The following is a 234,747-nucleotide window of genomic DNA, read 5'->3' as shown; positions in this document are numbered from 1 at the left end:
GCTGGCTGGCTGGTTGGCTAGCTGGCTGGCTGATTGTCTGGCTGGTTGGCTATCTGGCTGGCTGGCTGTCCGACTGGCTGTCCGGCCGGCTGGCTGGCTGGCTAGTTGGCTGGCTGGCTGGTTGTCTAGCTGGCTGGCTGGTTGTCGAGTTGGCTGGCTGGTTGTCTAGCTGGCTGACTGGTTGTCTAGTTGGCTGGCTGGCTGTCTAGCTGGCTGGCTGGTTGACTAGCTGGCTGGCTGGTTGACTATGGGTCTTTCCGTGTATATGTTATGCACTTGTGTGTCTGTATATGTCTGCATATTTATCTATGCACATGCATGCGTCATGTGTGTGTATTCATCACTTCCTCAATGAAGAGAGTTGTGGGTCATAGAGAGGTGATCACAAAGAGACATGCCAAGAGAAGGGGCTGATGGGTAATCCTATTCTTGGCAATGAGTTGGTCTATCACATGCTGAGTCTCATGGAAGGACACTACTTAGATATTCCCTTTGACCGAGAGAGAGAGAGAGAGAGAGAGAGAGAGAGAGAGAGAGAGAGAGAGAGAGAGAGAGAGAGAGAGAGAGAGAGAGAGAGAGAGAGAGAGAGAGAGAGAGAGAGAGAGAGAGAGAGAGAGAGAGAGAGAGAGAGAGAGAGAGAGAGAGAGAGAGAGAGAGAGAGAGAGAGAGAGAGAGGAGAGAGAGAGAGAGAGAGAGAGAGAGAGAGAGAGAGAGAGAGAGAGAGAGAGAGAGAGAGAGAGAGAGAGAGAGAGAGAGAGAGAGAGAGAGAGAGAGAGAGATGAGGATGTGACATCCTCCAGACAGACAGACAGACAGACAGACAGACAGACAGACAGACAGACGACAGACAGACAGACAGACAGACAGACAGACAGACAGACAGACAGACAGACAGACAGACAGACAGACAGACAGACAGACAGACAGACAGACAGACAGACAGACAGACAGACAGACAGACAGACAGACAGACAGACAGACAGACAGAGACAGACAGGACTACTTCCTTATCAACTTTGAGTGATTTTGTCTTTGTCTGTGGTGATTTAAAAAATATTTGGCTTCACTGTAATATGTGGCCACAGTCTGGTGGCATTATCATCATTCCACACACACACACGCACACACACATACTGATATAAATCTCACAAAAGGCTTATCAGGTTCAAAAGCTGACAGCAAAGACAAATAACGATCCCTTCCACACTCGCGACTACAGCTTAATCAATAGGTTCACTTCGCCTTCAAACAGCTGAAGGTAAAGCATCTGATCTCTGCTGCTCTCTCGCAGGGAAGAGGACTCTGAGGCTGTGTCCCAAATGGAAGCCTATTCTCTAAATAGTGCTTTACTTTTGACCAGTGCCCATAGGGAATAGAATGCCATTTGGGACTCAGCCTGAGACAAGTCGCTCTAAGGAACACTTTCTTAATCCTCCCACTCTGCTCCCTTGTTAAAACCACGTCTCTCAGCATTATCCAATCCATATCCTAGATTGGAGTTTTCCAGATTCAGTCTTGCTATAAGGGCAGCTCTGCGTCAATGGCAAACAATGCTTGTGATTGGTTAAGTTTAGGCAAGTAATGTGATTGGTTAAGTTTAGGCAAGGAATTTCCAATGGTTGAGGTTAGGGTTAAGGGTGGGTTTAGTATTTAGTATTTTATTAGGATCCCCATCCCCACAGCTACTCTTCCTCGGGCCCAACCTGGAGTAAAGTTTGATTAAGAAATTTGGTTAGGTTTAAAGTTAAGGGGAAACTCCACTGTGCTCTCTTCTTCTGCGTGTCGTTCATGGCCTTCCAAGCCTGTCCGAGGTCCAAAACTAATTTGAAGAATCTGTCATTGTTAAATGGTGGTAGCCTAATTAGGATTCTTCCATTTCCCTCAATGGCCATATGTTCATGTTTTCAGGCTCATTTACATTATTTTTTATTTCTCTCACACAGAGTCATGTTCTTCCCAGACCTAGGTTCAAATGCTATTTGAAATCTTTCAAATACTTTGAATGTTTGCTTTGCCTCCCTGGAATGCCATATGGGCGGGGTTTACACGTTTGGGACTTTTCTATTGGTTCCTTTGTTGCTGGCAACCTCAATCAACCACAGAAAATGTGTTTAAAATTATTTCAAGTAGTATTTGAGCCCAGGTCTGCTTCTTCGTCCAAATATATTTTTCTTACCCTTGTTTCACCATCTGGTTGCTCGAGCTGCCCTGAAGCATCAACAGAAATAAATACCCTTTCCACATAGCATCAGCTCATCAGAAACCAACCGTATGCAAGATCGCTCAAAGCATATGGTACTATACATTTCACTACAAGACTGACTGCCATAGCTATAAAGAGCCAATCACACAGCATTCACAACTGCCACTCAAAACACACACTGTAATAGCCATAGTGACACTTTAGGTGTTGTGTTGAATGCAGGCCCGGTGGAACAGTGCCCAGCCAGAATGAATGTGGTGGCCTTGCCGCTGTTGACAGCCCACTAATCCAGACAGAGAGCCGCTACTTGGGGCCCCCACCTGTACTGATTGGTTGCCCTTGGCAACAATCAATTCTTTGGGTGGAATAGGAGCAATTCAGCAGGGTTTTATTTACTTGCCAGCTTATTGGTTCGGCAGACGCCATCACCCATGGCGACTGATGTAGACGACTCTGGTTTCATTAGGACTCTCATGGGGATGTAGAGTATTTCGCTGCGCTGAGATGGAGTCAGCCATAGAATTAGAATACTAGAATGGGCATGACCCTTCTTATGATGGAATAAAGGTGAGCCATTTTGGTTTGCCAGTACTGTGATAAGATATTGTTTAAAATAATGAATTTGAAGAATTTATCTGCGCTGTATGTTTGTTAGCTAGCTACCCAGACAGATTTAGAGGAATGATTCAATTTGTTTTTCAAACAAACTGCCAATATGCCAACATTCCATCCAAACATTAGAGTTAATCATTCCATAGTCACACACTGGCTCAAATCAGTTGAGGATTTCACAAGTTGTAAATGCAATAAGCACTGATATTTTATCACAGCTTTCAAAGAAAACAAAAATGTAGACATTTATATTTTAGAGGCTATTTATACAGAAAATGTGTATAAAGTGTGTATAAACTGTATTTATGATTATGTGAAAATATTTTAGGTTGACAATAATTCCATTACACCACTTCTGATACATCACATGCCTTACCTTTAATTTCCTGCATAAGTAAAAGGATTATGTCTCTTACTGCCATTCATTCCAGTTAGACTGGGTTTGGTTTCTCCCTGAACAATATGGCTGCCATTTTCACACCATTCTGGAACTTTGAGGGTTTATGACATAGCCCCCCCCTCCCCCCTCTAGTAATTTAATAGGATCTCTATGAGACAGCAACCTTCTGGTTTGAACAGGTTTTCTTCCGTTTGCAACATTTTGCAGCCAGTGAGCAATGTGCACTGCCACTTTAGTCTGGCTATTGTGACTGTTTTCTGACTGTATCATATCCCCACTGCAAGCTTTCACCTTATCTCCAGCATTAGGAGGATTTATAAGGAAACATGTATTTGTTTTCCGACTGTTGTGACATTTTAATGAGTAAATTGTATCTCTTCGCTGCTATTGATTCTAAATAATGCTCCCAATTATAAAAGTAAAACCATTCTCTCTCTTCCCAGTAATGAAGTAAAAGATTGCTACTGTATAACGTGTGAAACTGCAACAATGCCCCTATAAGTGCATAAGTTTGTTTATATTTGATAGTCTGGTTTGGGTTTAGGTCAAGTTACTGTGGTAGGAAATACCATACTATAGTAAATGAAAATGCCCCGAAAACCACATTCCAAAGGCATTTCCCAGCTAGCAAATAATGTTCTGAGAACCATATGTTTCTTAGAGCTTGGTGAGAGCGTGGTTGTCCTATGGTTATTTTGCATATAACCTTCCCACAACATTCTGGGAATGGTGCAGGATACCCAGCTAGCACACAACGTTTTGAGAACCATGTTTCTTAGGTAGGAATTTCACTACATCAGCATAACATTTTTCTGCAGGTTTCCTCATGGTTCCATTTAAAGTCATGTTCTCAGAACTTTAAGAAAACTTTCCTTTAAAACAGCAAGAAAACATGTTCAGAGAATAGAATCATGGAGCAAAGAAACCACAGCCAGTTGAAAGTGGCGAGAGCCAGTTTCAGAATCTGTCAGGAGAATCATTACATTGGAGTCTCATGTGATGGGTACGTCCAGTATTGTGGCAGTGGAGTCCTAGGGGACAAGTGTCTTTCAATTGGGGGCAGGACAACAGCACTTTGGACGACTGGCTACAAAACAAGAGAGGGCATCTGGCAAGTCATGTTCTTCTAAAATCAATGGCTGTAATGTTATTTTGTAACGAATAGCCTAGGGCTTGTTACACCGCATGCTCTCACTAATTTAGACCCAAGCCAAGGTGGGGGAGCTCGGCTCCTGCCCAGCTTTTAATCCTGTGTACACAACAGGCGAACACAACACATTTCCCTATCTCTTAGACAGGTAATGTATGCTAGCTAATGAACTTTCAGGATGGCTTTCACTCTACCCTTCTTGTTTATAGTCGATTACATTGTTGAACTTGAGGTAGCTAACGTTAGTACGCTCCTTCGCTCGGGAGACCTGTACAGGTCGTGAGCAAAGAGGCTAACGGTACCACAGATAGCATTACTTCTAGCTGCAGTTGACTGAAAGCATATGAAAAAAGCTGGATAGCTCTCCTTGTTATACACAAAAACACAAATGAACAGTACAACACACATCTACACCCAGTCTAATGTAAACAATAATAATTTACCACACAGGTAGGTGTGTGACGAAGCCAGGTCCCTCAGGCATCCTCACGTCTGATGGACTGGAGCCACAGCAGTCGTCTGAGAGGCTCTTTTTGGGGATTTGGTACAGCGAAAAACTTGATGTCTGGGTTTTTCCTTTTGGGCATTTTTGCGTTATTTGAAAGCTTCAAAGGGACCACTGAAAAAAGGCAACTTTGAATGGAGGTCTATGAGATTAACCGGGACGCGCCCTGTCAAATGAGGGGCGTGGCTTTGCGTGTTCTAATTTATAACATGAAGCTGAGTATTAGGATGATAACATCCAAAGACTTTCAAATAATTTTGATAACAAAATGTGTTTTTTTTGTTAAAGAAAATATTATTGGAATCTTCTCCTAAAATTCACAAAAACGTTGTATGCACCATCTATAACAACCACCACAGAACGTTCCCCTACGGTAATTATTAGGTTCCCAGGTAATGTAATAACAACATTTGTTCTGGGAAACATTCTTGCAACATCAGGTGAATGTTTTATACAAACATTGTATAAATGTTGGGATCCCGAGTGGCACAGCGGTTTAAGACACTGCATCTTAGTGCTAGAGGCATCACTACAGACACCCTGGTTTGATTGCAGGCTGTATTCCAACCGGCCGTGATAGGGCGTCGCACAAATGACCCAGCGTTGTCTGGGTTTGGCCGGTGTAGGCCGTCACTGTAAATAAGAATTTGTTCTTCACTGACTTGCCAAGTTAAATAAAGGTTAAATAAAAAAAATAAAAAAATCATCATCATCAGCATAACTGGACAGTTTTCGTGTTTTTGCAAAACAGGAAGTTCTACACACATCTAGTTCATTTTAATTCCTTCACTAGTACTTATATTTTATTGACATGTAACACTATTTGCAGATGTAAATGTTACGTGTATGGCTTTCAACCAAAAACATTAAAGTTTGTGAAAGTTCATTTCTCACTTCACTCACTGTGTCTTTGCTCCAACAACAGCATTACAGCCATTCCGGAAAAGTGGGTATTGCTTCATTCTTGTCATAATTGTTTAATACGAGGCCTCTTGATACAATAAAAAGACAGCTAAAGCAATCACACTACTTCTATTTCAAATTCACAAGCAATCCATAAAAACAGTATTTTCAATCAAATGTGTTTATTTCTTATTGAAAACCAGGTTTCTTCTCAGGATGGAAGCCCTTCCATCTTGACGGATGACTGGCTAGCAGAGACGTTCGGCGCAGACAAAGGCGTGACTGTAATTGCAACCTTGATCATTCCACCTTTGGTCAAAATGGTTAGTTATTACACAGTTTTGATTCCGTCCGCCATCAGGCTGGGATGGATGCCAGGGTATGAAGTCCACTTTGGACCCGTCAGACCACATCCACCTCCCCTCCACGTGGATGTCAGACAGACCCATCCAGGTTCCTCTCTCCGCAGGGTCGAATCTCTGGATCAGGATTTTGATGAACTGGTGTTCTGCCTCACTGTGCACAGAGACCAGGTTCCCTCCCTGAGTCAAACAGTAGGACTCAGCATCAGGCCAGTTCAGTGGTGTAGCAACATACCTATAGCAGCGTCCGTTAAAATCGTACCAGCCCATTGGGCAGTAGTTTTGGGATAGCTCTTCTCCCTGGTAAAGCACAGGAGCACCCAGAACAAGGCTGTGGAGAAAGGCAATGCAGAGGAACAGGAACATGGTGCAGAGTGTTGGGCTGGCAGGCACTATAGGTGAGCTGTGCAGCAGTGGGTCCTGTCCTTTTATTTAATTCAGAGAGGGCAGGGAGGCCGGTAGGCTTGACATCATTGGTGGATCACCCCACCGATCCATATACGTGCACATTCTCTGTCTTGGAGTGAATTTTATATACAGTAAATGTACTATTAACCTCTGCCTTTACTAAACTGTTTGATTTTTAGATTTCACTCCAGATCCTAACAAAAAACCTAACTCCAAAAGTTTAAAAAGAAAACAATAACAGAATTAAGGAAATCAAAAATGATAAGAAAGTTATTTCTCACTAAGGGCTTGTGTGAATAAGCTATGCTGCAAAGGCAGGACAACTGCCAGATAAGGGGGTATTGCCACGTAAACCAAGTGGTCATATCAACTCTGCAGCTGTGTTCTTCTCATAATTTCTGTGCCAAGTTTTGGTACAGAGCTATTTGACACTAACAAAGCACACCTAGAAAGTATGTTTTACATCTTTGACTTTTAAGGTAAAATCTGTCATTTCAAGTTTCAAGCTTTTTGCAAGCATTAACCCCAACAATTCAGTAATAAATAATAACTTAAGGTAGAACAAAATCACAAAATATATACAAATAAGAAATAAGAAATAAGAAAAACACGATAAATTACTGTAAGTTAGCATATACAGGGTCAGTTCCAGTACCATCATAACCCAAAATATAAGGATGGTTTACATCATTGTTTAGGTTTTGTTGTAATTTGAGTCCTTGTCAACAAACAATGTAGCCCATAGCTTCAAGTTGCTGTCAGGTCTTGCATCCATAGATTTATCTAGAAATTTGAAAGTGCTTACATTTCTCTGGCCCTTTTCCTCAGCTTAGCAAATCAAGTGTCAAGAGGTGCCGTTTGCTGACACACAAATTCAGGGTTGTGGCTTCAGCACCAGTCATGTTTTTCTACATGAAAGCTTTTCAGATTGACAAAATAACAGCATATTTTGGAACCATCTTAGACAGTGAGACATAAGACAGTCCGAGAGAGGAAGTGAGATGAAGAACTATTCTAGTTTAACCTCCCCACAAAAGTGGGTGGCCTGCTTGACATAGTGAGGCACAACTGACGAGGATAAAGAGTAGCAGTGTGTGTGTTCTCTATAATTCAGAGCTTTTCACACTCGTCTGCATGTCGTGCGGTGCACACGTCTGTGTTCCTCCCTCTTCCGCCTGTTAGTCTGTCGACCCCTCTTCTTGTTTGCGTTTGTCTCTCTTAGTAATGCGCCTCTAGTTGGTCGAGTGCTTTTGCCCCGATAGGTTGGTCATTCCTTGCATCTCACCTTTGTTGCTACTTACTCAGTGCTTGTCATTTTCAGAGTCATCAGGAGACTGACAAATATCTGATTCTGGATCAGTGGTAGGGGAAACTACTTCCATTTCATCAGGATCTTTACTGACAGTGAATTGTGATGGTGATAGAATATAGTACACTGCCACCTATTGGTGACACACACTCAGAGAATGCTTTGTAATTTTGAAGTGCCCCGAATAATAAATAAATTAATATTGCATGAATGAATGAATGAACGAATGGACAAACCAAATGGTGTCTCCTCTGCATCCTCTGACCATATTATTCCATTCACCCTGTCTGGTTTCCTGCCAGCTGTTGAACAGCTCCGCTGAGTTGATTAGAATCCCATTCTAGCATAGAGGACAGCACAAGGAGAAATTACAGTTTGCCAGAGTTAAGTGGCAGAAAGGAGGTCTATATGCATCAATCAGGATCCCTCAGATGAAGAGGAATAGCCTCTTCATCTGAGGTTTAGTTTCTCAATTTAGGTAGGCCTACTATTTATTTATATTTTTGCCAATTCCATATAAATATTTCTGTTCTATAACAAAAAGGTATGTATTTCAGATAATATTTATATTATTTTCTTCCTTAGACTAATGCATGTTGCATCTCGTTTGTAACATAGCTTACTGAAGGGACAAAATAGGCCCAGATAAAATAGTTTAACTTTTTGATTTTTTTAAATGCAATAGAACATTTTTATTATGTATTAAATGTATGAAAACCTTATTTTGGTGGCACAAAATGAAAAGGGGTGTCCCCTACTGGGTTCCCCCGAACTTCATTCCCTGTCTGATCACTGAACTATGGTAGTGTAGCGTACGGATCAGCAGCTCAGACATCTTTAAAAAAGCTTGATGTAATCCAGGCACAAGACCTAGAATATGTTGTGGAGCAGTCAGGACCTCCCCGGTGGCAACGCTGCACGTAGAGTTGGGAGAGATACCATTAAAGTTGCGAAGACAACAACTAACCATGACATATTGGGTAAATCTTCAAGGATATAAGGTTACACATCCCACAGATAAGGTGCTCCTAGAGTGCTGGGAGCGTGAACGAGATCTGAATACAAGTTCTGGCTGGATAGGTAAGAAATGGGATTGGGATTGTTTGGGAAGGAGTTCAGCCTCTTCCTGCTATTCCACCTTGGTTGCTCCCTCGGCCAATGATATACCTAGGGTTGCCTGAGAGGGTAAGAGACGTTGAGGAAGGAGTAGATTCAGTTGTAAGTGAACATTTAAGAACACAGTACTACGCTTTCTTGAATATATTCACTAATGGATCTAAGGACCCTAAAACAGGGAGGACAGGAGCAGCTTTTAGTGTTCCTGAGTTTAAGGTGGCGCTGACAAAAACAACAATGGATCATTTATCTTTATACATCATTGAGTTGCTGCCCATACTGCACCTTAAAGTGGCAATCAGCAATTGAAACAAAAACAAAGCGAACTCCCCACCCCTGTTTCGGTAAAAAGCTGAGGGATAGGGCTAGAGGAATGTAACCACTCTCAAATTCATAGACAGAGCTATGGATGCAAGGACTGACTATCCATGATATCAAAATTGTAGTTTAACCACGTTTTGAGCCTATATTTACTTTTTTTTACTAACTATGGAGTAAAAAAAGCTTATATTTTAGGTTCTGATGATGTACGACAGTTGAATTAAGCTCCTGAGGCATGCATGCTGATTGCCCCTTTAAAGTTGGTTGCCAATCTCCATATAAAATCCACAGAAATAATTTTTAGGAACTAAGTGTAATGAATTCATACTACAGAATAGTAGGCCGCCAATAAAGAAGGTGGCGGCTTGCACCTATAACATTTGTTTGCGGACCGCCATAATACCAAATGAGAAGAAGAATTTTAAGATTTCAGCATTTCCACAGTTATAATCTGTAAGGTTCAAGTCTCAAATGAAGTCTAAGGAATTGGACATTATTGTGGCTGCGGAAGAAATGTTTTTGAGACTTAAGGATTTTACATCTGAAGACTTGCAAGGGGTACTAGCGCAGGAGGACGCCCCGCCCTCCAGGCTCCCCTTGAGCCTGTGTAGGGATCAGATCGGTTTATTTTTTACCAGTGAAGTTGTTTGATTTATTTAATTCTTTATGTTTGGTGGTTTTGTTTTTTAATGTTTTATTTGTTTAATTTTGTGTTGGTATTTTATTTAAATATACATACACTGAGCAAAAATATAAATACAACATGAAACTATTTCAAAGATTTACTGAGTTACAGTTCATATAAGGAAATCAGTCAATTGAAAGAAATGAATTAAGCTCTAATCTATGGATTTCACATGACTGGGCAGGGGAGTAACCATGGGTGAGTGTTTCTTTATTTCAGACAGAAATACTCCTCAGCCTCCCCCCCTGCAACTGGATTCTGGACTTCCAGACGGGCCGCCCCCAGGTGGTAAGGGCAGGCAACAACACATCTGACATGCTGATCCTCAACACTGGGGCCCCTCAGGGGTGCGTGCTTAGTCCCCTCCTGTACTCCCTGTTCACCCACGACTGCGTGGCCAAGCACAACTCCAACACCATCATTAAGTTTGCTGACGACACAACAGTGGTAGGCCTGATCACCGACAACGATGAGACCGCCTTTAGGGAGGAGGTCAGGACTTCAACCTCTCCCTCAATGTGAGCAAGACAAAGGAGCTGATCGTGGACTACAGGAAAAGGAGGGTGGAACAGGCCGCCATTAACATCAACGGGGCTGTAGTGGAGCGGGTCAAAAATGTCAAGTGGTGTCCACATCATCACAGTGGTGTCCTTGGTGTCCACATCATCAACAAACTATCATGGCCCAAACACACCAAGAGAGTAGTGAAGAGGCAACGACAACACCTTTTCCCCCTCAGGAGACTGAAAAGATTTGGCATGGGTCCCCAGATCCTCAAAAGTTCTGCAGCTGCACCATCGAGAGCATCCTGACCGGTTGCATCACCGCCTGGTAAGGCAACTGCTCTGCATCCGACCATAAGGCGCTACAGAGGGTAGTGCGTACGGCCCAGTACATCACTGGGGCCAAACTTCCTGCCATCCAGGACCTATATACTATGCGGTGTCAGAGGAAGGCACGAAACATTGTCAAAGACTCCAGTCACCCAAGTCATAGACTGTTCTCTCTGCTACTGCACGGCAAGCGGTACCGGAGCGCCAAGTCTAGGTCCAAAAGGCTCCTTCACAGCTTCTACCCCCAAGTCATAAGACTGCTGAACAATTGATCAAATGGCCACCCGGACTATGTACATTTACCCCTACATCTACAAATAACCTTGACTAACCTGTACCCCCGCACATTGACTTGGTACTGGTAGCCCCTGTATATAGCCTCGTTATTGTTATTTATTGTGTTACTTTCTTTTTTTAAATTACTTTTGTTTATTTAGTAATTATTTTCTTAACTCTATTTCTTTAATTGCATTGTTGGTTAAGGGCTTGTTGTATTGATCATACTGTTTAATCAGCTTCTTGATATGAAATTGCTAAAATATACTTATGTATCAAAAGTAAAATCAGTCAATTGAAAGAAATGAATTAAGCCCTAATCTATGGATTTCACATGACTGGGCAGGGATGTAACCATGGATGGGCCTGGGAGGGTCTTGGCAGCCAGGCCCACTCACTGAGTTTTTCCCCACAAAAGTGCTTTATTACAGACATAAATACTCCTCAGCAAACCCCCCTGCAACTGGATGCTGGACTTAAGTATCAAAAGTAAAAGTACAAACAATTTCAAATTCCTTATATTAAGCAAAGCAGAAGGCACAATTTTCTAGATTTTTTTATTAACAGATAGCCAGGGTCACACTCCAACACTCATAATTGACAAACAAAGCATTTGTGTTTAGTGAGTCCGCCAGACCAGAGGCAGTAGGGATGACCAGGGATGTTCTCTTGAGAAGTGTGTGAATTGGACCATTGTCTGTCCTGCTAAGCATTCTAAATGTAACAAGTACTTTTGCGCGTTAGGGAAAATGTATGGAGTAAAAAGTACATCATTTTCTTTAGAAATGTAGTGAAGTAAAAGTAAAAGTTGTCAAAAATCAAAATAGTAAAGCACAGATACCCCAAAAAACTACTTAAGTAGTACTTTTAAAGTATTTTTACTTAAGTACTTTACACCACTGATCATGGCCCAGAGGTCATGGCATGTCCTGTAAGGGTGAAGGAGGTTGAGGTGGCATTTAGGCGCTGCATCGGATCTCCTATGCGGAAGCGATCAAAAGATTTGAGAGAACAAGTGATGTTGAAGAAATGGTAGTGAATGGACAACAGCCCATAGTGAATAGGCCTATTTGTCAATCAAGAGAACTGGACATGCTGTAGGTAAAGGAAGTGGATTTAATGGTGTTCATTGCAACTGTGGCTCAAGTAGCAAGGAAATCAAAGAAATTGGACATTGTGGCTTCAGCAGACTTCACAGTGGAAGATTTCCAAGGGTTTTTGGCGTCTGAAGATGACGCCTTCCCAGGCCTGTGGAGGGACTATACATGATTATTGTTTTTAACAGATGAAGTAGGGAGCGTTTTGAGGAGTGAGTTTGGGTAGTTAATTAGTATTTTTATCCATATTTATTTGTTTTTTGTAATCTTTTATTTTCATTTCGCACAGTTGGTGGCGGCAATACAACTTTTAGGATGTAGTCCACCTTAAACCCAGAAGAAGAAGAATTTGATTTCATGTCTGACCGGAAGAACGAGAATGGACGCCTCAACGGAAATGGAGTCCTTAGAGAAAGCAAGAACAAGATGGTTGTCAGGAGTAGTGCAGTATTATCATAAAGAGACGTATACTTGGAAAACGGAGGAGGGATGGAGGGAAAAAGAGAGGGAGAGGAGGTCTAAGAGAGAGAGGGAAGAAGAGGGTGAGCTTGAGTCAGATAAAAATGGTGGAAAAGGGGAGATGGTTTGTTAAAGAAGAACGTTAGAAAGTGTAAGCAGAGGGAGCTGAAGACAGGAGGAGAAATGGAAGTGAATGAGGGTGAAGTATCGGAGGTGGCAGGTGCGGTGAAGTTATCAGAGACCGAGGTATGCACCGAGGATCAGGAAAAAGATGAGTCTGTGACAGTAGGAGTGAAGTTTATGGAAAAAGTGGACTCTTGCCTTTTGGCTGATCCATTTGTGGTTTCACGTGGGTGATAAAATTGTTGGGTAATGTGATCTAGTGATAATTGTTTGTGTTTCTGTTGGTCAGAGGGAGAATGAGCTCGGAATAAAATGAATGTGAGCAAGAAAAGTGAATTGTTTTGTTCTCAAGAAAAGGGCACCAATGAAAGGAGTGATAACTGGGGTAGCAGTAGATATAACGTTGACCAGCTGAGGGGAAAGATTCCCGGTGTATGTGATTCTCGTCATTTGATGCGACGCAGACAGGGTGGCGAGAGTGGGGAACAGAACATTGTCTGTTCTTTTGAGTTTTGAAGTAGAGTCTTTGCCTGACAAAGTGAAGTTAGGATACGACCGTATGTGCCGAATACATTAAGATGTTACAGGTGTCAAGCTTATGGACATGTGGCAGCAGTGTGTAGGAGCGAGGGTCCAAGGTGTGAGAAATGTGCAGAAGGGGATGAAACAAAGGAATGTGTAGCATTGGGGAAAGTAGTGGAATGTGTTAATTGTAGGGGTGCCCATGGAGCTGGGGATCAAAAATGTCCCGTGCGAGAGAGGCAGGTTGAAGTTTCCAGGGTTAGAGTAGTGCAGAAGTTGTCATATGCTGAGGCAGTGAAGAAAGTAGAGGAAGATGGGTTAAGGGGGAGGAGTGGTGAGAGTAGTAGAAATATACCAGTACAGAGGGATAGACTAAAGAGTGATAAGTTTCAGTAACATTTGATTTTTAGCATTTATAACAATGGTTATCAACTGTACTGCAGGGATGGAATGGAAGTCGCAGAAAATTGAGGTTGTGGTGGCAGCTGCAGAGAGGTATTTGGGTGTGCGAGACTTGACAGCAGAAGAGTTACAGTGTGTGATAGCATGAGGTAGGAATAAATACACATAATCAGTGGAGTAGGGTGGTGTTAATTTTATTTTATATCATTTTGAAATTAGTGAGTGTAGTGTTAGATGGTAGGGTATTTATTTAGTACATTTTTATTTTCGAAGCAAATTATAAGGGAGTTGTACTCCAGTCTTGTAGGTGGCGGTAATGCAACAAATTGGATGCCAACCGCCGTTAAATATCATAAAAGAAGAAGACCAGAGAACCCTTTGTTTATTATTTTCAAGATGGCGGCGGGAATGTATTTAGAACATTACCTTGACAGTAAGATAGTTTTCCTTTTTTCTGTTTTATTCAAGAAATAATGTAGAATCCTACAAAAATATTGTGTAATGGAATTTGTTTGTGTATTTTTGTTTTACATGCATGCATAGCTACTCCCAGAACCAGTACCAGGGCTTGAGGAGACAAGAAGCCCAGTTACTGGTTCAGCTAACTTTACTACATAAAAAAGCCCAGAGCAAGGGACAAAGAGCACGCGAGAAAGCTAACTTACGTTAGCTAAGTTAGCGCGCCTGCAACCCAAGTTAGCTAGATGGCCAGCTAACAAAGTGGTGCATAATTATACCGTTCTTGGTCGATTCTAAATGACTTTGTTGTATCGTAGGGTTCTGTTCAGTGCTATCCTCACGTTTACGTAATAACAGTTATACATATTTATAGACCAGCATTGACAGTTTTAGTAACGTTACCTAACACACACAAGAAGCTAGCAATGTTGCAGCCCACTGACACTGATGATACTGGTGTATTTGATTTGGAACCGGTGTATAACGTGATACACTGTACAACCTTGTTTTTCTAGGTATAGAAAATCTGCCGTTTGAGCTACAGAGGAATTTCACTCTTATGAGAGACCTGGACACACGGACAGAGGGTGAGACTCTCACACAGATCTGATATTATGATTGTTGCTGTTATCATAACAGGTAAATAGAAAACACTTATCCAGAGTGTCTAGGCTAAAGTCAGAAGTCAGTGTGCATGTAGCCCATGTGATGGTTGTACCCACAATTTACTATAAATGAATGAATCTCTTTCTCTCAGATCTGAAAGGGCAGATAGACTCTTTGGCTCGTGAGTACACATCAAACACACACACCCTCTCCTCTGAGCAGAAGCTTTCCCTGCTCCGGCAGATCCAGCAGTCATATGGCAAGTGTAAAGAGTTTGGAGATGATAAGGTCCAACTGGCCATGCAGACCTATGAGATGGTGAGTAGGACCTTAAGATGGATACAGTAGAATGGGAATAGAAGCACTGCTTGGGGTCCATACAAGTAATGAGGAAAGGAAAGTTGCTCTTTGGAGAGAGGGTTACCTCAGGTTGCAGGTAAGCCTTACATAGTGAAATGTGTGTTGTATTCTCAATTAGCATGTTTGATGCAGCTGGAAATGGAAATGTTGACTACTTTCTGCTTCGACTGTGAATAGTTAGCCTAGGCAAGTTGAGATGTCCGTCATTTCTACATGTAATGTCTCAGTCAGTGTCCTGTTATTCATTGTGACCCTCAGGTGGACAAACACATTCGCAGGCTGGACACAGACCTGGCCCGCTTCGAGGCAGACCTGAAGGAGAAAAAGATTGAGAGCACAGACTATGACTCAACCTCCAGTAAGGGAATCAAGAGTAAGTTCTGTTCAGACACTTTGTGCTCATTTTCATTCAATTTTGTCCCTTCAACCCAAATGTGACTTTTTAGTGTTGTCTAATTGACATTAAACCCTATAGATAGCTGTGAATTGGGCCATGTTCATTATGGCATGCAATGGAAAACATTTTAGCAAAAACAAACTTTTGCTCATTCTTAAGTCCAGGGAGTCCCTCCTTATTTATTTTATTAGTCTATTTTCTTCTGTTTGGTGCTTAATAAACAACCCAGGAAAGCTCCAAATGTTTCCATAGCCTAAAGACTTTTGTCTTTTTTCAGGTGAGCTCAGGGGGCCAAAAGAGAAGAAGGTGGCTCGCACAAGGTTAAAGGTGAAGTCAGACGACGACTGCAGCCCCAAAAGCGGACAGAAGAAAGTCAAACTAACACAAGCGTATGTACACTTAAAACATACGTTTCATAGGCTGATGCTTTGTACAAGGGATGCACGATACATCGGTGAACATATTGGAATCGAACGGTATTAGCTAAAAATGCCAACATCGGTATGGGCCCGATGTTAATAACCGATGTCAAAGCTACCGTGCATGCCTATATAACGTAGGTACATGATGTAATAACGCCACGTAAAATGTAGCGCTACACGACACAGCATTCCTAACCTAGCCCACACAATGTCTGCTGTGTGGATCGAGCGGTCATTTGAAAGAGTAACAAAATTTCAGCGAGACAACTCAAAGGCGAAATCCATTAAAGCCAAGATAATGGAATTCATTGTCCTTGACAATCAACCGTTCTCTGTCGTGGTTGATGTTGGCTTTCGCCGACTGGTCGAGCACCGGTACACACTACCAAGTGCGCTATTTTTCAGATGTTGCCCTACCGGAGTTACACAGTAATGGCGTCACTGCAATTAGCTTCACGACATACATACTATGGAATGCCGTTTGGGTCTTTTTGTGTCATAAAAGATACAGTAGCACTGTCAAAGCTGGACAAAAAAGTCTGCAAACACCGGCCACAAACGATGTGTTTACAATACCGCGTTGGTAATAAAGCATTATTTGCTCGAGCGCAACTTCTGGGGTAGTTAGCTTTAGCTTGGTACATAACTAGCACCAATAAAACCAGCCTGAAATCAATGACCAGTAGAAACTGCAGTCATTTTCATTATTCTTAGCAATGATTTAGGAATCCTTGTGACTAAGTATGTTTGTTTGCCTATTGAACTTCAGTTCCATGAAAATAAATAGCTAGCCAGCTACTTAACCCTGTTGCCCAAAGCTAACGTTATAAGCAGCCAGCTAGCTTCATCTGGCTAGTGAGGCTCGACCAGACCGGGTTATGTGTTGTGATGCTAGCCACAATAGGGATTAGGCACAATAGTGAAATTTGCGGTTTGCCTTCAAAATAAAATTATGTTGTTGACAGTGATGCAAATGAATACAAATAGTAGAATTATGCCATACTTAGCTAGCCGCAAAGTCCAATTTGCACACTTTGTTGACACTTGACGTATATCTTTTTTGACACGCAAAGACCCAAACGGCGTTCCATAGAAATCCTGGTAGAGAATGAAATGACTGAACAAATGAACAACAAAACATGGGCGGCATGTAGCCTAGTGGTTAGAGCGTTGGACTTGTTACCGAAAGGTTGGAAGATCGAATCCCCGAGCTGACAAGGTAAAAATCTGTCGCTGTGTTAACTAACTGTTCCTAGGCCGTCATTGAAAATAAGAATTTGTTCTTAACTGACTTGCCTAGTTAAATAAAGGAAAAATAGATTTAAAAAATAAATAGGTTTTGATTATGTTTTACATTTACAGACGTAAATGCCAACAAAATAACTTTTTGGTCAGTGTGGTGTGTAACCTTTATTTAACTGGGCAAGTCAGTTAAGAACAAATTTTAATGACAATGACGGCCTGGACGACGCTGTACTAGAATGCTTAAAAGGCCGCTAAAATTTTAAATATCGGTTATCGGTATCGGGCCAAAAATGTCATATCAGTGCATCACTACTTTGTACCAGATATAATCATCTCCACTCAAATAACTCCCTTGAACCTAACTGAAATGTGCTGTTCTGGTCTTCTCTCACTCTGTGTCTTGCAGCAGCTTCTGATGCAGTACATCTCTTCCTCTCAGTATTCATCCCCATTGTCCTCCCTTGTTGTCCTTAGGCCTGAGTTCACAGCCCCTACAGTGAACTTTGGTAACGTCCACCCTTCGGACGTGCTGGACATGCCCGTGGACCCCAACGAGCCCACCTACTGCCTGTGTCACCAAGTGTCCTACGGAGAGATGATCGGCTGTGACAACACAGACGTGAGTCCACAGCTTTCTGCCAGTGACGATCTAGTGGTACATGAGCACTAGGTCCAGAGTTGAGGTCAGTTCTTTCAATTCAGGAAGGAAACTGACATTCCAATTCCCTTTTTTTCTCATAGAGAGAAGCAATGACATCACGTCCTGAGATGACGGAATTGAAATGAACCCCAACCCTGATTGGGTCAACTATTCACTATGATCCAAATCCTAACCTGATATCTGGGCACTAGAATGTTCCTACAAAAAATACCACATTGACATGAATGTGTGATTTTACCTAAAAGTCTGATTTATAAAATAGTGTTTAGAAATGAGCGATGGCTTTGGAATTTTTGGAACTTCAATCAAAGATGAATTAAGTAAAACCTAAATAAAGACTAGTTCCTTTTGGCCCACTAGAGGGCAGTAAAGCATTATAAAAGTCTCTCCCGGCACTAATGGAATACTAAGCAGAATGTATTGTGTTGGACTCATTGCAGTGCTCCATTGAGTGGTTCCACTTCGCCTGCGTGGGGCTGACAACAAAACCCAGAGGAAAATGGTAAGTCAAGGAAGAGATGGAAATCAGGAATTTAGGATTGGAAAATATGGATTTTTCACCTATAACATGGAAGAGATCAAGACCCTGAACATACCACCATTTATCTCTCACCCTTTCTTTTCTCTTTTCCTCTCTATTATTTCTTACGCCCAGGTACTGTCCAAGGTGTACTCAGGAGAGGAAGAAAAAATGAACCCAGAGACAATCATAACCAACGATCCTAACGCTAGAGTTTACAAAGGAGGGTTCAGTGTTTGTATTGGAACATGGGGAAACCCTCCATAAATCCTAACATGGACTCCGCAGGGTCATGTTTAATAGGTCACACCATCGAAAATAGTTTTCAAATTGTTTCCCCCCCAGTATTAGGGTCCTTCCGGTCTGTTATCCTGTATAATTCTCTTTGTTAAACAGAAAGAAGCAATGAAGGACATTTTACAGACGTCCCCCAATCATGACTATTATGTTGCATTTTATTTTGGAACTTTTTTTGGGGTTGCTTTAATATGCAGAGTAATACAGGGACGTATACCCTTACTTTACAGCCGGTGGTTCTATATGGCTCTCAGCCACTCGGTTGCTTCATGACAGACTGTAACAGCGACTCCTACTGGATGCTTTTATACTGAACACTATTCAGCCCTGATACACGCAGATCACATGTGTTAACTCTTTTATTTTCCATCTGTTCTCTTAATTCACCCCTGGTTATTTCCATAACAGACTTTTGGGGGACAGAACATTTGTTGATTAAACAGAGTCATTGATTTAGTTGATAGATTTGACTCAATGAGAATATACAGATCTAGATGTCCTAGTTCAGAATGCAGTCGGAAGCAAACTGGACAGAATTTCTCTCGCACATTCACTTAAACAGCAATGACCTGAATTGCAGGTTGTTTGCACAAAATGAGTGCGCTGGAAATGGAATTGCTTAAAGGAATCTAAATGCTAACACTTTGAAATATATATGGACATTTTGATAGGTCCCAACTCACATCATTCAACAATGTCCTGTATATTTCTATTATGGAGAGGCATATCTTTGAGTGGCAGTGTTTATAAAGAGCCTTATTGATCATTACTGTAAGAATAACAATTTAAATGTGCTTAAAAGTATCAGAGTTACTTGATACTTTGCTCAGTAGGTTTTGACTAGTGCCTCAAGAATATTATTTCAAGTTAAACTAATGAAAATGTATTTTGTTGACATTTACTTTTTGTATTCAAAGTGTAATTGAATACTTTACTGAAACATTGGGTGCTGTTTGGTGTTTTTCCATTAAGCAATAAAGCTTTAAAAAAAATAGTATAATGACATTTGTTTCTAGAAGTTGCTCTATTCTCATTAGCTTAGCATGTGTATTCCTGCTGTATTTCCTGCCTGTAATATTTTTTGGGCCCAATGTGCGAGATGTCTAAGAAAGATAGACACATCTTTGCATGGATAGTATTGACAGAATATCAATCTGAAGTCCTCGAATAGTTTATCACTCTAAGATGTTCTTTCCTTCTACCCACTGTTATTTTGATAGACATCAAATAACTTCATAATTCCAACATTGTACACAGCTGGCCCATTCCCTAAGTGTAAAATACCCGTACTATTTCAAACCCCATCACCCCCACTCCAGTGCAGTGTTCAATCCGGCTAAAAGTCTCATCACTGCTCTATCGTGTCCTGTGCTTTCCAAAATTCCAGAAGGTGTCTGTCTTCCCTTTTTCATATGACACTAGTGAATCATATAAAATACATGTGCCAAAATAAAGGAAACACGAGTGAATGAGGGATACGAAGTATATTGAAAGCAGGTGCTTCCACACAAGTGTTTCTGAGAAATTCCTAAGCAAGTAACATTCCATCAGGCTTAGGGTCATGTATAAAAATGCTGGGCAGGCCCAGTTGCCCATTATTTTGGCTACAATGGCTATACCACCATCCACTAGGCACGAGTGGATTAAATTATTCAATTTCTCGTGGAAGAATTTTGGAAGGATGCGACACCAGAGTTCCAGACACTAATGCGTAGGTACATTGAAGCTTTTCTTGTGCGGCAGGTAGCCTAGTGGTTAGAGCGTTGGGCCAGTAACTGAAAAGTTTCTAGTTCGAATGCCCGAGCTGATACGTTCCTCCCCTGAACAAGTCAGGTAACCCACTGTTCCAAGGCCGTCATTGTAAATAAGAATTGTTCTTAACTGACTTCCCTAGTTAAATACAAATATTGGTGTTTCTTTTATTTTGGCAGTTAGCTGTATGTGGAAGGTGTTTAAGGGTGGAGATTATTAAGAATGTTTTGTTTATTATATATACAGTACCATTCAAAAGTTTGGACACCTACTTATTTAAGGGTTTTTCTTTATTTTTTACTATTTTCTACATTGTAGCATAATAGTAAAGACATCAAAACTATGACATAACACATGGAATCATGTAGTAACCAAAAAAGTGTTAAACAAGTCAAAATATTTTTTTTCTTTTAGATTCTTCAAAGTAGCCACCCTTTGCCTTGACATCTTTGCACACACTTGGCATTCTCTCAACCAGCTTCACCTGGAATGGCTTTCCAACAGTCTTGAAGGAGTACACACATATGCTGAGCACTTTTTGGCTGCTTTTCCTTCACTCTGTGGTCCAACTCATCCCAAACCATCTCAATTGGTTTGAGGTCGGGTGATTGCAGAGGCCAAGTCATCTGATGCAGCACTCCATCACTCTCCTTCTTGGTGAAATAGCCCTTACACAGCCTGGCGGTGTGTTGGGTCATTGTCCTGTTGAAAAACAAATGATAGTCTCACTAAGCGCAAACCAGATGGGATGGCGTATTGCTGTGGTAGCCATGCTGGTTAAGTGCGCTTTGAATTCTAAATAAATCACAGAAAGTGTCACCAGCCAAGCACCCCCACACCACCTCCTCCATGCTTCACGGTGGGAACTACACATGCGGAGATCATCTGTTCACCTACTCTGCGTCTCACAAAGACACAGCGGTTTGAACAATCTCAAATTTGCACTCATCAGACCAAAGGACAGATTTCCACCGGTCTAATGTCCTTTGCACGTGTTTCTTGGCCCAAGCAAGTCTCTTCTTATTATTGGTATCCTTTAGTAGTGTTTTCTTTGCAGCAATTCAACCATGGAGGTCTGATTCACGCAGTCTCCTCTGAACAATTGATGTTGAGATGTGTCTGTTACTTGAACTCTGTGAAGCATTTATCTTGGCTGCAATTTCTAAGGCTGGTTATTCTAATGAACTTATCCTCTGCAGCAGAGGTAACTCTGGGTCTTCCTGTCCTGTGATGGTCCCCATATGAGCCAGTTTCATCATAGTGTAACGGATGTGAAATGGCTAGCTAGTTAGCGGTGGTGCGCACTAATAGCCTTTCAGTCGGTGACGTCACTTGCTCTGAGACCTTGAAGTAGTGGTTCCCCTTGCTCCGCGGCTTTTGTGGAGTGATGGGTAACGATGCTTCGTGGGTGACTATTGTTGATGTGTGCAGAGGGTCCCTGGTTCGCGCCCGGTACGGGGCGAGGGGACGGACTAAAGTTATACTGTTAGATTGGTGCCGTGACCCGGATCGGGCGCGAACCAGGGACCCTCTGCACACATCAACAACAGTCACCCACGAAGCATCGTTACCCATCGCTCCACAAAAGCCGCGGCCCTTGCAGAGCAAGGGGAACCACTACTTCAAGGTCTCAGAGCAAGTGACGTCACCGACTAAAAGGCTATTAGCGCGCACCACCGCTAACTAGCTAGCCATTTCACATCCGTTACTCACCCCCCTTTCCCGCAGCAACCAGTGATCCGGGTCAACAGCATCAATGTAACAGTATAACTTTAGTCCGTCCCCTCGCCCCGAACCGGGCGCGAACCAGGGACCCTCTGCACAAAGTAGCCACCCTTTGACGTGATGACAGATCAAGCTGATCTTAACTGTTATAGGACTATTTCTATTTTGCCGTGTTTATCTAAAGTGTTGGAAAAATTGTCAGTAATCAACTGACTGGCTTTCTTGATGTCGATAGTATTCTCTCGGGTATGCAATCTGGTTTCAGCTCAGGTTATGGATGTGTCACTGCAACCTTAAAGGTTCTCAATGATGTCACCATTGATTCTAAGCAATATTGTGCTGCTATTTTTATTGACTTGGCCGAAGCTTTTGATACGGTAGACCATTCCATTCTTGTGGTCCGGCTAAGGAGTATTGGTGTCTCTGAGGGGTCTTTGGCCTGGTTTGCTAACTACCTCTCTCAAAGAGTGCAATGTATAAAGTCAGAAAATCTGCTGTCTCAGCCACTGCCTGTCACCAAGGGAGTACCCCAAGGCTCGATCCTAGACCCCACACTCTTCTCAATTTACATCAACAACATAGCTCAGGCAGTAGGAAGCTCTCTCATCCATTTATATGCAGATGATACAGTCTTATACTTAGCTGGCCCCTCCCCAGATGTTGTGTTAAATGCTCTACGACAAATCTTTCTTCGTGTCCAACGAGCTTTCTCTACCCTTAAACTTGTTCTGAACACCTCCAAATCAAAGGTCATGTGTTTTGGTAAGAAGAATGCCCCTCTTCTCACAGGTGTTATTACTACCGCTGAGGGTTTAGAGCTTGAGATAGTCACCTCATACAAGTACTTGGGAGTATGGCTAGATGGTGCATTGTCCTTCTCTCAGCACATATCAGAGCTACAGGCTAAAGTTAAACCTAAACTAAACCTTTCCTCTATCGTAATTGCTCCTCTTTCACCCCAGCTGACAAACTAACTCTGATTCAGATGACCATCCTACCCCTGCTAGATTACGGAGAGATCCTTTATAGATCGGCAGGTAAGGGTGTTCTCGAGCGGCTAGATGTTCGGCCATCAGATTTGCCACCAACGCTCCTTATAGGACACATCACTGCACTCTATACTCCTCTGTAAACTGGTCATCTCTGTATACCCGTTGCAAGACCCACTGGTTGATGCTTATATATAAAACCCTCTTAGGCCATACTCCCCCCTATCTGAGATATCTACTGCAGCCCTCATCCGACACTTACAACACCCGTTCTGCCAGTCACATTCTGTTAAAGGTCCCTAAAGCACACACATCCCTGGGTCGCTCCTCTTTTCAGTTCGCTGGAGCTAGCGACTGGATCGAGCTGCAACAAACACTCAAACTGGACAGTTTTATCTCAATATCTTCATTCAAAGACTCAATCACGGACACTCTTACTGACAGTTGTGGCTGATTTGTGTGATGTATTGTTGTCTCTACCTTCTTGCCCTTTGTGCTGTTGTCTGTGCCCAATCATGTTTGTACCATTTTTTGTGCTGCTACCATGTTGCTGTTATGTTGTGTTGCTACCATGCTGTGTTGTCATGTGTTTCTGCCTTGCTATGTTGTTGTCTTAGGTCTCTCTTTATTTAGTGTTGTGTTGTCTCTCTTGTTGTGATGTGTGTTTTGTCCTATATTTATATTGTATTTATATTTTATTTTTAATCCCAGGCCCCCGTCCCCGCAGGAGGCCTTTTGCCTTTTGGTAGGCCGTCATTGTAAATAAGAATTTGTTCTTAACTGACTTGCCTAGTTAAATAAATAAAATAGACCACTCCTTAAGGACACCAATAAGAAGAAGAGACTTGCTTGGGCCAAGAAACACAAGCAATGGACATTAGACCAGTGGAAATTTGTCCTTCGGTCTGGAGTCCAAATTGGAGTATTTGGTTCCAACTGCCGTGTCTTTGTGAGACGTGGTGTGAACGGATGATCTCCGCATGTGTGGTTCCCACCATGAAGAACAGGGGAGGAGGTGTTATGGTGTGGGGGTGCTTTGCTGCTGACACAGTCTGTGACTTATTTAGAATTCTTGGCACACTTAACCAGCATGGCTACTACAGCATTCTGCAGCGATACACCATCCCATCTACATTTACATTTACATTTTAGTCATTTAGCAGACGCTCTTATCCAGAGCGACTTACAGTAGAGTGCATACATTTTATTACATTTTTTTTTTTTTTTTTACATTTCATTACATTTTACATACTGAGACAAGGATATCCCTACCGGCCAAACCCTCCCTAACCCAGGCGACGCTATGCCAATTGTGCGTCGCCCCACGGACCTCCCGGTTGCGGCCGGCTGCGAAAGAGCCTGGGCGCAAACCCAGAGACCCTGGTGGCGCAGCTAGCACTGCGATGCAGTGCCCTAGACCACTGCGCCACCCGGGAGGCCATCTGGCTTAGACTTAGTGGGACTATCATTTGTTTTTCAACAGGACAATGACCCAACACAACTCCAGGCTGTGTAAGAGCTATTTTATCAAGAAGGAGAGTGATGGAGTGCTGCATCAGATGACCTGACCTCCACAATCCCCCGACCTAAACCAAATTGAGAAGGTTTGAGATGTTGAAAAAGCATTCCAGGTGAAGCTGGTTGAGAGAATGCCAAGCGTGTCCAAAGCTGTCATCAAGGCAAAGGGTGGTTATTGGAAGAATCTCAAATATAAAATATTTTTTGATTTATTTAACACTTTTTTGGTTACTACATGATTCCATGCGTTATTTCATAGTTTTGATGTCTTCACTATTATTCTACAATGTAAACCCTTGAAGGAGTAGGTGTTCTAAAACTTTTGACCGGTAGTGTATGTAATGGGGAATTGATAAAAGACAAAACAAATTCATAGGGCAACCAATTCACACAATGAAACAATGAATGTACAATAATTGGTGGGAGAGCTGAACACATTCTGGAGAGCTGAGTGCCTGCATTCTGGAGAGAGACACACCATATGTTTTCCACACACCCCTCCCCTTCTTGTTGTAACATTTCAAATCAAATTTTACATTATACTGAAGGCATTGTCTTCACAGATATTTTAGATGCTTATCACTGACAAATTTTCATGTCTCCTCCCTAACAATGGAAGTCTTTGTCCCAAAGGCCGGAGGGCAGTCGACAAGCTTAGGTCTGCATATTACGCCCATAGAAACGCATTGGGATTATCCTGGATAGCTTTTGGTGAGAGTGAGCCATCTTATTTTGTCTCTTCCTCTCTGCTGAAACTATGTCACTGGAGAAAGCATCCGAGCAAGAGAAACAGTGCCCCTCTATATGTAGCCCATGTATCTTATGCTTTCTGCCAGTAATAGTATGACATTCCATACTCTTTTGGTCCAAAAAGCAGGGGTGCAACTTTGGTTTTAGATGTGGGGGGGACATAACTGTTTGAATTTTTTATCTAGTCGGATAAACACTCCAAACAGCCTTCCTGACCGCTCGGAGGCGTCCGCATGGTCCTAAAGCACACCGTTGCCACGTTTTGTATCACATTCTAATTATTAAACTGGGAGGGACAAAAATGCAATTTCAGAAAGTGGGGGGACATGTCAAAAAGCATTTCATTCCTGCCAAAAAGCATCAGATACATGGTCTACACATACTTAGACAGAGGGGCACTGTTTTGCTCGCTCGGATACGTTAACTAAGATTGATGCGTTTTCTGTCGGCACGTGTCTTGGTCAAATAAATGATCAATATTTCAATATTTTATTTGGACAAGCAAGGAGGTTCGGTAGGGCGGGCCCAGAAACGACAGACCTGCCTACAGGCATTGTAAGATCTGGCAGGCATGCCTCTGGTAACTTCATTTGGCTGAGTCTACCTTTTAAAGGCTCTGCATGGTCAATCCAATATCTGCAGTGGCCGAACATTATTTACGTCAATTTGGCCTCTGCAGAAGTCAGGGCATTCATTCTTCTTGCGCTTTGTGTAGCAGAGCAAAGCTGTTGTGAAGGAAGTTGTCAAAGAAGTGAGTTTGTGTTTATACAGGACCTCCCTCCCCCACCTAACATCAATTGGCTCTGTGTTCGGTCACTCATGGGGACACAGCGTCACCGCAAAATCTACGGGTAGAGCTTGAAAATTCAAGCCTCTTGGGTGCTGCCACAGAGTTACATTAGAAGTGCCATCCAAGAAGGCTCAAGGTCATTGGCCACAGATAAAATGACGTCAAATCACGTTATATCTACAGTAGCTTGGATTTGACTGATCATGTCAATGTCATACTTTCAAAATCTTAGCTAGCAAGCTAGCAAACTACATCATGAATCAAGTTGACAATCTACTGGCAAATCCTTTTCAATCCTTGTCATGTGAAGAGAAATAATGAAGAGAAATTATAGATAAAATGTATCGGCGCTCATCGACCATTGGACATAAACTTTACACAACAAGTTGGAAATCGCTAATTCAACAATGAGTGGTTTGGAAGGAATCAGTGGCTAACTGCAAGCATTGCAAAGCAATCACTAGCCTGCTATTCAGTGGAGTGGGCGTGTGGTCCAAGTCTAGGGTTAAGGGTCTCTTTTCCAAGCTAAAAAGAATACACATTCAACATTGACCATGCTGTCATTCACGCATGACTTCTGCCACGCTCAAAACAACTGGAAACTCAGAAATGGGAAATCTCAGACTTCAGTGAGATCAAGACAACTGGGAACTCGGGAAAAAAACGATCTCAGACTGAGAAAATATGTTTTGAACGGTCATCCAACTCGGAATGGCAAGTTGGGAACTTGGGCCTCTTTCTACATCTCTGACCTGAAGATCACTGACGTCATCATGATTCAACCTTGTTTTTTTAAGAGTTCCCATTTGTCTTGAAAGCACCACAAATCCAGAGAATGCCAGACTTTGATGACAAAGATTGATGACAAAATTTTCCCACGAAGAACCGCCGCGCCACCTTCCTGTTCAAGTGAGCACAGCACAACAATAAATGATGCAATATTCCAGGGAGATATGTATACTGTAGCCAAGAAAGTAATACTAAGTGTATGTTGTGTAGTAGGCTGTTAGTAGCCCATGTGCTTCACCCTAATAATTTGGTCCCTTTTCCCTTCAGAATTCAGCCTACTGTTCTGACTTGGTGGTGCACATGTAGCCTATAGCATGTTTTTGAGAAATTGAATCATTGGATATTGTAAGAGCTTCCTTTGTCTGCTAAAATGCCCCCTTTATTTATCCTACGGTTCTGACTTGGTGTACAGGGAGAATACTGTACGGCCCATGTTCTGAATTATGTCGCTGTACATTTCAAAAGTACTGAACAAATTGTTTTATTGACTACGTCAATTAATGTCATTTTGATAAATGTGGCGTTGTCCGAGAGAGATTTACATGGTTATCAAAATGTTACGCTAGGGCAAGCCTACACAAAACACAGCCCTTATTTTAAGTGTTTCTAATATTCCCTATGGGGAAAATGAATGGTGGAAAAACAATTGGAACCATTTCCCTGTTTGAATGCTAGGTTTTATGGGTATTATGACACCTCCACCTTGGGACTCTATTGTGTCACACCCTCCAGAAATGTATTGCCAGATCAATAATACATTGGCTTTTAGTCCATGTGTATTAAATATTGACAAATTAGTTAATCAATCCATCCAAACCCACTATTTTAATTGATTAGTAAATTAATTTAAATATAAAATTAGACTGAAAATTATTTAAAACATGATTTTGCCAAGATGCACCCACCGTCCAAATTAATGGTGTAGGTTTTTAGTTCTGTACTTCCTTGTCGATTGATAAGCGACAACGACCTTGCCATTCTGACAGGGCGTGCGGACGCGGAGGCGTGTCCAAGGACTCAATGGGAAGATAAAATGCGAGCGCACCTTTGCTCGTCCCCGCTTCCCCTTGCAAACAAGTCGACAGACAGAGGCTATACAAGAACGGTACTTTAAAACTTTGTTATTCCTTAAAAAATAACTTTAATTGACAGTTTCATATGTGTTTATTGTATGTGATTTACGCACTACTCATTGTAGGCCTAGGCTTATCTGGCGTTTTTAATTGCTTTCTATGACTTTGAGCATCGTTTTTTAAATGTTTTCTTTGGCATGCATATTTAGTCACTTCATTTTTCTTTCAACGTTTTCCAAGACTGTTTGGTCAACTGTCTACATTAATAAATGACTCACTGCCACAGACTAGATTCTCATGGCAATTTGAATATTTTCTTTTTTCTATGACTCTTATTCAGTGTCTTGATTGACGTACACCGTCTCCCAAACTCAGTCCTGGGGACCCCAATTAGTGAACGTTTTTGTTGCTTTCACGACACAGCGAATCATAATAGCCTAATCAACTTGATGAGTTGATCATTTGAATCAGCTGTCTACTATTAGGGTGAAAGACAAAACTAGTTTGAGTAACACTGACATGGATGCTAATTCAAATTTTGCATTATGCTCATATTACTTGTGATACAAAGTTTACTACTTTCTACTTTCAGCGGACTAGACCATATCAGGCGAAATGGTGAAGATTGGGATCAATGGGTAAGTTGCATTTGTTATATTTAGCTTAAATAGTCTTGAATATTTTAACACTGGCTGAATTTGACTTGGGTCAAAGCTAGATAACCAAGTTGTAAAAGGTCACGAGACCTTGGCTTGCATTGCACAAATCCCTTGATACAGTTTGTGTACTTTGGAACCAAGGTGGTGGACAGCCATACTGTAGCTACTAGTTCATACGCCAAGTCTGGACACTTCCCCTGTCCATTCTCTACTTATTTATAGTTTGGGTGTCACACCGCCTCTGCAACACTCCTGTAGAAATCCTCTCCTCAGCTGTCATGTCTTTATTCTATCTAATAATACCCTGTTAAAGTTCAGTTCAGATTGTTTGGAGGAGCTTTTAGACAATCCTATCCTTATAACCTTTATTTGGCAAATAGATGGCTATAAGTTAATATATTATTTAAATGTAACCTTTTATTTAACTAGCCAAGTCAGTTGATAACAGATTCTTGTTTAGAATGACGGGCAAACCCGGGCCAATTGAGTGCCGCCCTATGGGACTCCCGATCACGGACGGATGTGATACAGCCTGGTTTTGAACCCGGGACTGAAGTGACACCTCCTGCACAGAGTGCCTTAGATGGCTGCGCCACTTGGGAGCCCAATGACTGAATATTTGAGCTGCACAAAGATTAAAGTTGGATATGATAGGCCCTTTCTCAAATAAACATGAAGTCCAAGACAACCTGTAACATTTTAAACCGGAAACACTGACATGAGATTGTATTGATTGACCTTTATATGGTGTGGAAACTAAATGTTCTTATCACGGCATGCAATAAATCCTCCTGACTGTTCAGTTCCCTCAACTGATGTCATGGACGTGTTTTGTGTCAATGACATCAATTGACTAGAACAGGACTTGTTCATGGGAATGGATAACAAGGGTTTTGCTCCAGAACACCAACTGTTTACCTCCTAATGTTACCAAATGGGCTACTTGTTTTTCACTGTTTTTACTCTGTTCTGACACACTGAGTCCTTTCTTGGTCAATACATTGACCCTTGTGAACAGGGCACCCTTGTAGTTGGGGGTGTGTCGGCTTGCGTCACTGGACAAAGTTCAAATGAGTTTAAACATAACGATAATCACAATTCATGACAGTGAATCCTCAAGAGTTTTAGTATACACGCTGTGAACTTGATTGTTCTATATATATCTATATACCACAAGACAGCTCTGCACTAATTGACTGCTGACATTATCTACAAGGAAGTTAATACTTCAGCTGCCCAGAACTGACATTATCTTTTTAAATTAAGACTGAAAACAATTCTAGACTACAATCCAGTTTACTTTGTGTCATCTAGATTCATATGCCTTATTATTGACCGTTAACATTTCTCAACCACTAACTGAAACTGAAGTCTCCTGCATTCAGTATTTGACTGTGGTTCTGTCAGTAATCCGCTTGAGTTACAGTAACCATCAGACTTAAGTTATTTCACCTATGTGGATTGTGCTAAACACTTCACTGACATTATGCTGAAACTAGACCTACACAACTGATGGCAATGTGTCTTAATCTAGTTTAAACACTACGATAACATTTATTTGCATTTGGTTGGTAATGTCACTAACTGCGCAGGCCAACCAAGCTTACATATCTGTCTTCTCTAACCTGATTCTACAATTTGTCCTCAACCCGCACTTTCTCGTCACGCTGCACCAACCCAACCATATTAGGCATAAACAAAGGCTCTGGGCTGCAAATGTCAGGTATTGTTATCAGTCAAGGTTGGCAGGCCTTGTAGAGCTGTCATTATAGGGCTGCTGCCACCTGTTGGTATGGTCATATGGATACATGGGGATTAATCGTAAAATGATCTGATTTCGCTTCTCAGATTTGGCCGTATTGGGCGCCTGGTTACCCGTGCTGCTGCCAAGAGTGGAAAAGTTGAGGTTGTCGCCATAAATGACCCCTTCATCGACCTTGACTACATGGTGAGAACTTCATACTGCATTAAGTGCAGTACACTTGAAAAAAATGTCAACTAAACCTCAGGTTTACTGTACCATGACTGACTGTACCTGCCCCTGTTCTGTAGGTCTACATGTTCAAGTATGACTCCACCCACGGTGTTTGGAAACACAGTGAAGTGAAGCAGGAGGGGGGAAAGCTTATCATTGGGAACCTCCACATCACAGTTTTCCATGAGTGAGTTTTCCTTATTCTTTTAAGTACATTGGTTCAAATTACACATTTGGATGCTTTCCGGCACCCATATTAAGCTTAGAGGTCGACTAAAAAGCATTTACAATGGAAATTTCTCCCTGGTTCTGGGAAACTGCCCCATTGACTCTTGGGCGTGCCAAGGCTGACGCTTGGGAGTGCTTGATCGGTCTAGATCACTTATGTTAGGATGCCTATGGGTTTCACACCAATTGGAACCATTCAATATCTTTAATTGAATGCTAGGTTTGTGGCTCTCAATCCCAACTTCTATCTTCAGGAGGGACCCCACTGCCATCAAATGGGGCGAGGCTGGAGCTGACTATGTTGTTGAGTCTACTGGTGTGTTCACCACCATCGACAAAGCTTCTGTAAGAACATCCGTTTACTAGCAGTAGAAAGGCCATGGTCACATTTTTGTAGTTTGGGATATTGGCGATCAGTCATAATTTTGGTAGGCATGTTTTGCCGTGACCCCACTTCACATTAACACCATTTGTTTACCTCTAGACTACTGCTTTTTAACATAGCTGGGTTTTTTAACTCTGTGCCTAAAGGTTGTCTGTCCCGGTTCATTCACTGGCTTTGCTATTCCACAATGTCCTTTGCCCTCTAACCCCAACTGCCACAACAGGCTCACCTGCAGGGAGGTGCCAAGAGGGTCATCATCTCCGCCCCCAGCGCAGATGCCCCCATGTTTGTGATGGGCGTCAACCACGAGAAGTACGACAACTCCCTGAAGGTCGTCAGGTAAGCCCCCCCCCTTCGTTGCATCTTAAAAGAGCAGTGGTAATTCCCTATGGCCAAAAGATTATGTGTACATGGAATGGCTGAAACCATCTTGGTGTGCTCTATTTAGACTCCTACCCTCAGTCCTGAGGTAATACTATTTCAATTTAAATAAACCGTGCATTTAAGCTGAGTTTAATGCATTTGTTGCAAAATGTTTATTTAACATTTGTGCTGGTATGAGAGTAATTATGTAATGTCCTCACAGCAATGCCTCCTGCACAACTAACTGCCTGGCTCCCATCGCTAAGGTTATCAACGACAACTTTGGCATTGTTGAGGGTCTCATGGTAAGAACAGATTTTCCTTCAGTGTTTTGACTTTGTAGAAGTGCAGTACTTACTGGAATGTCAACTCAGCAAAAAAGAAATGTCTTACTGTCAACTGAGTTTATTTTCAGCAAACTTAACATGTGTAAATATTTGTATGAATGTAACAAGATTCAACAACTGACATAAACTGAACAAGTTCCACAGACATGTGACTAACAAATATTTAATGTGTCCCTGAACAAAGGGAGGGTCAAAATCAAAATTAAGTCTATCTGGTGTGGCCACCAGCTGCATTAAGTACTGCAGTGCATGTCCCCATGGACTGCACCAGATTTGCCAGTTCTTGCGGTGAGATGTTACCCCACTCTTCCTCCAAGACACCTGCAAGTTCCCGACATTTCTGCAGGGGAATAGCCCTCACCCTCCGATCCAACAGGTCGCAGACGTGCTCAATGCGATTGAAATCCGGGCTCTTCGCTGGCCATGGCAGAATATTGACATTTCTGGCTTGCAGGAAATCTAGCACAGAACGAGCAGTATAGCTGGTGGCATTGTCATGCTGGAGGGTCATGTCAGGATGAGCCTGCAGGAAGGGTACCACATGAGGGAGGAGGATGTCTTCCCTGTAACGCACAGCGTTGAGATTGCTTGCAATGACGACAAGCTCAGTCCGAAGATTCTGTGACACACCTCCCCAGACAATGACGGACCCTCCACCTCCAAATCAATCCCTGTCCAGATTACAGGCCTCGGTGTAACGCTCATTCCTTCGATGATAAATGCAAATCTGACCATCACCCCTAGTGACAAAATTGTGACTTGTCAGTGAAGAGCACTTTGTGCCAGTCCTGTCTGGTCCAGCGACGGTGGGTTTGTGCCCATAGGTGACGTTGTTGCCGGTAATGTCTGGTGAGGACCTGCCTTACAACAGGCCTTCAAGCCCTCAGTCCAGCCTCTCAGGCTATTGTGGACAGTCTGAGCGCTGATGGAGGGATTGTGCGTTCCTGGTGTAACTCGGGCAGTTGTTGCCATCCTGTACCTGTCCCGCAGGTGTGATGTTCGGATGTACTGATCCTGTGCAGGTGTTACACGGGGTTTGCCACTGCGAGCACGAACAGCTGATCGTCCTGTCTCCCTGTAGTGCTGTCTTAGGCATCTCACAGTACGGACATTGAAATGTATTGCCCTGGCCACATCTGCAGTCCTCATTCCTACTTGCAGCATGCCTAAGGCAGGGACTATGGGCATCTTTCTTTTGGTGTTTTTCAGAGTCAGTAGAAAGGCCTCTTTAGTGTCCTGAGTTGTCATAACTGACCTTAATTGCCTACCATCTGTAAGCTGTTGTCTTAATGACCGTTCCACAGGTGCATGTTTAATTGTTAATGGTTCATTGAACAAGCAGGGGAAAAAGTGTTTAAACCCTTTACAATGAAGATCTGAAGTTATTTGGATTTTTACAAATGATCTTTGAGAGACGGGGTCCTGAAAAATGAACTTTTTTTGTTCAGTATTAAAGTGTGTACTTAGCATTTACATTATCAATGTGAACATTAAAGGTCATTACTGCCCAAAATCAAATTTTCAAATTAGTTTATCAATCTATCCAAACCCTCCTGGTTCATTTATTAGGAGATCAATGAATGATCAATTTCTCTGAAATTCAGATCATAAAAGTATTGAGATGAGTAATGGGCATCTCTATTTACTATTTTTGAGGTATGAACATTTCCAAATTGTAGATTCTGTAATGTCATATCCATTTAATTTTGGTGCCCTCCATAAACCATGCCTAGACTAACATCCCTACCACTGGTTCCCCCAGAGCACAGTTCATGCCGTCACAGCTACACAGAAGACAGTTGACGGGCCCTCCGGTAAGCTGTGGAGAGATGGCCGTGGTGCCAGCCAGAACATTATCCCTGCCTCCACCGGTGCCGCCAAGGCCGTGGGAAAGGTTATCCCCGAGCTGAACGGGTATGAACCAATCAGGATCACTAATGACGGTTTTGACAATGGTGATAACGGCTGGGATTTATATGGCCCTAGTTCTTTTTACTAGTGGCAAGTTGTTTTTTAATATTTGAATTGTGTAATGGTGTGGCTCCTGAACCTTGGTCTTTCTAACCCACAGCAAGCTGACGGGCATGGCCTTCCGTGTCCCCACTCCCAATGTGTCTGTGGTTGACCTGACTGTCCGTCTTGAGAAGGCTGTAAGTCTCCAACCACTTTAAAAATATATATATACTTTTGCTTGTCTACTAGGGTTAAACTGGGAGTTTGGGATAAGTTACCGGCATTACAGCAACGGGCACTTCATACATGTATGGTCTACCTTTTTTAACATGTTCGTCTGCTTTAGGCACCTTATGACGAGATCAAGAAGGTCATCAAGGCTGCTGCTGAAGGACCCATGAAGGGAATTCTGGGATACACAGAGGACCAGGTAAATTTCCCCACTAACTCCGTCCCAATCTGTCTTTTTTTCTTAGTGTGCACTTGTATACTATTCCTTATGAGTAAAACAATTATTAGATTAGTCTAGATCCGTTCACTAAACTGACCTGGGGCCCCCCAATGCTTGTTTTTGCTTTGCACTACACAGCTGACTCGTATAACTAACTCATTATCAAGCTTTGATTATTTGAGTCGGCTGTCTAGTGCTAGGGCAAAAACCAAAACGTGCAGTTTGGATCAGTTTCCTCAAACTTAAGTCCCCAGCCATTTGTATTTGATGTATTCTAGAACTAGCCCATCTGATTTGAATGAGGGATTATTAGTTGACAATTTGACCACTGTGCTAGTTCTAGAATGCATCGACTGTGGATGTAGTGCACACTTAAAGAACAGGCAACATTTCCTAACTCTAATGCCCCGGGCCTCAGTCAGGCTGAAATGTCTAAGCTCCAAGTGCCCCCCCCCCCCCCCCCCTGCAGGTGGTGTCCACAGACTTCAACAGTGACTGCCGGTCCTCAATCTTTGACGCCGGTGCAGGAATTGCACTCAACGACCACTTTGTCAAGCTGGTCTCATGGTATGTATGCAGGAACCTACACACCCTTACAATCGCTCACTAGGTGTCCACCGACTCAATGTTTCATTGAGATGTACAGCGGTGTATTGTTCGCATTGCAATGAATGTGCTGTTATAACCTTGCCAAGGTCAGTGTATATATAATGAGCAGAGCCTTGAGTAACATCAACTTCCCTTTAATTTGCGTTTCAACAAGTTGATGTCTTGTCAGGATCTAAACCAGGCCCCAAAAATTGTAAACACAATAGCTTATTAAATAAAATGTCCTGTTATTGTGGGATGGTGAAATGCAACAAGTGTGATTTGGGGGACAATTTTAACTTGTGGCAAACAATGCCTAGTGTAGCAGCTGGTGTTAAAAGGACAGGACTGCCTACCTTGAAAATGAATGACTTCTGTTGGACCACATTGTTGAATGCAGTTCATGGGTTCAAGTCGCTCACCCAGATACAATCAATGGTGTGCTGGCACAGAATTACAACAATCATTGAATTAGTATAGCCTTTTCTGTAATTTGTAGGGTTTTGTGTTTTCGCTAACTTCTCTTTTCCATAGGTACGACAATGAGTTTGGCTACAGCAACCGTGTCGTTGACCTGTGTCTGCACATGGCCTCCAAGGAGTGAAGCTTCCACAACTCCGAACCCCCACATCCTGTGAAATATTCCTTCTGAACGGACATCCCACCAATCCGCCGCCAGAGAAAAAGAGCCTATAGGCAACTCCAAGGCAACATTTTCATAAAATGTCACTAGTGTGATGACTGAGTGATTTTTGCTTGAAGAGGATATTTTTACTGCACTATGGCTGAATTTTGCACTGTCAGACAATAAAGGTCCTGTTTGTGAAAACTGTCCTCGTTCTTCCAGAGCACATTTTCATTACGGCGCTCAACGGCATTCTGATTATCTTTACTTTTTGCAACGGAAAATAAATCACTGTTATATTCCAGCTGCTGCCTAATAAACCACCCTGCATGGACTAACGTCCTTAGCCCACTGTTCACGTCGCCGTAGAACAGACGGGCACTCCAGTAAGCTGGAGAGAGGCGCCAGCTAGAACATCACTCCAGTCGCTAAGGCTGTGGTATGAATCAATCCAGGACCACTAATAGGTTATCACCTGTGATGGATAGGATTTGTGTACTGCTTTTCACTCGGGTGAAATCTCAATTCTAAATCAGTCATATGGAGATGCAGCGCTATGCAGCTGGTCTGAAGTAGTTGACGTACCCAACTGCTGTGACTTGTAAAAAGGGTTTAACTTAAGATAAACTACAGTATTTTACATATTCGTTTAAATTTAGGACATTTGTTTAGTGTGGTTCTAAATTAAACTTCAAGTGTCTGCTGCGCAATCCACGACGCCATCACACGACCTATGTCAAGGGGCTCTCTTGGTGTGTATGCAGGAACTTATCTTTGCAAAACCCCAATTGGCACCAGACATGAACTTCACAGCACAACTGCAAGAAAAATGCCAGGAACAACCATTTAGACCTTAAAAAGCCTTTGACTCTGAACTGCTTTGCCCTCTGGCTGATTCTGTCATTGGCTATCCTGACAAATGCAACTGATGCATGATGTCAGCTTCAGTGCTCAGTAATATTGAACAGCTGGCAGGACACTGGAAAAGAGAGGTCGACGTGGAGGAAAACTGTCCACGAGGAAGAAGCTCTCCGGCATGCTGCAGAAGACAAGTGGCAGCTTCGAAAGAAGGCCCAACCACCATCCAAACCCACCATCCACCCATGCCCACACCATCCACCCATGCCCACACCATCCACCCATGCCCACACTGCACATAGGTGCCAGAAAATTGCGGGGTGTGAATACTTTCTGAAGGCACTATATGCTCATCCATAACCTGTCAATGTTTTCATTTCATGTGAAATTAAGTGAACAGGGTCAAATGTGCTTGTCTAGTGTTTAAGTCACAATCACCAAACCAACTTAAACATTCAATTTATCAATTTTTACCTATAACTATTTGCATATAAGCTCCATAGGCTATAATTATCTATTTTGGATTCACCACTGCTCTGGAATCATTTAAGCTCCGAACGCCAAACCAACGTTGAAATGTGAAGTTGAATTGCTCGTCAAAAGCTTTTTGATACCATTTACACTTGGGAACTATAACCATTTTAAATAACATAAAAGCTACATTGATACTGTAACGTCTTCTCTAGACTGAAAATAATTGCTGTACTTTTCACTTAAGTATTCCCTGAGATCAAAGCTAACGCTGAGTTGGTTAAACTGAATTTTAAAAATGTAGCTATGCCTCAACTATGAACTGAGCATCCTTTCTCCAACAAACCACCTTCCTATTGGTTATAATTTGTAGTCCATGAAGAGGGCAGACCATGGCCCTATTGGTTATAACTTGTAGTTCATGAAGAGGGCAGACCATGGCCCTATTGGTTATAATTTGTAGTCCATGAAGAGGGCAGACCATGGCCCTATTGGTTATAACTTGTCATCCATGAAGAGGGCAGACCATGGCTCTATTGGTTATAACTTGTAGTCCATGAAGAGGGCAGACCATGGCCCTATTGGTTATAACTTGTAGTTTGGCTCTGTACTCAGCACTTTGGATTTCAAAAGATACAACGACTATGAGGTTAAAGTGCAGACTGTCCATATCGGGTGAACCATTTAGAAATTACAACCCTTTTTGTACATAGTCACCACATTTTAGGGGACCACAAGTATTGGGACAAATTCACTTATACAGTATATGTATTAAAGTAGTCAAACGTTTAGTATTTGGTCCCATATTCCTAGCACGCAATCACTACATCAAGCTTGTGACTACAAACTTGTTGGATGCATTTGCTGTTTGCATTGGTTGCGTTTCAGATTATTCTGTGCCCAATAGAAATGAATGGTAAATAATGTACTGTGTCATGTTGGAGACACTTATCGTACATAAAAATAGAATATGTTTCTAAACACTTCTACATTCATGTGGATGCTACCATGATTACAGATATTCCTGAATTATTCCTGAATAATGAGTGAGAAAGTTAAGAGACGCACAAATATCATACCCCCAAGACATGCTAACCTCTCACCATTCCAATAACAGGGGAGGTTAGCATTTTTTGGGGGGTATGATATTTGTGCGTCTTACTTTCTCACTCATCATTATTCACGATTCATTCAGGATTAACCATAGCGGTAGCAGTCTGCACTTTAACCCCATAGTCATTGAATCATTTAAAACCCAAAGTGCTGGAGTACAGAGCCAAAACAGCAAAAAATGTGTCACTGTCCCAATACTTTTGAAGCTCACTGTAGGGTGCAAGTTGAACAAGCTACAGTCGAATCACTCATCTCCATTCAGTGAGTGATAATATCCGCAGGGACACTGACTATGCAGCAAATGTCGTATTGTTACTCATCAATTTATCAAATTTAATACCCCAAAATCTCCCAAGTTCAGTCTAGTCGAGACATGATGTTGAAAGCTCAAATAACATCCTAAAAGTGGTGTGTCGTTAAACGGAAATGTGGGTTTTATCGAACGAATCAAACCTTTTGAAGAAGGGTCCAGATGCAATGACTAAGCTATGTGGTTGCAAGTCGCTCTGCATAAGAGCATCTGCTACATAACTAAATTGTCAAATGCGTCATGAGTGATGGTATGAAGAGTGGTGCTGGAGGAATTGCCAACATCTGACCCTGAAGGAACGGAGTTGAAAGGCTTTACTGTAAAGGATGCCAGAGGTATTTCAGCCAAATAGCCCGTATACAAATCACTATGTAAACATTTGCCTTTGGCTTTAATTGAGACATATTATGACTTGGACGGAAACCTTAGACGATTCCAACTGTGGAGTCTTGTCCGGCACCAGCAGTGGTTGCCAAAGCCCTCCCCAGATCTTTGCCTGGCCCTGGTCCAACCTCCAGCAGCAATTCTGGATCCACCGTAGATTCCTCTGCTGGGTGATATGACTGTGGTAAGAAACCATCCTCCTGACACAGAAGTAGGATTATATGCATGAATGTAATGAATACAACAGGAAGAATAAGTATGAAATGGAAGTGCAGATGAAATTGAATAATAAACACACTATCAATAGCACAGTAGAGAAACAACCACGTTAAGATAACAAAGGACTGTATAAAGGTAGCAATACAAACTCGACCCAATGAATAAGAATAGGAACAGCAATGCCGAACTTACAGTTGAATATGCACTCAACTTTATGAGAGCCGCTCAGAAGATAGGGTGCCAGGTGTTGAGACTCAGAACTGCTGCCGGGAAACCGTGGCTAGCGGGCGAGGTGAGGAGATTTTCTGGGCAGGCTGTAATGGGACCGATGGGATGCCTGGTCAGTCAGGTCACAGACAGTTACAGAGAGTTACAGGTGGCTGACATGCTCCGTTCCTCCAAAGACAAACTGCTTCAACTCCCTTCCTCATCTCATATTTCTGTTTTTGTACGCTACAGTATGTTTGAATTTGCTTTTTGTTTCGAGTTTTAAGCACTTTGAGATACTGTACGTGTCAGTGTATTATTATTAATAATAATATATTATTGTTATATCTAGAAACCTAGAAGTCTGGGCACAGTGGGAAGCTTACCATCCCCCTGTTTTATGTCTCTGCTATCTTCTGCAGCAAGGCTTAGTCTCGGGGAGCTTGATAAAGAGCTGAAGTGGGTGTCAGAGCTTACCAGCATAGCTCTAAACTGTTTTTAATTTTTTAAATAATTATTTTATTTTACCCCCTTTTCCTAACCAATTTCGGGATATCCACTTGCAATCCAATTATGATCTTGTCTCATTGCTGCAACTCCCCAACGAGCTCGGGAGAGGCGAAAGGTCCTCCGAAACACCCACACTTCGTAACACCCGCCCGCTTAACACAGAAGCCAGCTGCACCAATGTGCTGGAGGAAACACTGACCACCACAAGGAGTCGCTAGAGCGCAATGAGCCAAGTAAAGCACCCCCGGCCAAACCCTAACCCGGACGACACTGGACCAATTGTGCGCCGCCCTATGGGACTCCCGTTCACGGCCGGTTGTGACACAGCCTGGGATCGAACCAGGGTCTGTAGTGATGCCTCAAGCACACCGCTACGTCATTCGGGGGCCTAAACAGGTTTTCTTAACGGACAGTAGAACAGGAGGAAGAGTGTGAGGAACGAGGGTGTGAGGCATAGCGACTCAAGAGACTCACCATCCAAGTCACGTCCGCTATCCTCGATCCCACTGACCCACTGGAATTGTGATACAGTGAATTATAAGTGAAATAATCTGTATGTAAACGATTGTTGGAAAAAATTACTTGTGTCATGCACAAAGTAGATGTCCTAACCGACTTGCCAAAACTATAGTTTGTTAACAAGAAATTTGTGGAGTGGTTGAAAAACGAGTTTCAATGACTCCAACCGAAGTGTATGTAAACTTCCGACTTCAACTGTAGTTAATTGTAGCTCTTGCGTTGCATACTTACGTAGGCTATAAATTAGGCTTGAATGCTGCATGCATAGTAGCCTATTGTATTGGGGGGGGGGGGGTAAATGTCAACCACCAGTGACTCTTGTTTTTGTTTTTTTTCCTCATTTTCCTCTTTTTTGCAAAGATGCATCCAGTTCATTACATATGCAATGTTGCCATGACGACCACATCAGTAGTGGGGGGGGGGGTGTCATCCAAATGAATGTCCTGTTCTGTAATTAAAATTAAAGGCGATTGGGACAACGACCAGTTGGCTCTGCTGTCCATCTGTGACTTGACATTCTGAAGGGGCGTGCGCATATGAGTTTGTGTTCACGCGGGGGCGTGTCCATGTACCCTATAGGAGCATAAATTGCGAGCACACCTTGCCAACATTGTGGACAGAGCAACGCACAAACTGTATTTTTTTTATTTTGTTATTTTTAGCTCGTTATGCCTTCGTAGCCAACTTGACATTTAATTATACAGTTAAATGTCAACCATCAGTGACTCTTGGTTTTTTTCTCTCTCTCTCTCTGTCTCTCTGTCTCTCTGTCTCTCTCTCCAGGTTTCTTTTGGTCCTGAGCCATTGACATCGGGGAGGGGAAGGGGGGTTTAGAGGGTCTTGTAAATGTCAACCACCAGTGACTCCTCTTATTTTTTCTTACATGGACTCACACACTTCCTGCTCTCTCTATATATATCTCTCTCTCATTCTATCTCTCTCTCTCTCCAGGTTTGTTTTGGTCCTGAGAACATTGATGCCTAGGTTCTTAAGTAATACAGAACCCCCAACACTTTAGTTCCCTTTGCATCCAAATTCGCAGAATATAGAATAACGTTAATTTATATTGCTGCATTAGGCATCCTAAACCTCATGAAGGATATCAAATAGCAAAGTGCACCAGATCATCACATGCCCCTTCATTTCTCAAAGTCAGTGCTTGAGTTGGACTGAAATTGGTTAGGGAACTCATTTTGGGTGCTGGTACTGTTTATATTTAGGTGCAGGAGCTCCACAATACTTTTGAGCTAATATTCTGTAAGAGGAACAGGAGCTTGAGCAGTAGAGAATTTGAGGTGCAGATACTCAGCTCCGGTGAGCTCCTGCCCAAGTCAAGCACTGCTCAAAGTGTCATACTCTGAACTTGAGAAGAGCGCCCTTGACTGTAAACTAGTCCTAGTGTACTGGTGGTCTTACCTTTGCAAAAGGCCAACTGATAGACACACTGTTATCATTGGGCTTCATCCCATGTTCTTTCAACTGCCTTTAATTGCAGCCGAACACACCCAATGCCCTGAAAAAATATTATTAAATGTTTTTTCCCCCGAAGATTATAAATGTTTTTTTCCCCGAAGATTATAGCCTTTAAATTAAGTTAAAGTTAAACAATTGGTTAATCTAATTATTATCCAACTATCAAATCAATCTAAATACAAATTGCCCATCTTCCTCTTTTTTGCAAAGATGAATCCAGTTCATTACATACGCAATGTTGCCATGACGACCACATCAGTAGTGGGGGGGGGGGGGGGGGGGGGGGGTGTCATCCAAATGAATGTCCTGTTCTGTAATTAAAATTAAAGTCGATTGGGACAACGACCAGTTGGCTCTGCTGTCCATCTGTGGCTTGACATTCTGAAGGGGCGTGCGCATATGAGTTTGTGTTCACGCGGGGGCGTGTCCATGTACCCTATAGGAGCATAAATTGCGAGCACACCTTGCCAACATTGTGGACAGAGCAACGCACAAACTGTATTTTTTTACATTTTGTTATTTTTAGCTCGTTGTGCCTTCGTAACCAACTTGACATTTAATTATACAATTATGCGTTGATTACATGTGGCAGTTTGCACTTCGGCAGGTGAAGTCCTACCTGGCGTTTTGAATAGCTGTCTTGTATGACTACAATTTGAAAAGATGTAGGCTACAATTGGTGTAGATGAGAGAATACATTACCTGGCATGCATAGTTGAATATTTTAGGGGAGCAAAACATTTTAAATGGGCTCTTTGAAGTGATTGTAATGTCTGCACTGTACAATTCTTGGGGATTCTATAGATGCCACAAAATAGATCCGTATCTATCACTGCTAGTTTCTTTCTATAGTGACTGTTAATCAGTGATGCTTAATGTAGTGATGTACCTAGAGGATTTTAGTTGCTTATTAAAATGTTGCCTCATACATAATATAACCAAGTACAGTTAAAGTAAAACAAGTTATTATATATATTCTTTCTTTTTTTAACTTTCCGAGGTCTAGACCATATCAGGAAAAATGGTGAAGTTTCTTTTTTGTGTGCAAATTTACCTTTAAAATTATATATTTTCAAAAGAACAGAAGGACAGACTTGACAGGATCGAATGACAAGATAAAACCCTGGGTTGCATTGCACTTCTGTGCTGTACGTTCCATAGGTGCTTGCTCTCAAGTTCACAAGCCTGACCAAACTGCTGGGCCGTACATTGACCCTTGTGTGTAGGACTCCTTTTTTAGTTGAGGGTGTGTCTGCTTCTTTCACTGGGCAAATTTTTTTTATATGGCATATTTAAAATTGCATTTTTAAAATTGCATATCTTAAAGAGAACATAAGGAATGGCTGTTGACAGGATCGGGTCACAGGACAGATCCTGGATTGTGTTGTACTTCTGTACTGTACATACCATAGGTACTTGCTCTTAAATTCACAAGCCTGGGTTGTACAGTTTTCACTAGAAACGAAACGGAAGCAAACAGGACGAAATGAGAAGGGATTACCTGAACTTGTCCAATAAGATGCTGCTTTTCATTTTCCATTGCAAATATTTTTGCCACCTTGTGCCCTAATGAATAAGACCCTGGTCTGGCCAATACCATTCTCTACTTCTTTCCAACCGCCTCTCTGCAACACTCTTGTATCTCTCCTCAGCTGTCACATTCCTTTATGCTATCCATCTAATAATATCCTGCTAACCTTCTCAGCTAAAGTTCAGAGGTCACACTGAGACTTGTTTGGAGGAGCTGTTAGACCAATCATATCCCTCTAACCTTTATTTGACCAATCTGCAGCTGTCACTGAGCCACAGGAAGATGAACGTTTGTTTTGATAGGCCCTTTATCCAAATCAACCTGAATGTTTAACTGTACCTACTTGAAAGACCAAACACTGTGCCTTGCAGCTGGATATTTCACTCCTGCTGATCAACCTTAGTATGGTAACTAAATGATGTCTCGTAATGACTGACTAATTGATCATGCTGCCTGTTCACAGTTCCGGCAAGGCCAATCTTGTTGACCCATTGAAAAATGGTTCGCGGAGTATAGTTATGATTTAACTTTATTGACCTCGGCCAGGTTTCCCAAAAGCATCTTAGGGCTAAGTTAATCATAGAACCATAGGATCCTATGGTTCTATGGTTCTAACATTGAACTTAGCATCTTAAGGCTTTTGGGAAAGCGGGCGCAGAACAAAATGACTTTGACCAAACTGTCACCAAACACTTGTTTTTCGCCCTGTCTTGTTTCTGACCACAGGAGGTTGGTGGCATCTTAGTTGTGGAGAGCGGGCTCGTGGTAATGGCTGGGACAGAAGAGTTGGAATTGTATCAAATACCTGGTTTCACAGTTTTATTCCATTCGTCTCTGTTCCAACCATTATGAGCCGTCCTCCCCTCGGCAGCCTCCACTGTTTCTGACATACTGTACACTGACTCCTTTCTGACGTACTTTGACTATTTTGCTGGGCCATACATTGACCCTTGTGTGCAGGACTCATTTTAGTTGGGGGTTTGTCTGCTTGTGTCACTGGGCAACGTTCCAATATGTTCTATTAGAACAACGATCGTCACACCAACTCCTCAATCACAAAGATTTGATCTTCCACTGTCGGTGGACTTGATTGGTCTATCTAGCTCTCTCTATATCGTTTCACTAGCTGGCTACAAGAGTCTGCAATATGGCGAATAGTCTAATCTAGACATTTCTCAACCGCTTGTGAGTGGTGACAACTTAAGTCTCCAGCATTGACAGTGTTTGACTAATGTGGGCCTATCAGTAGTCTGCTACTGATAGGTAGTTAAACAGTAAAGGGAACGGTGCATACCGTGCATACAGTATGTATTCCACTGAACTTGGAACCCAAGTTATGCTGCAACTGCTGCAACTGGGCATTTAAAGGGGAATTACACTCCATGTTGCTGAACTGTTTTCATACATAAGTGGTCTTCTGTTGAAGTCCGTGTTACACTGACCAGCCTTGTCCCTTCCCTGCTTCTACAATTTGTGTCCTCAACCCGCACTTGTCTGTTCTATGGGTCAGCACGCAGCACAAACCCAACCATATTGGGCAAAAACAAAGGCTCTGGGCTGCAAATGTCAAGTGTTGTTATCAGTCAAGGTTGGCAGGCCTTGTAGAGCTGTCAGTATAGGGCTGCTGCCACCTGCTGGTATGGTCATATGGATACATGGGGATTAATCATAAAACTATCTGATTTCGCTACTGCTTTATATACTGACAAATATACAATTTAAAGGGTACGGAAATTGAAATAAATTGAGAAATATAAACCTGTTTCACTGAAGTCAGACCTTGTTTCGGTTAAACAAGAAATATCTCAGGTGCACAGGTTTACTGTACACATATTCAACACCTCCCTAAAGATTGTATGTAATACCACTGACCAGCTCTCTACCCCTGCCACTGTTCCATAGGTCTACATGTTCAAATATCACTCCACCCACGGTGTTTGGAAGCACAGGGAAGTGAGGAAAGAGAATGACAAGCTGATCATTGGCAACCTCCACATCCCAGTTTTCCATGAGTAAGCGTTGTTCCTTTTCTTTACCTCTGTAATTCTAACACTAGTTTTATGGTATAATCCTAACTTCTATCTCTTTGCCATCTTCAGGAGGGACCCTTCCCAGATCAAGTGGGGCGAGGCTGGAGCTGACTATGTTGTGGAATCTACCGGTGTGTTCACCTCCATCGACAAGGCCTCTGTAAGTAGCTCTTCGCTAGCAGTAGGTCATATTGACAATGGTCTATACTTGAATTTGGTGGATATATATATATATATATAAGACTTCATGGCTATAAGGTTGTGGTTGAGCAGCAAGTGAGCACAATGCTGTATGTATTTTTATGCTGTAAATTGTTTACATTGATACCTTAATTTTTGCCTACAGACTGACGTTTTTCCATATCATCAGCTGTATGCGACTGAACAAAGCAAGGCAGCCTCGATGCTGTGTATTTGTTGTTACACAAACATACCCATTGACCTCTCACCCCACCCATCACCCCCACAGGCTCACCTGCAGGGAGGTGCCAAGAGAGTCATCATCTCCGCCCCCAGCGCCGATGCCCCCATGTTCGTGATGGGTGTCAACCACCATCATTACGATAACTGCCTGAAGGTTGTCAGGTAAGCCCCTCTCCCCTCCACCCATGACATTATTTTAAAGGAGCAGTGTGACATGTACAAACATTCCTGCCACAGGGTGACATGTCACATGTACAATCAATTGCTGAAACAGACGCACACAGTCACTCAGTTCCAGCAGGACAAAAATCATCCCTCAGTCTTACTGAGAATGCGAGTGTGAAACATGGCCTAAAAACATCCTACAATTGCTCACACACTTAAATTAATCTTTGGGACAATATCACTAAACAAGGTCCTGTGTTTGACAGATTTTGGAGCAGAACTGTTTTCAACAATGGTTTTGTAAAGAAAAATGTACTCTCATTCTATGCATTGTTTATTTTACATTGCTTTCCATAAGCCTTATATTCAAATTCTATGGCAGCTGCATAACTCCTCGAGGTAAGAAAACAATTCAGATTGGGTAACAGGGGAAACTATTTTACTTCGGAAAGGCAGGATTTAATGTGGGTCAAAGGTGGGTGGAGGCGTGATTTCGTGCTGCTGACGATACAGTTGAAATGATGTAGGGTTTTTCCTAGTGGGAGGATATAGATTATGTTGATAATGATGTCATGTCCTCACAGCAACGCCTCCTGCAAAACTAACTGCCTGGCTCCCATCGCCAAGGTTATCAATGACAACTTTGGCATTGTTGAGGGTCTCATGGTAAGAACAGATGATAATTGTGTTAAAAAGCACAATTATCACACGGACTGGGATGTAGTGATAAAAGTGGGTCAGCACTGATGCTAACATTGACATCTCGATTAATGTACATGCTAACAACGCTCATGTTTCTGCTCTGCACAAGTCCTGAGTCGTGTTAATCAGAGCACACAACAGAAAAAGAAAATGTGGTTCCTTTCAGATAGTAACTTCCTGTTTTCTTCCTTTTGGTGCCTAATAAACAAAACCCTGCTTAGACTAGCATCCATATCACTTGTTTCCTCCCCCAGAGCACAGTTCACTCCTTCACAGCCACTCAGAAGACTGTTGACGGGCCCTCCGGTAAGCTGTGGAGAGATGGACGTGGTGCCAGCCAGAACATTATCCCTGCCTCCACCGGCGCTGCTAAGGCGGTGAGCAAAGTTATTCCTGAGCTGAATGGGTATGAACCAATCCAGGACCATTGGTTTCGTAATGGAGGTTTTATGACCATAGTGAGAATGGATGGGATTTTTATAGTCCTTTTCACTAAGGGCGTGTCTCAATATTCGAAAGCATGAACATTTTTAACTGAACCTTTTGACCCACGGCAAGTTGACCGGCATGGCCTTCCGTGTTCCCACACCCCAACGTGTCCGTGGTTGACCTGACTGTCCGTCTTTAGAAGGCTGTAAGTCTTGTCACCTCTCCACACTTTTTGGGGTATTTTATTGAAATACAAGATGTTCTACACAAGTAGCGCTACTCTTTGATCCCAGGCTGTGTCACAGCCGGCCGTGACCGGGAGACCCACGAGGGTCCAGCGTCGCACAATTGGCCCAGCGTCGTCCGGGTTAGGGGAGGGTTTTGCCGGCCGGGATGTCCTTATCCCATCTCGCTCTAGCAACTCCTTGTGGCGGGCCGGGTGCCTGCAAGCTGACTTCAGTCGCCAGATGGATGGTGTTTCCTCTGACACATTGATGTGTCAGGCTTCCGAGTTAAGCGAGCAGTGTGTCAAGAAACTGTGCGGCTTGGCAGGGTCGTGTTTCGGGGGATGAATGGCTCTTGATCTCCGCCTCTCCCGAGTCCGTAGGGGAGTTGCAGCGATGGGACAAGACTGTAACTACCAATTTGATATCACGAAAAAGGGGTAAAAAAAACAGGAATTCAGAGTAGCTCTACTTAATTCCCCTTGACCACCCTCCCAACCCAACTACAAACTACCCTTGTTTTTGCACCTTTCCTTAAGTTACTGTAAACGTAACACACAACAGGCACTTAATACATAGTCATTTGTTTCCATTTAGGTACATTCTTGTTCTACATGTAATGTTTTCTCCTGTCTGCCTCAGGCCCCTTATGAAGAGATCAAGAGAGTCATCAAGGAGGCCTCCAAAGGACCCATGAAAGGAATTCTGGGATACACAGAGGACCAGGTAAATATTTTCCCATTCCAAGACTCTGCTTCAGTACTATCAAATGCATCATACCTTCCATACTTATAGAAATCACTGATCGAACATGATTTGATAGGTGTAAGCAAGGGTCTGTGTTGCAGTCCCTAATCATGTCAGTGAGTACCACAATGAAGGAAATAAGGAAGGATGCATTTTAAGACTACTTGAACAGGGCCCAAGCTTTCCCTGCTCTTATGCGCTGAACCTAAAGGTCATATGAACTAAAACATTTCTGTTTTTCACATAATGAGCCTGTTGACTTCAACGGTGACAAACGTTCCTCAATCTCCGACGCCGGCGCAGGCATTGCACTCAATGACCACTTTGTCAAACTGGTCTCATGGTATGTATCCAGACCTAAACAAACACACACACACACAATATATGTAGTAATTTTGAGTGTATATATACATTATAAAGATTCCTTCCTCTCGCTCCCTCTCCCATAGGTACGACAATGAGTATGGCGATAGCAACCGTGTTATTGACCTTTACTCCTTTACTCATTGAGTGCCATGTGCATAGGTCAAGGAGTAAAGTCTCCACAGCACACCACCAACATCCCATGACATCTTCCTTCTCCTGAACGGACATCCCACCAGTCCACCGCCAGAGAAAGAACCGGTAGCAAAGTACATGGCAACACGTTTAAAATAAGTGACATTTCTGTTCAGAAGATGGAGTCTTGTTTTTGCCTGCAAAATATTTCTGTCCTTAATTCACTCGGTCACACAATAAAAGTATTCTGTTTGTGAAGTGTTTGTCGTCTTCTGTTGTTGAAGTGTTCTCATGGTACATTCTAGCAGACTTGTCATGGTACATTTCATTAAAGCTGCACAGAGGCTGTGAAACAAAGCATTTGGACCATGAATGGCATGCCAAAATCTGCCAGTCATTTACTCCAGTCTGACAACAGGAACCTTCTTCCACCTATAGTAAACTCATTTAATTATCATGACAAGATAATGGTTCAACTATTTAGTTTCAAGAGCTAGCAGTGGAGGCTCCTCAGAGGAGGAAGGGGAGGACCATCCTCATTGAATTTCCCCAAAATTAAAATGGTAAAACATTTAAAGTGAACCTTTTTAGATCAAGCTATACTAAATATTGTCACATGTCACCAAATAGATTTAAAACACACTATTTTGCAAAGGTATACAGTAGCCTCAACAGCACTCTGTAGGGTATCACCATGGTGTTGAATGCTCTGGATTTTAAAACCTCTAATATAATCTTTAAGATCAAATGGATTACAAAACTATTAAAGAAGTAAGGATTGCATTTGGAATATAATCCCTCATTTAATATTCCAACAGATTGGTGGTCTAGAATTCTTATTCAAATGCAACTTCGATGTGGGTAAAATCCCTATTAATAAGCTGCAAACTTTCCTAAACAAGTACTTCTAACTTGGAACCTCATGTACAAACACAATTTCCCCCCTCATAGGTATACAATCTGGAATAATAAAGACATAAAATACAAAAACATGTCTTTATTTTTCCCAGAACTGGTTTGAAAACAACATTATCTGGGTTAAACAATTATTGAATAATGATGGACAACTATATGATTATCCAGAATTTATGAGAACACACAATGTTACATTCACTCCTGGGGAGTATCAAATAGTTCTTAGAGCTGTCCCAAAGATGTTCTTCTTCTTTTAGGAGAATATAACAGTACTCCAAGTAAAACTGTTGAGGATTTTGTAGCCTCAATACAACTAGAAGGAATTTACATTTTAAACTATAAACATAACATTTATATAAGGAAACTATGTCAATATGTTACTATTCCCTCTGCTAAAATGTACTGGAATGTAGTCCTAGGACAAGTGAACTGGAACAAAGTCTCGTTGTCTGGTAAATATTGTATATATAATAAGGTGAAAGAAGTCTCATACAAACTCGTTCATAGAATCTACCCTGTAAAGACCTTTATAATACACAGATTTAAAATAGCTATTGATAACAAATGTGTATTTTGTGGTTGTGACCCAGAAACTCTTGACCATTTATTTTGGGACTATTCTTATATCAGAAGATTTTATTTTAAAAGAAACGACTATTAATGTTAATCTGAGAGACTCTGATATGTTTATTTTGGGACTATTGTTATATCAGAATATTTTGGAGTGAGTTAGAAGATTTTATTTTAAAAGAAACAACTATTGATGTTCATTTTGATCCAAATGATATGGACCCTGATTTAACTTTCGTTGTTAGTTTGTTTATCTTTCATGGAAGATTCTTTATCCATCAAATGAAGTGGGCAGAGAACAAACCCCTCTTCACATTGTTGAAGATAGAATTTAAATATTATTTTGAAATGATCATTAAATGTAAAAACAAAATAGAAATACGCACCATTAAAGTTTTTGACAGATTGAAAATGTATCTCGATTTGTAATACCCCTGTCTGTCAGGTTTATTTACTCTTGTTTGTATATTTCTGTTTTTGAATGAGTCATCCGATATGCTGTAATAGAAATAAGGCCATTCTCGTGAAACGGTACTGACCGTCACTGACAGTTGCTGAGTCATTTTAACTGTCATCCAGAATCTCTTGTTCTTGAGATATCCCGTTTACACATGGGTGTAACTGTTTTTGTGAAGCAACCCTTCTGCTTAGTGCAACCATTCCCAGGGCAACAAGAAATGCACAGTGGTGTATTAACTTCTAAAGAAGAAGAATTAACTTGTTTTTGGTTCCTTGGAAGAGGAAAAACAGGTGACGTGAGCCAGACAACTCAAGAAGAGATCAGTGCATTCAAATCACAGACACATCACTGCTCTTTAAAAAACAGGACAGGAACAAGACAACAAGAAAAGAGATTATATGTTGTTCATGTAAGTATTTTAACTTTATTATACTTTATTCATGACTGTTGTTGTAAATGTACTATTGTTTTTTCCAAGACAGGGACAACTGGGGCACTTGGTTGAAGAAAATAGTTGTTCTATTTAAATCTACTTTTTGAATTGTATGTTTTAATGGCTTTGTTACTGGTTTCGGGGTAGTCCCTTATAGCTGATAGATAATAGTTCATCACTGATAATATTTCTGATCTCTCCCACTAGTATCCGATCTCTGCATCTGTGATATAGTTTATAAATATGGACAGTGATCAAGATGAAATCACCCAGGGTAAGTATGAGCTGAAATAGCTACTTCTTACCCCTTTTTCTCCCAATTGGTAGTTACAGTCTTGTCCCCATCGCTTCAACTCCCGTACGGACTCAAGGGAGGCGAAGGACGAGAGCCACGCGTCCTCCCGAAACACGACCCTGCCACTCTGCACTGCTTCTTGGCACACTGCTCGCTTTACCCAGAAGCCAGCTGCGTCAATGTGTCAGAGGAAACACCGTACAACTGGCAACCGAAGTCAGCGTGCAGGTGCCCGGCCCGCCATAAAGAGTCACTAGAGCGCAATTGGACGACGACAACTCAGCCAGTCCAAACCCTCCCCTAACCCGGACAACGCTGGGCCAATTGTGCGCTGCCTCATGGGCCTCCCAGTCACGGACGGCTGTGATGCAGCCTGGGATCAAACCCGGGTCAGTAGTGACCGCAGCCTTAGACCGCTGCGCCACTTGGGAGGCCATGAAATACCTACTTTTATTTACCTTTGGACAATTTGAGAGGGCACATTAGCCTTATAAAGGCACTACAAAATAATTTAAGTGAGGTGCAGTTTTGTGGCAATCCCAAACCAATATTTAAGGCTATAATATATACATATTTGCATTTCTTCAAAATATATATTTGTTGTAACTTGTTGTAACTTGTTAAAACGGTCCTCGCAATCTCTTATTTACCATTTGGTGAAGTCTTAAATATTAGGCTACATAAAATGGGTGAAAGTGTATTTGGAAGTGAGAGCAAGTACTTTTTCTTCATCTTGCTGCCAAAGTTACCGATTGTGGCTTTAAATTTGAAAGCTAAATGGGTTTCCCTGCCCCATCTCTCGCTCTACTTTTCTATCTTCCTCTGTCTCATAGAGGAGGATTATCATGTTGGGAAAACCTATTCCAGTCCGACTACAGTTGTTCCTACCAGTGCCACATTCACAAGTCAGTGTAAAGACAAAACCGTGGCATGTTGAGGAGAAAGATGTTGAGGAAAAAACACTTTCCTCCATTCCAGCTCTCTAACTGTCTCTGTCTACTTTACTAACACAGGTAGGTCAGATTGACATTGTCACTGTGGAAGATGAGTTCACCTTTAATTAATATACATACCTTTAACTACGACTTAAAGGGATAGCTTTCTGGGTTTTTACTGCAATCTTAATTGGTTTGTGTTCTAACTTATTTAAAATACAGACGACTTGTTTAAAATACAGGCTCTACAGAAAGCCCTATGAAGTAAACTATGTATGGCTTGGGAGTAAAAACACATACTAAAAATCTTTGGGAAAAGTTCTGTTCCATAAACGTAGATGAACACAGGTCTCCTGGAGGGATATTGTGGCAACAGAAGTCTGATTTAAGTATCGACAAGGTATTTTGGGATGTTTTTAGAGAAGCGTGACAAACGCATTCTATGCATTGTTTACTTCACAGGGCTTTCTGTAGAAAACGATCTCTTTAAGTTGTTTCTGTCCTTTCACTCGCTCAGGACAGGACCATGGTAACATAGCTACTATTGAGAAGAGACCAACTACATCTTGGATTTATGCCCTTCCCTATGCTACCAGAATGCAGAATACAACCCCTAAGATACCAACATCCATAAATTCAAGTCTGTTAGCCCTTCTCTCCACTGATCCAATTGACAACATTCAACTTTTTTTTGAGTATGTTCTCTATTGTTTTATGTATGTGTCAAAGGTTGTCAAAAAAAATCTAATGTATTTTACCATATTTCAGCCCTCCTCGATCAAACAACAGGAAATTGTCTAATGGAGCATGTGTAGCATACATTTCAACTAGGTGTAGGCCTACTTTTGCACATAGCACAGTCCAAAAGTTTCAGTAAGCCAGTAGCCCATAGCTTCTAGACAATATGAGCAGGGAACCTTACAGGCAACGTCAATATGGGCTCTCTCTGACGTCCACAAGGGATGCTGAGGGTGCCGTAAAACTCCTAAATCGTGAGCCATCATTGATTGAAATAATGGTGACAAAGTTAGACTTACAGACAATAATGCCATTGATATTACTCACGTGTAGGGTAAAATAAACACACAATGTGATATTAATGAAACGTGTCGAGAATTTACTCAAGCCAAGCAGTAGGTGATTGCGCGTTTACTCTCGTCATGGCGGTAGTTAAAACCCGCAGTAGCTTGTTTATTTCTGCCTGGCCATAGTCTTGACTGTACTGTTACTTCGGCAGACATCCATCCCTACGCCAAAGTTAGTAGTTGCGCTGCGGCCAGCCAGGTAGCCTTCACCGCTTGATTGCTGCGGCTTTTTCAGTCACTAACGGGTGTAATTTTAAGACGTGGAATATTCTACTTGTTCAATAGCCTATAAATTATTTTATTTTGCTCCGTTATCTTATTCTGTCTTGGTAGGACGCATAGGCTAAGTCTTCACAGGGCAAGGCTATTAGGGATAGAGCAAGTAAGGCTATTATTTGCATCAGGAGTTAGCTTTCAAGCTAAATTAAGAAGTCTGTTTTCATGCCGGATTTTGAACATTTCAGGTTTTCATACTCAAGCATGAATCCGTTATTGGGAGAGAACGCGTATCTGGTTCAGCAACAGCAGCATAACCAGATGGGCAGCAATTTGGATTCTTCCATGACAGGCCTAGACTCATACGGTGCACCTGACTCAGGCTTCATCTTGGGTGAGCACACTGGCTTTGGACAAGATGGGCTATCTGGCCTGGAATTTAGTGCGCTGCCACCTTCGGGACTCGCGTATCTGCACCTGAACAACATGCACCGTGCGCCGCCGCCCCCCGCAGCGATGGCCCTGCGTAACGACTTGGGCTCCAACATCAGTGTTCTCAAGACCTTGAATTTGCGCTTCCGTTGCTTTTTGGCTAAAGTTCATGAGCTGGAGCGTCGGAATAAAGCTTTAGAGAAACAGCTTCAGCAGGCTTTGGAAAATAACGAGGACAATTCAGGAGAAGGACACAGGAAAAAGCCATTGACTAAGGAAATGGGAGTCCAGACGGGTTTCGTAGGGCCCATCGCAGTTAGGCCTGGACATATCCCCCTCCAGAACGTCAATAATTCTGCATACCTGCCCGGAGGGCTTCTCTCTCCATCACTCAACAGACCTACAACTCCCGTCTTTGAGTCCAACAGCAAATCACTATTTAGGAACTCGACTCTGACGGACTCGAATTGCAACCTCAATTCCAACCAACTCACTCCACATATTTCCATCAGTCCTTTATTAACCCCTACTGATCCTTTCGAGACTATATCCAACATTAACGAGAAATATGTCCGTTTTGGGACTGGTATGTCTACTAACCCGCCTCCCCGGTTCCTTCCCGGCACCGTTTGGTCCTACAACCACGACCGCAGGTTTGGCGCGGGGAGGGAGTCGCGCGTTACAGACATGGGTGTGCCTTGTGCCCAAACGGACGGAGTAGGTGTACAAATCGACACCATCACCCCTGAGATACGGGCCCTGTACAACGTGTTGGGCAAGGTGAAACGAGAGAGGGATGAGTATAAACGCAGGTATGGATGAAGCGGTCTAACCATTATAGTTAAAGGCCTGGGGCTTTAAGCCTATGTTATTGTCAACTGTAGGCCTGATGTGTGATGTCATTTATTGTCTCTATATCCCACCATTATTAGGGCAACACCCCTACCCCAGGATTGACCAACCCTCCTCCTGGAGAGTGAAGGGGTGTGCAGGCTTTCCCCCCCAGCCCTGCTCTAATTACACACCCGATTCTACTAATCAGTGATCCTTTTTATAGTTACAAATACCATAACACCTGTGTCCTTCTGCCAAAGTCTTGTCAGAATAGGATTCTAAAAGTTGTCTTGTCATAGAAAACAATCAAAAACGTTGAGTTAGACATATTGTCTATTGAGGTTTGTATCAACTTACAGTGGGTTCTCCTGTTACAAATGTGGGGTGGAATGTATCTGAACTAACAGTAGCCTGATATGAGCCTAATCAACTGTAGTGTGTTTTTGCTTTCTTCATACCAAATTACACCCCCGGAACACAAGAAAATAACATTACATCATCATGCAAGGTCTACATGATTTGCGTACGCATCTTGAAATATAAGGCAGCGCTATATTACAGGGTTTATGGTTGTCCAGCTTATGATCATGCTGCCAAAATACTACTATCTTACAACTGAGTTGAAATGAGGCATCTGTTCTGTTGTTGTTTTTGTCATCATCATCATCATCATCATCCTCCATATGATGGCTTCCGGTTACTCTGGAAATCTTGAAGTGTTTCAGCCACTCTACTTTTTGTCTTCAAAATGCCCCTGTACTTCCCAAATTATATGCCGTTACAAGGCTTCGCTATAGGCTGGTTGGGGATCATAGTTCAAACATGGTTAATCACAGCGTTTAAAAGAACAGCACTGGCCAATCTCTTATCCAATAGGAGGATTATCTAGAGAGGGCTGAATTGGCTGGGGAGAACTCAACAGTAAACTGGGTTCTCTCTCTCTCACATGGCCTCTATCTCTCTCTCGCGCTCCCTCTCCCGCCCATCTGCGTTTCGTCTCACCACCTGCAATGCAGCACTGTACTGAAACCTGTGACCACTAGTGGTGCCGCTAGCGGCTGTTCACATTATTCTCTCTTTTTCTCGCTCCCACTTTCTCTTCCTCTCACACTCTATCACTCCCTCTCTCTCTTTTTTTCACTTGAACCCTCTCCCACTCTATTTCTCTCTTACACTCACTAACTCCCTGTTCCTCTCTCTTTCGCTCTCTCGCTCTCACCCCTCGCATACGAGCACTCGCCTTCTGCAGCATCTGCGAGAAGACGCTGACATCACTAAATGACACCAGTAACCTTTGCTAATGGCAACAAGGCAACGTTAACTCTCTGTTTAACAGCCTCAAGCCTTGCCAGCCGAAACACCTTCCTGTAGTTCTCTTTCATTGAGAAGATCAAATTGTTCAACATGGGAACATTTCCAATCATCTGCCTTAGATTACATGAAAAACAACTGTCTCATAACAATACTGTCAGTATCTCCCTAGGAGAGGTGGGTGTGGAGTCAGGCGCAGGAGAGCAAGAATTTTGAGAAGGGCGTTTTATTTACTGGTCCACCAACAAAACAGGTACAGGACCACAAAAGCAGCCACTAGAAAACAGGAATGCAGTCTAGTCGAAAACGGAGGAACACACTCCTCTACTAAACTAACGTGCGGGAAAAACAGTCCCGTGAAAATAAACCAGCTTAACTGGGAAAACCGCAAGCCAACGACAGTAACACAAACAATCCCGCACAAAACCTAGCGGGTAGAGCGAGATTAAATACCCCACTGATTAGCCTAAACTAGACACAGGTGAACACAAGACAGACAAAACCAAACGAAAAAGAAAAGAGATCGGTGGCAGCTAGTAGGCCGGCGACGAAGACCGCCGAGCGCCACCCGAACAGGGAGAGGAGCCACCTTCGGTGGAAGTCGTGACAAATACAATAACATACAATTAATGTTTGTGTAATAAGTCTCCAGGGGGCTGTGGGAAGCTAGAATAGAATGTAACCTCATTTTCCATTCAATTTATACAGTGTATACCTAAGGCAAAACCAAAAGTAGGGTTCAAGTTATCTTTATTGTCCCAATTGGGAAATTTGTTGTGCAGTCAGGGTTCAACAATAAAAAACAACATTAAAAACAGTGACAACCATATACAGTTGAAGTCGGAAGTTTACATACACTTAGGTTGGAGTCATTAAAACTCGTTTTTCAACCACTCCACACATTTCTTGTAAACAAACTATAGTTTTGACAAGTCGGTTAGGACATCTACTTCGTGCATGACACAAGTAATTTTTCCCAAAATTGTTTACAGACAGATTATTTCACTTATAATTGACTGTATCACAATTCCAGTGGGGCAGAAATGTACTTACACTGAGTTGACTGTGCCTTTTAAACATCTGGGAAAATACCAGAAAATGATGTCATGGCTTTAGAAGCTTCTGATAGGCTAATTGACAACATTTGAGTCAATTGGAGGTGTACCTGTGGATGTATTTTAAGGCCTACCTTCAAACTCAGTGCCTCTTTGCTTGACATCATGGGAAAATCCAAAGAAATCAGCCAAGACCTCAGAAAAAAAATTGTAGACCTCCACAAGTCTGGTTCATCCTTGGGAGCAATTTCCAAATGACCGAAGGTACCACGTTTATCTGTACAAACAATAGTACGCAAGTATAAACACCATGGGACCACGCAGCCGTCATACCGCTCAGGAAGGAGACGCGTTCTGTCTCCTAGAGATGAACGTACTTTGGTGCGAAAAGTGCAAATCAATCCCAGAACAACAGCAAAGGACCTTGTGAAGATGCTGGAGGAAACAGGTACAAAAGCATCTATATCCACAGTAAAAACGAGTCCTATATCGACATAACCGGAATGGCCTTTCAGCAAGGAAGAAGCCACTGCTCCAAAACCGCCATAAAAAAAGCCACACTACAGTTTGCAACTGCACTTGGGGACAAAGATCGTACTTTTTGGAGAAATGTCCTCTGGTCTGATGAATCAAAAAATAGAACTGTTTGGCCATAATGACCATCATTATGTTTGGAGGAAAAAGGGGGACGCTTGCAAGACAAAGAACACCATCCCAACCGTGAAGTATGGGAGTGGCAGCATCATGTTGTGGGGGTGCTTTGCTGCAGGAGGGACTGGTGCACTTCACAAAATAGATGGCATCATGAGGCAGGATAATTATGTGGATATATTGAAGCAACATCTCAAGACCTCAGTCAGGAAGTTAAAGCTTGGTCACAAATTGGTCTTCCAAATGGGCAATGACCCCAAGCATACTTCCAAAGTTGTGGAACAATGGCTTAAGGACAACAAAGTCAAGGTATTGGAGTGGCCATCACAAAGCCCTGACCTCAATCCTATAGAAAATGTGTGGGCAGAACTGCAAAAGCATGTGCGAGCAAGGCGGCCTACAAACCTGACTCAGTTACACCAGCTCTGTCAGGAGGAATGGGCCAAAATTCACCCAACTTATTGTGGGAAGCTTGTGGAAGGCTACCTGAAATGTTTGAGCCAAGTTAAACAATTTAAAGGCAATGCGATCAAATACTAATTGAGTGTATGTAAACTTCTGACCCACTGGGAATGTGATGAAAGAAATAAAAGCTGAAATAAATAATTCTCTCTACTATTATTTTGACATTTCACATTCTTAAAATAAAGTGGTGATCCTAACTGACAGGGAATTTTTACTAGGATTAAGTTCATTGTGTAAAAATGCAGCAATAAATATACATTATTTAATTTGATGTGCAGATTCAGGAAGTTTATGGCCTGTGGGATAAAAGAGTAGTTGGTCTGGGTGGATGGGTGGGCATATAATGCGATCGTCTATCCAAAGGTTAACATATATAATTTTTCAAATTCGTAACATATAGTACATATTGTAATTCGTCACATATTATACGAAATGAGTGATTGACATCCACAATGTAATACATGCCATACGAAACATAACATATCTGTCAGGGTTGTGTGCAGAGATGTAGCGGAGTCCCTCTGGCATTCATTTCTGTTCTGTCTGTGATTGTTTGTTTCGTTAGTGGTTGTTGTTAGTGCTTGTGTGTTTGTTATATTCCCACGCCTTGAGTCCATGATGGCTCTTACGATATACGCCGGGACCCCCTCGATGTCAAGATGGGGGCGGAGGAACCTCCCGCACCTCAGACTGCTGGAGCGGATCAGCCACCACCGGCCTGAGGAGAGACACATGGAACGAGGGGTTAATGTGATAATCAGGGGGGAGTTGTAACCTATAACAAACCTCGTTCAGTCTCCTCAGGACTTTGAATGGCCCCACAAACCGCGGACCCAGCTTCCGGCAGGGCAGGTGAAGGGGCAGGTTTCGGGTCGAGAGCCAGACCTCACTGCGGTGGCGGTCGGCACTCGCCTTTTGCCTCCTGATGGCCCGTTGTAGCCGCACATGGGTAGCGCTCCATGTCTCCTCTGAGTGCCAAAACCATTCATCCACCGCAGGAGCCTCAATCTGGCTCTGATGCCATGGTGCCAGGACCGGCTGATAACCCAGCACACACTGAAAAGGTGATAGGTTAGTAGAGGAGTGGCGGAGGGAGTTTTGGGCCATCTCCGCCCAGGGGATGTAAACCGCCCACTCCCCCGGCCGGTCCTGGCAATAAGACCTCAGAAACCTACCCACATCCTGGTTGACTCCACCTGCCCGTTTTTCTCGGCGTGGAAACCTGAGGTAATGCTGACCGAGAGCCCCAGGCGTTCCATAAACGCCCTCCAGACTCTAGACGTAAATTGGGGACCCCGATCAGAAACTATATCCTCAGGCACCCCATCCTCAGGCACTTCCCTCTGGGCAGATGTCTAGGTGCCTTGCACTGTGCGCATACCGAACAGGAGGAAACATAAACCCTCACGTCCTTAGCTAAAGTGGGCCACCAGTACTTCCCAGCAAGGCAGCGCACCGTCCGACCGATACCAGGATGACCAGAGGAGGGTGACGTATGAGCCCAACAGATCAAACGATCGCGGACATCAAACGGAACGTACAGACGCCCAGCTGGACAGTCAGGTGGAGTGGGTTCTGCACGTGACGCCCGTTCGATGTCCGCGTCCACCTCCCACACCACCGGTGCCAGCAGGTGAGAGGCTGGAATTATGGGAGTGGGATCTGTGGACCGCTCCTCTGTATCATACAGCCGGGACAGTGCGTCTGCCTTAACGTTCTGGGAACCTGGTTTGTAGGAAAGGGTGAAATCAAAACGGGTGAAAAACATGGCCCACCTTGCCTGGTGAGGGTTCATTCTCCTCGCCGCCTCGATGTACTCCAGATTGCGGTGGTCAGTCTAAATGAGAAAAGGGTGTCTAACCCCCTCAAGCCAATGTCTCCACGCTTTCATAGCCATGACAACAGCCAGCAACTCCCGGTCCCCCACATCATAGTTTCACTCCGCCGGGCTGAGCTTCTTCGAAAAGAATGCACAGGGGCGGAGCTTTAGTGGCGTACCCGAGCGCTGAGACAGCACAGCCCCTATCCCTGCCTCGGACGCGTCCACCTCAACTATGAATGCTAAGGAAGGATCAGGATGAGCCAGCACGGGAGCCGAGGTAAACAGAGCCTTCAGGTGACCAAAAGCCCTGTCCGCCCCAGCTGTCCACTGCAGTCGCACCGGTCCCCCCCTTCAGCAGTGATGTAATGGGAGCCGCTACCTGACCAAAACCCCGGATAAATCTCCGGTAGTAGTTGGCAAACCCTAAAAACCGCTGCACCTCCTTTGCCGTGGTTGGAGTCGGCCAATTACGCACGGCTGAAATGCGGTCATTCTCCATCTCTACCCCTGACGGTACCCTAGGAAGGAGATGGACTAGAATGAATGTCATCTATATACACCACTACACCCTGCCCGTGCAGGTCCCTGAAAATCTCATCTACAAAGGATTGGAAGACTGATGGATCATTCATTAACCCGTACGGCATGACGAGGTACTCATAATGCCCAGAAGTGGTGCTAAATGGTGCTAAATGCTGTCTTCCACTCATCTCCCCCCTTGATACGCACCAAGAGCTCCTGAGGTCCAATTTTGTGAAGAAGTGCGCCCCGTGTAATGACTCGGTCATACTGGCTATGAGTGGTAGCGGGTAACTGTATTTTACCGTGATCTTATTTAAACCTCGATAATCAATACAAGGGCGCAAACCTCCATCCTTCTTCACAAAAAAGAAACTCGAGGAAACAGGTGAGATGGAAGGCCGAATGTATCCCTGTCCCAGAGATTCGGTGACATATGTCTCCGTAGCCACCGTCTCCTCCTGTGACAGAGGATACACGTGACTCCTGGGAAGTGCAGCGTCTACCAAGAGATCTATCGCACAATCCCCCGGTCGATGGGGTGGTAATTGAGTCGCCTTCTTTTTACAGAAGACGAGTGCCAAATCGGCATATTCTGGGGCAATGTGCATGGTGGAAACCTGGTTTGGCCTTTCCACCGTAGTGGCACATAAGGAAACACCTACACACCTCCCTGAACACTGACAGGACCATCCCTTGAGAGCCCTCTGTTGCCACGAAATAATCGGATCATGAGAGGCCAACCAGGGAAGACCCAACACAACAGGAAACGCAGGAGAGTCGATCAGGAAGAGACTAATTCTCTCCTCGTGATCCCCCCGCGTTCTCATAGCGATGGGCGCTGTGACCTCCCCAACCAGCCCCGACACCAAAGGACGACTATCTAAGGCATGTACAGGGAAGGGAACATCAACAGGAACAATAGGGATCCCTAATCTATGTGCCAAAGAGCGGTCAATAAAGTTCCCAGGTGCGCCTGAATCTACTAGCGCCTTATGCTGGGGATGCGGGGAAAACTCAGGAAATTCTGTGGGTAACCACACGTGTGCAACAGAGGGCTCTGGGTGAGTTGTGTGCCTACTCACCTGGGATGACCCACCAGTGCTCTGCCTGCTACCTCGACTTCCAGGAGAAACACCCCAGCACCGACCAGCAGTGTGCCCTCTGCGGCCACAGTTGGTGCGGGGAATGGTCCCTCCTCCGGTCTCCCTCCTAGCAGCCCCTCCTAACTCCATAGGTGTTGGATCCAAGGTGCTGGGTAATGGAACGGGCGGACCCCGATCTAGACGTCCGCGGGAGGCTAACAGGTTATCCAGCCGGATAGATAAATCCACCAGCTGGTCCAGGTTGAGAGTGGTGTCCCTGCAGGCTAGCTCCCTACGAACATCCTCTCGTAAACTACACCTGTAGTGATCGATCAGGGCCCGCTCATTCCATCCCGCACCAGCTGCCAGAGTTCGGAAGTTCAGTGCGAATTCTTGAGTGCTCCTCATCCCCTGTCTCAGATGGAACAATCGCTCTCCCGCCGCTCTCCCTTCAGGTGGATGATCAAAGACTGCCCGGAAGCGGCGAGAAAAGTCCTCATAGTCATCCAGAGTTAGGCCTTCCCTTCCCCAGATGGCGTTGGCCCACTCCAGAGCTTTACCAGTCAGGCAGGAGATGAGGGCGCCCACCCTCTCACGTCCCGAAGGGGACGGATGAACAGCCGCCAGGTAGAGCTCCAGCTGTAGTAGGAACCCCTGGCACCCGGCTGCTGTTCCGTCATACGCTCCTGGGAGCGAGAGCCGAATCCCACTGGGTCCTGACGATGGAGGGGTGGACATCGGTGTAGGTTGAGGTGCGCGCGAAGGTGATGAGGTATGATTGACCGGGAGACCTCCTCTCTCCCATCTGTCCATTGTTTGCAGCACGCAATCCATGGCTGTCCCTAGACTGTGTAACATGGTCGCGTGCTGTTGGACGCGCTCCTCTACTGGGAGAGAAGGGCTGGCTGCACCTGCTGACTCCATTTGAACAGGTCCGTGATTCTGTCAGGGTTGTGTGCAGAGATGTAGCGGAGTCAAGCGCAGGACACAGGTGTTGAGCAAAACAACGGCGTTTACTCAAAATACAAGCAAAAATTCCTCATAGGGAATATAACAAACACACAAGCACCAACAACAACCACTAACGAAACAAACAATCACGGACAGAACAGAAATGAATGCCAGAGGGTTAAATAGGGAACATGATAGGGGAATTGAAACCAGGTGTGTGTAATACAGACAAAACAAAACGAAACTGAAAAATGGATCGGTGGTGACTAGAAAGCCGGTGACGTCGACCGCCGAACACCACCCGAACAAGGAGAAGGGCCGACTTCGGCGGAAGTCGTGACAATATCATACTAAATGGAGTGTCTCGGATTTACGTAGGGAATAATACAGAATGCTATGAGACCAGGTTGAACTTACAGCATAGGCTACCCAAGTATACTGTTAACAACAGGCTACTGTAGGCCTATACACTGCATCCACACTTGAGCAGACTGATAACAGTGTGTATAGGCAACGTGGACTATGGCACAATGCGCCCTCCTGGGTTGGGCCACTTCATCTTCAGTAAGTGTTGCAGCAGGTTGCTCTATATGCATACTGCGTGGTGTCCTGTTCCGTAACACAGCTGAGTAAGGGAGATTAGGCACACAACGTGGATATACAAACTCCATCAAACTTCAGAATGAACTGGGTGGTTCGAGCCCTGCATGCTGATTGGCTCACAGCTGTGGTATATCAGACCGTATACCATGGGTATGACAAAACATGTATTTTTACTGGTCTAATTATTTTGGTAATACAGGAGGTTGGTGGCAGCTTAATTGGGGAGAATGGGCTCGTGGTAATGACTGGAGCGGAATCAGTGGAAGGGTATTGAATACACCAAACACATGGTTTCCAGGTGTTTGATGCCATTCCATTTGTGCTGTTCCAGCCATTATTATGAGCCATTCTCCCCTCAGTAGCCTCCACTGGTTGGCAACTAGTTTATAATAGCAATAAGGCAACTCTGGGGTTTATGATATATGGCCAATATACCACGGCTAAGGGCTATGTTCAGGCACTCTGCAATGCATCGTGCAGAAGAACAGCCCTTAGCTGTGGTATATTGGCCATATACCACACACCCTCGGGCCTTATTGGTTAATTGAACCACATTAGCACAACACTGTAGCCTATAGGAAATGGTATTTGGCTATCTGCATGGTATCTATCTGTTATTCGTAACTTTTTTACATTTATTTTTTATTTAACAATTATTTAACTAGGCAAGTCAGTTAAGAACAAATTCTTATTTACAATGACGGCCTACCAGGGAACAGTGGGTTAACTGCCTTGTTCAGGGGCAGAACGACATATTTTTACCTTGTCAGCTTGGGGATGCGATTCAGTGTTACTATTATACTATTTGTGAGACATTTTGGCCTTTGACAACGTTATCTGCCCTCAGTCACAGATGGTCGGGAAAATTGAGGTGCTAGAATAGCCTAAATAGAAAATAATGGTGATTGTGGGATTGAACTGCTAAAATTGGGTGTGTAATTGGAAGTTGTGTCCCCAGAAGAGACAGTGATGATAGTGCGATGTTGTAGTGATGACTTGCTCATCCATCTCCATTCTCATCTATATGATCACTGTGTGTGTGTGTGTGTGTGTGTGTGTGTGTGTGTGTGTGTGTGTGTGTGTGTGTGTGTGTGTGTGTGTGTGTGTGTGTGTGTGTGTGTGTGTGTGTGTGTGTGTGTGTGTGTGTGTGTGTGTGTGTGTGTGTGTGTGTGTGTGTGTGTGCGTGCGTGTGTGTGTGTTTCAAAAGATGGGAGGAAGAGTATACATTCAGAGTGGACCTCCAGGAGAAAGTGGCTGAGCTGGAGGAGGTAAGCCCTTAGCTGTGTCAATGATAAAGGGCAATCTGCGATTGCTACATACATGTTTTAATCAATGATATATGGCCATTGATTCTTGAAAAACAAAACATATAGAAATGCCTCGTGAGCTTAATTCAACAGTCAAACCCCCTCAGAACCCAAAATAGAAGTGGGCGACTGCTTTGTTATTGTTTGAACTGCAGGTTACCCCTTTTAATATTTCACATCACACGAACATTATGATTCCACCTCAGATCAGCTGGGTTGATTGGAAAGCAATAGTAGAGAGGTAGAGAGTGTATTGTGTAACTTGAGCTGGAAAGAACTACAAATGATCTATTCAATGCACCACCCATTCTATTTATTATGCATACTTATAATTAGTTATGTTCTGTCATACATGTAAATGCAAATAAGGTGTGTGTGTGTGTGTGTGTGTGTGTGTGTGTGTGTGTGTGTGTGTGTGTGTGCGTGCGTGCGTGCGTGCGTGCGTGCGTGCGTGCGTGCAGGATCTCCAGGAGAGTGAGGTGTGTCAGGATGAGCTGGCCCTCAGGGTGAAACAGCTGAAAGCTGAGTTGGTCCTCTTCAAAGGCCTAATGAGCAACGTGAGTCCCTCATAGCAACGTTGGAATAGCTCACTCAAGTTGTTGAGATTTGTATACCTCAAAAGTAGTCCCATGAGAGATGGCTTAGAATAGGAATTTTGCCCAACTCACTTTTGAGTTATAAAATCGTCGAACATCTCTAATTGGTAACTCATTGGTGCGGTTTACTTCAAAAAGGTATTTTAAAATACAAATAAGATTTGGGAACACATATTTCCTTTGGCGGGGGTCACTCACTCTCCTCTGCTTCTCTCTCTCTATCAGAACCTGTCGGATCTGGACAGTAAGATCCAGGAGAAGGCCATGAAGGTGGACATGGACATCTGTAGACGCATCGACATCACGGCTCGCCTGTGTGATGTGGCCCAGCAGAGGAACTGTGAGGACATGATCCAGATCTTCCAGGTCAGGACTGCTTATAGGCAACTATACACCTAACTCTATGTTAGGTAGCCCCTAGAAACTGATATGAGATCAGTTTAGCATTTACCACCATAATGGGTAAGTGTAGGATTTTCCCAAGGTAAGCTGATTCTAGATCTGTTGGAGCAATCGTCGATTGGTATAATTACAGCATGACCGATTCTGTGGAAGCAAGTCCACTCATATCTTCTAGGGCAACTCATGTTAATTACACCTTTGTTACACTGCTATTACACTGTTATTCCACCTTTATCTAGCAGATGGCCACACCTCCTTCCACTCTGACTCGCCGGCCCCGAAAGCAGGCGGCCCAGTCGGTTAAAGGCGGTGATGGGGATGAACCAACCAGCATCTCTGAGAGCGAGAGGGGCAAGGATGAGGAGTCTTGTAGCACGTCAGCCAATCAGATCAACGAGGAGATGCAGAGGATGCTGAACCAGCTGTGAGTCCTAACTATGTGGAAATGGTCAGCAATCGAGGCCTGATAAAGTCTCAATCACCACAACTGGGGAGCCACTCTAAATTTTAGACCATGATTATTTGAATCAGGACTGTTAGAGTTGGTCTGGATAAAAAGCTTGCACACTGCTCATCACCAGGACTAGAGTCTGTCACTTGTAAGCAATGAGCGGACCAGAGTCAGCCAGTAAACTACACTGAACAAAAATGTAAATGCAACACGCAACAATTTCAAAGATTTGACTGAGTTACAGTTCATATAAGGAAATCAGTCAATTGAAATACATTAATTAGGCCCTAATCTATGGATTTCACATGACTGGGAATACAGATATGCATCTGTTGGTCACAGATGTCTTAAAAAAATAGGTAGGGGCGTGGTTCAGAAAACCAGTCAGTATCTGGTGTGACCACCATTTGCCTCATGCAGCGCAACACATCTCATTCGCATAAAGTTGATCAGGCTGTTGATTGTGGTCTGTGGCATGTTGTCCCACTCCTCTTCAATGGCTGTGTGAAGCTGCTCAATATTGGTGAAGCTGGAACATGCTGTCGTACACGTCGATCCAGAGCATCCCAAACATGGTCAATGGGTGACATCTGGTGAGTATGCAGGGCATGAAAGGAACTGGGACATTTTCAGCTTCCAGGAATTGTGTACAGATCCTTGCGACATGGGGCCGTGCATTATCATGCTGATACATGAGGTGATGGCGGCGGATGAATGGCACGACAATGGGCCTCAGGATCTCATAGCGGTATCTCTGTGCATTCAAATTGCCATCGATAAAATACAATTGCGTTCGTTGGCCATAGCTTATGCTTGCCAATACCATAACCCCACTGCCACCATGGGGCACTCTGTTGAAAACTTTGACATCAGCAAACCGCTCGCCTACACAGCGCCATACACCCTGTCTGCCATCTGCCCAGTACAGTGGATTTGGATTTTCTTGGCAAAGGAGAAATTCTCACTAGCAGGAAAGATCGGAGAAATAAGCTTTTTGTGCGTATGGAACATTTCTGGGATCTTTTATTTCAGCTCATGAAACATGGGACCAACACTTTACATGTTGCATTTATATTTTTGTTTAGTATATGAATCGATGTACAACTAGTAAGCCATACTATTGCAGGAGGGAGTGTGAGTTTGAGGACGACTGTGACAGCCTGGCCTGGGAGGAGACTGAGGAGACTCTGCTGCTGTGGGAGGATTTTCCAGGATACACTCTGGGAGCAGTGGAGACCCAGGGAGAGGTAAGCCACTATACCTGACACTAGTCACTGGCTGATCTAAGTTTTGTATTTACCACTGTAATGGTTAATGTTAGGAGCTGGCTAGGGTAAGCTGATCCCAGAACTGTGTTAAAGTGCGTGTTTCAACCGAAGCCACTGTACTTCCTGCTTGTTAATTATTCTTATGGTTGGGCTGCCTTGTCTGTGTGTCTCTCTCCTACTTTAAAGATTGCATGTATGACTGTGACATTGGCATGTCCTGATCCGTGGATCACAGTGTAAATTAGATAAGCTGGTAGCAAACACACACACACACACACACACACACACACACACACACACACACACACACACACACACACACGTTCACACACACAAACACACACACACACGTTCACACACACAAACACACACACACACACACACACACACACACACACACACACACACACACACACACACACACACACACACACACACACACACACACACACACACACACACACACAGAGAGAGAGAGAGAGGCAGGGCAATAGAGACACTTTGGAATTGAGCTGTACTTATCCAATGGATTGGCAGTATATTGCATTTCCATATACTGATTGACGTTCCTTTTATCTCATGTATATTAGGCAAATAAGCACAAAACAATGTGTTCTCTTTCTCTCTCTCTCACACACACGCACGCGCACACACACATACACACGCACACACACCACGCAGCAGGAGGAGTCCATAGAGAAGGTGATAAAGGACACAGAGTCCCTCTTCCAGACTAGAGAGAAGGAATATCAGGAGACAATCGACCAGATCGAGGTGAGACACACTCAAACATACAAAGCCCTTCTCTATAAGTACCACAGTTGTCCCCCTGCAGTTTGTACAATATTTATTTATTTATTTTTTATTTCACCTTTATTTAACCAGGTAGGCAAATTGAGAACACGTTCTCATTTACAATTGCGACCTGGCAATGAGGACATTGCTGCAGGATAAGGCTATTTATACGCCTGCAGAGATGTAAACAGAGCCATAAATACATAGACGTTTCCCGGGGATGATTAAATTATGGAAATAAACAAGTCAGCCATTCCATGTGCTTACATGAATCACTGTTGAAATGTGTCCCTATGTAGATGATAAGATAAATTGAAGTAACACATTGAAGGTAGTGCAGTCTTTCCAGAAGCTCTCTTGCTTCCTCATTTGCTAATTCCTCTGTTCCCCGTGGCAACGATAGGAAGTACAAATACAATCGACCTAAAAGAAGACACAAACTAGAAAAAAAGATTTATGCAAACGACTGCAGCCTTTTTGGTTTTGCAAAGATCCGGCCCCTCACCACTCCCACATTTTTGTGGTGACACTTTAAACCAGAAAGCAAACTTACTGTATGGATTGTCTTACGTTACGTCTCCACAGTTGGAGCTGGCCACGGCTAAGAGTGACATGAACAGACACCTGCACGAGTACATGGAGATGTGTTCCATGAAGCGAGGCCTGGACGTGCAGATGGAGACGTGCAGGAGACTCATCACCCAGAGTGGAGACAGGTATCAGACACCGCCGCATGGTGCTGAACACTCACCCTAAACGCTCAAAAAGATACCCTAGGTATGAGATACCTATATGAGATATCCAATCGGTCAAAGAGATGCCCTAAAGATACCTAGAGATACCCTAGAGATACCCTAGAGATACCCTAGAGATACCCTAGAGATACCTAGAGATACCCTAGAGATACCTAGAGATACCCCAGAGATACCCTAGAGATACCCTAGAGATACCTAGAGATACCCTGGTATTTGATACCAGAAAGAGGTAAAAGATAGCAAGATGTCAAATCAAAATCAAATCAAATGTTAATTTGTCACATGTGCCGAATACAACAGGTGTAGGCTTTACCGTGAAATGTTTACTTACAAGCCCTTAACCAACAATGCAGTTTTAAGAAAATAAGAGTTAAGAAAATATTTACTAAATAAACTAAAGTAAACAAAGTAACACAATAAAATAACAATAACGAAGCTGTATACAGGGGGTACCGGTATCAAATCAAATCTCATTTTATTGGTCACATACACATGGTTAGCAGATGTTATTGTGAGTGCAGCGAAATGCTTGTGCTTCTAGTTCCGACAGTGCAGCAATATCTAACAAGTTATCTAACAATTCCACAACAACTACCTAATACACACAGATCTAAGTAAAGGAATGGAATAAGAATATATACATATAAATATATGGATGAGTAATGACCAAGCGGCATAGGCAAGATGCAATAGACGGTATAAAATACAGTATAAACATATGCAATGAGTAATGCACGATATGTAAACATTATTAAAGTGGCATTATTAAAGTGACTAGTGATCCATTTATTAAAGTGGCCAATGATTTCAAGTCTCTATGTAGACAGCAGCCTCACTGTGTTAGTGACGGCTGTTTAACAGTCTGATGGCCTTGAGAAAAAAGCAATTTTTCAGTCTCTCGGTCCCTGCTTTGATGCACCTGTACTGACCTCGCCTTCTGGATGGTAGCGGGGTGAACAAGCAGTGGCTCGGGTGGTTGTTGTCCTTGATGATCTTTTTGGCCTCCTGTGACATTGGGTGCCGTAGGTGTCCAGGAGGGCAAGTAGTTTGTCCCCAGTGATGCATTGTGCAGACCTCACTACCCTCTGGAGAGCCCTGCGGTTATGGGCGGTGCAGTTGCCGTACCAGGCGATGATGCAACCCGGCAGGATGGGTGCCATAGGTATCCTGTAAAAGTTTGTGAGGGTTTTAGGTAACAAGCCAAATTTCTTCAGCCTCCTGAGGTTGAAGAGACGCTGTTGTGCCTTCTTCACCACACTGTCTGTGGTCACATTGGCACGGTACCGAGTCGGGGGTACAGGTTAGTCGAGGTAATATGTACATGTAGGTAGGGGTAAAGGAACAATGCATGGATAATAAACGGGGAGGGGGGGGGGGGGGGGGGTCAATACAAATAGTCCGGGTAGCCATTTGATTAATTGTTCAGCAGTCTTATGGCTTGGGGGTAGAAGCTAATGAGCCTTTTTGACCTATATTTGGCACTCAGGTTAACTCTTTAATTCTCCCAACTGTACTGATAGATTTCATACAGTATATTAAATAGACGTGGATGTAGGTCTGTCAATGCAATACTAGACAGACATAAATGCTTGTGACAGAAGCACAATATTCTATTTCACTATGCCAGAGGGATAAGTACATCATACAATGGCAGCGATAAACACACAAGATTGTAGACAGGTATACACAATGGAGAATACAGGTACTGTCATTAGCCACACTGTACCTCACTGTACTATCGTTACATTGACCCGTCTGTGAGTATGGTAGCCTGGTCCCAGATTAGTTTGTGCTGTTTTGTCATCTCCTATGGTCATTATTACTCCAATGACCATAGGAGTTGGCAAGACGGCTCAACAGATTTGGGACCAGGCTATGAATACGGACCGTTGAGTCATCTTGTCTCGAGGACATTCATTGCCTGTTGTATTGACTCCACCTTTCTGTCTCCCTTTCAGGAAATCTCCCCCTCTCGTTACTGCGGCAATGGAAGACTCTGATGACGGAGAGAAGGAGTGGAAAAAGACGTCCCCACCCGCAGACTCTGAAAGTGATGAACCCTACTGTGAAACACAGGTTAATAGTGGTACGGTCCCTCACTTACCATGGAGGAAGTCCTAACCCTTACTGATGATACCCTGTAGATGTACCATAGTCTGGATAGTGCTGTTGTTTACATTTTTCCCATCAATTATGTAAAACCGGCAGACTCTTTCCAGGGCCATATGTCACCACTGCCCTCTTGTGGTTCAGGTTATTAAAACACCTAATCTGAGGATAGGACTAAATGGCACTTAAAAACATTTCAATGAATTTCTTAACATTGTGCTATTTATATCTCTTCTTATATGATATGAACGATCAAAATATATACATTTTTGTTAAGTTTGCACATTGATCTTGCTGTTCGTAGCAAGGTCCAACCAAAAACTATTTGCACACAGTTTTTGTGGAATAAATGCCTTATGTTACATTGCAGTTACAGATTTGAAACCACAGCTGAATTTTTGAAGGCAAAAAAAAAAAAGCAAACTACTTGCACAGGATAAGTAATTATCTAGTAGTCTGTTGCAGTCAAACAAAATGAGCATTTGCAATTTGCTAAAGGGAAAGGACCTAGCTGTTGATAGCCATCTATGAAAATGTATTTTCTTTATAATTAATGTCCTTCTCATGATCGACTTTCCCTTTTTAAAAGTACCACTTCTAGGAAACCTGTAGAAAGATTGCTTAAAAAGGTTTTACATCCTTCAATCTCACAACATTTGTATATACACAATATGTTATTAACAAAAGTTCACAACATTGGTATTGATGTTGAATTTATTATTATTTACTTTATTTGATTACATATTCATACATACTTGATTCATTTATTTCAGCACTTTTTCAGTCGTCATTGAAATTCAGATAGCTATGTATTTATTTTATATTAAAATCACTATAAAGAAAGTATGATAGTTGATAGATTTTTTTTATATGAAATGCAGGGGATAATATTATGTAGTTTTGCAAAGATAATTCACAAAAGCCATTGCTATAAAGTTTAGAGTTAAAAGTAAAAAATTGGTACCGTTAGCTTTGCACTGTCATGCACATTGCTGTGATTCCAAACTATAAGCAAACATAGAAGCATACTGCATTAGACCCATGGATAGTGTTGATATCACAACCCACATAAACAAGTCCTACTAAAGCACACGCTCAATGCTAGCGTATCAAACCCCAGCCAGCAGTGACTTTATCTTGAACTTAAAAAAGCTCTCTGATCAATCAACGGCGAATCAGACTGCCATTTTGGTGCACTTTTCAAATGGACAGCCAAGAGGTATGAGTTTAAAGGCTGTGGACAAAGGGACAAGTAGGCTTCAGTAGATGTTGGTCCTGTTCAGGACAATCTAACATACTGCTAGCAGGTGAATAACTTCTTTAGGAGCTCATTCAAGGGCACTCAAACTGTGACATGTTACATGTAGCACGTGAGACCTTCATTATCTGAACACGGGCACACCACCTAGTGTGTTTAACTGTCTGCTTTGTGAGATCTGTGGTTTTGTGTCTGGATGTTGCCCAGTTTCATTGCACTTGAACATGCTCAGTGTTTACAGTTGGAGAAAACGTAAACAACGATCATATCTAGGGCTCGATTCAAATCAGTAGCGCAGAAGATCAGCGTTGACATTTAAAAGCAATGTTTCCCGCGTTCGCGGAGACTCCATTCACGGTAAACGCTGCATGTGTCGCCTCAATCAGAAATGACCTTTGCATTTCAATCACACTACAACACAGATTGTCCGCGCTCCAGATTGAATCGAGCCGCTCCTTTGTTTATTGATGTCTGAAAGCCTATTGTAAATACCCCCCCCCCCCTCTATATTGTACAGTTTGTACATCTCCACATATAAGTTGCACAAAAGGATCTATATTCAACAGTAATGGTAAACACTGTATAAAAAATGAAAACATATAACACCTGTACTAGCTGTTACTGAATGTAAATAACATGTCAATGTACACTGAGAAGACAAATCCATGTAAGAGAAGCCAGGAATGCATGTGAGATTTCAGAAAGCGATTTCAGACAGTTTGAATGAAACGGTGGCCATTGTACAGGGAGTGTCTTTGGGTGTTCTAAGACTAGCTTTGTTGGTGTGCATGTACCTCTGTCTAGTGCTGTCGGTCTTGTATTGCAAGAATGTTTCAGAGTTTACTTGTTCGCCTCTCTGGGGATTCAAAACATATCTGTCATATTATAAAACTTGAATGTCTGCCTAGTAAATTCTCTCATCTTTACCGCAAAAGAGAAAACACAGAAGAATGTACAGAAGAAAACAACAACACCAAAAGCAGTCTTAAAACTTGCATCGCCATAGCCATCAATAGACTACCATACCTCGTCATGCAACTGTGTACAGAAGCTCAGCAAGTAAACTTTTGAAAACATCAATGTTGAAATATGAATATTAGCAACAGCTGTGTAAGAATTATGATTATATATGGTGAAAGAGTTGAACATTACATTTCCAGTCTCAAATGATATACACGGAGTATACCAAACATTAGGAACAACTTCCTAATATTGAAACAGCCTCAATTCGTCGGGGAATGGACTCCACAAGGTGTCGAAAGCGTTCCACAGGGATTCTGGCCCATGTTGACTCCAATGCTTCCGACAGTTGTGTCAGGATGGCTGGATGTCCTTTGGGTGGTGGACCATTCTTGTTCATTGCAGTTCTTGACACAAAGCAGTGAGCCTGGCACCTACTACCATACCCCGTTCAAAGGCACTTAAATCTTTTGTCTTGCCCGTTCACCCTCTGAATGGCACACATACACAATCCATGTCGCAATTGTCTCAAGGCTTAAAAAGCCTTCTTTAACCTGTCACCTCCCCTTCATCTACACTGATTTGAAGTGGATTTAACAAGTGACATCAATAAGGGATCATAGCGTTCACGCAGGGCAACTCCAGTCCTCGGGGGCCTGATTGGTGTCACACTTTTTCTCCCTCCCTAGCAAACACAGCTGATTAATCAAATTGTATTCTAAACTGAAGATCATGATTATGTGATTATTGGAGTCAGGTGTGTTAGTTTTATCCCCAGCCCCATCTAACACACCTGACTCCAATAATCACATAATCATGATCTTCAGTTTAGAATACAATTTGATTAATCAGCTGTGTTTGCTAGGGAGGGAGAAAAAGTGTGACACCAATCAGGCCCCCGAGGACTGGAATTGCCCACCACTGACTGGTCAGTCTATGTAATGGAAAGAGCAGGTGTTCTTCATGTTTTGTATACTCAGTGTATATCGGTCAACATGATTGAAATGCAGGTGACTTACAAATATGAATTTGTCGAACAGCAGCATTGTATAGAGACGTTATAATGATTAAGTGGTTGCAAAAAAAAGACTTGTACTCCGTTGAGACCAATATAATTAATCTGGGACTGTGTATACAATGTATCTGTGTAACATCACAACCTCCAGGAATCTGGAAACAATAGGTAAACAATCTATGTATTAATGGAAGGGGTGTACAGAATAAAATATCTTGAAGGAGACTGTGGTCCCTGGAGTTTTATTTGTTTCCATTCATTTCTATGGCAGTCATTTGTTTTCCTTAGGCACACTCCCTAATGATTTCATAATTCGCTTTCCATTTAGACTTCCATTTAGACTTCCATTTCGACTTTCCTAAAAGAATGAAATGGTGTAAAAAGGAGGAAGCACCAAAGCAAATCAACGAGTGAGCACTAAAACAGCACTAAAATAGAGAACAAGCCCATTGCAAAAACATTCATTTACCAGTTCAGCGCATTTAAACACTGTACCAGTAACCCTTTGTGCCCTCTGGCTGAAAAGAAAACTGTTGTATTGTGAACTTTGAAGTCATTGTGGACTCCGAGGAGACATTACTCGAAAGCATGTCTGCTAAGTGGCCTCTGCAGCAGCTGAGCTCAACTTCATCATGATCTGATGCCTACACTGTATTTCTTGCTTCTGCATGTGCTTGAAGCGGCCAGTAGACCCACGAACACAGACACCCACAAACACTTTATGTTGAGCTCCATTTCTGTTTTGCAGTGGATTTACTTAGACACTGACATGGTTTACTTTCAAGTGTTTTTGATCTGAGAAAAACAAAACAAAGCAGTAGGCTATCCCTAGAGGTTCACAAAGGCAAGTCAGAGCAACTGTCGTCTTTTTTAATGGAATTATCATTTCTGAGAGAGAGACCGCACGTTTCTTCTGGCGACAAGCAAGTGATGGCTTCCATTTTCGTTCACTTTTTTTTTTGCAATAGTCGACAATATACTGTAGCTCCAAAACCTTGGTTCTAAAAAGTTTTGTTTTTTTAAATAATATATATAAAAAATATATGGTTGTAAAATATATACAGTAGTCAAAAGTCAATAGTTTGGACACACCTACTCATTCAAGGTTTTTTCTTTATTTTTACTATTTTCTACATTGTAGAATAATAGTGAAGACATCAAAACCATGAAGCTCCAAGGTGGCTTAGCAGTTCAGACGTCTTTTCCGTATTGTCTTGTCGTGTCCTGTATATATATATATATATACACCTTTTCTTCACATATCTTTTATTTATTTTATTATCCAAGAACTCAACTACAAAAGCTTTCCTGCAAAAGCTTTCCTGCAACCCGCTTCACCAATTACAATAAGTAATATTTACCTCAATCTGAAAATCCATCGTGGAAGATAGCCAGGGGCTAATTCAGAAGCTAGCCTGATAGCTAACCAGAAGCTACTCCGATAGCTAGCCAGAAGCTAATCTGTAGCTGCCCCGAAATTAGCCGGTTTGCTAGCTAGCGTTGGTGTTTCAGCTGCCCACGTTTTGCGGTCATCAGCTATTCCTTTAGCTCGATAATCTACCGGCACTTTTGTGCAACGCGACTCGGACCGGAGCATTCCGGGACTTTTTTTCTCCCAGTTTCCCCGGATTCCAACCGCAGGCTCTGGACACTTGCACCTTGATTTCGCAGCTAGCTAGCTGCATACCGTGTGACTATTGGCTTACGTCGACCCCGGAGCAAACTCAAATCATGCTGGAGCTAGCCAGCTGAGGAGTTCCATCACCATTCGGACCCGTTTCTTTTGTTGCTGCTGCAGATACGGAACCCCATCGGGCCTTCACGACTGACTGCCGACGTTATCTGCCCGAGGGATTTATCCAACCGGCAAATCCGTCCCGACGTTACCTGAACGCTCACCTGAGGCCCGCTAATCGTTAGCTGTCCTATCAGCTGCTATCTGAACAAAACCCCACTACACGGAACCTACCGACGGAAACGCACGAGGTATCTACAAACAGACCTCCATCCTATGCTGCTACCGATAGCCATATACCCGGCCAGCTGTCTGGATCGCCACGACCCCAACCAACCTCTACTCACTGGACCCTTACTGATCACTCGATTAAGCATGCCTCTCCTTAATGTAAATATGCCTTGTCCATTGCTGTTCTGGTTAGTGTTTATTGGCTTATTTCACTGTAGAGATTCTAGCCCTGCTCTCTATACCATATCCAACCTATCAGTTCCACCACCCACATATGCGATGACATCACCTGGTTTCAATGATGTTTCTAGAGACAAGATCTCTCTCATCATCACTCAATACCTAGGTTTACCTCCACTGTATTCACATCCTACCATATCTTTGTCTGTACATTATTCCTTTAAACTATTTTATCGCCCCCAGAAACTTCCTTTTACTCTCTGCTCTAGTAGCTCTAGGCGACCAATTCTCATAGCTTTTAGCCGTACCATTATCCTACTTCTCCTCTGTTCCTCTGGTGATGTAGAGGTGAATCCAGGCCCTGCAGTACCTGGCTCCACTCCTATTCCCCAGGCGCTCTCTTTTGATGACTTCTGTAACCGTAATAGCCTTGGCTTCATGCATGTTGACATTAGAAGCCTCCTCCCTAAGTTTGTTTTGTTCACTGCTTTAGCACACTCTACCAACCCGGATGTTTTAGCCGTGTCTGAATCCTGGCTTAGAAAGACCACCAAAAATTCAGACATTTTTATCCCCAATTACAATATTTTCAGACAAGATAGAACGGCCAAAGGGGGCGGTGTTGCAATCTACTGCAAAGACTGCCTGCAGAGTTCTGTTATACTATCCAGGTCTGTTCCCAAACAATTTGAACTTCTACTTTTAAAAATCCACCTCTCTAAAAACAAGTCTCTCACCGTTGCCGCCTGCTATAGACCACCCTCTGCCCCCAGCTGTGCTCTGGACACTATATGTGAACTGATTGCCCCCCATCTATCTTCAGAGCTCGTGCTGCTAGGCGACCTAAATTTGAACATGCTCAACACCCCAGCCACCCTACAATCTAAGCTTGATGCCCTCAATCTCACACAAATTATCAATGAACCTACCAGGTACCACCCCAATTCCGTAAACACGGGTACCCTCATAGATATCATCCTAACAAACTTGCCCTCCAAATACACCTCTGCTGTTTTCAACCAAGATCTCAGCGATCACTGCCTCATTGCCTGCATCCGTAATGGGTCAGCGGTCAAACGACCTCCACTCATCACTGTCAAACGCTCCCTGAAACACTTCAGCGAGCAGGCCTTCCTAATCGACCTGGCCGGGATATCCTGGAAGGATATTGATCTCATCCCGTCAGTAGAGGATGCCTGGTCATTTTTAAAAAATGCCTTCCTCACCATCTTGAATAAGCATGCCCCGTTCAAGAAATTTAGAACCAGGAACAGATATAGCCCTTGGTTCTCTCCTGACCTGACTGCCCTTAACCATCAGAAAAACATCCTATGGCGTTCTGCATTAGCATCGAACAGCCCCCGTGATATGCAACTTTTCAGGGAAGCCAGAAACCAATATACACAGGCAGTTAGAACAGCCAAGGCTAGCTTTTTCAAGCAGAAATTTGCTTCCTGCAACACAAATTCAAAAAAGTTCTGGGACACCGTAAAGTCCATGGAGAATAAGAACACCTCCTCCCAGCTTCCAACCGCTCTGAAGATAGGAAACACTGTCACCACCGACAAATCCACTATAATTGAGAATTTCAATAAGCATTTTTCTACGGCTGGCCATGCTTTCCACCTGGCTGCCCCTACCCCGGACAACAGCACTGCCCTCCCCTCTGCTACTCGCCCAAGCCTTCCCCATTTCTCTTTCTCCCAAATACAGTCAGCTGATGTTCTTAATGAGCTGCAAAATCTGGACCCTTACAAATCAGCCGGGCTAGATAATCTGGACCCTTTCTTTCTAAAACTATCTGCTGAAATTGTTGCCACCCCTATTACTAGCCTCTTCAACCTCTCTTTCGTGTCGTCTGAGATCCCCAAAGATTGGAAAGCAGCTGCGGTTATCCCCCTCTTCAAAGGGGGGGACACCCTTGACCCTAACTGCTACAGACCTATATCTATCCTACCCTGCCTTTCTAAGGTCTTCGAAAGCCAAGTCAACAAACAGATTACCGACCATTTCGAATCACACCACACCTTCTCCGCTATGCAATCTGGTTTCAGAGCTGGTCATGGGTGCACCTCAGCCACGCTCAAGGTCATAAACGATATCGTAACCGCCATCGATAGGAAACAATACTGTGCAGCCGTATTCATTGACCTGGCCAAGGCTTTTGACTCTGTCAATCACCACATCCTCATTGGCAGACTCGACAGCCTTGGTTTCTCTAATGATTGCCTCGCCTGGTTCACCAACTACTTCTCTGATAGAGTTCAGTGTGTCAAATCGGAGGGTCTGTTGTCCGGGCCTCTGGCAGTCTCTATGGGGGTGCCACAGGGTTCAATTCTTGGACCGACCCTCTTCTCTGCTTACATCAATGATGTCGCTCTTGCTGCTGGTGATTCTCTGATCCACCTCTACGCAGACGACACTATTCTGTATACTTCTGGCCCTTCTTTTGACACTGTGTTAACAACCCTCCAGGCGAGCTTCAATGCCATACAACTCTCCTTCCGTGGCCTCCAACTGCTCTTAAACACAAGTAAAACCAAATGCATGCTCTTCAACCGATCGCTGCCTGCTCCTGCCCGCCTGTCCAACATCACTACTTTGGACGGCTCTGACTTAGAATATGTGGACAACTACAAACACCTAGGTGTCTGGTTAGACTGTAAACTCTCCTTCCAGACCCACATCAAACATCTCCAATCCAAAGTCAAATCTAGAATTGGCTTCCTATTCCGCAACAAAGCATCCTTTACTAATGCTGCCAAACATACCCTTGTAAAACTGACCATCCTACCAATCCTCGACTTCGGTGATGTCATTTACAAAATAGCCTCCAAAACCCTACTCAATAAATTGGATGCAGTCTATCACAGTGCCATCCGTTTTGTCACCAAAGCCCCATATACTACCCACCACTGCGACCTGTACACTCTCGTTGGCTGGCCCTCGCTTCATACTCGTCGCCAAACCCACTGGTTCCAGGTCATCTACAAGACCCTGCTAGGTAAAGTCCCCCCTTATCTCAGCTCGCTGGTCACCATAGCAGCACCTACCTGTAGCACGCGCTCCAGCAGGTATATCTCTCTAGTCACCCCCAAAACCAATTCTTCCTTTGGACGCCTCTCCTTCCAGTTCTCTGCTGCCAATGACTGGAACGAACTACAAAAATCTCTGAAACTGGAAACACCTATCTCCCTCACTAGCTTTAAGCACCAGCTGTCAGAGCAGCTCATAGATTACTGCACCTGTACATAACCCATCTACAATTTAGCCCAAACAACTACCTCTTTACCTACTGTATTTATTTATTAATTTATTTTGCTCCTTTGCACCCCATTATTTCTGTCTCTACTTTGCACTTTCTTCCAATGCAAACCAACCATTCCAGTGTTTTTTAGTTTTTATTTTACTTGCTGTGTTGTACTCACTTCGCCTCCATGGCCTTTTTATATTTTATTTATTTATACATATATCTGTTTGCCTTCACCTCCCTTATCTCACCTCACTTGCTCACATTGTATATAGACTTATTTTTTTTTCACTGTATTATTGACTATATGTTTGTTTTTACTCCATGTGTAACTATGTGTTGTTGTATGTGTCGAACTGCTTTGCTTTATCTTGGCCAGGTCGCAATTGTAAATGAGAACGTGTTCTCAATTTGCCTACCTGGTTAAATAAAGGTTAAATAAAAAAAAATAAAAAAATGAAGTAACACATGGAATCATGTAGTAACCAAAAAAGTGTTAAACAAATCTAAATATATTTTATATTTGAGATTCTTCAAATAGATACCCTTTGCCTTGATGACAGCTTTGCACACTCTTGGCATTCTCTCAACCATTTTCATGAGGTAGTCACCTGGAATGCATTTCTATTAACAGGTGTGACTTCTTAAAAGTTAATTTGTGGAATTTATTTCCTTCTTAATGTGTTTGAGCCAATCAGTTGTGTTTTGACAAGGTAGGGTTGGTATACAGAAGATATCCCTATTTGATAAAAGACCAAGTCCATATTATGGCAAGGACAGCTCAAATAAGCAAAGAGAAAGGACAGTCCTTCATTACTTTAAGACATGAAGGTCAGTTTCAAGAACTTTCCGTACTGGGCACCGGCGCCGAGGAAGGCTCCGGCCATGGAGCTGAGTTGGCCGCCGTGCCTGGACTGGGCACCGGCGCAGAGGAAGGCTCCTGCCTTGGAGCGGGACTGGACGCCGTGCCTGGACTGGGCACCGGCGCAGAGGAAGGCTCCTACCATGGAGCGGGACTGGACGCCGTGCCTGGACTGGACATCGGCGCAGAGGAAGGCTCCTGCCATGGAGCGAGACTGGCCGCCGTGCCTGGGCTGGGCACGGGCGCAGAGGAAGGCTCCTGCCCTGGAGCTTCTGGACCGTGGACCGTCGCAGGAGTTTCCGGACCGTGGACCATCGCCGGAAGGTCTGGACTGGGGACCGTCGCCAGAAGCTCTGGACTGGGGATTGTCGCCGGAAGCCTGGTGCGTGGAGCCGGCACAGGTGGCACCGGACTGGTGACACGCACTTCAGGGCAAGTGCGAGGAGGAGACACAGGATGTACCGGACTGGGAAGGCGCACTTGAGGTCTAGTGTGTGGAGCCGGCACAAATTGTACCGGAACGATGACACACTCCGCACGGTGAGTGCGGGGAGCTAGCACAGGACGTACTGGGCTGTGGAGGCGCACTGGAGACCTGGTGCGTGGAGCTGGCACAGATGGTGCCGGGCTGAGAAGGCACTGTTCAGCGCGCCTGCGCTGCAGCATACTCCTTGCCTAAACCTCTCTCCGGTATCTCACATTACCTTCCTTTATCAACTCCCACACAGGCTCTGGCCCTCTCCGCTGCTCGTCCGCTAGCTCCGGCACCCACCCCGTGTTCCCCCCTAAAAAATTGAGCTGTGTTTTGGGCTTTCTCTGTGGTCACGAACCCCGGCATTGTCGCTGTCCTCCCTTCTCTCCTTACGTCTCCCGCCAAGGAAGGCGATCCTGTCCTGCCAGGATTTTCTCCCAAGTCCAGGATCCCTTCCCATCCAATATCTCCTCCCAAGTCCAGGAAACCCTCTCCTCCTGGGCACGCTGCTTGGTCCTGTTGTGGTGGGATCTTCTGTCACGAACGTCGTTGGAAGCATACTCGGACCAACATGCAGCGTGATCTGGGTTCCACATATTTTATTGAAGTGAACCACACAAAAAAACAATAAAGAATAAACGAAACGTGACGTTCTGGAGTGCTCACAGGCATCTACACAAAAACAAGATCCCACAAAACACAGTGGGGAAATGGCTGCCTAAATATGATCCCCAATCAGAGACAACGATAAACAGCTGCCTCTGATTGGGAACTATACTAGGCCAACATAGAAATAAAATAGGAACACCCCCCCCCCCCCTAGTCACACCCCGATCTAACCTAAATAGAGAATAAAAAGGCTCTCTATGGTCAGGGCGTGACACAAGCGCTATGATGAAACTGGCTCTTATGAGGACCACCACAGGAAAGGAAGACCCAGAGTTAGAGTTACCTCTGCTGCAAAGGATAAGTTCATTAGCGTTACCATCCTCAGAAATCGGCAATTAACTGTACCTCCCAAATAAATGCTTCACAGAGTTCAAGTAACAGATACATCTCAACATCAACTGTTCAGAGGAGACTGCGTGAATCAGGCCTTCATGGTCAAATTGCTGCAAAGAAAACACTACTAAAGGACACCAATAATAAGAAGAGACTTGCTTGGGCCAAGAAACACGAGCAATGGACATTAGACCTTTGGAAATCTGTCCTTTTGTCTGACGAGTCCAAATTAGAGATTTTTCGTTCCAACCGCCGTGTTTTTATGAGACACAGAGTAGGTGAACGGATGATCTCTGCATGTGTGGTTCCCACCGTGAAGCATGGAGGAGGAGGTAGGATGGTGTGGGGGTGCTTTGATGGTGACCCAAAACACACCTGCAGGCTGTGTAAGGGCTATTTGACCAAGAAGGAGAGTGATGGAGGGCTGCATCAGCTGACCTGTTCTCCACAATCACCCAACCTCAACCCAATTGAGATGAGGATGGACCGCAGAGTGAAGGAAAAGCAGCCAACAATATTTATATTTTGTTTAACGCTTTTTTGGTTACTACATGATTCCATATGTGTTATTTCATTCTTGTGATGTGGTCACTACTATTCTATAATGTAGAAAATAGTAAAAAATAAAGAAAAACCCTTGAATGAGTAAGTGTGTCCAAACTTTTGACTGGTACTGCATATGGTTGCAAAAAATAATATATATAAAAAATATACAGAATATTTTTTTGCAACCATCGATTGGGACCGTTACATCCATCGCTGTGTAGACTGCGAGTTGTGCGTCAAAGACGCGTCGACATTTTCCACAGGCGTCGGCTCGAAGAGAGTTTGTAAGAAATTGGACAAAAGTGACAGAAACCGGCTGGATTTCTACGGAGTATTGAAACAATCGTTCCCTTGCCTGTGGATAGTACTACTTTCTCAAATATACTGTAGCTATAGTGCATCTCTCTCTCTGTCTTTTTCGTGCCCCCACTCCATACTCCCCCTTGACCGCGGAATATCATAAAGCAGCTACCATCGACATGTGAGTAAACGGAATTGTATCCAGTTTTTTTAGTTCACCTAAATGTATATGATAATATGTGTCCGATAGAGATATAGACTACAGCGTTTTGAATATTTATTTAAGGATGTTAGAGTAATTGTATTGTTTTAGCGATGTCAACTAATTGCAATTATGGATTGTTTTACTGCTTTACTAAACATCTGTTGAAATAGTTAATTGCTCTTATATATTCATTTTAGGATTCGAATAGTTTACCCAAACGTAAAATATATCACAGAAAGTAGGCCTATTGCAAATTAATATTAGGCTACATGTCTCTCAGTCTCACCATATCAACAGTAGAATGAGTCCTTCACAATGACTCAGTCAATATTCATCATCCATCTTCTTTATGAAGCTAGCTGTTGTAATATTTAAAAAAAAAAATCTGTTTTATAGTTTTTTTGTTATCTACTCAATAATTAGGGTACAGCACCTTGCCTGGCTTGTTTATCTGGAGCAAAATGCATTCATCTTTGAAAAGAGCAGCCTTCACGGCTATTTCCCTCGAATCTCTCTCCATTTTGCTCGTGGAAATCAAGCCTGTCTAATACAGACTCTGTACCAAATCAAACCAGAGTGGTTGTTTGCTCAGGATGTGGCTCAGACGTGATGAGAGAACAGGCCTCTATGATTGGCTTTTGTAGTTTAAACATCCCATGTATCATTTTCTACCATAGCCGATATATTTCGTATTCATTCAGTCTGTGTGCTTATTAGTCCTTAGTGTTTGAAGAGGGCTACTTCAGCAGTTAAGTTATTCTTCACTTAGACACCATTGCTCGTATTGCCTACTTACTATACTGTATGGCTTAGCAAGATCAAATCAAAAATCAAATCAAAGCCTAGGCGGGTGCAGGGAAATGCTTATGTTACTAGCTCCTGACAATGCAATAACATTTCAAACAGATACACAGATAATACATAATACATACTTTTATCATAAATTTTCCTTACCAGTTTTGGTGGGGTTTTGGTAGTTGTTGTTGTTGTTAGTAAGTTAATGCCTCTCTCTACACAGGTCGACCACAGACGCAGGAACCCCGGGGGCCCCTGAGGGAGAAGGGGGCCCCCCAGCCCCCAACCTCACCAGTAACCGACGACTGCAGCAGACGCAGGCACAGGTGGACGAGGTAAGACTCAGAGAAGAGGACAGATTTTGAAGTGTTGTTCTTTTGATATGTCAGTGCGATTACTCATTTAGGCAGTCGCGTAAACAACCTTTATTTGTCAAAAATGTACAGAATGCGTATATGTGAAGTGAACAATTATAAAGACCGTGTGGAAGGTGGGGTGAAACGATAATGATGGGGATGAATAGAGGGATGAAAGGATAAAGCCAGGGGAAAGAAGAGAGGAAAGAATGAAGGGATAAACGATACTGCGTTTTCTTTACTGCTGTGTGACGAAAGAAGAAAATTGTTCCTGAGAGAATCAAAGTCAAGAACGATGGGAGGGCGGGGTCCTAAGTGGAGGAGATGGGCAAGGTGATGGGAGGCAGGAAGGGATTAAAGGATGAGTGGTCCGTAAAAGGAAGAATGATCGAAGAAAAGAGGGATGAGTCAGTGAACGTTTACAAGGGCCTAAACATTGATCCCAGAGAGAGACCCCCTGGAGTATTCTCTGGCCATCTGTATGAGGTTTACACATCCTTTCTAATCACTCATACTGAGGATGAAGAGGGCCCACGGAGGTAAACACTTTGCTAATGAAATACCGGATCATTCAACCAGCGTGTGATATGCAGGTATTCTTATTTTTCCTATGGCATTGTTTATACGCCGCACCTGTTTGTTGGATGTGGGTGCACTAGTTTTGAAATAACTCACTTCTTGACCGTTCATTCAGGAATGCTGACTATCCTCACCCACCTGTGGCATCAACAATTGTAGTGGAGGCTCACATCATTTCTACTCAGTCAATTGATTCCTTGACCATTGGGTAACTAATGCTGACTGTCCTCAACTCTCTGTGACATTGCTATTTACATTCTGAAAAGACGTGATTGATTACCTTCTCATTGGGCAATGCCGACTCTGTCCCTTCTCGCCGTCTACTGTACATTAGTGACATTGGCAGTTAAAAGTTCACATTATTTATATTCAGTAAGAATTGATTTCTCGACTGTTAGGGGCAATGCTAGCCTCCACTGCAGATGTTCTATAGGGAGCTGCCAAAATAATGGAAACACTTGAGTAAGTGAAGGATACAAAGTATTTTGAAAGCAGGTGCTTCCACACAGGTGTGGTTCCTGAGTTAATTAAGCAATTAAAATCCCATCATGCTTAGGGTCATACATAAAATTGCTGGGCAGGCTATTATTTTGGTTGCCTTGACTACGCCCCCACAGGATGACAATGCCCCCATCCACAGGGTATGAGTGGTCATTGAATGGTTTAATGAGCATGAAAACGATGTAAACCATATGCCATGGCCGTCTCAGTTATCAGTTCTCAACCCAATTGAACACTTAAGGGAGATTCTGGAGCGGCACCTGAGACAGTGTTTTCCATCAACAAAACACCAAATGATGGAATTTCTCGTGGGAAAATGGTGTCTCATTCTTCAAATAGAGCTCCAGACACTTGTAGAATGTATGATCAAGGTGCATTGAAGCTGTTCTGTCTCGTGGTGGCCCAACGCCCTATTAAAACACTTTATGTTGGTGTTTCCTTTATTTTGGCAATTACCTGTAGGTTTCTTCATGAACAAGAATACAATGTTGACTGTGCTCTCCTCTCCACTCCACCCCTGTCCCCTACAGGTAGTAGACATCATGCGTGTGAACGTGGACAAGGTGTTGGAGAGGGATCAGAGACTGTCGGAGCTGGACGACAGGGCCGATGCTTTGCAGGCCGGGGCCTCACAGTTCGAGAGCAGCGCTGCCAAGCTGAAGAACAAGTACTGGTGGAAAAACCTCAAGGTTTGTGTGTCTGTCTGTCTGTGTATGTAACCGAGTGGGTTCAAACCCGGTTCTCCTACACGCCACATGTCTGTGTTAACCCTCTTAGTAAAAGCCTAGGCTTTAGCTCACGGGGCTAACACAAGTCTTCAGGTCTCAGGCAACTCTTCACACAAGCAGGAGTCATTTTTAATACAACCTTCACACGGGTCACTCTAATTATAAAGTGAGTTTGCTGTTTTATGCTTAGGCTTCCATAGTGCAGGCCGCCACACCATGGCAGTCACACACTAGCTGTATATTATGACAAGGCGTTGGGGTATTTCCACAGTGCTCAGACAATTTATACAAATGATGTCCCTGTACATGGAGGAATAACTCTGCCAGTCTGTGACTCTTCGTACTTACAACTACCATTCTAGCCCTTTGTTTGCTCTGTTCTCCTGTGACCTCACTTAAGGCTCTATTCAATCTGGATCGCTGAAGCGTTACAGATTGCGCAATAGAAATGTGAAGGTAATTTCCGATTGGGCCGACAATTGCAACGTTTTTCATCGCGAATGCAGTCGCTAACGCAGGAACATTGCCTTTACATTTCAATCACACTGAACTTCCGCGATACGGATTGAATAGAGCCTTTACTATATACAAAATGTAGATCCTTCTATCCAACTTTCCTTCAATCCACCTTTCTCACAGCATGAATTTATAAACCTTCAACCAACCCCCAAACCCCCCTCTCCCCCTCCCGCCTCTGCTTTTGAGCACAGATGGCTGTCCCGTTGCCAGTCCATTCATGTGTGTCCGTTGAGGAGGGGGAGGGGTTAGAAATCCCAATCTGGATTACAGTGTGATGCAAGATTAAAAACCCAAAACCCAGCTGTGGCTCGACTCGTGATGTAACCCCTACAGCTCATCCCTCTCTTCCTCTCACTCTAATGCTTCCTCTATTCCTCTCTTCCTGTCATGCACTCTCCCACCCTTCCTCACTCCCTCCATCTCTCACTCTCGCTCCACTTGTTTCTCTCCTAATCTCAGTCATCTGATCTGCAGCCCCGTAGTTGATTTGTATTCCTTTCCCCTCTTATGCTCTACAGAGCCGGCTCTAATGTAATATTCATCACGGCTAACGTCTCTCTCTGAAATCAAATCATTCTTTGCCATACAGGCATAAACTACATCACCCAGGTGTGCCTGTTTAGGTCATTGGCTTGCAGTGGTGTCATAGTCATGCTTACACCCTCTTGGCACATAACCCATGTGACGTACTGCAGCAGTATCACATTAGTGCTATTTGTTGATACTATGGACGTGATTCCAAAGGGGTGTTATAGATCAGTATTTTTAAGGTAATTTACGCTTGAACCGACATGTGCATCTGTTTACTGGGTGCGAATATTGGTGAAATTGCCTTGAAAAAAGGTGCATTGTTGGCTTTCCTGTCACGTTGGTATGAATGGGAGACAGGCGCAGGAATGCGTAATATAGTTTTTTATTTCTTTACCCAAATTACAGCGTGCTGTGTACAGGCACGGGGATGAGGACCAAACAAACAAGTATACAACACACAGGGTTGAAACCCAAACAAAAGAGCGAGGAGTACCTCGAATAAATAACACAAGCACACCATGATTAACAAACGGGACGAGACCCGTAATCATCTGCGCAATCCACAAGGGCACAAAACCCAAAACACACAGTACAGGTACTCACACGCACCAACGGACAGAGTAACAATAATCGACAAGAGCATGGAAACCAAAGGGCACATATATACAAATACTAATCAGTGGGAATCGGGGACAGGTGTGGATTATGAACGTTCCAGAGGAATCCGTGACATTTCCAGTGGGCTGTTCTATAACGCGCGCCTTGGCTTGAATCCCAGCCTACGTGACGCATGACAGTTTGATCTGTTAATGATCGGTATCTATCGATCAATCAATGAAATCTATTTATAAAGCCCTTTTTTCATCTACTTACTGTACATTGTAAATAATGATGGGAGTGAGAGAAGCAACTGAGAGCAATATACACTGAACAAAAATATAAAAGCAACATGCAACAATTTCAAAGATTTTACTTAGTTACAGTTCATATAAGGAAATCAGTGAATTGAAATAAATTCATTAGGCCCTAATCTACAGATTTCACATGACTGGGAATACAGATATGCATCTGTTGGTCACGGATACCTTAAAAAAAAAGTAGGGGTGTGGATCAGAAAAGCAGTCAGTATCTGGTGTGACCACCATTTGACACATTTCCTTTGCATAGAGTTGATCAGGCTGTTGACTGTGCCCTGTGGAATGGGTGTGTGAAGTTGCAAAACACCAGTCTCAACGTCAACAGTGAAGAGGCGACTACGGGATGCTGGCCTTCTAGGCAGAGTTCCTCTGTCCAGTGTCTGTTTTTTTTTGCCCATCTTAATCGTTTATTTTTATTGGCCAGTCTGAGATATGGCTTTTTCTATGCAACTCTGCCTAGAAGGCCAGCATCCCGGAGTCGCCTCTTCACTGTTGACGTTGAGACGTGTTTTGCAGGTACTGTTTAATGAAGCTGCCAGTTGAGGACTTGTGAGGCGTCTGTTTCTCAAACTAGACACTGTAATGTACTTGTCCTCTTTCTCAGTTGTGCACCGGGGCCTCTCACTCCTCTTTCTATTCTGGTTAGAGACAGTTTGCACTGTTCTGTGACGGGAGTAGTACACAGCGTTGTACGAGATCTTCAGTTTCTCGGAAGGAATAGCCTTAATTTCTCAGAACAAGAATAGACTGACGAGTTTCAGAAGAAAGTTCTTTGTTTCTGGACATTTTGAGCCTGTAATCGAACACACAAATGCTGATGCTCCAGATACTCAACTAGTCTAAAGAAGGCCCGTTTTAATGCTTCTTTAATCAGAACAACAGTTTTCAGCTGTGCTAACATAATTGCAAAATGGTTTTCTAATGATCAATTAGCCTTTTAAAATGATAAACTTGGATTAGCTAGCCCAACATGCCATTGGAACACAGGAGTGATGGTTGCTGATAATGGGACTCTATACGCCTATATAGATATTCCATTAAAATCTGCACAATGTTTACACTGTATTTCGGATAAATTTTATGTTATTTTAATGGACAAAAAATGTGCTTCTCTTTCAAAAACAAGGACATTTCTAAGTGACCCCAAACTTTTGAACGGTAGTATATATGTAAAGAGCGAGGTTACAGCTGTCATGATGAGAGAGTAATGTTGAATGGATTTTAGATTCAGCTCTCTCCAAATTAAAAACAATAATAGATTAAGAATCAAATCAAATTTTATTTGTCACATACACATGGTTAGCAGATGTTAATGCGAGTGTAGCGAAATGCTTGCGCTTCTAGTTCCGACAATGCAGTAATAACCAACGAGTAATCTAACCTAACAATTTCACAACAACTACCTTATACACACAAGTATAAAGGAATGAATAATATGTACATAAAAGTATATGAATGAGTGATGGTACAGAACGGCATAGGCAAGATGCAGTAGATGGTATAGAGTACAGTACATACATACAGTACATACATATGAGATGAGTAATGTAAACATATAAAAGTGGCTAGTGATACATGTATTACATCAAGATGGCAAGATGCAGTAGATGGTATAGAGTACAGTATATACATTTGCTATTTGCTATTAAATGTGTTTAATATTGAAATGTGTTACAGAGAATATGGAAGTGGTTTTAGATATTTGAAGGTTGATATTTCAGTATATTTGAAGGCTTTATATTGTTTTTTCAGATGATGATTATAATGGCAATCTTAGGAGTCATATGCGTTGGAGTTGTCTTCTGTAAGTACCATATATATCTACATTTTCACTCACAGACGAAGTCTGCTTCACTCGATTCTCACACAAAACAACATATGGGAAAATGTTTTTAGACAGTTTTGTGAAATTGTGAAACACATGCGCATGTCATTTTGTTTTGCTGTAGCCTAGTAGTCTGATGTCCAAAGTAGGAAACAACTGTTTACTCTGTGATACTTACATGGTCTCTTTCTCATCTTCTCCCTGCAGTGTATTTCTATTATTGAGCTGGTCTCTTCAGGGACGGATAACAAGCGCAAGATGAGATACCAGAATGAAGCCAAATCCACCCTCAATTCCCTCAACACTTCCTCTTCTTCATCCCTCTCTTCTTACCGATGCCTTCCATCCAAAACCACCATGCTCTTGTAGACGTTGGCACAGTGCCTCTCCCTCTTCTTTCTTCACGTCGCTCTCTGCCGTTGTGTCCTTGAGCAAGGTACTTAACCCCTACAATTGCTCTGGCGGCGCTGATCTGTGGCTGACGCTGTGCTGCTCTGGACATTGTGGGTGTGTGTTGGTGTGTCAGGTTTGGTATTGTGACAGCAAATCGATAAATGTCTGATGTAAAATGGACAATAAAGTATCTATTCTATTCTGTTGTTTGCACTTTCTCCAACTCTCTTTTTTGTCTCTCTTCACCCCCCATTTGTAAGTGTGTTTTCCCTTCAAAGTCCAATGTATGTGCTATCCCAGAGGGCTTATGGACTGTATGGACTTCTCTAATACACTACCGGTCAAAAGTTTTAGAACACCTATTCATTCAAGCGTTTTTCTTTATTTTTTATATTTTCTACATTGTAGAATAATAGTGAAGACATCAAAACTATGAAATAACACATATGAAATCATGTAGAAACCAAAAAAGTGTTAAACGAATCAAAATATGTTTTAGATTCTTCAAATAGCCACCCTTTGCCTTGATGACAGCTTTGCACACTCTTGGCATTATCTCAATCAGCTTCACCTGGAATCCCTTTCTATAGTCTTGAAGGAGTTTACACATATGCTAAGCACTTGTTGGCTGCTTTTCTTTCAGTCTGCGGTCCGACTCAACCCAAACCATCTCAATTTGGTTGAGTTTGAGGGATTGTGGAGGCCAGGTCATCTGATGCAGCACTCCATCACTCTCTTTCTTGGTAAAATAGCCCTTACACAGCCTGGAGGTGTGTTGGGTCATTGTCCTGTTGAAAAACACATAATAGTCCCACTAACCACTAACCTCCTCCTCCATGCTTTACGGTGGGAAAAACACATGCGGAGCTCATCTGTTCACCCACACCGCATCTCACAAAGCGAGAGATTTGCTCAAACGTATTAAGGAAAGAAATTCCACAAATTAACTTTTAAGAAGGCACACCTGTTAATTGAAATGCATTCCAGGTGACTACCTTGAAGCTGGTTGAGAGAATGCAAAGCTGTCATCAAGGCAAAGGGTAGCTATTTTGAAGTATTTCAAATATAAAATATATTTTGATTTGTGTCATGAGAATTTTGTTCTCAATGTTCATAAACTGAACTTCAATTAAACTACTCTGTCTGTTACTAAGAATTTGTAAGGTTCTTATTGAAATGAAACAGACAGAGGCCAGTCTACAATAGTCAGCATGCTTATTTACGAGAGCTCTGCTTATCATTTCCTGTACATTGGTCTATATACCCCACATTTCATCATAAATGTCCCTCCTCTCAGAAACAATGACAATATAGTTCACAAGTCTTCTCCTTCTCATACATTGTCTGCCACCTGTTATACAATCTACTACAAGCCCAAGGTCTCTCCCATCCCTGGGTGGGGACAGAATGTCCTGTACGGAACACAGTAGTACAGCTTGTCTGTCGATAGCTCCTCTTATCATTTGTTTCACACTTGCACCCTGCTTACATACTAAAAAGGAACAAAAAGTCTTTGTTCTAATTCTGACTAAAACTACACACATCAGATTTAGATTTATGATTCTAATACATGTCATACAATAACAGTGTAGAATTCTGTTAGTTATAGTTCAATGTTAAATGTATACATCATTTAGTCATTATTCATAAAAATCATAACACTTTGTTTAACACTTTTTTGGTTACTACATGATTCCATATGTGTTATTTCATAGTTTTGATGTCTTCGCTTTTATTCTACAATGTAGAAAATAGTAAAAAAGAAAGAAAAACCCTTGAATAAACTTTTCACCGGTAGTGTATATTGAAGGGGGAAAGGGGGGGACTAAGGAGAAACAAAGAGGCAGAGGGTGCTACCACATGGAGAAAGGAATAAAGCTGGAACAAAGGGGGAAATTAATATTGTTACCAATGAGAACCCCTAGATTGGCCCTTGTTGAATGAATTTCCCTCCTATTTTCTCCAATCTTCTATGTTTTTCAAATGAATATGATAGGTCATTTTTTGTCATGTTAACCAACTTGTTTGGTATTATAGTTGTCTTTTGATATCCACATGTCCTTTGTCTTTTTCTCTCTGTTAAGACCTGTATACCTCCCCCAAATCTAATCTCACTGTAAAAAGGCAGAATAATAGTAAAGAAAGACATGATTGATTTCCAAATAAGGAGGATTAGAAATAATGCAAACAATTAAATTGATGGAATTAGAATACTAGAATGGTCATGAATCTTATGATGCTCCAAAGGTCAGCCATGTTGGTCAAGGAGTTGGTCAACCATGGTTTGCCAGTGCTGTGATAAGATATTGTGTAAAACAATGAATGTGAATAATTTATCTGCTCTGTATTATGTGTTAGCCAGCCAGTTAGTTTTGGCTATTATGGAGAGCAAAGGCACAACTCCAGAGAGAAATAGGTGGCGCAGCAGTGTCACATTTGGTAGCCTGCCTAAATCAATTGCAAAGCTTTTTAATCGCCTAGCCAACTTTGCTTGATAGGCATTCACCATTACGCCACTAGGTGGCACAAAAGGATCTCTCCCAGGACTGATCTATTTGAATGGCGGGAGCAGGCCCGCCATATCAGTTTGCAAACAATGTAAAAATATATATATCATTGAGTTAATAAAGCTGCATACAAACATGGTCTCTTTTTTGTTTTCTTGAGTAAGGCAGCTCCAAAATGCAGGTGTTTCAGCCTAGCGCAGTGCTTTCTGTGGTGGTGTGGCAAGCCAGTTGAAAATACAGAGCGTTGCGCCGTGATTGACTCAGTGTTCTGTCACTCATGGGGACACAGCGTCACCGCCAAGTCTAAGGGTAGAGCTAGAGAATTCAAGCCCCTTGGGTGCTGCCATAGAGTTAGATTAGAAGTGCCCATCCAAGAAGGCTCAAGGTCATTGGCCACAGATAAAATTATGTCAAATCACGTTATATCTACAGTAGCTTTGATTGGACTGATCATGTCAATATCATACTTTCAAAATCTTAGCTAGCAGTCATCATCATGAAGTCAAGTCGACAATCTACTGGAAAATCCTTTTAAATCCTTGTCATATGAAGAGAAATAATGAAGAGAAATTATTAATAAAACGTCATCGGCCATTGGACATAAACATTACACAACAAGTTGGAAATCGCAAATTCAACAATGAGTGGTTTGGAAGGAATCAGTGGCTAACTGCAAGCATTGCAAAGCAATTAGCATGCTATTCAGTGGAGTGGCTGTGTGGTCCCAAATCTAAGATTAAGGGTCTCCTTTCCTGGTTTAAAATGATAAACATTGGCTATGCTGTCAATGAAGCATGATATGTGCCACGCGCAAAACAACTTAACTCAGAACTGCAAAATCTGACTTTAGTGAGTTCAAGACAACTGGGAACTTGGGGAAAATGAGCTACGACTGGGAAAATACGTTTTGAACGTTCATCCAACTCGGAATTGTAAATTCAGAACTTGGGCCTGTTTCTTGAGCTACGACCTGAAGATCACTGACATCATCATGATTCAACCTTTTTTTCTCTCTCGAGTTCCCAGTTGTCTTGAACGCGCCATAAGTCCAGAGAATGACAGACTTTGTTGACAAAGTTTGATGACAAAATTTGCCCACGAAGCCCCGCCGCGCCACCTTCCTGTTCAAGTGAGTACAGCACAAGGTGAGTCCAAAAATGTCTTGTATGCTGCTGCATAAATTATGTAATATGCCAGGGAGATATGTATACTGTAGCTAAGAAAGTATCAACTAAGTGTATGTTGTGTAGTAAGCTGTTAGTAGCCCATGTGCCTCACCGTAATAATTTGGTCTATTTTTACCTTTTAATTTCGCCTACTGTTCTGACTTGGTGGTGCACATGTAGCCTATAACCTGTATTTGAGAAATGTAATCATTGAATTTTGTAAGAGCTTTCAATGTCTGCTTATATGCCCCCTTTACTTATATTACGGTTCTGACTTGGTGTACAGGGAGAACACTGTAAGAACGGCCCATGTTCTGAATTCTGTTGCTGTACATTTCAAAAGTGCTGAACAAATAATTATATCATTAATGTCTTAATCGAAATTACGGATTGCCACTTATCTGCTTGTTGTCCCCTTATGCCATAGCTTGTACATCTCTATTGTCAGCATGAACCACATTTGTTTAAGCAAGTCAGCCATGTTTTTTTTAAAGGCAGTAAATGAGTCAGAATGAACTGTTTCGCTGCCAGACAAAGCTCCGCTGATAGCCAGGTGTAGCAGTGGTAAGGTGTTGGGACAGCTTTATGTAGACCCTAACAGTTTGTGGGCACCGTTTGTCACCGCTATAGTGCAATTCGTGTATTGTTTAGTGTTGTGGCTTTGCTGGCATTCATCCCACTTTTTTTGTTGTCCCACCAAGATTGGCATGCTAAAACCGCCACAGCATCAACTAGTTGATACTTGTAAAAAATATTTAAAAAATACATTCTTTAATGCCTACCTCGTACCAATGTTTGTCCTGTGTAATGGCAATCTTTATTTTGTGTGCTGAAGTGCGTCGTTTTTGATAAAACTTCAACGGCATCATGAACTTCACCCAGTAACAGGTCATTTTAGCCTCTACCAGGATGCTGAAACTTGGCCACAAGTGGATCTTCCAGCAAGACAATAACCCCAAGCACACATCAAAATCCACAAATAAGCAGATCAGCTTTAATATTGCAGATAGATTGTGGGTTCTATCCTTAGAAATCATATTATATTACCAGAGAGCTGTCATAATCCATTAAAGTTCCATAATGGAAGTAATCTTGGTCAGGGAGAAATCCAAAACCAGTCTAAATAGAATGAATGGCATTAGAACAGGGTTTTACAAACTCGGTCCCCGGGACCCTAAGGGGTGCACGTTTTGGTTTTTGCCCTAGCACTACACAGCTGATTCAAATAATCAACTCATCATCAAGCTTTGATCATTTGAATCAGCTGTGGTGTTAAGGCAAAAACAAAAAAGTGCACCCCTTAGGGTCCAGAGGACCGAGTTCAGGAAACGCTGCAGTAGAGGCATAGGTGATGCATTTCCTGCTTTTACTGATGCAGGAAAATAAAAGGCATGTGATGTATCAGACACGTATTTAACGGAATTAAGGTCAACCTGAAATATTGTCATGATTATAAATACAGTTTATATGGCTTTTATACACATTTTCTGTGTAAATAGCCAACAAAAATATGAAAACAGACCATAAATGTCTCAGATTTTGTTTTCTTGGAAAGCTGAGTCTGCTATTATATAATACAATATTAGTACTTGTTGCATTTACAACTTGTCTAAGTACTATCATCAACTGATTTCAGCCAGTGTATGGCTGTGCATTGACTGAATAGTTTGAATATAATTTTGGCATATTGGCAGTTAAATAAATTAATGGAATCATTCCTCTAAAACTGATACAGTGCAGATAAATTCTTCACATCCATTGTTTTACACAATATCTTATCACAGCACTGGCAAACCATGGTTGACCAAGTCCCTGACCAAAATGGCTGACCTTTGGACCATCATAAGAATCGTTCCATTCAGTGGCAAAATGTTCTGTGTCGTTATCCTCACAAGGTAAGGCATTGAAAAGGAATTGAAAACAGGGGTGTTAATCATTTTGACCCCTACCTTTGAGAAAACATTTTTTACTTGTTAAACAAAATGGCTTTACCTGAGCAACTGTATTAGTATAAAATATAATTTTTCAACCAAACAATGTGCTCAGTGTTTAAATGATTTATTTCAATCAGTCGTTATTGCTCATCTTTATCAAAAGGCGTCAATTTCAGACCCCACTGTAGTTTGAATTGCTCCTGAGCCTTGATTATACTAGCTGTTTACCCTACGCTTACAGGATATAGGCTATGCATATAAACCATTTAATCATATTCCCCACCTCCCAATAACAAGAAGAATAATCCTTTATTACATTTTTATTTAGGTACCCAAAAAAGAAATGCAGGGTCAGTTCGATCACAGACAGGAAACCTTTCCAACACCTGGCACAGCGTGATTTATCTTGGAATAACAACAATGATGCTACCTTCAATAAAGACAAGACATTAATGCTATAAAAACATCAAGCTAATGCTCATCAAGGCCAGTGTTGGAGGTAACGTGTTACAGTAATATATTACTTCTGTGCGTAACGGAGTAATATAACGAGTTGTCTTCAAATATTGCAATAGTTACATTTTTCAAGTAACGAGTCCTTTACTTTCATCATATCTCACAGTGTGTTATACATTGAGTGTACAAAACATGTTCTTCCCATGAAATAGCATTCACCTGGTCAGTCTAGGATCCCTTATTGATGTCACTTGTTAAATCCACTTCAAATCAGTGTAGATAAAGAGGTGACAGGTTAAAGAAGGATTTTTAAGCCTTGAGACAATTGAGGCATGGATTGTGTATGTGTACCATTCAGAGGGTGAATGGGCAAGACAAAAGATTGAAGTGCCTTTGAAAGCCATTTTGCAATGGTCATCTTAGTCTCCGGACTTGAAAACCTGTGGTATGGCAGTAGGTGCCAGGCACACCGGCTTTTGTCAAGAACCGCAACGCTGCTAGGGTTTTCAAGCTCAACAGTTTCCCGTCAAGAATGGTCCACCACACAAAGGACATCCAGTCAATTTGACAACTGTGAGAAGCATTAGAGTCAGCATGGGCCAGGATCCCTGTGGAATGTTTTCGACACCTTGTACAGTTCATTCCCTTACAAATTAAAGGTGTTCCTAATGTTTGGTATACTCTGTATATAAACTCAGAGAGGCTGGACTGAGGGCTTGTAGGCCTGTTGGAAGGCAGGGCCTCACCAGACATCACCGGCAACGACGTCGCCTATGGGCACAAACCCACCGTCGTGGCAAAAAAGTGCTCTTCACTGATGAGTCGCGGTTTTGGCTCACCAGGGGTGATGGTCAGATTCTCTTTTATCGTCGAAGGAATGAGCATTACACCGAGGGCTGTACTCTGGAGCGGGATCGATTTGGAGGTGGAGGGTCCATCATGGTCTGGGGCGGTGTGTCACAGGATCATCGAACTGAGCTTGTCGTCATTGCAGGCAATCTCAATGCTGTGCGTCACAGGGAAGACATCCTCCTCCCTCATGTGGTACCCTTACTGCAGGCTCATCCTGACATGAGCCTCCAGGATGACAATGCCACCAGTCATACTGCTCGTTCTGTGCATGATTTCCTGCAAGACAGGAATGTCAGCGTTCTACCATGGCCAGCGAAGAGCCCGGATCTCAATCCCATTGAGGACGTCTGGGGCCTGTTGGATCGAAGGGTGAGGGCTAGGGCCATCCCCCCCCAGAAATGTCCGGGAACTTGCAGGTGCTTTGGTGGAAGAGTGGGGTAACATCTCACAGCAAGAACTCGCAAATCTGGTGCAGTCCATGAGATGCACTGCAGTACTTAATGCAGCTGGTGGCCACACCAGATACTGACTGTTACTTTTGATTTTGACCCCATTTGTTCAGGGACACATTATTCCATTTCTGTTAGTCACATGTCTGTAGAACTTGTTCAGTTTGTCTCAGTTCTTGAATCTTGTTATGTTCATACAAATATTTACACGTTACGTTTGCTGAAAATAAACGCAGTTGACAGTGAGAGGACGTTTCTTTTTTTGCTGTGATATATATAGATAGATGGCAGCTGTGTTGTTACCCTGCTTATCCTTTTCCTCGTGAAAATACTCCCATTACTTTTACTTAGTCGAAGAGAAAGAGGACAACGTTTTAGTCAAATGCAAACTCTGCACAGGCAGCAAGCATTGATCTCTTCGTCCAGAAACACCACATCAAATCTAAAATAGCATCTGGAGGTCATGCAGAAAGGCACAAAAGCTGGAAGCCTAAGTTCCAGAAATTCGTGAAAGAGGAGAAATCTATAGGCATTATGATAATAAACAAAAGATGCACATGCCTAAACAATATTTTGTTCTTACAAAATGTCCATATAAACAATCAAAATGATAAATCCAATGTTTGATCACAACAAAATTATATTTTAATATACAAAGGAATAGGCCTATTGGCCATAAACATTTAGGCAGCCTTACGAAACGAAATGTACATTAAAGCCACTAAATACAGGCTATCAAGTGACAACAAGGATGACTTCAAATAACCCGCCGCATTAACCTGCTGAAGGTGAATGCAAACCGTGTCATATAAACCCTACACAAAATGCATTGTAATAAAGTCATACCTCCTCTGTCCTTGACCTTTCCTAAATAAGTCTATTTAACACACTGACTGACGTTAGAATTTCGATATTACAATCAAGAGTGTGTTCTAAGCACTTTAAGGAAGATATGTATTTTCCCCCCACGCTGCCCTTCCTTCACCCGACAGTTGACTAACGGCCAATCAAAACTACACCTAAACTATATTGAACATAACTTCACACATAATAACAATAGATGCAGTCTAGAGACCAGATTAAATTCACAAGTCTGATGGGTGACAATCAGGCTATCAATTGTAATTGTGAATGAAGGATTCAGCACCTAGGATAGCACCTTAGGTGTGGCTTTGCTCATCTGATACAGGTAGGCCTATAGTGGAGCTTCATGGTATTGAATGGACAGCGGAAGAAAAGAAACACAATCACAACAAGTAATATGTAATATATTACTTTTCATGCAACAATATCGTAACTTGACAAGATTAATTTTCTTAAATGTAACAATAGATTACTTTTCTAAGTAATGAATCCCAACACTGATCACGCCACACAAATCCCCAAATATTACAATGATGTGTAATGTAGGGGAGTGTAATGTAGGGGACTTGTGTGGCTATATAAACACGACTTGTTTTTTTGGTGTACCCTCAAAAGTGCTTTACGGTTGAAAGCCATGCCACATGCTTGACATTTGAACGGCTTCTCTCCAGTATGTATGAGCATATGTCGTTTTCTATCTTTGCTGACATAAAAGCGTTTATCGCACACTGTGCATGGATACGGCCGCTCCCCTGTGTGCCTCCGCAGATGCTCCTGCAGCTCACTCTTCTGCCTACAACCTTTGCCACATTCTGGACACTTGAATGGCCGTTCTCCAGTGTGTGTCCGGGTGTGTATCCTCAATTCAGCCGTAGATTTGAAACCCTTTCCACAGAGGTCACAGAGGAACGGTCTCTCGCCAGTGTGCATTAACATATGCCTTCTTAACCATACCAACTGAAAAAACTTCTTCCCACAGTCTGGGCAGATGAAAGCAGCATCTGTGTGATGCAACATGTGTTGTTTCAATAGCTCTTTTCTCTGGAACCTTTTCCCACAAGTGGCGCAAGCGTGGGGTTTTCCCTCGACATGACTCTTAGAGTGCGATTGCAGTAGTTTTTCACTCCGGAAACCCTTTCCACACTCAGCGCAGAGGAATGGTTTCTCCCCTGTGTGAATTCGCTCGTGAATAGTCAGGGTGTACTGTGTTCGGAATAGTCGCTGGCACACTGAGCACTGGTAAGGAGTGGACTCATTTCTCTGATGTAAGCGCAGCTCAGTTAACGAAACAAAAGTCTTCTGACAAGAAGGACAGGGGAACGGTCCCGTAAATTGATGAGTACGACTGTAGTGGCTCTTCAGGTCCATGCCCTGAGAAAAAATCTCGTCACAAAATGTGCACTTCAAGACGTCAGGACACTTGTTGAGACTTTCCTTTTGGTGTGAAGCAATGTGCCTTACCATCGTAGCTTCAAATTTAAAAGTCTTATGGCATAGAGGACATGCTTTAGGAATTGTCTTTTTATTAGAGGACTGTGCTGTAGTGGTGGAGGCTTGAGAGATTGGTGGTTCCTGGGTTGCTGTACTGGAAGGCTGAGGAATGTCATTTTTATTTTCCCTTGGAGCCAGTGACCATGCTGGCTTAGTCCCATGTTTGTAAACTCTCTCTAACCGACAACCTCTTTTGCTCTGCTGGTGTCTCTTCCTTTGACTGTGGGATACAAAAGCCTTCAAAGCACTGGGACACTTAAAGCGGCTTTTGTCTGAGGCGTGATGGTGAAGAAAGTGGCTTTTCAAACTAGACGTTTGTGAAAACGTTGCATGGCATACAGGGCATGTTTTGGAATTATTTGCATTTAAGGAAAGTTCTGGAATGATGCGAGCAGAAGGGCTTTTTGATCGTTTTTTTTTGACGGCTTCACTTGTAGGACAACATCTTTTGTTACTCTGGTGTTTCTTCAAATCCCGGAGGAAGGCAAAACCCTTCAGACAAAGAGGACACTTAAAAAGTATTTTGCCTTTGTGAAATATGATAAGATGACTTCTCAACATATATTGAAATTCAAAAGTCTTATGGCATAGATGGCATGTTTTGGGATCACTACTTGCATTACTGGACTGTCCTGATATCCTGTCATTCTTTCCATGCTGGTGTTCATTGACCTCCTGTCGTTTCATCATCTCCTCACACTCCTGCTGCTGATGTTGTTGTAAGTCGTCCTGATGGTCAAAGCCTTCCCCACACTGGGTGCACTGGTGAGGGCTCTGCTCAGTGTGACTTCGCATGTGCGTTGTCAAATCCTTTGCGTCAACAAAACTCTTCCCACATAAGGAGCACGTTTTGGCACGCTTGCTTCTTTTAGGAGACTGCTCTGTGGTATGGGAAACAAGACCAGGAGCGCCAATTGGTGTTGGAAGAGAGAAGTACCATTGTTAGAAGGTTACAGATGTCACTCTCACCCCTAACTTGAGACTTGGAATACATTTTCTACACACACACACACACACACACACACACCACTAACTTAAATCTTGGAATTAATTATACACACCTTCCATACATGTCAAAAATATATAGTTTTTTAAATTTTTTATTATGTTTTACTCACCTGTCATATGACTGTTGTCATCAAGTTGGGTCAGCAGCACCACGGACTGAAGTTCTAAATCAGACACGTCTTCAACCACCTGTTGTTTTCTTCCACTATTCATTCTGCTGTCACTTTCATCCCCTTTTCTCTCGTCTGTTTGCTCTCCGGGGAGTGCCTTGACTTCCACTTTTCTAGACGCCCTTTTCTCATGTCGATGATCCAACTCCACAGAAGGCCCTTCATCCTGATCCGAAGACACGACTTCGCCATCTGAAACCTTGCCAGTTCCCTCGGAATCAGGCATATCAGGCATGTTGGCGAGAAATGTGTGCAGTTCAGAAAAGAACGGACAGGTCGCTCGGCCACTACTGCTTGGGTTCCTCAGTGCTTGTCTGTAGCTGTGCTTCATGTGCTTCATCTTGGATTGGCACTGCTTCCACGTCCTTTTGATGCCGATGTCCTTTAGCCGCTCTGAAACTTCACTGTACGCATGTTTCTTTCGGTAACTCTGCTCCATCATCTGAAGAACCTGTTTGTTTGACCACACGGAGATCAGTGCTTTCGTCCCCTCCAGGGTCCAGGTCCGTGTGTCATTGTCTGCCGATGTTGTAGAAGACATGTCTTCAACCATCTGTTTGCGACAATGTTTTTTGGGGGGGCTTTTCATCTTGATGTCACTCTGAGGGATGCAAAATGTTTCATCCTCATTTTTCTCTTTGGTTTGCTCTCCGGGGAGTGTCTTGCCTTTCACTTTTCTGGAAACCATTTCCTCACGTTGAGGCGCCAACTCGACAGCCACAGAAGGCCCTTCATCCCGATCCAAAGACATGACTTCTCCATCTGAAACCTTGCCAGTTTCCTTGGACCCAGGCATATCAGGCACCGCGGCAAGAAATTTGTGCAGTTTAGAAAAGAAAGGACACGGTCGGCTGCTTGGGTTCCTCAGTGTTTCTCTGTATCTCCACTTCAAGGCTTTTATCTTATTGTGGCACTGCTTGGTTGTCTTTCTGATACCAAGCTCCTTTAGACACTCCGATATCTCACTGTAAACATGTCTTTTTCTATAGCTCTGCTCCATCTTATGAAGAATCTGTTCATCCGACCATACAGAGATGAGCGACTTTGTCTCCTCAGGTGTCCAGCAGGTCCACCCGACGTCGTCTGCTGTCAACGATGATGTCGAGGACATGTCTTCTCCATCTACAATCTCTACCTTTAAAACATCATAAGCCAAGTCATGTCGCAGTCTCTCCTCATAGTCGTTCTCTCCCCATTCCTCTGTTCTTCCATCCACCATTTCCACTGCCTTCTTAACCGTGTCCAAACTCATCCCCAGCTCCTTCTCTACATTACCTTGCGCTATCAAAGTGTCCCCGTCCTTTCTGGATGCACACGTGGATAAAGACTGGCTATGCGAGCGTGCTTCATCAATGTCCATTTCTATCCTCTCTGAGAGCGAGTGAGACAGTGAAGAGAGGATACGATCGTCGGCACCAGATGAAGGAGCTGAAACATTGGGAAAAAGATCAATATTTAGTCTGCCTGTGATTGCTACATATATTTTTGGATTCAAATGATATATGCTATGATGATATATGATTCTTGAAGAATATAACTTGTAAATGCCTCATGAGCTTAGTTCAACTGTCGTAGCCCATCAAAATTAAAATATACGTTTGTTTTACTTTATAGCCTCAAATCATGGTTAAAACCAAAATTTTGGTATGGATGGTCAGTCCTTGTATCCATAGCTTTGTCTGTGAATATGAGAGTGGTTACATTTTTCCAACTCCATCCCTCAGATGTTTACTAAATCAATATCTTGAAAATAGAAACAAAGCATAAATTCCCCCAGAGCCCTCGCTGCTTACGTCCATGATTCCTTTCAAAACAAATTGGAGCGTCTCTACAACAGTTACACGTCCAGTGTAGCAGCCTGTTAGTCTCGTTACATTTAAAAACGTCATGAAAAATGTATTTGCCACTGTATGAAAACAGAGATGGAAAAAAGCCTACCATTAGTGAACAAATGGCCATGGCATCTGTTGTGCTGAAGAAGAGTCTTCAAAGGCTGAGGTTGAGTCACAGAATGTGCACACTCCTTCAGCACAGAGGGGGCAGGTCTGAGCCATGATACAGTCTGAAGGGGAGGTGGTTTAAAATTAGCAACAAATTAAATTGACCAAATGACAAAAGCAAGGTATGGTAGACTCCGCAATATAACAACAACTCAAAATCGTCCAAGGTTGCCACTATTGGCTCTTCCCAAATTGCATCTACCTGTTGAAAGGTTGGCATTGGAAGCAACTTCTCCAGCCTGATGAGGAACTCCCACATCAGAGTCTGCAGTGCTGCGTCATACCTGGGCCCGAATTCTTCTGGAAAAACATCCTAGAGGAAACATTAACGTGCATCTGAGTGGTGTAAAACAGATTATAAACGAATGCCTTAATTGAGTGTGAGGCATTCTATTGACATCATTAGTAGCTATACAACTCAATATTAGCTAATGCAGGTTGGGGTTCAGCATTACTGAGTAAGCCAGTAACGAGGACTTCCATGGAATAAGATGTGGAACAGATTGCGCACACACTGCCATACAGTTTACCTCTTTGATTTAAATGTCTGTTTAGCAGAAACATTGTTCTCACACCAACCTGGAAGAAGTGTTCTCTCTCAATTGGGTCATCGAGAAGAGTTTGGACGAGTTCCAAGAAGTTTGATTCCGATGCCTCCACCTCTGTATCTATCTACAGCAAGGATACATAACACAGTTAGTAAATGAACCTAGCCAACAGAGTTACAAGGCTTGATCACTTGAGTGGCACTCACCTCCTTTTCTCTATGAGTGATGATGCAGGTCCTCATCCTGCTCAGGTGTGGCTGGATGGTCTCTGGGTCGGCTGAACTATCAGAGCGACACAACTCCAGAACCAGCTGTCAACAACAAACAGGTAACACTGAGGCAGTGAGTATGGTATAAGAATGTTAAAGTAAGTGTTACACAGTATGTAAATGCACTTACAAATGCGTATAATACTGAACCTTTACTTATCATCATGCAACCTTGTTTTTCATTGGTGGCACAGTTAAACAATAGTTATTTTCTCACTTTTGGGTGTGATTGCATTGTTTCTCTGTCCCAGGAAAAGAAGAGGTTGGTTTTCATAACGTGTCTTGACCCACCTTTGAAACCCCGACGCCCTGGTCAAATTTACATCCAGGACGTTACTGAATCCTCATTCCGAACACATCACCCATATGGTTTGTTTTCAGACCAATAGCCCCACATGTGAAACCTTGATGATTAATTGGTACACTTATTTATTCCAGGGATGAAAGCCTCCTCTGAAGATCTCAAGCCATATTATTGGTGTGGTTTGCTGGTTTCGGAGAAATTCCCATGACTTTGTGAGATGTGCACATCTGTGAAACGTGCTTGAAATAAAGACGACCTGGAACGTGCCCAGAATTGTGTGTTGACACGTTCGTAAATTCACTCTGGCTATCTCCCCGATTTCCGAGCACTCTCGTCTGTGTGCCAGAGGGCAGAATAACTGATGAATTTACCAAACGAATATGGCCGGTGTCAGTAAACACCGGGAAAAAAGCTTGATTAAATTGTTGCCAGCAGCACAGTTTCCAATGCTCTGGATAACACGAAAACAGCTTAACCAGCTCTGCTAGGGCAAGTAAAATGGTCAGTGAGGTGTTCTCTCATTTATGTCTGGAAGTAGCAAGCTAGCTAGCTAACGTTAGCTTGACTGCCTTTGTGAGTTCAGAACTCTTGGATCAACCCTTCTCCTAGGCCAGAGCGACCAGTGTGTGCTCTAAACACTCCGAGAGAGAAACACTCAGAATTTACGAACGCCCAGAGCACACTCTGAGCTCTCTCTGGCACTCCAGAGTGAATTTTACGAACGCACCCATAATGTGACCCATAGTGCATTGCACCCATAGTGCGTCGTGAAGAATCAGGATGGACATGGCTATGAAAAGCGTGCAAAGGCCAGAAAGAAGAGATTGCGCGAAAGTAACGTTCACAAGAAAAAACATTTCAGAGGGTACATTCTCTACACAATTTGTTTCACTTTTGGATCCAGAAATCCTGTTGACTATTTAGAAGGAAAGAAATTCCACAACTTAACAAGGCACACCTGTTAATTGAAATGCATTTTCATGAAGCTGGTTGAGAGAAAGCCAAGAGATATTTTGACACTTTTGCAGTTACACTTTTGCGGTTACTACATGATTCCATATGTGTTATTTCATAGTTTTCATGTCTTCACTATTATTCTACAAAGTAGAAAATAGAAAAAATAAAGAAAAACCCTGGAATGAGTAGGTGTGTCCAAACTTTTGACTGGTACCGTACATGAGAGAAGATGACACTAAACTTGTTCAGTCAATGAATGGTGGGTATGAAGATCAAAACATTAAGCATTGTGAGAAGATACCTCCAATGTTTCACCAAACAAAAGTATTACGGTTACCATTTCACACCAGAGCGTTCCCCATACTTGGACTATCAAAGAGAAGTGATAAGTGTGTTGATATAATCTGGTAAGCGGTAATATGTAATATGAATGTACATTTGGCCACGGTTTCAAATGTGGGTCAAGACATCATGAAAACCAACCTCTTCTGTTCCTGGGACAGAGCACCAATGCAAATAACTAATTGTTTAACTGTGCACCTATTGAATAGAAGGTTGCATGATGGTACATAAGAATTAATCTTATACGCATTTGTTAAGTGCATTTAAACATTGTTAATAACTGGATGTAAATATTGGCTCACTATTTGTCAAACACAGACCAGTTATTGCACTATTTTGACCAATGCGATATAACTATTTGTTCATGATTTATAATGCATTTACAAATGAAGAAATGTTAAAAACATAGTTATAACCCCTTTACAAGTGGAACCTTATAGTAAAGTGTAACCGGATTTGTTTTAGTTTACCATTATTTTTACCGGGAGTCCCATTGAGCCCAAGGTCTCTTTCTCAAGGGAGCCCTGCATGCACACAAATGTCACCCTACGTTCTACTTCAGTCACACCCCTCCATCTCTCACCTGTGCTCGCAGCCCCATGATGAGTTGTACTTTCTCTCTGTAACTCATCAGATCAGGGATCATCTCCAAAACGGTGGTGACAAACTCCTCCACCAAGCCGTAGTCCATCGTGTCTCTCCGCTGAACAACCTGCCATAGAGCTGCCGACACCAGCCGCAGTGGAGGAACCAAAAGACGCAGAGACGACAGAGGAAGACCTGGTAGGAAAGAAAACATTTGTTGACGTTCCAGGCCATCTTCTATTGCAATTGCCACATACAGATTATCAGATTGTACACGTCATGGAGTGGTTTTGTTGCTGCGTAGCTAAATGTGGGTGGCAGTAGCCTAGAGGCTAGCCTTCTACTGGACAGGTTATGTTCCTACTTCTACACTGGCATAATGAAACAGAAATGAGTTAACTACATGAATGAAGGCAACTAAGATTACAAATAATAGAGCCTGCATTTCACTTATAAGTAGCCTACATGCATTTATTTGACACTTCTCAATATAACAACTGCCCTATACTGCAATCAATTGAACATAATGAAGCTTTGGTTTTCAGATGTAAGAACTTTTTTTAAGCCTCCCCACCTTAATTACCAAGAAAAATCACAGTAGTGCCTTTCTACTTTCTAAATCCATCCTGAATCCACCCTTCCAGTGGGATCAAGATTTTATGAATTTTCTGCATTAAAACCAAACTAACCTAATCCTGATTAAAGGTCAGACTGGATTACCAAATCCGTATTCAGAGGATGAGAATCTCATTTTTCAGTTTTGAAATACCCAACATTTAATCCAATTAGGGCTGTGACTGTCATGGCATTTTGGAAGACTGTAATTGGACAGCTAAATGACCGAGGTCACCATAATAACGGTTCAAAAAACGTTGACCCATATTTTGTCCTCTCCTCCGCTCCTGACTGCATGTGCTGCCATAGAAATACAATGGACGTCCACATTCAATTCGATGATGGTGGACTGGCGGCCATTGCGAGTGTACCCAGAGCAGCAAAGCAGGAAGTAAAATATGTGCTGCGATTTTTGGATTCAACTCCGCTGACATTACAAAAAAAATGTATATATTCCATTGCATGAGCCGCATTAGTTAACATAATTTCAATGAACATTCTATATACAAACACTTACTCCATCATTTGCTCACACACACACATTTATACTGACTATCATCATATACGCTGCTGCTCCTCTGTTGATCATATATCCTGATGCCTAGCCTAGTCACCTTACCCCTCTATCAATGCGGTATCCCTTCACATTGTAAATATGGTACTGGAACTGACCCTGTATATAGTATGCTTACTTTATCGTGTTCTTATTTCTATATATCGCGTGTTTTGTTCTAGCTTGCTATTTTTGTATTACATTGTTATGATTACTGCACTGTTGGGGTTAGAGCTTGCAAGAAAGGCATTTTTCACTGTAATTGTGCATGTGATTTTAAGGGTGCGAACGTAAAATCCCTTTGGCCATCTACTCTGATTTCAGTGTGCAGAATAACGGATTAATTTACAAATGTGCAACAACCGTTGAACATGACCGGTGTCAGTAAACGTCTGCAAAAAAACTATGAAATTGTTGCCAGCAGCACAGTTAGTCACCAATGCTCTAGATAACAGCTCAACCAGCTCTGCTAGGCCAAGTAAAATGGTCAGAGTGAGATGTTCTCTCTTATGTCTGAAAGTAGCAAGCTGGCTAACTTTAGCCAGGTAGCGTTGGTGCTTCAGCAAAACACTCTGAATCTGGATTTATGAACTCACCCTAAAACTTGAAATTATTGCAGGGTTAGAGGTTATATTCCTGTGTGCTGCTGCTGCTGCATTGTGGTCATTCAGTCAGCTGTTTGTTAGCCTGCAAATTCTGATCCTACCGTTACACTTGTTTACATTACTGCACTGGGGTCGGAACGCAGTCATGGTTAGATTAAAACATTGCGGAGCCGGTGTGCGATATAGGTCGGAAAATGTACCTCAATGCAGGGATGGGATGTGCCACTACAATTTTATCTATATCCAAACTGGTAACTTACATCGAGAGGATTGAAATACTGCTAGTTTTTCCAGAAAACGTACCTTTTCGCCTTAATGCTAGCTAGCAGTAGCCACACCAGCCATTTAGGAATGGCACGTCATGTTGATCAACAAAGGAGCTGATTGGCTGACAATGCCATTGCAAAATGGTTGCAGTGACTACTGCTAGCTAGCATGAGTACGAAAAGGGCAGTTTTCCATAAAAACTAGCAGTATATAAATCTTCAATGTATCAGTTTGGATATAGATCAAATTTGGAGTACATCCCATCCCTGCATTGAGGTACGTTTTCCGACCGGGCCCTGCTGTTGTGTTTTTAAGCAAGGCACTTAATCCACCCAGGGGTGCTGCGTGCACACTGTGCCTCTCAATGTGTGTGTGTCTTGGGTTTTGGGGAAGACAGAGGACGAATTTCCACCAGCCACTCAACAAATCAAATCTGCAAAGTTGCTTAGGAGCTAGAAGCAGAGCTGCCATGTCTGTCGGCTCCATCTTGCCATATCGAACCTATATGTGATACCAATTAAGCCTGGGGACAGGTTACATTCTTTACAAACAGCCCAATACTGATGTTTTTTTGACTAATTTGTGAAAATTAGCTAATCAGATCAGCTCTTATAAAGATTTGATGTAAAAAAGATCTGAAATGATTGGTCAACACCAACTTGTGGGAAAAATATCATAACTGTGTAACCTGTCTAAACATAGCCTTAAACTCTTGAAGATTATTATGTTGAGCTGTGTGACAGGGTTTACACAGGCAGCCCAATTTTTATATTTTTTCCACTAATTGGTCTTTGACCATTAACATCAGATCTTTACACATCAATATATATATATATATATATATATATATATATATATATATATATATATATATATATATATATATATATATATGAGCTTGTTATGATTGGTCCATTGAACAAAATAGCAGAATTGGGCTGCGAATTCTAGAAATTAATATTGCGCCACATTTCTTTAAATAATTGTCTATCCATTTAGTTAAGAAAACAATTGTCAAGTCTGACACTGAAAACTATTAATGTAACCTGATTTTCTTACCATTATCTTCCTCCTCGTCAGTTTCCTTGGACTCAGGCATGTCAGGCATGGCGGCGAGAAATTCGTGCAGTTCAGAAAAGAACGGACACGGTCGGCTACTGCTTGGGTTTCTCAGTGTTTCTCTGTATCTCCACTTCAAGGCCTTAATCTTGTTTTGGCACTGCTTCCACGTCCGTTTGACACCAAGGTCTTTTAGCCGCTCCGAAATTTCGCTGTAAACATGTTTGTTTCTGTACGTTTGCTCCATCTTCAGAAGAATCTGCTCGTCTGACCATACCGAGATCAGCGCCTTTGTCTCATCTGCGGACCATGTCCATCCGACATCGTCTGCAAATGACATTGTCGATCTAGTTTTTTGATAGTAGTCTACAGCAACTAGTAAACTAGATAATACAAGGTTAATATTGGTGTTAGTAGCTAAGTCCAAAAGCGTTGGTCGCCTAAACAAAGTGGTGGACTACTCCCTCTTTGGCTGGCTACTTCGACGTGGCGTCATGACGTCATCTACAAGAAAACATGGTCGATTTCCAGGTGGGCTTCTTTGCAGTCGTGCTGTGAATCTGAATATTGCCAAATAAGTTAGAAATAGAAAGTAATACGAACTAACTTACCGAAGTACGTTTGATTAAAATGTATCAGTAAAACAGTCCAGAAGATGAGTTAAATTGAGTTAAATTTTATCATCAGCGGAAAAAAACTCTAGATCAATTTTACTCCACATAGAGGGAAGAATATAAAGCTCGCCCTCCATTTGGCAAATTTGATTAACACTTACAAGCAAAAACTCCAACAGGAAGTACCAGTTACGCGCTCAATACGGAAGTGGTCTGATGAAGCAAACGCTAAATTAGAGGACTGTTTCGCTACCACAGACTTTAGCACATCAGTCTTTTAAAAATATATATATTTTTGTAAAAAAAAAAATATTGACAAAAAATCAATACAGAAAGTACATAAGGGAACACAAGTATATATAGATTATATATAATAGACAATCGAGCTACATAGATTATATATAATGGACAATCGAGCTAGGGGGTACAATATCACATTACAATTACACAAGGACCTTAAGGGACATACATACACTTACAATTCTAACAGCTTTTTTGTTAGTAGAGTATTTAACTGTCTTAAAATACAGTTCAATTTATTTTTGTAGGGTAAGAAAATGTGTTTTTTTGTTAGTAAATTTACATTTGTGTAACCAATATTCTAAAAACAAAGAAGTATTTTTATACAATATATCCCGATTATTCCATATATAATATCTGTGTGGAGAAAAATTGTGTTTATAAATTAAGGACCATGACAAGAAAACCTACCGATGAAAAGCAGAAAGTTTCACTGGAATTTTGTCAATATTATAAGTTAAGGCCACCAAAAGAAGAGAAGACATGATGAGGAATAAAATTCCAGATAGAAGTGGGTCTTCTTAGGAATTGTTTTATCCAATTGATTATTTAAAGTAGTAAAGTCCAGAAAATTCAGTCCACCATACTCATAAGTGTTCATTACAACAGTTTTCCTAATGTAATGGGTACGGTTTCTCCAAAGAAAGTTGAAAAGCATCTGGTCTATCTCCTTGCTTATTTTACTGTCAAGATACAAAGATAGAAGATATGTTACTCTGAGATACCTTCGGCCTTGGTTATTAGGACTCTACCTTTTAAAGATAAGTCCCTCTGTAGCCATTGATTTAGCTTCTTCTGGGTATGTTTAATAAGAGGGTTAAAATTTAGTAAGCCTCTAGACTTCTGATCCTTTGTAATGGTTATGCCTAAATATGTAAGTTCTTCTTTTACTGGAATACCATAATATGAAGGTGTCACACAATCTTTGACAGCTATGAGTTCACATTTATTAATGTTAAGGTATAGACCAGACGCTTTGGAAAAGGATTGTATCACATTGATCGATATGGGAATTTGGTTAGCGTCTTTGTCACCACAGTGACAGATACATAGTTGATTTGCAAATACGAGCACTTTTGGATGTTAAATGCTTTAGAAAATGAAACGTTGAAACTGCTTTTTATCTATCTGAATATTTTCTTCACTCTGTCTGTAGACAAGATAGAATATGGGCTGAGACCATACTTTAAAAAAAATATAAAGATTAGTATTGGTTTCCCCAAATACCTGAGAGGAAATGTCATTACTTCCACGTCATAAAATTTGCTATTTTAGTTGAAAAGGAAATTTCCGAAATTGTGCCTAAGGTGTTTTATATAACATTTCACATGACATTTGTGTTTTATATATATTCTTTTACTTTTGTACATTTTAATTATATGTATTCATCATTGTCATGTCTAAATGTCTATATATGCCTTGATACTCAGAAACATGTATTTACCTAATCAAAATCTTAATATTTTACATTATTTTAGGAAATATCTTAAGAACATACATATAAGATTCACATATGGGAAAAATCATCAAAAACCAATTGTAATTTAATACACCCTTTCCTGACTTACTGTGGTGGAAATTACATTTCATATAAAACAACCGATGGAAAATTCCATTAAACATTGTCACAGTTGTACATGTTTAATTTTATTGAAGATATAAAACAGACCATTCAAAACCTCAAAAACAGCATATTTTAGAACAATTTGGGATTCAATACATTAGGCATAAATACACATACAAGGTTGGAAACACTGGTTGACATTAAACACATGACTGGTTCACTGGCTGTAGTCTATTGATTCAGACTCATGAGACAGGTGTGTGCTCATGCAAGATTAGGTTTTGCCCTTAATGCACTCTATTGCTTAACGAGACCAAATTTCCTCCCACACTGCGCCATCAAGCATCACATGCCGTTTTGTCATTGGATGAGGCTCAGGGACAAGCCCAAGCACATTCCCTGGTTGGTACCATACTGTACAATGTCCTCTCTCATTGGCCAAAATAATCGGTTGGCTCCCACATGACTTTTGACTAGAGCACAGCTCTCTGCATCAACATCTTGTATAATACCAGGGTAAGGATCTTCATCCTATTTCACAACACACCACTTTCCAATCAGTCCCTCATATATGTCTGCAATGGGCTGATTTGCTCTGGGAGATGGCTGTGATGCTGTGCACGTTGAAGTGGAAGGCTTTGTCTGCCTCTGTTTGTTGAATTATCACGGTCTGTGGGCCAAAACAATCACATATATTTGGAGTTATTTGAGGGGCAGATAGGTCATCATTGTGTAGCTATAAGACTTCAGGTGATTTTGGTGGTGTGTTGCTTGACAGGTATGACTCCATAACCACTATTTTCTGGATAGTTGATCTTCTGTTACATTGGTTTATTTTCCGTTGCTTCCTTTTCCCCCCTTTTTTTCCTCACTGGGAAAGTTGTGAGATGGGTTTCAGTTCACCACTTTCTTTTGTTTTGAGGTATCTTTTTGTTTCTTAAGATACTCCTGGTATCTTATAGGATATTGTCTGATTTCGTTTTATATACACTACATGACCAAAAGCATGTGGACACCTGCTCTTCAAACATCTCATTTCAAAATCATGGGCATTAATATGGAGTTGGTCCACCCTTCGGCTATAACAGCCTCCACTTTTCTGGGAAGGCTTTCCACTAGATGTTGGAACATTGCTGTGGGGACTTGCTTCCATTCAGCCACAAGAGCATTAGCGAGGTCAGGCACTGATGTTGGGCGATTAGGCCTTGCTCACAGTCGGCATTCCAATTCATCCCAAAGGTGTTCGGTGTGGTTGAGGTCAGGGCTCTGTGCAGGCCAGTCAAGTTCTTCCACACCGATCTTGACAAACCATTTCTTTATGGACCTCGCTTTGTGCACTGGGGCATTGTCATGCTGAAACATGAAAGGGCCTTCCCAAACTGTTGCCACAAAGTTGGAAGCACAGAATCGTCTAGAATGCCATTGTATGCTGTAGTGTTAAGATGTCCCTTTACTGGAATTAAGGGGCCTAGCCCGAACCATGAAAAACAGTTCCAGACCATTATTCCTTCTCCACCAAACTTATCAGTTGGCACTATGCATTGGGGTTAATAGCGTTCTCCTGGCATCCGACCAAACCCAGATTTGTCTGTCGAACTGCCAAATGGTGAAGCGTGATTTAACACTCCAGAGAACACGTTTGCACTGCTCCAGAGTCCAATGGCGGCTAGCTTTACACCACTCCAGTCGACACTTGGAATTGCGCATGGTGATCTTATGCTTGTGTGCGGCTGCTCGGGCATGGAAACCCAATTCCTGAAGCTCCAGATGAACAGTTCTTGTGTTGACATTGCTTCCAGAGGCAGTTTGGAACTCGGTAGTTTGTTACAACCGAGGACAGACAATTTTTACGCGCTACGTGCTTCAGCACTTGGCGGACCCGTTCTGTGAGCTTGTGTGGCCTATCACTTCGCGGCTGAATCGGTGTTGCTCCTAGACGTTTCCTCTTCACAGTAACATCACTTACAGTTGACCGGAACAGCACTTACAGTTGACCCGGGGCAGCTCTAGCAGGGGAGAAATTTGACAAACTGACTTGTTGGAAAGGTGGCATCCTATGACGGTGCCACGTTGAAAGTCACTGAGCTCTTCAGTACCGGCCATTCTACTGCCAATGTTTGTCAATGGAGATTGCATGGCTTTGTGGTCATTTTTATACACCTTTCAGCTGTGGCTGAAATAGCCAAATCCACTCATTTGAAGGAGTGTCCACATACACTATATATACAAATATATGTCCTTGTCTTCTTCTTGGTTGATTTATGACATCCATGTGCTCCACTGTCACTATTCACATCCATGGTAACCAAGAACACAAACTTTTGAAACAATGTTATGATCATGTAATTTGCTTGTCGTGGTTGTATACAAATGCTTTTTCTTAGCTTCATATTATTGATTGATGGTATGCACATCTTGGAGTGTCGCTTAAAGGAACAGGTCCATTTCAGTCACAGTCAGGAAACCCTTTCAACACTCGGTACAGTGATTCATCTAACTGAACAAAAATATAAGCACAACATGTAGGATGTTGGTCCCATGTGCTGAAATGAAAGATGCCAGAACTGTTCCATACTCAGAAAAACCTTATTTCCGTGCACACATTTGTTTACATCCCTGTTAGTGAGCATTTCTCATTTGCCATTATAATCCATCCATCTCACAGGTGTGGCATATCAAGAAGCTGATTAAACAGCATGATCATTAAACATGTGCTCATTGTGCTGGGGAAAATAAAAGGCCACTCTAAAATGTGCAGTTTTTGTTACACAACACAATGCCACAGATGTCAACAATTTTGAGCTAGCGTGCAATTGGCATGTTGACTGCAGGATTGTCCACCAGAGAGGTTGCCAGAGAATTGAATGTTACTTTTTCTACCATAAGCCGCTTCCAACGTCGTTTTGGAGAATTTGGCAGTACGTCCAACTGGCCTCACAACCGCAGACCACGTATATGGTGTCGTATAGGCGAGCGGTTTGCTGATGTCAACGTTGTGAACAGAGTGCCACAAAATGGTGGTGGGGTTATGGTATGATCAGGCATGAGCTACGGACAACGAACACAATTGCATTTTATCAATGGCAATTTGATACCGTGACGAGATCCTGAGGCCCATTGTCATGCCCTTCATCCGCCGCCATCACCTCATGTTTCAGCATGATAATGCACGGCACAATATGGCAACGATCTGTACACAATTCCTGGAAGCTGAAAAGGTTCCAGTTCTTCCATGTCCTGCATACTCACCAGACATGTCACCAATTGAGCATGGTTTGGTTGCTCTGGATCGACGTGTACGACAGCGTGTTCCAGTTCCCGCCAATATCCAGCAACTTCGCACAGCCATTGAAGAGGTGTGGAACAACATTCCACAGGCCAAAATCAACAGCCTGATCAACTCTATGCGAAGGAGATGCATAAGGCTGCATAAGGCAAATGGTGGTCACACCAGATACTGACTGGTTTTCTGAGCCATGCCCCTAGGTACAGTGCCTTCGGAAAGATTAAAAAAAAAAAAATCAGCAATCTACACAATACCCCATAATGACAATGTGCAAACAATTTTTTTTAAATATTTTTTTTACATTTTTGCAAATCGATAAAAAAAAACAGATACCTTATTTACATACACTGCCATTCAAAAGTTTGAGGTCACTTAGAAATGTCATTGTTTTTGAAAGAAAAGCACATTTTTGGTCCATTAAAATAACATAAAATTGTTCAGAAATACAGTGTAGACATTGTTAATGTTGTAAATAACTATTGTAGCTGGAAACGGCAGATTTTTTTAATGGAATATCTACATAGGCGTACAGAGGCCCATTATCAGCGACCATCACTCCTGTGTTCCAATGGATGTTGTGTTAGCTAATCCAAGTTTACCATTTTAAAAGGCTAATTGATCATTAGAAAGCCCTTTTGTAATTATGATAGCACAGCTAAAAACTGTTGTTCTGATTAAAGAAGCAATAAAACTGTCCTTCTTTAGACTAGTTGAGTATCTGGAGCATCAGCATTTGTGGGTTCAATTACAGGCTCAAAATGGCTAGAAACAAAGACCTTGCTTCTGAAACTCGTCAGTCTATTCTTGTACTGAGAAATGAAGGCTATTCCATGCGAGAAATTGTCAATAATCTGAAGATCTCGTACAACGCTGTGTACTACTCCCTTCACAGAGCAGTGCAAACTGTCTCTAACCAGAATAGAAAGAGGAATGGGAAGCCCCGGTGCACAACTGAACAAGAGGACAAATACATCAGAGTGTCTAGTTTGAGAAACAGAAGCCTCACAAGTCCTCAACTGGCAGCTTCATTAAATAATACCCGCAAAATACCAGTCAAAACGTCAACAGTGATGAGGCGACTCTGGGATGCTGGCCTAAGCATGATGCCAGAAAACTGTCCAAAACTATGTTTGTAATATTTATTTCTCGCACATAATAAATCAACTTTTGTACTATGGGGGAGAGTAGATTGACATAAGCTAGTGCTTTTGCTGTTCGTTAGGCCTACTCATCTTGTTGGCTGACGAAAAGTACATGTGGACAGTTCTTCTATATGCACCTCTGAATTCGATAAGAAAGACTCGCACAGTTGTGTCCTCGATGGTCTGTCTTCACTTGTAGCCTACATCGGAGCTGAGATGCCTGCGAGAAGGACCCGATCACGTGACGGGCATTGGCTAATAAGAATTTAGATATCTGAGAGCCATGTGAGTGAGAAATGCTTCGGAGCACACAGCCGGGAGAAGGGAATTATAATGATTATATTCAGCCCAAGGGAACAACGGCCACTGGCTGTAAAAGGGATGTAATTTTTTAGGGGGAATTACGGTCACACAAGTGGGATGCCACCAGGAAATTTGAGGCAGTATCAAGTGTCAAAATGTGAATGAGAGACTGATGAAGTGTCTGCAGCCTGATAAGGAAACAAAGCAGAGCTCATGCATTTTAATGCAACTTTTTTCAAATCATCATTAGAGTCGCATCATGCAGCCTTAGCTGAATAAAATGTTTAATACATTCTATGTTCAATTGTATTCTTCATACTATAAAATAATACCACAGAATTCTAAACAAATCTTGTCTGCTAAATGAAGTAGTGTAGCCCACAGCCATATGGCACAGCCAGATCAGGACCTAACATAAGGACAACTCAGAGTATGCTATTTTGTTCTTCTGAAATAGACCACATTTTCTTCGTATCATGTTTCTTTATATCTGTCTAAAATAAACATTGGATTTATTGTGATGTGTAGGCTATAGTAAATTGATTTATTAGACGTTTTAAAATGTAGATCTTCCAAAGGTCTTCATCAGTGGCTTGTAGGCTATGTGTGGAAGCCAGGAAATGCTAAATGTGTTTGTTAATTAACGGTCAATTACCGTGAGATCAGCAGTTATCTGCTTGACAATCACCAGCTGACAAAATGTCATGACTGCCACAGCCCTAGCTGCAGGCAGCTTCTCTTCCTCTGTATCCACTGCTAAAGCCACTTTCTACCACTCTAAATTTCAAGCTTCTGCCTCTAACACTAGGATAGTCTATTCCATCTTCTCCTCAATCCTCCACCTCCTCCGTCCTCTCCGGATGACTTTGCAAATTGCATTTCTAGTTTTGCATACAAAGTCTTGCATAGTTTGTTTTGTTTCAGTATGTTGCATTGAAAGTGGCAAATATTGTGTTGATTCGATCACAATTCCCACAGTAAAGGGAAACGTTGATAGTACATATGAGTAAGTGAATATTGCTATATTGAAAGATGTTAAGGAATAGAGTGAAAGGAATACGAACTAACTTGCTGAAGAACTGGTGATGTCAGACATAATTCAATATTCCACATTACAGAGAAGTACTTCTGCTCTACATTTTATATTTATGAAGAACTTTGAAAACTCTGAAGGAGTGCCATCTAAAACCTTTACACAGACACATGTTTGCCAACCGGGCCAAGCTCCCAGCAATCCAGGACCTCTTTTTGAGGCAATCAGAAGAAGGGCCGAAAAATTGCCAAAAACTCCAGCCACCCAAGCCATAGACTCTTCATCCTGCTACCTTAATGCAAATGGTACCGGAGCATCGGCTCTTGGACCAACAAGCTCCGAGACAGCTTCTACTTTCAAGCCACAAGACTGCTAAATAGTCAATTCATGGGACACAAACTATCTGCACTGACTCGCTTACACTGACCATACACACACTCACTGGACCATTCTAATGAATTAAACATGAAAAGATGAAATATCTTTAGTCAATAAGTAATCAAGCCTAAATAAGTTCAGGACTTGCTTAACAAGTCACATAATACGTTGCATGGACTTCAGTAATAGTGTTTAACGTGCTTTTTATATGAATACCTCATCTCTGTACCCCACAAATACAAATACACCGTAACATCCCTCAGTCGAGCAGTGAATTTCAAACACAGATTCAACCACAAAGACCAGGGAGGGGCACCTATTGGTAGATGTGTAAAAAATAAATAAAAAAAAAGGAATTGAATATCCCTTTGAGCATGGTGAAGGTATTAATTGCACTTTGGATGGTGTATCAATACAACCAGTCACCACAAAGATACAGGTGTCCTTCCTAACTCAGTTGCCGGAGAGGAAGGGAACCTCTCAGAGTTTTTACCCTGAGGCCAATGGTGACTTTAAAACAGTTACAGAGTTTAATGGCTGTGATAGGAGAAAACTGAGGATGGATCAACAACATTTTAGTCACTCCACAATACTAACCTCATTCAAAAGAAGGAAGCCTGTAGATAATACAAATATTCCAAAACATGCATTCTGTCTGCATCCTGCCTGCAAAAAATGTGGCAAAGAAATTAACTTAATGTCCTGACTACAAAGTGTTATGTTTGGGGCAAATCCAACACATCACTGAATTCCACATTTTCAAATTTTCAAGCCTGGTAGGAGCTGCATCATGTTGTGGGTATGCTTGTCATCGGCAAGGAATAAGGAGGGGTTTTTGTACAATAAAAAGAAACGGAATAGAGCAGAGGCAAAGTCCTAGAGGAAAACCTGGTTCAGTCTGCTTTACAACGGACACTAGGAGACAAATTCACTTTTCAGCAGGACAAAAACCTAAACATAAGGCCAAATATACACTGGAGTTGTTTACCAAGACAAAATTGGATGTTCCCGAGTGGCCTAGTTACAGTTTGGACTTAAATCAGATTGACAATTCATGGCAAGACTTGAAAATGTCTGTCTAGCAATGATCAACAACCAACTTGACAGAGCTTGAAGAATAAAAAAAATGATAATGTGGAAATATTGTACAATCCAGGTGTGCAAAGCTCTTATACAGTAGATTTACCCAGGAACACTCACAGCTGTAATCGGTGCCAAATATGAGATATTTCTGCATTACATTTTTCTATAAACATGTTTTCACTTTGTCATTATGGGGTATTGTTTGTAGATGGGTGAACAAAAAATAATGTTTTTTTTTTTTTAATCTACAGCTTTTTTTCCATCTACGTAACATTGCAAAAATCAGAAACTTTCTGTCCAAAAATTATGCAGAAAAATGTATCCATGCTTTTGTTACTTCTAGGTTAGACTACTACAATGCTCTACTTTCCGGTTACCCGGATAAAGCACTAAATAAACTTCAGTTAGTGCTAAATACGGCTGCTAGAATCCTGACTAGAACCCCAAAATTTGATCATATTACTCCAGTGCTAGCCTCCCTAAACTGGCTTCCTGTTAAGGCAAGGGCTGATTTCAAGGTTTTACTGCTAACCTACAAGCATTACCTGGGCTTGCTCCTACCTATCTTTCCAATTTGGTCCTGCCGTACATACCTACACGTACGCTACGTTCACAAGACGCAGGCCTCCTAATTGTCCCTAGAATTTCTAAGCAAACAGCTGGAGGCAGGACTTTCTCCTATAGATCTCAATTTTTATGTGATGGTCTGCCTACCCATGTGAGAGACACAGACTCGGTCTCAACTTTTAAGTCTTTACTGAAGACTCATCTCTTCAGTGGGTCATATGATTGAGTGTAGTCTGGCCCAGGAGTGTGAAGGTGAACGGAAAGGCTCTGGAGCAACGAACCGCCCTTGGTTCCCCTCTCTCCACTGGGATTCTCTGCCTCTAACCCTATTACAGGGGCTGAGTCACTGGGTTACTTGTGCTCTTTCATGCCGTCCCTAGGAGGGGTGCATCACTTGAAGGGGTTGAGTCACTGACGTGATCTTCCTGTCTGGGTTGGCGCCCCCCTTGGGTTGTGCCGTGGCGGAGATCTTTGTGGGTTATACTCGGCCTTGTCTCAGGATGGTAAGTTGGTGGTTGAAGATTTCCCTCTAGTGGTGTGGGGGCTGTGCTTTGGCAAAGTGGGTGGGGTTATATCCTTCCTGTTTTGGCTCTGTCCGGGGGTATCATCGGATGGGGACACAGTGTCTCCTGACCCCTCCTGTCTCGGTATTTATGCTGCAGTAGTTTTTGTGTCGGGGGGCTAGGGTCAGTTTGTTATATCTGGAGTACTTCTCCTGTCTTATCCGGTGTCCTGTGTGAATTGAAGTATACTCTCTCTAATTCTCTCTTTCTCTCTTTCTTTCTCTCTCTCGGAGGACCTGAACCCTAGGACCATGCCTCAGGACTACCTGGCATGATGACTCTTTGTTGTCCCCAGTCCACCTGGTCGTGCTGCTGCTCCAGTTTCAACTGTTCTGCCTGCGGCTATGGAACCCTGACCTGTTCACTGTGATTACTATTATTTGACCATGCTGGTAATTTATGAACATTTGAACATCTTGGCCATGTTCTGTTATAATCTCCACCCGGCACAGCCAGAAGAGGACTTGCCACCCCTCATAGCCTGGTTCCTCTCTAGGTTTCTTCCTAGGTTTTGGCCTTTCTAGGGAGTTTTTCCTAGCCACCGTGCTTCTACACCTGCATTGCTTGCTGTTTGGGGTTTTAGGCTGGGTTTCTGTACAGCACTTTGATATATCAGCTGATGTGAGAAAGGCTATATAAATAAATTTGATTTTAATTTGATTTGAAATAGAACCAAGTTCTAATTTAGCTAGGGATGCATGATATATCGGTGAGCATATCGGAATCGGATGATATTAGCTAAAAATGCCAACATCGGCATCGGCCCGATGTCTCGTTTAAAGCTGACGTGCAAAACCGATGTCAAAGCTGGCGTGCATACCAATATAACGTAAGTAGATAACGTAATGACGCCGCAAAAAATACAGCGCTACACAGAACAAAAGCAGAAAGATACTAAGCGCACACTTCCAACAACTAAACAAGTTCAAGTCGAGCAGTCATTTGAAAGTAAGAAAGTTTCAGTGAGACAACTCAAAGGCGAAATCCATTAACGTCAAGATAATGGAATTCATTGCCCTTGACAATCAACCGTCCTCTGTCTTTGATGATGTTGGCCTTCATCGACTGGTCGAGCCCCGGTACACACTATTTTTCAGATGTTGCCTTACCGGAGTTACACAGCATTGTTGAAACTCACATCCATAAGCGTCATTGCTATTGGCTTCACAACTGACATTTGGACCAGCGAAATCAGCCCCATGATCATTATGAGTCTGACAGCACAGTGGATCATACGAGAATTTCCTCCTGAGGAAAGAAGGTATTGAAGGCTCAAGAATGCGCTGGTTCTCATACCGCTGCTGCCATTTCAAAGGCAAATGAGAACATGTTTGACACTTGGAAACATGAACACTCCTAGCTCCGTTCGAACAACTGACTCGAGAAATAAGCTCAACTGTGTCTGCAGCAGATGTGATACCCCCTGTCATAGCATTGAAACGCCTGCTCAACAAAACTGCCGACACAGACCGTTGGGTTAAAACTTACAAAAGTACTCGAGGCTGTGAACAAGCGATTCGGTTGCATTCTCTCTGAGCCTCTTTACTGTGTCGTCACCATGCTCGATGCTAGGTACAAGGACCGCTACTTCGATGCAGACAAGAAACAGGGTTTATGTGAAATGTTACAGACACATCTGGACAAGATGAAAACGGACACAATGACAGTGCGCACAAAGGAAGGGAGGCCACGGACAGACAGAGCTGAAACTTCACTGCTTGTCATGTATGATGAAATCCTGGTTGAGAATGAAACAACTCAAGTAAGTGAAAGAAATAGGTTTTGATTATGTTTTACTGGTAATGGGGATGTATGTAAATGCCAACAAAATAACTTTTTGGTCAGTGTGGTGTGTGTGTGTGTGTGTGTGTGTATGTAACCTTTATTTAACTAGGCAAGTCAGTTAAGAACAAATTCTTATTTACAATGATGGCCTACCCCGGCCAAACCCGGACGACACTAGACCAATTGTGCACCGCCCTATGGGACTCCCAATCATGGCCGGATGTGATACAACCTGGATTTGAACTAGGGACTGTAGTGACGTCTCTTGCACTGAGATGCAGTGCCTTAGACCGCTGCTTCCATGTGTGTGTGTGTGTGTGTGTGTTAACTATTTAACTGTACTAGAAAGCTTAAAAGTCTGCTAAAATGTTAAATATCGGTTATCGGTATCAGTTTTTTTGGCAAGGAAAATATTGGATATTGGTATCGGCCAAAAATGTCATATCGGTGCATCCCAAATTTTTGCGCCTGGCTATGCAGACGTGCGTGAGCAGTGTGTGTGTAATGATTGAATAACATGTATGTGTACATTTATTTTGTAACGATCGTGCATGTAATGTGAGCGGTGTGGTCAGCATGTAAAATCAAATCAAAATGTTTTGGTCACATACACTGGGTCAGCAGGTGTTAAAATGCGAGTGTAGCGAAATGCTTGTGCTTCTAGTTCCAACAGTGCAGTAATATCTAACAAGTAATATCTAACAATTCCCAACAACTACCTACTACACACAATGCCTAAAGGGGTGAATAAAAATATGTTCATATAAATATATGGATGAGCGATGGCCGAGCGACATAGGCAAGGTGCAGTAGATTTTTATACAAAATACAGTATATACATGTGATATGAGTAAAGTAAGATATGTAAACATAAGTGGCATTGTTTTAAAGTGACTAGTGATCCATTTATTAAAGTATCCAATGATTGGGTCTCAGTGTAGGCAGCAGCCTCCTCTGAGTTAGTGATGGCTATTTAACAGTCTGATGGCCTTAAGATAGAAGCTGATTTTCAATCTCTCAGTCCCAGCTTTGATGCACTTGTACTGACCTCGCTTTCTGGATGATAGCGATGTGAACAGGCAGTGGCTCGGGTGGTTGTTGTCCTTGATGTCCTTGTCCTCCTTTTGGCCTTCTTCTGACAACGGGTGTTGTAGGTGTCATCGAGGGCAGGTAGTTTGCCCCTGGCGATGCGTTGTGCAGACCGCACCACCCTCGGGAGAGCCTTGTGGTTGATGGCGGTGCAGTTGCCGTACCAGGCTGTGATACAGCCCGACAGGATGCTCTCGATTGTGCATCTGTAAAAGTTAGTCAGGGTTTTGGGTGACAGGCCAAATTTCTTCAGCCTCCTGAGGTTGAAGAGGCGCTGTTGTGCCTTCTTCACTACACTGTCTGTGTGGGTGGACCATTTCAGTTGGTCTGTGATGTGTACGCCCAGGAACTTAAAACTTTCCACCTTCTCCACTGCTGTCCCTTCGATGTGGATAGAGGGGTGCTCCCTCTGCTGTTTCCTTAAGTCCACGATCATCTCCTTTGTTTTGTTGACGTTGAATGTGAGGCTATTTTCCTGACACCACACTCCGAGGGCCCACTCCTCCTCCCTGTAGGCCGTCTCGTCGTTGTTGGTTATCAAGCCCACTACTGTTGTGTCATCTGCAAACTTGATGATTGAGTTGGAGGCGTGCGTAGCCACGCAGTCGTGGGTGAACAGGGAGTACAGGAGAGGGCTGAGAACGCACCCTTGTGGGGCCCCAGTGTTGAAGGTCAGCAAAGTGGAGATGTTGTTTCCTACCTTCCTATCGGCCCGTCAGAAAGTCCAGGACCCAGTTGCACAGGGAAGGCTTGAGACCCAGGGCCTCCAGCTTGATGATGAGCTTGGAGTGTACTATGGTGTTGAATGCTGAGCTGTAGTCAATGAACAGCATTCTTACATAGGTATTATTTTTGTCCAGATGGGATAGGGCATTATGCAGTGTGATGGCGATTGCGTCATCTGTGGACCTGTTGGGGCGGTATGCAAACTGAAGTGGGTCTAGGGTGGGCGTTAAGGTGGCGGTGATATGATCCTTGACTAGCCTCTCAAAGCACTTCATGATGACAGAAGTGAGTGCTATGGGGCGGTAGTCATTTAGTTCAGTTGTCTGTAAACACACCAGCCAGCTGGTCTGCGCATGCTCTGAGGACACGGCTAGGGATACCGTCTGGGCCAACAGCCTTGCGATGGTTAACACATTTCAATGTTTTACTCACTTCAGCCACTAAGAAAGAAAGGGAGGGGCCGCAGACTTTGTTAGCGAGCCGAGCCGGTGGCACTGTATTATCCTCAAAGTGGGCAAAGAAGGTGTTTAGTTTGTCTGGAACCGTGACGTCGGTATCCGTGACATGGCTGTTTTTGTTTTTGTAGTCCGTGATTTCCTGTAGACCCTGCCACATATGTCTCCTGTCTGAGACATTGAATTGTGACTCCACCTTGTCCCTGTACCGGCATTTCGCTTGTTTGATTGCCTTGCGGAGGGAATAACTACACTGTTTATATTCAGCCATATCTCCAGACCTCTTTACATGGTTAAATGCGGTGGATCGCACTTTCAGTTTTACACGAATACTGCCATCCATCCATGGTTTCTGGATAGGGTAGGTTTTAATGGTCACAGTCGGTACGACGTCTCCAATGCACTTATTTATAAACGCACTCACCGAGTCAGAATCTAGGTCAATATTGTTCTCTGAGGCTGATCGGAACATATTCCAGTCCGCGTGATCAAAACAATCTTTGAGCGTGGCTTCCGATTCGTCAGACCAGCGTTGAATGGTTCTCGTCACTGGTACATCCTGTTTGAGTTTCTGCCTAAAAGCCAGGACGAGCAAGATGGCGTCGTGGTCGGATTTGCCCGAAGGGAGTGCGGGGGAGGGCTTTGTATGCATCACGGAAGTTAGAGTAGCAGTGGCCAAGTGTCGTGCAGTGTCGTGCAATCAATATGCTGATAAAATTTAGATACCATTGTTCTCAAATTTGCTTTGTTAAAATCCCCAGCTACAATAAATGCAGCCTCCGGATATATAGTTTCCAGTTTACATAGAGTCCAGTGAAGTTCCTTGAGGGCCGTCTTGGTGTTCCCTTGAGGGGGGGGGGGGGGGGGGGTGTACCCAGCTGTGCCAAGAATTCTCTTGGTAGGTAGAATGGCCAACATTTGATTGTAAGGAATTCTAGGTCGGGTGAACAGAAGGACTTGAGTACATGTATGTTGTTATGATTACACCAAGAGTTGTTAATCATAAAGCATACACCCCAGCCCTTCCTCTTCCCAGAGGGGTGTTTATCTCTGTCGGCGCGATGCATGGAGAAGCCCGGTGGCTGAACCGATTCTGACAACATAGATTCTGACAGCCGTGCTTCCGTGAAACAGAAAATGTTACAATCTCTGATTACCTTGTTGTCAAGAGACTGGACATTGGCGAGTAGTATACTCGGGAGCTGGGAGGGATACGTTTACGAAGCCTGACCAGAAGACCGCTCCGTCTGCCCCTTCTCCGACTCCGTTGTTTTCGGTCAGCTGCTGGGATTAGGTCCATTGTCCTGGGTGGTGGTCCGAAGAGAGGATCTGCTTCGGGAAAGTCGTATTCCTGATTGTAATGTTGGTAAGTTGACGTTGCTCTTATATCCAATAGTTATTTCTGGCTGTATGTAATAAGACTTAAGATTTCCTGGGGTAGTAGTAACATTAACGCTATGCCATCTAATTGCAGTCCCTGTACTCATAATATAACCTTACAGGATTACCTTATGGTGAGGATAGCCGTGTTGCAAGCACAGCTTCAGATACAATCGTTAGGGAAGGGCAATTTAAGTGTAGGAAAGGATGAAACAGCGTCTGTGCCACCAGTAAGTACAGATAGTAGTATAAATCCCCCATGTGGGTATATGCTCCTAAAAACAGTCCACGTAGCCGGACAATTTTCTCAAGGCTTCTGGAATGAAATGCTGTCGACATGCTCAACTGGTGTCGCTCATTCAGCCGACAGAAACTTTCAACCGGTTCTCCCCATTAAGCAACGAGTCGGATTCAGAGGCCGAGCCTTCTCAGGTTTCTCCTCCAACCAACTTGGGTCAAACATTTTGGGTAGCCTTCCACAAGCTTCCCACAATAAGTTGGGTGAATTTTTTGTGTGAGGAAAGCACTTCTAAAGAATAACCAGGCATCCGCTACTGACGAAATTAGGTCAATATCCCTCCAGGATACCCGGGCCAGGTCGATTAGAAAGGCCTGCTTGCTGAAGTGTTTTAGGGAGCGTTTGACAGTGATGAGGGGTGGTCATTTGATGCACGGATGCAGGCAATGAGGCAGTGATCGCTGAGATTGTCACGTTCCTGACCTTGTTTTCCTTTTGTATAGCTTTGTTTTGTTGGTCAGGACGTGAGCTGGGTGGGCATTCTCTGTGTTTGTTCCTTGTTAAGTGTCAGGGTTAATTGACCTTGTATGGCTCTCAATCAGAGACAGGTGTTTTCATTTTCCTCTGATTGAGAGACATACATAGGGAGGTTGTTTCACATTGTTTGGTGTGGGTGGTTGTCGCTGTGTCTGTGTTTATTGCGCCACACGGTACTGTCTCGTTCGTTTTGCCTGTTCGTGAGTTCTGCGTGTTTTATGTAAGTTCCATGATCAGGTCTGTCTACGTTGTTTGTTTGTTATTTTGTATAAGTCAAGTATAGTTCGTGTCAGTCTTCGTCTTTTCAATAAATTCATTGTCAACATACCTCGCTGCGTATTGGTCCACCGATCCTTCTCTCCTCTCCTCATCCGAGGAGGAGGAGGAAGTAGAGGTTTGTTACAGAGATCCTGGTTGAAGACAGCAGAGGTGTATTTAGAGGGCAAGTTGGTCAGGATGACATCTATGAGGGTGCCTGTGTTTACAGATTTGGGGTTGTACCTGGTAGGTTCATTGATGATTTGTGTGAGATTGAGGGCACCTAGCTTAGATTGTAGGGTGGCCGGGGTGTTAAGCATGTCCCGGTTTAGGTCACCTAACAGTACGAGCTCTGGAGATAGATGGGGTCAATCAATTCACATATGGTGTCCAGGGCACAGCTGGGGGCAGAAGGTGGTCTATAACAAGCGGCAACGGTGAGAGACTTCTGGAAAGGTGGATTTTTAGAAGTACTGTAGAAGCTCAAATTGTTTGGGCACAGACCTGGATAGTATGACAGAACTCTGCAGGCCGTATCTGCAGTAGATCGCAACTCCGCCCCCTTTGGCAGTTTTATCTTGTCGGGAAGTGTTATAGTTAGGGATGGAAATTTCAGGATTTTTGGTGGCCTTCCTAAGCCAGGATTCAGACACGGCTAGAACATCCGGGTGGGCAGAGTGTGCTAAAGCAGTGAGTAAAACAAACTTAGGGAGGAGGCATCTAATGGTAACATGCATGAAACCAAGGGTTTTACAGTTACAGAAGTCAACAAATGAGAGCCCCTGGGGAATGGGAGCTAGGCGCTGCAGGGCCTGGATTAACCTCTACATCACCAGAGGAACAGAGGAGAAGTAGGATAAGGGTACAGCTAAAGGCTATAAGAACTGGTCGTCTACTGCGTTCGGAAAAGAGAGTAAAAGGAACAGGTTTCTGGGTGTGGAAGAATAGATGCTTCAAACTACAGATTTAATGGTGGTAAACACAATGGCATAAAAAGGCCAAAAGCTTTAAAGATTAAAAAAAATGTTTTACAATTGTTCTCCGTATTAGTATTACCCACATCAGCCCATTAAAACACATTGGTAGAGCAGAGATGACTTAGAGCCTTCAAAATGAACTCTGGACCTCGAAGCCAGTTCGACTGCATTTTTTCCATTGCTCCCCTCTAATCAGGGACTGATTTAGACCTGGGACACCAAGTGTGTGCAATTCATTATCAGGTAGAACAGAAAACCAGCAGGCTCCGGACCTCGTAGGGTAAGAGTTGAATACCCCTGACTTAGAGCATATGACTTTGCAACACACAGGTGTTTCCTCTCCCCACTGGGATGATTTTAACAGTGAAACGCCACACATGCCTCATTCTGCTCAGGTAGGAGGGTACCAGAAATACATTAAAAACAAAACAAATAAAAGTGAACACAGGGCCACGGTACTTCAGGAGCACACAGACCAAAAATATCCCTGGCATCAATATTTTCAACTAGCGCGGCTCGGTATTATAGCGCCACCAAATTCCATTTATTAAAAGACTGATTCAATTCCTAACGGGAGGGTTGGCAGGAAACAGCCGATGAATCTGCCAAAGTCTGCAAAAAGCTCCAGTACTGTTTGGTAAAGTAAAAATCAGGATACACCGTATTTGTTTGAGCTCCTCTGAAAAAACCTGTTACAGTCTAGCCTTGCGTAGTATGCCACTGTCGTTGCGTAGTGTGCCACTGTCGTTGAGGAAGAATATGAACACCATGATCATGGTCAAGTAGAAGATGGTAGTGGTGGTGATCTGTAGCTTGGAGAAGAAGTAGTGCACATCGAAGACTTACAAGACATCTCACCCATTGAGCATGATTGGGATGCTCGGCATCGACGTGCACGACAGTGGGTTCGAGTTCCCGCCAATATCCAACAACTTCGCAAAACCATCGAAGAGGAGCAGGACAACATTCCACAGGCCTCAATCAACAACCTGATCAACTCTATGCTAAGGAGATGTGCCCCTCTGTATGAGGCAAATGGTGGTCACACCAGATACTGACTGGTTTTCTTATCCACACCCCTATCTTTATTTAAAAAGGTATCTGTTACCAACAGATGCATATCTGTATTCCCAGTCATGTGAAATCCATAGATTAGGGTCTAAAGAACATATTTTAATTGACTGATTACCTTATATGAACTATAACTCGTTGAAATTGTTGCATGTTGCATTTATATTTTTGTTCAGTGTAAATACATACTATTTCTCTGCATATTGACAGATTATTGCTATCAACTGCTGGTTGCAAGGTATATTACCCTGTTTGTATCTTTTGGAACAATGGTAGTGAAGTTTATTAAAATGATGTAGAATAGATGGGCCACCGCAGATGTCACAGGCATCCACAGGTCTTGACCACCATGTTGCGATGCTTCTTTAGGATCACATTGTTGTTGTCGTCGTAGAAGAGTACAGAGGTGGGACTGAGCTTGGTGGGTGCGCAGCACACTTTTGGAACCTCATCTGGCTTCAAAAGGTGAACCTGCCATGAAAAAGGTCAGACTGACTTATTCATACATACACTTTGATATAATCAATGATAATATCCTGCTTATAAAAGAGATATGGATTATTATTATGCAGATGCTTCAGTGCTCTCCTACCTCAGTGCGCTGTGGCTTCGCCCCCCTTGTCTGAATGTGGTCAATATGTTTTAACCCAGGTTGTCTGTGCTTCACAAGACTTTATAGCCCACTGAGGCAAAGCATAGACTTTCAGAGGTTCAACAACTTCCATGAAACAAGCTAAAACATTTCAATGGGCCATTGACCTAGCTAGTGACTTAAAAAAAACAACATTAAGTATTTTTATTTTATATTATACACACAACATAGGAAAGCCTCTGGTGACAAAATAGGGTCAATAGAATTAGAATGATGACCAGGAATTGTATAGGATTCTAATGGTAACCATAGAGTTCCAAACTCATTTCTATGGCAACACAGCTGTCAATTTTGTAAACAATCATTTTTAAATATATGTGTTGCCATGAGACATCTAACCGTTAGAACATATCGGCGTTCTATTGAACGTTTTCTGTGCGAAAACAAGAACAACTTCAATTTGCTGTTCAACAACAACAAACTTGACTGATTTTTGAGACCTGAGATTGAAACATCGACTGGAAAATGCCTGGGTGCTTTTCAAGATTGACGGAGAGAGTGCGAGGACGTCGGCAACCTACTGCGTCGACAGGTTGTTTAAATTCATTTGTGGGTTGTTTTTGTTGTGTTTTTCCGTTTTGCAGGGTTCGCGATCGTCGGGAGGTGGACAGCGACAGCGACTTGGAAGAGGGTATGTGGAGTTTTAAACTTCTTATTTTACCACATTCAACATTGACAATGTAATTTGTGAAATGTGGTGTATTTCTGTAATCCTGATTTGCAAGCTAACGTTAACTTTAGTAATTGTTGCTAAGCGATGCGCTTTTGCTAGTAGTACTAGCTAGCGTGCTACGTTTTACGTCCTAATAATTGTTTGTTTGTATTCCTTTTCCTCATTTTAGAATCAACTGTACTGGATGAGGTCCAGTTGGACGTGCCACTGCTGCCAGTTATCCTTCATGTCCAGGATGCTGCCATCATCATTGAGGATATGCCGACTATCCTTGAGGTACACTTTTCAGAAAGTTTTTGGTTTTATGTTTGAAAAGTATCCCACATATTCATTCTTAAAATCTTTGTTGTCTGCTTTAGGAGGCCACTGGTAATTGGCAGCTGATACCGATTAGGTTCAGCCCTCTGTACTGTGGGCCTGTTGTGATCAGGGTAAGAGAACCACACACAGAGTCACATCACCGTTACAATGTTTGCTGTTTCTAACCTGAATGTATTGTAATGTCACCCCCCTCTTGTGCAGAACAATGCCGGTCCGGTGGCTAAAGCTTGGAGAACTTTCCAGTTCATCAGCCCCCTTAACACCTACATGCGTGGGGGATCCCAGGTATGTGTCTTTGTAACTACCTAGTCCTAATCTACATTGTCAGATCTACATTTTTTTGTTGATGTTACTTGTTGTTTCTCTCCACAGCAGGTGGTGGTGAGGATGCACCATGTGAGTAGGGTTCGAGGCCTGGAGACTCAACTGGTGTGGGCCATCTCCAAGGAGACAGCCAGGCTTTGTCCAGAGGGCATCCCCTACTGTGCCACCAAGGTGCAGTCCGTCACTTGGATCCAGGTAAGATGTAAATACTACTGAAATAGTATTAGATTAGGCTTTTCTTCACTTATTCCATTTGGCCTTAACATGTTGTCTCTCTCTGTCAGTATGTGGCTGGCAGGGTGACCCAGTATGCGTCTCACCTCCGCCACGAGACGTCTGTGGACGTGACGCTTGGCTGCTACCAGGTACATAAAGGTTTTCCTATGTATATAGAATACCAATTACTGGGCATTTTTCCATTAGATATGCTCTGTTTTCTAATAACGTGTGTGTGTGGTAAACAGGTGTGTTGTGTGTGTTTTTGGAGCAGCAGACGGATGTCTCGGTTGTGTACGCCACTCTCCACATGGGGCTGGACGGGCTGCTCTCCTCCTCGGCGTGGTCGGAGGCTGCCTCCGTCTCTACGCCCACCAATCAGCAGTTCACTGAGCCAGAGCCTGAGGGCCACAACTGCTATGAGGTCAGATGTTAGACACACAGCTACACATTCTATTGACTAATAGCATTAAGATCCTTCCATTGACCCATTGTTTGTAATGTCATTGCATTGGTCACTGATGTTGAATGTTTGTTCTGTTGTTGTAGGGCTGGGAGGAGGACCTGCTGCCTGAGGAGAGGGAGGTTCCTCTGCTAAAGTGAGTTCCCCTAAATGTCTGTGTAGTCTGGGCTTGTCAGATGCTGAAGGATAGTGGTCACCATGCTGTTATCTCCATTGACTCTAATGGTTGACATGCTCCATTCCCTCCCTCCCACAGCCTCTACCTTACCACCAAGAGAGTGGAGGACATCGCCCTGAGGCTCGTCTCCCTGCGCCAGGCCTTCACTGTGAGTGGACCCACTTTTTTCTTTTTTTTTTACTCTCTGTATCTTCTTGTTCTCTTTGTCTCATAGAGGAAGATGGGTGTCTCACCCTAACTATTCCCTCTTCTCTAGACACTGCTTGGTTCCACCTTGAGCAGGAACTATCTGTTTGTGGCGGGAAAGGTCCTAATGGGCGCACTGGTTCAGGCCCACCACATGGTAACTCACTAACTCATTATTCATTCTAGGGAAAGAGAGCGTCCTCAGTGGGAAATGTGTTCTGTTCACTAACATCAATGCTCTTTGCTTTGTGATAGGACGAGGCCGAATTCACCCGTGCCTATAACGACTTTGTGGACTACCTGAGTGACCCCTCCAAGAAGATTGACATTGAGAGGGAGCTGGCTGAGGCAAAAGTGAGTTCATTAACTCTTTCATGTCTCACTTTGAGTTCTTCCACATGCATGTCTTTTATACATCACAGTATCTGATCTATTTAAAATCATTCCTGTTTTCTTGTCCTAGATCCATCATGTTAACCTGATAGATGTCCTCTTTGAACTGGTGATGTTTGGGATGATGACAGCTCAGAAGTCCCTGATGGTGGTAAGTAGCATCTCACTGGTAGATGTTTCAATGTCTCTCTCTTGGCAATTTCACTTCAATTTCTCTTCTCTCCTCCTCTGTTTCCTTTAGCACCCTGGTGGGTTCATGGAGCGTCTGTACGCTCTGCTGTACTCCTTCCTGCCCGCTGCTGCCAGCATTGAGCCAAAGGCTGAGAGATACCTGCTGCTGCTCAATGTAAGAGTCAAGAGTTTACTTCCTTATTCCTAGTTTACTTTTTCCTGATTAACAGGGTTTCAATGACGTTTTACAGCGAGTAACTCTCATTGTCTCTTTCCTCTTGGTAAGCTAGTAACTCAGAGCCATTATCTATGTGTTGTGTGGTGTTCTCTTCAGGGCGGGCTGATGGCTCTGCTAGATGACATGTTTGGGCAGCAGCTGGCCTGGTACTTTAACCCAGTGTCTCTGGTCACTGAGCTCTCCAGCCTCCTGGAGTACCACCTGGAGAACCTCATGGCCAGCATGTAGTCCTACTGCAGAGATCTGAAAGGCCACTCTCTCTATCTCTCTCTCTCCATCCACCTCTCTCTCTGTCCATCTCTTGCTCTCTCTCTCTGTTTATCTCTCTTTCCCTCTCTTGCTCTCAGGATTTGAGGACTTGAAGTGCTTCGTTGAACCTTGATTAGTTAACACCCATTAAATTAATGTATTCTCTTGTTTTCTCTCCCCACAGGATTCTTGTGACGCTTTGCCACCTAACAGGGATCTAGACACTAATGCACTACATTACTTTGCACTGAATTTTACATTTTTAAATAAAATAACTAGTAGTTCAAAAGCATTTGTCTCTGTCTTTTCATTTACTTGATTATTTCATCACTATTTCCTCTTCCTGGAGTTATGAGGCTAATATTACATGAACAATTATGCTTTATTCTTTGCATATGGAAATAAACAACACAGTTTAGTTGATTTACAGGTACTACAGGCCCACACTTTATGGCATTGTATTGTGATGTGTGATACTGTACTGACTCTACAAGCTGTTGAAAGTGTTCCACAGGGATGCTGGCCCATGTTGACTCCCAATGCTTCCCACAGTTGTGTCAAATTTGTTCAATGACCTTTGGGTGGTGGACCATTCTTGATACACCTTCTACCATACCCTGTTCAAAGGCACTTAAATACCCCGTTCAAAGGCACTTACATCTTTTGTCTTGTCCATTTACCCTCTGAATGGCACACATACACAATCCATGTCTCAATTGTCTCAAGGCTTAAACATCATTCTTTAACCTGTCTCCTGCCCTTCATCTACACTAGTTGAAGTGGGTTTAATAAGTGACATCAATAAAGGATCATACACATCACGGACAAACTGAAATGGTCCACCCACACAGACCGCATGGTGAAGAAGGCGCAACAACGCCTCTTCAACCTCAGGAGGCTGAAGAAATTTGGCTTGTCACCAAAAACACTCACAAACTTTTACAGATGCACAATCGAGAGGATCCTATCGGCTGTATCACCACCTGGTACGGCAACTGCTCCTCCCATAACCGTAAGGCTCTCCAGAGGGTAGTGAGGTCTGCACAATGCATCACCGGGGGCAAACTACCTGCCCTTCAGGACACCTACACCACCCGATGTCACAAGAAGCCCAAAAAGATCATCAAGGAAAACAACCACCTGAGCCACTGCCTGTTCACCCCGCTATCATCCAGAAGGCGAGGTCAGTACAGGTGCATCAAAGCGGGTAATGAGAGACTGAAAAACAGCTTCTATCTCAAGGCCGTCAGACTGTTAAACAGCCATCACTAACATTGAGTGGCTGCTGCCAACATACTGACTCATCTCTAGCCACTTTAATAATGGAAACAATTATGTAATAAATGTATCACTAGCCACTTAAAACAATGCCACTTTATATAATGTTTACATACCCTACATTACTTATCTTATATGTATATACTGTACTCTATACCATCTACTGCATCTTGCCTATGCCGTTCGGCCATCGCTCATCCATATATATTTTTATGTATATATTGTTATTCATTCCTTTACACTTGTGTGTATAAGGTAGTTGTTGTGAAATTGTTATATTACTTGTTAGATATTACTGCATGGTCGGAACTAGAAGCACAAGCATTTCGCTACACTCGCATTAACATCTGCTAACCATGTGTATGTGACAAATAAAGTTTGATTTGATTTGATCATGTTGTGGGGGGCTTTGCTGCAGGAGGGACTGGTGCACTTCACAAAATAGATGGCATCATGAGGAACGAAAAGGATGTGGATATTTTGAAGCAACATCTCAAGACATCAGTCAGGAAGTTAAAGCTTGGTCGCAAATGACCCCAAGCATACTTCCAAAGTTGTGGCAAAATGGCTTTAGGACAACAAAGTCAAGGTATTGGAGTTGCCATCACAAAGCACTGACCTCAATCTTATAGAACATTTGTGGGCAGAACTGAAAAAGCGTGTGCGAGCAAGGAGGCCTACAAACCTGACTCAGTTACACCAGCTCTGTCAGGAGGAATGGGCCAAGATTCACCCAACTTATTGTGGAAAGCTTGTGATAGGCTACCCGAAACGTTTGACCCAATTTAAAGGCAATGCTACCAAATACTAATTGAGTGTATGTAAACTTCTGACCCACTGGGAATGTGATGAAAGAAATAAAAGCTGAAATAAATCATTCTCTCTACTATTATTCTGACATTTCACATTCTTAAAATAAAGTGGTGATCCTAACTGACCTAAGACAGGGAGTTTTTACTAGGATTAAATGTCAGGAATTGTCAAAAACTGAGTTTACATACACCGTAGCCAACTACATTTAAACTTCCAACTTCAACTGTATGTATGTCAGTATGTATGTATGTATGGCTCCACCCACCTCTGCACATAAGTAGAAGTAGTACAGCAGGATGGTGGCCTTGGAGCAGGTGATGAGGAAAATGATGAACACCAGGAACAGGAACCCAAACATGTAGTAAAATGTTTTAAAATAACAAAATGTTGAGAAAATACTCAACAATCAATCAAAATCAGTCTCCTTACTTAGAGGCTGAGTTGATATTAGTTCAAAGCAATGATTAGGTATTTACTTATTAGTTAGATTGTAAATGTTAGTTACACATTAATAATCAATTAATTACTTGTTTGTTTCTTTAGGAATCATTATACAAGCACCACTAGGCAAATTCAGGCTCATGTTTGAGTGGCAGACATGACCCTTGTTCTTACCAGATGCTGTTGAGGATGAAGAAGAGCTGGATGAAGATGGACCAAGGGGCAGGATACCCCCCCCATGACGATTCCGGGCATGGGCTTGGTGAAGAAGGAATGTTTATGGATCCGCTGAGTGATATGGTTGGTTCGCACTGACTGATCAATTGCCTGGAGCACAGAAAGTAGCATAGAAACTCATCAATACATTGTTAGACCCTTGTTAGTGTGCTATTTGCTCTGATAGTTTTGCCAGTGTGAAATAAATTGCAAACACGAGGGAAATGCACATGATGTAAGATGCCCTGAAAGAGTTATTCATTCAGACAGTGTTATTAGTAGGTGAGACTCACTCCTCTTGAAGCCGAAGTAGGCTAGCCGCCCATGAAGGTAAAGGGCTCGGAGATGGCAAACCACAAAGCCAAGATGGCCACCACCGTGCCGAAGGGGATGACTGCCAAGAAACCATCCGCCCACAGGATCAGGTTAACCAGGAAGAAGTCTGCAAACAAGATCCTAAGAGGGAGGGAGAAAAAAGGGGTAGGGGAGGCGTGGGACAGTGAATATCTCTGGAAAAATTGGCAACAGCATCACCCTAATAAAATCTAGACATGTTTAAAGATTTTTCAGTCAAGTATGTTGCCATGATGTGTAGATTCTGTTATTGACAAAAGGGAATATTGATCATAAATACATAGTGGTGATTAGCATGACAGTTGTAAGAAACAGAAAACTTTCCAGGACATAGACATGTCTTATATGGACAGAAAGCTTAGATTAACACGAATTTAACTGCACTGTCCAAGCTATTACAGTGAAAAAATACCATGCTATTGTTTGATGAGAGTGCACAACAAAAAATGTAAATAATGTACTTACATTCAATAATCTTGCTCTGATTTGTCATCCTGAGGGTCCCAGATAAAATGTAGCATAGTTTTGTTTGATAAAATCCATTTTTATATTCAAATGTAGGAACTGGATTCTACAGTTTGAACCCCTGCTGTCTTTGGTTCCACACCCACCCTGTCCAGCCATCTAGATGTGTGAGCCATCTAGATGTGTGAGTCATCTAGAAGTTAGTGTATAAGCTAATGATCCATCATTTATGACATTCCTGGGAGTGTGTAAACTTAAATTTTGTATTACCATACAATTGTTGTATGATCTCTATAGTTATGTACTTGAAAATGTGTCATTTGACCAATTCGGCACATTTGGGCAAACTTGATACAAAATATTGTCCATTATTGCCATGCTTCACTGGATCAATCTGAAACTTTATACACACTGCTGCCATCTAGTGGCCAAAATCTAAATTGCACCTAAACTGAAATAATACATTTTATTTATTTATTTTTTATTTTACCTTTATTTAACCAGGTAGGCTAGTTGAGAACAAGTTCTCATTTACAACTGCGACCTGGCCAAGATAGAGCAAAGCAGTGCAACACAAACAACACAGAGTTACACATGGAATAAACAAGCGTACAGTCAATAACACAATAGGAAAAAAAGAAAGTATATATACAGTGTGTGCAAATGGCGTGAGGAGGTAGGCAATAAATAGGCCATAGTAGCGAAGTAATTACAATTTAGCAAATTAACACTGGGGTGATAGATGAGCAGACGAAGATGTGCAAGTAGAAATACTGGTGTGCAAAAGAGCAGAAAAGTAAATAAAAACAATATGGGTATGAGGTAGGTAGATTGGGTGGGCTGTTTACAGATGGGCTGTGTAAGCGGCAGAGTCGATTTCCGCGCTTATAAACCCAGGGCCGTTACACTATAATACGAATTTTAATTTGTAACATAACATAACATACGAAATGGGTGATGGACATCCACAAATTAATACATAACATATGAAACGGATGGAGCGTCTCGGATGGATTCACGTAAATAATTATATGAAAGGCCCTGACACCAGGTTGGAGCAAAGTGTGTCATGGCCTTTAATGTGATTCTTGAGACGTTGAACACTTATGGTAAAAAAAAAAAAACTGTTTTATATTACATTGTGTAATCACCAACAAACTATCATGGTCCAAACACACCAAGAAAGTCATGAAGAGAGCACAACAACGCCTTTTCCCCCTCAAGAGACTGAAAACCTTTTGCATGGGTCCCTAGATCCTCAAAAAGTTCTACAGCTGCACCATCGAGAGCATCCTGGCTGGTTGCATCTCCGCCTGGTATGGCAACTGCTCGGCATCCGACCGTAAGGTGCTACAGAGTAGTACGTATGGCCCAGTACATCACTCCGGCCAAGCTTCCTGCCATCCAGAACCTACAGTACCAGTCAAAAGTTCCTTCCAATGTTTTTCTTTATTTATACTATTTTATACATTGTAAAATAATAGTGGAAACATCAAAACTATGAAATAACACATGTAGTAACCAAAAAAGTGTTAAACAAATCAAAATATATTTTACATTTTATATTTGAGATTCTTCAAAGTAACCACCCTTTGCCTTGATGACAGCTTTGCACACTCTTGAAATTCTCTCAACCAGCTTCATGAGGTAGTCACCTGAAATGCATTTCAATTAACAGATTAACAGTCAATCCGTACATTTTCAAGAACTTTGAAAGTTTCTTTAAATGCAGCCACAAAAACCATCAAGCGCTATGATGAAACTGGGTCTCATGAGGACCACCACAGGAGAGGAAGACCCAGAGTTACCTCTGCTGCAGAGGATAAATTCATTAGAGTTAACTGCACCTCAGATTGCAGCCCAAATAAATGCTTTGGAGTTCAAGTAACAGACACATCTCAACATCAACTGTTCAGAGGAGACTGTGAATCAGGCCTTCATGGTCAATTTCTGGAAAGAAACCACTACTAAAGGACACCAATTGGCTCCTGAGTGGCACAGCGGTCTAAGGCACTGCATCTCAGTGCAAGAGGCGTCACTACAGTCCCCAGTTCGATTCCAGGCTGTATCACATTCGGCCGTGATTGGGAGTCCCATAGGGCGTACGGGTTAGGCCGCGGTATGCCGTCATTGTCAATAAGAATTTGTTCTTAACTGAATTGCCTAGTCTAAGGGTACATTTGTATTTATTTTTTTTCAAAAAGAAGAGACTTGCTTGGGCCAAGAAACACGAGCAATGGACATCAGACCGGTGGACATTTGTCCTTTGGTCTGACGAGTTGAAATGTGATATTTTTGATTCCAACCACTGTGTCTTTGTGAGACGCAGAGTAGGTGAATGGATGATCTCCGCATGTGTGGTTCCAACTGTGAAGCACAGAGGTGTGATGGTGCTTTGCTGGTGACACTGTGATTTATTTAGAATTCAAGACACACTTAACCAGCATGGCTACCACAGCATTCTGCAGCGATACGCCATCCCATCTGGTTTGCGCTTAGTGGGCCCATTATTTTCAACAGGACAATGATCCAACACACCTCCAGGCTGTTGTAAGGGCTATTTGACCAAGGAGAGTGATGGAGTGCTGCATCAGATGACCTCACCCCATTTGAGATGGTTTGGGATAAGTTGGCCCACAGAGTGAAGGAAAAGCAGCCAACAAGTCCTCAGCATATGTGGGAACTCCTTTAAGACTGTTGGAAAAGTATTCCAAGTAATGCCGAGTGTGCAAAGCTGTCATCAAGGCAAAGGGTGGCTACTTTGAAGAATCTAAAATATTTTTCAATTTCTTTAAACCTCTTACCCTTTTTTCCATTTTCACCTAAAATGACATACCCAAATCTAACTGCCTGTAGCTCAGGACCTGAAGCAAGGATAGGCATATTCTTGATACCATTTGAAAGGAAACACTTTGAAGTTTGTGGAAATGTGAAATGAATGTAGGAGAATTTTAACACAGATCTGGTAAAAGATAATACAAAGGGAAAAATGTGTTTCTTTTTTTTGTACCATCATCTTTGAATTGCAAGAGAAAGGCCATATTTCCAGCCCAGGCGCAATAAAGATTTTGGCCACTAGATGGCAGCAGTATGTGCAAAGTTTTAGACATTCAATGAACCATTGCATTTCTGTTCAAAATGTTGTAACACTACCTAAATGTGCCAAATTGGTTTATTAAAAACTTAAATGTTCATAACTGTGCACTCTCAAACAATAGCATGTTATTTTTTTACATTTTAATAGCTACTGTAATTTGGACAATTAAGTTAGATTAACAAGAATTTAAGCTTTCTGCCAATATCAGATATGTCTATGTCCCGGGAAATTTCCTTGTTACTTACAACCTCCTGCTAATCACGTTAGCTCAACCGTCCCGAGCCCAATACTATAGAGGTTAACACTATTATTGGTTACTACATGATTCCATGTGTTATTTCATAGTTATTCTACAATGTAGAAAATAGTAAAAAATAAAAACCCTGCAATGAGTAGTTATGTCCAAACTTGACTGCTACTGTATGTATATATATATATATATATATAAATAATACACACACACACAGTTCACTATCTATGCTGTCACTTTACCCCTACCTACATGTACAAATTACCTTGCCTGTACCCCTGCACATTGACGTGGCACTGGTACCCCCTGTATATAGCCTCATTATTGTGTTACATTAGTTTATTTCGTAAATATGTTCTTAAAACTGCATTTTTAGTTAAGGGCTTTTAAGTAAGCATTTCACAGTAAGGTCTACTACACCTGTTGTATTTGGGGCACATGTGACAAATACAATTGACCCCCCCCCAATCTTACAATAAAAATAAACAATACTTTATTACATTTTTATTTAGGTCCCAAAAAAACATATCAATAATATTAAGTCAAAAAACAAAAAAAATAAAATAGCTATCATTTCCACAGTGTCCAGGGGTCAGCCTGTAGAAACGCTGCAAGTCCATATATATATATGTATGTATGTATATATATGTAAAGAGCCGTGGTTTCAAGCTTGGGCGCGTCATCTTCTGCTGTGCCGATCAGGAATGTAGAGGTGATGGGGTTCAGGGGGGGGCGGGCAAGCCTAAGCCAGGCTACTGCTGCGACATCTGTAGAAAGAGAAATGAACAATCCACATTACAAAGGTTGACAAGACTCGTGAACAAAACACACACCTCTTTGGGCTGAGCGCTTACTTGCTGTTGTTGAGGCTGTGGTTCGGGGCCTCTGCTGGCCAGGCGGCTCAGGATGTTCCTCTCGGACATCTGGAGTCTCACTGCGACGGGGGGTATCCGGGCGATGGTTGCCGGGAGACGGGTGACATCTGCCTTCATGTCACTGAGAAGCTCCTCCAGCTGTTTTAGCACTGAGAGGGAAAAGAGTGAGAACCTGGAAGTGCTTGCCAACTTAAATCTTCAACTAAGCCTCAAGGTACTTCAGGTTAGGTTGATAACGTATTATGGTCTGTTGTCAGCAAAGAGATTATCCTTCCCATTCCTTTACACAGGGTCACGTTCAGTAGGCACAAAATGGCTGGGGAAAAACTCAGAAACAAAATGTAAAAAAATGGGAAGGTATCACCCAGAACAACTTAATTTAAAATTGTCCTTTGCCCCAAACATTTCTAGTGTGCCCTAACGAACTCGACCCAGGCGTACTAGGCGAATGCAAGCAGGCTAGCTACCTTTGTGCAGGACGGCGTTGGCAGGCTTGTTCCCCGACATGGACTCCTTGCTGAGGTGTTGGTGGGACTCGGCCAGACACTCCACCTCGCTGAAGCGCGTGTTGAGGGCCATGGAGGGGTGGGAAGGGTCCTCCGACATGTTGAGGTAGGCCGCCCGGCGCAGCTGCTCCTCGATCACCAAGGCCTGCTCCAGCAGCTAGTGGGAGGGAAGGAGGAGATGGGGTAGGAAAGGAGGAGAGGAAAGGGGGAGAGGAGATGGGGAAGGAAAGGAAATGGGGAAGGAAAGTAAATGGGGAAGGGGTGGTTGAAAATACATGAATACAAAACGCGCGGCGTGTACACGGAGCAGAACAAACCTGTATATTATAAGAGTGAAAATGAGAACTGCTGACAAACTGTACTAGAAAAGTTGGCTTAGAAATGACGCTCATAAAAGGATAAATGGCTAATAAAGGACTTTGTACCTTAAACCTCCTGGCCAGAAACTTGTTTTTGATCTCCAGGAAGTTGCCTCGGTTCATCTCAGCCTTGAAGGGCTCGTTGAGGATGGCGTACTTCACATCGTTCTGGATGTCCTGCCAACGCGCGTAGCCGTGTCTAGGGGGCGCCAGAGTCAAGGGGAAAAGCAAAACAAGCCCCACTGTTTGTGTTATGACCAATACTGACCTAATGTATGTGACCTTTCACTAATACTTGAAGCTGGTCATAGTTCATAGAAATGTTCAGATCATGCTACAGGCAGTCCACCCTGGAGGCAATAGTCGGTCAAATGTTACTGGTCAAATGTTTAAGAGAAAGACTTGACCGTAAATCATTGAGTTCTGTCAGTTGGAATGCGCAGTCCTAATGTTTGTTTGCAAAGAGCCACAGTGGGCAGCCTAGTAAGTCAACACTGGTATAAAAGGATACTGTATTATGCCAGCAAGCAGCCAGTAGTCGTGGCGACGGTGCCAGATCTCGTTGGTCTTCTTGGTGACGGTGGCGGCCCTCTCCTCGTTCTGCCACAAGGAGTGCAGCTCTGTATCAGAGAGAAGAGATTGTTAGTGATTCCCTGTAACAATTGAGACTATTGAAAATGCAGTTTAGTCCAAGAGTAGCGCTTAACCATGTTTGAAACCAACCAAAACTCAGTTGAGACAGAGTTGAGATCTGGGCATGCGTGTCCCTCGACACTCCAGTCCTCTTACCTGTGAATCCTCCGTCGGCGATGTTAAACATGAATCTTGTCTTAGCTTTCTTCTTCTCCTCACTGACTCCGGCCGCCGCTCCCTCCTTCAAACTGTCCCCGTTCTGCAGCTTGGCCGGCTCCTCCACCTTCACTCCATCCTTCTCCTCCTTTTGCTCTGCAGACAGAACGAGACAGAACAAATAAAAATGGGGCCAAAGAGAGAATGGCGTGAAGCAGAAACGTTGACCAAACATCGACCAAGGCACCGAACCTACAGTATGTTCTTACTGCAGTTTGTTGATTGACAAGGGACAAAACGAGAGCGAATGATGGACGAGCTACCTTTCTTTTCCTCTGAGGCAGGAGTGGTGTCCATCTTTTCGATCTTCTCTTCTTTCTTATCTTCTGCTGCAAATCCATGAAGAGAAAGAGGGGGAGACATTAGCAAACAAGTGTAATAGAAATGGTACTATGGGGAAAAATAGTACTGAGCCATATTCTATTATGACATTGACAGAAAAGTTCACCTTTGGCCTCAGAGTCTTCAGATTTGACCTCCGACACGTCCGTCTTTTCCTCCGCTGCTGGAGACTTGGTCCCCTCTCCTCCCTCAGCACTCTTCTCCGGAGTCTCTCCATCCTTCTTTTCCGCCTCTCCGTTTGTAGGCTCGTCTGTTTCCATGGGCTCCTCTTCCTCTTTTTCCTTTGCTTTCTCTTCAGGGGAAGGGGTCTTCTCATCCTCATCAGGGATCGCAATTATCTGAAAGAGAGGGGAAAGAGATTCATTGGAGCCTGAAGCACAGAGAACTAACTAAGTATAACCATTCTGGAAAAGGAGTTCCATCTCCGACTTCACAACAATGATATACTGTAGTATCAATACCCAATGTACAGGTATGATACATTGGGTGGCTTTGGTTGTTATCCATTGCCCTATTCTAGTCTATTGACCAATGTAGATCAAATTCTTTACCTCTGGGTCTTCCGTCTTTCCGGACTCCTTCTCCCCCTCACTGTCTTTCTTCTCTTCTTTCTCACCATCCTTCACAGCATCCTCAGTCCTTGAAGGGTCGTCTGCTAAACCGACAGATCATCCTCTTTAATCCACCTTCCACATCTCTAAGTGTTGATTGACAGTTACACATTTTACACACCAAGCACTCTTATTCTAGGGTGGTTTCACTAAAACCAGCATAGCAGCAGCGCATGGGCCAGAGTCCTGGAACAGTGAGAGGGTGTGGAGGTGGGGCAGTTGGTTTACCTGGGGCGGGCGTGTTGGGTTGCGTGTCTGCGGGTGTGCCTGTGGAGGGAGTTTTGGGGGCTGGGGAGGGTCGAGCACACAGAGGAGAACAGGGGTTAAAAGCATTATCGCAGGAGAGGGTCTACTTGCAGAAATGGGGGGGGGGGGGGTTGCAGCTGCAGCGGCAGCAGAAAAAGACAAATTGTCCATAAGGAATGCAGAAAGAGCAGGGATCAGGGAGAGGGTTGTGGAAGAGGGCGTAGCGGTCTGTACCTGTGGCGGGTGTGTTGGGCTGTGTGTCTGCAGGCGTGCCCGTGGAGGGGGTCTTCCCTGGGGAGTCGGGGTGGGCTCCAGCTGCAGCGGCCGCAGCCTTTTTACTCTCCTCCAGCTCCATCATCCAGGGCATGGACCACTGGCCGTTGACGTGCTCAAACTCCTGGACCTAGTCCAAAACATGGTCAGAACGCAGCCAGGACAGATAATGAAACACAGGGTCGTACATGATCATGAGACCAGTATTCCGTTAAGACGTTGACTTAAAAAGTATGACAGTTGAATTGATCGACTATCCCAAACAGGAACTGGGCTTCACCTTCTTACGGATCAGTGACATCACGCCGATGCGGGTGAGGACGTGTTGCCGCGACAACCCTTCGCGTGGGACGCCGTCGGCGAAGGTCTCGGCTCCATCTGCGCCGGGTTCGCACAGGTGCCTCATGAAGAGCGAGACATACGCCCTGAGGGAGACAAAGAAGGAAGAGAGATGAGTGGATCTGATGTAAAAAAAAAGGGACAAATTCAACAAATATCAGGGCATTACCATTTACACTATAACATGTTAGTTACTCACTTGAACTCTTTCTCAGCTTTCCCGCGCAGGTCTCTGACCAGCCACTGGGTGGTGAAGGCGTCCTGAGGAGGCATCCCGTAACGCATCACTGCATTCAGGAAGGCCTTCCTCTGGCGAACGTTGAAGCCCAACACCTGAACACCAGAGAGGCAGTGTTAGTGTCGAGTTAACAGGTAGTCTTACAGATCGACCCCCAACCTCTAACTATTTCTGTACAAGCCAATTGAATGTCAGAGACAAGTGGTGGGTAGGCCCATCTGTAGATAACCTAAATTGAAAACACATTCAGAATCATGCAGAGCATTGGTTCAGAGTGCAGTGATTGATGGACATTGACAGCTGACCTCAATGTTGCCTCCCACTCTGGCCAGCAGGGGGGGCAGTGGCTTGTCCCTGTCGCCCCGCATGCCTTTCCTGTTGGGTCTGCGAGAGTTGGCTGCACCGCCAGAAAAAAGGAAAACATGAAAAGTTATTCTCTTAAGCTTCACAAACCACACACACGCGTTCTTGTAAACCCCACTGACAGGGACACAATCTCTGTCCGCACACTCTCGCTTACCTTCTGCCCGCTCATCAAAGTCCTCGTCACCCTCCTCGGAGGCCACAGAGTAGTCAGAGTTGTTGTCCGATTGGTCATCCTGCCAATCCGCTTCGAGACAGAAAAAGACACGGGGAGCAATTTCAGTACACAGTCCAGAAACGTCTTTGAACTTCAGAAAAAATATATTAACATTCAAAGTAGGGGGGGGGGGGGGGATCTACAAGGAAATAGACTTTGAGTGAAAGGTTGACAAACAGACCAAGTACAGAGATCTAGCAGGAAACCACCGTCACAGATATGGGGTGATGTCTCAACTTGCCTACACACAATACACGCGGGCACTGCGTGGGAGTAGCTGACAAACCACACGTGGGACTTTGGTTAATCTAGTATGTCTATAGTTAGCAGGCAAGGAAAAAGGCACCGGTTCCCAACTCAAAAGAGGGAAGGGGTACAATAAACACAAACCAAGTAAGCACAACACACACACACACACACACAACCCCAATTCAGTCACACACTCCAACTCCTTATATCTCTTAGGGGACTAGAATAACAGAGTACAGTTTGTGGGGCGGGTGCCGGCATTTTCTTCCTCTTGGTGAGGAGCCTGAGATCATGGTGCCTTTACAATGCATTGTGGGTAGAGTAGTCCACACTATTGCAATGCATTGTATTCAGGTGTCAAAAGTTAGTTAGGGAAAGCTGTCATTCTAACATAAAAGGACGTGAACATATCTGCTCATCATATGTAATCCTGAATAGTTTGGATTGTTGTTGGGGATAGAATATCACATATGTTAAGATTTACCAGGCTTTCTGAGGTTTGACGCAGAGCCTTGCTGAAGTGGTGAGGTAATGCAAATTGGATTAAAATTCAACATTTCCAACACAACTGTGACAGAGGCATGCCTCATGCAGGAGGTAAAGAAAATTCAAACCAGCCCCGGACACCACTTTGTTACTAAGGTTTCACCGGTGACGCTCACACAGGTACATACCTCCATGCTCCTACACACTGCATACCTCCATGCCTTCCCTTGCACACATCCACAAAGGGACACACACACACACATAAAAACATAAGTAAGTAAATAATGGCGTTGGCGCTTGTTGTTGTTACCCCGTCTACTACCTCGGTCCTCCTGGGATCCGTCGTTGTAGTTGACCTGCTTGCGGATGCGCTTGCCCTTGCCCAGGTTGCGGGCCAGGTCCTCCTGCTGCTGCTCATAGTGGTGCCTGAGCAGCTTCTCCCAGTAGTCTGGGTCGACACTCTCCTCCTGCTTGATGATCTCCCTCTGTACTTCCTCCTCCTGAGGGGAGCCAATAGCGAAGGAATATGAGTGAGTGAGACAAAAGGTGATTCATTGATCAAATCAAAAATTACATTGGTCACATGCGCCGAATACGATAGGTGTAGACCCTACTGTGAAATGCTTACCCACAAGCCCTTAACTTACAATGGAGTTCAAGAAGAGTTCAGAAAATATTTACCAAATAAACTAAAGTAAAACATTTCATAAAAGTAACAATAAATAACGAGGCTATTACATGGGGGTACCAGTACTGGGTCAGTGTGCAGGGGGGTAAAGGTTGGTCAAGGTCATTTGTAAATGTAGGTAGTGGTAAAGCGACTATGCATAGATAATAAACAGCGAGTAGCATAGCAGTGTAAAAACAAAAGGGGGGGGGGGGGGGGGTCAATGTAAATAGTCCGGGTGGCCATTTGATGAATTGTTCAGCAGTCTTATGGCTTGGGGGTAGAAGCTGTTAAAGAGCCTTTTTTAAAAACCTTGACTTGGTGCTCCGGTACTGCTTGGGTGACTGTGTCAAATTAGAGACACACACACACACGTCTGGGCTACAACAAAGCCACATAGGAGTCGACCTCCTAAAAATTTAAAATTGGAACTAAATCGCCTGCTAAGTGGCATATATGTCCAACAAACACGCTTACCGCCTCCTCCTCGTCCTTGACCACGTACTGGGCCACCTTGAAGGAGCCGAGGTACTCATTCATGCTCCCGATCTCCGTTTCCTCCGGGGTTTCGGACTCCTGGTTCCTGTCCAGCAGTCTGTCCACCGCCATGTCATCGTAGTGGATCACCTGGCTGTCCTCCTCCTTGTTCTCACCTGGGGGACATCACATTTACATTGTGGACATGCTCCATCTAAAAACATCAGCACACGTTCTAAACAGTATCATGTACGGCAGGGTTTCCCCAACCTCTGTCCTGCTCCCCCTCCTCGGTGCACGTTTTGGTTTTAGCCCTAGCAAATACACAGCTGATTCAAATAAACAACTCGTTAAGCTTTGATCATTTTAAGCAGCTGTGTAGTACTAGCACAAAAACCAAAAACGTGCACCCAGTAGGGGGCCCCGGGACAGATTATGGGAAAACCCCGATGTAAGGGATAATCAACGAGGGGCTATGCGTTCTAGGGAAAATAATGAACGACCCATAGAGCCCCGGGTTGAAGATCCGTTTTATACCATGGCTATAATTGAACACATTTGCAGGTAGAAATGTGTTCAACATCCACTGAAGTAGCTAGCAAGTTTACTAGATGGCTACTATAGTTGCCATGGTAACCAAACAGACTTGCTATAGTTTAGCTAACCAAACCATCAGTCCTAGCTTGTCATTATGAAAATCGAATTCAACAATGCCAATGTTTTCAATTCAACTTTTACTTTCAAAAGCAGCTCAAACATAGTTCATTCTTACATGTTCTATAGCCATTGAATTCTACCATGCGTTATTGGTCAAATATGCATGCTCAAGAATGCCCTTCAAGCCAATCAGAAACAAGCATTTAACAATGCCATGGTATAATTAAGCAAAAGCCAGAGGAGGTGTGATATATGGCCAATATACCACGGCTAAGGGATGTTCTTATGCACGACGCAACGCAGAGTGCCTGGACACAGCCCTTAGCCGTGGTATATTGGCCATATATCACAAACCTCCAAGGTGCCTTATTGCTATTATAAAACTTCTTACCAACGTAATTAGAGCAGTAAAAATAAATGTTTTGTCATAACCGTGGTATGTGATATACCACGGCTGTCAGCCAAATCAGCATTCAGGGTTCGAACCACCCAGTTAATAAAACGTTATACTGAACGCGTTATAAACATTGTCATAAACTTAATCTTGAACCAAATCTGTTATATACATCATTATGATGTCTTTAATCTCGGTTTACCCAGAACTAAAACCATGTGTAATTTGGTTAGATGCTCCATTAATTTCTAAGGGGGTGGGGGGGGAGTGGGAGACATGATAGAAATGTTGAACATTTCACCTAATAAGCAATAATAAGTAATAAACAACAAACTATCAGCTTATTTGACTGTTCGTATCTGCTGGCCTTTGCTCGTTTTCTGTTCACCTGCAACACGCTTCCAGTAACCTGCTGTGGGCAGGTAAAAAAAAGAAGACATTTTGTTTGCTAACTTGCAAGCCAAATGACTGGTGATCTGACAGATGAACAACTATCCACTCCATCCATCATCCCTCCATGTTTACCTTCTTTGTCCCCCTTTCCAAGCTCGTCCTTGAACAGCTCCTCCGTGCCGAACTTGAGGATGTCGTCCAGCTCCTGTTTGGACATTGAGCCCGTCTTGGAGCCCAGACCAGGACGCACCACCAGGTGGGTCAACATCATCTTCTTCTTGGCGACCTGGTGAGGGAGGGAACATGGGACATTTCAATGTCTGCACTTTCTTTCAGCCCATTTAGAACATAGAAATTAAATGAGTAGAGCTGACAGACAAGGCTCTGTTTCACACACACAACATTCATTGGATCCATCAAGAAAGTATAATTTCTATGATACAGATTTGTTGTGTTACGTTGTGAAGTTGCGGGAGAGGGGACAGGCTCTTTACCTGAGTGATCCTCTCCTCCACAGAGGCCTTCGTGACGAAGCGGTAGATCATCACCTTCTTGTTCTGTCCGATACGGTGAGCTCTGCTGAAAGCCTGAGATGAGGAAGAGGCAGAGAAACTGTATGAACCTTTCATCCTTGCAACCACCTTAATAAAGTTGATATGGAGGACAAGGAAACGGTAATGGCCCAATCCCAAATCGACCGCTAAACACGTGTGGAGATCTGATTGGATAGGCGTAAGCAATATGGTAATAGCTCCACTTGCCCTGATAGGCTAGGTGGAAGTTCCACCATATTGCTTAAACAAATCAAAATCTCTAAGTCCTTAGGACCTGATTTGGCCTATGTGTGATACCTGGATGTCGTTGTGAGGGTTCCAGTCTGAGTCGTAGATGATGACTGTGTCGGCGGTGGCCAGGTTGATACCCAGACCTCCAGCTCTTGTCGACAGCAGGAAGGCAAACTGGAGCGCTCCCGGGGCTAAGGAACAAAACAGACCAACCACTCAGACGAAAATCACTAAACATATACACAAACATGGATACAAAAGTATGTGGACACCCCTTCAAATTAGAGAATTCGGCTATTTGCTGACAGGTGTATAATAACGTGCACACAGCCATGCAATCTCCATAGACAAACATTTGCAGCAGAATGGCCTTACTGAAGAGCTCAGTGACTTTCAACATGGCACCGTCATAGGATGTCACCTTTCCAACAAGTCAGTTCGTCAAATTTCTGCCCTGCTAGAACGGCCCCGGTCAACTGTAAGTGCTTTTATTCACAGGCCTGGGCAACTCCAGTCCTCGGGGCCCTGATTGGTGTCACACTTTTACCCCAACCCCAGCTAACACACCTAACTCCAACTAATCATGATCTTCAGTTAAAAATGCTATTAGTTTAAAATCAGGTGTGTTTGCTTGGGATGGGGGAAAAGTGTGACACCAATCAGGCCCCCGAGGACTGGAATTGCACAGGCCTGTGTTACTGTGAAGTGGAAACGTGTAGGAGAAACAACGGCTCAGCCGTGAAATGGTAGCCCACACAAGCTCACAGAACAAAAGTGTGTAAAAGTTGTCTGTTCTAGGTTGCCACACTCACTACCGAGTTCCAAACTACCTCTGGAAGAAATGTCAGCACAAGAACTGTTTGTCGGGCCATGGCGATAATCTAGTGGCCGTCCATGGTTGCAATAGGCCCAATGAATTCAGGAGTATTGATTTTGTAATTATGTTTGAGCATAAAAACACAGCATTAGTCATGGCAAAACGCATAGAATTGCAGGAAATTTGCTTTAAAACAGCAACAACAAAAAATGTCAGCTTCATGGAGAAACATGTAGAATAGCAGTAATGGAAACAATTTTTTTTATCTGCACCACCAAGATGGGGCTGTTTCTTGCCCGGGGACCGGAACAAATTCAGACGCACCGACCACCACGGTGTGATCCAGAAGAAACCCGGCTTTCTACATCAGCTATTATCTATATCAATCCCTTTCAATATCAAACAACGATAGGACATATACCTCTAAAGACTCAACTATATAATACTCACTCTGAAACTGCAGTATACACAGTGATATAGTCGAGTGTGAATGAGGAAGTCTGTGGGGTGAGCCTCACCGTTGAATCTGTCGATGGCCTCCTGTCTCATGCCCCCGGTGATGCTTCCGTCGATACGCTCGTACTTGTAGCCCTCGTTCTCCAGGAAGTCCTCCAGCAGGTCAAGCATCTTGGTCATCTAATACAGAGGGAGTGAATGGGCGGTGAGTAAACAAATGAAATTGATGCACGAGAGGCAAAATAAATGTCAATCTATAAAATAATCTACAAGGGTAAGCAGTGTCCATGTGTATGTCTGTGTGCTTTTTGTGTCTTTAAGTGTCTGTCTCCAAGATCTTTGAAATGGTTGAATTCTTCAAGATGTAATGCAATTTGTGAATTCAAATAAAGTATTTAAAATGTGAGTGTTGGGTAACTAACTTGAGAGAAGATGAGTACTCTGTGCCCTCCGTCTTTCAGCTTCCTCATCATCTTCTGCAATAGAGTCAGTTTCCCGGCAGACTTAGTGAGGGCGCTGCCGTCGTACATCCCATTGGGCATCTTTGGGGCTTCCTGTTTGGGGGAACCAATCAAGAGTCAGAGCCTCAGTTATGTAGAGCAAAAGACTAAAGTTAAAATGCATATTATATCTAAAACTGAAAATACAACCCCCCCATCCCCCCCACACACACTTATCCATCACAATAGCATGGTCCATTCTCAGTCAACAACATTGGTATGTGGGTCGTACCATAGCTGCCACAGGGAAGAGGTAGGGGTGATTGCAGCACTTCTTGAGGTCCATCACCACATTGAGAAGGGATACTTGGTTCCCACCACTTCGTGTGTTCAGGGCCTCAAAGTTACGGGTGAGGATGAATTTGTAGTACTTCCTAAAAAGATGAGGGAATAAGAAACACTTTATACCACTTCCCCAGTCCAATTTTATTGTAAAGTTCTCATGAGTTGAGTATCCCAAGGGAAGACTGTGTTTAATTAAGTAGTCTTGGGAAGATAACTAATCATTCTAACTATATATTTGATCACATCACCTTTTAGCCAATAAATGTGGGTTACCACTATTCAATCTACCCTCTTCACTACATCCTATCCCTCCTTTCCCAGGTTCACTCACTTCTGCATGGGGCTGAGCTCCACCCTGACGATGAGCTCCGTCTTGGAGGGCATGTGTTTGAAGACGTCAGCCTTCAGTCTCCTGAGCATGTGGGGTCCCAGCATGTCATGCAGCTTCTTAATCTGGTCCTCTTTGGCGATGTCAGCAAACTCTTCCAGGAAACCCTCCAGGTTACTACACGGAGAGAGGAAGATGCAGGGAAGTAAGTGTTAATTCGAAATGACACAACGACAAGGTTCCAGTTTAACAAAGTTTACTCTACTATATGAACACACTACAAGTAGCCATTACACTCAAGGCCAGGTCCAACAACCACTAGACTTCCTGCGCATGCGCACTTTTGACTGAGTGATAGCCCCGTAATAACAGAAATACAGGGATACTTAAAACATGAACTTAACAATCTCCCCCTTTTCTTTAAAGACAAATAAAACATCAACAACATAACAACATAATTAAATGTCCAAGTATTATTCAAGATTCCCCATTACAAATGGGTTGTGTGACAGTTTTTATTTGTATTACTCAAGCTGCCACTTTCCATTACTGAGAGCCTGTAGGAGCACAAGACCGGATGCTCCTTTTTTAGTCAGACAGTCAGCAAGCTTTTCCTTTGTGGTTGACCACAGAATCCGCTGGATTCTCTGTGCTTGAATAAGTTCCTTGATGCTGCTAATCTCAAAGTCTTTTCTCTGACAGACTTGGTTGACTTCCCAGCATCAACTAATGAGTAGTTGACAGTGACACAAACTACAGGTAGAAAGTGCCGTTTTGTCCCACCAGTGTTAACCTAGCGAAGCATCACTGAAGACAACTAGTTTCAAAGAGTCATCTTTTCCAACATGCTGAAACTTTAGTCACTTTTTGTGATTTCAGTTTACGAACAACTTTGTTTGCCTCATGAATGGTTTGTACAGTGGCGTGTTTTGTGTTAGATGCCAAGTTGCAACCATCAAACCAGGTCTACTCTGTCTCGCAGCCCATAAAATTTGTCCTATCTTTGACCTCAATTGACCAGCTTCAATTCCACAGAGGGGAATTCCTTTGTACGGCTCTTGAAGAATCCATGTGGATAGGTTGAAGATTCTTGATATAGCTCTCCTGTTGCATCAGTATTTTTCCATCAACTGTAATAAACTCTATGCCAACATAACAAAAATCATGCTCCTCACGGCCAACCTAGAAAACAGCTTTGAGGTGTGGAATCACAGTTGAAGCAAAGGTCTGTGAGCCACCCCAGATAAAGTCATCAACATGACAGGCAAGTACTCCAGTCACATTGCAGTCTTGATCAAGCCAATAGAAGACTGCGGGATCCACTTGTGACATTTTTCCACCTGTATTCAGCATTGTTGCCTTGACTTTGTTGTACCAGTAGAGTGATGCATCTGCCAGTCCATACACACCTTTTTTTTTTCCCCCACAGTGTTCCTTCGCTTTTAGCTTCAGGCGGAGGTCGGATGTGAATGTCCCTTGACAGCTCTGTTCCCTGCAAAAATCCAGATTTGATGTCTATGGAATTAAGTTTCCATTTTTTCTGGCAGATCACTGACATCAACAATCTGAGTGACTCTGAGGTGCATGTCGGTGAGTCTTTTGGGAGTTCTTTAGCAGCCAGCTCCTCAAAACCTCTAGCCACTAGACGTGCTTTGGGCACTATTCCAGTTAAGGATTCTTTAAGGGTACACACCCACCTTGTTGAGACGCACTTTTGGCCAATGTCTTTGACTTCCTCAAACACTCCATTTTTCTTCCAATTACTGAGCTCATCTAGCTTAGCTGAGTCAAATGACACGTCCTTTGTTTCAAGTACATCATCATTTTGAATGTCATTCTGTTTTTCTCGATTTTCCATTAGTTCAATTCTGATATTATCTACAAGTGGCAGGTCAGCTGACCCTGTTGTACCAGAAAGTGTAGCTGGTTCAGAGTACTGCAAGTTGTACCAGCTCTTGTGTTTTGCTTTTCCTGCTCGTCCAATGACGGTTGCTGTATGTGGAATACCACTTTCTCTGTCCGTGTATTTAACAGTTTGTCCAGTTTTCAGATTGGAACAACCATGTTCTCTTAACACATGTGGCTGTTGAATGTTTTCCTCATTTGAACGCTCAACAGTATTACCTGTGGCATGGTTGAAAGTCTCTACTCCATTTCCTGTGTCAGTTTCGGTGTCCATATCATTGGATGCGACATCTGGTAGGTTTGTGTCTGTTACTGTGTCCTTTTTGTCATTTTCATTAGGAGACTGATTCTCAGCAACAGCCCCTCTATCTTGTTGATCATTTACTTTCCGCAATCTTGAGTGATGCACCCTGACAATCATGCCTCCGTGCCTCACAAATATCACCACACCATCTTGACCAATGACTACTCCCGGTCCTTTCCACTCTTGACAGTCAACTCGTTTGTAGTACACTTTGTTTCCAGTTTCGTACTTCTCATCATCATTATTCCCTGAACTGCTGAGTAACTTCTGAAGTCTGTCAACTGTATCATGTCCAAACTGTTTGTAAAGCTTTAACAATACTTTGTGTTTTTCTTTAGTGCTCATGTTCTCTGTGACTGTCAGAATCTTCATGTGCTCTGTGTCAGTCAGAATCTCAATTTTGCATGGAGTCTGTGTGATGTCTTTGTCTAAAATGTTTACACAATAGTGGCCTGAGAAAGTAAGTTCAAGAGTCACTGGTTGTTTAAACATCACTGCCTGGTCATTTTTTATGTCTAGTACAGCCCCTGCCTTCTTGAGGGAAGCTTTGCTTAATAGTAAGGGAATATCTGTAGGGACCACCTCTGTTTCAATGTGACACTTAGTCTGACCAATTTTTGCTGGTATCTTAACTCTCTTGGTAGAATGGACAATTCTCCCATCTCCAAATTTGAAAGCTCTGTTGCTTGGTGTGTCAATCATATTTTGTACTTCTTTCATATTTAGTTCACTGACATAGCTATCAAGCCATTTTGCACCACACACTGTCCGTGTACATGCAGTATCAATCACAGCAGATCCTAAGGATTCAACTATAAAACTCTCAGTATCAAAAGCAGATTCATTTGAAAACAGTGTAATGTTACACTGCTCTATCTCTGTGTTTACATGTTCCTCTGTTAGTTTAACTTGTTCATTTTTATGAGGGCAGTCTTTAACCCAATGGTAAGTGCTTTGACAAATTGCACATTTCGATCTCCTTCCAAATTTGTCCAGTGGATTTGTGCCGGGAAATGGCGCCCTCTTCTGGTTGTCTTGAGAACGTGACTTGTTGGCGCCTTTTCTGTGCTGCTCGGTGTAATATGCTGCGTCACTCACTTGCATTCCATCTGTTATTGGCGCGACAGACGTCTTCTCACCAAATATTCTTTTTAGTCCCGACTTCATAGATGCAAAAGTCAGCACAGTACAAGCAGTCAAAGCCAACTGTTTCTCCCTACCATCTAGACAAGCAGTATCTAGTAACTTGAACGCTAACACTGCATCTGGGAGAACCATGTCGTACTTGCGCATTCTATTGTACCTCTGTTCGAAATCAATGATGTAGTCTGCCATTGCCACCGAAATATCTCTCGTAACACTGTCAAAGTTTGAATATGCCTCGTAGGCAAGGTCTTTCTCTTCTTTGAGAAATACAGAATCCAGTGCTGTGATCAAAGTTCCCATACCGTTATCCTTGTTCAAATCCTCAACGGATATTTCCAGTGCTGTATCTCTCGCTCTTCCCTCGAGATAATACCACCGCAAGTGCTTGCTTTTTCGCGTCCAGATTAGTAACCCGTGTCCAGATTCCCAGTTCATTTTTCCAACTTTCGTACGACCTCTTCTCGTCGAAGCGAGGTGGCACGTTGTAGTTAGAAGCCATCCTCTGCTACCAATGTTAACTTGAAATGACACAACGACAAGGTTCCAGTTTAACAAAGTTTACTCTACTATATGAACACACTACAAGTAGCCATTACACTCAAGGCCAGGTCCAACAACCACTAGACTTCCTGCGCATGCGCACTTTTGACTGAGTGATAGCCCCGTAATAACAGAAATACAGGGATACTTAAAACATGAACTTAACAGTAAGTAACGGTTAACTCTATAATAGCTGGTCTAAGATGCGCGTGGTGTGATACAGGTGACGTGAAGTGGTCGTTGGGATTGAGTGGGGAGTAATGTTTGGAGAGTAATGTGGTCAGAATGTGTACACACACCTGAATCGCTCTGGCGTGAGGAAGTTGAGGAGGTGGAACAACTCTTCCAGGTTGTTCTGTAGAGGTGTACCGGTCAGTAGCAGCTTGTGCTGGAGAGGATAGTTGTTCAGCACCCTAAAGAACTGGACGAGAGAGAGAGAAACCTGTTACTAAACTAAAAAAAGGCACACATGAATTTCTCAATGGTACCTTCAGCCATAACAGTTTAGGTGGAGTTTCATTGTACTTAATACAAAATCAGGATATCCAAATAACAAGACATTTAAATTTGGGATGCCTCAATACCCTTACACTTCCAAATGTATATTTTTCCCGAATAAAGGGAATATGTTGCACATAACAGGTAGACTACCTCTCTAGCACAAGCTCTTTAAGCCCTCACCGTAGACAGGTTATAGGAGCCGTCAACTCTAATCTCTCACCTTGGACTGGTTGTTTTTGAGCCTGTGGGCCTCATCGACCACCAGACAGGCCCAATCTATGGAACCTAGGATGGCCATGTCGATGGTGATCAACTCATACGACGTCAGCAGCACATGGAACTTCACCGATGAGTCTTTCTACAAGGCCACGGGGACGGTTAAAAACGTGACACACACACACACCAGCATATCATTGAAGGAGTGAGCTTATCGTGACATATTGACAAAGCAAGTACTTCCTTACTTCAACAGAAACACTAACTTTAGAACTGTCGTTTAAAATCAACAAAGTACATTTGATCAGTTTTCATTTTAACACACTTTCCCACTTTCATTCTCACCTTCATCTTAGAAGCTCTCTTGCCTCCGCGGATGGCGTTGTTCTCGAAAGAGAACTCGTTCTCTCTGATGACGGCTCTGCTGTCCTTGTCTCCTACATAGGTTACCACGTACATGTCCGGGGCCCACATCTCAAACTCTCGCTCCCAGTTAATGATGGTGGACAGGGGGGCGCTCACCAGGAACGGGCCCTTGGAGTGACCCTGTGAGGGGGGAAAGAAAAAAGGTTCCATACAAATGATCTTCTTTTTAATGTATGGCCCCAGCGGGAATCTAGCCCACTACCCTTGGTGTTGCAAATGCCATGCTTCACCAACTGAGCAACAGCTAATTTAATAAAGAAATATAATTTTTCATGTAACATTCAAACATCTATAATTCTAATGTAAATACATGGTGTTGTCAAAGGCGTTGCAATCTACACCCCGACCAATAGGTGGCAGTAGTCTCCATGTGATCACCCCCCAAGAGGGTTGACACAAAGCTCAAGCTTAATGTCGTCAGATTTCACCTGATTTATACAAAATGGCTGGGCTGGTATTGGATTATAAGGCTGCCAAGGGAACTATGCCAAGTTGGCATTTCGTTTCTCTCAAACTAATGGCTACCACTTCAAATTTTGGCCTTGATTTTATTTACTTTTTTATTTATTTTTTAAACAATGACATTAATCAATAAATAAAAAGCCAGAAGCTATAGTTAACATTTGAAAATTCAAACTGAAAGTTATCATCTCTAATACATGCACATTCACCCCATACCTCTTTGTAGAGTGAGTAGAGGAATACGGCAGTCTGCACAGTCTTGCCCAGACCCATCTCATCAGCCAGGATAGTGTCTGTGCCCTGTGCCCAGGAGAAACGCAGCCAGTTGAGACCCTCCAGCTGGTAGGGGTGCAGGTTGCCCCCCGTACTGTCTATGTAATCAGGCTGCCGCTCAAACTTGATGGTGGGCTGAAGAGGGGGGGATGAGAAGTGAATTACTGTTGAAGCCAACACACACTATACAGTAAAGATGCACCATACGGGATTTATGTGATTGGCACAACTTAGAGCTGCAGAAGAAGCTAAACTGCCATTTTAACAGTAATAAACAATTTATGATAAATCAGGAATATCTTCTAAATCAAGAGAAACCATCTCATAAAAAGACATAAGACTCCAATAACAGTTACAACTCCACTTACGTCAACGACAGGGTTCTCAGGAGGCCGGTCCAACCTCTTCGTCTTGCCTTTCACCTTCATCTTCTTCCCTGGTTTACCCTCATCACCCATCATTAGCTCCCTGAAACAAACCGATAGAGAATACTGTTACCCTCGTAAAACAGACAAAGTGAGAAAGAAGAAACTTCTCCAGTTCATCTACGCAACATAGAGAAGGTGTGCAATAATGCATTAGTGACCTGTGGTTCCAGTACTGCTGTCTGAAGACGTCGAACTCGGGGATGTCCATGTCCTCGGCCTCCCAGGTGGCCTGGTCGTAGGGGAGGTCTTTCCACTTGATGAGGTAGTGGATGTTGTTCTTCTTGTCCTGACTGCAGCGCACAAACCGGCAAAACTTGGTTAGCAACATTGAAAATTACATCCGGTAGGTATTCGCAACGGATTGGTTTAAATTATCGCCTTGACCAATGTCAGAATTGCACCATGTTGGGAAACCCTTCACCTGACAACCACATGCAGAGGTAATCATGTGTGTGTGCGGGAGTTCTCCTTTCCATTGAAGGGAAACTCCCGACTAGACACTATTTACAAAGTGCACGACTATATTGGCCTGGCAGCTAAAAATCTGCTGCTATTTTGGAAATGTTAACTCTCAATGAGACTAAAACACAGTTCAATCACATTTAGGAGCCAGTCCTTGAGTCTCGTCTGACCTGTGGTTAAGGATGCGGTGAATCATCATCCAGGCGATCTTGATGCCGAAGCGGTAGTACTTCTCCTCCATCTTGGCGTAGAGCGGGTCCTTGGCCTTCCTCTTTGTGCTCTTTTCCTCATCGCCCTCGCCAAAGTCTATTGAAGGAGGCTCGTCCATGTCGTTCTTCCTCTGGTAGTTCCTGAACATCACCTGACAGTGCAGCTCCAACTGGGGAGACGGGAAAGAGTGGGTGAAAGGGGAAAGTGTGTGTGTGTGTGTGTGTTCCCAAACGTGGTTGTGACATTAAAGCTCTTCTCTAATCAATTTGAGTGAGAAAGAAGAGAGTCTTTGTTAGAACGCTTTTGTTTCAGTGTGCGACAGAAACGAAAAAGCTGTGCAATAAACCAACTGAGGGTAGCTGTGTATGAGTGCGATTGCCTGTAAAGTATTTTCTTCCCCATGCCCGTGTGTATGTGCGTACATACCTGCAGCTCAGACACCCAGGAGCAGTGCCAGTAGGACATGTTGCTCCACTTGGCGAAAAACTCCCTGTCAGGGCGCCCGGCCAGAGGGGCGGGGTCGGGCTGATCAGCCGGGAGATCTGGCGGGCGGGGGATGGCCGTGGGCGGAGGGGGGTCGCCCCAGCGCCACGTCAGAATCTTCTGCACCTTGCCCTTCATTGGTGGACACTGAGGAGAAGAGGGGAGATCCAATGAAAAGGTCAAAAGAATTTAAGAAAACATTCACTTTTCATGATCAACTGATCATAATGACATGGTGAAAACTCATTGCCTACAGATAGGTATTGTTACATGGCATTCAACCATTTAGTCGATTTGTTTTCGCATTCACTACCTAAGACCATAGGGTCTAGGTTTCAATTTGGGAAGTCAAATGTGACCCGTATGTCACACTTCACAGGAGTGGCATTTGAATGTTTCTGCAGAAATGCCTTCTTGACCATCTGAACTTATGTGCCTTAATAACAAACCAGTACGTGGCCTCCCGGGTGACGCAGTGGTCTAGGGCACTGCATCGCAGTGCTAACTGCGCCACCAGAGTCTCTGGGTTCGCGCCCAGGCTCTGTCGCAGCCGGCCGCGACCGGGAGGTCCGTGGGGCGACGCACAATTGGCATAGCGTTGTCCGGGGTAGGGAGGGTTTGGCCGGTAGGGATATCCTTGTCTCATCGCGCTCCAGCGACTCCTGTGGCGGGCCGGGCGCAGTGCGCGCCAACCAAGGGGGCCAGGTACACGGTGTTTCCTCCGACACATTGGTGCGGCTGGCTTCCGGGTTGGAGGCGCGCTGTGTTAAGAAGCAGTACGGCTGGTTGGGTTGTGCTTCGGAGGACGCATGGCTTTCGACCTTCGTCTCTCCCGAGCCCGTACGGGAGTTGTAGCGATGAGACAAGGTAGTAATTACTAGCGATTGGATACCACGAAAATTGGAGAGAAAATGGGATAAAAAATAATTTAAAAAAACAGTACGTAATCTGTAAAAAATTAATCAAATATGAAATCACAAAGCTGTTTAGACACACAAAAAATGCTGAATTGCCTAGCCATGATTGGTTGATATAATGAAGGGCTGGGACATTCACGAGAAAAGGTCAATCTTGTCACTCAAGTCTTCTCTGTCAAATGGCACATCCTGCTCTCTCTCTGCTACCGCGGATATTTTAAATATCCATTGGATTTACTCATGGACTACATGCAAAGTGTAGCTACAACTTTCAATACCAGTCTTGTCCTGAATAGAGCTGCTGGTATTCACACAGCTCTGTCTTCTGTGATTCCGTCTGCCGTGAATCCTTCGCCAGACACCAATTAAGAGTCTACAGTTAAAATGCCAAAATATAGCTACATGTACATGCGTTACTGTCTCAAAAAGTTGCTTATTGCTAGCTATTGTAGTAGCTAGCTAAACAGTTGCATACATGTACCGTTATAGCTTACTTCGTTCCGCAACGAGCCATTGTTTACAGATGGCTCATTGCGGGACGAAGCAACACTAAGACAGTTAGCTCAGCAGTTGCATTCTGCTGTTACAGTAATATTGATTGCTGATGTGTTAAGGCATGTACGATTTCATCTTTTTCATGTATGCAAGTTTGATGTTTAACTAGCTAGCTACCAAAAATAGCCACTGTGGTACGAATGCTAATCGATTAGCAAGCTAATCAAACCCCCAAGTTACGTTATTGGGACAAATGTTAAGTTGGATGAAACTAGCTAGCTATTGGATTATAGAGTGAGGTAATTTTTTGCATGTTCAACTAACTGGCTTGCTTAACGAATACCATTTATATCTAGCCAACTGGTAATTATGCTAACTAATCAAGCTAATTACCATTGTTGGCTGGAAGCCGGTTAAGCGTGTACTGGGCATTGGTAGTACAGTTGTAGCAGTCAACAACAAGCTATAGGACATTAATTCACATTTTAACTTATTTTTCTGGAATTTGACTTTCAGCATAAACCTGCTCTCCGCCACCAGTACAAGGAGACGATTGAGGGCGACAAAGCAACACTTCAGCTATTTTGTCTATGCACTTTGAGCTTATTGCTTGGACTTGGGGGTCAATGAATGTTAGTATGCAAGCTTTTAATGTCTATTTTTGTCTGCTTTCCTCCTTTACAGCTTGAATTGTCTGGAGCCTGGTGTTGCAGCCAAGGAGCTTTCACTCAGATGGAACCAGGTTTCAGCTGCTGTGCAATGTTGACGTCCTTCCTCCCAGAAATGTGAAAGCGTCCCCCGGACTGGACACAAACCGGCAAACATATTTTTGAGAACATCAGGACTTTTGCAATGAAAAGGCCATGGACATTACATATCCTGTTACAAAAGGCAGGACAGAAATATGCTCTCAGGCTAGATTCCTTTGTTCACATCATAACATTACCTGAACCAAAGTTACTCAAAAGGATCTGATGATATAGGCCTAGGTCTAGATAGTTTTCACCTAAGCCTTATGCGTTACCTAAATTGTAGGCTACTACCTTTACCACTTGAAGTTAAAGTAGCACTAAGTCACTGCTTTTGCACATTGGAATACGCCACATTCGCGTGTTCCAATGTGAATTCGTCAAGAGACGGATAGGTCGATCTGAGGCTTTAGAGGGTGTGAACGATGTGACATGGGTGTAGACAAAGAACAGCACTGCAGATGTTCAATGTGAAAGGTTACGGTACCTTACAATATATCCTTTTTTATTTATTTTACAACAATAGGCAATGTAATACTGTAAATGGTTTCCTAAGTTTGGTGAGATAATGTTCAGAGAATCTATTTTGGCAACTTGATTAAAGTATTCCTTTTCTAAATATGTTTGCAAAGGATTAATGTAGAGCAAGTGTGAAAATCACAGCAAAATGTTTGCTGCCCTTTTCTCCAAAATGGGACTATATGTTCATTAACTTTTAAAGCAGCTTTATGTTTCCTCTAACTACAGTGTATATGCCATTTTGAAGCTCAGTGTCTGTACTCCATTTCTAATTCTGCTACACAGGACTGAAAAGAGACGGTGGGTCACAAATTCACTTCACCCTCTGTAACTGTCTGTGCCCCATGTCAATCACCCTCTGGGTCCCACTCTATTGGTTCACTCACAGTGCAGCGGGGGCAGATCCACTCTCCGTTGGGGATCTCAGGCAGGGGCGGATTGAGACAGTGGATGTGGTAGGAGGAGGGACAGGAGTCGCAGCAGAGCAGCTCGCCACCGTCCTTACACACCCTGCAGAACTCCATGTGGTGGTCGTCCTCCTCCGGCTCGGGCTCCACCTCCTCCTCTTCTTCTTCTGAGCCATCCTCCCGCGCCTCCCACTGTTTGCCCTCCTTCTCCTGTGGATGAGGGAGGAAAGGGGTCCACGTGAATGGTAGTAGTGCAAAGGGAAAGGGTTAACTGGTTGAATGGTAGGGGAGCAAAGACAATTATTCACTGGAGAAATTTGAGTTCAAATACTACCAGCATATACCATAGTACTACTCGCTAGTAGGTTATGATCATTGACCAATGCTGGTCAATATGAATAGTTCATTGTTACCCTCTGCAATTTCCTCCGATTTTTTTCAGCACTCCAATTGGCCAGACATTCTCGTTGACTAACCAGTACCATTTTCCCCTGGTCACTTACTCCACAGAGCTTAGGAAGGTGTCACTCACACAGTGTGGGCAGCTCCAGATGCCCTCTGGGGCGTTCTCCATGTCGGGGTCCAGACACACCATGTGGTAGGCCCTGGGACAGGTGTCGCAGAGAATGATCTCTCCTCCTTGCTGGCACACCTCACAGTAGTCCTGGTGGTCCGTTTCATAGCCATCACCGTCCTCCTCGACTGGAGAGAGGGAATAAGAGAAAAGTGCGTGAGAGCAATTCAAACTAAACAAAAATATAAAAACGCAACACTGTCAAAGATTTTACTGACTTACAGTTCATATAAGGAAATCAGTCAATTGAAATAAATTCATTAAGCCCTAATCTATGAAATTCCCATGACTGGGAATACAGATATGCATCTGTTGGTCACAGAAAACAAGTTAGTATCTGGTGTGACCACCATTTGCCTCATGCAGTGCGACATCTCATTCTCATAGAGTTGATCAGGCTGTTGACTGCGGCCTGTGCAATGCTATCCCACTCGTCAATGGCCGTGCGAAGTTGCTGGATATTGGCGGGAACTGGAACACGCTGTCGTACACGTCAATCCAGAGCATCCCAAACATGCTCAATGGGTGACATGTCTGGTGAGTAGGCAGGCCATGGAAGAATTGGGACATTTTCAGTTTCCAGTAATTGTGTACAGTTCCTTGCGACATGGGACCGTGCATTATCATACAACAATGGGCCTCAGGATCGTCACAGTAGCTATGTGCATTCCGTAGCTTATGCCTGCCCATACGATTACCCCATTGTGCCAGTGGGGTTCTCTGTTCAGAAAGTTGACATCAGCAACCCACTCGCCCACACAACGCCATACACTCTGTATACCATCTGCCAGGTACAGTTGAAACCAGGATTCATTCGTGATGAGCATACTTTTGCAGCGTGCCAGCTGCCATCAAAGGTGAGCGTTTACCCACTGAGTTGGTTACTACACCGAGCTGCAGTCAGGTCAAGACCCTGGTGAAGACAATGAGCACGCAGACGAGCTTCCCTGAGACTGTTTGACAGTTTGTGCATAAACTCTTAGGTTGTCCAAACCCAGTTTCATCAGCTGTCCGGGTGGCTGGTCTCAGACGATCCGAAGAAGCCGGATGTCGAGGTTCTGGGCTGACGAGGTTACACGGTTGAATGTACTGCCAAATTCTCTAAAACGACATTGGAGGCGGCTTATGGTATAGAAATGAACATTAAAATTCTCTGGCAACAGCTCTGCAGTCAACATGTCAATTGTGTGCTCCTTCAAAACTTGAGACATCTGTGGCATTGTGTTGTGTGACAAACCACACATTTTAGAGTGACCTGTAATTGTTCCCAGCACAAGGTGCACCTGCGTAATGATCATGCTGTTTAATCAGCTTCTTGATATGACACCTGTCAGGTGAATGGATTATCTTGGTAAAGGAGAAATGCTCACTAACAGGGATGTAAACAAATTTGTGCACAAAATTTGATATACAAGCTATTTGTACATATGGAACATTTCTGGGATCTTTTATTTCAGCTCATCAAACATGGGACCAACACTTTACATGTTGAGTTTATATTTTTGTTCAGTATAGATAGAAATTTCTCCAAAAGAGGAATGCCTCTTCAACATTTGTTGTTGTTTGACAAGCACCCTTAAAGAAATACCAGGAACACTAACACTTTAGCTGTTACATATTGTAAGGAATGCACAGCAGGAACGCATATTTTTATCAGAATGTATGACCAAAATGAATAATGTTTATTAAGTGCTGTAGAATGAAACATTATGGAATTGCGCATATTTTTTTGTCTCTCCCTTTTACTGTGTAGTTGGATAGTACTTCATATGCAATTGAAATTAGGAAGCATCTCAATCTCATAGCCGATATGTATAAATGCTCTGACGGAAGAGCTTGTCTACTGAATGTGTCAGCGGGTGTCAAACTATTTAAAGGAAGAAGATGCTGGATACTGCCCTACTGAAAACAATCTTCTAGTGACTCAGTGGTACTGACTAAGTCATGGCCAATTGGACATGCACAAACTACAGCTATGGAGTCTAGAAACTCGAAACCCCTTTTTTATTGGGCTTGAAACATACTGTATCACAGCCATGGAAGAGAGACACACACACCTGCAGAGTACTGACCCCTCTTCTTCTTGGGCTTGCTCTTGGGCTTCTTGGAGCGGCTGCTGCGGCTGTTGGAGCCGTCCGACACGGACACGCTGTTCATGCTGGCGTCGTCAAAGTCACTCTCCACATCGGGCTCATCTTCCTCACTCTAATAGGAACACAGAGGGAGTGAGAGAGAAGGGTTAGAAACATATTTTTCAGGAGAAATTATTCTCTAGGTTGAACGCCTCTGCCAAATGACAACCGAAGAAACTCAAAATGAGCGAGAAAGAGGTGATTAAACAGTAATGCTGGGAATTGCCAGGGACCTCACAATACAATATTATGACGATACATATCGTATCGGCACCGAAGTATTCTGATTCTCACTATTCTATGTATTGAGACTCGATACTGTGATTTTATTGCGATACGATGTTCCAAACATATTGCTCACCATATGTCTGCTGCAGAGGGACAAGAGAGCCATGTGAAGATGAGTTATGGTCAGTCATGGACATGAAAGTACTGAAAAATTGGCTCTCTATTTAAAGAGAAAATAGGGAACAAGCTATGAAGGGAAAACACTGGCGTTTTGGTGCAGGTAAAGCCAACAATTGCAAAAATAATACTGCGATATTGTCAAAAAATACATTGTCAAAAATAATGAACTTAACTACCGATTTTCCCCGCCTCCATCACTACTAAGCAGGTGCAAGGAGAGAAAATGAGGACGAAATGGTTGCAAATGTGGGACATGTAGAGAGAGCAAGAAAGGAGAAGAGAAAAAGAAAGTGAAAGCACTTACTGAGGAGCGTTTCCTCTTGCTGCTGAAGCCTCCTAGCTTGATCTTGAGCGGGGCCACCTTCTTTGTGGCCACCTTCTTCTTCTCTACGGGCTTGGGGGTCGGCTTGGACTTCTTACGAGCATTTGGACCTTTGCCCTCTTTGGTCTTGGCCTTTTTCAGAGGCGGGGCGGGCGGTAGCTGGGGCTCGGCAACTGGGGTGGGTGCGGGAGGGGGCGCGACCTCCGCCACCATGCTGTCCACGGCAGCAGACACGTTGGCGGCGGCCAGTGCGGCGTTGGCCGCGGCGGAGCCTCTCAGGGGGTTGTTGGTGCTGAACTCACGCCACTTGGCGCCCAGCACCATCATCATCTTGGACACTGCAATCTTGGGGTTCTTGGCCGCGATGAGGGGTCTGGGGGAGATGGTGAGCAATGAGGACAAAAAAAGACAAATATTTGAGTGAGCAAAAGTTTAAAGGGGGTAAAGAAAGAGAAAGCTTAACATCTATTTAAGACGCAAGCATCGATAAGGACAATCTCGTTACCGGACATATTGGCTGAAGGCCTTGTAGTTGGTGAGGGAGCGGTAGTCCTCTTCGCTGAAGACGTGGTCAATGTCCTCCATTCCCCAGTCATCCAGGAGTTGGGACGATGTCTTAGGCTCCTAGATGAAAAAAAAATGAAATATGAACGTTTGCGTAAAAGTGGTTATTTTCCAGTCTTGTCCATACTGACTGGACTATTGTGGTGGGAATATTTATTGCCCTCAGTGGTGCCATTGTTTTCAATAGCGACTAGGTATATATATATATATATATATATATTTAAGTTTACTCTCGCACAGCTTTGGACAAAGCACTTTCCTGCCAGCATTGGCGACTAACGGTTATTTGATGCCGCATACAGTTATAAAATGTGCCAAGTGTTTGTCTTGACAAAGGATCAATGGCAGGTAGTTTTATGCTGCCACAGTGATAGTATGTCATTACATAAGTGCAAATACCTCTACCAGGCACCCTAATGGTAGTCTACTCTCAACATAGTAGTATTGTCAACTCTTATATGCAGCGAGAGCTACAGGTAGCTTATTCAATCACTTTCTATGGAGCTATTAATGGGTTTAAGTTGCATAATTACGATTAAATGAACACTATGAAATATTATTTGGTTAACTTTAATACCGTACCCCCTCCAAAACACTCTCCATCCTCAAACTAAATCTTACCGAGCTATCGTCATCATCGTCCTCATCCTCCTCTTCCTCAGGTTCAGGGTCCTTCCTCTTGTCCTTTCCTCCACCGTTTCTGTCAGCGCTGGTGCTGCTCCTCTTCTTCTCCTTCGAGGTGCTCCCCCTGTTCTTCTTCTTCTTCTTCCCCGGGTTGTAGTCGCTGCCCTCGCTGTCCGAGTGGGGCACCGCTCGCTCTTCGTCTCTGTCTACCTCGGGGGTCTCCATGGGCTCGGGGGAGCTCATAGGCACATCCTGGAGGGGACACAGGGGGGGTTAGGAGTAAGCCCACTATCTTCTGACAGGTGGTGTGTCCCTTCAATGAAAGCCTAACAATGCACTAACTGACCGGAGATAATGGGGGTCCCTGAACAATTCCTCTGGAAAGGATGTAAAAATATACAGGATAGTATTTTACCTGCCTTCTTGGTCTAGAAGCTAATGTTTGAAATTTTGGGCCAATTGACCGACAGCAAACAAGACATGGTGCATCCTAACAATGTACAAATACGACAGAGACATGGGCATATCACAGTAGCCTACCTCTCTGCGAGAGGTTCGCCTCTTGCTGCTTTTGTTCTCCCGGCTCTTTTTGGCCTTCTTCTTTTTCTTCACCTTCGGGGCCTCATTCTCTGACATCTCTTCCTCATCTGCAATGGAGGTCAGAGACAAAGCTAACCACATGACCCTGGATATAGACGTGTGTATGTCTGTTTCTCTCTCTCAAATTCTAAGACAAAAACTTTGATTGCTTTTTTTCTTCCCATACTATTGCATAAAACTCAAATGACAAAATAGCAATTTCTTTTGGATTGCATCTTTGCAAAGTGAAAACTTCACTGCAAATTAGCCCATAAACATGTGCATTAATGGGGGCAGCAGGTAGGAGCGTTGGGCCAGTAACCGAAAGGTTGCTGGATCGAATCCCCGAGCTTACAAGGTAAAAATATGTCATTCTCCCCCGGAGAGATACAGTTAACCCACTGTCCCCCAGAGGCTGAAGACATGGATTTCGATTAATGCAGTCCTCTGGACCTCTCTGATTCAGAGGGGTTGGGTTAAATGTGGAGGACACATTTCAGTTGTACAACTGAGTAGGTATCCCCCTTTCCCTAATACAATAGAGACAAATCGCAAAGGCGTCTTTTGGAAGGCACCAATTTTGCCATGGTTTGTTGCACAAAGCCTGTGGGGGAATGATGTTTTTGTAGGGTTTTTGGATAAACACCAAAAACATGGTCTGTGTTAAACACAGGCTTAGGAGATCTTATATGTTTTGTTCTATGAGAATCCTCATTAGCTTTTATGTCATTTTTTAAAAACACAAATGCTTCATAATTCATAAAGGTCATGTTATCTGACTGATATTATACCATTGAACTAAATGTACAAGACCCCGTAAGCATGTGCTAACTTCAGACATTTTCGGCATTTATCCCAAAATCCCATTCTTTCCCCATAGGAATGGCCGGACGAAGCAAAGGTAACTCATTTCCGGTTTAGAACTACAAGCTGGGGAGCTCTATTATGGTTTCGGAGAATAGAACTGAGCCGCCATCATGTCACTTAGCTGGCTAGATTTCAAATAGGCTGCAACTACTACCTACCCCCATAACTGTAATGTAAATTCAATATCCTAGGTATCCTCCGTTCCTTGCAATCCTGGTAGCTGCAAAGTCATATGGAATGGAGTTCAAAGCCTATTATGTAATTACTCATGGTACATTTAAGCAAATTGTCTTGATTTCAATGCCAAAGTCTAAGTGGCAACGGTCTGACATGTGATAAGCTGTCTGTAGGTCAAAATGAGCTGGGCTGGATGACCAATTATATGCCACCTAATTGCCATGTCATCATTATCTCGATTAAGCTCAATTCCATAATGTGGTTTCCCACAAACAAATTGGAAAAGATGCCTCTTCCAAGTAATTATTCTTATTTGAGTAAGGTTATGGTCAATGATTTCCACATGTGAGAGGTTTGAAAGAAAATAAAATAAAAATCACTAGCTATGCTAATAGAATTTACCAAAATAAATCATCCATGCATTTTAATGTGATTATTTCTATAAATTAATGCAAGTGGTTTAATAATTATATTAGTTAGCTACTATCTAAAAGGAGGCTTGGCGACGCATGTTGTTTAAAATCTGAAAATTCCATCGCCTTAACTTCCCCCCCTCAAAGATTCTAATGGAATATGCATTGCCTTCATTTCCGAATCCGTTGTTGTTGTGTAAACAAAGTTATTGTACTTCCAACTATTGTACGATAGTTAGCTAGCTATATGTCAAATTCCGTTAACATTTTCCAGAACTGTATACACAGCATTTATTTCTACCACGCAAAGCAGCGCTACCAACCACTCGATAGAGGAGGAGAAAGCCACCGTCGTCATCTGCCATCTTTCAAGCTAACTGGCTGGCTCCATCTTGTCATCCGCACGTAAAAATACCGGTAATATTTGCTAGGCCGCAAGAATATGCCGGTGGGTCTGCATGATTTTAGTAGCTCAAAGTTTAAGTTGTGCCAGTTGCCTTGGTATGGAAAAACACTTGGCGAAATTAAATTTAAGCAATCCAACAACTGAAACCAAAACGTTAACTAACGTTAGCATTGTTAGCACACGCAAGCTAGGCTAAGTTAGCTTCAGCCAGCTAGCTTGCCAGGCTAGCCTCTGGCCAACTAGTTAGTTAACCAGCTAGTCACTCCGTTAACCAGCTAACATCTAGCTTAGACTGATGTCCATTGTTTCAGAAACTTACTTTAATTGTCTAAAACACTTTTCCACAACTAGTTGGCCAGCTACATAAGAAATTGTGATAATGCTGCTAGCTAACTAGAGCCAAGTTTGCTAACCATAATAACCAGCCAAGTTAGCTAACCATAACCAGCATCAACTAGCTTAACGTTACCAGTTAGATACAATAGCTATTCATAAAATGTTAGTTGTTGACAGTACACAGCCATAAATTGTATATTTGGCCTAGTTATACGATTTACCCCGTATTATTTACATAAAGTACAGCAAATGTTGATAAATCAATTTCGTTGCAATGAATATGTAACGTTAATTTGTAGAAGTGGTCCTACCTTGCATTAAAGACCGATCCTCCGGGGCTCCAAAATCATCCCTATCTTCTTCGCTTCCAGACATACTGTTAGCTAACTTTAAATGTAGTTAGCTAACTAGCTAAATAAAGTTTTTAAATCCGTTTTGCCTCCCGAGTCCTGTCCGAGTCTTCAGTCCGTCCAGGTCGAGCATGAAGTCAAGGAGGACAGGTCGGCAAGGAGGTGGAAATAAGAGACAAAAAGAAAACATAAGTGAATATTCTTGACTGGTTTCGTTTATTGAACAATGTAAATACATGGAATGCCTCAGTAGGTAAAATACAATTTCTGGTGCCAATTGTTTCAACCAGCACTAGGCTACTCAAGATTATCAGCATTTCAATCTATGCGTAGTCTCGCTAGCTACATATAGCTAGCTAGCCATTTGACATGCCATCATCGTGCGGCTAGCTTGCTACTAGTTTTCCGTCCCACACTTGGTTAGTTAGCCCGCTAACGTTAGCGCACACAGGCTAGGTTCAGAAGCACGATTCACCTAATCATCCCAAAATATAACTATCAATAAATGACTAACTTCAATTTGTTTAATTTCGATAATAAAAGGTCTGACACAAATACATGTAGAAACAATGCAACAAACTACAGTAACGTTACTTACAAGTTGAATGATTCCACTGTTTGAAACCAGAAACAACGAAACGGTATGTTTTTCTTTTTAGATTACAATAACTAGCTAGTTACAATAATTAAAATGCAGTCTTTTTTCTTATGTTGCACACGACGTCTCCCTCTCTCGCACTAAACACCCGCGCACGCACACACACAAAGAGATCAGGGGGCAGACATCCCATAATAACCCCACACACGTTCACCCCTCCCCCACTCTGCATAGTTACCTTGCAATGTACAGACCATAATAATCCACCCCCCCCCCTCCTCACATGCAGTCTCTTCCCCATTCCTCCATTCCCCCCTAGCAACCAACGTTACTATGGAAACACTCACCCCCCCACACCCCTACCCAACATCCCATAATAATAATGAGCACAGTCACTGACATCCCACAATAAGCATAACTCCAAAAAGAGAGAGAGGGATGAAAAAAATACGTCACATGGCAACTGTGCACCACATGACTGCATTTAACTTCAGTCTCACAATCTATATGTATGTTGAGACACTGTACTGTACAGCCTAAGAGTATATTTCATCATGGACTGACACAAAATATTACACACGCGTATTATATATAGAAGCCTTATGAACACTTATAAACCATACATTCCTTGTGGAGGTTCACCACAGGGCACACTCAGGTAAACACTGTACTGTGAACTTGGGCAGGCCCACCATTTGAAAACCATTGATTGATTCCAATGATTTGCTCAATCCTCCATGATTTGTCTACACACAACCAAACGACCATGACTCAAATAAAACATGTTGTTTCCAGTCAAAGCAGACACAAAGACAAAACAGAAGTGCCATTTAACTCAGGGAGACCATGGTTATAGGTTCAAAAGTCACCATGCATCATAGACACAGACTAATGAGGCCTTATTCAAAGCCATGTCTCATTTAGGCCTCTATCATCCTAGTGACTAGTCACATTTAGTTTATACAGTGTAACCAACAGCTGAGACCCAGGGTCTGCAAAGGAGACCTTGTGATAGGCCAATACTGTATTGCACTCAATGGTGAGAAAATGGTTTGAATCCTAACATGATTCCGATATGCTATATCCTGACTGGATATTAGAGTGCAAAAGTACTGCATATGAAGCTAAGCCAAAGCATTGATAATGTACAATGTGGATATTAAATGTAGGCTTACGCAATTATCTCATAAGTGATGCAATCAGCATTTTTCAGTACTGGCAAAAAAGGCACAATGTATCTATCTACCAGTTAGGGATCATTTGTGTTGTACTGTGGCAAATGTAGTGTTTGTGTGAAACCCCACATTTAGCACAGCGAAATGATAGACCCTTACAGAAATCCATCCACAAATGTATTATGAATTAAAGGGGTTATGGTTTTATTAATGACTGATATAGTTAGGGTTCAAGCCATTCTAATCTTGCTGCTGTGGTGGCACACTGTGGTATTTCACCTAATAGATATGGGAGTTTATCAAGATTGGATTTGTTTTCAAATTCTTTGTGGGTCTGTGTAATCCGAGGGAAATGTGTGTCTCTGATATGGTCATACAATTGGCAGAAGGTTAGGAGGTGCAGCTCGGTTTCCACCTAATTTTGTGGGCACATACATAGCCTGTCTTCTCTTGACAGCCAGGTCTGCCGATGGCGGCCTCTCTCAATAGCAAGGCTATGCTCACTGAGTCTGTATATAGTCAAGGCTTTTCTTAATTTGGGGTCAGTCACAGTGGTCAGGTATTCTGCTGCTGTGTACTCTCTGTTTAGGGCCAAATAACATTACAGTTTGCTCTGTTTTTTTGTTGATTCTTTCCAATGTGTCAAGTAATTATCTTTTTGTTTTGTCATAATTTGTTTGCTGTCCTGGGGCTCTGTGGGGTCTGTTTGTGTTTGTGAGTAGAGTCCCCATACCAGCTGGCAGAAGGGACTCTTCTCCAGGTTCATCTCCCTGTAGGCGAGGGCTTTGTTATGAAAGGTTTGAGAATCACTTCTTTTTAGGTGGTTGTAGAATTTAATTGCTCTGGATGTTGATCTCTCTCTCTCGTCTCCTCCCTTTGTCCCACTCACACTAGCCTCTTCCTGGTTTCTCTCTCTCTCTCTCTCTCTCTCTCTCTCTCTCTCTCTCTTTCTCTCTCTCTCTCTCTCTCTCTCTCTCTCTCTCTCTCTCTCTCTTCTCTCTCCTCTCTCCTCTTTTCTCTCTCTCTCTCTCTCGTCTCCTCCCTTTGTCCCACTCACACACTAGCCTCTTCCTGGTTTTTCTCTCTCTCTCAAGGTGAGGTAGAGTGCCGGCACAAAGAACAGCGGAAATGAAGCACATGCACACTCCTAAATTCTCTCTCTCTTCTCACTCCCTCTATTTCCTCCCCTCCCCCTTTCTCTCCTTCACTGTGGACACAGTGTTCATGTGTGCAGGGAGGGGGGGGGGGGTAACATCCCATAATCACCCATCATAAGGATATGGGGTGGTTGTCAAGGATACCCGCACGCAGCCTGCCCCTCCCCCACACCGGGGGACGCACCACTAAACATCCCATAATATAATTTCAGAGTAAAAAGAAAGTACAGACCATAATATTCCTTCCTGTCCCAGTTGTCGCTATGGAGATAAGCACCCGCGAGGGGGTGGGGGTTACAGGCGGGGTCAGATTACCACGTAAGCCAAAATACAGACCATAATACTCCTTCACCCCCCCACCCACACCAGTCCCCCCTCCCTCCACACCCCCACACCCTCTCCATTCCAGACATCCTTTAATGTTTCACTGTTACTAGGCAAAGGAGTGCATATGGACATGATCACGCACACCCACTGATATAAGCAGAAAGCTCACCGACAGAGCGATAAGAAAGCAACTACTTGACGGACAGTTGGACATGTAGACACACGTGATGGTGTGTATTTAGGAGGTATTGACTTGATAACCAGACAATGCACATACTGCATTGTGAAAAGAGTACAATGTGCCATATTTCTGTCATGGACAAAAATAGGTATAGCCTACCTATTTGCACAGCCATTATGATCATTCATTTCCACCATCCTGAGCAGTAGGTGTCTTCAAAAATAGGATGCATGTAATTCATCTGAATGAATCTATGGGAGACTGCAGGAGACAAGACAATAAGCTGAGACAGATAGCCAAGGAATAGAATACAGTTGATTCTATTTCACCTGTGGTCCAAGAAAACCAGATGATGTCTCTGTTTTGGTCAATATTACTTCTGGAATTCAGTGTCAAGGTTTCACCCTGCTGTTGTACACTGCATTTCATTGGCTTGTTGAAAAGGAGCCTTTGTTCTTATCAATGGGGCCAATGTATGAGTATATACATTCTGGTTTCATAGTGCAAAGATCTCCAACCCTTCATCAAGGTCTATTTGAGGAATAGTGATAAGGTATGAACAGAAAACATACTTTGGCAGATTTCTTCCCACAAGCCTAGACTGAGTTTACCAGACAGAGTCTCTCTCTGTCTCTCAGGTCTGTCTCCTCTTTTATTCAATTCACACCTGAGGATAAACATCCCATAATACTCAACATGTCGTAGAGCCTTGATCTCGATCCGTACGCAGGGCTCCCTTGGTAACACAGGCGCATTCTCAGGCAGGGAGGAGGGAGGGAGGGCCACGGTACAGCACTCAAAAACAGGCCTAGGCCAGACCATAATATTCCACCAGCCACCCCCTCCCTCCCTAATCCCCCCTTCCCTCCCTCCTCCCTTTCACATCACCCCTCCTCCCCTCCCTCTCACCCCCCCTTAATTTCCACCCCTCCCCCACATAACAACACCCGGCATCCCATAATATGCAGAGCTGCTGCCCACCATCTCTCCCTCCCCCACACCACTGCCACTCCATAATAATCAGAGTGCTAATTCGCCCTCCCCAGCTCTGTCTCTACTGTCTCATAAGCACTCCTTACAGAGTACAGTGCGTCTTTAAAAAAAATGAAGCTGGGGGCACACAGGAGCCCCAGAGCTCAAAATACACTTTATGACGTCTGCAACGGACTTCATCATGCACAAGGGTTCTTCTCTCGCTTTTTCTTTTTTCTCTCTTTCACTTTTTCAGGCAGCCTTTATAAAACCACAGTATGGTTTAAATGTTTGCGCACACCATTTGCGGATATAGGCTACATCGGGGCCCATTTTCAAGTGTTGGCATGTCACAATCTGTGTGGTTTCCTTAGATTGTTTGTGCTATCTGGGTGCTGTTGAAACCTGACTGTCTTGAGAGTCACCTAAGGGAGATGGCCAATGGCAATACAGGCTGAATGGATAAATGGTGTAATGTACTCTATCATGAGAATGCCATGCAGATCTGTCTAAGTCCTTACATCCAGAGAAAGGTTGCTTTCTCTCTGCTCCCAGGTCCACTCAAGAGGCCTAACACACACGTCAACATAAATTTCTACCCACCCCGGCCCCCCCTCCCATACCAGGACAAGTCATGACAAAACAAAGAACATCCCATAATATCACAGTTGGCTGCCTCACCGTCACTGTATACATGGTAACCGGTTATGTCAGAGATAGAGGGACTGTGACGCTTGACTGTACTTCGACATACAAACCAACGCATGAGCCTTTAAGCAGTTCACATACAATTATAATTTCCCCATAGATGCAATGTACATGCCATTGTTAACCGTGTATGTCTAGATGTCTCCATGTATGTTTTTATGAACATGTACATGCTATATATCACCAATGTAAACAGGTACTGTCCTTTGGATGTAGAAGTTAATTCAAGAGCGATATGCCTTTTCTATTTTCAAATCTGTTGTTGACGTATCTTTGTTTAGGCAAACCGTATGTCCTCTGAGAGAAAAAAGAATGAGAATGAGAGGTCAGGTTTCTATCCCATAATTCCTCTCTTCTGTCCCCCCCCACACACACACACACACTGTTGCCCATGACAACACTCTTATAATGAGGTCAAATTGGCATCCCATAATATGCACTAACCACTCTGACTCAGGCAATGTGGAACATACAGCAGTCAATGTGTCACTGGCTAACACCAACCACTTGACGACGCAAGAAAGCTAACTTGTGTCTAATTTCTCTGTGGATAACGAAGGACCCCCTTACTCCATGAGACCTTTCTTGGCTACTTAACATCAAGCTCATCAGCTTAGTTCTAAAAGAGAGCTGACATCTGTACTGTTCGGGATTATATTTGACAAGTAGTTTGTTGTCCTACACAAGTTACAGAAAGGCAACTATCAATACTTGTTATTTTAGGCAGAGTAGCCTATGGGAGCATTTACTAAAGTGGGCTAGACTCCACAGTAAAAAGGGTCTCTAAGACTATGTCAATGAACAGATCATATCCGGACCCTTGTGGTGAGTGATTCTCCGGACCGTGGTATTTGGATAACAGTAATCGTGATCGACACATTAAAAATGCACCATGAAGATACAGGGTTAGTAAGAGTATAGGGTCTACACTCACTGATGGCAGGATGGGATTATATTGAACACTTTGCATTCCCAACGATTCACACATAGGCCTACAGTATCCTTGGGTACAGGCTGTTAAGAGGGTGAGGTTGGGACGGAGATCTTGAATGTAGCCTCACTTGTGAGAACAGAGGCTTTACCTTCAATGACCGTATTGTGATGTTGAAAGATGCTAAATTCATAAAAGATAAGAACATGTATGATAAAAGTGCAGTGGCTATAGTTTAGCTTTGTAATGGAGGGAAATCCGTCTGTAGGAGAGGTGTGGTGACAGAGAATTTAGAGACTAGTATGTCAGACTGATACACCTTTACTGTGACATAAGATGTGATGTAGCATTAAACATCATTCTGTTAAAAAATAGAGGTGAACTTGGACCTCCATTTGTCTGTGAAGACCCTTTGTGGCTGTTTGCTTACTCAATCAATTATCCGTAGAGTGGAGTTCCCCAGTGTATTTGCTGTCCAGGGTTTCGACAAAAACCTAATGATCATCTACACATACCAATAAGATCATTCCATTGGTATGCACTATGCAATGGACGAGCAGTCCTCTTAATGCTAAGGATTATCTTTGTTTTGGTTAAACTCGCCCGAGAGCTATCTTTTTCACTTAATCAAATCACACAAACCAACACACTGCTCTGCTTAAATGTCTCCACTATGTTTCCCTCATGGAGACTAAAGCCAATGGTTCTTCATTTCATTGAATCACTTCATTTAATTGGAATGAGATCCATTTTAGATCACCAATCAAAATGGGACTTGAGCAATGAGCTCGACTCAAAACAAATGGCATACCTCCCCCTAGTGGCCATAAGATTTAACAAGTTAACCCTCAACTCTTCCACCCCTGAGGGGTTACTAGTGTACATGACTATTCTCTTTGTCCATCCACTTCAAATACTGGTTCCACTGGTTCCATCAACGTGTTTCAGCGCTATTAACCTCTGGGAAAAGGATACTTTTATTGCGGTTGTTTCCATTTAGAATGAATGAAAAAGCATGCATTAATTGCATACACAAAAGCCTACTGAATTTGCTACAAACCCTTATAGACTGAATCCCTCATGATGAGCAGGGTTGAGCAGCCCAGGGATAGATAAACTTACTGAAGGAAGGACATTGCATGTTTGTTTTTCTATACATCTTATTTTTCTCAGAACTGTTTGCATTGCTTGCATTGGATTCAGAGAATGTTAAATAAATAGTATGGGACATGACATTAAGAAAACTAGGAACATCACCCATCTCTAATCATGTAGTTATATTTAGCATTTTCACTATACCATGAGATAGCGTGGATAAACACTATTTACTCAAAAAGTGGACAGTAGTTTCTAAGCAACTACTTTGTTCTTTCACCACTTTCATCAACTTTGGTATTGCATCTATTCTGAACAAAAATATAAATGCAACAATTTCAATGATTTTACTGAGTTACAGTTCATATAAGAAAATCAGTCAATTTAAATAAATTCATCAGGCCGTAATCTATGGATATCACATGACTGGACAGGGGCGCTGCCATGGGTAGGCCTGGGAGGGCATAAGCCCACCCAACTTGATTGCCAAGCACACACACTGGGGAGCCAGACCCAGCCAATCAGAATGAGTTATCCCCTCACAAAAGGGCTTTATTACAGACAGGAATACTCCTTCGTTTCATCAGCTGTCCAGGTGGCTGATGAAGAAGTCAGATGTGGAGGTCCTGGGCTGGCGTGGGTGCACGTTGTCTGCGGTTGACGCCGGTTGAACGTACAGCCTTTTGTCTCCAGCAGAAGGTGCACCTGTGTAATGATCATTCTGTTTAATCGGCATCTTGATATGCCACATCTGTCAGGTGGATGGATTATCTTGGCAAAGGAGAAATGCTCACTAACAGGGATGCAAACAAATGTGTGCACAAAATTAGAGAGAAATAAGCTTTTTGTGCAAATGGAACATTTCTGGGATCTTTTATTTCAGCTCATGAAATCAAAACGTTGTGTTTTTACTTTTGATATTCCTCCCTAGACATGTTTTCAGAGAAGCCCAACCTTTTTAATAGAAGAGACTTACCGGAAAATATATACAGTGCATTCGGAAAGTATTCAGACACCTTGCCTTTTTCCACATTGTTACGTTACAGCCTTATTATGAAATTGATTAAATCATTTCCCCCCCCCCCTCATCAACCTACACACAATACCCCATAATGACAAAGCAAAAACAGGTTTGAAACATCACATTTACATAAGTGTTATGTAGCACGTTTAGCAGCGATTACAGCCTCAAGTCTTCTTCGGTATGATGCTACAAGCTTGACCCACCTGTATTTGGGGAGTTTCTCCCATTATTCTCCGCAGATCCTCAAGCTCGGTCAGGTTGGATGGGGAGCATCGCTGCACATCTATTTTCAGGTCTCTCCAGAGATGGTCGACCGGGTTCAAGTCCAGGCTCTGGCTGGGCCACTCAAGGACATTCAGAGACTTGTCCCGAAGCCACTCCTGCTTTGTCTTGGCTGTGTGCTTAGGGTCGATGTATTGTTGGAAGGTAAACCTTCGCCCCAATCTGAGGTCCTGAGCACTCTGAAGCCGGTTTTCATCAAGGATCTCTCTGTACTTTGTTCCGTTCATCTTTCCCTCGATTCTGACTAGTCTTCCAGTTCCTGCCACTGAAAAACATCCACACAACATGATGTTGCCACCACTATGCTTCACCGTAGGTATGGTGCCAGGTTTCCTCCAGACGTGATGCTTGGCATTCAGGCCAAAGAGTTCAATCTTGGTTTCATCTGACCAGAGAATTTTGTTTCTCATGGTCTGAAAGTCTCATGGTCTGAAACAAACTCCAAGTGGGTTGTCATGTGCCTTTTACTGAGGAGTTGCTTCCGTCTGGCCACTCTATCATAAAGGCCTGAATGGCGGAGTGCTGCAGAGATGGTTGTCCTTCTGGAAGGTTCTCCCATCTCCACAGAGGAACTTTGGAGCTCTGTCAGTGTGACCATCGAGTTCTTGGTCAGCTCCCTTCTCCCCCGATTGCTCAGTTTGGCCGGGCAGCCAGCTCTAGGAAGTCTTGGTGGTTCCAAACTTCTTCCATTTAAGAATGATGGAGGCCACTGTCTTCTTTTGGACCTTCAATGCTGCAGAAACTTTTTGGTACCCTTCCCCATTTCTGTGCCTCGACACAATCCTGTCTCGGAGCTCTACGGACAATTCCTTTGACCTCATGGCTTGGTTTTTGCTCTGACATTCACTGTCAACTGTGGGACCTTATATAGACAGGTGTGTGCCTTTCCAAATCATGTCCAATCATCTGAATTTACCACAGGTGGACTCCAGTCAAGTTGTAGAAACATCTCAAGGATGATCAATGGAAACAGGATGCACCTGAGCTCAATTTCGAGTCTCATAGCAAAGGGTCTGAATACTTATGTGAATAAGGAATCTGTTTTTAATTTTTAATACATTTGAAAAAATGTCTAAACCTGTTTTCACTGCCATTATGGGGTCTAGATTGATGAGGACATTTTTTCTATTTAATCCATTTTAGAATAAGGCTGTAACATAACAAAATGTGGAAAAAGTCAACGGGTCTGAATGATTTCCCGAATGCGCTGTAACAAGCAGACTAAGCAGTTACTGCCTCAAGTTTAAAAACTCACTGAGTGACAAATAGATGTGAAGTCAAATAGTTGTTTGATGTGTGTGGGTAAAGCCTGTAAAACAAGGATAGCATATTGTGTACCTGTAGATACTTTAAAGATATATTTTTTAAGGATCCTTGTGAAGTTTTATAGCTGTCATACACACACAGTACCAGTCAAAAGCTACACCTACTCATTCAGGGGTTTTTCATTATTTTTACTATTTTCTACATTGTAGAATAGTAGTGAAGATATCACAACTATGACATAACACATATGGAATCATGTCGTAACCAAAACAGTGTTAAACAAATTGAGATTCTTCAAAGTTGTCACCCTTTGCCTTGATGACAGCTTTGCACACTCTTGGCATTCTCTCAACCAGCTTCATGAGGTAGTCACCTGGAATGCATTTCAATTAACACGCATGCCTTGTTAAATTAATTTGTGAAATTTCTTTTCATCTTAATAAGTTTGAGCCAATCAGTTGTGTTGTGACAAGGTAGGGTTGGTATACAGAAGATGGTCATTTACCAAAAATGGTAAAGTCCATATTATGGCAAGATCAGCTCAAATAAGCAAAGAGAAACGACAGTTCATCATTACTTTAAGACATGAAGGTTAGTCAATGCGGAACATTTCAAGAACTTTTAAAGTTTCAAGTGAAGTTGCAAAAACCGCAAAGCACTATGATGGAACTGGCTCTCATGAGGACTGCCACAGGAAAGGGAAGACCCACAGTTACCTCTGCTGCAGAGGATAAGTTCATTAGAGTTAACTGCACCTCAGATTACCGCCCAAATAATGCTTTACAGAGTTCAAGTAACAGACACATCTCAACATCAACTGTTCAGAGACTATGAATCAAGCCGTCATGGTCGAATTGCTGCAAAGAAACCACTACTAAAGGACACCAATAAGAAGAGACTTGCTTGGGCCAAGAAACACGAGTAACGGACATTAGACCGGTGGAAATCTGTCCTTTTGGTCCAATGAGTCCAAATTTGAGATTTTTGGTTCCAACCACCATGTCTTTGTGAGACACCGAGTAGGTGAAGGGATGATCTCTGCATGTGTGGTTCCCACCGTGAAGCACAGAGCTTTGCTGGTGACACTGTCTGTGATTTATTTGGTATTCAAGACACACTAAACCAGCATGGCTACCACAGCATTCTGCAGTGATACGTCATCCCATCTGGTTTGCGCTTTAATTATTAGTATTATTATTATATTTTTTAAATGTAACCTTTACTAGGCAAGTCAGTTAAGAACAAATTGTTATTTAGAGTGGCGGCCTACACCGGCCAAATCCGGACGACGCTGGGCCAATTGTGCGCCGCCATATGGGACTCCCAATCACGGACGGTTGTGATACAGCCTAGATTCGAACCAGGGTGTCTGTAGTGAGGCCTCTAGCACTGAGATGCAGTGTCTTAGAACGCAGCGCCATTCGGGAGCACTTAGTGGGACTATCATTTGTTTTTCAACAGAACAATGACCCAACACCTCCAGGCTGTGTAAGGACTATTTGACCAAGAAGGAGAGCGATGGAGTGCTGCATCAGATGACTTGGCCTCTACAATCACCTGACCTCAACCCAAATGAGATGGTTTGGGATGAGTTGGACTGCAGAGTGAAGGAAAAGCAGCCAGCATTTGTGGGAACACCTTCAAGACAGTTGGAAAAGCATTCCAGGTGAAGCTGGTTGAGAGAATGCCAAGCGTGTGTAAAGCTGTCATCAAGGCAAAGGGTGTCTACTTTGAAGAATCTAGAATAAATGTTGATTTGTTTAACACTTTTTTGGATACTACATGATTCCATGTGTTATTTCATAGTTTTGATGTCTTCACTATTATTCTACAATGTAGAAAATTGTAAAATAAAGAAAAACCCTTGAATGAGTAGGTGTAACTTTTGACTGCTACTGTACATATATATATATACACACACACACAAATATAATATACATAAAAATAATAGTATAGTATGCTTTTCCTTCACTCTGCCTAGTTAAATAAAGGTTCAATAAAAATAAATGCGGAAATTGACTAGAGTTTTCAAGTTCAAGTATTTTTATTTATTTCAAACAACCAGATGAGGATGCTTCAAAAGAGCTATTATTGTTACTCATAACCATTATTGCTTTTTGCTGTTATTACTACTGACATCACATCCAGCTACGTAGTCATTAGAGGCATATTATGATTGTTATGTCAAATGAAACCAGTGACACTCAACACATTGGCACACAACCATCAAATTAATAATAAAAATATATATATAAAAAAAAAACAAGAGTCCAAACCACTAACCACTAGGGGTATCCCAGAAATAAAGAGCCAAAAAATATATAATACTCTCTTACCATCAATAATACACCATCATCTCTAAAACAATAAATGGCAACAAAAAAGCGAGTGGGAATTCAGTTCCTGTTATTGCCTTTAGGGAGCAGTGAAAACCAAGAGGAAGTAAGAAGCGCTTGTAGTTCCCATTGGAGCGGTGACGGCAGATAGCGAGTGAAGCAGAATAGTTCATGTTTGAAGACGCAGGATTTTCAAAACTATGGCGGGCAGTTTGAAAGAGAGAAGCCGTTTTGGGTTGAAGGGAGTAAAGCAGGTGTGTGTGAACGTCAAGATTGCGCGCCGTTAGCAAATTTTTCCAGTCAGTTTTTAGTATCATCAAACACAAAATAAACTCCACACAGTCTACCTCTTTTTGTCAAACCCATTTCAATTGTCCTGTAACTATAAGGCAATAGAGGTTTCAAAACCTTGTCTCTTCCCTATATTGCTCAGTCGGTCTCCTTTTAAGAAGGACTATACTGGTTAGGAAGAGAATTGATCAGCTTGTTACATTCTATTACGCATTGTGATTTATTTCTGTCTGTTTGTTACCCATCCACCCAACATCGCCCCTCCCCACCTCTATCGCTGAAGGCACTGTTAAACGAATGTCTCACTTGTCCTCTCTTGCTCCCTCCCTCTACACCCCTCCCAGCGTTACACCCCTCCCTGTCTGTTCCTGTGTCCGCCTGTCTGTCTTTTAAATTCGGTCTTTCCCCTGGCTCTTTGGCCCCATTTAAAAAATGTTTTATAAGAGTGCACAGCGTTTCTTGGGCTTGGTCTCTGGCGGCTCCAGCGCTGCCAGGATGGCCTCATCAAACACGTTCTTCAGACCTCGCTGAGAGAGAGAGAGAAAAAAAGAGAGGAATAAGTAAGTAAATGTACTTATTGACCCACTAGCCTAGTTTCACAATGGCCAGTTGCACAAGATGGCACTATGAAATGCTGTTAACAGTAGCCATCATCCGGTAGTAGTTTGAAGTGAGTAAGTATGGCATCTATCATCGCAAAGGAGAACAGAGTGAGAGGAAGTTACTTTTCAGAAACCACACAAGCCACTTACACCCACCATTTCCTGTTTCCCTGAATCAGGGCCAGACTTAGGAGATAGAGATTGTGTCTCTCACACACACAGACACGCACCTGGGTGAGGGCGGAGCACTCCACATATTTGACGGCCCGGAGGTCCCGGGCCAGCTTGTCTCCGCTCTCGGGGGCCAGGGGCCGCTGCTTGTTCTTAGCCAGCTTCTCTACTGTGTTGCTGTCGTCCCTCAGGTCCATCTGGGTGCCCACCAGCAGGAAGGGTGTACGCGGACAATGGTGGGAGATCTCTGGGACCCACTGTGGGAGAGGAAGGGGGGGGCATATTAGGTTCTGATCCTGCAGTATATTATGTCCATAGACATTTTATGCAGGTGAGAATAATGGAGAGAAAGAGGGAGGGGAGAGAAAGAACACTAACCCCAACTCACAAAACACCCAAACCAAAGAAGAACATAATGCTATGTTTATAGAGAAACACAGGTGTAAAGACATGGGCTAGAAAACACTAGTCCCCCGTGTGTGTGTGTGTGTGTGTGTGTGTGTATCTGGGGGTGTTGTGAAAGGCAGATGACTCATACGTTCTAACCAATGGACACTAAAGTTATATTCCACACACACCTTCTCGCGGACGTTCTCAAAGGAGGAGGGCGATACGACAGAGAAACACACAAGGAAGACGTCTGTTTGGGGGTAGCTGAGTGGTCGCAGTCTGTCATAGTCCTCCTGACCTGGGGAGGGCGACAGAGAGAGACAGCAAACATTTGAGGAGTTTACATCAAGGCTACCTTTCATATGCAAGAACAAGCCTAAATAAGACAACTACACAACGGACTCTACATTATCTAGCGAATAATTGAGCTCAGTGGACTAACACACCAGTAGACTAACTCACAAACACAAAAACACATTTAGACACCATGGTAAATCCTATCACTACATAGGCTAGTGCACAAGGTGAGTTACCCATGCAACGTTCAAACGCTTAGATGGCTGGAGAGAAACACAATCCATAATCCCAATGTAAGCACCACGTGAAAGTAATACAGGCAGACCATATTGAGTGAGAAGAAGGTATTGCAAGTCGATGCTCAAGACACTGTAGTTAATAAGAGCTCATGTAGCAGGGAGTGGCCATTTTGTTTTACCGGCTGTATCGAACAGCCCCAGAGTGTAGGGCTCCCCTCCGATCATCACGGTCACCGCATAGTTATCAAACACCTGAGAAAGAGGCAGATAGGAGAGAAATATAATAAATCATTAGGGATTTCAATGTAAAATGTTGAGCTTTGATTGATTTTCTTTGACAGTTACTTACTTATTTGACAGTTACATAAGAATGAGTGTGAGTTTTTGTCACAACCTGGCACATGGGAAGTAACAAAGAGCTCTTATAGATCCAGGGCACAAATAACAATAATCAATAATTTTGCTCTTTATTTAGCCATTTTACATATAAAACCTTATTTGTTCATCACAAATTGTGAATAACTCACCACAGGTTAATGAGAAGGGTGTGCTTGAATGGATGCACATAACTCTGCAATGTTGGGTTGTATTGGAGAGAGTCTCAGTCTTAAATCATTTTCCACACACAGTCTGTGCCTGTATTTAGTTTTCATGCTAGTGAGGGCCGAGAATCCATTCTCACATAGGTACGTGGTTGCAAAGGGCATCAGTGTTTTAACAGCGCGATTTGCCAAGGCAAGAAACTCTGAGCGCAGCCCTATCCAGAAATCTGGCAGTGGCTTCTGATTAAATAAAAATTTCACAGAACCGCTTGTTGCAACTTCGATGAGGCGCTCTTGTTCAGATATCGGTAAGTGGACTGGAGGCAGGGCATGTAACGGATAACGAATCCAATTGTTTGTGTCGTCCATTTCGGGAAAGTACCTGTGTAATTGTGCACCCAGCTCACTCAGGTGCTTCGCTATATCACATTTGACATTGTCCGTAAGCTTGAGTTCATTTGCACACAAAAAATTATACAATGATGGAAAGACCTGTGTATTGTCCTTGTTAATGCAGACAGAAAAGAGCTCCAACCTCTTAATCATAGCCGCAGTTTTGTCCCACACATTTAATATAGTTGAGGAGAGTCCCTGTAATTGTAGAATCAGATCATTCAGGCGAGAAAAAACACCACCCAGATAGGCCAGTCGTGTGAGAAACTCGTCATCTTGCAAGCGGTCAGACAAGTGAAAATTATGCTCAGTAAAGAATATTTTAAGCTCGTCTCTCAATTAAAAAAAACGTGTCAATACTATGATAACCAGCACACTTCTGTATGTTGTAAAAGCGTTACATGGTCGCTGCCCACATCATTGTATAATGCAGAAAATACATGAGAGTTCAGGGGCCTTGCTTTAACAAAGATAACCATTTTCAAAGTGATGTCCAAAACATCTTTCAAGCTGTCAGGCATTCCCTTGGCAGCAAGAGCCTCTTGGTGGATGCTGCAGTGTACCCAAGTGGCATCGAGAGCAACTGCTTGCACGCGCGTTACCACTCCACTATGTCTCCCTGTCATGGCTTTTGCGCCATCAGTACAGATACCAACACATCTTGACCACCAAAGTCCATTTGATGTCACAAAGCTGTCCAGTACTTTAAAAAATATCCTGTCATGATATCCTGGTTTCCACTGGTTTTCAGAAGACGTTGTCTTCCTTAATTGACCCCTCATAAGCGTAACGGACATATATACCAGGAGCTGTGCCAGGCCTGCCACCTCTGTTGACTCATCCAGCTGTAATGCATATAATTCACTGGCTTGTATGCGAAGCAGTAATTGTTTCAAAACATCTCCTGTTCACTGATGTGTCGTGAAACAGTGTTGTTTGATGGAGGCGTTGTCTGTTTAGTTTTTTTGGCCTTTTCCTCCAGCCATATCCACGGCATCAGGAAGAATTAAGTCCTCCACAATAGTATGGGGCTTGCCTGTGCTAGTCACTCGGTAGCTCACCATATAAGACGCTTCTAGCCCCTTCTTATTAATGGTATCTGTTGCTTTTATACATGTCTTACTACCCGAAAGTAGTCTTTATTCTCGCTCAAAAAACTCCTGCGGCTTATTTTTCAAATTGTCATGTTTCATTTCTAAATGTCTGCGCTAGAGTAACAGTTAATGTGATTGGATGTTAATTATTTGACTAGGCTAACTCATAGCCTGGTTCCTCTCTAGGTTTCTTCCTAGGTTTTGGCCTTTCTAGGGAGTTTTTCCCAGCCACCGTGCTTCTACACCTGCATTGCTTGCTGTTTGGGGTTTTAGGCTGGGTTTCTGTACAGCACTTCGAGATATTAGCTGATGTACCAAGGGCTATATAAAATAAACTTGATTTGATTTGACATTGTGTTGCTATTTTGCTGAACACTAGATGGTTTACTTTTATTTTTGGCAGTGAAACGAGGCTACTCAGACGAGAAATAAACCTCACCCAAATGTATAGCCCTGTTGGAAAATATAAATGTACTGTTTGAAAACGTGTTTATTATTTTTTTTATATACAAAAATTATATATTTAAAAAAAAATGTTTATCACATTTTTACTTGGTGTACCCCCGACAATATTGCGCATACCATATCACTGATATTTTGATGTGCAACCTGGCAAAATTGGATCCAGAATGATCAGATTTATTGTGGGCTATTCAGAGAATTTTCCGGCATCGTTGTGCACATTGGCCTATATTATTCACCACCTGAGGAAGTGGACACTCTTCGCTAGATTGCTAACTCTAAATATGATATTGTTGCTAGATAGATTAATCAATTAGCCTACATGGCTATCAGTAAATGTAGGCTAATGTCCTACAAAAACTTCCCAGCGCTAGGCTAGCCTATTCATTGCAAACTTCACACTCCGCGGGCAAATCAAAACGAACTATAGACTATAGTCATGGACCCAATATTAAGAGGTGAGAAATACATGATCTACTCTCAGAAATCTGAGACTCTCCTCTACAGAACTAGAAAAACAGTTGTTGCTTTGAAAACGGTCTTTTCCCCGCAATAGCATTTTCTTTATAGCAACTTTCATATGCTTGTGCTTCTCAGAAGGCATCGCTCTCTCCTCCGTGCGCAGAGTGGGGAGAGGGAATAAGAGTCAGCACCCGACAGTGAAACAGGGAAAGGCAGATACTTTCATAGCAGGAATCAAAATAATGCATAGGCTATTACTGTTGGCCAAATAATGGTTTTAGAGCAATTGAAATGAACTGGACTCTTTTGGAGTCTTTCCACAGAGCGAGTTTACAGTTGGCCTACATCATACCTGGTACACGTATGGATACAGGAATATAGGTCGTGCTGTGGTTCAGTTTCATAACCTAGGCCGATATCCCACCATATTGAACACATGGAAATCCCTATATTCTTTTGTTCCCTCCACAGAACGGTCTATGACACAGTGGTAGTTGGTCAAAGGGATCCATGTTGTCAACTAAGCCTTGATTTAAAACATGTGTGCGCGTGGAAGACGTACAAGTAGCTCCGTATTGTGTAGGGACACTACATAGACGTGTGGCGCCCCGCCATTCATAACTTGACACAAGTTCTTGTGTTGTGTACGCAGGGTATCGTTTAGGTCGGAGACCGAATGTTTCACAGTGTTCTTGTTCCTCTTTAAGGTGCCTCCCACTAAAGGCAATGAAACAACCGACTGTTCAGTAAGAATGAGAAACAGTCTGACTCAGCTCATTTATATGTGCTGAAGAAACCACTATGCCTTGTCCCAAATGCTGCTGAATGGCATCGCCATTTCTCATGTTTCGTCTCCGTCGCACAATGCTGCATGACTCCCATAGGGCAGGTTCATGGGCAGTATCATTTCCAAGCTTATCTTTAGGTCAGCAAACTTAAGGACATTTATAATCCTGTGCTCCAAACACACTCTCTTTAGCCCAACCGGTGTTTCTCCGACCATTACTACCATTGGGGCTCCCGAGTGGCGCGGCGGTCTAAGGCACTGCATCTCAGTGCTAGAGTCGTCCCTACAGACACCCTGGTTTGAATCCAGGCTGTATCACAACCGGCTGTAATTGGGCGGCGCACAATTGGACCGGCGTCGTCCGGGTTTGGCCGGTGTAGGCAGTCATTGTAAATAAAAATATGTTCTTAACTGACTTGCCTAGTTAAATAAAAAATTAAAAAATTACTTAGGTGGGGTGCGAACAAGTGACTGAAAATGGTGTATCCAGTTCTTGACATTGCTTTGGAAAATGTTGATTCGTGTTAAACACTAGATATTCTATTTCAAAAGGAGTCTTATCGCTGTCACCTGGAAATGAGTAACAGTGTTAACTTCTATTACTTTAGTGGACATGTTTGTCTTTGTAATGTGGAACATGAGGGACGTTCCTTCAATTTGGGTGTGAGATTCCGGACAACATTCCAGCCTTGTGCAGTCACTAAACCACCAATTTACCTTCTTCCCTGGCTGTCCACTACCTGTTTAATCTCAGGCCTCATCCTAGTCCATTCTTACACTTTAGTTTGAGTCAACTGCAATCTTTTTTTGTTAGGGATCTCACCGGGCGACAAGGAGAGGAAGCCATTTCAGACTATTGAGATGCTTGCTAGAGTTGGGGTGCATCTCAATGGTCTAAAATGTCTTCCTGTCCTTGTCGCCTTTCCTGTAACTGCACTGAATATTATAGAATACTAGTGTTGCATGGTACTTTTTCGATACTAGAACACGAAAAAAAGTTTGGTACTAGAAGGTGTTACTTTCGGTCCTTCTATCAATATCAAATGTGTCTCACGTCGTCTACTGATTGAGAGACGATCAAGCCTGTCTATCAACGAAGCCGATTTCCCCTTTATGCTGCACAGAAGTTAACACACTTGAATAATGCAACACGGCATGTAGAAATGTTGCAACTGTTAATTACTGTTCGCGAAACAATGTCCATTCCAGGCTAGAACACTTTACAATACAAGAAGCTACCGATAGCTTCCAGCTTTGTAGGCTAACTTTCAATGCTAGTTTATCAATTCACAACCCTAGCATTTTGTTTGTTATAATAGGCAAACCATAAAGCAAAATATGCTGATTTCAAAGATTATTGTCACCATTCACCAAAAACCATACAATCATTGCCAACACTGCTGATCACCGTCTGAATATGAAAGAACGGGAGAGGTGATAGCAATTTCCCACGAGGTAGTCTGCCTATCATAGGCCTATTTCTTTCATCGCTCAGACGCGTTTACACATCAGTGCAGAAAGATGAAAGCGAGGAGACGAGGTAGACACTTTCAACTATTAAGATGCAACCATGCACTTCAGTCTTGTACACACCGTTGGTCAGCTAATCTGTTCTCTGATCCAGAGGGAGAACAGTCTGCCTCTATTGGGTTGAGAAACCATGGGAGGCAGGGCTTCTTAGGGCACTTCAAGTTCAGACATAAAAAGAGTGAGGCGTTGGGGCACGTAGCGGAAAGGCGAGGCCCGGCAGACCGAACACATTGAAGAGCAACCAAGCAAAGTCAAAAACACATCTCTGACCGTCATGACAATAATGTGTTTGGACAGAGCTAGGCCTAATAGCACAGAGAATGGTGGGTAAAAAAAAACAAAAAAACCTGCCTCTACAATTGTGACTGTACACACTACACCAATATTCAGATGTTTCAACTCCCAAATGCAGTAGTACAAGGACTGTATTCACCAATTAATGAAATGTTATAAGAATGCACTACATACATCTAATATAAGAATACACGAGGCTGTTGTAGGTTCTCAGTCTACTTCTGTACATGTATGACCTGTAAGAGTATTTCAATACCCACCAAATCAACCAGTAGCATTGTTTCTGAGGATGTTGAGAGTAATCAGCTTAGAATCAAACATCTTAAATTGCCACGTGATTCTTATGAGAAGAGTGCACTGTTGAACTGCACAGAAAGACAGAGAAACGTCATGGAGAAAGTTGGGTCTGTTTTTAATGGGCCAACAACATGAACACACCCAGTTGGGCCTGACTGGGCAGAGGACAGAGAGGGCTGAGTCGACACACTATCTCTGTCAGTCTCTGGTACAGCACTGTGCTGATTACTCCCAGAGAGAGAGACGGGACTGATAGAAACAGCTACTCATCACACACCATCTGCATCACCCCATTGCTGTGCTGAGTCCCGATGCCACCTCAGGGATGTGCAACTGGATAACCCCCCCCCCAGGGGGAACTCAGTCAGGGTCTCAACTTGGTAGAATACACAAGGTGCCATTTCTAAACGTGGTAGCGCATCAGCAGTTTTTCTCCTGTTATGTCAGTTAATTAGCCTGTCAGCTAAACATTTTTAGATTGCTAAATTAGCTGGCCGTTAAACTACCTAAACGTGTCAGCATCCATTTATCTCATCCACTTATATGCAGATGACAGTTTTATACTCCCCTGGATTGGCCAATCCCCGGATCTTGTGTTAAACGCTATACACCAAAGCTTTCTTAGTGTCCAACACGCTTTCTCTGCCCTTAACCTTGTTCTGAACACCTCCAGAACAAAGGTCATGTGGTTTGGCAAGAAGAAAGCCCCTCTCCCCCCAGGTGTGATTACTACCTCTGAGGGGTTCGAGCTTGAGGTAGTAACCTCATACAAGTACTTGGGAGTATGGCTAGATGGTACACTGTCCTTATCTCAGCACATATCAAAGCTGCAGGCTAAGGTTAAATCTAGACTTGGTTTCCTCTATCGTAATCGCTCCTCTTTCACCCCAGCTGCCAAACTAACCCTGATTCAGAAGACCCTCCTGCCCATGCTAGATTACGGAGACATAATAAATAGATCAGCAGGTAAGGGTGCTCTCAGCGGCTAGACGCTCTTTACCATTCGGTCATCAGATTTGCCACCAATGCTCCTTATATGACACATCACTGCACTCTATACTCCTCTGTAAACTGGTCATCTCTGTATACATGTCACAAGACCCACTGGTTGATGCTTATTTATAAAATGATCTTAGGCCTCACTCCCCCCTATCTGATATCTACTGCAGCCCTCATCCTCCACATACAACACCCGTTCTGCCAGTCACATTCTGTTAAAGGTCTCCAAAGCACACACATCCCTGGATCACTACTCTTTTCAGTTCGCTGCAGCTAGCGACTGGAACGAGCTGCAACGAGTTCTCAATCTCTTCATTCAAAGACTCATTCATGGACACTCTTACTGACAGTCGTGGCTGCTTTGCGTGATGTATTGTTGTCTCTACCTTCTTGCCCTTTGTGCTGTTGTCTGTGCGCAATAATATTTGTACCATGTGTTGTGCTGCTACCATGTTGTGTTGCTACCATGCTGTGTTGTCATGTGTTGCTGCCATGCTGTTGTTGTCGTCTTAGGTCTCTCTTTATGTAGTGTTGTGTTGTCTCTTGTCGTGATGTGTGTTTTGTCCTATAATTTAATTTATGATTATTTTTAAACCCAGCCCCCAGGAGGCCTTTTGCCTTTTGGTAGACCGTCATTGTAAATAAGAATTTGTGCTTAACAGACTAGCCTAGTTAAAAAAAAGGTTAAATAAAAAGCATGGTTGTATTACCGTCCGGTGGGGGGCATTGATTTTGTTAGTCAGTTTCACTCAGATATATTAAAAACGGCAAACATTCCTCTCCACCCTAAGGCAAATTAGCTATAAAATGTTATGGCTGTGTGTACGCAGACCCGTGATCAAATGCGGTCCCTCATGATGAGTTCACATTTTTGTGGCCCCCACCCCCATCAAAGTTGCCCATCCCTGGTCTACCAACTGGATTGATTTATTTCAGTTGGACTGAGTTGTCTGTTTTCAGCCCTATTTGTCAAATAGTATGAAACGGTGTGTAGCCTGACTCATGCCTTTTGGTCCATAACCACTTCCAAGCGAGTTTGCCTCTTCCTCAAGGGGTTCCTCTTTTCAGTTCGAAAACAAATACCTTCTCTCAAAACCCATTCTATATTTGAGATTCTACACAAGCCAATGATAGGTAACTCCAGCCATAAAGAATTACAGATGGTGTGTGGAGGCTTTTGCTCATGCTCAGCACTAAACACACCTAATTCATCCAATGGTTGTTTAAAATGGATGAGTTGAATCAGAGATGTGATAGAAATGGTCTGGAACAAAGGGCACAAAGTGCGGCGGCTCCTGTTGCATACCCCCTAGCCTAGACACTTGACAAACCCGGACACTCCGCCAAGTCCCGTCCCAGACCATTCTCGAACAGCACACCAGTGCCACTCACCGTGGGGACGTATTCCGACGGGAACTTGTTGGTGGTGTAGGAGATCAACAGGCAAGTCTTTCCCACCGCACCGTCACCCACTACCACACACTTTATGGTCTGCATCTGGAGGGAAGGAGGGAGACAGACAGACAGAAACACGGTTGAATACGCTGACGCTAGTGAATCTGCAATCTTTTGGCAGCTGTTGTCATAACTTAGACACCTCTTGTCGATCCTCATCGGTTTATCACACTAGAGATGAAAGATATTAAGAGGGAGAGAATTTTTTAAAAACACATCATGAGAGGGTAGGCACGAGAGTGAGAGCAGACACCACCATTGTATGACTCCTTGGCCACAGCTCCGACAGTGTGTATGTGAATAACAAGTGATAAGAATGCCACACATCTTAATAGCTCAAGTGCACACAATAGGAGGTCAGACAGTCCAAACACGGGTGGCTGTGTAATACACTGTTCACAGCACAAGGCCCCGTGAACAGTATGTTGCTCAGCAATACACAAACCTGCTCATTTGTCAAAAAAAGAAAAGAAAGGACAATAGCAATGACAGGAAGAGGCTAAGCGAGAGGCTCCACTCCCGTCAAAATCTGTCCACGCGAGATACAGCGATAAGCAAAGTGGAGACTTTTTGTTTGGAGGTCTGTAGCTAGGTTTCCATCGTATTTTCAACTTTGCTGATGGTTTTGTCACAACAAATATATAACAAATGTGCCCACTCTGGTCTTGGCACATGCGCGTTAGCCAACAACTCGCAGCTACAGTAAGGGTAGGCTACCTACACGATAAGGTTATTATGGACAAGAGCGAGTTTCTTTTTATTTGTCAAACGGCAGCCAAGCATCGATCATCATGTCACCAGAATCAATATTTATTGGAGGGGAGCATCAGGTTCATCCCTGTGCACTTTCGCCACCCTGTGAAGTTCATCATAAGTCGCTCTGGATACAAGCGTCTGCTCAATGACAAAAATGTTAATGTAAATAACTTATTTCATCTGTAGCCTAATAAACGGCATGCTTTCCCGAGTCGTAGTGGGAGGACCACACAACTTATCATTGTGTGACTCCAAGTTTAATTCAATATGATGGTTATTATATCATTATTTGCACATAAAAGAACTTCCAACGCCATTTCTCGCATTACTCATTTAAAAAACACAAAAAAGATCCCACCTTGTCTAGTGTATTTTATCGACATTTGAAAAGTGTACTGAAAAATTTGCTGTTTCCATCACGCATTTTTTATTCAACATGTACTTTACTTGCATAAAAAGGTTGGATGGAAACCTGCTTTATGAGAGTGTCAGATTTGGTCAACAAAACATGTATTGCTAATTTGCTAAGTGCGATTTATTTGATCTACACTTAACAAAAATATGAACACAACATGCAATAATTTCAAAGATTTTACTGAGTTAAAGTTCATATAAGGAAATCAGTCAATTGAAATACCACCCAGGAGCATACCACCCTGCACCCTACTGCTGACTTGCCTCTGAAGTTAAGCAGGGTTGGTCCTGGATGGGAGACCAGATGCTGCTGGAAGTGGTGTTTGAGGGCCAGTAGGAGGCACTATTTTCTCTGGTCTAAAAAAATATCCCAAAGCCCCAGGGAAGTGATTGGGGACATTGCTGTCTTTCAGATGGGACGTTAAACAGGTGTCCTGACTCCCTGTAGTCCCATGGCAATTCTTGTAACTGTAGGGGTGTTAATCCTGGTGTTGTGGCCAAATTACCAATCTGGTCCTCATACCATCATGGCCACCTAACTATCCCGTTTACAATTACCGTAATTGCTGGACTATTAAGCGCACCTGAATATAAGCCGCACCCACTGAATTTAAAAAAAAATATGTATTTTGTACATAAATAAGCAGCACGTGTCTATAAGCCGCAGGTGCCTACCGGTACATTGAAACAAATGAACTTTACACAGCCTTTAAACGAAACACGGCTTGTAACAAAAATAAATAGGCTTTAACGAAACAGGCTTGTAACATTTTTTATTTTTTTAAATAGCAGTAAACAGTAGCCTACCAAGAAAGTCCTTGGTCACTATCTTCCTCCTGTGCACTGAAACCACTGAAGTCATCTCCTTTGGTGTCGGAGTTGAATCGCCTCAGAATTGCTTCATCCGATGTTGGATCGTTTTCATTGTGCTCTCCTCACTTTCATCCGGAGGCAAATTCCCCGCTGAGCTTATGCTGCCCTCTTCAATACGCAGCAGCTCCACGCTGTCAGGACCCACTGGCAGACTTGACCATAAGTCGCTCTTCGCATGCGGCCCGTTTTAGTGAAGGATTTCTCCCCACTTGTCATCCAAGCCTCATTTTCTAGTTCGGGCCATCTGCTTTTCTTTCCTCTGAAAGCTTTTGTTGTCTTTTTGCACTAAGTCAGTTTCTCACGCTGCTGTTTCCAACGTCTTATCATCGACTCATTAAGGCCAAGCTCCCGTGCAGCAGCTCTATTTCCTTTTCAAACAGCCAGATCGATCGCCTTCAAATTAAAAGCTGCATGATATGCATTTCTCTGTGTCTTTGCCATGATGAGGGTGACAAAATGACTACCGTAATCAGAATGATGGAAAGTTTGAGCGCGCTCGATTTACTTCACATTATGTGACGGTGCTCAGTTTTTTGGCGGCATGAATTTGTGAAAGCGGGAAAAATCCATAAATTAGCCGCGTCATTGTATAAAGCGCAAGGTTCATAGCGTGGGAAAAAAGTAGTGGCTTATAGTCCGGAAATTACGGTAGCTCATTCATCTCCCCAGTAACTATTTCCCAGGTTGTTGCTGTAAATGAGTGTGTTCTCTACTTAACTTACAAAAAACAAATTTATTAGGCCCTAATTTATGGATTTCACATGACTGGAAATACAGATATGAATCTGTTGAGCACAGATACCTAACAATGAAAAAGAAAGGTAGGGGCATGGATCAGAAAACCAGTCAGTATCTTGTGTGACCTGCATTTGCCTCACACAGCACGACATCTCCGTTGCATAGAGTTGATCAGGCTGTTGATTGTGGAATGTTGTCCCACTAGTCTTCAATGGCTGTGCCACGTTGCAGGAACTGGAACAAGCTGTTGTACACGTCAATCCAGAGCATCCCTAACATGCTCAGTGGGTGACATGTCTGGTGAGTATGCAGGCCATGAAAGAACTGGGAAATGTTCAGCTTCCAGGAATTGCATACAGAACCTTGTGACATGGGGCAGTGCATTATCATGCTGAAACATGAGGTGATGGTGACAGATGAATAGGCCTCAGGATCTTGTCACGGTAGCTCTGCGCATTCAAATCGCCATCGATAAAATGCAATTGTGTTCATTTTCCGTAGCTTATGCCTGCCCATACCATAACCCCACCGCCACTATGGGGCACTCTGTTCACAACATTGACATCAGCAAACTGCTCACCCACACAACGCAATCTGCCTGGTTACAGTTGAAACCGGAATTAATCTGTGAAGAGCACACTTCTCCAACGTGCCAGTGGCCATCGAAGGTGAGCATTTGCTACGCTGAACTGCAGTCAGGTCAAAACCCTGTTGAGGAAGATGAGCACGCAGATGGGCTTCCCTGAGACGGTTTCTGACAGTTGGTGCAGAAATTCTTCAGTTATGCAAACCCACAGTTTCATCAGCTGTCTGGGTGGTTGGTCTCAGACGAACCAGCAAGTGAAGAAGCCAGATGAGGAGGCACTGGGCTGGCATGGTTACACGTAGTCTGTGGTTCTGAGGCCAGTTGTACGTACTGCCAAATTATCTAAAATTACATGAGGTGGCTTATAGAGAGAAAGAGAAAGTAACATTACATTTTCTTGAAACAGCTCTAGTGGACATTCCTGCAGTCAGCATGCCAATTGCACACTCCCTTAAAACGCGAGACATCTGTGGCATTGTGTTACAAAACTGCATATTTTAGAGTGGCCTTTTATTGTCCACAGCAAAAATTGCACCTGTGTAATGATCATGCTGTTCAATCAGCTTCGAAAAATGCCACACCTGTCAGGTGGATGGATTATTTTGGAAAAATGCTCACCACCAGGGATGAAACACAAATGTGTGCACAACATTTGAAAGAAATAAGCTTTTTTTGCATATGGAACATTTCTGGAATATTTTAGTTCACGAAACATGGGACCAACACTATACATATTGCATTTATATTTTTGTTCAGTGTAATAGTAGTTTCGTAAGTAGTGTTTGTTGTTACGAATGTACTGAAATAAGTGGACGCCCACGCAACTTTGAGGAAAAACTTTCATTTCGGAGTTGTGTTGGATGTTTACATGCGTATCTTCCCTCTCATTGGCTAGAATGTTCCCAATTGATCTTGCCTCATCCGAGTGCCTTTCTGCCTAAATAGGGCACCGACGAGAGGTTACAGAAGTGGATTATCAATCCTCGTAACCAGTGGTGATATGAAATATTAGCGATATTACTGTGCAATTTAGGGCGTTTTTTTCTCTCTCCAGAGATAGCAACAACAACAACAAAAGATCCTGGTTTCAAACAGCAACAAAACGACACTAACCATGAGCCTTAGCGTTTCACCGCCATAGAAGCATATTCTGGACCTGTTCTAACACAACTCATCTCGTTTAACCAAAAGGTAAAATCTTGCATAATTTGGTCAGATGCTCGAACTGCCCACAATAACACGACCAACAATTTCAGTTTGCAGTTGGGACAGTGCTATCATGAGTTCGCTAACAGATCAAGGTTCATTTTAGGACTGTATATGGTGGCTTAGCTAGCTAACAAACTGGTAACGCAACACCTCGCCCAACCAACAACCGGTATGTTTCTCAAAATTTCCAAGGAAAGATTCAAGGGGTCACGTCATTTTTAAATGCTCTGTGATTGGACGATACAGACCGTAGTGCTGTATGGAATGAGTAGTTTGTTTCCCCCCCCCCCAACTCTGGTTCGCCCAGCAACGAGCCATTATGTACAGATAGATGGCTAGTTGCGGAAGCTTCCGTACCCTGGCGTCCTTGATCAACCAAATCTAAACTATTCGGTTTCACCAAAATAACATTTCCAGTCAACATTGGCATATCCAATATCTCGAGGAACAATACTTACGACTCACCAGGTTGAATGTGTCCTTCGCTAACAATTATGAGTTTAAAACGTTTATATCCAGGGTTTTCCGCCTGTGGGCTGCCACTGTAGTACATTCTAGATCACGTATTTATTTTTGTAAATTTTTTAGATCACTTATACAGGCGGAAATGGGAGACCCTGGATATAAATCTGTTTTAAAAATGCTTATTTGATAGGCAAGGCCACATCGTAAGCATTGCTCCTAGAGATATTGGATGCCTCTGACTTAACTTTATTTTAGTGAAACCAAATAGTTTCGATTTGATTGATCAAGGATGCCAGGCTACGGAAGATTCCGCAACAAGCCTGTAAACAATGGCTCGTTCCGGACGAAACAAGTATGTTCAGAGTATTGTATATCACAGCTTAATGCAATTAAAAAAAAATAATAATAATGGTTCACCCCGGAAATGTGTGTACCTATTTTACGTTAGAGAACTACACGACCAGCATGTTTTTAAAATTGTATTCTTAACATTTGTGGGTGTGTCAGTTCTGGAGCCATAACCGCGGAAAGACGGGCCGCTTGGAGCCTTGTTTCGACAACGACTCCCATTGTTAGGGCAGAGACAATACCATCTAGTCATTATAGAGTATGTCTGGTTTACATCACAATTTCGTCAATGAGGGTCTTATGATTTTTTTTATGGTTGTGGGCTGGAATAGGAGTAAGACAAAGATAAGTAATTAGCAATGCCAGTTCAAAATGCTGTTCAATAAAAACAGAACACATTCTGGCTTGCAGAGGTGCTGTGTGAGACCTGTTCCCCAAAAAAGAAGGCATTTTATCACACTGAATAGCGCTATCACAGTAGTATTACAGGCTAGCCAACCACTAAAAGAATACATTTTCCTAACAATTGTCATTCCCTATAACATACCGGCATGAATTGTATGGATACAATTAGAACTTGCTAATTAAATTGTTAGCACTTCCCAACCTTGCTAGTTGCTACATTGTTCCTTACTAGTTAGCCAACTACTGGCTGTCACTTCCGCATACAACGCGCGAGGTAATTGCCGTAACAAGCTAAAATAAAGAAGCAAAAAAGAAAACACATGGAAAGTTAACCGTAGCAAATTTCAAATAGAGCATGACAAGCACACTAAAAATAGCGTTTTATATGTTGGCTATATCTCGTTAGGCTAACGTTACCTTGCTAGCTACATTCCAGACACGGCCTGTAAAATCATTTCGGTACAATAATTTCAGTGTCATGTCATTTTTTTTCTATATATAACTAAGCAAACAAAACAAAAACGAATACCATTTCCCCAATTTGCTATGACATTCTTAGCACTTAGCTAGTTAAAAACAACAAGCTAGCTACCTAGCTAACGTTCTTAGCAGCTTGCTAGGGTTAGCTAGCTGTCAACTGCTAAAGCGGATGTTTTAAAATAAATACACTAAGTTCTTCCAAATGTAAAACTTAATGTAAATGTGTAGTCTTTCTACATAGCATACATTTAACGATTTATTTAATATGAATCACAGACTTAAGATTGCAAAAGCTTAACATTAGCTACCTTGTCAGTCCACCACCAGGCGTTGTTAGATCTGGGGTTACAGCTCGCGAGAGCTCACTGTAAAGGAGGCGTGTCATACAACCCAGCCCTCAGTATTCTTGATGTTCATCCAGCTGTGGCTGAACAATGGCATGTAGTTAGTATATACTACCTTTTTATCTACCCTCCCTCTTAGTTATATAACAAAATCTAGAGCGTAAAAGAGAGACATCCTCCATGAAGACTACCTACATTGTCCTTGGCAAGTGGTGAGACCTTTGAATAGCTTTTGATAGAGCAGGCAGGTAATCTTCAGTGGAGAGGGGTTGACATTGGTAACATGGCAACACCACGTTTTTCACTAAAATAATATCAATCTGCAGTATTGCTTTACTGATCAGTGCACAGTGCGTCTGTACATGTTTAAGTTCAGAGCAAGCCTGGACCTGCCTGGTGGTGAGGCATGCCACATGAGAGTTGAGTTAGGTGAAGTGGGTACTGAATGCTATTCTAGCAGGAGTAAGTAACACATTTTTACCAGTGGGCTACTTTGTGAGCATAGTGAATTAGGGAGAGGATAGCTTGCCTGGCTACCCAGACACCTTGTTCCTGCCAAACGCTACGCCACGCTCACAGACATTAGTTATCTCTCCACTATAGAGTACCACAGTATGAGTCATAATACAGTACAAAAAAGTACAAAAAAGTATGATTGTATGTACTTGTAAGTCGCTCTGGATAAGAGCGTCTGCTAAATGACTTAAATGTAAATGTAAAATACCATAAAACCTAGCGGTGAAACAAGGAAATGGTTCCAATCGTTTTTCCACCATTCATTTTTTCTATAGGGATTTTAGAAACACTTAAAATAAGGTCTGTGTTCCATGTAGGCTTACCCTGGTGTGACATTTTGATAACTGTGTAAATCTCTTAAGAACAAGGTGACTTATCAATATATTCACATGTACCCCCCCCTCAAAAAAAAATAAAATGAAATGCTAATTAGCTGCTAATGTGGCTTTCATAAAGAACTACAAATGCCTTGACAATCTGGACGAAACTGCTGAATCGAGGCAAAGGTACGAATCTCTGGATGAGCTATCTAATGTTAGTTAAATTTAGTAATGAATAAGTTGGCTACATTTCTTTAAATTAACAATTCTGTGAACTGTCTTGTGCAACTTTTAATTGACACAATACCTAATTAGCAAAGGTGTCAGCTAGAGATGAGGTGCAGGGATTTGTAGTCTTTCATGATGCCCACTTTGATGCCAATTAGCATTTTCGAATCTAAGAGTAAATAGAGACGAATATATTGATAAAGGTCACCTTGTCCGAGAGAGATTTTGAGAAAAAAAATCTACTTTTTATCGGAGTGCCTGTTGTTCAGTCGCATATCTGCCCTCTCATTGGCTAGAATGGTCCCACCTGATTTTGCCTCCTCCCGGCTGCCTTCCAGTTTTGAAGACATTTCAATTCATTGTTAGAGCGGCCATCTAGTCAATTTAATGTATAGTCTGTGCCTTCAATGAACATGAACACATTCGGGGCCGTCTGATTGGTCCAGAAACCAATGGGTTGGGCCACAGCCAGAACATACCTGGGTGAAGTGGTCATCACTAGTTACCACAGCCACGCCTATTTCTACAATTTCTCTTCTTAAATGTGCAATATGCAGAAATCGCTTTTCCATTTCCTGGTTGCATAAATTGTAATAAATCCCCAAATTTCAATTTATGTGACAAAACAAGCAATGTGTGGAGAATCATTGTACCATCTAAACCGCTGTGAAATATATTTTCAGTAACCAAAAATATTTTATTTTTAGCTGTTTGAAGCTGGTGTAAAATAGCAAAAACTTAAGAACTGGAAGCATAGAAATAGCGCACAAGAACAGCTCTCCCGCTTCTTAAACTTGCTTTCAATGAGAATGACAGATCTATAACTCACATTTCTATGTTAATTTGGACAGGCCATCCAAAAAGTTACATATTGCAGCTTTAAAATGTGATTTTAAACCTTACCTTACCCCTAACCTTAACCACACTGCTAACCTTTTTCCTAACTCCAACCTTAAATTAAGACCAAAAAGCATTTTTTCCCCATGAATATTTCAGATATAGCCCCTTTTGAGACTGTGGCTGTGCTATCTAGTGGAAACCGGGTAAAGCGGAGGTTTGAAAATACGTCATTGGCTTTGATACTGTGAGTGGTTAGAGATTATTCAATATCTGATGACTTTGTTTTGTACAACACCCATTGTGCCCCTCCTCACCACAAACAACTTCAATGATGGCATTCTCCGACTAAAGGATGTCGCGAGCAGCGGAAAGAATTTAGCGTGAGTCGTCAAGCTAGAGGATAGCAGGGCTGTGGCATGAACCTCCATCTACAAGACAAGCCGGATACCTGTCCTGTACGTACCATAACATTCAGACCTTTTTATGGCAGATCACAGTATAGAATAGATCTTTATGGGCCTTCAGAGTGGCGCAGTGGTCTAAGGCACTGCATCACAGTGCTAGAGGCAGCACTACAGACCCGGGTTCGATCCCAGGATGTGTCGCAGCCGGCTGCGACCGGGAGACCCATGAGACAGTGTAGAATTGGCCCAGCGTCGTCTGGATCAGGGGAGGGTTTGGCCGGCTGGGATGTCCTTGTCCCATCGTGCTCTAGCAACTCCTTGTAGCGGCCTGGGCGCATGCACGCTGACTTCGGTCGCCAGTTGTACGGCGTTTCCTCTGACACATTGGTGCGGGCTAGCTTCCGGGTTAAGCAAGCAGTGTTTCAAGAAGCAGTGCGGCTTGGCAAGGTCGTGTTTCAGAGGACCCATAGCTCTTGATCTCCCCCCCCCCCCCCAGCCGTACGGGGGTTGCAGCGATGGGAAAAGACTGTAACTTCCAATTGGGGAGAAAGAAGGGTAAAAAGTACAAAAAAATAATAGATCTTTATTGTCCATTTTCTAAAGGGCACGACAGCAGGAAATGGCATCTGATGTGTGAATGCTATCATTATTGAAAACAAAGCAACAGCCAATAGCTCATAGACCACATCCACCATATTGCTATTGTCTACTCAATTTCCAGATCAAAATGAAGGACACAGAGACAGGAAGAGCAGTAAGCTGCTTTAGACTACTGATATGAAGACACTGTTCATTATAATAAGACTGTTGGGTTTTGAACTGTAGTAGCGAGGGAGAAAACAAACAAGAAGGACATAAGACATCTGGACAATGTGGCGCTAGTATAGTGTATCTGGTAAATTAAGTAGTATAGGAATTCTGCAGTCTTTCAATACACCTGCAAACTAAGCTACCCGTGCTTAGCCTACACACTGAACAGCTGTTGGCACACTCCCCTCATCATCCAGAATCCACCTATGGAAAGTAATGTGTCCACGATTCTTGACTGGAGTCTGAAACAATAGAGGATCATTAGAATCTAGTGCGTTATATCACATCAAATGTATTTATATAGCCCTTCTTACATCAGCTGATATCTCAAAGTGCTGTACAGAAACCCAGCCTAAAACCCCAAACAGCAAGCAATGCAGGTGTAGAAGCACGGTGGCAAGGAAAAACTCCCTAGAAAGGCCAAAACCTAGGAAGAAACCTAGAGAGGAACCAGGCTATGAGGGGTGGCCAGTCCTCTTCTGGCTGTGCCGGGTGGAGATTATAACAGAACATGGCCAAGATGTTCAAATGTTCATAAATGACCAGCATGGTCAAATAATAATAATCACAGTAGTTGTCGAGGGTGCAACAGGTCAGCACCTCAGGAGTAAATGTCAGTTGGCTTTTCATAGCCGATCATTAAGAGTATCTCAACTGCTCCTGCGGTCTCTAGAGAGTTGAAAACAGCAGGTCTGGGACAGGTAGCACGTCCGGTGAACAGGTCAGGGTTCCATAGCCGCAGGCAGAACAGTTGAAACTGGAGCAGCAGCACGGCCAGGTGGACTGGGGACAGCAAGGAGTCATCATGCCAGGTAGTCCTGAGGCATGGTCCTAGGCTGAGACAAGAGGGGTCAGGAGACACTGTGGCCCCATCCGATGATACCCCCGGACAGGTCCAAACAGGAAGGATATAACCCCACCCACTTTGCCAAAGCACAGCCCCCACACCACTAGAGGTATATCTTCAACCACCAACTTACCATCCTGAGACAAGGCCGAGTATAGCCCACAAAGATCTCCGCCACGGCACAACCCAAGGGGGGGCGCCAACCCAGACAGGAAGATCACGTCAGTGACTCAACCCACCCCTCCTAGGGACGGCATGAAAGAGCACCAGTAAACCAGTGACTCAGCCCCTGTAATAGGGTTGGAGGCAGAGAATCCCAGTGGAGAGAGGGGAACCGGCCAGGCAGAGACAGCAAGGGCGGTTCGTTGCTCCAGAGCCTTTCCGTTCACCTTCACACTCCTGGGCCAGATTACACTCAATCATATGACCCACTGAAGAGATGAGTCTTCAGTAAAGACTTAAAAGTTGAGACCGAGTCTGCGTCTCTCACATGGGTAGGCAGACCATTCCATAAAAATTGAGATCTATAGGAGAAAGCCCTGCCTCCAGCTGTTTGCTTAGAAATTCTAGGGATAATTAGGAGGCCTGCGTATTGTGATCGTAGCGTACGTGTAGGTATGTACGGCAGGACCAAATCGGAAAGATGGGTAGGAGCAAGCCCATGTAATGCTTTGTAGGTTAGCATTAAAACCTTGAAATCAGCCCTTGCCTTAACAGGAAGCCAGTGTAAGGAGGCTAGCACTGGAGTAATGTGATAAAAAAAAAATTATACCAATGCATTATTTCAAATAATGGCTATGAATACAATTTGTATTTATTTGCAAATCTCCCTCTCTCCTTTGCTTTCTCTCTCCATCCATTGACACGGACGCACGCACGCTGCCCTAGGAGAGGAGTCCATGCAGACTCCCCTAGCTGTCACACTGGCTCTCTGTCCACTGGCCTCTCATATACCACTGTGCCTCCCCTGACATCTGCACCTCCTCTGGCTCCCTCTGTCCTCACAAATAACATAGATGCACACAGACACACACAAACATTCCAAAAGGAAAAGAGGAAATGAGAGGAAGAAGGATGGGCCAGAAGCAGCTGCGTGGACTGAAACAGAGGTTGGAGAACCAGACGTGTGACCAGAGGGCGGACAAACTGTCAATCAACCATGATTAAAATAGCAGTTGGATAGAAGCACTTTCCCTGTACACCTCTCTCACTCCCTCTGCTCTTTGCCTCTCTCTCTCTATCTCTCTCTCCCTCTGTGTCTCTGTGTGCCTGTGAGATGGTGTCAAGGACATTGTTGTTGTATTCCAAAGATAATCCCATTAAACTTGGCCATTTAATTATAGAATTTTAGATCTCTAACTCTCCTCTGTCTACACTATCCCTGACACACACACACACGTATGCATATGCATCCACAGGAATGCACACACAGAAACACACACACACATGCATGCATGCTCAGGAATGAAACTTTCACTGGCACACACACGAATGCACATACACACACAGGAATTCGCACACACATGTGTGCACAAACGCGTACAGACACACACACACACACTATTTCACCCTCACCTCCTGTCTATCTGTATAACCATCAAGCGGTCCTAAAACACCCTCCAGTAATCAACAACTTGCCATTTTTAAGGGCATGACATTTCGTGGATGGTTTTGCATATGAGCAAATTTTAAAGCAAAAATACATTTGAAATGTTTTAGTATTTACGTGTAATTGTTCTCTTACAGCTTATAAACATATTTTTCAAACAAGGTAATAGTAGTAATTTGATGTATGTTATTCAATGGGGCATACATTCAATGTTTCCAAATCCACTTTGATGCTCTAACAGTGCAGCAATGCTGTTCACGGTGCTTAGTGCCGACACAGTAAGTCATATCCACTCGGTGGCCAGTTTAGTAGGTACACCCATCTAGTACTGAGTTGGACCCCCTTTGCCTCCAGAACAGACTGAATTCTTTGGGGAATGGAAACATTGCTCATTTGGTATCAAAGGGCCTAACATGTGCCAGGAAAACATACCCACACCATTACACCACTGCCACCAGCCTGTACCGTTGACACCAGGCACGATGAGTCAAATAGACTCATGCTGTTTACGCCAAATCCTGACTCTCCCATGATGCAACAGGAACTGGGATTTGTTGGACCAGGCAATGTTTTTCCACTCCTCAATTGTCCAGTATTGATGATCGCGTCGCCACTGGAGCGGCTTCTTATTGTTTTAGGCTGATAGGAGGAGAACCCGGTGTGGTCATACTCCATCCGTGACAAGGATCGACGCGTTCCAAGATGTGGATCCGAGATGGCGGCGTTATTTGCCTGTTAGCTTGCATGATTCTTGCCATTGTCATTTGACCTCTCAACAACAAGCTATTTTCGCCCACAGGGCTGCCGCTGACTGGATGTTTTTTGTTTGTCGCACCATTCTCTGAAAATCCCATCCGTTTCTGAGATACTGGAAGAGGCGCCCCTGGCACCGGCGATCATACCATGCTCAAAGTCTCATAGGTCACTCGTTTTGCCCATGCTAACGTTCAATCGAACAGTAACTGAATGCCTCGATGCCCATCTGCCTGCTTTTATGTCTGTAGGAACGATCCATTTTCGTGAACGGGTTGGTGTACATAATAAACTGGCCACTGAGTGTATAAGAAATGGTATACACTGTAGGTGCATCATTGCTGTGCCTGTGTTTAGTATAGATTATGTAATAGTGTATATAGATGGTCCCTTATATACCGACTACACTGCCTCTGCAGGATCATGAAAGAAAGAAGATGACAGAGAGATGAGTGGAGAGATGAGAGAGATGAAGCGAGAGGAAAGAGATACAAGAGAGATGAAGCTAGATGAGAGGGAAAAAAAGAGATGAGATGAAGCTAGATGAGAGATGAGAGTTGAAGCTAGATAAGAGAGAGAAGGGGGTAGACAGACCCTTTCCACTTCTTCCTTCCCCTCTCTATTTTTACAGCTGATTTGCAGTTCCAAATGCTGTACCCTGTCTTTTTCTCTCCGATCCACCTCTCCTCCATCCCTCTTTCTGTCTAATTAGTCAATCCCCTTGACCTCCCCCTCCTCTCTCGTTCCTCTCTCCTCTTTTCTCAGCATCTATTGTGAGTCATCCTGTCATCCCCTCCCCCTTCTGTCACAGATTTTACCCCCTCCCTGTTTTCTTCCTTTGCTCTCCCTCTCTCTCTGTTTCTCCCCCTCCCTCTCTGTTTCTCTCCCTCTCGCTCCCTCTCTCTCCAGTATTTTCTGGCTAGCCCTATTAGGCGGAACATACAGACGTCAGGTAACAATGGAAAATCCTCATTCTCTTCTCTTCCTCTCTCTATTTTCATTCTCCAGACTTTCTGTCATCCCCTGTTTTATTCCTGCATCTGGTATTGATTGCATCCCAGTAGCAGAGATGTTCTGTGTTGGAGTGGGTTGGGGTGATGCTGCCGCTTGCCTAGTTCTGTATGTGAGGTGTTACGGTTGCGTATGCTAACTAATGTGTCAGCCCTGGCACTGAGTTCTAGGTGTTTTATTGGTTCACTGTGAGTGTGTGTGTGTCTACTGTGTATACATGTGTCAGTTTCTATAAGAGCATTTTTGTAGTGTCTGGGTTCATTGACGATGCCTCTCTGTGTGTGTGGAGAAAATGTGATTGTGTTTGAGCTAGCATGTGTGTCTATGAGGCAGGTAGAGGAAGGGAGAGCTCTACACGTCTCTTGAGTGTGTGTGCGTGCGCGCGTGTTTGTGTGTTTTGAGAGACAGTGAAGGGGATGAAGAGAGCCTTGAATGTCTGTATCACTATGTGTACAGATGCGCGCGTGTGTGTGTGTGTGTACAGTGAATGTGTGAGAGGGAAGAAGAGGGATAGTGTCAGCGTCTGCAAAAGTGTGTGTGTGCCGTGCGTTTGACTGCTCTCCATGCGTCTGTGTCAGTGTGTGTCCAATCGGTGCCAATCCTGCGAAAATAAGCCTTCTGCTTCTCTTTCTCTCTCTCTCTCCCCCTGCTCTCCTTTTTACCCAACCAACCCTCTCCTCCATCTCTGAATCTCCTCTGTTCTTCAGCCAAAAGGAGGGATTTAATTATTTATCTATTTTTCTCCCCATCGCCCCAACCCCTTCTTCCTCCTCCCTCCCTCCTTCTCCCTCTATCTTGCTCTCTCTGGGTATTTGTGCTGAGTGCTGCAATCTACAGTAGGTTTGGTGTGGACATGGGTGTCCTCATACGGCAAGCTGCTGGGGGGGGGGGGGTTATATAACTTACGGCTGCATTCATTTGAGTCCCGATGGGGCTGATTGATGATGGGCTGAAAGTGGATAGGGATTTATGCATATTGTGGCACCATTAAATTACAAGCATTTACATGAACAACAAATGGTTAAATACATTAATAGTGACTGAAAACATAGGGGCTGAAAGGAATGTATGATATATTTGTCCACCACAAAAAATGTCAGTGAAAAACATACAGAGACATACATACGTTTATAGACAGCAATGTTCAGCTGCTGCAACATTTCAGTCTTTTTGTGAAAACAGGAGATTACATAGCTGTGCAGTTCTGTAGGGATTCTTGTTATTTTGTTGATCAAAATAAACGACTATTAGGGGCTAATTACTATTAATAAGGAAATGATAATGACATCATATGGGACACCATAGGGCAGGGATGGGCAACTTTGATGGTGGTGGAGGTCACAAAATAATCTGAGCTCATCTTGAGGGTCCGCAGTGGCTCGCGGGTCTGCGTACCCACATCTGTACCCACATCCATACCCACACATGCAGTCAGAGCCCGGCCCTGCATATTTTTCTCTCCGCCCCATGGCAAAATGAGTAGAATTTAATGAAATTATTTCTAAAATTGCTAAACCTTCTTAACTGTGGATTTCTGGATAATGCTTGTCATGGTGGGCTAGGCGCTGATAGTCCAATCTTGACCAATGTCAGTGACGGATTCCCTGTGTCTCATGGAGTCGTGAGCCAGGCGACTAGGAACGATGTCGTCATTTAGCTTGAGTCACTCACCACAGATTCCACAACTCTCAGTCCTGATAGCGGAATAGTGTCTTGAGTGAGCAATGTCTTTTAGCATCATGGACTCCATCTAACCTTCTGGTACACGACACATTGTAAAATCAATTCAATTCCTACTGTTGGATGTCTTGCAACTTTACATGTTGGAATGCTCTCATAAATCATGACGGGTTTATAGCAATCGTAATGTCCCTCTCTGCACACTTCATTTACACTTTCATTATTCATTTCCTTACTGTATGTGCAAATGTAATGGTAAAAATAGATATCTTCCCCCCTCTCTCTTTCTTTCTCTCCTTCCTTTCGCTCTCTCTTTCACAGGATGTCAATTGTGAGCATCATTGCGAGGGAGATCCTGGACTCCCGAGGAAACCCCACTGTGGAGGTGGACCTGTGCACAGAGAAAGGTGACCTCTCTCATGCCTGTCTGCAAAGCTGAGCATCACACCACACAAAGAGAGCTAAGACTTGCCAAAAGCCATGATAAATTCTAAAGAGGACCTCCCTCGCCTCTCTCTCTGTCTCTCTCAGGTCTTTTCAGGGCTGCAGTGCCCAGTGGAGCGTCCACAGGTATCTATGAGGCTCTAGAGCTGAGGGATGGAGACAAGAGCCGCTACAAGGGCAAAGGTTTGTTTGTGTGCTCGCGAGTGCATGTATATCTAATGCTTGAGTAAACAGAATGATGTTGTCCCTCCTTCACCATCTTCTCTCCTATCTGCCTTCTTTCTCTGCTCTAGGTGTACTCAAGGCAGTGGGCCACATCAATGACACTCTGGCTCCTGCCCTCATAGCATCGGTGAGTTGGGGACTGTGTTTTACCAGCTAGGTGACAGTGATCATGTTTTAGTGTGAGTACATATTGATCTGCAGATAACCATCACCTCCGGATGGACTTTCAGGAAGCTGAGTGGATGTGATTGACCTATCCAGACAGGCGTAGATAAACGAATGTGTGAAGATGGACCAAGGACAGTGGAAGAAAAAAAGAACATGTGTTTTATGGTCACAAACACCAGATAGGTGCAGTGAAATGGGGATGTGTTGGTATGAGTGATTTAAGAGTATGGAGTAATTGTTGTGTGTGTGTGTGTGTGTCTGTCTTATTGTTTGTGTGTGTATTTATGATTCAGACAGCTACGCCACAGAGAGAGAGATTTATGCTGAGGCAGATGAGTGGAAAATAAATCTTAGGATGCAGTCAGCCAGTAAAAACACATTAATGCAACGTACGAAAATCACATTGCCTTTGTGCTGCACTTATAGAATGTAGGTATAGAATGTAGGTATAGAATGCATATAGAAATGAGATGAACATCTTACAACTTAATGATGTTGTACTCTGATTCTATACAAGCAAATCTGTTATATCTATGATATGTGCAAGAGGTAATACTTTTGAGGGTTTGGCTCATAGTTTAACGGTGGCTACAAATATAAGATCACTCTTCTATGCAGTCGCCATATGTTGCGGGTTATCGGTCCATTTGTTGAAGAAGAGAATTGGGCCTCGATGACATATCAATTTAAATAACGTTTTAATACACTTATAAATATATGTCCCATAGGGTATCAGTGTTGTGGAGCAGGAACAACTGGACAACATGATGATTGAAATGGACGGCACAGAGAACAAGTGTGAGTCTCCAGGTTCCTACCAGAGAAACAGATCAAATGTGTCAAGCTGTATCCCCTGATCAATTCAGGTCCACTATTAACTGAGAGAATGGGCTTTTGTCTGAACCTAGATTTTGGTAGCCCTTTTGGAATTGATCACATTTCCTTCATCGTCGACAGCTCAGTTTGGTGCTAATGCTATCCTGGGAATCTCCCTGGCCATTTGCAAGGCTGGTGCAGCAGAGAAAGAGGTCCCCCTGTATCGTCACATCGCGGACCTGGCGGGAAACACAGAGCTGGTGCTGCCAGTTCCAGTGAGAGACACTACTTATATAACTGTCATATCAGAGGAGGAGGTGGTGTAGCATTATAACAATAATTAACACTGAAACATAATGATATGTATGATAAAAGTAACATATACTGTATATGAAAAAAGTATGGGAAATGTACTGCACCGTACCTGCTGAACATGGGTATTGGCCTAACTGCTAATTCCCTTCTGTCTCCTCTCATCTCCTTTCCAGGCGTTCAACGTGATCAACGGCGGCTCCCACGCGGGCAACAAGCTAGCCATGCAGGAGTTCATGGTACTTCCTGTGGGGGCGGAGTCTTTCAAGGATGCACTACGGGTGGGCTCGGAGCTGTACCACACGCTCAGGGGGGTGATCCAGGAGAAGTACGGCCAGGATGCTACCAACGTGGGTGACGAAGGGGGGTTCGCCCCCAATATCCTGGAGAACAGTGAGGGTAAGTGTAGCAGAGTTGATTTAGAGAATCACAGACCTGTGAGGGGCAGACCTGCCTGAGCCCGATAAGCCCAATTGTCACCCTAGGACTACAGGGATTGTAATGATAAACTCAGCAAAAAAACAAACGTCCTCTCACTGTCAACTGCGTTTATTTTCAGCAAACGTAACATGTGTAAATATTTGTATGAACATAACAAGATTCAACAACTGAGACAAACTGTACAAGTTCCACAGACATGTGACTAACAGAAATGGAATAATGTATCCCTGAACAAAGGGGTGGTCAAAATCAAAAGTAACAGTCAGTATCTGGTGTGGCCATCAGCTGCATTAAGTACTGCAGTGCATCTCCTCCTCATGGACTACATCAGATTTGCCAGTTCTTGCTGTGAGATGTTACCCCACTCTTCCACCAAGGCACCTGCAAGTTCCCTGACATTTCTGGGGGGAATGGCCCTAGCCCTCACCCTTCGATCCAACAGGTCCCAGACGTGCTCAATGGGATTGAGATCCAGGCTCTTCGCTGGCCATGGCAGAACACTGGCATTCCTGTCTTGCAGGAAATCACGCACAGAACGAGCAGTATGGCTGGTGGCATTGTCATGCTGGAGTGTCATGTCAGGATGAGCATGCAGGGAGGGTACCACATGAGGGAGGAGGATGTCTTCCTTGTAACGCACAGCATTGAGATTGCCTGCAATGACAACAAGCTCAGTCCGATGATGCTGTGACACACCGCCCCAGACCATGACGGACCCTCCACCTCCAAATCGATCCCGCTCCAGACTACAGGCCTCGGTGTAACGCTCATTCCTTCGACGATAAACGCGAATCCGTGTATCACCCCTGGTGAGACAAAACCGCGACTCGTCAGTGAAGAGCACCTTTTGCCAGCGACAGTGGGTTTGTGCCCATAGGCAACGTTGTTGCCGGTGATGTCTGGTGAGGACCTGTCTTACGTCAGGCCTACAAGCCCTCAGTCCAGCCTCTCTCAGCCTATTGTGGACAGTCTGAGCACTGATGGAGGGATTGTGTGTTCCTGGTGTAACTTGGGCAGTTGTTGTTGCCATCCTGTACCTGTCCCGCAGGTGTGATGTTCGGATGTACCGACCCTGTGCAGGTGTTGTAACACGTGGTCTGCCACTGCGAGGACGATCAGCTGTCCGTCCTGTCTCCTGTAGCGCTGTCTTAGGCGTCTCACAGTACGGACATTGCAATTTTTTGCCCTGGCCACATCTGCAGTCCTCATGCCTCCTTGCAGCATGCCTAAGGCACGTTCACACAGATGAGCAGGGACCCTGGGCATCTTTATTTTGGTGTTTTTCAGAGTCAGTAGAAAGGCCTCTTCAGTGTCTTTTAGTTTTCATAACTGTGACCTTCATTACCTACTGTAAGCTGTTAGTGTCTTAACGACCGTTCCACAGGTGCATGTTCATTAATTGTTTATGGTTCATTGAACAAGCATGGGAAACGGTGTTTAAACCCTTTACAATGAAGATCTGTGAAGTTATTTGGATCTTTACGAATTATCTTTGAAAGACAGGGTCCTGAAAAAGGGACGTTTCTTTTTTTGCTGAGTTTATAATGGTTAAGCCGTTAGATTCCCGAGCGAGACATCCACGGTACAAATCTGTTTAAAAACATTTTGCTATGTACTCCACTGAACACGACTCTGGTAACCCTTTGACCAGAGTTCAAATTATACATTCTCTTGGGGGCAGTTTGAAAATAGTGGACTGTGCCAATGTTAATATTCTGTATGTGCATTATACCACTAGACAAAATCTTCTCACCCACAAACTATTCTACGCTGCAGAAATTAAATCATAAATCCTAAGGTGGTAAGTTTGCAACCTGCCTCTGTGACAGTGTCTGCCCATCTGTATGTTTGTCACGATGTGTTCTCACATTTCCCAATAGCCAAGGCAATGTGTATCAGATGATCTTTGGACTAACTGTGTGTGTCTGAGCGCTTAAGCTTGTACTTGAGCTTGCATTGGTGTATGTGTGTGATAACCCTAGGCCTTGGGCTAAGAATGATGCCGCTATCCCACTATTGAATAAGTAGCTAGGTGTGACTGGAAGTCAGAACCCTGGCAAGATCAAAAAGAAGTGTGAAAAGCCTAAAGGAGTGTCAGCTGTAGCCTCTTAGAATAGATTTTGGTCTGTAGTATCTCTCAAGCATCTAGAACAGAATCGGCGTGTATTCTTGCAACCTTTCTGCCTCACTCTCAACCCCACCCCAGCGTGGATACTTGACTATTTCTGCTTTCAGCAACACAGCAGCATCATCTCACCAAACAAACGACAAGACAAGTTTGCTAAAGCAGAAACGGAGTGGTTCAGATGCTAGGTACTCTACCCTTACACCCTTCCTCTCTCGTTCTTTCTTTCCTTCCCTCCTTCTTTCTGTTTCTCCCTTCAGCGTTGGAGCTGATAAAGACAGCCATCGAGAAAGCGGGCTTCACGGATAAGGTGGTGATCGGGATGGATGTGGCGGCGTCCGAGTTTTACCGCGAGGGGAAGTACGACCTGGACTTCAAGTCTCCTCCGAACGCTGACAGACACATCAGTGGAGAGGAGCTGTCAGACATCTACCAAGGCTTCGTTAACGACTACCCAGGTAGGCAGACGGTTATCTGACACCTATTAGATTCTTAATTCAATCGAACATGTATTTTATTTATTTTATTTGAGAGTTTAAAAAAAGACACACACAGTGCATCATTTTTAAAAAACTAGACAGAGATAACACAAAAACTTTTTCCCCTTTGTAGTGGTGTCCATCGAGGACCCATTTGACCAGGACGACTGGGCCGCCTGGTCCCGCTTAACCGCTTCCGTGGGCATCCAGGTTGTTGGGGACGACCTGACGGTGACCAATCCCAAGAGGATAGAGAAGGCTGCCGAGGAGCGGGCCTGCAACTGCCTACTGCTCAAAGTCAACCAGATTGGCTCTGTCACTGAAGCCATCCAGGCGTAAGTGACCCCATGTCATATGACCCCACGTCACATGACCAGTCAATCCATCACGTTGATATACTTGTATATAGATGTCAATCTCTGTCACTTGGCCAGGCTAGGTTGTCCTTGAAAAAGAGATGAATTACCTAGTAATATATTGGAGGTACACTATGATGCTCTATAACAAGGTTATGTAGCTCTAATGACGTAGGTCCGTGGTTCCTAATTCTGGTCCTTGAGTAACCCCAACAGTATCATTTTTATTGTAGCCCAGGAGACAAGCAGCTGATTCAACTAGTCAACTAATTATCAGGCCCTTTAACGAGTTGAATCAGGTATGTTTGTTCAGGTCTACAACAAAAATGTGTGCTGTTGAGGGTACTGGATGACCAGAGTTTGGGACCGCTGAGGTAGGTAATTCTGATAAAATGTCACGGTCTTGGTCGGATCTGATATGATTGTCACGGGTCTTGGTTATGTGTAATTTTAGCTGACTTGTCCAGAAGGACCCATACAGATCCGAACGCGACTGCTACGATAGTGAGAAAGAGAACTGTTGTAATTTATGCTGCTGCTCTTGTTGGCCAATCATGAGTCGTCAAAGCGGCAATAGTCTACAGTCATATAGAGCCTTGCTATGTGTAGCAAAAGTTAGACATCTAATCAATGGAAGATGGACGGAATCAAAAGTAAAAGGAGAAGGATAGACTACAATGACCAAGAGCCAACAGGTAGGCTGCTACTTAATATTCTATATAGAGTTGTTGTTATTTGTAACTAGGATTATAAAGTGTATGCAATGCAGCTAACGTTAGCTAGCTTAACTAGCTTCTCCTGGTTTGATGCAGTCAAGACAGGTACAACGTAATCATATTTGATGATAAATAACCTAGATTTGGCAGCTATTAGTCTACTATAGCGCGAGTCGGCTTGGTTGCTCTCTCTCGTCTCTCGCTCTCTCCTCCCTGTGTCACTCGCTCAGGGTACGGCCCCTCCCAGCTCCGGTTAATAAAGTAGCTTAAAAAATGACTTTACTGCTGCTTCCCTCACTTGGATCGGACCGGGTCTGGATCCGACCAGGTCTATACGGAACAGGTCTAGTTGTCATCGGTTCGGTTCAGAACGTGTCTCTATATTTACAGTTGTTATTTGTGCATATTGGGCCCGGGTGGGAATGCCCCAGGTCCATTTAGGAACGGGTCCAAAATACCTCTAGTAGGTAGGGTTCAAGTAAAGTGTGATGTCATTCCTACACATTTAGCGTCAATCATCACGTCTGTCTCTTGGTCAGGTTGGAAGTCCTTGAGAAAGAGATGTCAATGGTGGTTACCTGCTCAAATAAAATATAATTTCATTAAGAAAATAATGAGCTTTTTTACATTCACATGATCATCAATCAGTCATATTTATATAGCCAATACTTCCATCTATATACCTGTCAAATGTTACAACACTCATAGCCATCAATCATTGACATTTTACAGCTACCCATCATCTATAACTGTTGTCATCAATCTTGACCGTAAGTACAGCCAACGGTCATTGAAAGTTGTTCAATTAAAATGTATTAATATAGACATTAATCACTTAGAATCCTACGTTCATTTAACTATCCTTTTGGTACCCTCTCTGATAGTGCATCGCCCACACCCCACCTATCCTCGTTGTCTCACGCTTATTCTACTCTCCATCTCTCTCTATCCCTCTCTCTTTGTCTCTTGCTTACTCTCGGTCTCTATATATATCTGCCTGACGCCTTCTCTCTCCCTCTCAGGTGTAAGCTAGCCCAAGCCAATGGCTGGGGAGTGATGGTCAGTCACCGTTCGGGAGAGACAGAGGACACTTTCATCGCTGACCTGGTGGTGGGGCTCTGCACTGGACAGGTACACACTCACTCACGGAGACATGCGGAGCATTCCACACAGACACAGAAGTCCCTGATCATTATACAAATCTGACCACAAAAGTGTATCGCTTTCACTAAATCTGTTCTAATTCTCTCTCTCTCTCTCAGATTAAGACAGGAGCCCCGTGTAGATCTGAGAGGCTGGCCAAGTACAACCAGCTCATGAGGTCAGTGGTCAAACATGATCGTCTTTAGCTATCCTGCCAAATGCTATTCAGTGGCTTATATTGCTTCTTGATGGAATTTGCACCTCAAAACCATAAATCATTATACACTGTGTGTACAAATGCTATGATCCCTTATTGATTTCACCTGTTAAATCTACAGGTTAAATAAGGATTTGTAAGCCTTGAGACATGAGATTGTGTATTTGTGCCATTCAGAGGGTGAATGGATAAGACAAAATACACTGAACGAAACTATAAACGCAACATGTAAAGTGTTGGTCCCATGTTTCATAAACTGAAATAAAAAAATCCCAGAAATGTTTCTTACGCACAAAAAGCTTATTTCTCTGAAATGTTGTGCAGAAATTTGTTTATATCTCTGTTAGTGAGCATTTCTCTTTTGCTAAAATAATCCATCCACCTGGCAGGTGTGGCATATCAAGTTGCTGATTAAACAGCATGATCATTACACAGGTGCACTGTAGCCACTTTAAAATGTGCAGTTGTGTCACACAACACAATGCCACAGATTTTTGGAGAGTGTGCATTTGGCATGCTGACTGCAGGAATATCCACCAGAGTTGTTTCCAGAGAATTTAATGTTAATTTCTGTCTGTAATACAGCCCTTTTGTGGGGGAAAACTCAACTCATTCTGATTGGCTGGGCCTGGCTCCACAGTGGGTGGGGAGTATGCCCTCCCAGCCTACCTATGGCTGCACCCCTGCCCAATCATGTGAAATCCATAGATTAGGGCCTAATGAATTTATTTCAATTGACTGATTTCCTTCTATGAACTGTAACTCAGTAAAATTGTTGAAATTGTTGCGTTTATATTTGATATTTTAGTTCAGTATATTTAAGTGCTTTTGAACGGGGTATGGTAGTAGGTACCAGGCGCAACGGTTTGAGTGTGTCAAGAGCTGCCAAGCTGCTGGGTATTTCCACGCTCAACAGTTTCCTGTGTGTATCAAGAATGGTCCACCACCCAATGGACATCCGGGCCAACGGCAGGACAGTGGTCGAAAACGGGTCATTGATGAAAGAGGACAAAGGACACTGACACGAATTGTGCAGCATAACAGACGGGCCACAGTGTGTCAACTGACAGTCCAGTACAACGTCGGTGCCCAAAGACCAATAAAATAATGCACAACTCGTCGTACCTTGACACGTAGGGGGTATGGCAGCCAACGATGTACAGAGTTCAACTTCTTTCCTCAAAAAACAAGAAAACTGTGGTTGCTAAGGAACGAAAACACTGGACACTGGGGAATTGGAAAAACATTACTTGGTCTGATGAATCTCGGTTCCTGCTGGCAGGACTAGGGTATGGCGAAAACCACATAAGTACATGCATCTATCATGCCATGTGTCAACATGCTGCTGGTGGTGTGGAGTGTTTTTATCCTTGAAAGAAGTGGAGCAACGTTTGAATGCCACAGGATATCTGAACATCATTGCCAATCAGGTGCATCCCTTCATGGTGTATCCATCTGCAAATATGTTTTTTCAGCAGGGTAATGCCCCATGCCACAAGGCTAGGATTGTCCAGGAATGGTTCCAAGAACATGACAGTGAATTCAGCTTACTGCAGTGGCTTGCCCAGTCACCAGATCTCAATCCAATTGAGCATCTGTGGGATGAGATGGAACAAGCTATTCGGAGTAGAGATCCACTCTCAGCCAACTTGACACAACTGTGGGAAGCATTGGAGTCAACATGAGCCAGCATCCCTGTGGAACATCTTCGACACCTTGTAGAGTCCACACCCCAGTGAATTGAGGCTGTTCTGAGAGCGCAAAGCAATATTAGGAAGGTGTTCCTAATGTTTTATACACTCCAGTGTATTTCCATAATAAACACTGCATCTCAAAGGAATAATAATAATACGCTTCTATTATTGCATGTAAGCATATACTAACATATACTGTGTAGAGACCAACAAGCTACTGTTACAGGTCAACCATCCCTAAAAGTAAGAATAGGAGTAGGACCACGTTGCCCCTAGACACTGATCGAACGTCCGTTTTACTTTCCACCTTGAATGTTTTACGGTCAGGTTAGTAGTATTCAGTTACTGTAAACTGAACCTAGACCTGTACCTGCATATAAGGCCAGCTTCCACCTTGAGTGTGACGGAGCGTAGCCCAGGAGCGTAGCCCAGAAGCGTATTAATACACATCCCACTCTAAACAAGCGTCACTGAGCTAATTGCTGTGACACTCATGCTAACACGCCAATGTCACCTGGGATCCGCTCAGGGTAATCCCATTGGGCTCTTAGCAGGGCAGGGAGGGCCTCTTACCCAATCATAGCAGCATTAACCGATAACAGCCACTATAACACCCTGATCACTGGGTTAATGGTCCAGGTAGAAGTTACAAGTTGCACAGATCTAGAATCCGATTGCATGACTCCTAATAACAGCTCCTATAACCCCTGATGATCACTGGGTTAATAGTTGCAGGTGGAGGCGTACAGTGCATTCAGACCCCTTGACTTTTTCCATGTTGTTATGCTACAGCCTTATTCTATTAAATAGTTTTCCCCCCTCATCAATCTACACACAATACCCCATAATGACAAAGCAAAAACTGGTTTTGAGAAATGTTTGCAAATATATATTTTTTTTACTGAAATATGACTTTTACATAAGTATTCAGACCCTTTACTCAGTACTTTGTTGAAGCACCTTTGGCAGTGGTTACAGCCTTGAGTCTTTTAGGAAAGGATGCTACAAGCTTGGAACACCTGTATTTGGGGAGTTTCTCCCATTCTTCTCTGCAGATCCTATCAAGCTCTGTCAGGTTGGATTGGGAGCGTCGCTGCACAGCTATTTTCAGGTCTCTCCAGAGATGTTCGATCGGGTTCAAGTCTGGGCTCTGGCTGGACCACTCAAGGACATTCAGAGACTTGTCCCGAAGCTGCTCCTGCATTGTCTTGGCTGTGTGTTTAGGGTCGTTGTCATGTTGGAAGGTGAACCTTTGCCCCGGTCTGAGGTCCTGAGCACTCTGCAGCAGGTTTTCATCAAGGAACTTTCTGTACATTGCTCCGTTCATCTTTCCCTCAATTCTGACAAGTCTCCCAGTCCCTCCCGCTGAAAAACATCCCCATAGCATGATGCTGCCACCACCATGCTTCACCGTAGGGATGGTGCCAGGTTTCCTCCAGACGTGGCGCTTGGCATTCAGGCCAAAGAGTTCAATCTTGGTTTCATCAGACCAAATAATTTAGTTTCTCATGGTCTGAGAGTCCTTTAGGTCCTTTTGGCAAACTCCAAGTGGGCTGTCATGTGCCTTTTACTGAGGAGTGGCTTCCGTCGGGCCACTCTACCATAAAGGCCTGATTGGTGGAGTGCTGCAGAGATGGTTGTCCTTCTGGAAGGTTCTCCTTGACCCTTCTCCCCCAATTGCTCAGTTTGGCCAGGCGGGCAGCTCTAGGAAGAGTCTTGGTGGTTCCAAACTTCTTCCTTTTAAGAATGATGGAGGCCACTGTGTTCTTGGTGACCTTCAATGCTGCAGACATTTTTTGGTATTCTTCCCCAGAATCGTGCCTCGACACAATCCTGTATCGAAACTCCACAGACAATTCTTTCGACCTCATGGCTTGGTTTTTGCTCTGACATGCACTGTCAACTGTGGGACCTTATATAGACAGGTGTGTGCCTTTTCAAATCATGTCCAATCAATTGAATTTACCACAGGTGGACTCCAATCAATTTGTAGAAACATCACAAGGATGATCAATGGAAACAGGATGCACCTGAGCTCAATTTCAAGTCTCATCGCAAAGGGTCTGTAAATAAGGTATTTCTGTTTCCTGGGCTTGTGTGTAGATTGAGGATTGTTTAAACATTAAAACAATTTTTTTAATATTTTTTTTATATAAGGCTGTAATGTAACAAAATGTTAAAGTCAAGGGGTCTGAAAAAGTCAAGGGGTCTGAATACTTTCAAATGCACTGTATGTAACCCCAGATCTAGGATCTGATTGCCCAATTACAGCAGCATTAACCAATAATGGCTACTGTATTTCCCTGATCACTGGGTTAATAGCTGCAGGTATAAGTCGCCCCCTAGCCTAACCACAGATTTAAGTTCAGATTGCCTGGGCTTTTACCTAGAGCATATGGATGTCGGATGCATTTACCTGTTGTATCACTGTTTTCTCGTTCTCTCTTTGTCCATTCTGTTGGTCTCTTTAGGATCGAGGAGGAGTTGGGGGATCAAGCTCGCTTTGCAGGCTATAACTTCAGAAACCCCACTGCCCTGTGAGACCAGACAGACTGACAGACAGACAGACCGACACATCACCGCCAACTATACTCAGAGCCTCTAAACTACATGTACAGAATAACTACAGGGTAACATGAAATATGCACAGTTACTCTAATTTTGAGACACATAGACTGATAGACAAAGATTTAAAGAGACCGACTGACTGACCGACAGACACAAACATGCAAATAGAGACACACAAGGTCAGAAATTAAGCTTGAGGCACACCTAAGCAAGACTGAGATGAGTGTCAAAGAGAAAATGAAATACACACAAATAATTTGTAAAAAAGAAAATGAAATACACACTGCTGCATACAACAACAAAAAACACTGACCGATGGCCGACAAGGACAGACTAACTAGGCTGATTGAGAGAAAAAAAAGAATACATATTGTATTGCACAGTTGTTTGCTTTTTCACCCACGATGACACAACACTGAACTCTCCCTCCTTCATCCCCCTCTCTTTTCTGGCTCTGCAGTCGTCCCTGGTTCTTGTTGTTGTTTCTTGGTTACCTCCACACTCCCTCTCCTGGTGTTGCTATGATTGCAGAAATGGGCCTGTTCCTCCATGCTTGAAGTCCCAATTTCCCCTTTCCCTACTTTCCATTGATTGCTCTGTCAAAATAATTGCTGTTGAAAGACAAAACTGCTATCATGAAAAAAATATATATGTGAAATAAAAATATTGTAATTTACAGTTTAAACCACATTGGTGTGTTTTTTAATTTTATTAATATCAGTGTTGTACAAATCTAGATCAGTTTATCCTCCCCTAATCTTAATGTTACACAAAAATGACCCTAGATCAGCATATGGGGGCAATTTCTTCCTACATCATGTGAATGGAAAGGTTTGAAAAGTGAGAAAATTAAAGTAAATGACTGAAATGTTCAAACCTTTTCTGGTACAACAACCAATGAACATCGCTGTGCTTTACTTGTAGTTCTCAATGTAAGACACTGGAGGGCAACAATGCTCCCACTGTCACACACAACTTTCCATGTAGTAGTCAAATAAATACACAGCAGATGACAAACACTTGATGTAACTCTATTTCATGTTTGGCAAGTGAATTGATTATATCGCATTTGTTAACTGCTTGTAAATCCAATGTTTAGTTTCAGCAGCGGACGGTGGCAGAGTCCGGGATATGTTTTGTTGTTGAACGACCGTGAGGTCACTTCTACACCAAAAAAGACTGAGGTACATTTTTTTTTAAGGACATTCGATTCCAAAACGCATGAATATTTTAATATGTTCTACTCCTTTGAAACTCGAGGAAAGGTATAATTGTTGATCTCAATGGGATCACAAGATAATTCTATACTAACCTAAAAAAAGGATTTAGCTAGTGTATCTTAGCTAACTATTATACACTGAGTGTCAAAACATTATGAATACCTGCTCTTTCCATGACGGACTGACCAGGTCAATTCCCGAGGGGGAATGGGGAAGAAAATAAGATTTAAGGGACTTTAAATGGGTTAGTGTAGAAGTTGCCAGGCGCACCGGTTTGTGTCAACAACTGCAATGCTGCTGGGTTTTCCCATGTGTATCAAGAATGGTCCAGCACCTAAAGAACATCCAGCCAACTTGACACAAGTCAACATGGTCCAGCATCCCTGTGGAATGCTTTCGACACCTTGTACAGTCCATGCCCATACGAATTGAGGCTGTTCTGAGGGCAAAAGGTTGGTGCAATGCAATATTAGGAAGGTGCTCTTAATGTTTTGTTCAGTCAGTGTTTATCTATTGTAGGTATACTTCAGGATTTCGGCAATGAGTGTATATGACTACTCCCCTAGAGTCAGATACACTCCTGGATACAATTTTTATGTCTCTGTGTCCAGTATGAAGGAAGTTAAGCTGTGTTTACACAGACAACCCAATTTTTATATTTTTCCACTAATTGGTCTTTTGAGCAACCCCATCAAATCATTTCACACCAGATCATTTTCAGAGCTGATTGGTCAAAATATCAATTAGTTAAATATCAGACTTGCACTCTTTGCATTCTCTCAACCAGCTTCACCTGGAATGTTTTTCCAAGTCTTGAAGTTTCCACATATGCTGAGCACTTGTTGGCTGCTTTTCCTTCACTCTGCGGTCCAACTCATCCCAAACCATCTCAATTGGGTTGAGGTCGGGTGATTGTGGAGGCCAGGTCATCTGATGCAGCTTTCCATCACTCTCTCTTGGTCAAATAGCCCTTACACAGGTGTGAGGTGTGTTGGGTCATTGTCCTGTTGAAAAACAAATCATAGTCCCACTAAGCGCAAACCAGATGGGATGGCGTATTGCTGCAGAATGCTGTGGTAGCCACTGGTTAAGTGTGCCTTGAATTCTAAATAAATCAGTGTCACCAGCAAAGCACCTCCATGGTTGGAACCACACATGCGGAGATCATCTGTTCACCTACTCCGCGTCTCACAAAGACATGGTGGTTGGAATCAAAGATCTCAAATTCGGACTCATCAGACCAAAGGACAGATTTCCTTCGGTTTAATGTCCATCGCTCATGTTTCTTGGCCCAATAAAGTCTCTTCTTATTGGTGTCCGTTAGTAGTTTCTTTGCAGCAATTCAACCACTAAGGCCTGATTCTGAACAAATGTTGAAATGTGTCTGTTACTTGAATTCTGTGAAGCATTTATTTGGTCTGCAATTTCTGAGGCTGGTAACTCTAAAGAACTTATCCTTTGCAGCAGGGTCTTCCTTTCCCGTGGCAGTCCTCATGAGAGCCTATTTCATCATAGCACTTAATGGTTTTTGCACCTGCCCTTGAAGACATTTTCAAAGTTCTTAAATCTTCCAGATTGACTGCCCTTGTCAAAGTAATGGACTGTTTTTCTTTGCTTATGAGCTGTTCTTGCCATAATATGGACTTGGTATTTTACCAAATAGGGCTATCTCCTGTATACCACATCTACCCTGTCACAACACACATGATTGGCTCAAATGGTTTGAGGAAAGAAATTCCACAAATGAACTTAAGGCACACCTGTTAATTGAAATGCATTTCAGGTGACTACCTCATGAAGCTGGTTGAGAGAATGACAAGCATGTGCAAAGCTGTCTAAGGCAAAGGGTGGCTACTTTGAAGAATCTCAAATTTTGATTTGTTTAACACTTCTGGTTACTACATGACACCATGTGTTATAAAATTTTGATGTCTTCTACAATATAGAAAATTGTAATAAAGAAGAACCCTTGGCGGTGTCCAAACTTGACTACAACTTGTAACTGATTTTAAAAGCTGTGCGTCGCTGCTAAATGAATAGGGAAAACACTGAAATCATTATGTTTATAATGGAAAGTGGAGGGTGCATACAATAAGTGATACTTGAAAAGGTTCTGATGAACGCCATTGATGAAGGTTGCAACATCAAGTTAGTTTAAACATGTTTTTAAATCGTTGAGCCTTTTCAATCGTTTTGAAAAGTTTTATCCAGCTTACTTTGGGTGGATGGAAGGAGCCATATTTCTGCTAGAGTCATGCAGTAACCGGAGACTTGCCGACTTTTAGAACCAACAGAAAGCCATAGAACGGGAAGACACAAGTTCACAGCAGACTAAACCATTTATTCAAGTGGTCTTCAGCCTTGTGGGTCTGTCTTTACAGTAATTTGCTGGAAAATGTTACTGACGTGATTCAACCAATAGGAGAGAAAGGAAGGACTAAACCAAGCGTGTGCATGACTGCTTCTAGTGACAATGGAACTTGGTCACTAGCAATACACAAAGTACTGGTCCCCTTACAGTAATGAGTGAGCACATATCCTATATAGAACATCATTAAGTGCAGTGCTTATTAATATATCAGGAATGTACATTTTAGAATGTATATAGTAGTTAAGAACTTCCATCCAAAGAGACATTCCATAATAAAAGTCCCACCCTGACACAGAATACGTCAAACAATGGAGACTGACATGTATTATCAATGTGGGACTTTTACTGTGGCCGGCCCCTAAACTATAGTGCATTTCAAAATGAGTTAAATCGTCCCTTGTTGACAAACAGGTCCTTCATTGTCACACAGAAACTCGGGGAAGAGATGCAGTCACAGGACACTACTAGCAGCAGGTTAGGTTGCTTGTGCACTAGGCACGTGCATTGATGATGTCAACAAACTCCGGCTTGAGGGAGGCGCCGCCCACCAGGAAGCCATCCACATCGTTTTGGGAGCCCAGCTCTTTGCAGTTGGCCCCCGTCACGGAGCCTGGAGAAGGGAGGGACTTTGGTAAAAACACTCAAGTGCACATGTAACACATACATACAAGAATTTTATCAAAGGTTTAGGAATACATTCATATTCTTCGAACAGACACCAAAGTAATGTTAATCATGCTGTAAGCTCCATTTGATGTCAGTAACGTGTGTTTGACCCCCCAACTCTATTCAGCCCAATACATATTTAAGATTTCCATTAGAAACAGTGGCTCTGGCTCTTGTCTCGTTGCTATTAGCAGCCTGGGTTCAGTGTGGTCCCTACTGACCTCCGTAGATAATGCGGACGGAGTCGGCCACGGCCTCAGAGACGTTGGCCCTCATCCACTCCCTCAGCTTCTCATGCACCTCCTGGGCCTGGGGCGAGACAAGTTCACACACAGTGTCTTGTACAGCCAACTTTGTGGGGACACACAATTCAGTTCCACCAACCCATACTCTTACCCTAATTCTAACCTTAACCCCCTAGAAATCACACTTGACCTTGTGGGGACAAAAAAAATGTCCCCAGTTGGTCCAATTTGTGTTTGATTTTAATTAAAATGGTCAAAAATAAACAAAAATAGCTTCTTAGCAAGAGCAATTTCTCAAGCAATAATTTTGCTAGGACTGTCTGGGAGACGTCCGAGTGGGGAGGGAAAAACTGAAGACTAGCCGTTATTGGCAGGGAGGTTTGGAACTCTTATCGGTCTATCACCTAATTTACCACCTGGTGACATCACCAGGCAGGCCAAAACTCCATCCTACCATAAAGGGCTGAAATTTCCAACCACTCTTACACTAAAAGGGATTTATCAATTTCACAGTATAATTCCAACCTCCATCTGTAAATATATATTAAAAAACAGGGGGGGGGGGGGATATTTTTTTTAAAATCACATTTGACTGCACTGCACATTCAAATAAATAAAAATACTCTTGCAGCAGGAACAAACTAGTGCTTAATATAACCATATTTAGCATAAACTACTAAGCTGTTTCTGTCAATAGAAAAAAAAACTAAAATGGAACTATCGTTGAAGATTTATTTGAAACAGTGAGCTACAAAACTATTGGCACAGACATGTTGTTTTGGCTCTGTACTCCAGGACTTTGGATTGGAAATCAATGACAATGAAGTTAAAGTGCAGACTGTCAGCTTTAATTTGAGGGTGATTTCAACCACATCAGGTGAACCGTTTAGAAATGACACCACTTTTTGTACGTGGTGCCCCCTTTTAGGGGACTTTTGACTATTAAAGTAGTCAAAAGTTCAGTATTTAGTCCCATATTCATAGCATGCGTTGACTACATCAAGCTTGTGACTACAAACTTGTTGGATGCATTTGCTGTTTGTTTTGGTTGTGTTTCAGGTTATTTTGTTCCCAATAGATATGAATGGTAAGTAATCTAGTGTCATTTTGGAGTCACTTTCATTGTAAATAAGAATAGAATGTTTCTAAACACTTCTACATTAATGTGGATTCTACCATGATTACAGATAATCCTGAATAAATCGTGAATGATGAGAGAGAAAGTTACACGCACAAATACCGTACACCCCCCCAGAAATGTTAACCTCCCCTGTTATTGTAATGGTGAGAGGTAAGCATATCTTGGGGGTATGATATTTGTGCATCTAAACTTCTCACTCGCATAGACACCCCCCCCCCACTGCTCCATAGTCAAATAGCAGCGAGCTTTACACCACTCCAGCCGATGCTTGGCATTACGCATGGTGAGATTGCATGGCTGGCTGTGTGCTCGATTTTATACACCTGTCAGCAACATCTGTGGCTGGAAATAGCCAAATCCACTGATTTGAAGGTGTGTCCACCAGTGGAGGCTGCTGAGGGGAGGACAGCTCATAATAAATGGCTAGAATGGAGTCAATGGAGTGGTATCAACCACATGGAAACCACGTTTTGATGCGTCTGATACCACTCCATTGACTCCATTCCAGACATTATTATGAGCCGTCCTCCCTCACCAGCCTCCACATACTTGCGTACATCCAACAAGTTTCTAGAGTCACAAGCTTGATGCAAATCATTGTGTGCTAGGAATATGGGACAAAAAAAAAAAAAGTTTGACTCATAATACACAAGTGAATTTGTCCCAGTACTTTTACTCCCCTAAATCTGGACGGACTACCTAAAAAGTGCCATCATTTCTAAACGGTCACATGATATGGATGAAAATACCCTCAAGCTAAAGCTGGCAGTCTGCACTTTAACCTCAGTCATCGTATCATCTCCCTAACAATGATAACCGTATGTGTGAATGCAGTGGACTGTTAGCCTAGCATGCACAGTGCTTGTTTCTAGTGAGTGTACTGCAGGCCTAAACATGCGGTGGTCTATAAAGATTGATGGAAGTGGGCCATTTCCGAGAAGCCAACTGGTGCCTTTCACGTAACAGAATCCCGCTCACTGCAGTCATGTACAGACAACTCTTGCTAACTTAAAATCATATTTTTTTTTAAAAATGCATGCGATTAAGAAAACCAATATCCATTTCCCACAGATCGGCGTGTAACTTACAAAAATATAGTAAAGTATGCATGTTGTAGGTAACTAAGTAAATATTGTTATGAAATGGCGATGAGTCGTACCTGTTCGGGTGAGGCTGTCTTGCCAGTACCGATGGCCCACACCGGCTCGTAAGCCAGCACCACTTTGCTCCAGTCCTTCACGTTGTCTACAACAACAACAACTTTCTATCAGTATAATGGACGGCACTGTATGTAGATCATGATAAGTTATGTTTGGCCTACCACTAATTGCCTTATTAAGATGTATAATACAACATGTGGTACGTACACTAATGGGATGGACCTCAGAGTTAGTTTTTTAGGTCTCAGGCAAGGTTCTGAGAAAGTGTGATGTCATTGTTTGTTGAAATGTATGTACATTCTAAGTTGCTATTGTTTTGTCTATGTAGGTTTTTGTCAAAAAAAATACAACAAAAAAAAGTAACATTTTCAACTTATACCAAAATAATGGCTAAAATATTTTGGGAAGGAGTGCAACAGAGCAGGTAGAATATATAAAATGAAGATTTCATGGACATTTTTAGTCAACTTCCCCAAAGAGTTATTCAGTTAGAGAAAATAATGGATCTAAATGTTTACACTGGTCATTTAGCGGAGACTCTTATCCAAAGCAACTTACAGTAGTGGGTGCATACATTTTCCTACTGGTCCCCTGTGGGAATCGAACCACAACCCTGGTGTTGCAAGGGTTCAACGCTTGCATGATGAGAACGCTTTAAATGAGCGGACTCATACATTCCTGTGACGCACAGCGAACATGGGGTTTGAACCCAGCGGTTACCTGCGATGGCCTGGGTCTGGGCGTACACCACGTCCTCTGTGGTTCCAGCCTCCCTCTCCTCCAGCTTCTCTCCGATGCAGGCGATCACCCCCAGGTCACTCTCCAGGGCGTGGGCCACCTTCTGACCAATCAGCTCGTTGCTCTCCCCGAACACGTGGCGCCTCTCCGAGTGGCCCAGAATCACCCACTCCACACCACAGTCCTTGATCATCACAGGGCTGAGGGAGAGAAAGAGGGATTCACAATACATCCACAAAATAGTAGATTTAATTGAAGATGGAAATATTTTTAGTATGTCAGATTATTCTGGCATTTCTCACATAGAAACTTCATTAGGAGGAAAGATGTTTAAAATCCTTTTTTACATTTGTATCAAACTTCCAGAGTGGGTTCTGCTAATTCTGAAGGTATGATACATTTTATGAGCCCCACCAACTCAGTAAATGGGAAAATGGATTCAAAGGGAACTCCCCCTGCTGGTGACTTGCTGAATGTGCAATCCTAAAGGAGGGCTTGATCAGTGTTCTAACAAGTATCTGGATAACCAGCCAAATAGGAAAGTAGCCAGCCAGGCCTCCCCGGCCACAACCTATATTTCGATGGCCTCTGGTACAGTCTAATGTTTTGATTCCACCCGAAATACACAAAATGATGACCGTACGTACATACCCCAACCAAAAGCCATATATTACAGGCAGCATCCGCACTGAGCTAAAGGCTAGAGCTGCCGCTTTCAAGGAACGGGACTCTAAACCGGAAGCTTATAAGAAAAACCGCTATGTCCTCTGATGAACCATCAACCAGGCAAAGCGGCACAGGACTAAGACCGAATAGTACTATACCGGCTCTGACGCTCGTCAGATGTGGCAGGGCTTGCAAACCATTAGACTACAAGGGGAAGCACAGCCGAGAGCTGCACAGTAACACGAGTCTACCAGACGAGCTAAACTACTTCTATGCTTGCGTCGAGGCAAATAACACTAAAACATGCATGAGAGCACCAGCTGTTACAGAAGACTGATCATGCTCTCTGCAGCCAATGTGAGTAAGCCCTTAAAAAAAGGTCAACAGTCACAAACCCATATCGATCATCAGGACGTGTACTGCGAGCATGCGCTGACCAACTGGCAAGTGTCTCCACTGACATTTTCAACCTCTCCCTGTCCGAGTCTGTAATTCCAACATGTTTTAAGCAGACCACCATAGTCCCTGTGCCCAAGAACACTAAGGTAACCTGCCTAAACGACTACCAACCCGTAGCACTCATGTCTGTAGCTATGAAGTGCCTTGAAAAGGCTAGTCATGGCTCACATCACACCATCATCCCAGAAACCCACTCCAATTTGCATACCACACCAACAGATCCACAGATGATGCACTCTCCGTTGCACTCCACACTTCCCTTTCTCACCTGGACAAAAAGGAATGCTATTCATTGACTACAGCTCAGCGTTCAACACCATAGTGCCCTCAAAGCTCATCAGTAAGATAAGGACCTTGGGACTAAACACCTCCCTCTGCAACAGGATCCTGGACTTCCTGACGAGCCGCCCCCAGGTGGTAATGGTAGGTAAAAACACATCCGCCACGTTGATTCTCAACACGGGGCCCGTGCTCAGTCCCCTCCTCTACTCCCTGTTCACTCATGACTGCACGGCCAGGCACAACTCCAACACCATCATTACATTTGCAGATAAGTGGTAGGCCTGATCACCGACAACAATGGGACAGCCTATAGGGAGGAGGTCAGAGACCTGGCCGTGTGGTGCCAGGACAACAACCTCTCCCTCAACGTGATCAAGACAAAGGAGATGATTGTGGACTACAGGAAAAGGAGGACAGAGCACGCCCCCATTCTCATCGACGGGGCTGCAGTGGAGCAGGTTGAGAGCTTTAAGTTCCTTGGTGTTCACATCACCAACAAACTAACATGGTCCAAGCACACCAAGACAGTCATGAGGGCACGACAAAACCTCAGGAGATTGAAAAGATTTGGCAGGTGACTAATACAATTCGATTTGAATACTTTTAAATTTACCTCCCAAATTGTAAAAATTATTTTTTTGGTATTATGACTTTACAATTTAAATGACTGAAAATGTTTGAAGAATTCAGTGTATTGTTAGTTGTTTTGGATATCGTCTAGTCCTACACTGAGTGTATAAAACATTATAAACAAATTATGTCAAATCCACTTCAAATCAGTGTAGATCAAGGGGAGGAGACAGGTTAAATAAGGAATTTTTAAGCCTTGAGAAAATTGAGACTGTGCCATTCAGAGGGTGAATAGGCAAGACAAAAGATTTAAGTGCTTTTGAACAGGATATGGTAGTAGGTGCCAGGTGCACCAGTTTGTCTCAAGAACTAGAACGTTGCTGGGGTTTTCCACACTCAGTTTTCCCGTGTGTAACAACCAAAGGACATCCAGCCAACTTGACACAACTGTGGGAAGCATTGGAGTCAACATGGGTCAGCATCCCTGTGGAAGGCTTTCAACACCTTGTAGAGTTCATGCCCTGACAAATTGATGCTGTTCTGAGGGCAAAAGGGGGGACAACATCAGGAAGGTGTTCTTAATGTTTCGTACACTCAGTGTATAAGATCAGGATTATGTTCCAAGTGAAAGAACATTAATTAAACTCGTCTTCTTTAGCGATTAAAGTAATTCAGTTTTACTGCAAGATATGAACTGCCACAATGTTCAAAATTGCGCATTTTATTAAAACAGAAATAGCCCACATCTTGGAAAAATGAATCGAAGTTGACAACTATATGAAAGTCAAATGAAAATAAATGAATGTGCCAGAAAACAAAAGGCTAAGTGGATTTTGACTCATCGTTACAACTTAAGTTAAAACATGGGACATGCGAATTCTGGGCTCTACGCTGACATTTTTTACAAGGAGCACACAAAACTGTAGGAGTATAATGAAATTAAGAAATGACTAAAAGTTATTTGGATTGTTCCATGCTCAATAAAGTTTGTCACATGGGTGCAAGTGTACACCCGCAGCCCGCAATTCGGGGCAGGAATGATCCCCCTCGAGCAACCCATTGGTTCCTTCAAGCCTGCTGTGTACTGGATAAAACAGTGCCAGACAGTTGGGCAAAGGACAGTCTACCGGTCGCCCCGCCTAAAGCTGGAACAGCAGGCGGGAGGCTGGGGCGACAGTGTGCTAGCAAGCTAGTTCTCCAGCTAGAACAGTGTCGCCCCCTCATGCGCAAGGACACATCTACTGGTCGCCCCCGCTAGCACAGCAGCTAACGTTAGTTAGCGACAGTGTCGCCCCCGTGTACCGGACTAGCTGGCTGAGTTAGTACAGTGTCCTTCGCTCCCGCCTGCCAAACACCTGCCGTCGTTAACAGAACTGGGGAAAACAGTGTCCGACAGACAGGGGCTGTCTACCGGTGTACGGCTAGCTAGTCACCGTCCACACCCTCTTTTGTGGGGTTTAAAACCTGTTTGGGCTGCACGCTGAATATTGAAAAAACTGGAAAATGTGTGCACATTTTCAAACGGCCTCCTAAGAAACTTTTTATTTTCCAATATGCATATATTTACTACTGTTGGATAGATAACAGTCTGTAGTTTCTAAAAAGGTTTGAATTGTTTCTCTAAGTCGAACAGAAATATTTTTACAGCCATTTTCCCAGCCGAATTGAGTTTCCCAAAATGCGATGTGTCTCTTTAAGACCTTCTCTATAAAAGGCCATTTGACTTGGGACCATATTAACACGTCAGAGGCGTTCGTCAGACTGTAATGCGGGAGTGAGAATTGAAAGGAGTCGAATATCTCGTCCCTGGACTGAATAACAGAACTTCTTGTGAGACCTGCGCAGTTAAAATAAAAATCCGGGCGCGAAGGATAATTTGATCTCGGCTTCTGGAACAAGGTAGATAACGTTGAATATGATGCCTGACTACGATATTATTTGCTACATGTCACAAAATCATCCTAAAGTAGGTTTTTTCAATATACTTTAATTATATTATTGCAATTTATTCTGGACTTTAGATGTGAAACGACGGAAGAATTTTTTGAAGAAACGCTTTCTGGCGCAGCAATGCTACCGTGCTAGCTAACCAAAGAGGGAAATCATTCGTTCTGGAACCCAACTAAAGACTCTACTGGACATTGGACCCCGTTACAACATTCTGATGGAGTACCAAGAAAGATAAGACCCAATTTGGGATGCTTTTTCATATATATGTCGAACTGTTGAATGCTAACTCTGCTAACTATGCTAGGCTAGCGCTTGACTAGAATCAATGCTGCCTTATGCTAGCTTATGATGTTAGCTAATATAACGATATATTGTGTTTTCGCTGTAAAACACTTCAAAAATCGGAAATGTTGTCTGTATTCACAAGATATCTGTCTTTCATTAGTTATCCACCATATGTTTTTCTGAAATGTTTTATGAGGTGTAATTAGTAGCCGACGGTGTATGTATTTTCTCTGGCTACTCCCGGCTGGATTCAGACTGTAGCTATGTATTAGCATTTTTGGGTAGCATCAATGTAAAACAGATTTATAGCTAAAATATGCACTTTTTATGAACAAAACATAGATTTATTGTGTAACATGTTATATGACTGTCATCTGAGGTCGTTTTTTCTGGGCTCTTTAGGTTGGTTTTAGTTTATTTCGGTTGGTTGTGCATGCTACTTCAATCATAATTCATACTTCATAATCATAATTCATACGTGTCTGTCCACTTTTGTATTTGGTGGTGAGCTAACATAAATATATGTGGTGTTTTCTCTGTAAAACATTTAAAAAATCGGACATGTTGGCTGGATTGACAAGATGTTTATCTTTCAAATGCTGTATTGGACTTGTTAATGTGTAAAAGTTAAATATTTTTAAAAAATAGATTTTGAATTTCGCGCTCTGCAGGGGTGTCATTTTCGGTCCGAGGTCGGGCTTGCACCCCAAACAGGTTAACGGCGGCTGGCATCCAACGTTATAGTGCATTAACGCCACCTACTGTACTAGAGCGCCTCGCCTCCGATAACTTACAATAGAAGTATAAAGAGGAGTTCCTGCAGATGTAGGAATACCCACATTCAGGAACGCCCCGTTCAACAATGGTGGGATTCACATGTCAGAGATGATATTCTCCAACATTCCTTTACTAGCAGCAGTTGACCAAACTCAAAAATCGAAATAACCTGGTGTAATCGGCTGTTCACCCGACGCTAGTGGAAAACACTGGGCTGTGAATGGTTTATGACCTATAATATTACATTTCTATGTATAAAATGTGTCAAATCAGAGCCCACTATTGACATTTGACGTGTTTGAATGGTATATTGTGAAACAATGTCTAAAAATAAGCCAAGTAAAAAAGGGTCGTTTTGAGATACACATTTAATTCAGAATCTAGACGTGTTCTCAAATATGTAGCAATATAAAGAACATTATGACACCAAGATGTCCGTATTATGTACAGTTTAGACCTATGCCTATGGTCTGTGAAAAGGGCCTAACATTACCAATTTCATCATGTTTTTTTCAAAAATGGTTTGATACACAAATGTAAAAAAGCATGTTAAACATCCATCCTCCCAATGAAGTCCCTAAAATCGGCCAATAAGGAGTCCAGCTAAAACAAGTTCACAGATTCCGTCTCAAGGTGGAAGACGTGTCGTCATATGGAGCCTTACCTGATCTCGCCAGTGAAGGCCCCCTTGGCAACTTTGTAGCAGTTCTGTGCGGCGACGCCGATCCTGGCATCCAGGTTCGAGCGGGCAAAGTCAAGGTAGACGGTGGGAGCACCACACACCACCTCTGAGTGTAAGAGAGGGAGGTAGAGAGAGGAGACAAGAGGGAGACAGGAGGAGGAGTTTAAAGCGTCCCTATGCTTCCCATGTGAAACAGTTCGGAACAGTTTGTGCATATTAGGTGGACATTAAGATCTTCGGCAAGGGTTTTTTCAGTTGTTCGTGCACACTACATTTTGTCCTCCAGGCAAGCCGAAGTCAGAAGTTTACACCCCTTCGGCTGGTGGATAGGCTGTTGGTAGACCGAGACATTAGTTGAGCAGTGGCAAATATATATATATTTTTTTAAATGACACAAGAGACCTGTCTGATTCACACCTGTCTGAGTGGACTAATCCATTGAGAAGATGGCACACCAGTAGTTCATTGACCATTTCTAATCTACAATGTTTGTTTACAGTAACTTCTGTCAATGCATTCAATATATTATTGCAGTCTTACTGTTTTCATTGTGGGAGTGGACGCGTTGTTTACAGAGCCCACAACCTAGGCTAAACTTGCAAGGAAAAAGTTTTTCATTCAATTGACGAGTTGTCAATATAATCAGTCTTTTGTTTGGAGCGCTATTGTCAATCTTGAGTAAGGACACACACCACGCATATAACTAAGCCTAGACGCAAATGTAGGCTTATACATGTGCCCATTTGGGGATCAGTTAGTGAATTAATACAATCTGAAATAATATCACTGTGGAGCTTCTCAACATATTTTTTTCTTCGCCTCAAAAAGTAAGCGAAGTCTGTTTTTCCATCCATTGAGAATGACAGTTCCTCAACGTAGCCGATTTGAAATATCTTTGCAGCGCTATCCCTTTCGATAACCACTCAGCATGAAAGGGGAAAACATGTCATCCTCTGATCTGGAGGGAGAGTCAAAGGCACACTGCAACACTCAGACATAATTTACAAACAAAGCATGTGTTTAGTGAGTCTGCCAGATAAGATGCAGTAGAGATGACCAGGGTTGTTCTCTTGATAAGTGTGTGAAATTGACAATTTTCCAATCAAAATGTAACAAGTACTTTTGGGTGTCAGGGAAAATGTATGGAGTAAAAAGTACATTATTTTCTTTCGGAATGTAGTGAAGTAAAAGTTGCCAAAAATATAAATAAGTAAAGTACAGATACCCCCAAAAATACTTTAAAGTATTTTTACTTAAGTACTTTACACCACTGATAAAGTTCAGCTTTCCCCAACTTTGGTCCCACCCTGTTCATGCTCCCTCACCCATGCTTGCATTGTTTAACTGTCCTCCCGTCCACTTCCCGCCATTGAAAATGAATGTGGCTCCATGGTTTCATCCCTCTCAACATGTTATTTGTGGACATGCATTGGAAGGCTTCCCCTTTTATCTGTGGTGATAGCCTATCCCACAAGCACTGGCCCAGCACAAGGTTTGTTTGTAAGTGATAGTGGATTAAGACCGTGTGAAAGCTGACTCGGACCGGTGTTTAGCCAGTCCCTCCCAAGGCAATATGTATGAGCAGGCTTATTATTGGGAATTTAAAGCCCAGGTCTCATCAACGCACGCAGATGTTATGGGAAACTATGCTGAGTCCAATGAGCATAGCTCTCATTAACAGCCCAGGTCCGTGCTATCCAGAATCCTTGGGACGTCCCTACCCCATTGAAGTTCAAATTTAAAATGGTTGAGGTAAGGATTCAAATGTAGGGTTAGGTATAGGTTATGGTTAGGGTAAGGATTAAAGACGTCCCAAGTATTCCACATAGCGATCAAAAGATACGTCACGTGACTTCAATGTCATGGCGTTTTTCTCGTGTCGTTTGACGCAATCAGCATCATTCTTCTGTTTAGTGATTTTTTAAAAAATACATTAACTAGTTTCATGTTAACATGTGTATATAAATATATTGGTATCAATAAGAATGTAGTGTCAACAACGTATTAGGGCACATTTTAGATTGAAGATATTGAGACAAATCGAATGTCGGTTACCGGTTTCATCGTTGAGGCTTGCAGTGTTCAGGGTCGTTATAAGGTCGCCCAGGCTCTTCTTGTCACCGTTCATCTTCCAGTTTCCTCCTACGAAAAATGTTCTAGAAGACATGATGGCTGGGCGTTAGACGATACCGGAAAACTGACAACACAGGCCTAGGAGGTGATGCGTTCGCAACAAACAGTGGGTAAGCAGAAGCAGTCTTCTCCCCGTTTTTCTTTAAGCTTCTTCTTCTTCGGTGGGGTTTAACGGCAGTTGGCAACCAATATAATGTTACATTACCGCCACCAACTGGACCGGAGAACAAAGCCATTCTACTTTGTGATAGAAAAAAAAAATTACACTGCCAACCACTGTATTAACCCTACACTCATAAAAAAACACTCCCCCCATTCCACTAATTTAACCCTATCTAATCCTTTATCAGGCCAATGGCCTGGGAGGAGACTATACCATTCAACACCCCCTGTAACTCTTCTGCATTAAAATCTCCTAATCCCACGTACTTCTCTGCAGCTGCCACCACAACACCTGTTTTCTGTGACATACGTTCCATACCTGCTGTACAGTTGATAACCATAGCAATGAACACTAAAAAGACAACCTTACTGAAGCACATTTCATTTGTAGACCTATTACTC

General features: G+C 43.1%; 10 protein-coding genes and 2 pseudogenes across 32 annotated transcripts; 7 read left to right on the top strand and 5 right to left on the bottom strand.

Annotated features, from left to right (window-relative positions):
- Nucleotides 1-6,021: 6,021 nt before the first annotated feature.
- Nucleotides 6,022-9,687, bottom strand: LOC129830601 (lactose-binding lectin l-2-like). The gene is made up of 4 exons (XM_055893156.1): nucleotides 9,682-9,687; nucleotides 8,859-8,978; nucleotides 8,135-8,192; nucleotides 6,022-6,560 (listed from the first exon to the last, which is right to left on the bottom strand). The coding sequence occupies exons 1-4, from the start codon at nucleotides 9,685-9,687 to the stop codon at nucleotides 6,022-6,024; spliced, it is 723 nt and encodes a 240-aa protein (XP_055749131.1).
- A 4,327-nt stretch (nucleotides 9,688-14,014) lies between these two features.
- On the top strand, nucleotides 14,015-19,647 carry LOC129831274 (inhibitor of growth protein 4-like). 3 transcript variants are annotated; one of them, XR_008755692.1, is made up of 8 exons: nucleotides 14,015-14,119; nucleotides 14,661-14,732; nucleotides 14,903-15,069; nucleotides 15,370-15,484; nucleotides 15,786-15,897; nucleotides 17,650-17,794; nucleotides 17,917-18,338; nucleotides 18,492-18,529. XR_008755692.1 is itself a non-coding variant. In XM_055894511.1 (8 exons), exons 1-8 carry the CDS (start codon nucleotides 14,017-14,019, stop codon nucleotides 18,529-18,531), a joined length of 816 nt encoding a protein of 271 aa, XP_055750486.1. In that variant the 5' UTR covers nucleotides 14,015-14,016; the 3' UTR covers nucleotides 18,532-19,647. The 3 variants fall into 3 exon arrangements, 2 of the variants coding, with proteins under 2 accessions (XP_055750486.1, XP_055750487.1); XM_055894511.1 differs by having other exon boundaries at nucleotides 18,277-18,338; nucleotides 18,492-19,647; XM_055894512.1 differs by having other exon boundaries at nucleotides 14,661-14,784; nucleotides 18,277-18,338; nucleotides 18,492-19,647.
- Nucleotides 19,648-28,008: 8,361 nt separating this feature from the next.
- On the top strand, nucleotides 28,009-35,817 carry LOC129831273 (glyceraldehyde-3-phosphate dehydrogenase-like). Its single transcript, XM_055894510.1, has 12 exons — nucleotides 28,009-28,071; nucleotides 28,632-28,677; nucleotides 30,547-30,646; nucleotides 30,751-30,860; nucleotides 31,156-31,246; nucleotides 31,510-31,625; nucleotides 31,873-31,954; nucleotides 33,759-33,910; nucleotides 34,068-34,146; nucleotides 34,296-34,379; nucleotides 34,870-34,967; nucleotides 35,523-35,817. The coding sequence occupies exons 2-12, from the start codon at nucleotides 28,655-28,657 to the stop codon at nucleotides 35,590-35,592; spliced, it is 1,005 nt and encodes a 334-aa protein (XP_055750485.1). The 5' UTR covers nucleotides 28,009-28,071; nucleotides 28,632-28,654; the 3' UTR covers nucleotides 35,593-35,817.
- Nucleotides 35,818-45,116: 9,299 nt separating this feature from the next.
- Nucleotides 45,117-48,438, top strand: LOC129830599 (glyceraldehyde-3-phosphate dehydrogenase-like; annotated as a pseudogene).
- Nucleotides 48,439-53,228: 4,790 nt separating this feature from the next.
- Nucleotides 53,229-74,204, top strand: LOC129831267 (non-homologous end joining factor IFFO1-like). 2 transcript variants are annotated; one of them, XR_008755691.1, is made up of 10 exons: nucleotides 53,229-54,579; nucleotides 64,271-64,331; nucleotides 64,832-64,927; nucleotides 65,192-65,332; nucleotides 65,608-65,792; nucleotides 66,946-67,066; nucleotides 67,769-67,861; nucleotides 68,468-68,598; nucleotides 70,596-73,588; nucleotides 73,859-74,204. XR_008755691.1 is itself a non-coding variant. In XM_055894501.1 (9 exons), the coding sequence occupies exons 1-9, from the start codon at nucleotides 53,561-53,563 to the stop codon at nucleotides 70,756-70,758; spliced, it is 2,007 nt and encodes a 668-aa protein (XP_055750476.1). In that variant the 5' UTR covers nucleotides 53,230-53,560; the 3' UTR covers nucleotides 70,759-72,654. The 2 variants fall into 2 exon arrangements, 1 of the variants encoding a protein (XP_055750476.1); XM_055894501.1 differs by lacking the exon at nucleotides 73,859-74,204 and having other exon boundaries at nucleotides 53,230-54,579; nucleotides 65,611-65,792; nucleotides 70,596-72,654.
- Nucleotides 68,090-219,523, top strand: LOC129831269 (gamma-enolase-like). 3 transcript variants are annotated; one of them, XM_055894505.1, is made up of 12 exons: nucleotides 68,090-68,093; nucleotides 207,453-207,541; nucleotides 207,666-207,761; nucleotides 207,872-207,930; nucleotides 208,700-208,769; nucleotides 208,929-209,062; nucleotides 209,276-209,498; nucleotides 211,926-212,123; nucleotides 212,278-212,479; nucleotides 214,239-214,347; nucleotides 214,479-214,537; nucleotides 218,742-219,523. In XM_055894505.1, exons 2-12 carry the CDS (start codon nucleotides 207,457-207,459, stop codon nucleotides 218,809-218,811), a joined length of 1,305 nt encoding a protein of 434 aa, XP_055750480.1. In that variant the 5' UTR covers nucleotides 68,090-68,093; nucleotides 207,453-207,456; the 3' UTR covers nucleotides 218,812-219,523. The 3 variants fall into 3 exon arrangements, with proteins under 3 accessions (XP_055750480.1, XP_055750482.1, XP_055750479.1); XM_055894507.1 differs by lacking the exon at nucleotides 68,090-68,093 and adding an exon at nucleotides 186,733-186,736; XM_055894504.1 differs by lacking the exon at nucleotides 68,090-68,093 and adding an exon at nucleotides 205,288-205,395 and having other exon boundaries at nucleotides 207,456-207,541.
- Nucleotides 82,453-90,123, top strand: LOC129831272 (vesicle-associated membrane protein 2-like). The gene is made up of 5 exons (XM_055894509.1): nucleotides 82,453-82,738; nucleotides 83,781-83,892; nucleotides 85,524-85,682; nucleotides 89,441-89,492; nucleotides 89,721-90,123. Coding segments are annotated over exons 1-5 (342 nt in total). The 5' UTR covers nucleotides 82,453-82,736; the 3' UTR covers nucleotides 89,738-90,123.
- LOC129831266 (uncharacterized) lies at nucleotides 95,819-109,672 on the bottom strand. 2 transcript variants are annotated; one of them, XM_055894499.1, is made up of 8 exons: nucleotides 108,908-109,670; nucleotides 105,807-106,003; nucleotides 103,558-103,662; nucleotides 103,383-103,475; nucleotides 103,006-103,116; nucleotides 102,742-102,865; nucleotides 100,744-102,231; nucleotides 95,819-100,506 (listed from the first exon to the last, which is right to left on the bottom strand). In XM_055894499.1, the coding sequence occupies exons 1-8, from the start codon at nucleotides 109,245-109,247 to the stop codon at nucleotides 98,660-98,662; spliced, it is 4,305 nt and encodes a 1,434-aa protein (XP_055750474.1). In that variant the 5' UTR covers nucleotides 109,248-109,670; the 3' UTR covers nucleotides 95,819-98,659. The 2 variants fall into 2 exon arrangements, with proteins under 2 accessions (XP_055750474.1, XP_055750475.1); XM_055894500.1 differs by having other exon boundaries at nucleotides 100,408-100,501; nucleotides 108,908-109,672.
- LOC129831268 (uncharacterized) lies at nucleotides 128,982-132,651 on the top strand. 2 transcript variants are annotated; one of them, XM_055894502.1, is made up of 14 exons: nucleotides 128,982-129,539; nucleotides 129,751-129,857; nucleotides 129,941-130,012; nucleotides 130,104-130,187; nucleotides 130,275-130,421; nucleotides 130,511-130,591; nucleotides 130,717-130,866; nucleotides 130,992-131,041; nucleotides 131,162-131,231; nucleotides 131,340-131,426; nucleotides 131,525-131,623; nucleotides 131,733-131,813; nucleotides 131,904-132,008; nucleotides 132,505-132,651. In XM_055894502.1, the coding sequence occupies exons 1-14, from the start codon at nucleotides 129,374-129,376 to the stop codon at nucleotides 132,637-132,639; spliced, it is 1,434 nt and encodes a 477-aa protein (XP_055750477.1). In that variant the 5' UTR covers nucleotides 128,982-129,373; the 3' UTR covers nucleotides 132,640-132,651. The 2 variants fall into 2 exon arrangements, with proteins under 2 accessions (XP_055750477.1, XP_055750478.1); XM_055894503.1 differs by having other exon boundaries at nucleotides 128,983-129,539; nucleotides 131,904-132,609.
- LOC129831264 (chromodomain-helicase-DNA-binding protein 4-like) lies at nucleotides 139,726-169,952 on the bottom strand. 16 transcript variants are annotated; one of them, XM_055894483.1, is made up of 42 exons: nucleotides 169,740-169,951; nucleotides 169,103-169,250; nucleotides 166,554-166,660; nucleotides 166,011-166,265; nucleotides 165,331-165,449; nucleotides 164,808-165,198; nucleotides 164,021-164,168; nucleotides 161,922-162,091; nucleotides 161,369-161,599; nucleotides 158,246-158,449; nucleotides 157,780-157,988; nucleotides 157,306-157,437; nucleotides 157,088-157,187; nucleotides 156,663-156,854; nucleotides 155,904-156,104; nucleotides 155,563-155,700; nucleotides 155,141-155,262; nucleotides 150,950-151,123; nucleotides 150,566-150,707; nucleotides 150,256-150,387; nucleotides 149,896-150,013; nucleotides 148,627-148,751; nucleotides 148,270-148,362; nucleotides 147,908-148,061; nucleotides 147,771-147,794; nucleotides 146,332-146,507; nucleotides 145,498-145,687; nucleotides 144,393-144,482; nucleotides 144,178-144,269; nucleotides 143,834-143,967; nucleotides 143,576-143,720; nucleotides 143,257-143,425; nucleotides 143,005-143,064; nucleotides 142,717-142,820; nucleotides 142,272-142,503; nucleotides 142,087-142,152; nucleotides 141,764-141,919; nucleotides 141,486-141,594; nucleotides 141,041-141,173; nucleotides 140,577-140,772; nucleotides 140,089-140,258; nucleotides 139,726-140,001 (listed from the first exon to the last, which is right to left on the bottom strand). In XM_055894483.1, exons 2-42 carry the CDS (start codon nucleotides 169,164-169,166, stop codon nucleotides 139,987-139,989), a joined length of 5,982 nt encoding a protein of 1,993 aa, XP_055750458.1. In that variant the 5' UTR covers nucleotides 169,167-169,250; nucleotides 169,740-169,951; the 3' UTR covers nucleotides 139,726-139,986. The 16 variants fall into 16 exon arrangements, with proteins under 16 accessions (XP_055750458.1, XP_055750456.1, XP_055750457.1 ...); XM_055894481.1 differs by having other exon boundaries at nucleotides 144,178-144,279; nucleotides 144,394-144,482; XM_055894482.1 differs by having other exon boundaries at nucleotides 142,717-142,817; nucleotides 144,178-144,279; nucleotides 144,394-144,482.
- On the bottom strand, nucleotides 180,883-198,172 carry LOC129831271 (cell division control protein 42 homolog; annotated as a pseudogene).
- Nucleotides 219,524-222,378: 2,855 nt separating the features above from the next.
- On the bottom strand, nucleotides 222,379-234,363 carry tpi1a (triosephosphate isomerase 1a). Its single transcript, XM_055894508.1, has 6 exons — nucleotides 234,106-234,363; nucleotides 232,033-232,156; nucleotides 226,362-226,579; nucleotides 225,641-225,726; nucleotides 223,317-223,404; nucleotides 222,379-223,039 (listed from the first exon to the last, which is right to left on the bottom strand). Exons 1-6 carry the CDS (start codon nucleotides 234,215-234,217, stop codon nucleotides 222,921-222,923), a joined length of 747 nt encoding a protein of 248 aa, XP_055750483.1. The 5' UTR covers nucleotides 234,218-234,363; the 3' UTR covers nucleotides 222,379-222,920.
- Between the last annotated feature and the right edge of the window lie 384 nt (nucleotides 234,364-234,747).

This window comes from Salvelinus fontinalis, chromosome 32 (genome assembly GCF_029448725.1).
Source record: "Salvelinus fontinalis isolate EN_2023a chromosome 32, ASM2944872v1, whole genome shotgun sequence".
In the NCBI taxonomy this organism is placed as follows: Eukaryota; Metazoa; Chordata; class Actinopteri; order Salmoniformes; family Salmonidae; genus Salvelinus; species Salvelinus fontinalis.
The sequence above is the reverse complement of the archived record's forward strand: the minus strand, read 5'-3'. Positions and strand labels throughout refer to the sequence as shown.

Excerpts from the sequence above, each read along its gene's own strand:
- LOC129831268 (XM_055894502.1), top strand. The coding sequence starts at position 129,374 with ATGCCTGGGTGCTTTTCAAGATTGACGGAGAGAGTGCGAGGACGTCGG. Across the intron at positions 130,592-130,716 it reads TGACGCTTGGCTGCTACCAG|CAGACGGATGTCTCGGTTGT; the intron begins GTACATAAAGGT and ends TTTTTGGAGCAG. Across the intron at positions 132,009-132,504 it reads GATACCTGCTGCTGCTCAAT|GATTCTTGTGACGCTTTGCC; the intron begins GTAAGAGTCAAG and ends CTCTCCCCACAG.
- LOC129831274 (XM_055894511.1), top strand. The coding sequence starts at position 14,017 with ATGCCAACCGCCGTTAAATATCATAAAAGAAGAAGACCAGAGAACCCT. Across the intron at positions 15,485-15,785 it reads CTCCAGTAAGGGAATCAAGA|GTGAGCTCAGGGGGCCAAAA; the intron begins GTAAGTTCTGTT and ends GTCTTTTTTCAG. Across the intron at positions 15,898-17,649 it reads AAAGTCAAACTAACACAAGC|GCCTGAGTTCACAGCCCCTA; the intron begins GTATGTACACTT and ends TGTTGTCCTTAG.
- tpi1a (XM_055894508.1), bottom strand. The coding sequence starts at position 234,217 with ATGTCTTCTAGAACATTTTTCGTAGGAGGAAACTGGAAGATGAACGGT. Across the intron at positions 232,157-234,105 it reads AAGCCTCAACGATGAAACCG|AGGTGGTGTGTGGTGCTCCC; the intron begins GTAACCGACATT and ends TCTTACACTCAG. Across the intron at positions 223,040-223,316 it reads CGTCCGCATTATCTACGGAG|GCTCCGTGACGGGGGCCAAC; the intron begins GTCAGTAGGGAC and ends TCCCTTCTCCAG.
- LOC129830601 (XM_055893156.1), bottom strand. Across the intron at positions 8,193-8,858 it reads GCACCTTATCTGTGGGATGT|AATGGGATTCTAATCAACTC; the intron begins GTAACCTTATAT and ends CCTCTATGCTAG. Across the intron at positions 6,561-8,134 it reads CTGGCAGGAAACCAGACAGG|GACAGGACCCACTGCTGCAC; the intron begins GTGAATGGAATA and ends ATTAAATAAAAG.
- LOC129831264 (XM_055894481.1), bottom strand. The coding sequence starts at position 169,166 with ATGTCTGGAAGCGAAGAAGATAGGGATGATTTTGGAGCCCCGGAGGAT. Across the intron at positions 146,508-147,770 it reads TTACTGGAAGCGTGTTGCAG|GTGAGAACAAGGAGGAGGAC; the intron begins GTGAACAGAAAA and ends GATGTCCCCCAG. Across the intron at positions 142,821-143,004 it reads ACCCAACACGCCCGCCCCAG|CAGACGACCCTTCAAGGACT; the intron begins GTAAACCAACTG and ends CTGTCGGTTTAG.
- LOC129831272 (XM_055894509.1), top strand. Across the intron at positions 83,893-85,523 it reads CGCAGGCACAGGTGGACGAG|GTAGTAGACATCATGCGTGT; the intron begins GTAAGACTCAGA and ends TGTCCCCTACAG. Across the intron at positions 85,683-89,440 it reads ACTGGTGGAAAAACCTCAAG|ATGATGATTATAATGGCAAT; the intron begins GTTTGTGTGTCT and ends TTGTTTTTTCAG.
- LOC129831267 (XM_055894501.1), top strand. The coding sequence starts at position 53,561 with ATGCCGGATTTTGAACATTTCAGGTTTTCATACTCAAGCATGAATCCG. Across the intron at positions 64,332-64,831 it reads AAGTGGCTGAGCTGGAGGAG|GATCTCCAGGAGAGTGAGGT; the intron begins GTAAGCCCTTAG and ends GCGTGCGTGCAG. Across the intron at positions 65,793-66,945 it reads CAGAGGATGCTGAACCAGCT|GAGGGAGTGTGAGTTTGAGG; the intron begins GTGAGTCCTAAC and ends ATACTATTGCAG.
- LOC129831269 (XM_055894505.1), top strand. The coding sequence starts at position 207,457 with ATGTCAATTGTGAGCATCATTGCGAGGGAGATCCTGGACTCCCGAGGA. Across the intron at positions 209,063-209,275 it reads AGCTGGTGCTGCCAGTTCCA|GCGTTCAACGTGATCAACGG; the intron begins GTGAGAGACACT and ends TCTCCTTTCCAG. Across the intron at positions 209,499-211,925 it reads TATCCTGGAGAACAGTGAGG|CGTTGGAGCTGATAAAGACA; the intron begins GTAAGTGTAGCA and ends TTCTCCCTTCAG.
- LOC129831273 (XM_055894510.1), top strand. The coding sequence starts at position 28,655 with ATGGTGAAGATTGGGATCAATGG. Across the intron at positions 33,911-34,067 it reads GTTATCCCCGAGCTGAACGG|CAAGCTGACGGGCATGGCCT; the intron begins GTATGAACCAAT and ends TCTAACCCACAG. Across the intron at positions 34,147-34,295 it reads CTGTCCGTCTTGAGAAGGCT|GCACCTTATGACGAGATCAA; the intron begins GTAAGTCTCCAA and ends CGTCTGCTTTAG.
- LOC129831266 (XM_055894499.1), bottom strand. The coding sequence starts at position 109,247 with ATGTCATTTGCAGACGATGTCGGATGGACATGGTCCGCAGATGAGACA. Across the intron at positions 103,117-103,382 it reads AGAGAGAACACTTCTTCCAG|GATGTTTTTCCAGAAGAATT; the intron begins GTTGGTGTGAGA and ends TGTTTCCTCTAG. Across the intron at positions 102,866-103,005 it reads CAATGCCAACCTTTCAACAG|ACTGTATCATGGCTCAGACC; the intron begins GTAGATGCAATT and ends CCTCCCCTTCAG.